Here is a 247,049-nt window from a genome sequence, read left to right on the forward strand (position 1 = left end):
CATTTTTCCTTACTTTATGTGTATAGACAAATAAATGCGAATAAAAATCATGTTGGTCCCTTAAAATAATTGTAAAAAGTATATTTGTGGTTTTTATAAGTATCTTTTGCTTTGAGTATAATATTGTTAAAAATATTGTAAGATAGGTAAGGATATAGCGCCCGGCAAACTTCTTAGCCAAAAAGTAGCGTGGTGGGGGAAGCTTGCGCATATAGAAATGTACATAAACTTCATGCGCAAACTTCCCCCACCACGTTTCCCCCATCAAGTTTGCCGGGCGCTATACGTTCTTAGTTTTGAAAATGCGCAAGCAGTTTTTGTTGCTAGGTTAATTTAGTAATTTATAAATCAGTCTAATTCAAAATAATCAAAGTTTCATTGATATAAAAAATGTAAACATACACAGTAAGTTCAATTAGCAAATTTAAAAAAAAAACAGTTACTGTTAGCTCGTCGATTTTTGAACTAAATACGATGTAGCTGTTTACATCAAGACCTTCGATTCGTGCTTATTTTTACCGGTTTTTTCTACAAAGATTAATGATAGATATTGTTTCTATTGATATTTTCAACTATGAATATCAGTCAAGATTATAGAGAAAATAATATACAAATGCCCAAAAATTCTCTACAAGCTTTTTGATATGCTCCAAATTTTCCAAGAATATTTTGCCCCATCCATCTTTCATAAATTCGTAATAAAATATCTAAACAATACTACAGCATGGAGTAGAACACTTCTTCTTAGTTTCTTCTGAAAGGTCTTCTACAGCGAGTCCCTTCTTCTGTCGCGACATCGCGTGAACCAGAGTGAGGAAAGCCTGCAAAATCTTATACTTAAGGAAAAGCTTGGCTTCGATTATTGAGTAGGCCAATTTTTTATGGCATATGTAATGTGATTCAAAATTATCTGTAAGGAATCTGCATTTTCTTAAAGGCTCTTTGGGAAGTACGCAGGCAGCAAAGCTATTTAGCAAGAAATCTATAAAACAAATTGGAATATTGTACATGCGTAGCTAATTAGTTGTAATTAACCTGTTTTTGTAATATGTATAATGGACATTCTATAATAAATCCTTAAATTTTTCTTAATTTGATTCGTTTAGTTAGGTATGTTCAGTATTATAGAATCAAAATAAAATTCTTAATGTGCAGTTGAAATAAAATAAATGGGCAAGTGATTATATATCTTATGTGATTTCTATAAATTTTCAAGGGATCCCTAGAAGTAAATGACAAGACAGCATTTTGCAAATCAGTATATTTTTGCCTTCTCTTTATAAACATACCACGTGCTCATATACAGTACGTACATACACATCAATAATTTATTATCCTACGCTAACTCTATACATACAGACATTCAAGATTGCATTGTGATACATATTTGGAAAAGGCATTCGCTGAAATATAAAATCTTACACATTGTATACATTCTCGATAGAATGCCGAGTAACTATGTACTATCTGTTAATTCCACACTTGGCGGGATGCATTAAAGTAAATATATTATTATAATGTTGGCTTATTTACTCAATACAAAACGTATTGATACAAATCATTATTTAGTCGATTAATTTTATATTAATTAACAAATTATCAAATTATAGCCTAGACTGGAGTACTGTTATTTTTTCAAAGATTTGATCAGCTAAATAAAAATGTTTGGCAGTTCCTATGTACACTGTCGTTAAAAAAATATACTTCTAACTTCAACGAATGAATAAATATAGTTTAGGAGCCTATTATTACAACTATATTTTAGTTTGTCTCGCTCTAATACGGTCGATTAAATTACTGGTTTTTGATCATCTTTATAAAGCAACTTAGCTAAGAAAATACAGTCAATAAGTAATATCTTATTTATACATCGTAATGAGAACGATTGATACGATTAAATTTGGTCACTAACGAAAAATATCCTATCTATGTATTTGAGCGAGACAAGGACTAAAATTTAGTTGGAACTCATCTAGATTAGGACGATGACCTTAATAAAAATCGACACTTACCTACGATAGGACATAATAGTAAACATAATTATAAATTAATTGATAATATCGGAACTATTAAATTAAATAATTTGAGAAATTGCATTTTAATATTAAAATTGAAAATTCAATGGACACTTAAAAATATACAAAAAGTGATAGACAATTTTGACACAAGACACGAGAGAAACCAAAGCAGCGAAGCTTGTGCAAGCGAATATCAGCCTTAATATATTAACAATTTAGTTTTTAACTGCTTTGGTCGAATGCAAATGGAGTGATAAATGAAATAAAAAAGCCCGCCGTGTTAATACACCCCTTTGTTATTACATAAATTGTATGTTAATATTTATAAAAACCCATATTGAGATTATGAATTACCATAGTTATATTTGCTTTTAAATAAAAAAGCGAACACAAAAACAAGACATACATACAAATAATTTAATACGAATAGTTTAAAACTGATATTCCCATAATTTCACAAAACAATATCAATAAACACAAGCAAATAAATTATTTGAGCAAAGTAGAGACAGGTGTATTAACACAGAGGCAAAAGTCTTCGAATATACACAACTTACAAAGTTACAAGTACAACACAAGCTATTCAGAACTAATTAAATTTAGAATTATTACTAAATAGACCCTTTCATGAGCTGTGCACACCATTTGTAGCGTTTAGAGATGTTTTTTTTTAATTTTCGATTTTGAGGGTAGTCTTATATTACTTATTTTAAAGTTATTTTTGCAAAGACCTTTTTTTAAGAAAAATCATCTTCAAACGCCGCAAACTCCCACTTAAACTAGACGGCACTTAACAATACAAAAATAAATACCACTTAATAAACGTAAGGTCAGCACAAAAAGCTAGTAGGTATGTAACTAAACCGAGACATGCTTTAAAATACTATTTTATCGTTTTATTGTCCATTGTTTATCTTTTTCATTCTGTGACAATTCATAACATCGCTACACGAGTCTATGGTACATAAAAATCGCGCAAGCGTTGCGTTTATATAAAAAATGTTTTCAATTCTGTCCGCACATTCGCGTGGAAACCTTGAAATGACAACACTATAAAAATTAATTGGTTTCTTACTCTCCAAAATGTGCAACAGCAAAATTCTTTAACTCGTGCACATATTTTTAAAACTTACAAAATTTTAAAATTTAGCAAATTATTATTGCACGTTTTTTAATGCCTTGATTGTAATTTCAAGCTTCCACGCACTGCATTAGGAACAGTATCCCACCAGCACCAAAACACACAACGTTCTAGCCGACACTGCACAACACCGAGTCACCAACACACGGCGACATTCATACTAATTAAACCCGTCGAACGCGGGCCATCCGCACGTTTCCAAAGCAAAACAGTCTAGTCGATAATATCAAAAGATTTACAAATGTTCGATGAAAATATCCGCGGGCGATTAGAGTCCTTATTCGTAACGTGATACTCGTTAAATCTGCGTGCACCGGTATCTCAAGCGGTTACAATGGTTGAACTATTCAACGTTTCGACAATGACACTTATCCGCAGGACGCTAACACTTAGTTGCTAGGCGGTATCCATGGTAACGGGCGCACTACAAGATGGCGCACTTGATTTTCCTGCGCTTTTTGCCGCGCACGTCGCCGTTGGTCGCGCGACTGTCGTCCGACTTGCGCGAGCGGATCTCGCGCATCAGGTCAAAGAACACCTGCACACCACACACTTGTAAGCGGACGCGGACACACACACACACAACATTGTGCACTCATAGCACGTCTTGTTCTACGCTTTGCGACTTTCACCGATTCATATGAGACGCGTTTTACTTTAAATTTAATTTTTCACGTGGTAAATAAATAACGCAAAATATTCTGTTCATAGATAGAATTCAATCGGCATAATTTTTTTGCATTTACATATATTTTTCTTACTTCCTGAATACTTGGAAATTTACCATTAACGTTTGGCCATATTTTTGCCAACAAAATGTTGCATACCAAAAAGTACTTTCTATCGATCTAATCTATGCTAGGTGCATCAAAATACTATGCGTAGTGTACAAGACGGGCTATAGAGCGCACTAAATATAAACAAGAGACAATGCAACAGCACAGCGCTACTTGGCCAGGAACGCAACAGAAACAAAGCGGTACAGCCGAGCAGAGCTGTGCGGGTCGCAAGCTTGTGTGAACATAAAAACAATGGGGTATTTAACAAAAAGACATGTTATTTTGACACGTCTCCATTCACCAGGGATTCAAAAATAATTTACCATTTTTTTGTCAAGTTATATAAGATATAATCGTTAAGAGTGGCCAAGTGCATCATATTTTTTAATTATAAGGAAAAAATTGCAGATATTGTAAGATCGATTAAATAATAATGTAAAGTTGAATCAATAACATTAATAAATGATCTTATTTGAACCGTTAGGCAATACTGACCACACTTAACAATTATTTTATGTAAATAAGAAAAGCTTCCATCACCAGACGATACATTGTCAACCAAATTGACGCAATTGTCTGTTAGCAGTTAGAGTACACTTGCTCAATGTAAGTACAATGGAACCATTAAAAGTAATGATAATAATATTGATTTATTACTATTATTTATGGCGGTAGTTTAAGAGTTTCGCTAAGCATCTTAAGTTTCTAGTATTAATTGAATTTCTTATCACGTAATGAGATATTGTATTCTTATTTCAATTATAATATGGACCAAGTGATAAATAGGGGTATTTCTTAATAGTGCCAAGCATTGTTCTAATTCATAATGAATTATGCAATATGAGCAATTACTAGTATTTATCACTTGGCCTATGTATACTGTATTATGTGTGTGCATGGAAAGTATGTGTACGTGCGTGGTTGTAGCTGAAATAGTGAGCTAGGAATATGTATGATTGAAGTGAATTTAACGTATTATATTTTATATATATTTGAAGAACGTCTGTTTTTAGCCGGAATTGTATGTATGTGAGTGCATGATTGTAAATATTGTTTGTATCTGATGTGTGTGTGGTGTGTGTATGTGTATCTAGCTTGTATGTATGTATGTATGTGTGTGTGCGCGCACCTTGTCCACGTTGTCGCGCGTCTTGGCGGAGGTCTCGACGTAGGGCACCTGCCAGGCGGCGGCGCGCTCGCGGCACGCGTCCAGCGGCACGCGCCGCTTGTCCGCCAGGTCCGACTTGTTGCCCACCAGCAGGAACGGGATGTTCTCGTCGTTCTTCACGCGCAGGATCTGCTCGCTGGAAACCAACCCAAAACAATTTAGTTTTATTCTCGACATTTCCATAAAAAAAAAGAAGAACGCAAAGTATTGGGAAGTCTGTGATGAGCCAACTCACCGGAACTCCTGCGTGGCATCGAAACTCTCCGGTTCCGTGATGGAGAAGACGCAGAGGAACCCCTCGCCGGACCGGAAGTAGTTGTCGCGGATCGCCGCGTAGTCCTCCTGCCCCGCCGTGTCGAGGATGTCGATCTGCACCTCCTCGCCGTCCAGCACTACCTGCAAATTTATCACTGCCGATTTGACTAGCTATACCTTGTGTTGGTACAATTCAAAATTCGCCTCCAGATTTGCTTATCAAAATAAACAGGATATAGAAGACGGTTGCTTCTAACGAAGATCAATTTTGTCCCAGCATACAATCCTAAAAATTCTCAATCATATGCAATATTTCAGTACTTTTACAGTCACATTCCAAGCAAAATATCTAGGAATGTCGAGAAATATTCGAGCTACTTGAGCCATAAATTCCATCCTACACTTTCCACCTACCTTCTTCCTATAACTATCGGCCTTGGTCGGCTCGTAGTCCTCCACGAACTCATCGTACATGAACTGCAGCGTGAGCGCCGACTTGCCGACGCCGCCGGAGCCCACCATGATCACCTTGTGCAGCGTGGGCTGCGCCGCCGGCTTCTTCGACATCTTGGTGGGGTAGCGGCCGCGCTGAAATGGTTTGTGGGACGTTACAGTTTTATTCGATTCAAGAAAAATCTAAGAATGTCTCGAAATTATACTTCATGCAACAGATCAGTACTATGTGGAATTACTATGTTGAATCCGTGCTAAATGGAAAAGGTTTTTGAGCCTCAGCCTGGGAAGAGATCAATTTTGGTACGAGGAAGGTGGGAATCAAAACGTATTCATAATAAATTATATTTTTTTAATAAGGTTATTGCGACATTGAATAAATACACCGCCTTCCATGAAAATGCGTAGAAACGTTTTCATATTTGGGAGGATTTGTGCATTATAAATAATTCCTAAAGTTATTCATCTATGACGCAGTTTGTTCGACATATACACAAAAGTGCCTATAAATAATAATAAATATAAAGGACAATGAGTAATGGTGGGCCCACCTCTCAATAGAAGTGAGAAACTCATAAATGAATTGGTATTTTTATACCGAATAAAACTTAGTATTACATCAAAGATTAAAAGTCAGTACTTTCGGAGTTATACTGTCATAAAAGTGATCCCAATCCCTGCAATTAATTATCGTAGTTTACTTCAATATACCTATTACCGAATAGTGTTAGAACCGTATTACATGTAAATTATTAATTACCGTAATAATTATATTATAATTTACCGTATTAATTGATCGAAACCAAGTTGGACGAAACGCGATAACACAATATTATTGTACTGCTTGACCGGACGGCGAACTGTAGGTACTTGCGCTCATATAATATCTTTGATTTGGTACCTAAGAGTTGGGAGATATCAACCATTCCTGGCCCCCGCGGCTTTTTTAAACGATGTAATTGTTATCGATGTACAGGACGACGAATAAATCTTATTTAAAGTGAAATACGTGTATTATTACCATTGTACCTTATAAAAATCCATAAATAATAAGTTAGATTAAAATACTTTAAGACGCCGAAAGTACTAACATTTGACCATAGTTAAATAATGTTCCGCTTAAAAAGCCCTATGCAATGGTATATCACATGTTACTATTGCGGGGTGGGCCCAGACTCCATACATTTGTTTCCCATTGTCCTTTGAGTCAATTCCGATACTTGCATTATAGAAATTGACTCAAATTTCTATCATTACTAAATATTTGCTAAAGTCAAGTACAGTACTCCAAAAGTGATAATGCGCATAGAAATCTTCGTCACAGTTCGGTAACTGTCATATTCCCGGAGCGTCCGAAGGCGATATGTATATAGAGTGGTTAAATGCATTTTCTTCATGCATAATTTAGTAAAATTTGTTTAGTCAAATGAAATACATTTTGGAAAAACGACAATTAGCGAAGATTTGCATGCGCATTATTAATTTTGGAGTACTGTAAATGCTTTAACTTTAAACATTTTAAAGTTGTAAGTTACATTTCAACCATCAATATTTCAAGCACATTCCACAGATCCAAATGTCGCGATCTCGTCTCTCTCTATAAGGATATTTCTCAAACTCGTGTTGGCGTCACTTCAACCAAATCATCTCTAAAAAGGAAATGTGTTCATCATCTAACGATTTATTTTAAGCTAACGCAATATATGGTCGTAGTTACAGAGAAAATCCTGTCGAGGAAGGTAAACGAACTAATTTCTAAGTTTAGCATTTCCTAGAGCTCTCTTAATTTAGTCTACTTTCATGAATATAAATTGAGAAATTATCGTGGTAATACTGAGGAAACGTGAGTGTTTTAAACGAGTTATTATAGATTCGATACCAAGCGGATACCAAAATTAATAACGACGTTAATTATTTCTATATCCCATCAAAACTGATGAAATGTGTATGACAAGTAGTTGTTGAAGAAAAATAAAATGTGTAATATTATTACAGTTACGTCTCGCTTGCATCACAAGGGCTTCTGCACTAATGAGAGGCTGGCATAATCCCCCAGCAGGGCTGCTACTTAAACACATTGTATAACCCAATGCATTAAATCTGCAAACACTTACAAACAAATGAACAACTATGTTACATAGGCCAAGTGAATCAAGAACAAACGACATCCTAATTTGAAATGTGCATTTAATTACATGCAGGCAGCCCTTGCTTTTAGATTTCAATGGACCTAATCACATTGCCCTACAAGTGTTGCCACTTGCCTACATTTACAATATTATCTATACATATAATAAATCTGTAGAAGGGTCAATTCTGTACATTGAAAATATTGAAAAAATAAATAGCAGGGGGTGTTACTGGATCGATACCAAACCCAAATATGTGATTAAAAAAAATTTTGTCTGTCTGTCTGTCTGTCTGTCCGTCTGTCTGTCTGTCTGTATGTGAAGACATCACGTGAAAACTACCGGTTCGATTTCGATGAAACTTGGTATAATTATACCTTATTATCCTGGGCGTAAAATAGGATACTTTTTATCCTGGAAAAATACGTAGAAAAAAATTAATCTTAATTTTTCAGTTTTATCCATACACGTTGTTCTGTAGAACCGCGAACACACGTTGCGTATTATTATAGGCCTAGCCGTATTTGGGTCCAATAGATATATTTTATAAGATGTCATTGTCAGAGTTACTCAAAATGGAGAAATAAACCATCCACGCGAATACCGACATCCGCGCGGACGGAGTCGCGGGCGGAAGCTAGTCGTGAATAAAATAAAAAGTGCAACATTATTCAATGAATTACCTACATATCAAAGAAGCCTTGTAAATGAATGCAAATATAAATTCAATACTTAATTTATTACTTTGAAGATATTTCAGCAGTTTGCGACACCATTGCAGTCAAGGTCGACTTGAAAGGAAAAGGCACAATGCTGATCAATGCAATGATTAAGAGTTAAAAGTTAAAACAATCAAATTACTGACGGTTTAGACATTAATTTAGAAACATTTTAAAGCATTATAAGAATTTCGCAATCCTTTCTACAATACCCGCACAATTTCAAGGGCAAATTGAATCTTAGATCGAGCCATTTATAGTAAATTTGTTAGTTCCCAGTAAAAACAATTTAAAAGTAACCAATTATATTGCTAAGTGACGCCATTAGGCCATTGAAGCGATATATTTATTTGAATTGCAAAAATGAAATGACGAAGTTCCTCCCTTTCTCAAAGGACGAATTGTTCCTGACATAACCCACACCATTTTCCTACATCTTTGCCGTTATTTGAAAATATTTGACAAGAAGCTAGCTATTTTACGACGAGCGTAGAGTCAAGGTTCCGTATACATTCAATTGTAATTGAATACCTTTGTACTGCAGTCTAGACATCGTTGTTTCTTTGTTAAACATGTGCCTTATTCTGAGTGCTATAATGACTTCCCACTTTTGAACTTAAGACTTATAATTGGTACATAAGTCTTTTAATGTAGGTTGACAAAGTGGGTTTGTTCGATATTTTCTTTATCAGTTGAGACAAATTGTACAAATCATTAATATGCGTCATTTACTCCAGAATTTTTAATAAGATAAGCATTTTTGAGGTCATAACAATTAAATATGAATTAAAATTGCAAATCGATCTCGTTATTATGAATGAATACTCAGTCATATTAATACCAACATATCTTTATTTTTTTAGTATTTTACTATATTCTTATAAGCTATTGCATAGCTTCTATCGCGGTCCTTGAGTGCGGGGACCGAATCGAGAAATTCCGTCGAAAAAACCTCACGCTCCCCACTCCGACGAGCGGAGGTGTGGCTTGAAGGCATATCATGCAATAGCTTTACCGCGGCAGTCCCCGAGTGCCACACGTCTTTTTTTTAAATTAAAAAAACATTCCGGATACATTTAAAGATGCATTTTCAAAATAAAGTTATTCGCAAAGTCAACATTAAGAACATAATAATTATAAAAATATTACCTACATAAACTAAACTTACTCTTTCCCTCTCCATATCACATGCTAGGCTTTATAAACCCATAAATTGTATAAAAACCACAGATCACGGGAAGTAGGTCTGTCGCACAGGTAAAGCTGATTATCGCATGCGGGTCACCCGTCACCGCCACGCTTTCTTTCCCATTAATTATATAGAGTATAGAGTATAGACAATGCTCGTGTTGTGATTTATTTATCAACGAAAGTAGGCTAGTGTGTGTCACTGCGTGCAGATTGCTGCTTTACGCGCGAAAGACGGTTTACTTTTCAGTTTTCTGCGATGATGTTTCATATTTTTTGGTATGCAAAAACTTGTTTGTTGTCTAAATATGTGAATTTATGTAGAAAAAGCCTAATATGATTAAATAACAATTAATTTTAAGTAAAAGTATGATAAGCATTGTATGTTTATGTAATGTAGGTATGGTTTCCTGAATTCCTGGCGAGTTTTATGTTAACAACAAAAAAATTCTAATACAAAATACCTACCGTAGATTAGATCTCAGCTCGTTATTGCATACCTATATCTAATATTACGTTTACACGTCACGTATGACGGGATAAACGACGCCAATAAAACAAAAATCTCGAACAATAAAAAAGAGATGACGCAATTCCACTTACAAGGTATATTCAAACGAGTTGGTCTCATAAAATTCATGTATGCATGCCATTATTTTGATCCTTTGTTTGTCACTACACCCGGAACGCAAACAATGCGCCTGCGGAACTGTTAGCATTACCGTACTTTATTCAATTCGCTTATCAATGAGTTCTGGTGTGATAAACACGGATTAAAATATAATAACAATTAATTGCAAAAGAACTCGCCGACTTGTTGAATGGCAGCACTTCCTAGTGCGCAAGTGTTTATGTACCTATTCGTATTTATAATTTCTTTATGTTTATTTAATTCACTGATATATAATCTTAGATTTTATTATTCAATAATTAATTGGTTTCTCCACTTTTTAATGCTATTGGTTTTGATTTCTTATCATAAAGATTGCGCTGATCAGGTTGTCAAGTTGGAAAGAGAATATTCAATTTTTTTTTATCATTCACATTTCGAAAGCACAATAAAAATATAGATTCATTTATAATAGTTTACCGGTAGCGGTGACCATAGTGAAAGCATTATTGATATTACCAAAAACTATATAATTTAGAAAGTGTACAGTACCAACGTACCTACATTCATTTTCAATACCACCATTCCTATACTTACGTCACTGATAAGCCAGTCTCATTAGCAACAATGATAATAATCTGTATTGCTTGTAAACCAGACTTATTATCGATACAAGAAATAGCACGTGTTACTAACAAATTATACTTAATTACTTATGTAGGAAGAGCGACGTTGGTTAGGCGCGTCACGTCATGACAGTACGTGACTGTTGAGGTAATAATGTACAAGAATCTCAATCTTGAATTTTTATGGTAATTTGGTGACGATGGGAGAAATCGAAAGTGAATCACTGGTGATATTTACTGTTTATATGTGTAACAATGATTGACTTTACAATAGAATAATGTACTCATAGAGTTGTATATGAAGTATATGTGTGTGATAGTATCGCAAAGCGCTATGGAAACTAAATGATCATTTGAGTAGCCTGTACCACAGACTAACCTGTACAGTTCATCGCGTCTATGATATAAATTGGCACAATTAAAAAGATGTAAAATTAATGAAGGCACAGTCACACCGATATTATAATAGATCGACTTTACAATAGTACAGTTTCTAAACATTTATTGATTATTCAAATGCAAAGATTAACTGTAAAGGCCGGCAGGCGGCAACACACTCGTCATATCCTTGTGAGTGCAAGTGGGCGAAGTTAATCACATAACATCGGGTACTCATTTGCCTGCTCTTCAAATAAAAAAATTATTGTGAAAACACAATTCTTACAAGTAAGAATACTCCATATTCGTGTCGCGGAAAATGTAAACACATTACAAGCACGGTTGGTGAAAAGTTTATCGTTCTAACTCCCCAGAGCTTTTGAATTGTAGGTTTGCGTGACGTAACTACCAACTGGGTTGACAAACCCTTTTCTTTTTCCTTTGAATTTTTTACTTTTTGTGCAGTTTTCATTGCTATAAGAAGAAAAGTTTCTGCGTAACAACGTGCGAGTAATGTAATAGAATGGAAAAGACAACTAGGACGAAACATTTTATCAGTCAAATATATAAATTCAATCAACGTTGTGGTAACCCTGACTGCAGATACTAAACCAGCTTTTATTAAACACAGGAATTTCTAGAAATACAAACATAGCTCCTGAACTAACGGGACCTCGCATAAACCCGGTTATGCGAGAACAGTCACGGCAAAGCAATAGTTTGTGCGTAATTGTAGAAATTCCGAGACACGAAGCAATCTTGTAGATACATTATTACTCAATCAGTCATCGAGGAATTTATGTGATGTGCGAAAAGACGTTGAAAATATAATGAACAGTTTTATTTGTTTTTTTTTATCCTTTTGTCCTACACAATAGGGTACATTTTTCTCAATATGATGAAATAGGCCATAGGTAAAATAATGTTATTTAATACATAATTTATCGTAGACACAGTCAGTCTTACAAGTATCGTATCAAATAAAAGAGCAAAACAAGGAAACTATTAACCACATTACATTTATATACATGTAAACAAAACATAGGTATGTACTATTGCTTCGTCTCAACTTACTTGACCTTTTTTGACTCAATGTGAATGTCAGCATTAGTGATAATAGTCATAGACTATTCTCTTATCACTAACCTCGCTATTTTTGGTTCAACTGGGCGTGAGTCACTAATTTAGGCAAATTATGAAATGGGCTCGTCTAGTGCTGTAGTGCAGATATGAATCATGATATCGATCTCCGTGTCTTCTACATAGATGGGTAGTTTATTTAAATGTATGTTTTACTGAAGAATATTTTAGTTAAACGGGCAGGTTTATCATATTGATAAAAAATGTGTGTCTGGTGTTTATTTGTATTATCTCTTTGATTGGAGCTCCCTGTAAAATACATAATTTAAATTCAACACCAGAAAATGTTAAATAAATTAAAGAATTCGTCTTATAATATCTCTAAGTTTGTTCTCAATATCGGCATAATTGATTGTAAAATATACAAGCATCTATTATTAGAAATTAATGACGACAATTTTTCCCATAAATAACAAAATATTCGTATTCCGTTGCGTCTCATAATGACGTTCAATATCAATTCGTGTTACATAAAAATTAAAAACGACAAATGCATTCCAACAAACTTTGATTCATGTAATGACCGAATTCTTGGAAAAACAGCTGTGTTATCGACCTGACTCAACTTTTCTATTTGTTTCCTCTATGTTTGATTAACGATTGTGCCGTATTCGTAGGGTCATTGCGCTGGTTTTCGTCCAATTATAGGAGTTGCCAACTTTGTGATACGAAATAAATATTTTGGAGCACCCTTCCTTAAACATATAATTTTTTTTTTAAGTCCTTATATAGTCTTCTTTAAGATAATATTAAGGGAAAATAAATCATTTTGATGTATCTTTTTATTTAAATTATTTTCTGCAAAAGTAGGGTAAATGCTAGTTTTCGTCCAAAAAAACTGGTTTTCGTCCTAGTGTAAGCTAGTTTTCGACCACCGTGTAGAAAAAGGAGGGTAGGTCAACTATTAAGTTAAAAATCAATTACAGGTAAATATATACGTTTATTTAATTAACATTACAATTTCTCACTACCTTACAGGTTTAGTTTTACTTGTGGTTTTACTAATAATAATCAATATAACTAGTCAACACTGAGATCTATGTAGCACTTGGCAGTCCTTATAGGCGTTAGTGATGACTGTATAATCATTCGTAATAAAGAAAGGAATGCGTTCCTTACAATGTAAATGAAACAAGTAATAATTACAGGACTAAGAAATAACATCAAAAAACAGAAATATTCATTCTAACAACAAAAATTTTCATTCTAATACCTACTTTGTTTATCAAATGAAACGTACTATAAACACACAGCCATAATAATAAGTTTTAGCTACAGAATCTTCAGTGTACGCAGCGTCTTTTTTTTCTAGATTTCTTAGACTCCTTCGAGGCCATCTAAAAACAATAAGATCTTTCTGAGGATACGTTGAGTAAGTATAATAAAAAAATACTGCATTGGCAAAACAGACCTAGAATAAAAGATGATATTCAAGTGAATGATAATCAAGAAAAATACAGTGTATTATGTCAGACCTACCCCCATTTATGCTACGAATAATTGACTCTACTTCACATAAGGAGAATGATACATGACTGAATGAATGACAATATTAGGTACCTACAACACTCTGGCCCTCACCAATTATTTATAAGGAAGATACTGAATAGAAAACTTTTCAATACGTAAAAATAGACGAAAAGTAATGCAAAAGAATGGCTATATTTAATTTTTGGATACTCCAATACTCATTCATGGACGAAAACTAAAACATTTAAAGCTAAATTTAGTTTTCGTCCACTTCTTTAAATATTTTTTTATTTTGGCAGCACTGACATAGCAGTGGACGGAAACAAAAAAACTAAACTAATAGCAATAAAGATCACTTCGGGAGAAACTATTCAGTATTTTAAAGGTCCGATAAAGTAAAATGACCCTAACAAATATTCACGTAGCTGTTTGAGTTTCCGTCCACTTGGACGAAAACCAAATATTTTGAGAATTTGGTAACCTAGTATCCGTCCACTTAATATTTCGAAGAGTATTATAAAAATGTATGATAAACACTTATAATTGCGTTTATTATGCTTATAAATAAACATACGTACCAAAAACATTACGTAAACTAGCTAAAACATTGATTTACCTTACCATGAACTTTTCTCGCCGGCAAATTTTTCTCTCGCGCGATGACATCTGCAAGGCACGTATGCGAAGCGGCCACATTTACGTTAATTTTTTGAACTCTCTTCTTGTCAAATCAAATTTTAATGTTGATAGTACTGTTGCTTAAACATTATGGACCGTAAAAAGTGCAAACTTGCGCGGGGAGGTAGGTTTGTATTCAAGTTTTACGCACATGATTGTAGCAGGTCAGTCAAATGGACGAAAACAGAAGCTGGACGGCAAACCAGCGCAATTACCCTATCGCATTCATTTCCTTTCATGATAAAAAGAAGAAAACATAATTTATGGAAAAATGTATTTAAATGTATATTTATATTTTTTAAATATATTTAATACGTAATTAAGCATACCATTCGGATGTAGCTATACTTTAAAGTTATAAAAAAAAGTAATAAAAGATCGAAACTGCATTACAAAAGGTGATTATTAGGTACCTACGTATTTTCGGCTAACCTTCGCTGTGTGTTTCGACAGTTTCATACACAGGATCATTAACCTCACATACAGGCTATAATTACGTTCTGCTTCACGTAAACCCTTATCTCAAAATTTCAGAAGATACGGATGACGCAAGCGTGTATTGGTATCTTGGTTAAATATTCACTACTTTGGTCACAGACGGATAAAAAAACAATGCATTACATATCCCTTGAGCCAGATTGTGTACGTTTCAAAAACTTATTTACGTATAAATAGGGGTGATATATTTCTCGCAGCTGTATTTGTATTTTCTGTGTAGGAATTTTAAATCCTTCGCAGATAAACAACGGTTTTATATATTATAATAATTAGTAACATAAAATTGCACATGCAATAAACACAACACAACCTAATTTAACCATACTTCAATTGTAATATTATAAGGGGAAAGTAACTCTTGTCTGTTTATATGTTACGTTTTCACTTTTCATGCTTGGACAGCTGAATGGATTTGAATGAGTTTGAATATAAAGATGAGACCTCCACAGAAGTAAAGAAAACAAATAAGGGGTAGAAATTTGGTCTCGATTAGCAACATAATACAACGATATTAGTTACATTAAAATAAAATACAAAAATAAATTATAACAACAGACCTACTTAGAGCTTACATAAAAATATAATAAAAACGCTATTAACATTATATTATTATTGGATGAACTCGAAAGCGAATGTAAAAGTGAAAGGAGTGGCTTCGATAATTTTTAATAGCACTTGAAGTGTTATCGGCGATCGGCTCTTATCGGCCCCGCGTGTCATTGTCGAGATGAAATTGTTGCATCACATAAAAATGTCATAATCTCTGCTTGCAAGTGTACTATCATTTTTCTAAAAAACAAATAGTTTTTAAAGACTTGGGTGCAGTTGATAGTAATCCTGTTTCTTTAAGAGGGAAGCAGTTTTATTCCCCATAAATATAAAGATATTGTGTGATGAACACTCGCCGTCTGTAGGTTCTGCATGTTCACAATGCATATATGATACTTAAGGAACTTTTATGCCTTAGGGAGCATAGGATCATCTACTGGTCCATAATATTGATTGGAGGAAAGTATATCAAATACATCTGCCATTCATCACACAGTGATATGATACTTGACTTTATTTCTCAATTTTATCTTAATCTTTATCTGACTTGGTGGCCAAATAGGTAGCGCAGGAATCCAATTTATATATTTTTGGAATTATCATATTGGGAGAGGAATAGACGAATCTTGTAGAAAATTGTTATAATATTTTCTAAATCCATAATAGTACATAAGACATTTTTGTTATTTTATTATTAACAACCTTGCCTGTTAATTTATATGAGTAATTAAATAACATGAACAAAAAAAGTAACAAATTAATTACTGGATGGGACTGGGAATGTATATATCTATACTAATAATATAAAGCTGAAGTGTTTGTTTGTTTGAACGCGCTAATCTCAGGAACTACTGGTCAGATTTGAAAAATTCTTTCGGTGTTGGATAGCCCATTTATCGAGGAAGGCTATCAATAGGCTGTATATCATCACGCTAAGACAAACAGGAGCGCATATTAATAATTTGGACATTTTATTATTATTATAGTTAGATCTGATTATCTGTTAGTAGTTGTGGAATCTAATAATAACATTAGTAAGATTTCTGAAAACCAATAACCATTATATTGACGATGCATAAATCATAATCATTGACTAAGCTCGCATGACGGCAGCGAGGAATTGCAGCAAAAACAAGATGAATGAACATTAAACTCTTTACAGTTGACTCGTTGTGAAATAGAAACCAGGGACAATGCTCCCTCGTGAGAACGGGCCGCATACAAAGTGTTACTATTGTACCTTTCTATCGCACTTTCTAATTATTACCTTAATTTGATCTAGTTTACTCCACTTTGTTTTTAGAGTAGAGGTGAAAAAATGTCTCTTATAAGTGCAATAACTTACAAAATAAATAGAACAAATATGTGAAATGTTTTTGTTTCATAATCAATACCATTAAAAATAAATTAGTATAGCTATGCTAGTGATATGAATAAATAATGAATTAAGATATTGTTGACGTTACTTAAATATGATTCAAGTATATGACAGTAACTATATTATTCACACCACCATATCTCAAACGATTTCCAGCTATATCGGTATATATCTGGAAATCATTAGATATTCATAAATGTTTTCTAACAATGTTAAATTTTAACAATTTTTTTTTATACTTATTTTTGAGTATCTTATTTTATATAACTTACCTATTTATTTTTGTTAAATTAACTTAAATGTTCCAATTTACAGCAATTCATTTAAACCAATAACTACCTATTTTGCAAAGAGATGTTTCATTATTTGAACTGAATAACTACCTTTTGCTCTTCTAAAAATGTTGTGGAGAGTTGATAAGCTATCGCTGAGAACATTACTAGACACTCTACACAGTCTCCTGCCTGCAGGAGCTTAGAGAAGGCCCTGGTAGTCCCATACTAGATGACTTGATTCACACAACAGTTTTTAGATTGGAAACACATAAATCTTTACGGTCACGTTTTATACAGCTCGAAAGGATTAGTCACACGCCGACACAATGGAACGGTCCAGCTGTCGTGTTGCGGCAGCTAAGAGTACATCGATCTAACTGTTTACCGTACCGGCCTGCACAACGTATGACCGAACCAGGTCAGGAACAGCGTCAGACGCGTGAGAACCGTAAGACAATGCGCGAGAAACTGTGGGAGAAGGAGAGGCGTTGCCGCTGTAGTAAACAATCACGTCACTGCACACCCAAAATGGCTTTGGCTCACATACCACATAGATACGTAATTAATTACTCACCAGTGCAAAGAGGTGATCCCGTACAGGTTGTGCTTTACTATAAAATTTTGGAAACACCACTTAATTTCACTTGTTTCGTCACTGGTCATTCACTTTACTATTCATCACTATTCACGGAATGCAGACAATCAGACATTCGAAATCAGCCAATCTGTCAAACTTACAAAGTCCTGTGACTTTTACAGATTATACATAAAAATTAGCTTCTCATTACAGTTTATATTAAAAACAATTTTCAGCATTTTTTATTTTCCTTTAATTTTTTATCAGAACATTTAGTTCGTAATCCTAGCTTATTATTTATCCAAAGATAAAGAAGAAGAAGGTTATCCGTTTTATTCTTAGGTTTTGTTTATTTAATCCTCATGTTGTGATTGCTCTGTCCGTTTGCTGCACAGATATACAGTGACGAATGTTTCCTTTCAAGCAAAATTTGTTTTCTTCAGTATTTCAAGTATTTTCCTTCCAGGGCAGGGCCCATCGAAAATTTGTGGAAAATTTCCACACTTTATAAACACTACTTATATTTTGATGTCTGTGGTTTGCTGTCAGTTATAATTTGACTGCTCTTGGCTAAGGGCGTATTCAGAAAGAAAGCTTGAAACTTATAAGCGCTTATAAGCGCTTATCGGCGCTTATCGGCGCTGGTAACCCGCGCAGGAAAATATATGAACATGCGCCGATAAGCGCTGATCGGCGCCGACAAGTTCCAACAAGTTTCAACAAACTTGTCGGCGCCGATCAGCGCTTATCGGCGCATGTTCATATATTTTCCAACGCGGGTTACCAGCGCTGATAAGCGCCGATAAGCGCTTATAAGCGCTTATAAGCGCTTATAAGTTTCAAGCTTTCTTTCTGAATACGCCCTAAGAGCAATAAACCTATATTGCTCTTTAGGCTCTTGGCTCTAACTTGATCTGTGTTTGACTGTTGACATTTGTCAAACAAGTTCAAAGACACACTGTGATCTGTGCACTGTGAATGTTTTTATTCAGATTTCAGATAAAAATATAACATAAAACAAAAGTTGTTTAAATAAAATGAATAAAATATAATTTTGTGTACAATATAAAGAGCTGCAGATACATAAATTAAATTATTAATGGATAACATGTCGACCGGCAAAATAGATATAATATGGTCACCAGTACACCACGACAAATTCATTGTTTGGGGTCAAGATATAACCCTTTATGAGGAGGCACGAATTAAAGATATAGAAAAGAAAACATGTACGTATTAAGGCATTTTATAGAAAAATATAAAATTGTAAATAGCGTTTAAATACGTAACGATATGTTCAAAACGTTGGTGTTTCAAACTCTATGTGGTTTGTTTACATACAAATCTATTGTTTTGTATGTCATTAGTGACTTTCTTGTTTAATTAAATATATTTAAATTACTGCATTGCAATCTATCATCATCAAACATAGAAATACTTGAAGTTATCTCGACCTTATTCCTATTTACCATAAAAAATGATAAAAAAAATTGTAATTATTAAAATTATACAATTATTTCAGATACACCAATCTCATCAACTCGGGGAGCTGTTGTAGTCGCAACTCACAATGCAAATGGTGTGAGATGTGTGGATGTCAGTGCTATCACCGACCAGCCAGACCCTATCCTTGCACTCGGCCATGCCAATGGAAAGATTCTGTTGACCAGCCTCAAACAGGCGTACGATCCGTTAGGCCTTGTTGGCAGAGAGTTTTGTAAGTTCTATTATGATTTAAAATATAATCTTGATTTTTGATTGGAGATAGTTTAATGTAACATTCTTATATGTATTCTTAAAACTTGTTCAAGTGTAATTTATTACAATAGTAAAACACACAATATTAGTCTATCAATAAGAGAGCCTATACCCACCATCGACAGTCGGTAACAGCCTCACAAAGGTAACTTTGTGAGTGCTCATGGGCGGTGGTGATCACCTCACTAGGTGACCCACCTGCTCCGTTACCCGCTCTCTTAATTAAAAAAAAAAAATCAATCAATACAATTTTTTGCATATTATGTACTAGCTTTTCATAATTATTGGTAAAATCATGGTGAACTGTATTGTTTCATGTTTATGAGATGGCCTAGTATTATTTTCTGCCTATGCTGTAAGAAAAAAAAACCCTAGGCAATTTCCATCCATTTATCATTAAATAAAAAAAAGTATTCCTTTATACTCATTTATTCAATAATTGTCTTGCAGCGGCGCGATACCCGCGCGCGTGCAACACGCTAGCATGGAGCCACATGGATCCACACCTACTGGCAGTGGGCATGGACAAGCACCGCTCTGACAGCTGCATCCTGCTGTGGGACATGCAGACATGTGGCACTGAGGAGTTCAATGGAGGTAAATGAGATATGATGAATTAAACATAGGCGAGGTTAGACAAAAGTTTTATGGATTTTTCAAATTGGAAAAGTTTTTTTTGAAATGTGTATTAGCTTCGAATTTAGATAAATTCAAGAAGCTTTAATCCTGTATGCATTGATATGAAATAAGACTCACAAGTACACTTGAAAATTGTCCAGAGCAAAAAACTGCGTATGCGTATATTAGGCAGAAATGTCTGATTTTCTATGAGCTATAGTCTATACCAGGGGTTCCCAATATTTTTCAGCTCGCGGCGCAGTTTCATGTTAAATTTTTTGTCACGGCGCCCTACCAACCCAACCTAGCTATTTGCGGTACTCGCGAATATAAGCAGATCAACTCACGGCGCGCGCGCCCCTCTTAACTTTCTACGGCGTACCAGGGCGCCGCGGCGCACAGTTTGGGAACCCCTGGTCTATACAATAGACTGAATGTTTCTTCGACAAACTAAAGTTTGAATTTCAATTAATGTTTTATACAATGTGGCTCATACATTTTTGATGACCTTATAATAGGTGGTTACGAGTCTAGTTGTTTTAAATACTTAGTTCATATAATGACTTTATGTAATAAGGAATGTTTATAATGAATATCATAATATAAATGCACATTTGAATATTACATTATACAGTACATCAACAATTGAAATGCGAAGATCCTAGTTGAATCAATAAAAGTTAACATTTCAATTATTTATTTGCCTACATCTGTTAAAAACGTGACCTAACTTTAAAACTCTGCCTAAACTGCACTCAAAACTCTATGACAAAAGAAATATAACTCCACAGAGAGTTCGTCCCCGCCGACGGGCGAGACGTCCCGGCCGGTGGTGGAGCTGTGCGCGGGCGAGGCTGCGCACGCGGTCGCGTGGTGCGGGTTCGCGCCGCGCACATTACTAGCTTCTATGAACTTGAAGCATATCAAGATATTTGATTTAAGAGGTAAGTTATTTGCACAGAACAAAAAACATTCGAGTCGATTGTCAGCTGTCAATCCTTTTTTCCATATTTAACCGACTTAAAAAAAAGGAGGAGGTTATCAATTCGGCCGGTATATTTTTTTTATGTATGTACACCGATTACTCCGGTTCTTAACCGGTTTCTTAACCGATTTACGTGATTCTTTTTTGTTCGATGCGGGATGGTGTCGAATTGGTCCCATAAAAATTTTATTCGACTAGACCCAGTAGCTTTTATTTTATGAGCATTTTTGTCTGTACTCGATGACTTAATTGAAATGTAGCAAGTAACTTTGATTCACTTCCCGGTAACCGATTGAGCTGAAATTTTGTATACGTATATAAATTGGATAGCGATGAAACATTATCATGACATAGAGCTGATTTGATGATGTAATCGGAAGGTGGCCATAGGAACTCAGTAATAAATTGAGTCAACTTTATCGAGATTGGGCTCGTTTGATTTGTGTTGAAAAATAAAAAGTATTAAATAAAAATAACTGCGTTAAAAACAACCGACTTCAAAAACGGAAAAGTAATAAATAAAAAAGATTTGATATTATTAATTACTATATATTATTTAGATGTGCTATTTATTAAGTCGGTTGTTTTTAACGCAGTTATTTTTATTATTTATTAATTAGGACGTGTTGTTCGGAATTAGAGTCCAAAAATGATAGCAGACAAAATAATATCCGTTATGGTCTATGGAGGCTCGCCGTAATTTGTCAAAAATTTATAAAAAATATCTAGTCAAAATGAACCTTAATCCTTAAGAAATTAGGACTATTATAGATTGAAGAGCAAACAAGACTTTCTGGAATATTATTTAAAAAAAAAACGAATTTCGTTTTATTGATGATGTGGCGCATATCGATACTTTAGAAAAGACAAACAAATATTAAATTTTAATTTCGTTTGTACAATTTATTTATAGATTTCCCAAAGAGGCTAATTTAAAATGGATAATGCAACTCGACGAGTTAACTGGATGCCTTGGATGCATTAAGCACTCTAACTTAAAGGTCGGTGGCCTACATCAAACCTACGGCAGTTCCAAGATTTAAAATGATGCATATTTTCTGTTTGTGTTTTGTAAATAATTATAATTTATATTATAATTCTATTCCGTTTTTTATTAAATAATAATAACATGGAAAGACGTACACAAAAAAAATAGAAATAAGAAATTGAACAAGTACAATTTGTAGGTAGGCACTTAACCTAATGCACTAAAAGATAATTACCTATACACAACAATAGTTGACAAAAAATATTATTAAAACTATACCACGCAAAATTGACATTGTAGGTATTTTGAAATAGTGCTAAACGTAAATTTTCTTAAATTTTATATTTTTGTTACAATAAATCACAAAAATCGAGAAAAAGTGAATTCTCAGTCAATTTTCTTCACATAATGAGGCAAAATTGTCAGTGAGCCTTAAAAAAATATATCTTGACCAAATATATTTTTTTAACTGCATAAAAACATTATCGAACGCCATAAAATTAATCTGTATTGCAATATTAATGCTAACAATACCCACACGGTGACTTTTCTCAAATTTTTTTGTTTTTTTATCATTATAGCTGAAATCCTGAAAGTGTATTTATTCAAAAAAAATATTACGTTTATTCCGTTTCTTTCTTGTGATTGAATATCATAATTAGCACTGTTTTTTTTTTCTGGGATAATTACCGAGACGTGATCAGCATATAAAACAGGCTCATACATAATTGCATCAGGAAGGTCATTGATATATAATAGGAACAATGATGGTCCGAATATACTTCCCTGTGGTACTCCATTTTGATAATAATGTTGTTAACATAATATATTTGTACCGTATTTGATGTATAATTGTTGTTAATGTGTTAATGTTCACTATTTCGTAAGTGACTTTATAATTACTTTGAGACTAGACCTGTTATGTCATTATATATTAGTACTTTTTTTTTTTTATAAAATTGGAAGGCAAACGAGCAGACGCAATGGCCGATGTTGTTGGCAGAGTGCGTCGCCCATAGACGTCCACAACATACGTTGTGGGTGTTGCCTACCATAGAGGGGAATGGGATGGGATAAAAACGGTCATATGGAAAAAGGTGGAGCTAACCGTGAATTAGGAAGAAAGCTACGGTTGAAACGCACCGTTGTGCTGCGCCAACCATCCAGGTGGTGAGGATGGTATAGGCTTTTGTGGCGGGCTGTGCGATGATGGAATTGAGCGGCCGGAATAATCTCAAACAGCTCTTCAGAACACTCACCGTGATACAATCGGTAAAATATGGAAAGACACCCTAAGTCCCTTCTTAGCGATAGAGGGTCAAGCCTTTCGGTCAATCTGTGGTCGTTGATGATTCGAGCCGCTCGACGTTGGATGCGGTCAAGTGGAAGAAGTTGGCAGTTCGGGGCTCCAGCCCATAGATGAGAGCAATACTCCAAGTGGGGTCGCACCTGAGCTTTGTATAGTAACATAAGGTGACTTGGCTCGAAGTACTGCCTCGATCTATTGAGCACACCCAACTTTTTAGAAGCCAGTTTTGCTTTTTCTTCCAAATGACCGCGAAATTGGACGTCTTTCGAAATATCAACGCCAAGGATTCCGATGTAGGGTGAAATACTTAGGGTAGTGCCCTGAAAGCGGGGTGCACTGCCAAAAGAAGACTTTTTTGCCGAGAAAGCGCAGACCTGTGTCTTCTTGGGGTTGAATTCCACGAGGTTTAGTCTACCCCATTCTGAGACCTGTTCCAAGGAGGTCTCAATATTAGAGACAAGGCTCCTTCGACACTCATCTATAGTTTCCTTGGAGGGTTTTGCATGGCCGGTATAACTGGCATCTCCAGTGCTGTCATCTGCATAGCAATGAATGTTGCTGGTTTGCAACATATCATTGATATGCAGAAGGAACAGCGTAGGAGATAGCACGCAGCCTTGGGGCACACCAGCATTTATCGGCAGAAGTGCGGAGCATGAACCGTCTACAGCGACCTTGATGCTCCTGCCATTGAGAAAGCTAGCGACCCAATCGCACAATCCCCCAGGTAGTCCGTAAGATGGAAGTTTGGAGATAAGTGCCTTGTGCCAAACCCGATCGAAGGCCTTGGCGATGTCCAAACTTATAGCCAACGCTTCCCCCTTACTCTCAACTGCTTCCGCCCATTTGTGGGTTAAATAGATGAGAAGGTCTCCAGCTGAACGACCGTGTCGAAAAACGTAACGTAACTTACGTAATGGTTAACAAAGTCAAAAGCATGGGTCGTATCAAAAAGTGAATACCCGATTGTATTTGCAGCTTTTTGATGATATCATTTTTCTAAAAGTCGGTAAAACTCTCAGGAAAGTAGTAACTGCTTAACGACGCCATATTCCCAATATTGTAGAGAAAATGAAAAATGGCTAAGTCGAAATTCGAATTTTTTTTAAGCAAAATTATCAGACAATTAGACTAGTGATCAAAGTTTGAAGAAATCTTAGCAACTAATTAATATTCGCAGAGCCCGGTGGCAAAGCGGCTGGCACAGCCGCGACGCGGCAGTGCCTGGGCGTGTGCGCGGAGGCGCAGGGCTACCAGCTGGCGTCGCGCGGCGACAGCGCCGTGTGCGTGTGGGACGCGCGCGCGCTCGCGGCGCCGCTGCTCACGCTGCCGCAGCCGCGCCCGCTGCGCAAGATCCAGTGGTGCCCCACCAGGTAGGGCACAGTGTGCGCACTTCTGTGTCAACAGGTAGCGGTGCACAGTTCTGTGTCCACAGGTAGCGTTGCTCAGTTCTGTGTCAACAGGTAGCGATGCACAGTTCTGTGTCAACAGGTAGCGTTGCACAGTTCTGTGTCAACAGGTAGCGATGCACAGTTCTGTGTCAACAGATAGCTATGCACAGTTCTGTGTCAACAGGTAGCGATGCACAGTTCTTTATCAACTTGGAGAGGTTCATAGTTCCATCAGCGAGCAGTATGTTATTGCATTCTGTTCAATTTGATTTTTTATGGTGAGATTCATTGAATTGAAATTGAAATTTATTTTTTACCTACTTTTCCAGGCGCAACTTGTTACTATCCCTGCAGCGCGACTCAAATACGCTCCGGCTGCACGACATTCAACAGGCTAATGATTACAAATCACAACAAAGTTTCGACAGTGCTGTGAGTTGTGTCATTTCATTTATTCTTAAAGTTCTCTATCTGTAATTATAAACTATTATAATTTTTCTCTTCATGTTAATTATGAATTATATGTTATATTTTTTTTTTTGTTAAATTGGATTGTGTCACAATTTTCGTATACTTCCCTTACCTTTCCTACTAATTATCTCTTCTGAATGAAGTTTATTTAGTTGTTTATGTACTTGCAGTCGTCCGCGTCGAGCGCGCTGGAGGAGAGCGAGGGTGGTGCGGGCGCGGGGGCGGGCGGCGGGCGCAGCGCGGTGGAGCGCGACGTGGCGCCGGCCGCGCAGCCGCTGCTCGCCTTCGCCTGCCACCCGGACCACCGCGCGCGGCTCATCGCACTCACGGCTACGGGTGAGCACTTGAACTGGATACGGCATTTGATATAGTTACACCACTTGAAAATGACATTTAAAAGTTAATGTAGTAACTTAATAGTATGTTTGATTACTGTAGAGAATAAAGAAAAGCGTTTTACTGTCAATAATGTCGATTAATCACAAAAAATTCTTGAGAAATCATTATTTAATGCTAAAACCATTGCTAGGTGTACCCCAGGGTACTATACTTGGTCCGCTAACTTTATTTCACAGGTAGCATGGTGGAGTACCGCATCAGCGAGCGCGTGACGGTGTCGTGGGGTGCAAGTGGAGCGCTGGCGTGGGCGGGCGGTGGAGCCCTGCGCGCGCTTCGCCCTAAAACGCGCAATCAGGGCACTGACCTATCGGACCTCATGAAACGCCGCGCTACTACTGATTATGGCCTTAAGGTACACATTTGTTTCATTTAATCTCATGGTTTTAAAGTACATTTTGATTCTAGCTGTAATGCTATGGTAATTTTAAATTCTATATCTTTCTCGTTTTACTGGCAGCAGTTTAAAAAACGTTTATTGATCAATTCAGTTTCAGATCGAAATAATACGCCCGTGCCATCTAAAATATCGTCGTATGTTTGTACATATTAGTTAAAATTAAGAAAATGAAATTCGTCACTAGTTCAAACCTTCCTCGAAGAACCAAATAAAATACACACAAAAATTATATGCATGTGATACAAAATTGTGGACTGTAATAATATTTGGTGTATCTGCAGGCGGATCTGTGGCAGAACGCGGAGCTGGCGGAAGATGAGGCGTTGAGTGGTCTCTGGCATTTTCTAGCGCTTAGCAAATCGCTCGTTGAAGATGGTACTGTTAGTTTGTGGTGTATTTGTGTTTTAAATAAAAAACACAAAATTAGTAAAAATTATTTATTTTCACAACACAACTTTTACACACACACAGTATATATATTTCACTTTACGATTCACAATATAGAACTTAACGGATTCTATAATATAGTATAGGGATTCGTCCCCTGCACCCCGCGCGGTTACTGGTACTGGTACTCCTCTCAGGCTAAGCCGGTGAAACCGTAGCTTAGGTGGTTATGCGACCATTAAGAGAGAAGCGCCTAAACTAAGAAATCAACGCTTTATATACATACAATATTGCTGATACTGCGATATAGGCCGGTGGGGTTTATAGCCCAAGTCAGCAATATTTTACAATGTAACACAATGTAAACACAATGGACAATGTAACAATGGACAATGTAACAGTACGCATAATTTAACTGTTTTTAATTATAATTGTTCCAATAAGATTTTGTGTACTTTTATTATTGTTTATAGGTGTGTAACGCGTGCTGGTATGTTTCGACTTATTTTTTTTTTAATAATATGTTGTTTCGTTATGACTTTTTATTGGTTTGGAATATTGAGAATCAATTTCTTTGTGAATAATTATTATGTTTTCATTTTATTGAATTTCAATAAATATCATTTTCAATTTTGTACACAAAAAGTGTCAAAATTTAAAATAGTTGGTCGTTCTATTCGCAGGCTGCATCCGCAACAGCCCGTGGAAGCACCCGGGCGTGCGCACGGTGCTGCGTGGCGGTGGGGGTGCGGGGGGTGCGGGGGGCGCGGAGTACCGCTCGGAGGCCGTGCCGTCGCTGCTGGCCGACGTGGCCAGCCGCAAGGTGGTGGTGTTCCGCAGCGCCGAGCGCACGCGCGCGCTGCAGCTGTGCGGCTGGGGCTGGGGCTGGGAGAACGCGGCGGCCGGCGTGGAGCGCGCCGAGGCGGAGGGCACGCCGTGCCGCGCCGCCGCGCTGGCCGCCTTCCACCTGCGCGCGCGCACCGCGCTCGACGTGCTGGCGCGCGCGCGCGAGCCGCGCCTGCGCGTGGCGGCGCTGGCGCTGCTGGCCGCGCCCGCGCCGCCCGACGAGCGCCTGGCGCGCGCCGCCCTGCAGGCCGCGGCGCCCGCGCTGCCCGACGCGTACCTGCGCGCGCTGCTGCACTTCCTGGCCGCGGCCGCCGCGCCCGCGCCCGACTTCGCGCCCGTGCTGGCCGAGACCGGCATGCGGCTGGAGGACCGCGTGGCCTTCGCCTGCGTGTACCTGTCCGACGCGCGCCTGCACGACTACGTGCTGGCCACCGCCGACCTGCTGCTGCAGCAGGGCGACCTCGCCGGCGTCCTGCTCACCGGTCGGTCGCTTTCTTTATACGATACATTTTTTTATTCGTAAACATTGCCCTGGTCCTTCGAGCCGGTTATGCTGATGCATTGCATGATGTGCTCACTTTTTTAGAAAAAATACCACAAAATATGTTAATACCACAATAACTAATAGTTTTAAGCCTACTTGTGTCAAATTTAAAAAATAAAAAAAATATCGACATTACGCTTACTTGTCAATATAAACAATGCCCTGGTCCTTCGAGCTGTTTATGTTGTACTAAAATTACACTAGTATTTCGAGCCGGACATGTTATCGAATCGCAATAAAAATTGCACTAATTCTTACGAGTCAGTTACTTTTATGCATTTTGTTAACATTGCGTTGGACCTTCGAGTCTAATAAAATTACCGTTATTATTTTTTAATATTTGAATTAATATCTACCAGGCATCAGCCCCGAGGGCATATCGCTAGTGCAGCGCTGGCTGGAGAAGTCGGGCGACGTGCAGTCTGCGGCGCTGCTGGCGGCGCGCTGCTGCCCGCCCGACCTGCTGCGGGACCCACACGTCACCAACTGGCTTGATAGGTACCCTCTTGTGTATATGTCCTATAATGAAATTATCTTTCTGTTGTTATTTGATGAAATCAATTTTATTGATGATTTATTAGAGAAAATATTTTTAAGAACAACTTTTTAAGGCGCACGAGGGTTTAAATTTAACAGATGTAACGCAATTACCGTCACAAAGACGTGCGTATTTTAGAAGATTAAGAAAGTGATTGAAACCGATTGAGAGAGAGTGAAAAAGAAGTTTTAGTTCTGACATGTGTATTTTGTACGAGCGTACTTTTTTAATTACAAAAAATTATAATTTTACATTCCTGCGTAGAATTACACCTGTTAAACAATAATACATAATTGAAACTATTTTTAGCTACCGCTCGCTGCTGGACAGCTGGCAGCTGTGGTGGGCCCGGTGCGCACTGGACACGTGGGTGTACGCGGCCCTGGGGGAGGGGGGCGGTGCGGGGGCGGGCGCGGGGGCGGGGGGCAGTGGCCCGGACGCGCGGCGCGTGGGCGTGGCCTGCACGTACTGCGGCAAGTCGGTGGCGGCGGCGGCGTCCGCGCGGCCCCGCCCCGCCTTCGCCCGCCTGCCGCCGCCCGCCGCTAAGATGAAGGTAAGATTTGATAAGATATCACTTGTTACTTGTCACTCCTAGGATCATTATATCACTGATCACTCCTAGGATATTAATCTAGTGGTCACTTTTCATACAAACTATGCTCTATTTCGTTACCTTTGACAATTTTTGCAATGCATTTTAAAGTGTGTAGATCTACAAGTCTGGTTTGAAATAAAACAAGTTTTATTTTTGCTTCAATAATTGTAATACCATAATTTTCTGTTTTTGTTTATTTCACCTGATTTCATAAAAAATAGTGTAAACACTTAAACTCGATCCTCTTAATGACCTCATTTCTACTAGATAATTAAAATATGTAATTATTTAAAAAATGCAATACAATTGTACTTAGGAAAGCGTTTAGCACAGTTTCTACTTCAATCAAAGTGAAAAAAAATTGAAAAAAAATTTATAACAATTATTGCCGTACAATCTACCTCCTAACTAACAGTTTAATAGGAAAAAAAGGTTCAGATAGTTAAAAACATAAGGCAATATGCATCTATGTCAAAGGGTTCAAGGAAGCGTTTTAGGTCTTATATTTAATTTAAGTTTTAATGATCTTATAGTAAGAAGATATGTTATCGCATCGTAAAATTGCACTGATCAATGCCGAATGCAAATGTAAAAATACAAAAGATTTTATTACACAAATGACAGAGCAATAGTTTTTTCTTGGAAATATTATCAAAATAGTTTGGAAAATCCAAAAGTGCACGCCTCATAATCTCATCCTTTACAATAAAATTGATTATTTATAAAGAGTACACTATAAATATAATGTTCTTATTTAATTTAGGTGGTAATGACTACCTGATGATGAAAAGAAAAACAATAGAAGCGTGTTGCTCTGAAAGAGAGAATTTTTTATTACATCAATATTACAGTTACATATTATAGTTTAAAATTACACTTCTAAGACTTTAATCTTAAAAATAAACTCACCTGAAAGAGAGAAACAACATTTAAAGCTATTGTTTTACAATTTTAATTCAATTGGTATAACCTCCTTATTTCTTAGTCGCACGTGACGCAGCAAGTGATCTTTTTAATTATAGAGTAATGTCAAACCATAGTGTACAAACACCCACAGAGTAAGTAATGACAATTGACAGCCAATTTTAAAGGAAGTCTCACATGAGAACTTCATTTACATCTCCCCCCCCCGAATCGAATAAATGAAATTTAAAAGGTTTGCTTGTTTTATTCTACTACTGGAATAAGCTTTGTAATATGAAAATAATTCGACTCTAACTTTTTGTGACCCGTATTTACTTTGTAAATTGAATTTGAAATTTTGTCTATAATTTGATATGGTCCTATTTTCAATTCATCCAGTTTTTTTCGATTTAGCCTATTTCCGTTTTCTACATATACAGAATCTCCGACTTTTAGTTCACAATGTTTTCTATTTTTATCAAATTTTTGTTTATTATAGTTGTGCGATTTTATACTATTTTTTAAGGCAATTTTGCGGTCTCGAATTAGATGATTCTGTGTTATATTTTGTTTCAGTTCCTCTGGTAGAATGTCAACATTTTTACCTTCTAATAAATATTTTGGGGAAAATCCCGTTACACTATGTTCTGTTTCGTTATATTTGTCGGTGCACTCATGAGCAATGGTTGTCCATGCAATTTTATCTCTCTTTTCATTAATCTTACATCTAATTTTATTAACTAACGTTTGGTTTAATCTCTCGTTTAGTCCGTTTGAAAATGGCGCATTTACTGCTGTGAAAACAATAGGTATATTTTCTTCTTTTAAATATTTTTTGAAATCATTTGAGTTTATGCCAGGATATTGGTCTGATAGGATTAAGGCAATTTTATAATCTTGTGTTACTTTTTTGACAAGTTTTATGAAATCATCCGCATTCTGAGTTTTTGATGTCAGAATATAGGCGTAACGAGTGAAGTGATCCACTAATAGATGCAAATATGTTTTGGTTGAACGAGTACCACCAAATCCCCCTATGGTGTCAATAGACACAATTTCAAACGGATAAGTAGCCGGACCTAAGTGAGACATCTGTCCAAATTTGTAATTTCCTCTAGATTTATTTTTTATGCATACATCACAAGTTTCGCAAATTTTTTTTATATTATTTGATAAATTTTTCGCTTGATAAAAGGGCTTAATTTTATTTTCCATTTGTTGTCTTCCTAAGTGACAGTAATAGTAATGTACATGTTTTATTATTTTTTTGCTTAACTCCTCAGATAGTACAATCTTTTCATTCTTTCCTATCTTTTTATAATATATATTATGTTTGAAAATTAATTTATTTGTATTTTGTTTTATATCCTCATTTTTATCTTGGTCCTCTTTTATGTCTTTTAATTTAATAAAGTTCACTACTTTTAAACTGCAATCTTGATTATCATATGATTCCAATACCGGATTTCTACTTAAGGTATCTGCCTCTATGTTATATTTACCTGGAGAATAAATTATTTTAAAATTAAACTGTGACAAATAATATGTTAGACTCCCCAGTTCTTCATCTGTTCTACTTTTTATATTCATATTTTCCAATGGTTTGTGGTCTGTATAAACCGTAAATGTTTTTCCTATAAGCCAGTGTTGCCAGTATTTTACCGCCTCTTTTATTGCCAAACATTCAAGATATATGGCTTTCTTCTTTTTTTGAGAGTCGTTTAATTTTTTTGAAAAATAAGCACAAGGTTTTTCCTCACCGTTGGGTTGAATTTGTTTTAAAATCGCACCAATGCCTTGAATGCTAGCGTCTGTATACACATGTATTGGAAGGTCTGGATCAAAGATGGCTAGAATAGGTTTTGAGCAAAGTAGTTTTTTTATAGTTTCAAACGATTCTTGACATTTATCCGACCAAATGAATTTCTCTCCTTTTCTTAATAAATTATGTAATGGATCAAGGATAATTGAAATATTTGGTACATACTTTCCATAAAAATTAATTTTTCCTAAAAATTGACGAACATTTTTTTGTGTTTTAGGAATTGGGAATTCTTTTATAGCTATCAAATTATCTTTTAGTGGAGTGACGGTATTGTTTTTTATTATGTGCCCTAGATATTTTACTGAGTCCTGTGCAAAGTTGCATTTTGTGAATTTTAATTTTAAACCTTCTTTTAAGATTGCTTCTAATAATAAAGATAAGTGTTCAATGTGTTTTTTAAATGATTCTGAAAATACTAAAATATCGTCTATATAATTTACAGTAAAATCCGACAGTTTATGTTTTCTTATAATGCTACCCAATATTCTCTGAAAAATAGCCGGTGAAGTCTTTAAACCAAAAGGTAGACAGGTCCACTGAAAGTGAGCATCCTGTGTAACAAATGCGGTTTTATGTCTATCTTCAATTTTAAGAGGTATGGACCAGAACGCTGAGTTTACATCTAACGTTGAAAAATATTTACATTTTCTTGTTTTAATCATTAATTCCTCAATTAACGGAAATGGTTGTGATTGGGGAACTATAATTTTATTTAATTCTCGAAAATCTATACATAGCCTTGATTTTCTTCCTTCATCTTTTTTAAATGCTAGTGTTATGGGAGCAGCAAAAGGGCTGTAAGACTCCTCGATTAAATTTTTTTCTAGTAATTTTGAAATTTGTATTTCTATTTCTTTCATATCTTCAATGGAGCACCTATATGGTCTCTTACTACAGTATTTATCTATGATCAAATCTATATGAGCTTCATAACCTTTTACAGTGCCTACGTCATATTTGTCTCTAGCAAAAATTGAACTATATTTGGATATAAGATTATGAATAGCTGATTTTTCCTGATGTTGTAAATTATTTACTGAAATATCAAAATTATCTACTGGCATATTTTCATTAAAGTTTATTTTATATTCATCAATAGTTTCTTTTTTATCTTTATAATATAATGTATTATCTTGATTTTTCCCTATGTCACTACCCAAATATCCAGCAAATTTTTTTGTGTTTATAGATTGGTTTTCTTTATCTTTTATGTATTTTTTATAATGGTTATTTTGGGTGATATCTAAATTTTCATTTTGGGTTAAGTGAAATTTTTGTATACAGTCTAGTCCAAGTAGGAAGTTATAATCAAAGTTTTCTTCGTCTATAACAAAAATGTTGACATATTTTTCAATTTCAAAAATTTTAATTTTTAATTTTACCATTCCTAATGTTTTTTTTACGCCATTAATTGTTTTTAAACCTGTATTTGTATTATAAGTAGGTATTTTTTTTATAGATAATAATCTAGAATTTATTAAGGACACATTAGAACCTGAATCATAGATTCCTGATGTTTCCAAAGTGTCATTAATTAGTAATTTAACTTTTATTAATGGCGGCACAATCAGTTTTTTGGGTTAATTTCATTTAATTCGGTCTCTAATTCTGAATTATTAACGCTCCTTATATAATCTTTTTTTGGCCTGTCATTATTTTTAATTTTGAACCAACATTGGGATTCAGGGTGGTAACGTATGCCTTTATTCTCTTTTTCACAAATTTTACATGGACTAATCATAGGTTTTACATTTTTCTCTTTTAGTTTATTTTCCAGAGGTCCTATCTTTTTATCAAATGATTTTATGTTTACCTTATGCTCTAATCTTCTTATACTATTAAATAGGTCTTTAATTTCTTTTAAACTATTCCTATCAATATTATCCGCAATAAAACTAGGTAATCCAGTGGCAATCAGATCAATTAGAGTGATTTTATCTATGGATTTATTTATTTCTAACAGTAGTTTTTCTTTTTTTAACGCATATTCCAGTAACGAGCCCTGCCTGTATTTATATAACATTGCATACCTGATCGGTGACCAACCCCTATCTGCAAAAGTATCACAAAAGTTTATTTTCCACACTGCCCATTCTGAATTTATGGTGTGCTTTATAAGCATGGAACTATACCAGTCTAAACAAGAATCTTCTATAAATAACCTAAAAATTTCAATTTTTCTGCTATCTTCTATTTCCATTCGTGCACATTCCGCTTCAAAAGTATTCATCCACTGAGACACATTAGTTATTTTGCTATTGAATTTTTCAATAACAAATTTTTCTGCCAATCTGTTAACTGGTTTTGGTTTATCTTTTTTCATTTCAGCGAAGCCCTCAATGATCCTTGATAGTGATTCTTCGGAAATTCCTGATGTAGCAGATGGTGGTTCTGTTTGCTCCTCCAGTAAATATCCCATAAATTGTTTATTCCCATCTTCATCACAATAAACCATCTTCATCTCCGGTTTCATGGATACCCATACTTGTCGTTTCTCATGTCGTCTTTGTAATGTAGCCTTCACTTTTTGAAATATTTGGGTCTGTGCTATAGCCTCATGCAGTCTAACAGGTTGTAATTTATCTGGGATGGCAAAGGTTCTGCCCTCTAAATCCGTTATTTTCGTTACACAAATTATATTTGTTTTAATATCTTCACTGGCCTTGACCATGAATTCAAATTTTAATTTATCCATTATTGATGATTGAAAACTAGCTGTACAAATGTTGTTTTATAATGTTCTTATTTAATTTAGGTGGTAATGACTACCTGATGATGAAAAGAAAAACAATAGAAGCGTGTTGCTCTGAAAGAGAGAATTTTTTATTACATCAATATTACAGTTACATATTATAGTTTAAAATTACACTTCTAAGACTTTAATCTTAAAAATAAACTCACCTGAAAGAGAGAAACAACATTTAAAGCTATTGTTTTACAATTTTAATTCAATTGGTATAACCTCCTTATTTCTTAGTCGCACGTGACGCAGCAAGTGATCTTTTTAATTATAGAGTAATGTCAAACCATAGTGTACAAACACCCACAGAGTAAGTAATGACAATTGACAGCCAATTTTAAAGGAAGTCTCACATGAGAACTTCATTTACATAAATATAAAAAAGAAATAAAATAAAACAGTTGGAAAAGTAAAGAAAGCGGTACCGTAATAATTGAGCTATTTTTCTTGTGGCCCCACCTAGATGTGAAACTGCGCAGGTTTAAGGGACTGACTACCAACTTATTTTTTTAAGCCTTGGCTTATAGTATAAAGAATCGAGTTTATAATGGTGAATTTTGAGTACACTATAAATATAAAAAAAAAAATAAAATAAAATAAAGAATATAATATATAGATATACTAAAATTATGGAGAACAGTCGATATTTTTTTTTTGTGTATTTAATAACAATTAAACCACATCGAATCAGACCCTGAAAAATGAAAGGGTTCTATTCCTGAGCATACTCAAGCGTAAGAGAAAAAAAAAGACTCGATTAGTAAAGTATTTCGGTCGCTATCGTGTTAACAAGAAAATCCTCCGCACATACAGACACACGGACGTCCAAGACAGAACTTTTTTAAACTGTTTTTTAACTAGTTTAAATAACAAAAATGACATCAAAAATATCATGAATGTTAAAAATAGTGTTTTTTCTTAATATGTGTGTGTATGTATTATCTTACAAGTGCAATGTATGATACATAATAGTAGGGGAGCCCAGGATGCTAAATGTGGATTTACTCGAGCGTCACGGGAACTTATTAGAATTGGTAGATTAGACCATAGCGAGAAAAAAAGGTCCTATAATGTTTTCACTTTTAGCGGTGGGGAAGGGTTTTTTTATTTTTTTTAATTTAAAAAAGAAAAAAAATGGCTTGGAAATACTCAAGCGCGTTAGATATTGATATTTTGCATGCTCTAGGACGTCACTGAAAAAAAGTATACGTTAATCTGACGATTAAAGTGGCGATTTAATCGCTATGAAGAAAGGGTAAAAAATTAAAGTAATATTATTCGAGCGCGTCAGATTAATATCTGGGGGGGTTAATTACAATATAAGAAGTCCCCATTTCGCTAATCTGACGATTCGAGCTCAACCTTAGGGAATTATGGATTATTCAAATTTTCCAGCGGGGCCCCTGAGCGCACCCACCAACCATAACTGCTCATATTGACTAGAGGTACTAATGAATAGCTAAGGTACCGTCCCTAATAGTAATCTGACGCGCTCGAGTAAATCCCAAAATCCCCTCTTGGGCTCCCCTACTATAAAGACATTTTAAGTTTGAAAAATCAGATGTTTTGCGCGAAGTGACAGTAGTACCCACCTCAACGCTTCGCTTATGAGGCGTGCAAAATAAATTTTATGCCATAATGAATAGAAGAATAAAAAATTGAATTAATAAAGGATAGACAATGTTTTCACTCTTCGTGTTACGTTTTTAAGGGACAAATGAAACACACGGTTGTTACCTACCAAGTCTTTATTAAATTATTTTTAATTACAAATATGTATAAGCAAAACACAAACTATGCATCGTCCTCGTGCACATCGCGATGCATATACAACACACCACATAAGTGTATATTGCAATATTGCAGCAGACCTCCTCGTGCCCGAACTGCCGCAAGCCCCTCCCCCGCTGCGGCGTGTGCTCCCTGCACTTGGGTACAAGCGCAGTGGGCGGCACGGGGGCGGGCGGGGCGGGGGCGGCGGCGGGGGGCGGAGGGGCGGGCGGGGCCACAGGGGCAGTGGGCGGCGCGCACTTCGCCGGCTGGTTCAGCTGGTGCGTGGCGTGCCGGCACGGGGGACATGCCGCACATCTGCTCGACTGGTTCAGGTGAATATCTGCCCAAACCCGTAAATATCAAAGAAAATGCCTTCTCTGTTCTGATCTCGCGCGAGGAAAGGATGGATTGCATAGCGATCTTCTTATTCTGTGTCTTGTGTCTTGATCTTGTCTTTCTTGTGTAGTTATATTGTTTTAACACCTAATAATAATTTCATCTATTAATTATTTAATCAGCGCCATTTCTGCTGTATAATATGTGGCAATAATAGTTCATGTGACTTTTTATATCTAAACTAAATTAGAAGATATTTTAAATCCATATTAACCACTAGCTATCAGCCGGCGGCTCCGCCCGCGGTTTCAAAGAAAAACTCGCATATTTCCCATTCCGGTGGAATTTCCGGGATAAAACCTATCCCTATTACTCGTGGATAATGTAGCTTTCGCATGGTGAAAGAATTTTTAAAATCGGTCCAATAGTTTATGAGCCTATTCATTACAATCAAACAAACAAACAAAGTTTTCCTCTTTATAATATTAGTGTAGATAATAACTAACTTTTAATAGATTTTTGATGAATATAGTTTAAAATTATTATATTTGAGTAATATGTTTCCAGCAACCACACGGAGTGTCCGGTGAGCTCGTGCTCGTGCCGCTGCAGTTCCCTCGACCCGCCCGACCGAGACAACATGGAGATCTAGCGGGACACACATACACTCACACGTAGAGTTAACACACGTTTGGATACAAACACTCAAACACAAAGAGGCACGTAGATATATAGATAAGTGGACACAAGGCTACACAGAAACTTAGAGGTACATCGCTAGAACCAAATGCGAACTGACACATAGCCACACGGCGACAGACATACACTGGATATACCGCCACGAATAGACACAGGGTACACCGCCACGAACAGACACATAGGGTACACCTCCACAAACAGACACATAGGGTACACCTCCACGAACAGACACATAGGGTACACCTCCACGAACAGACACATAGGGTACACCTCCACGAACAGACACAGGGTACACCGCCACGAACAGACACATTGGGTACACCTCCACGAACAGACACAGGGTACACCGCCACGAACAGACACATTGGGTACACAGCCACAACCAGATAAACGAACTCAGAATTATTTATATAGGCAAAAGACACATATTGTGGGTACACTAAACATTATTGTCATTTGTATAAACCCAAATGTATCTGCATAATATCTGATACGTTAGAATAACGCATGTATATATGGTTGTGGTTTTTAGGGTGCAAATATTATAAACAAGTTAAAATTCTATTTCGTACTGTATCGCGCGTCAACTTTCTATAAGTTATGTCTTATAAACTTAAGTGCCCTTAAACTTTGTGTACTCATCATATACTCTGAACATAACGTTCTAGACATAATAATTTGAAATATATTTATGCACCTAATGCGATCTCTAGCTTATTCTTAGCTTAACGTTCATTGTAGAAACAGACTGATATGATTTTAGATTTTTTATGCAGAATTAGAAATATTTAGCATTTGTTAGAACAATTTGCAAGTTGGCGGTCAACTTTGAAGATTGATGTTTATTTTACTTTAGAATCACCTCGCCTTTTTGTATTCTTAGACGTTGTTTCTCTTAAATATTGGTGCTTACAGTTTTAATATGAAATCATGTACATAAAGAAATGTTTTTATGTGTCAAATGCTTTTATGAATATATTTTAAGATTAAATCGTATTCTGGATGAATACATTATGCTAAGCTTATATTATTGCTGTATTAGAGCAACTTTTGTAATATATTGGTGTAATTTTAATAAAAAAGAGGAGGAAGAAATAAATATTTTTGTATAATTTCAATTATTATGTATCATAAGTTACTGTAATTGTGTTCATCTGTTTAGTCATGTGTGTTATTTTGTTATGTTAAAATAAATTCATTTTTCTGAATTCGACTGTTTTATTTATCTAACGAAATTTCCGACAGCAGCTTCGCCCGCATAGTCAAAGGTAAACCCGCAGAATTCCCGTTTCTGTGGGATTTCCGGGATCAAACCCATCCTCCATTCCTCAAGTCTCTAGCTATCTCTGTACAAAATTTGAATTAAATCCATGCAGTAGTTTTTAAGTTGTTAGTATTGTTATTTGATGAAAAAAAAACAAGAATTGGTATCGTTTGTTGTGAAATTGCTGTCCCCCGAGAATAAAATGATAATCGCAAAAACACAACTTTTCAGGAAAAATAAAAAACCGAAAAGTGACTATGACTTTCCAAGCAATAGACGTAAAGAGATGAAAAAGGCTCAGTGGTAGATAATTTATTAAACTTTTATTATCTTTAAAAATAATTTTAATAACGTTATCCAACTGATTATAATTGAATTTTAAATAGTAGCATTGGACTGATGTCTAAATTTCCTAATTAACACTTTTTGAAACATCGAATCTTGCAAAAAAATTAATTCCAAATTGGTTCAGTGATTTCGGAGTGAGGAAGAGCTGAACAGGAATATAATTACTATCGCCATTATACTAAGAATTTTTAATTACTATCGCCATTATACTTACTAAGAATTTTCTTTTCACTAAATTGCAATACCCTTTCACAAAAATTCAATAATGAATAATGTCATCAACTCATGAATTGACCTGCTTAACTACCTATTTCATCGTTAGAACTTGAAAAAGAACAAGTTTACTTCGAATTCTTGATCCATTTTTTGAGACATAAAATGATGAAAAATCATAGCCCATTCATATTATGTCGTCAGTCTATAAGTTATGTCTTAAAAACTTAAGTTCCCTTAAAAAGTCACTTTGTGTACTCATCAATACTCTGGGCAGTACGGTCAAGACATCAATACAAAATAATTTGAAATATATTTTAAACAAGCAATCATACGATCTCTAGCTTATTCATAGCTTTACGTTCATTGTAGAAACAGACTGATATGATTTTAAACTTTATATGCAGAATTAGTCACACTTATAATTTTGAGCTATCTGATATGTGCAAGATTATGTTAATGTTATCTACCGTTTTACTAAAATACAAACAAAAGTAGGTATAAGTTAGATCTGTGGTATAAGTAATATAAGAACTTTTTTTGTAAAATTTGAATGGTCTATATTTTGTTGGTCCTGTGGTTGGTCTCTAGTGTAAAAAAATATTCGCTCGAACTCGGAACATGATTAAATAAGGGTTTGAATGAAAAGTATATCAATGTATTTTGATTTCCATTATTGAAGTGAAACTTTTTTATCGGGGTTGGAAAAAATTTAGTGTAACATTTTTTCGTTACGCGCCATCTTTTTCTTATCTCTACCACACGTCGACGTATTTCTGTGAAGTTGCATATAGTAAATTTTTTTTTGAAAAATAAGGTCATAAAGAAGTTTCTCTTTACGTGTGTACACTAAAACACGCACACATTTTTTGTTAAGATTTATAGTGAGATTCTTTTGATATTTGTTTTTTGATTTTGATTCTTTAATTTACGTTTGAAAATTATTGAAACTACATGATAATCTTATTTTTGCATGTATTTGCTCAGGTAATTTAGTTTTGTTTAAATTACGTTGTACAATTGATAGCGATGAATTTAAAGAGTCGCAACACTCACTAAAGTAAGAAGTGGTGTATTGCTGGATAGTTCTTTAAAATTTAAATTAAGTTTAATGAATGAATTTTAATGTATTTTAAAAGCATTTAAATACAGAAAAAATTGTTAATTTTAATTTTAAGAGTAAGAACTTCTATGGCAAAAAAGGGTTGAAAAAAAGGGTTTCGTTGGATAGGTCTAAATATAATAGTTAATTGTTAGCTTTTTATTTTTGTGGATTGATAAATTTTATAATTGCCATAATGACATTAGCACTTAATTATTTTAAAATAGCAGTAGAATATGTTGCGTCGTTTGGGTATTATATTCATAATTTATTTTGTATTTTAGCAATAACAGAGGTAATTTTGCCAGGAAAAATGTTATATGGAAAAAAATATCCAGATATAAATAGTTAGGTACCTACTAAATGATGATAATTGGAGTTGAAATAATGTTTTATTTAATCTACAGACATACTAAATTCTATGTAATCGTGTCGTGTGTACATGATTTAAAAAGAGAGAAAGAATTAAGTATCATAAGCGTTTTATTTTCTCTAAATGTAAGTCCTGAAGGAATGATTCATTGCAGCTGTAGAGTGTAGCGTGTTTTTTATCAGATTAATAGTAGGTACTTACTTTTCATAGGGAATTGTCTTATGTTAGATCAAATAAAAATGCCAAAGTATTTCCAAATATATATATTTAATATATACATTCATTAAATAATTATTTCATTTGTTTTCCATTGTAACAATAAAATTCTCAAAGACACAACATTGTTTAAATCTGTTAATCGCGCGGATCGAATCCGAGTCGCGGCGGCGCGAGGCCGATACAAAAATATACGTTACATAAATGTACGTTACATACAGACAGAACCGCGCCGCTTCCTTATATACACATAGCTCAATGTATCCCACACGGCGCGGCAAATAACATCGCTATAAATTATATTGCACGAATGGCGACAAGCCGCACTCTGCGGCGAAAACATCTCAGTTCCAACAAATATAAACATCTACGTCAACATACGTCTCAACCGAACATTTAAATATCTGAAAACAGTCATAAGTATTTTATTTACAAGAGCGACGCGACGCGCCGAAAACATCAAATATACAAATTTATGTTCAAAATACATAAAAAATAGTTCCACTAGAGCGTCCCGCGGCGGGACTCAGGGAACGTCCGCCGTTAGACATTCTCATATAAAAATAACAATTATTTACCATTACTGGGTTACAATATAATATCTATACACAGATTTCACTAAGTGGAGCGGCGGGCGGCACTCACCAATATAATCTATTTAAATATTTATTTACAACGAAAGCGCAGCTCTCCGGCCGCCCGCCGCGTTACGGCTACTTTACACAAATGGGGCTTATCGTATTTATCGTACACGTAATATTTAGTCACAAAACAAGCTCACCTTGCGATGTTTTGTACGAGAGAAGTAAACTTACAACTTAACACGATCAGCACATTGCCGCAAGCAACAACAAGGGGACGCGCGCGTGTGCGTGCGTGGGGCGCGTGTGTGCGTGCGTGCGTGTGTACACAGACACACAGACACGCACACACGCACGGGAACGCGGCGGATATCTTTGGTATGACGCGCGCCGGCGCCGGCTCGCTGCTGAGGGGACAGCTATACTAACTTGTACATCAATCGGAACAAACTTATCGGAACTGTATTCCATAAAGGGCAAGAAACGTCCCGGACAACATTAAAAAATATTTCATATTTTTGACAAAAGACAAATCTAGTAACAGTAAAGTGCGAGCCGGCACCAGGCCATCGCGGCTGAGGCCCACGCGCTCCCTCCGAGCGGCCCCCCCCCCTCCCCTCACCCCGCACTGGACTGCGTGGAGCTACGTAGGCTGACCGGGACTCCATTCAATTAATTTATAAACACAAAAGATCAGCGAAAAGCGGCCTAGCTCCACACAATACAGTACGGGCGAGTCGGAGTCGACAAAAATGTGCGACAAAAGGTCACGCGGACGAGGAGCCGTTCGGTAGCCCCACGGCGGGGACGGTCCCCGGACGGGACACACACACACGCGTGTCCGTATAGTTTACAGTTTGTACACAAATCTTAAAATATTAAAGCTTTCAAATTAAGATTTCGTCTGGAGCGGGGTCGCACGGGGCGCGGGGCGCGGAATGTTGTGTGCGGGGGGAGAGGGGGGGGGAGGGTGGGACACTATGGGATATAGGGGAGTGAGGACGGTGGATGTAGGGACATTAGGACTAAAGTTCAACCGCTCATTTGCCTTCATCTTGCTCCATCGGCTCTTCAGACACAGATCGTGAGCTCTCCGAACGACTGAAAAGAAAAAAGGTAACGTTAAGTATAACTATATATGTTATTAGTAGATTGATGTCGTTTCAAAAGACTATGTTTTTTATACTTAAAAGGTATAACTAAACTGAATGATGTTTTTACTAATGCAAATTTAAATAATTTCAGAATTTGAAACTATGACAATTTTGCACTTTAAATTAAGTGTGCGAATGTCTGTACTTTGAAGTATAATAATACTTCTACGAATAATACATGAAATAAATTCATTAGTTGAATGTAAAGAATTTCGCCAAAAGAGCATGTTGGACAACTGATGTTTTCTGTTGTATAATTTGACTAATTGGTCTAAATTGATTGCGAGAATGTTCTCTTACCTGAGCGCGAGCGGCAGCGGGTGCGGGGGGTGCGCGTGCGCGGGGGGCGGGTGCGCGGGGGGCGGGTGCGCGGGGGGCGGGTGCGGCAGCAGGGCGGGCGCGGGCGGGTGCATGGACAGCGTGGCCATGGCGGCGGCCGTGTCGGCGGCGTCGCGCTCGGTCTGCAGGCGGCCCAGCCGCGCGCCCGCCACGGCCGGCGCCGCGTCCAGCGCCGACACGCCCACGAGCGGCAGGAAGCGCTTGACGGCGGGCCAGTGCGGCGCCTGCGCGGCCAGCGCGGCCCGCAGCGCGAGCTGCGCGCGCGCGTGCGGCACGCGGGCCAGCTCGGCCAGCGCCGGCGCCGCGCCGCGCTCGCCCAGCAGCGCGCGCACGCACTCCGCCGCGCAGTCGCACATGGCCGCCAGGTCGTACCCGCCCTCCAGCGACAGCACCACCTGCACACCACGACCGATGAGTCACGGCGGATTAAACATACGTTCCGACGTAAAAGCTTATAAACATAAAAAATGACACAAACTACACCTAAAAGTATCCCGCTAACAAAAGCATTTTTATATATTTTAATCCCTGTTTAAGTTAAACATTGCAACCCCTTCATAAAAATTTATAATATATAGCAAATATATAAATATGACATTTCCTACGTCAAATCAAAGTCAAAAGAAGGTAGGGAACGCTCGAGCTCCAATGTTCTGTCACCGGCTCGCGCTCCACTGTCTCTATAGTTTTATGACAAATCGAAGACCACCGCTTACCTTCCCGTTGGCGAGCTGCATGAGGTCGCGCGTCATGTGCGCGAAGCAGGCGGGCGACACGTTGTAGCCGCCCATCGGCGCGGGGTGCCCGCCCGCCGCGTCGAACCCGCACGACACCAGCACTATCTCCGGGTCGTACTCCTGTAACAAACACGTATAAACGTAAAAACCACATGTGTAGCTTCAGATCCGGCTCGAAGGACCACTACATTTAAATCGTACAATTCAAATGTACAATCTTTAAAAGTATTTTATACAATATAAAAAAGTAAATTACGTAAGAAAAACTTGACACATCAAAATTCCAATGAACATAATCTGATAAACAGTGTAGTTAGACGTGCGGTGGGTACCTTGGCGATGGGCATGACGAGCGTGCGGAAGGCGGCGAGGTACTCGGCGTCGGCGAGCGGCGGGTGGCCGGGCCAGGCCACGTTGACGGTGTAGCCCAGCCCCGCGCCCGCCCCGCACTCGCTGGCCGCGCCCGTGCCCGGGAAGAAGTTGCCGTCGTCGTGCCGGTGCAGCGAGATGTACAGCACCGACGGGTCCTCGTAGAAGATCTGCTGCGTGCCGTTGCCGTGGTGCACGTCCTGCCACACGACACTCAATTGTTATACAAACATACTACAGCGGACCCAGAGCAGAGCCTTGCGGAACACCTCTACGTTCAATAAATGTTGAACTGAACATAGTCTTGTTTGTGTTACTATTATTTAGTCACAAATTTAGATCGGGTTTAAATAATAGTATTTAACTGCATTTTGCAATTGTAATTGTGAAAATTTGACGTTTTGTAGCTAGGTTAACGAAGTCAAACGCTTTCACAAGAACTTAAAATTTTCTTCCCAAATTATAAACAGTATGCAAACTTTTGATTATAAAGAAGATATAGGTAAACCAGAATCTGATGGCAATTAGGGAAATCAAAATTTTGAGTGTGCAACCCTAGGGAAAATGGACTGAACGATCTTGATACTGCTTATTTTTTAGTTTGTTCTCAATATCATTAGTCACATTACATAAGTGGACAATACTGTACTTAATAATGAGATATCCACTTAATATTATGCAGGTACAATTACTTACATGTATAATATACATATTACTTTTATACAGGTAATACCTACATTCACATACCTATATTTGTATGTTCATTATCATGTGCCATGTGAAAATATCGCTGTATATCGATAGAAAACTAGACTGCTTATAATTTTTTATAAAATAAAATAAAACTATGTTTATTTTCGTAAGTATAAACAGATACACACACTATAAAATTGACTTGGACAGCTTGGACTTGACGAATAGCCGTATTGGAAACTCCTGTAATAAGTTTTCATAAAATTATATTTCAATCAACAAACAATATTATAGTTACCTACATTATTTTTTAATTGAAAGTATCAAAGCCGGTAAGTCCAATTTACCAATAAAATCTTCTAAATTGAAAATTTTGATGTGTTTGACCCTTCTTCATCAAATATTTTTGTATACACATTATAAACCACACCTCTTGCTTGTGATCACAGCGGCTTTTTCGACATTTTCGAAGATTTTTTAGACAAAATCCTAAAAATTATTTATCAACTGCAAAAAAGACAAATAATTTGACAACCAATTTGATAGTTGTCAAATAAGTTGCCACATGAAAATCTTTTATTTCTTAAATATAAATATGCCATCAGATTCTGGTAGACCTATAACCCACCCAATCGACGATAAGTATCCTCTGCAGACCGAGCCGCTGGTGAAGTTGCTTGGCGGCGACGGCCACGTTATTGAAAAAGCAGAAGCCCATGGCCTGGTTTGGCTCTGCGTGGTGGCCGGGCGGTCGGACTACTGCGAACCTACAATATTAGATATTGCATTATATTTTTTTTTCAAAATATACATGTATGTATAATTAAATATTTAGTATTATTCTCTTCGTCTAAATTTTATACATGGTAATTTTTTATTTCATAAAAACTTAATGTATCGGTTGTGGTATAATTGATCATGTTATAATATTTATTGTTACATTTTTTATTGAATTTTTGAGAATTGAATATTTATATTCACTTGAGTATTCACTTGAGTATATTCACTTATATTTAACATGCTGATTACATACACGTAAACTGTTTTGATCACCATAAAATTTATTTTCATTTAACTTGCCAGTTAGTGTGTGCGTTTAATACATTCATGCAATCTGTCAACGCAATAGTATTGCAAGCGTGTTACCCGTTGCGCAGCTCGTTGCGCGCGGTGCGCAGCGCCAGGTCGAGCAGCGCGCCGGCGGCCAGGCGCGCGGCGGCCGGCGTGTGCGCCTCGCTCCACGGCGTGTCCGCGTCCACGCCCAGCCCGCCGCACGCCAGCCGCACCAGCCGCAGCGCGCGGGGGCCGGTCCCACCCCCACCGCCCGCCGCGCCGCCCGCCGGCCCGCCCGCCGCCGGGCCGGGGGCCGCCCCCACCGCCGCGCGCTCGCGCGACCGCCCGCCGAACGCGTACACGTGAGACTCCGTGTGCACCGACTGCGGCACAGGCAAGATAAAATCGTTAAACAACGGTACGAATATGTGAACAATAACATTAACAAACATTCAGGAGATTTTGAACTGAGTTTTTTTTTATAAATAATAAAAAGCTAAATCCAAAACAAATAACATTCTGATTTAAGATTACGTTAGTCAAATAACGTCACAAACGACAGACAATTGATACTAAGATACGATGTACAATAATCTACTTCTAAAGCATTTGATAATAGATTTCAAAAGGTTTTTAATGATTGATTAGTTTTAATCTATATTTTAATTTGAATAAAAACTTTAATGACTACAAGATCATACCTGTAACTCCTCAAAGGTGGCCTTCCTGGGCCTCGTGCGCTCCGTCCTCGCGGCGAGGCCGGTCTCACAGAGCCGCGCCCACACGGACTGCAGCCGCCCGCCGTGCTCCGGGTGCGTGGGGGCGTGCGCGCCGCAACCGCACCTGACGGACACGATATACAACTTATATACAACGTTTATATGCAGAAGCAGGCTATTTTGATCCTTCGAGCCGGATCCGATAGAAAAATAGCAAAAATTAATAGCGCAATACAACAATAACGTAAATTTGTTACATTAAAAAAGACAAAAAAAAATAAAATAAAAATCAACAATAAAAGGTGCATCAAATAAAGCAACTAAAACGTGTGAACAAAAAATCACCACTTTGCGAGTGTGTGGCGAGCGCTTTACCCATGTTTGAGCATGAGTGCGTCGTAGGCGAGGCCGGTGGGGGGGGTGCGCGCGCCCACCAGCGGGGACGACAGCGCGCGCGCGAGGGGCGCCGCGCCCACGGCGGGCACGGGCGCGGCGCCCGGCGGCAGCGCGGGGGCGCCGGCCGCGGGGCGCCGCGCCGTCAGGTCGATCACCTCGCCCTCCTCGCCCACCTCGCGCAGCTGCGCCGCCGCCGCGTCGTGCGCGCGCGTCAACACCTGACGAATCATATTCAAAGGTTGAAATATGGAATAGGAACAATAAAAAGTATTGCAGTCAGTGTTGTTTCGATATCAGGCTCAAAGGACCAATTTAACATTACATTTCCATTTTACATTCTAATTATATTAATTACAGTAAAAAAAAAATATTATTAAAAATTATACAGGGTGTAATCGTTAAGTGTGCACAGGCGATTTTTCCGTAAGTATTACAGATAACAAAAAACTTTAAACTGATATCGAAAGTACTTAACCTAATGAGTAAAATGGCCGTAATAATTTTTTTTAAATAAATCGAGAAATATCAAAAAAATTATCTTTAAACCCTCTGTTCGAGCAGCGAACAAATATTTTATTTTAAATTACTTATTATCCATAGTTACATTACATATTACAATAATTGAGTAATAACGTAAATGAGGTCAAGCTGCCTCAGCAGTATTATCGTGCGACGGCCGAGCCGGCAGGAAAGCGCAGTTCACCTCGACCCAGCGCCCGAGTGCTAATCTATCCGCTCGAATCCGCGTTAAATCATAGACATATAATTATTAGCAGCAATTAAAGTGTTCCCAGTTGTCCTTTATTTATTTATTTATGGAATTTTCCGGGGATTTCCAGGCATTTTCCACGCTTTTTCCGGACATTTTCACGCATTTTCCGGATATTTTCCGGGAATTTTCCAGGCATTTTCCACGCTTTTCCGGACATTGTCACGCATTTTCCGGATATTTTAAGGGAATTTTCCGGGAATTTCCAAGGCATTTTCCAGACATTTTCCGGGGAGTTTCCCAGGCATTTTCCACGCTTTTCCGGACATTTTCAAGCATTTTCCGGGGGGTTTCCCAGGCATTTTCCACGCTTTTCCCGGACAGTTGTCACGCATTTTCCGGATATTTTCCGGGCGTGTCCCAGGGATTTTCCGGAAATTTTACGTAAAAATGTCCGGGAAAAGCGTGGAAAATGCCTGGAATATCCCCGGAAAATGTCAGGGAAATGTCCGGAAAATGCCTGGAAAAAATTCTGGAAAATATCCGGAAAATGCGTGAAAATATCCGGAAAATGCGTGAAAATGTCCGGAAAAAGCGTGGAAAATGTCACTTCAAATTTGCGAAGTAATTAAAGCAGAAAACCAAAAACAGAAAAAGAAAGCTAAAATCTTTCATATTAAATGTATATATATGGGATATTCATATTTCATACTAAATGTATGAGAGGGTTTAAGGATAATTTTTTTGATATTTCTCGATTTATTTTTAAAAACTTATTACGGCCATTTTACTCATTAGGTTAAGTACTTTCGATATAAGTTTAAAGTTTTTTGTTATCTGTAATACTTACGGAAAAATCGCCTGTGCACATTTAACGATTACACCCTGTATATTTCCAAATGTGCGAATAACATAGAGCCATTTGTTAGTATAATAAAAAATAACTTAATATTTATGTTAGTAAATTAAATCTAAGTTATGATTACTCTCAAAAAACTCACAGGTTATATAGCATTTTTTTAAATTGAATCAAGTTTGGCCTGGTTAAAATAACTACTAGTTTAGTATCCGTACCGTTTTCCGTATCTGGTCGCGCAGGTAGTGGTGCGCGGAGGGCGGGTGCAGCGCGGGGTCGCCCAGCGGCAGCGGCGCCGAGTGCGTGCGGCCCAGCGGCCGCTTGGCCAGCCGCGCGCCCGCCTCGCCGCACTCCGCCTCGCACACCGGCGGCAGCGACACCGGCACCTGCGCGGTACACCCCACGTGAGTATGTGCTGCGTGCGCGTGTGTGTGTGCGGCGTGTGCGGCGTGTGCGGCGTGTGCGGCACGTACCGGCTGCGGCGCGAGGTGGCGCGGCGGCGGCGGCCGGCCCAGCGAGATGTTGGGCAGCGAGGGCGACGAGAACAGCAGCTCGGGCGAGCGGCCCGTCTCCTCCTCCTCGCGGATGGGCGTCGGGCACGCGCCCGGCGGCGACCCGCGCTCCGAGCTGCCCTCGCAGTCTGTGCACACATATAATGCGTCAGTAACATAATAACAAACAATTTGCTGTTCAAACTGGAAATGGTCAAACAAAATAAAAGATCCGGTTCGAAGGACCAAAATGCACGGTCCTTCGAAACGACAAATAAGTTGTATTATTCCAGATTCCAGACTTAAAAAAAATGCTGTACAATTAGATATCTAAAATATATGAATCGAACCTATTCAAGCAGATGTAACTAAAAGAATAACAAAAACCAAAAATGACAACAAAGACGATGATAATCATAGTAACGATGACGCATTAGCTACTCACTGCGGTGTTTGTGGCGCGTCTTGAGCGGGCGGCGCGCGAGCGGCGACGCGCGGCGCTCGATGACGCGCGCCTTCAGACGCACCTTCAGCATGTTCGGCTCCGACGCTACACACACATGCGGTTACTAGCACTACTCCACGCACACACGCGTCAGATACCACTTTCGACTTTTGTGCATACAAAAAGAATTACAATCGTTGGGAAGTGCACATAACTTATCGAAAGTGATTTCAGTTTCGATTAATAGTTTCACACGCATTATATTAGCTTAACATGCCTAATTTTATAAGAGCATTTGTAACATTATCAATATTAGTCCATCAAATCTGCACACGACAATAGATACTTCAATCAAAGTTATTAAAAAAATAAAACTAGCATAATTACATCGTTTTAGTCCATATACAAAAATCACACTATCAAATTTACATGAATTTACAGATTGTTAGGTTGAAATCGAAAGCTGTGGATGGATTTGAGCTAAGCGTTGGACAGGGTGTCTCACCAGTCTTGCGCAGCGGGTAATCGGCGGGCGAGGGCTGCGGCGCGGGCGCGTTGAGCGCGAGCGGCAGCGGCGCCGCCAGCCGGTACGGGTGCGCCGTCGCCGTCGCGCCCGTCGACGTTATCGACTCGCCCGACGACGATTTCACTATACCCCTGGAATAAACAACGTTGCGTTAGTGTAATTTTTGTGGTCATTTTATGGAAACAGCAGCATTCGCATCTTTTAAATCAACAGAATATATATTTAAAATTAAACACCATATCCCAAATATAAACGTCAGTAAAAGTTGCTTTTTAAAATAAAAGCACACCCTGGACACTCCATACAAAATTATCGTTTTGACACTCACACTGTAGAGACTGCAAATGTGTGTGTTAACGCTTTATGGTTGGCACATTTTTGACTAGCGTAAAAAAAATCGCGTTTTTCTGATGAAATACATCCGTAAACAGCACAATATCTAACCATTTTCTACGAAAAACGATAATCACAAATCCAAAATAATAAAATTACTTTAAGTCAATTTGATTAATGTTGTCAATCTTCGTGGCGTATCGTCCCTGTAGAAAAATATGGACCATTTTTAGACTGATCGTGCGGGGTGAGGTAAGTGTTTAATTTTGGCGGGAGGCGGAGAGTGTCCGTTCTGTAGCGTTTAGCTACTATTAAGTATTCTGTGATAAAAGCGTGGTGTTTCACAGGGAACTATTCTCGGTCTCACATTAAAATCTTACCAATTTCTATAAGGTGAACCAGGTACTGTTCCGTTGGCATTCGCGGCAGCCTGTTTTTTCTTTAAAAATTCCTGAAATTGAAATAATGCATTCATTAAAAATCACCCTGCTCATTGATTTGACTTAAAACTTTACATTTATGACTTTCGTCACTGCTCTCTCACCTGTAACTTCTGTTTGACTTGCGTGGAGGCGGTGGCGCAGGGCTCGTGCTTGTCCTTCTTGCGCATGAGCTCGACGCGGTCGCGCTCGTGCCGCTCGCGCGCCTCCCGCGCCTCGCGCGCCTCGCGGGCCTCGCGCAGCGCCGCCTCCTCCATAGCCTTCTGCTGCTCCCATAGCTGCAAGCGGACAGACATGCCTACAGTGCCTAACATTAGATGCCTTTCAACAATACTCACAAATGTGCCTAATATTTGAAGTTCCAATCAATTTATTGAATGCACTCCAATCGAAATGAAACATAAAAATAAGCTACGCATTAATCGCGATAAGGTTATCATTGTTTATGTTTACCTTACCAATAGCAATAAATTTATTGAAAAACGCAATAAACTTTAACACTATTGGTCGAGATATCCGATAACTCTATATGGACCACCAATGAATTAAATATGTATTTAAATACATACATCGACATTGTTGCAATTGATTTAGATAATGTAATTGAATAATAATGTTGTTATATTAATTATACACACATTCACGCAAACGAAATTGACTTGTTCTTACAAACAAGATATTGTAACTCGCATAGAAAGTTCCACGGTCACGACGTCAACAAACGCGTAGATTCCCAAACAAAAGACTCTCGCAAGCTTCCCGTTTAAGTTAGTATTATGTCATCGACGCTAATTTTTCTCGGCTAATAATTGGTGTCACGTAAGGTCAACGCCAGAGCGGTCCAGCGCCGGTGACGCAAGCTGACGAGCCATTCACGTCTATTTATAATGGGGTCCGTGCAACACTGACACTGACTATTCCTATTTGCAATTCTGCGTCAGAATGTGGAGCTATAAATTTAAGATGTTGCGCTTTGATTATCATAATATAAACCGTAAGACAATAAATAACTCATTTTATGATCTTATATTTTTTAATATAGAATTTAGAAGTTTTCTGCGTTTTCATTCTATCACATCGCTAAATGTAACATATAATTTTAATTAATAATATAATTTCGCAGAAAAGAGCATATTTTAGGCAATCTGCGCAAATGTTTTAACAGCGATCTTGCCAAAACATCTAGCCAAGAACGTTTAGGCATGTTAAATATTTCGCGGCTAATAAATCACAATGCTATCAAGTAATATTTAATGAACTATATAAATAGACGTCCGTTATAATAGAAATGATATCTAAAGATATAAATGTTGGCTACGGTTTTTATTGTCTGACTGATGGGTCAGAAAATACATCACCTTCATATAAATGTTGCAAGCTTTTTAATTTACTCGCGATATAAATTAGATATTTGAAGACAATAGGTTACCTTCAAATGATGTCTGATTTGCTGCTCGTGTTGCTCTGCCAACTGTTGCCGTTGCTGTTGAAAGTGTTGCAACAATATCTCTTGTTGCAACTGTTGCTGCTTCTTTAACTGAAACGTTCATGTGACTCATTATTTTTCTATATCTTAACATAATTTGATGCGGTGCAATATTATTTTCAGCACGTGTAACATCCAATACTATCACATTCACACGGATATTCTTGTATTTTACATAAATTTTTCAGGACAGGTACAATATTTATCGCAAGGTTTTAAACAAATTTTGTAAAAGCACATCAATTTTGCAGATCGAAGCTATATTTGTAAGTTAACACAAATGCAAAACAAACATTAATACGGTTCAATATTATGTATGCTACATAACACAAGCGTTTTACAAACAACAGTGATGGTAGAACAGGAGCTCATAAAAAGTGTCATATTCAAACAACATTAAAACGAAAAGATGAATTTTATGATAAAATCAAATCAAATCAAATCAAAGCAGAAATAAATGAGAGATGTTTAAAGTAATAAATCAAACGTCGGTCTGAATGTTATTCTCGTTTCTATTATTGGAGTAGTATCAATATAACAAAGGGAATCGACAAAATCTCATCATAGCTCCAACATTAGAACTACAAATATAGCCCAGGGTTGTCTAAAATAGCCTCCCTCAACATTGGATGAATTTAACGTCGTTGAATTTGACACACTTCATTGTTAATTAGTATACGAGTCAGGGAGATTTCAGCGTTTTCTGAATGCACAACTTTTCAACGTCATTAATCTTTCGAACAACAAATTGGCAACTCGTTCATTACAGCAAGTAACGATTGACGTCTGTTCCTCGTTTGGCGAGTAAAGAACCCGAATGGCGTTAATGTTGAAGAGTTGTGCAAGGGAGAACGCCGAGGAGGCCCAACTCAACAGTAACTCAAATAACTCACTTGTAACAGGAAACTATTCTCTAAAGTTTGTTTCGCCCTCTCCGCAATATGGTTCTTTCTTGGGCTCTGATTCTGACAACGAGAGGAGATTCATATAGGACACAGTTTGTGAACAAATCTTACACAGGGAGTTGATGAGGAGCACGTATCGTGAAGGAACATTTTTATGTCTTTAGTTCTAATTTGGTCTAAAGGCTGTTTAAGTAGCTAAGTTTTGTCAATCTCAATCTCAATCAATAATGATGACAAAAGAAATACCTATAGTTGCAAATAAACTGTAAATGCTGAAATATGAGATCAAATCGAACAAGCTATTCTACGATGTAGGTATAATGCTATAGGTGCGTTAAATAATTTCCACTTTAATCCAGTGTTCCTATCACTTCTGTATTTTATATTCCAGTGTTTTTCGGAGTCTATATCAATTACGAAAAATTGCAAATATAATTATAATTTTAATTAGATAAGATTAGATTAGAGTTTTAATATATACTTTGATCACGTAGGATTATGATAATTAACAGAATTATACAGAATTGTTTATTATTTTAAGTATATGTGTTAGATTAGTTAGCGAACTATTTTCTTTAGAATTTAGATGATTAGTTTCCATTTCTCCTTTAACATATTTATGATGAGTAACAGAAGTGATTCCAGTAGAATTGATTATTCAGGATGTTAGCAGCGCTGAGAGAAACGCCAGCGAATGATTCCAGCATCGCGACTATTATTTTGGTTCGTAAAAAAAAGAGATTGGCGGGTGCGGAATGTTTCAGGAATAACTTCGCGGAGGAGCGCGTGTGTGGGCGCGCCCAAAATATTGGGAAACTGCTTTATCGCTCGTTAATGTTTCGCGCCCACACTGAATGCATCTGATTGTCAACCATATCTCACTATTCCGAGTAGGAAGACTCTTCATGTATATTTAGACATTGACCGAATTTTATATTCACAGCTCAGATTTGATTACCCTTTTAATTCTCTAGTTCCGCGTGTTTTTGGAGCGCTCATTCTGCATTTCAAATGTAAAGCGCACTTTGATCGGTCTATTTTTATTGTATAATGCATTAGCATCGGCAACTTTATCGAAGCGGCGGATATATTTACCCGGCGGTGTTACCAGAACCGGGTAAATATAGCGTGCAGACGGACGCAGCGTTTTGTTGTATATCAGTTATTTATAACGATCTCGGGAATTTTTAAAAATATCCCGTTAAAACGAGTCGGCTTCGGCGCGGCGTGGCGAAAGGTCACGGGGATTTATTTATTCATTAGCTTATAATATTATGAGATGCAGCTTATTATATTGAAGACCAGCGTGTGTAGAAGTGTTTAGTCTGAAGTTCTCAATAGAAGTATAACATAGAGTGAACTCCTATGTAGAAATTGCATACCTTTACCTACCTAAATCAATAGTCCGAACTGGATCAATAAATAACTAAGCTAAGCGCCATGTTTTGCAATATGGCCCTCATCTCCCTCGTGTCTGCATCACAGAGCTTTCAATCAGATTATCTCTACGTGTGGGTTTGGCCACCAATCATGTTATAGTTTATATTTTGCATCAAAAACTTAACGACGATAAACAATAATATCAAACTCAATTCTCAAATTTTTATTTATTCAATTAGACTTCTTCTAGAAGAACTTTTGAATCGTCATATCGTCTTAGTAACTCTATTACTTTTAATCCATCTTGCAAGTTGCAAGTGACACAGTTCCGTACAAAAGGGGCAAATGTGGACGTTCGAAATGTTTTTGAAGTACACAGTGGTTGCGATGAGACGTCCGCGGGTGCGTTATGTGGGTACGCAAATAGCCCGTAGTGCGGATGTCGGCGGGTTCCCAGAGCACCGCCGGCGCACGTGGTCGGCTATTTCTGCGCCGCTCCACTGGGCGAAACACACCATCGCAATTATTTCATTCAAATATTCGGCAGTTGCTACTATAGCGCGTACGATGCGGGAATATTATGTGTTATTAATCTTTTAAAAGATGCAAATCTTCTTCGTGTTAGCAAGGCTTTGATTGATCCTGCAATATGGAATCCCCCTCGACTGGGACAGAATTAAAGTTTTCCATTAAGAGCAAAACGCAGCGACCGTGACTTTAACATGATTTATTGTGTAATCTTTATGTATTTTTAAATTTATTTCCAATGAATATAAAAATATATAATTATTATTCACTCCGTCTATTTTCAAACATTTTACGACCAACGGAAATAATAATATTCGGATTCCTAATAATATTGTAAATGCTTTGCTTTCAATTTACATTTACGATTAAAATAAAAATACAACATATTTATTATTCGCAAGAACGAGCTGATTTAGAAAATTGAGATTATTTATTATTTTTTGATGATGATGGTTTCTTATTAAATTCTGTAGCGGTGCGTAATATAGAAGCCTATAAAATAAAGAAAGGAAATTATAACCCACACGTTCTACTTCTAAAATAACATTTTACTTGGAAAATAAAGATTTGATTACTCGAGCGATTCTCAATATTTTTATACGGGGTGACTCCAGTAGGTAGTTTTTAGTAAATAATCCGGAATGCATCATGTTTCCCAGACACCGATGACTGTCTATAGCAAGCAGCTCACCTGCATGATCTGGTGGTGGAAGCTGGTGTCGGCGGGCGGCAGGCGCGGCGCGTGCGGCGGCGACGGCGTGTGCTGCGGCGAGCTCTCCGCGCCGCCGCTCTCGTGCGCCATCTCTGTTCACAACAACATGTTTACTGTTACTACACGACCTAACACACTTACACATAAATATTGAAAACTAGATGTAGCTTGCTGCACTTTCGGATAATCTATGTAGCACTGCACATTGGTTACTGTTAGCTTATTACATATAAATACATAATATCGAAAAATATAGAGTTTTCAGTTTGTTTTTATCATTATAATCATATTGATGAATCTTCTACTAATAAGAATAAGCAGAGGTGTCCAGTAGCAGAGTTAAGTAAGTCAAGTAAAAATAAAACTGAGGTATGTCGTATGTTGCTTTCATTTCCATGTTTACAAAAAAAAAACATTAGTACCAAAAACGTATCTCATACGACGAATTCAATATAACTTTATCTTCGTACAGTATATTACGGAATTGCACCGCGACGAGATATCGACAGATACCGATAAACACGCGACAGATAAGAGCGCGATCTCCGATATCGGGCGTGCGACCTGCATTGCGTCCTCAGCCCTCGCCCTCCTGACCCACTGCCAGCCGCCAGGATGTCACCGGGAACTGGGTTAGATGTTAGCTAACTACGATACTATGTATTGTTTACATCATTTTAAATATTGTTGTCAAAAAGTATTTGTTCTTTAGTTTTCAGTTTTGGATAAGTTTTGATAATATTTTCATGATTGTGGTGTCATTGCAATTCATGTTTACGTCCTTATAAGCTTTGATTACATTATCACTGATGTGAAAAAGTTTACTACAATGTACGCGTATTGAAAACGACATTCTTTCACAATATTATTTATTATATTAAAAAAAATGTGTGCATGTAGGTACTAGTGTACACACGTAAGAAGTGAAAATTCTTTATGACCTTATTTTTCAAAAAATAATTTACTACATGCAACTTTACAGAAATACGTCGAATCACGCGTGGTAGGGATAAGAAAAAGATGGCACGTAACGGAAAAATGTTACACTAAACTTTTCAACCCCCATAAAGAAGTTTCACTTCAAAAATTCAAAACTAATAACAACTTTGTTAATAACTATAGGATAATAATTAGATTTTCAAGAAAGAGATTCTCTAGATTCTCTTTTAAAGCTTATTTAGCAACAATACATTTAGCTACATCTAACAATCGCGCGCCTCGTCAGTCGCACATAAACAACAAACAAGCAATGCGAACAAGTTAATCTCATTACAGTGGAATTTATGATCCGCGCTAACTTTGTATCGTCACAAATAGAGTAGCTATTTCAGCTCGGTCTAGCTTCGATGTAAGCCTCCTGGCACCAGTATAACGCGACCTACATGCAGGGGGAGGGGGTGGACGGGCGCGGGGCGCGGGGTGAGGGGAGACGGGGGTCGGTTATTTTTAGAAAGGCTAAATTTAGTCTGCGTGCGACCTCACCGGGACGAAACGTCCTTAGATTTCTTTTATAATGAGCCACTTGATAAACCCTCTGATACAAAAAGCTCTAATATTTTTTTTCTTTATTCTAATCAGCAAGACATCAAAGAACTTCGAAGTTTTATGAAATAGTTGATTACCATAATTGTCTCTATCTAAGTTCAAAGAATCGTCGAACTTTCCAAATAAATAAATATTAATTTCATTTTAGATATTTTCGTCAATGAAAAGAAAATCATAGAATTTATATTTTATACCCAATATCACTGAATGCATGGATAAAATTTATAATAGAGCCGCGTAGCTATGAGCTCGTAGCTGCTCGTAGACCCTCCCGTCGCATGCACTTTCTATTTTTAACTCGTGGCTTTTAATAATATACATGATGTCAATAATTTATTAATACGTAAATTGATTTAATTCACATATTTTCCCTTACCGATACTATTTTAGCTTGCTTTTATTATTACCATATACGTAACTGTGTTCGATAAGAGTTTTTATGCTTGGTATTATTGATATTTAATTGTTTGTGAGAACTTAAAGGAAGCTAAATTTATAACAAATAATTGTCGAAGCTGAGCAAGCAGTCGCGGAAGGCAACAGAACAAACAAAACAATCGATATCGCGAGCTAAAAATAATTTTCCTTATTACCTACTCCATAACATGGATATAAATAATGCTCCAACAATTGTGTTATGCATTCAATAAATTGTAATTGGCTTGGCGTTCGAGTTTATATTAAACGGACATGTAACAGGATTCTTTTATCATTTTTCTCGATTCTGTATCACATAAACTATCACATTTAATAGGATGGAGATTTGCTAACGTCTATCTTTATACTAAAATTCATCCAAATCCATACAGTCAATTAAGTCTGACTGAGTAATATAAGTGCTGATTTACACAGGGTCAGTAACTGACTACAAATTCGAGGCAAATCAGTGCTGACCCGAAAAAAAACCCTGTGTAAACAGATTTGAAGTCAGTACAGAGGCTTGAAGTCTATGTAAACAGTTAAAGTCAGTCGCGGCGGCGAATTTCGGCGCCGCGACTGACTTGTCTACTGACCCTGTGTAAATCAGCGCTAACATCCAATATATTATATCCAGTATCCATATAAACTTTCGCATGTTTAGAAGGATATAGAATAGAATAAGTAAGAAGATGTATTCAAGTTTTTGTAATGTAAACATTAGTTATGTAGAACTCAGGAAAGTTAGAATTTCGAACAGATATCAACTTTGTTTCGGAACCGTCACCTACCTACTCCGCGCTGTAATCAACACAAGTGCCACCTTCGGCGCAGCGCAATAGCGATGAGTCACACGCGGATGTGGTTCGCGGCATCGACACCAAACAATACACATTCAGCACAATTAACACAAAGAGTCCAGCGATCAACCCTCCCTCGCCGGGACCGAAATAGAAAGCGCGACAAGTGAAGGACGTGGCCCGCCGAGCCCGCGCCCCATCCTCGTCGCACTACACCAACACGTTACAGGCGCGAGAGGGACAGCAGACGATATGAAATTCTATAAATAGAATGCGCGCGAAGAGGCGTGCCTCGGCTTTACGTTCGCGAAAACACGTTTATTTCGCCGTGTTTATGGCGCGTCGTTAAAGCGCCGCCGCGTCCGGTATTGACAACTGATTTGTTTTTGTTTTTCCATTTCCATTCGGACAACAATTTCATTATACATAATTTGCCCACGGTTGTTTTTATCATTTGCTCTTCGTGTTGCCGGAACGAAATTGATTTGTTTCAGCGACTGATCGTTTACAAAACTTGGACGATGTGGTCGCTACGCAACAGTACCTATTGAAAATTATTATAATACTTTGTGTAGTTGAATAAAAACAGCGAATACTTTTGATAATGTGGAGTTTTATTTCATATCGACTTTTACAATAAGGCGCACACAGCAAGATATGGCGTGGCAGTACATTAGTAAAAGGAAACGGACATAGACATACAGATTCAAGATACAGTGTTGCAAACTTAATATTACATTGTCTATTACAGACTTATGCCAACACCCCCCTTCAATGTAATATTAATTACTCTCAACTAAAAGTTACTCTCTTATGTTACACATACTAATATTAACAAATTTTAATAATAACAAAGCATTTACAGGCTTAGTTAAGGCATCTGCCAACTGATCCTCAGTCTTAACATATTTAACAACAATCTTTCCTTTATTAATTAACTCTCTAACATAATGGTAACGTATATCAATATGTTTTAGTCTTTTAATACATTCAGTACTGGCTACCTTAATAGCGGACTGATTGTCACACATAATAGTAACAGGACACATATTTACATTAGGAAAAAGATCTTTCAATATGTTTATTAGCCAACACGCCTCACCTCCAGCCATACTCATAGAGATATATTCGGATTCAGTTGAAGAAAGGCTTACTGAACATTGTTTCTTGGAGCACCAAGAGACTAAACAATTATTAAACATGAAACAGAAACCCGTGGTGGATTTCCTATCAACTAAATCTCCACCCCAGTTAGCATCACAATAACCTATGAGTTTACCATTATTATTACATTTGTAAACAAGTTTATAATCTAAAGTATGTCTTATATATCTTAGCACTCTCTTCAATGATGACAATAACATATTATTAGCTTTATTTTGATACCTACTAAGGATAGATACAGATATACATAAATCAGGCCTTGTACCACATGCTGCATACATGAGACATCCTATTATTTGTCTACATAAGTTTTCTATACCTTTATCTGACTTTTCGTCACAGTTCTGACTGAATACAAAATTTTGATCGATAGGAGATGATACAGGCTTACAATTTTCCATATGAAAACGCTTCAAAACATTTAATAAATATTCCTTTTGTGATAACTCAGTTACACCTGTCTCTAAATTTTGTTTAACATTAATACCAATAAAATCAGATATGAAACCTAAAGTCTTCATTCTAAATTTTTTACACAACATACTTTTAAACTCATTTACACTAGTTTCATCTGTACCAAATGTCAAAATATCATCAACATACAGTAGTACATAAATTTTACATTTATCATTGCTCTTTACATAAAGACACGAATCAGCTTTAGATTTTACAAAATTTTCCTGTGTCATTACTGAGTTAAACTTGTCATTCCAGTGTTTAGGAGACTTCTTAAGGCCATATAAAGACTTATGTAATTTAACAACATTATTATTACTATTAAATGCTCCTTCTGGTAGCTGTAAGTACACATTATCCTTAATTTCACCATACAGAAATGCCCCAGTGACATCCATTTGATGGATTGGTAATTTTAACAAAGTAGCAACAGATACAAACAATCTAAATGTGGTTAACTTTGCCACTGGTGCATAAATGTCATTATAATCAATATCATTGTTTTGCTCAAATCCCCTAGCTACTAATCTGGCCTTGTATTGCTTTACCCCATTAATATACTTAATTTTGAATACCCATTTACTAGAAATTACCTTACAATCATCAGGCTTCTGACAAAATTCCCATGTCCTATTTTCTGCTAGAGTGTTCAGCTCTGTTTGCATCGCTTTTTGCCATTCTGATGCATTTTCATGCCTCATAGCTTCTTGGTACGTTCTCGGCTCATCCTCATTTAACAAAACTATATTATTGCATGTGTAGAATGATGTTCGCTTTTTCTTACGCTGACTAGGTTCCCTTCTCTGTGGCTCTGAGACCTCTGTGTCATCATCAGTGCAGTCCTCACTATTAGCTGGTTCATAAACACTATCATCATCACAATCTTCAGAACTTGAAGCACTTGATTCTTCCTCTGGTAATTGCAATTCCACATTTTGGCTTGGCATTTCTCCCTTTTCTTGTTCATCGTTCAATACTATATTATAATCAATTTCTTTTGAGCATTTTAAAAATATCACATCTCTTTTTATTTGAACGGTATTGTTTTTCTCAAAGAATATTCTGTATCCTTTTGTGTCCTCTCCATAGCCAACCATAATTCCACTTTCACCTTTTGAGTCCCATTTAGTTCTCTTTTCTTTCGGGATATGGACAAATACGGGGTTTCCGAAGATCTTTAAATCATGTATGTTATAACTTTTGCCTGTCCAAACCTCATATGGAGTTTTCACTTTATTAGTACTCAGTCCTGTTCGGTTAAGTACAAAACATCCAGTATTTATCGCCTCAGCCCATAGTTTCTTTGGCAATCCCTTGGTGTACAATAGAGATCGAGCTGTTTCCACCAATGTTCTATTTTCACGCTCAGCTTTTCCGTTTTGCTCTGGAGTGTATGTTACTGTTGTCTGATGTACAATTCCAAACTGGGCAAACATTTCCTTCATGTCTTTATTAATAAACTCCAAACCATTATCACTCCGAAAATATAAAATTTTATTTCCTGTCATATTTTCACATATTTTTATAAACTTCTCAACATAAGCTTTGACTTCATATTTTCCTTTCAAAAAATAGATTGTTCTGTAACTTGAAAAATCATCTTTCAGCAGAAGAAAATACTTGGCTCCTCCAATGGAAGCCTCCTCCATCGGGCCGCATACATCCGCATGGATTAATTCACATACTCTTGAAGTAGTCGTCTGACTTATAAAAAAAGGCAGGCGATGTGATTTGCCCTCTAAACATCCCTTGCAGTTGTCAACAAAGTTATCAGAAGCTTTAATATTATTCTGCGCTAGTACTTTCTTCACATGTTGTATGTTTTGATGTGCTAGTTTTTCGTGCCATTCATTTAAGCTAGATTGCACCATAGCCATGTTTGCTGTAACATGTTTGTAACGTACTTCTAATAAATACATATCTTGATTACGATATGATATTGCACATACTTTGTTTTGTTTTAAAAATTTGCAAGTGTTCTCATTAGTAACCATGACGTAACCCCTGTCTGTGACACATTTGACAGATAGCAGGTTTGTTTTCAATTCCGGTACGAATAGCACACAGTCTATGGTTGTATCAATCCATTTTTCGCCATTGTTTACTTGCAGCACTATCTGTCCAGAACCATGCACACTACATAAGTTACCGTTCCCTACAGTAACAAAGGTGTCCGATGTTGATGGAGTATATGTCGTAAATAACTCACGATCATAACACATATGGTTACTAGCACCTGTGTCCACTATCCACTGTGCCTTTTGAAAGAGTCCACTGGCACTCTGGGTTACAAACGCGTTATTATTGTCACTCTTGTCTTTGTCTTTATTCTTTCTAAACCAGCATTCACTTTTTAAATGACCTATTTTCTTGCAATAAAAACACTTTTTACCTCGTTTGTTATCATTTTCTGATTTGTTTTGTTTATTACGGCACTCACTTTGAAAATGTCCTTTGTTATTACACTTATAGCACTTAATGTCCTTTTTATCAGATCCTCTTGCAATGAAAGCCGCAGACGATGCTGATTGCACGGGCAATTCCTTTCTGTCTTTCAACCTCTCCTCTTCAATCAACAACCTTGCCACTAAATTATCGTAGGTTTGTTTATTATCCGGCGCCGACTCCCAAGCCGAAACGAAATGTTTATATTCTTCTGGCAACGACATTAATACTTTAGTAATTACAAATCTATCTGATATTTCTTCGCCCATCTGTTTCAGTGTATTCTGCATTTCTTGTATTTTTGACAAAAATACGGACATATCTATTCCTTTTTCAAACTTGTATTGGAAGAATCTCTGCTGTATAATATGCACACTCGTCTCAGTCTTTTGTTCATAAACGCTTTGAAGTTTACGCCACATCTCAGCAGAAGTTGTACACGTTATTATATGTAACATAGCCTCCTCCGACATCCGTGTAACGAGAAAACTTTGTACCTTGGCATCTTTTGTTTCCCATGCCGGTATTTCACTGGCGACTTCAGGCTTCACCCTTTTTCCCTCCAATATGTCCAACCAACCAAGGCCCCGCAGCTGCACTGTTGTTTGAAATTTCCAAATATTCCAATTTCTGGCTCCTTCCAACTTCATGACATTGGCGTTGTTATTACTGTTGCCCTCCATTCCGACCTTGTCCTTTCCCAACTAGGAACAAGTATATTTCGACGATTCTTCGATAATCAGTGCCCGCCCAAGCCAAGCACGCCGCCGCGAGATAATCTCACTTTCCTTCTCGAAGACTTTCCGCTGTCGCAACTCACGCCAATCTACAACAAGCAGGTGTATGTGCCTGGGCCCATAACCTGTAGTTGAATAAAAACAGCGAATACTTTTGATAATGTGGAGTTTTATTTCATATCGACTTTTACAATAAGGCGCACACAGCAAGATATGGCGTGGCAGTACATTAGTAAAAGGAAACGGACATAGACATACAGATTCAAGATACAGTGTTGCAAACTTAATATTACATTGTCTATTACAGACTTATGCCAACACTTTGTGTTTGTATTCATATAAAACCAGTTTATATACCAACTTAATTATTTTTTATTGCTCATTTATTTAGATTTTCGGCCTATTCATTGGGCCCTACTTTGGGCTTACTACCTACCAAAACATAATTATACTAACTAGCATCGGAGTTTTTGATACGTTGCTACACATCCATGCCCTCAAATCCCATGGCCCAAAGCTCCACCATCGCATTCGCGTTCGCGTGACCCTAAGGTCACAGTTACACGTGTGCGACTAACGAGTGGTTGACCTCCGCAGAGTGACTGCAGGTTGCAAGCCGACGGCCGGCCTGCATGTACCACCCATGCTGCAATGCGCGAATCCTGATACTGATTTTAATTAAACGATTCAATACATATAAACTTTCTATGATTGTACTGTTGAAAATTTTTTATATTATAGTAACATCGATCCTTTATAAATAACATATTGATATCGACAAAAATAACAGCACCGCTCGATTTCACCCGCATAATTCTACAACAAACATTTTGCGCCGATATGGTAATTTAATTTCTATCGATAACAAAATACAACAATCATGTAATGTGTACTAGGAGCAATTAGTAATACTTGACTAGGTAAGTAGGCAAATGGACACGAAATTATATGGTCAAATAGAGGCCTACTTAGCTATTCAATATGTCGACGAATTCTTAAGATCCGTAAATAGATAAAAAGGCAAACATCCGACATTCCACATATTTAACTGCTGGTTTAAATACATTTCAGTAAGCAACATTTGTACAGATTTAAATGAGTGTTTCAATTGATTTGCTGTGGTCACTCGTCGCTCATGTGTAAGCAGCTCACGGCTTTAGTTAACCCTAGAAACATAACCTTCGTCCATCTGATGAATACGCGGTACTAAATACGCCATCTCTTTCTAACGCGTGCGCGTATAAACTTGCCTGTTCTTGTCAACTTAGTGTGCACCGCGCTGTTGCAGGCGACACCAGTGTTCAGCGCGTAAGTATTTTGTTTTTTGATTTATTGAGCATCTGTTCATCGTTTCGATGAATGGTTATGGTTTGTGTTAGTTTTGGTGACGGTTTGAAATATTTGCTTGCAGATTTTTGACATGGAGTCTCGACGTGCACTGAGTGATGACACAATTGCGCGATTATTGTTGGAAGAGGATGACACCAACTCACTGCCGGCTTCTTCGGATGGTGAAAATGAAGACTTTATGGAGGTGGACGACGTGGAAAGCGATCAACAATATGAACCCTCTGACCAAGAGGACAGTCAGCAAATCCGTCACGGTTCATCACCATCTCACTCACGGGACCACGAGACCGACTCTCAATCACCTGCTGATTTATTGGAAGAGACTACTTCTTCATGTATTTTGACCTTACCACAAAGTACCATTCGTAGTCGCAATCGTCACGTTTGGGCCACAAGTAAAGGTCGTACATCAGGAAGGACAACTGCGATAAATATCGTCCATGTAGCAAGAGGGCCATCTCGTGGTGTAAGAGGAATGGTAGATCCTTTATTATTATTTGATCAGTTCATGACCGATCAGATATTTGAAGAAATATTGAAATGGACCAACTCTGAAATCGCTATAAAAAGACAAACGTATGAACAAGTCACATCTACTGGGATGATGGCCCATCTACGTCTACTGCCGACCCTCGACCGACTCAAGCACAATATTTGAATAAAAGGAAGGTTTGCGGTCTATGTTCCTATAAGCAGAGACGCATATAAATCATATTGCTCTAAGTGTAACACTGCAATTTGTGGTGAACATAAGGTTGAATTCTGTGTGAATTGCGCTGTGAATAATTAGCTTTTGTATTTTTTAAGTGTAGAGTTATGCACTAAGTTTATTTTGGCCAAAGAAAAAAAAGCTATATTTTGTTATTTTTTTTTTAATTTTAGTTTTTACGTACCTTATCAACTACGATCTCCTTAAAACTAGTGCCTTACGTTATTATAATAAAAGTAAATAAAGATTTCCTTTTTTTTAATTATTATGTTTTAATTATAAATAAGACCCTTATCCCTAAAAAATTATGTAGTAAACAGTTTTAAATTATAACGTTTTAAGTAAAAATTTCATACTTTAAAAAATGTTCATCAATATGATGAATGGTTATGTTTAAAGGGAGCATTCAGAAGGTTATGTCTCTAGGGTTAATATGATAATGTATGCCAGTCGTGTAACAGAAGTGATTTACGGTAATTATTATAACTTAGTACAAAAATAGATTCGAATTTACACTAGGATGCGTCAACACTTAGATTTAAATATATTAAGTATTAATACAAGGATTTGTGAAGCAGGTTAAATGTTTTAAGATTAATTTTATGTTATTCGAATATTACCGACCGTGATGTAACGATACTACTATAAATTTGATTTTTTTTGGATCAGTATAATTCTCTTTGCAAATGCTAATTATTATAAACTATGAATAAAGCATTGATTTTGTAACAATCTACGTATCATAAAAGATTAGATCTCGAAGAAGAGATATGATGAGCTAATCTAATTAGAAGAGAATGAATGAAAGTTCCTTAAACCCGCAATGAAACATATGAAAATAACAAAAACACACATTTCAAAGTCACAACTCACAACTATCCATTGCGATAAGCACACACGCTCAATGTACGTAAAATGTGATAAATATCGTCAGTGTATAGTTTAAAGTAAACAGATACCGCTATAAATAGACACGTACAAACACAACATGACCTGTTTTAAATTTAAAATCAGCCTTCGATGTTATTTATAATGAGAAATAAAGCTCTATGATCGGGTAAATTCCATCGCGCTCGTGTTACTTAAAATAGTCACTCTCTGATAAGTACAAATGGATAATAAATATAACTACAGCGTAATAAACTTGACTTCATTGGATTTGTAAAACGTTTATTTTATTACGTTTCATAAAAAAAAAAATATTTTCGAAGAACGCAATAAAAATAGATTCACGTCTAGAATCATACACGTGTAGTAGGTACAATTTACGGGAATATTTCAAGGTCTGAATATAATCAACGATAATATTTATAAAGGAGGATTGTCGGCACTAGTGTGTTCCGTTAGTTTATGCAGTTTCGTTATAATGTTAGCATTAGTTTCGTAATTAGATTGTCCTTAGATGCGCCAACTGAACCAACAAAACAACACTTGAAGCTACTCCGATGGAATCTGACATATTTGCATTCATTGCATTTGCATTGACTGTTTCATCAGAAAATGGATCTGAAATGCTACATATTTAAAGTAAAGCCATTTGGTCGCTCCAGTTCAGGCCGAGTCTCTATTTCGGTCTGTTTGTTTCACAACGACGCCTCCAGTACTATTTCCAATCGGCTAAATGCAGACGGACTCGAATGTATTATTCATTTTATTGCCCTCGATAATGTGGCAGAAATAAAGTGAAATACATATAAACTGCACGGGAAGTTCTGCATATTTATGTATAGTTGAGAAACGATAAAAATACATTAATATTACTTTAAAATAAATATTTTACGTGTATGTAGCAGTATCAACATTACAAGTCCCCGTTTATCAAGTATCAATTAATAAGATTGGAAGTGAGCGATTTCTTGGAAAGAAATCAGGAAAACCCGAAATTATACGTTTAAGAATATGTAATTGAAATTCTGTTGCGATATCTGTATAGTTTTCACAGTACATTTAATAATAGTTGTTATCTGGTTTCCAAAGTTTAAACCAAAATTTGCGTAAATCCAGAAATCAAGGCTAAATCATTATCTATTTCTCATTCTAATTAGTTAAAAGAGAGGTCTGCTATGCTCATTTATTCTTATATATTATATATCCTTTAGAATTGGAAGATGATCCCACAATGCCGAATTGCAATAGTCGTAAAAACGACATAATTGCCAATATTACAATCACAGGTTGGTTCACGGCCGTGCGCTGACGCAGCTCACGTCGCGGCCGGCACGCGCGGCATGTCCGGTCACCGCCTGACACACACACACATATAATCACGATTTTGAACACTTTCTGCAGCGACCATTCGACTTGTATTCGTGTACTAGTTATCAATTTACACACATATAAATGTAAGTATGTTTGATTAGTACATTTCTTTGAACTGTAATCTTTAAACACGTGGTTAGACATGTGCATAACATTCATGCATTACCTACATAATCACAAAGTTTTCGTAGATTTTTCAATTCTGTTAATACCTATTAGAAATTAAGAAATAAATTAAAGTTATTTTATATTATCATTGTTAAAATTTATGCGATATAAAATGTGTCTTAATTTTAATAATTACTCTTATAAATTCGAAAATATTTAAATATAATTACAGTGCAAAACCATTACTTACTGTTCTCTATTCATACCTACCATAGAATAGATTTTATCTTGATCAAAAACCAAGATTAGAAAAAGTTAATAAAAATTCATATATTATTCACAGTATAATTAACCCTCCAGCGCGCACGGCAGGCCTGTTGACGTGATTCGGCCCGCCGGCAGTCGGATCGGTTAGGATTAAGGTCAAGCGTGATCGTCACCCGTCTAATTGCCGGCTATAAATAGCCCGATAACAGTAACTGTGTTAGTTCCGCCTCCACTTAGTAGGGCTGCTAAACGCTGATATACTATCACTATATTATCGTTATCCATTCTACAGAACCAATGTTATGACTAACGCGATTCTAAGAAGCAATATACCTATTCGTTACCTAGAATTGAAATGCAAGGTAAATTCTTTTAAAATGCTATTGATTATATTTTTATTGATTTATTTTTTATTAGTTTGTATATTGCATCATATGTTTATAGTTTATACGTATCCATAAATTACATTTTTAATGTAATGTGATGCATAAATACATCGATGCAGATGTCATTATGTTATTTGCTATTAAAAAATAAAAACAAAGTCAAAGCGACGATGTTTAAAACTTAAAAAGATTTTCAATAAACTCTACAACGTTATTCATAATACTTGTTTGACACTCACCATTGTGTCTAAATAATAAAGTCTTATATTTAACGAGATTGTAAAATTTAATAATTGACAACCCGAATCATTAGCGATTGGGCAATACCATTTGTTTGTATCATATTTACAATGTTTCTGTGAGTACTTCGTGGTGAACTCATTGTGACGTAAATATCATACAAAAATAAGTTTAGGAGGAAAAAGATAGTTATCGTTTTAAATTCTCTCGAGTGTATTGTTCTGAAGCAGTGCAAAAGTTCAAAAGTATAGCAGTTCTGTGTAATTGCATAAGCATATTGTTCTTCATTGTAATAAAAACATAATACACATCAAACTCTAAACGCACTATGGGAAGGTACACTGTATCTGCTTCCAAAACGTGCTATGGATATGAACTAGCTTACCACCCGCGGCTTCGCCCGCTTGGTCTAAAACCTAATAAATTATATACTAAAACCTTCCTCTTAAATCACTCTATCTATTAAAAAAGCCGCATCAAAATCCGTTGCGTAGTTTTAAAGATTTAAGCATACACAGGGATATAGGGAAATAGGGACAGAGAAAGCGACTTTGCTTTATACTATGTAGTGAAGTATAAGTCCTGAATCGTCCATTGCTGTCATTCTATTTTAGGTTATGATACACGACTGCAACGTAAACGTTAGCGTGCTGTATTGTTTACGGCATTCGTAACTCTTGTTGTGTTCTTGTCGATACTTTGTTCCGCGGAGCCAAGCCACCCGCCACACACGCTGGGGCGACACTAAAACATCGTCGAGAGCCATAAATGCCCCAAAATAGTGTAAAAGTGAAACATCACAATCGCGGCTAGTTGGCGGCGCGCGGGTGAGTCACGGATATAAATAGCGTTCTATAATTAGTTAACCATACAAAGAACGCTCGCAGCGAATCCGCCATCCCTGACTCACGGCGCTCCGCCCTTTTGTTTGGAAACAATCGCAGTTTGCTGACACCCGCCCTACCACACTACTACAGCAAATAGCGAGCACACATGACAGCGATACCATCTCATTATAATAATCTCGTAACAAGACTTCAAAGGGGAAATAGACATATTTATCACAACATTACAAATATAATTTCATGCGCTGTTGCGCTTCTACGAATAGTTTAGAGTTTACTGCACATAGCATTGATAAAATATTGTCTGTACTTGTATTAAGACAATATGTTATCAATGCAATGAATGAATCATCTAATCGTCTGCTTCTAACTATTTTTGGCGCTGACGCTTTCCGTGAACATTTTATAGATTATCAATTATAATCAATCATAATAATAAAAGTAAAATTGCAATTATGTCTACTTATCGGCGATTTGTTATGATTCTATAATTTGACTATTCGCAATAAAAATCTGTTGAAAACCAATTGTCCAATCCATGTCACAACAATCTAACTATTCTTCAAAGGATCCCCGATACAAACTGCAAACAGCAAGCCAATAAATAAAGCTGTCGTTCCCATGCACTGCGCTACCCCGTCACCTCTACCCTCTGGTGTCAGTGACTCGGCGCTTTTTGTCAACCTGCTCGGGACCTGTCTCCCGCCTCGCCTGTCGTCTATAAACAGATGCGCATTCCTCTCGAGTGTATTTATAACTGCTACTAATTCTGGACTAATAAACTGTCACTTCTCGCGACACAATTTTTTGTAGTCAAGATTTAAATAAAAAACGACTCGTGCAAAGCTCCACTTTTTGTATGTTTCGATTTGAACGCAGGGCGATACCATTGAGATGCTTTTCATTTATACTTTCAAGTATAAACAGAATTATTCGTTTAATGTGATATTTACAGACGCTAAACTTGCCTGCAGTAGGATGTAATCAAATTATACTTCGCTTAATGTTTTATGTGCTTCTCCCTAGCCTTCCTCTGTACACATTTGAAATGTGTATTTTCGATTGACGACATCATAATTCATATTTTATACAAATATTCGATAAGCGTAGCCGTCATATCAACACGCTTGCATTGTCTCGCCTAAAATTTATCTTTATCGTTTGTTTTGACTTATCTTTATCGTTGCGTTATTATCTTGATAATTTCCTTATATTTTTTTTTAAGTTTTGCAACAATTTTTTGTGGTTTTTTTCCTCATCTGGCAGTTTGCAGGTATGGTGTCGAATATAAAGCTAATAAAACACGATCGGGACCCAATTATAGCTCGTATGGAGCATCGGAGGCGGGGCCCAGAATAGATGGCTATAAGCGGCGTCAGTTCCCACAGGCTCCACGAGGCGAGGGTTCGGTTATTTTTGCCCGACAAAGGCTGAAACAAGTTGCCGAGCCGCGGCTAAGAATAGCCGGTCGATACTTGCCCACTCGCGGTTATTCTCAGCGGTTGTTATACGAGCTATTTTAGACGCACTTTGTTTAGTCGCACCGTTGGATTCCGATAATCTTGGGATTGTTTGCGAAAACAATCGATGCACGCCCCACTTTGTACGCTAATTTCATGCGTGTTTTCATGTTTATAGTAACGACTGCTGATCTAATAATGATTGATAACTAATGGATAGAGTAGGATTAAATGCCAGAAAAAAAAATCAGTCTGACTGACTGATACAATTAATTCGTAGATAAGTAGTCGATTACTTGCAGGGACGATGTACATTAGTATGATGCTTTTTCAGTTATTGAATTATTGATTAATGAATATCCGCTATTTGTATTACCTGCTTAAGTGTTTATTTATAACATTCAAACACTTGAACACAATCATAAGCGAAAAAAAATGTTTGAGTAGGTATGGTTCGCAAATGTCAACAGTCAATTACTTCGTTAAAGTTTATAGTCGTTCGTCGTATAAGGAAAATGAGTAAAACCGAAATATTTCCACAATCACAGCCAACACAACGATCTAATAATAAGTCTTTATCTCGGCGAATACATGCAAACAGGTAAACCGAATATCTGCGGTCTCAGAGTGTCAGTCCTTGGCGTACAACTGAACGTTATCTCGAGGAAGTGCGGAGATCTTTAAATAGAATTGGCAATAGCGCGGCACGTTATCGTTTAATGCGACGCGCGCCATAGACCGGGATACAAATAATGCTTATTTATTTGAATAATAATAAAAACCTGTAAAACCTGACACCGTAAAAACGCTGGGTACTGCTGTTAACAAGATGTATTTATAAACTAACAACGTTGGCGATTTATTGTTTGAATCGTAATAAATTTAGCTACCTGATATAACCAATTTGAGAAAATAAGTTACGGGGATGCAGTCATAGCATCATGTTGAGTACTTGGTACAGAGATTTCACTTCCTAGTTCTTGTAAATAAATAACTGAACGATATGAACTGTTACAAGAAGTTCACACATTAAAATTTTCAGGCATCGTAAGATTTTCCGAATTCTTTGGATACAACAAAATGGAATGAAAAGACAAACATTTATTGGCACAAGGAACCGGCTCGCTAGATTGATGCTGGGATTATGATTGAATTTATATTATCGTTTGTTTACATTCCGCTTCAAGTAATCACATTAGACCTGTGCCCCGAGCGCACATCTCAAGTATAAATATGTTATATGGCTCAACATAAATTCTAATAGCACATACACACATTCTAATTGTACATATTTAAATATTTTTTCACGTATACAAGGTGTGGTTGTTAAAATAGGTTTTACCGATAAATTAAATATTAAACACAGTATGGAAAGTCATCGGGTTCCCAGAACACAATCGTTCTGTTTGTATGATTTTCGATAGATTTTTGAACTTGTTTTAATTTGCTTAAAATAATTAAATGTGAATTACGGTGTGCATTACATATATATTATGGAGATTGTTTGTGTAATATAAAAGATTATTTTAGAGTATTTATGTAGGTACCTACATTTATATTCTACTGCTCATACTGTTTATATTTATTTAATTAATTAATGTTGTTTATGAATAAATTGTATAATTGTACGCGTTTTTGTTGTGTCTTCATTTTCAAAGTTTTATAAAACACTAGCGGTCCGCCCCGGCTTCGCCCGTGGTACATATTCACGTTTTCTCTACATAAGAACCATCCTCGAACTTCAAGGAATATTATAAAAAAATAATTAACGAAATCGGTTAAGCGGTTCTTAAGTTATGCGCTTACCAACACATTTTGGGATTCATTTTTATATTATAAGAAGATAAGCAAACGTTTTGTTTTCCAAAACCCTCCTTTTTAAGTAATTAATACTTTGATAATTATGAGTTTTAATTATCTGAGGCTTACCTTATTTGCCTAAGTAATTAAGTATTAAATAAAACGTTATAGGTTAGGTACTTGTAGTTTAAACCCTTGTTCAAAAATTGTAAAATACATAGCTTTATCAAATAGGAACTTTGCAATCACAATGTTTGATTATTAAAATCGTCCGCTTATCACAAACATATCAATAATAATAATTAGATTAACCCTATCAACAAATTATAAATTAATTAGGCTTATACACCAGTGCCGATAATTTTTGAAACAAAAAAAAAATCGCAGTAGGATGAAACCCATTAGAAAAGGAGGAAAATATGATAAAAATGTAAATGAATCGGAAATGCATACAAACAGTGTGATAATGAGGTTTTGCTAAATCAGACACACTTCTCGAACTACCTGAAATGTTATTATCGACAACATTTTGCTTTTGAATATGCTGTAAAATATTATACTTTAGAACAGATATTTTTTTTCTTTTGAAATATTACCGAAAAGCCGATACAAGAGAAGATAATAAATAGAGTTCGAGAAGTGTGCTTGATTTAGTAAAAGCTCATTGTCACACTGTTTGTATGCACTTCCTGAGAACATTTGCAATGGTAATGTTTATTTTTTTTTAGACCATATGAAGTTAGAGATTTCAATGAACAAAAAGCTTCCCAAGTTTTTGAAAAAAGCTGATATTTTGACGGGTGAGTTTTCGATTGAAAATTAGGTTGTTTTTTTGGTATTCATTCAAAATAAGGCGAAAAAATAAATATTTTCAATCAAATAAATTACAGTGTATTTGGGACATAATAAAGTAAGTTTCCACCAAATTTCGTAGAAAAAAAAAATTTTTTTTGAAGTAGATAAAAATAAAAAACCAAAAACTTGGTTTTTTGAATTTTTCACCTAAATTTTGAGGTTATGTGAAAAAATTGTCAATACAAAAGTTGTAGATCTTTTTATTACCTACAACTTTGCCATTAAACTTTTTTCCGCAGGACTTGAAGTTTGTCGGAAATCGAGAGAGACCATTTATTTCTCTTAAAAGCTCCCCCCCGTCCCACTTCCCGAACTCGGATTGACCGTAATTTATTTTTCCTTACATTTTTATCATAATATTTTCCTCCTTTTCTAATGGGTTTCATCCTACTGCGATTTTTTTTCACTTTTTATTATTTTTAAAGGCTTCTACCCTCATACCCTGGTCTATTAGGATTAGTATTGTTTGAGTAGTACTCGAGACCGAAAATATAAGTTAAGTCGACAATGATACTATGTGCTATGTTGGAACAAGATGCTGTCTCAAAGATCGTGCGAGTATATCGATTCAACGCCCATTCATGTTATTTGCCAAATAAATAGGCCGTTATATAAAAAATAAAAAATAAAAGTAACGAGCGACAGTTTTTCCACACGAACTTGTGCTGAACTTTAAAACAACTTCGAAACCAGTGAAAACCGGTTGTCGTGCAAAAATAATAACGCTTATAAAACTTTAGTTAACAGCGAGATTTTCCTAGAAACGATTGCCTTGATATAAATAGTTTATGACTCGCAAATCGCAATAATGATTCACGTGTGCGATGCGATGTGTATTTAGCGTGAATAGAATATACAAATAATATTATACGTAAAAATATGTAGATATGTTTGCGACACAACATATTATTATTACCACTACGATACCTATTCAAGAAAGGCAGACTAACACAAACACACACACACGATTAGACGTTAAAGCAACAGACTTCACGGCAGGTCACAGTCTAACGTGAATGTTGCACTCGAGTCACCGTTACCTGGAATAGACAAAACATTCGGTTAATTTATCATCGCCACTGTACACAATGCGGAACTTCAAAAATATACAACACACAAAGATCTTAGTCACTTCGAAATATTCTCGGTATTCGCGATATTGAAATAAATTGCAGAAGAACGCAATTTTAATCCTTCCTCGAGTTATTTTTAGCACATTTATGAGCTATTTTGTTACGATTTGAAGTAAGTTTCATCGAATACCCGCGGTCCGGTCAATACAGCTGCAGCGGCATGGCGGAACACAGTGGAGTTTAGTCGGTAGGTCCCTGCACTCTGCAGGGTAAGTCCGACATAACCCAGGGCCCTTTCCCCGAGCGCTCTGGGTATGCCTAAATGCATTCTCCACTATAAAAAAATAAAAAGTTTCATCGTGGTACAATAAACCTAGTTCTAAGACCACTTTGCATTACTTTGTATTATATAAAACTCGTTTTATGTAACGCTTTATCATTTAATTATTCAACAAATATTTATGAGCCTTATAAATAGAACTAAGCCCAGCGGACGTAAAATAATTAGGCAATTTGTATGGAGAAAAAATCACATACAAATAGTCGAATATTGGAACATTTTCACAGCGTATAAAATAACCTGTGTAAATCCGACTAGACGAACACAGAAACAACAATCCTTACAAATAACGACACCAAAAACCTAGCAAACCAATTCATCTTCATATCTCAAAAAATGCAATATCTCCGATAGAAATATTGCGAAGGTCAGCTGACGTGCGCCGGCGCTGACGTGTGACATAACCGCGCTATTCCCGTCCCCATGGGAGCATTTCCGCGGGACAATCGCCGGCTATTTCCACCCCGGCCTCGTGTTTCGTCTCAAACGCTCCGCTAATTGAATTCAAACAGTCGCTACTGATTTATCTCCGCTAATGTATTGTAATGGTCGTTCGCCTTGTTTTGGCATGCACTGTAATCACATCTTACGACTTGTAGAATTAGAATCGGGAGCTGTGAGATCCAAAATAATCGTTTATTGTTATAGCGTGATAACGATTTACGACTCTATTTTTGGATCAGATCTCTTCTGATAATCAATGACATTCGAAATGTTTATTACAATTTCAATTAAATATCTAGGTTGCCTGCACAGATTGTGTGTGTGTGTGTTAGTGTGCCTTTCTTGAATAGGTATCGTAGTGGTAATAATACGTTGTGTCGCAAACATATCTACATATTTTTACTAACTAGATATTTACAATCTTCTACGTTTATGGTTTCAAATAAGAAAACAGTTTCATATGCAATCAAAACCTTAACAAATCAAAAGTTACACATCAGGACAATCAACAACTGTAGCTATGCATTTAAAAATGTCTTAAAAACAGTTGCACTTGGGCAGCGACCGTGGCGCTGATAAGGCTTCCGGCGAGGTCGTCGCCCTTCCGGCCCTTATCAGCCAGCTGTGACTTTGCGTATCGCTCCTGTGGGACTGGGAGCGGGGAGCCGCGCCGCTCGTGGGCGACACCCGTGCTTGTGGGCCACGAGCCCGTAGCCTTCACCTCACAGCAAAACAAAACAACGTACAATAAATTACTATCTACGTATCTAACTCCAATTGATTACATTTATACTAAAAATGAATTGAAAAATTTGCTTTTTCACTGTGAATTATGAATAAATAATCGTATGTTGATATCGAATATTATCTAGATAAAGCTAGTCGTAAAACCCACAGGTAAATAATAAATAAAGACCGAGCGAGTACACGACGATATGAGCTCAAGTCCGTTATCAGCTGTGAGTCCACCGCTGGGGTACATTTCCGAAGCCCTGAGCAGCGCGGTAAGTTTCCACCTCAAGCCGCCCGACGTCTAATTATAACCACTAATTATGCAAGTATGCCGGAGCAATTCAAAATGCTTGCAATTCGTTTACATTCAAATTTATTCGGAATGATAAATGGTCAGAAAGAAAGTGTGCACTAATAAACTTATAAATAAATCAACATTGTAAGTGTGCAAAACTTTGCAATAAGATCGCAAGCAAGTTTTACTTTCAGGAAGCGCTTTATTAAACGCTTTATTAAGCTCTTTTCAAGGTTAATCATTTTATCTTCAATAAAGATATTCTCGAGAAACTACTGCCGCTAGTAACGAATTGATAAGTGAAATTACCTTTGTTTTGTATACAATACTGTATTCGATTTAGTATCTATAATAAATACTTCTGCAACAACGAGGTTTCGATTCTCCTGATTGCAAGAAAGATTTGCAGAACTGCATTATAGTGGCTGCAGCGCCCAAATGCGAGAACATAACCATCAATAAGCGAATACATCAAAGATCCACAATGTGGGTCACACGAAGCCGCTGCAAATCGCACACAACGCGTATCGCGCCTCTATTGCCACAGGTGAGGCTGGCGGTGAGCGCGGACACTCAATTTGTCTCCGGCTGATTGGATCGCCCGCGCAGCCATCAGTGCTCTGTCACGGCCTGACTAATGTTCCGCCACCCAGACTCAGAGACGTTCACGTTGTGACACTCACAATAATCGAGAATATCGCTCTTGAACTAAAACTGTATTTTCTACTGTATCATTGTAAGATTTTTTTAACAATGAATCAACAAACAATGAATTAACTGTGTAGGATGCATTTTATACGTAAATACATTTTTACGGATTCCTGGATCGTACAAAAACTACAGAATATTGGTCTATGTCTACACTCTTATCATTAGCAGTAACAAATATCCTCAAAATCAAAATGCTCAATTCCATCTACTAAAGCAGAAGATCTTGTTAAACAGAATATTATCCCGAATATGCGATGCGGCTATCTCCCATGCAGATAGCCGCGTCGCTCCACTTGCCGCGGGTTTAATTCGGCCGGCGCGCGGCGACCCTGGCCGCGCTTGCACAACGCACTATTCTGGTGCATCACCTTGCACCGCGCACCGAGCACCATTGCAACACCACAACACCACGCACTTTTACTGCGGTCCAACGTCTTGTGAGCGCCGCGTTCAATTATGAATAAACTCGTACGTTAACACTGATTTAACAAAAATTCAACAATTCCAATGCAAAGACGGCGTCGCTCGTCGATAACAAAAATTACAATGCAAAGACGGCGTAAAATTTTAAGTATGAATGAAACTACAAATAGATAAACACGTCTAAAAGTAAGATACATGACAAACCACAAGTGTCATATGACCTAACACTGCCATTTAAACAAATTGTATGGTACTCTTTGTTTTGAATGAATTGTACGAGATATTTCTAGACGATGACGCCCACAGCCGTTTTAATTGTTAATAATGTTTGCATCTGGAGGCGGGTTGTGGGCAGGAGACCCGCGTGGCTTTGTGCGTGTCGCCGACGACAGACTTCGGGGCGTCATTGGTGCTTATAAGTTATAACGCACATCTGTATAGGGACCCATAGTAAAATAACTAACAACTGGTGTAGTATTATAGAGAAACGTTGATTCAAGAAAGTTTCTTAAAGGAACATATTCATCAAAGGGAAATAATACAGGCTTGATATTTTTTTTCCTTATAGCCTTAGTGCTAGTAATGAAATCTTACACATTCGATAAAAATGCTTTACCAGATAACGTCCGTCAAGTGACGATAACTCGCATAACACGAAGGCGTCGACAAAAGCTCATTTATCTCATTATGTAAGCATAATTGCGCAACCGCCGACAGCTATCGTCCAAACCGCGCTTCTTATCTCAGCGGCGCGTTATTTATAAAAAATATATCGAAAAACTCGAGATACGGCAGATAATCATTTAAACGTGCAATTTTCCTCATTGATGAGTCCACAATCTATGTGCTTCGCTATTATGACCTTACATTACATTTTAATAATTTTTTATTACGCAATTTCTTTATCGTTACTCGTTTCAGTTTCAATGCCACACTAACTTAGCTCTCTTATAATTATAATTTATTTTTTGCTCGTCGATAACTAGACAACGTAAAAACAGATTTTTGATGTAATTATAACAAAAAATCTGACGAATTTATTACGTAAACGTAAGATTTTTATAATTTTGTTATTCAATGTTACTCACTTTATATACGTACATACGTCTGATGTAATGTGAAGTTACGAAATTTCAAAAGTCCGAATGTAAACTAACATTGTAGTTTTGAAGTTTGCTAATGAAAATATTTAGTGTCATGTTCACGGTTCGCTCTGTCAGACGATATCTCAATACGAGCGATACAAGATTAATGAAACAATGCGATCACATAATGAGATGTGCAAGTGTAAGCGTTTAAACAACACGCAGGAGCAGCTGCCGCCGACTGCGACACACGCTACACAGCATTAACACAACGTGCCATTAATCCTCTCGTACAATTGATATCATTACACAATTCTACATACGATTAGACATCTACATCTGAATAGACGCGTCTTCTACATTTAGATTTATTACAACTTTTGAAACGACATCAGACGTATCATTTTACTGTTTGTATAGATAGATTTAATCTTGAGGCTACTTTTAGCTTCTAGCTATCATTCGACTCGATAAATTCAACTATTTCTCAAAATTTATCTGATCTCGAACTTTTGTTTTCCAAATAACAACAAACATGGCTTTCACTAGTGTTATAGTGAAGGTCATCAGTCACAGTATCCTTAGGCGCAATGAAAAGCAATAGTTTTATTTGCGGCACGAATAGCTGGTTAGACGTCGGTGCATCTGAGCCAGATAGGCTGGCGCGGCGCCAGGCAGGTGGTGGCGCCTCTCCGCTGACTCATCACAACTGATAATGAACCCAATATCTTCGACACCCTGCCGCGGCCGCTGGCCTGCATGGCATGGCATTCCGTGATTCCGATACGTGCAACTCTTCACATTAGGAACATTACATTATGTTGAGCAATGACCTATCTGATTGTCGCTCTCTTATCACAGGAACTAATTTTTATCTGTGCTACATATTAACGCTGAATTATACAACACAATAAAAGTTAAAAAAGACAATAGTAAAACTAAGAGATCGAGCAAAGGTAAGATAAACAAAATCTTTACGTGCCTTTTCACATTATAGTCAAGCAATTGGAAATACAAAACGAAACTATTCTCACCAAAATCATTCATCCAGTCTGTTAGAAAGAAAGTTCGTCTTCTATTCTTAGCGTGCATTTTTACGTGTAAGTCTGGCCCCTGTCCAGTGCGTCGTTTGGCCATATCTTAATATAGCCGGCGCGGGCCTCTCCCTACATAGCATAACGAGAATAGACCGAGGAAGCGCATGCGCGAGATTTCACGCTGAAATAGCAGACCCACTTCACGCTGCATTTCGATATGCGCTTAACTTGGAGCTTTCCTTACCACAATAATCTGAATTCTTGGATCACATTTGCCTTGTTTAGTTAAAATGTATTGTTAGATAATTATATTGTTTGAAGAATAAGAAGTGTTGAAACTTCTGAGGATGCCGAAACTTTCTTGCTCCGGTAAAACACATAGGTGTATTAAAATTTCATCGGTAAGTTTATACATCTCGTTTGATACTTTCTGAATAAAAGAAATGGATAGAGGTGGATATAGTGAAAATTATTATTGCTAGGTATATAGTTTTCTAAATATAAACAAATACTTAAAGTAATTTCAAATGTTTGTACTAAAGGTATCAAAGACAAAAGGCCTGCGTCGAGTGTGGTCGCGTATATGATTGTAACAGATAACAATGGCCGAAAACACGTGTTTTTTCATCGTTTTATACAAAGTTATTTTCAATCGATGTCAATTTTCCGCTTTTGCGGAACGATGGAAAGGGCGCATTCATTTTAACAAATAGGGATAAATGTAATTCTAAGAAAATGTAACCACGCTTCATTTATTATTTCCTGTTACAACTGAGTAAGGCCTTATGTATTTCATTTACCATTTTTATGCTAATCTAGTTAAGTTTTGTATTCGTGATTTATGTTGAAACGTGTATGACTAAAATATCGATGTCCAAATGTGCATAATGCGATTTCAAATTAAGCAGAATCCAAATTTATTGGGAAGGGTTGGCTCTGCGCGTGCGTCACTTCCGGCGGTGTATTTAGACATCCGCTCGTTACCAGCTTTGTTCTGACGTATATATTCAAAATGTACATGATCAAATAAAACAGTATTAACGTACTTATAAGTAGCCCCAAAACAAAATATTTAGTGGGACATTAAATAAATCAAATATAAGAACAACAGTAATTGGAGTCCTACATTTATAGCCACCCGTTTAAGGATTGCATCTCCGAAGCACCTACTATCTCATTATCTAACCCACCGAGCATCAATACTATGAAATCGTCAACATATACAAATGTGTACAGATTACGTATGTCACAAGACGAAACGGAGGGGTCCGCGTAGGTGTGCGACCCAGACCTTCGGCGCGGGCCGCCCGCCGTGCGGTAGGTCGCGTCGGTCGCAGATCATCTCGTGCCTAAACTCTATCGATCATCACATGCCCTACTCGTTTACACTTCACCTTGAACATACTAGCTTTCTGTAGGCGACTACGGTTCTATACTATCCACTATAGTATGGCGCAAAAGCTGCCCCATGCGGAAAAATATATTTTCTTCAAGTCATGAAATGGTTGTTGTTATACGTTTGCACGAATAAAAACTAGCTTAACGTTTTTTCATTTTTTATATCCATCTGTACATGATCGTGTATCTCATTAATTTGGTTTAATTGGTAATAAACAAACAATTAGTGCGCAGACAATGCACACTATGACTACAACTTTCACGTTTACATTTGTACCGAGTATATTTTTGGACACGTTCAAGGTATAAATATTACGTTAATAAAGGTATATTTTTAATGTAATAAAAATAAACCTTAAATATTTCCAATAAGATACAAGAAATATTCAAGATTATGAACTACAAACCTGTTTCTAAATTAATTTTAAACTGAATGGAATTGGTATATTTTGCTACAAATTCTTTCAAATAGTGCCAAAGTTCTTCAATTTAGGAACCAAACTATTTCCTATCAAGACCAACAGACCACGCCGCGGCCGTCGCGAAGACACTACCTACGTATATTTAAATCCAAGTTTAACTTTGCACCAATGCCCATATATTTATAGCAATTATGAATGAGCCGTGCAACAATACATGGGAGTATATTCGGCGATTTCCATTTGGCAAATATCCCATTGATGTTACACAGTAAATACGTATAATTTAGTGATTTATATAAATAGAATAGAATCCACTGTTTATTATTGGAAAACGATTACGGAGAAGCAAGGAGAGACGTTATTGTACGGGCTAGCCGTACATCCTGACTCAGCGCTTTACATGATCCTGATCAAAAAGAGAGATGTTTCTGATGATAAAATAATGATACAATGAAAATATAATATGATATTCATTAATTGATAATGATATAGCGCATATACCCCGAGCGCTTTACACGAGCCGCGACGCAGACTGGTTCGTTAAGATGTTGTTTTTACGGTAATGTAATAGGATCGTGTAAAGCGCTGAGTCAGGATGTACGGCTAGCCCGTACGTGTATAGTGCAATGCCATTGAGGTACAGTATTAAAGGTAAGTTAGTAAGTAGTTCTACTTGATATGTAAATTGATTTAATGAAAGATATAGAATAATACTGAACATTTAATCAGAAGAATAAGTGGTAAATCAATGACAATTCAGTTACCGAACACATTTCAAAAATAAACTTCTCGAACTACTACTTTGCAAAACAAATTGAATAAACACTAAAAATTGTTAAGAAAGAAAAATCTCCACGGCGTAAAATGTCAACCAATTAAGAACAACATCCCACAAAGGACACCTACTTGCTGTTTACTTGCTTGACCTTTAACATCCTCCCTTTACGAAATTACGAGCGACGCCCTAAGGCTTCGTTCCGCCCACGCACACGGGTGAAACTCTATTTCATTTTTCATATCCAAAGCTGGATCAAATACTTATAACAGAATTATCCTGAAATGTATTTACTTCAACGTGTATATTATCTGACTTTTACTGAGATCTATTCTTGCGTCCATTTGGCAAATGTTACGGTCTAATAATAATGTCGTTTTTTTATTTGTGACAGGAAGGCGAATGAGCCAATACATAACTTGGTGTAAGAAAAATGATAGATTTAAGCGCTACATCTATACAACCAAATTGTTTGGTAATGTACAGCATCTTTCTTTCTTAGCCTTGAAAATAATAATGTTTTTAATTTTGTCCCAACCACAATTAGCAAACAATGTGATTTACAAGAATTAAGATTTAAGAATGAATATCCTCAAACACTCCAAGTCATGCGAACGGTGACGCAAGCCGCCTGTTTGTGCTATTGCGTTTCTCCTTTCGTCACTTCTAATATTCCTGTCGTACCGATAACAGTATTTTACAGTTGTTTATCGAACTAAAACTAATTGCATAAACTTGTGGAAATTTTCCAAACCTATATCATCGAATTAAAAACTCGTTCCCTCAATAACTAAGTAATTCAGCATTGTTTAATTGCCGGCACTCAACCGTGTCATTTCCTCTCGGTTTATGGTAATTTTTATGCGCTAGATAGACATACAAACTTTTTACGAGCCCGCACGTCATGCGTTGGAAATCATGTGACTCGAGTCATTTACCTCGACCGACGGTAGAAGCTTTGGGGAAACTCGTTTGTTATCTCGAAAGATTACACGTAGGTTAATGTCGATCGCTCGAGAAGTCGACACGCTAATTGGTCGATCAATAGGATAACGATCGAGTCAAACGAGTAGCTAATAGTGGTAATCGGGATAATCTGTGAGGTGGAGACTGGAGAGTCCCGGAGCGAGGCAGATCGCGCCGGTGCAATCTGGCCAGGTGGCGGCTCCACTGCGAGGCCATGCTGAATGACTCGGGCTCGTCACGTGGCGCGGAACATGATCGTTGGTCCCACTGCAGGACCGGTAAACAGGACATCGCGTGGTGGTGAGCAATCGCCCAAATTAGCATTTTATTGGGGATGCACAAAAAAATTGAATAAAATGCTCAGTAGATAAGTAAATATGTTAGAAATTATAAAAATGTTGGTAAATTTTAAAAATATGTAATGACGCTTCGAAAGTGCTTCTAAAAGAAGTCTAATTGAATAAATAATTAATGTTTGAGTTTGAGTAAGAATTTCGAACAGCCAGATCATGTTTCTAATAAAAATTTACACTCAATTGTACGCTTGTTTGTACGTATCAAAAGAAAGTTGAGATTAGACCTATGAAGAGTTCCTAAGGCGAGCACTGTAAGTGGCAGGTGGTTACGTACGATTGACTCTTGACACCACTTATTAACGCTTCCTGTCCAAAAATAGAGACGCTTGCAATTCCACTTTATTCGAGATTATGATATCATAATTTGTAGTAGTTTTACCAAAATAGGATTAGCATTGGATCCAAAAACTATGTTATTTAAAGTTAAATTATATATTTAACACAAATTAAAATAAATTATATAAAGCATAAAAGTTGTTTTAAAAAATCCAGTATTAGTTATCTTAGAGCTAGCGCGCACGTGCAACTTTGTCTCTGCAACTATTTTGTCTCCGCAACTATTTTGTCTCTCCCACCCATGGGCTAGTATGAAATTGCGCGCACGTAGCGACGCAACTCCCCATACAATTGATGGGAGAGACAAAATAGTTGCAGAGACTATGCGAATAGCATTACGATCTCGCCGTAATAATGCGCGACGATAAAACATTCTTAGCGCCATTTTTACGATCAGCAATTATTACAAAATATGTACATATTTCACTTGGTGCACATTTTTGTTTCGATTGATGCAATGTGGCCAAAAATATCGACGTTTTGAATGTCAATAACTTATCTCGTTACTCGAAAAATTTAAATTTGTTAAACCAGGGCCAATACATCGTCGTCTGAGAACGTTTCCAAGGTGAATTTCTTTACTGAAAAATATTTCGATATTTTAATTAATACAAATTATCCAAGGCGAAGTACAAATGTATTTATTTTTATACACACAAATTAGCATTCATAAAATCAAGGTTGGATTGGATGGAATTACGTTGTGTCGAATAATAATGTTATGCCATTTCGACTTCTGAAACTAATAGAATAACAACAATTACAATTAATTTTAACTTATGAATTTGCAAGCGTCAGCTAGCGACATGCCATTTTTTGAAACCGAAATTACCCAGAATAGTGTTTCTTGATATTATATAACAATAACTTTGTTTCATTAAAATTACCATACATTTAATGTTCTATATAGGACACTGTAACAATGCAAAGCGATGGTGGTTTATATTATTTTAAAATTTAGCTATATACCTCTGGCCGAAATTGAAACTTGTATTAAAGCAAGCATCGGCTAGACACCATAAATTTATTTAACGTCCCGATATCCAGGGCAAACTATTACCACTTCATATTTTTGTATCGACACTTAAACTTATTTATTGTCTGCATATTACCGCCTATTTGGTATATTAAGAAATACACTTTTTATTCATAACTAGTAGCTCATCCCGGCTTCGCTCGGGTAGGCATTTGATTCTTTGTTAATTGCTTCGAATCACGGCAAATGTTTTACAGCTGGGATTTGCGTGGCTTGTATGAGAAAAGAAAAGCGGTGCTCTAACGGTTTTCCTAGTAATATTAATTCTGCTTTTTTTTCTCTTCTTTATGAAATTTTCGTATAAAAGAATGAAAAAATAAAATAGCAAAATAAGTCGTACCTACGCTATCGAGTTTTGCGCTTAGCAACACATTTGGTGTTTCATTTTTATATATGTAAGTATATAAATTTATGCACCTTTCGAAAGTTATCTTATCTTTTTTACATTATTATTTGCATACATTATTTTCAAATGCTAAACTTTGATTATTTAAACTTTCTGTATAAAAGAACTATTTAAAAATTGGAAAAAAACAAAAGATCGCCACGTTAGATAAGTAGCTGATATAGAAATGGAAAACTATATAATAATGAAATCAAACGTTATCATTAATGTTGTGGTGTAGACCACTGTGTGGGGTCAACACAGTGGTCCGGCTCGAGGGACCATAAACAGAGACGATATAATACATTTCCCTATATATGTATACATAACAGTCCTGTTGGACTTTCAAATTGCCATTACTTTAGGATGATAAACAAAAAAAGAAACGTAAATCGGTTCAGAAAACTCGGAGTAATCGGTGTACATACATAAAAAAAAACATACCGGCCGAATTGATAACCTCCTCCTTTTTTTTAAAGTCGGTTAATGAATTTGCGATTCCAGTTTTTATAACATTGTATAAACGTTGACATTTTGAAAAGATATGAACAACTCTACATAGATGACCCGGATTGACTTTACAACATGTTAAAAAATCCAAGAAAATATTCCATTTCGTGATTCGTTTCGACAAGGTGTGCAATATTAAAGTTCCTAGGATTTATATCATCATACAGTATTTTCAGAGCTTGTAATACTAGAAACATCCACACAACGATTAGCAGATAGCACGAAAACATTAAGTCAAAACATCATATATTACCAGTTCATACTTCACAGATCTACAAATATAAACCACTACAATTCACACCTTAGTGCAGAATACCAGGCGATTTGTTTTTTATGGCAATGTGACAACCCGACCTTCCTCAGCCTTACATAATAACTGTACCCACAAAAACGCAAGTTATTTACACCGCTTTGCGGCACAAACAATTTGTCGCTTAATTTCCGTCTCACACAAAAAGCGAGGAACTGATCCGAACCTTGACTTTGTAAAAAAGTACTTTTCAAACGATACAATAGTTTCAACTATCGTCTTAAACATTTTAATTAAAGGCAGAAATTAGTTGAAACTGCATGACGAAGATAGGGTGAGACTTTTGACCTTTCATCATTGCCCGGCTAACGTGAATATAATCTATATTTGGTTCTTAGCTTCTGTAATAAATTCAAATAAAATAAGCAAATAAAATGTATTAAAATTCGTTCAATTTATTATGTGCAGACTGCAGGTATGTTAAGAACTATTTATGTATCGTCTGAGATGGCATTTATTGAACGACAACGGAACAGGGAAATTTATAAACAATATGTACCTACAATTTAATCATGGAAACGTTTTTATAAACTAATTTGAGACTGACAATGACCGTGCTCACCACAACGCCGTCCAAATATTCCGTTAAATTATGTCATCGCATCTTAAATCTGCATAAATCGCCCAACACGTATTAACATCTGTAAAAACAACCAGAAGGCCGTCTACCGTCTATGCATGCTACATTGTTTGCATTTGTGCGTGTCGTGTTATCATATTGGCTGCAATTTGATGTCGTCGCTGAAGCGTATTGAAAGTTTTGTTTCCTTATCTTGTCAAGTTGGGTTTGTCTCAATGATGAGCCGATATTAGTAGATTGACATCGTGGAAACGGGTTTTTGAAACTTGATGGAATTTGAGATGACACAGTGTAATAAATACAAATATGAATTAATTACGTAGCGTAGGTATCAACATCATCATTTATATATATTATTATATCATCATAGGATTGTAGGAATAAATTTATCCGTACAAGAAATATACCTAATCGTTCGGACTGTTCGAGACTTTTAACCATGATAAGTCTAATGGAAAATTTATTTTAAATGTTTCAAAGAAATAAATCCAAACGAAGAAGAATGCACTAGATAATAATGAGATATATTATGGTACTTTAGTACCAAAAATCAAAATTATTTCATAAGCTTAATTGCCCCATACAGCCGTAAAAGGTAGTGTCGCCGTTTTCAGCGACACACATCAAGCCGGATGTCCAGCACCTTGAGAGCTTCCTCCGAGGAAGTGCACGTGTTCCAGCTATGAGAGCAGCGCGTGGGCGCCGCGGAGCAGCCCGACCTGTGGGCGCGTGGGCCGCTCGCCCTCCCTGAGGCCTCAGGGTAAATGTCACCGCCGTTGTTTCCACAATACCTTTAATTAATTCAACACGAACTTGATTCCGTGCCCCGCAATGGAAATAATCAACATATTTTTCCCCATTCATGCCGCAATATCCACTGCCCACACCGAAGCTTGACCTTTTGATAGCAAATAAAAGGCGAAGTTAATTTATAGAATTCCACTATAATATCGTGTTTATTTAATCTTTTCGTCCTGCTAATTTGCATGATGTAATGCCATGGTGACTTTATTTCCAGAAACTAGTAGACATGACCTTTCTCATAAATGTTTTTATCGCATTTTTAGGTATCTTCTGTAATTTTCCACTAGTATGTAAGAAGTAGAAGATCTTAAATGATTATAATAAAAAGTTCTATTAATATAACTTGTAGTGAGTTCTCAACAAACAAGTGCAATGGATCGTATTTGCACACCTGCTGCATTGTAAGTTACAATTTCAGCACAAAAGATAATGTTTGAAATGTTAACATATTCATTTCATTCGTGAACAAAACACAGCTCAGCCAACACATGATTCTACGTGTATATAAGAATTTTAAATCATGTGTAATTTTACATTCTTTGGAAGATACCAATAATATAATTGTAGTGGAAAAGCTTAGCAATATAATTCCAAAGACTACTGTATGACTAAACACGGCGTTCGCGGAACTCGCGCCAATCAATATTATAATATATCATTTATCAATAATAATATTTTGATTGTGTATCCTTAATGTCATTAAGCTTAACGCATCGTACTTTTATCTTTGTTAATTCATTAATTATTTCACGTATTCGATAGCATAATCTAAACAATTTTTATTTTCAGTATAACAACAAAATTTGCAATTCTAAATTTATAAACTGCGTATTGTTTCAAGAAATAATTACATTTGATATACGCATATATGCAAAAGTTGCGTACATTATAGATCAAAGCCTTGACACGGAAATAAATAAAACATTCCTAGTAATTATTGTTTTATTTCTATTTTTGTTTTTGCAGTATCTAAGGAAAGATCCTTACGTAAATAATATACCTAGTGATAACTACTACTCGTGCCTACTCTGCTGCCCTATAGGTACTCGTTGAAAATAAAGCTCTCTGTGTTGTCCCTACTCTGTGATGTGAAAGTGCTTCTAAATAAAAATTTAAGGAGCGCTTGTCAATAAACATATATTTACAACAGCATAACATATCGATCTTAGTTACGATAAATACATTGTTACTACGCTGTTATTGTATTTCTAGATATTTACGTAGGTATTTATACTGGTTTAAATATTAAAAACAAATAATAAAACATTCAATACGTCACATTCGTAGACCTTTTCAAGCTATAGGTATTCCAGATACAAAGGAGTAACTGCCAACTTCACGCTCACAGCTCATTGGTCCCCTGATAAGCGTTTAGGACGCGAGTTGAAAGGTCAGTAACAGCGCTCGTCACACTTGCGCCTGCGCATGCTGTGGCCGCTTTGACGCACTTGTGGTTTCACTTTATTGTTAAATGGATGAACTTTTAGGGAAATCCGGTGATTCAGAAAAATGTGGTTACACATCCTATTCATAAACACAATACACAATATGGTGTGTGGTTTCATTGACAAAACTCGGACAGTATGTATGAATGAATGAAAGCAAAAACTCTATTTAGTTATAATGGAATTTGCTATTATAGGAGGTAAGTCAGATTATCTTCATTAACTATCATTTTGGTAAAGAATATAAAAATAAATAAAAGATAATGACACTATCAAGGTTGTTCTACATTATGAAGCAATTCAATAAACTTAAAATATAATATTTTTAAATAAATATGAAATTGTATGACTTTAGGAAGTGATAATGAGAACTGCAATAAATATGTACCTACTATGTATTATTTGTTATTAACACTCATTTACAATTAATTAAATTTAAATTGGCAAGCTATTGAAAACTGTGTGATGCAATTATGCAATAAAGATAAAACAACTCTGAATAAAAAGTAAAATTCACCTCAAAATACTTATTTATTAAGTAATTTCGCACCGTTCATATTGATTGTATTAAAAACAATGACGGCTTCAGTTTATTCTATTAACAGAACAAACTTACGATCATTCAGATCAGAAAATATTTCCTTAAACAAAAACACAATATTTGTGCAAGTACCTCGTTAAAGATCTTGAGCAAAAAATAAATTTCTCAGAATATCCAGGAACAGCGCGTGCGTTCAGCGAGTTTTCACGAAAATCAAGCCGTCTAGACAATATATTATTATCTTATTTATATATAATATGAAGTTTGAACAAAAAGCGCGTGCGTCACTGTGACGCTCCGACGCACCGACGCGGACGCACGACGCACCGCTCGCGTGCATCTCCACGCTCGCTTCGAACATCATCAACATTAACTTATCGTTGTTATCTACTTTATATAATCTAATCTGCGCATTCAACGTTGTAGCCAATTCATTCCGGCCCGAGACAAGAAAAAATATATTCACAATGTAACTTGAAAAACAACAAAAACCAACCCATGTAAAATGTAAAACAGCGAAAACTTATTAATTGCATTTTATTATAATCAATACGCCTTTTAATTTATCGACATTACTGACACAAATAAAAAAAAATATGACAGGAAATAATCATCATTATAAAATTTTCAAAGACACAAGCCTACATTATTATTCCTTTAAACGGTCTGTCAAAGGTTGGCAAAATATTATATCCCAACAAAAACATTTTCATGTAAAATGTTGCCAAGAAGAGCCCATATGACTCGCACTGTCAAAAAGTTTTCAGATCTCATGTAGAGCCAAGCTTCTAACACTACACGCCCTAACTCTACAAGGTTAGGCCTTGTAGAGTTAGGGCGTGTAGTGTCAGAAGCTTGGCTCTACACATCGGCGTAAGGTGAAAAATTAATTCACTGTTCATTACTTTTGTGTTATACAATAGTTCTTGTAGTAACGAACGGCCAAGCCACATATTTTGACTAAGGTGTAGAGTTTGTGAAGTTAGGCCTTGTAGAGTTAGGGCGTGTAGTGTTAGAAGCTTGGCTCTACATGAGATCTGAAAACTTTTTGACAGTGCGAGTCATATGGGCTCGTCTTGGCAACATTTTACATGAAAATGTTTTTGGTGGGATTTCATTTCTTTTTGTAAGTTGTTTGTAACAAAATTTTATATGTCGATTAAACTTTTATTTTTTTTAACAAGGAGTACCTATATATATCTAGGGGAACCAAGTTTTAGATTATTAGATTAGACCTTTAGCGTCATTAAAATTTAATTTAAAATTACAGGTCTCATACAAACTCCCATCCCTTAGTTTAAGGGGTTGGGGGATGAAAGTTACAAGTTTTATAATTTTTTTGTTGTTTGTGTGCTAATACTAGCTAACATACAAAATTTAAGCTTTCTAGGACATTAGGAAATACCTTAAGAATTTTGATGATCATCAGTGAGTCAGTGACGAAATTAGCGTTTTTTAGATATAAATAAAATCTGAAGTATAAAAGCTAATGTAACTAAAACTTAATATGTTCAATAAGTCCGCTATTGACAATATATTCCGAAAATTTTGTTGATCTAGCATAATCTAAACCCAAGTTATGAGGGTTCAAAAAAACGTCGAAGCGCTTCGAGAAAAGGTATGTAGTGCCCGTGCGCTTCGCTTGTTCGCTTGGCTCGTCTTGGCGGGGGCACTACCGTGCCCCCAGATTCATGTAAATGTTAAATTCATTAAAACGATAAGTAGAAGCGGGCCTGCGCAGGCATGGCAACAGCCCGTAGCCTTGACAGATCGAGGAAATTAACTTGTGTAACTACGTAAATCTTCAAATACTGCTTGGTTTTATCGGAGAACAAGCAAGAACTATCCTGTATTGTCCAAGATTTATAACCAAAACAACGTCATACCATAATAATTAATTAGCGATTTTTTTGTTGCGCTTACGCAAATCCGTCGAGCTAAAAAAAAACTTTTCGGCGTTCACAATTTGTCAATTCTTAGCGTATTTTTTTTCTTTAGAATAATAATAATAGATGATCTTGACGGTCGAATCTTTAACATCTACCGGAGTTCGGTGGCGATAAAGACCACAAAAACTGGACCGGATGGCTCGTGCGTATCGCGAAAAAAACTGTGTCACCGTGCAGCTAGGTGTATCACTTGCAAGATCTGCGGTTCCGGTCGGAGCAGCGGGCGGCGAGCGGCGGGGTCGACGGCCCGGGAGCCAGTCCGTCTGCTCTCCGGAATGCGCCGCTCGTCCCGCAGAACCGGGTTAACGATGACTCCTGAGCCGCAGAGGCCACACTCGCCAGATTCCCTTACCGACAGCTGACCGATTACGTGTAAACTTATCGTGACGCAGTATCTGCCTATTGTTTTGAGATTCGACCTTATCTTCGATGTTTTACTTGATATCAATTTCGTCTATTTACCAACTTTGATTGAGATAATCAACAAACGAAAGAAACAAATTGTATTTATGTCTCTACCCAAAGGACGTTAACAATTGTGCCGAAATATCAATGGATATAAAATGAAGTAAAATTCTTGAAAAGGAAACCATATCAATATTCATTGTGCCTACTTTGAAAACATTTCGTAGGTATTCGTGAACATTCTAGTGTAACGAATAAAACAATCGATTATTACCGTTTCATGAAAGGCGTTAAAAATTTTTTTCTTCATATGATTCAGGCAAGGACGCAATTCGCGCGCCGCGCACGAAACCTTTCAACATTTTAAACTTTCACTTTATCAAAGCCAAATATGAATATCGTGGGAATTTCAATAAAGACGTGTTGGGACTAACCTCGATACTTGGGACGTATACGACAGAACAGGTTCTCATGTAAAACAAATTCACTTTCTTCAATTTTTAATTATCGCTTATCGACTTCACGTGCGCATTAATTAAACATTATTTCTGAGTGAAAGATTGTACCATTGCAAATTCTTGTTACGCAAGTTATCGAACACCGTCTCCTTGATTCGGTAGCGTTAAAACATAATCCGGCTTATTTAGTAGCACGAACAGAAGTTTAATCATTCAAGCTTGCAAATATTTAGCGGTACGATAGTCGGTAATACTATATAAGAGGTAGAATAGAACAGGTAAATACCATTCCACTTTTGATACCAAGTTTTTCTGTTTAGAAGAATAGATAGAAACAGATTTATATCGAAACGGGTGATGAGTGATGACGTTTTATATCATAAAAAATCCTTTCGTCAAAGCAGAAAACGACGGTACAAACAACAACACTGAACACATATACAGATAAAACAACAACACACAAACAAGAAACATTCAATACCACAGGACCAGAAGATCGTTAATGAATCGTTCTATCGTCTCAAGGCTCAATAATACTGAATTACCTTTAAAACTTAAATTAGGTTGCATCTCAAAATAGTAGTAGTTCCAAATGACTATGCAGATGAGCCACCATCCAATTTGCATAGAGGTGACGAGACACGTATGCTTCAACTAGCCATGTTACTTGAAGGTGATCAACTTTGATTATGTACGTCTATATTTATCCACATACCGACCACATTTTATTAAAATAAGACGTTATTATTCCAGCAACTAACACGAGCCTAGAGCTAATTGATGACAAATTCGTCCGACCATTATGTTTGCATAATACTAGCTTTTCGCCGGAGTAAACATTGTTGTACTAGAAAAAGTCCGATCCAAATAAATTCACGTGGAATTTACACGTAGAAAATCAATCTTATTTATCAAACAATTTGATCTTATTTATCAAACGATTTCACCACTATTAGATATGGCCGGAATCTATCTGTACTTAAAAGTTTCTATTGCTTAACTATTACAGTTAGATGTAAACCATCCTAGGCCTTGACTTATCATGAATTCTAATAAATGAAACAGTTATTTGAAATCCTAACAAACAAAAACATCAAAGATTTCCTCTTTATTAAACTTAGGCTTACTTCTATTGTACAATCTTGAATTATTTATACCTACTCATAATGTATGTTATGTAAAACACAACAATAGATACTGCACCCGCTGAGTGATTTAAAAATAAAGCAATTGAATTACAAATGTCGGAATATAAAAAAAAGTTTCTGATAAAGATCTTATGGATCAGTATGGATACAAATTTATAAAAATATTCATCTCGCGACTCACACCTCCTGAATTGTAATTTTGAATAGAATATACGATTATTATATTATAATCTATGTCGTCGGAAGAATCCACGGCACGTAAAGTCACAAACAGGACAATCGTATCGCATACATTACGCTGTACAAACGTATGCGCACGCGTCAGCAAGTGAGCCGGCGGATCCTGACCCACTTATGGGCTCGGCAAACTGATCGAATAGGTAACTGTGGAAAGTTTCAGCGCGTTATCAGTGCACAATTAGATCGCGGATAACGGCGCGGCACAATATCGTGTTATTGTTATTGCCACCTCGGGTATTGCGAACAAACACGTCGTGGATTATCCTTAAACCTACATATTTGCTGTACAATTATTAATTTTAAGCCAGTAGGTTTACAAGCGATAGTTATAATATAACCATTTCAGTATTAGAAGCCACTGATATACTTCTTATCACTACAGTAAAATGTATCAAATGTTTTCCGTTATCCTAGCACGAGTCGCTTGAGCACAGCCTGTAATTTATAATTCACATATATTCTAAGATTCATTTCTAAGATTTATATCTTGGAAACATTCTAAACAATATTTTAACATTGTAATTCACTCTACAGTTAAGATAATTTAACCGTCATCTCCATGATTACAAATTGCCATAACTTTTGAGAACACATCAGAGACACGAGTTGAAGTCTCTTCGAGGTCTATAAGCAACATATTGCATGTACAATTTTCGAACGACGCGTTGGAACTAAGGCTCGAAAAGTCAAAAGGTCCAAAGAGAGCAATTATTCCATCGACGCCAAACCAAACAGTCTGGTACCGTAAACGGTAAAAGGAACATGCGATATTAATTGATAAATATCGCCATAGAGTGTAAACATATTCTACGAAGTTGGATCTAAATCCGTAGATAACTATGTAAACAAATGCATAAAAATAATCGCCACCAGTCCACTACGTAAAGACGTTTGACGTCAGACAGCCGGATAAAACGGACTATTTATATATTATCACATTTACTGGGCAGCTTTTGCAAATTTTGCCGCTTTATTGCATTACTCGATAATAAATGTTTATAAACACGTTTGTTAACTTTAAACGCAACAAAGGAGTACCATCTTAGAGAGGTTAAAATTGCAGGGACACCGAGAGAAGCGAATGACACCGAAAACAGATGAAAACATCGAATACTAAATAACGATTTCTCTGCATATTGAAAATGTTTGTATAATAGGGTCAATTGAACAGGAACACTGATAACCCGAGAGCCACGTCTATCATACACACTTGCATCTCGCGAGAGCACACAATCGGCCGGCAGTTGGGGCGAAGTACTTAACAAAGCGAAAGTGACACCCAGTCTCCGCTGCAAACGTGTTTGATTATGAGTCTTTAAATGTCATACGTTTTTATTTGTATCTGCTCAATACTATATAGATTTATCTGGAAAGAATCGTACCTACCGATAGGTATATCGATGCAATCTCAATGCTCAATTTCAATTGTCATTACCGATTCGATTGACGTAAATATTATAATTAAACGCGTCGTTCCTCCTCCCCCTGCCGCTCCAGGCACCTATGCGTGCCTTCACAATTTTAACATTCATTAAATTTCCAAAGTGAGGCAAGTGTAGAATACATTCATGACCTTTATCGAGTCGCGATTCAAGGAAACGTCATGCGGTCAACTGTAGTGAATTACGTGAGTCTGACTTTTTTGGAAATTAAACGTGTATTTATTTCACACGATCACGCGGCCCGCGACTGCTTAACCGTGTTCGTGAATAATTTGTCGCTCGTGTCAGAAAATCTCTTTCGGAGCGATGATTATATTCTCTCTAATATGATCAAACATCCGCAAAGCTTGAGCGAGCTTCGAGTCTCGGTTTGTTTACAGTTCCGAAGGTTAAGTACGAGGAATTATTTGCTAAGAAAACATTTTCAATAAGTGAATCGTGACAACAGTCGTGAAGTAATTCGCGACGATATCAAGTATAAGTGATAACCGAACGAAGATACGCACACGCGCGCAGCTCGGCGCGTGTGTGAAGCGCACACAAGCAGCGCGGGACAGAAATAGCTACACCGATATCGCAAACACACCAACACACGCCCACACGTTGTACGTGAACTGTAATAAAAACACATAGACGAGTCGAGTGCGCTATGAATAAGACACAAATTGAAATGAAACCGTGCGAGTTGTTTATACATATGACCGACGAGCCACTGAGCCAATTCCGAGGGTTAGTACCGGGATGAGGCAGGTGAAAGCTCGCAAAAAACTGGCTCCCGATCGCAACAAACGAGATAACACGGCTAGAACTCCGCTCGTCCGATCGACCGCGTACCGGTTAGGTCTAGTTCCAATAATAGGTTGAACAAGGAATGTAGAAAGATTGCGGACTCACCTAAATTTATGACATACATGGCCTGGGAGCGCTCGAGCCTCTGCGCGTGCTCCACGGCCTGATAGAGTCCGGAATCCACTTTTAAACACTTTATACAACTGTAACACAAACGGTAAACACTGCGCTGTACGCAAGCATCTTAATGTGAGAACACTGGCGCTGCCGAGCGGCAGGAGGAGCGCGGACGTGTCACAGCACACGACAAGCGCGCTCGGATCGCGAGCGGACACTGACTGCTCGCCGCTCGCCGCTCAGCAGTCAGCACTGTCGCCGCTGCGCCCGCGGCGACGCGCGCGCTTCATTCACCCGCCGTAGTCTAGCCGCCCGCTCGCTGCCAGCCGCTGCCAGCCGCTGCCGGGCGCTGCCAGCGGCTGCAGTAATTAATGAGTGACGAAACACCGCAAAACTCGAAAATTGTTGGCAAAATAACGATGATTACATCTCCCTACCGCCGAATGCATCGTTCCTAGAATTCAATGTAGGGTTACGCAAACGCTAACGAATAGCCTACAAATATCGAAGGTTACCATCGGTCTAGGTCACAGAAAGTTCACGATACGAGGAAATAAACAGCTGTAATCATCGCACTTAAAGCCCGCGGTATAGACAGGAGTCAGAGGTGCCACACTACACCTATAGTATGTGAGTACTTACAAACACACGCTTGATGTTAAAGTTTATGATTAAATATGAATACGTGACATATATCAGGGTGTTCATGATAAAAATAGCACATAATCGTATCACAGCAAACAATGACAATGCTATATCAGAAGTAATTAATAATTTATGAAATATAGAGTAACCAGAAGCACTGGAAGTACTTATAGTTTAAAAAGCGAAACAATTAGTGGCCCCTAGAAGAGCACGAGTCATTTCATTAGAAATAGAAGTAGAACAGTTATTGGAGCAACAGAACGAAACAGTGACAAATCCGCATGACCTCGACTTTGAAGTTGTCCAGTTAATTCGGTGGCGGCGCCAACTTCCCGCTCGCACCGGGAAGTTAAATAATATTTTTACGTAGATGAGTATCCGATTGAAAATACACAAGGCGACTGAAATTTTCATATATTTTTTCACACCAAAACTGAATCCAAAGCTGAACTAAATGAAATCGTTATAATATGGAGTTCTTCATACAAAATATTTTCACCTTTATCATAGTAAAACAAACAATCCATCAAATCCAGATAGCAGCTGCAGCATTGATCAAAATTAGGGATCAATTTAAAAGATTTTAAGCAGAAAAAGCTCACTAGATTCCAGCAATGTTCTTAAAAGAATTCCATTAAACACACAGTGTATTAAAATGAGATAAATCAAAACAAAAAACAACAGAGCCAGTTCATTAAATTCAATCAACGACAATTATAGTTCGAGCCAAAATACGTCATGTAACGTGGTGAGTAATGCAAGATGTTCGGTTAAATAATAGTGCCACTGGTGAATATGATAGTCATCGAAAGTGGGTAACAAGTTTGTTGACACCGGGTGAGACGTGGCCTATGTTTGGGACACAATAAGAGATCGATGATGAGGTTTACTATAACCCGATTATGAGATAAATAAAGGATTAGATCACAACAGAGGCGCCCAGCGTGGCCGCCGCCCGCCGCCTGCCGGCTGCCGGCGCCTACGCACGCCATGATCGATTTATTGGCCACCGACTAGACGACTATTACTTTTTAATAATGTGCCGTCAAGTGGGAAGCGATGAAAGCGTTCACACGACGCTGTTAAATCATAACAATTATTTTTCACTCTGAACGGTGAACGCTCATTGTAATCGCGTATTTACATATTACGTTACAAGTTTTTTAAATTATTTCAACCTCTTAATTAAACTTGTTAATTTATGCATTTCCAAATTGCTGATTGCGAAGCGTAAAAGGTTTAACGTTGAGTATTTTTATTAGAATTCGAAATTGTACTTATGTATTTGACTTAATGATAATATATTTCTTTTAAGAGCCCATTTATTATTTATGATTTATCTTTTGACTGTAGCCTCAGTTAACATCTATCTACACGTACAATCTTCTTGTGAATCAACCTGATATTGGTCACCAGATAAATGTGTGTGTGTCGGCGAGTCAGCGGCGGCCGCGGCGCCAGCGCGTGTTTACCAAACAAACTCTTGCGCACGTGTCACTGCTGCTCTCCCACTGGGCTTGAGTTACATCTCAAATTAAGTTAGTTCGACGATGACATAACACCGCTATCGATCGAGGACGTTGGTTTAATTTAAATGGTTTTTATCATCTGTTTTTGTCAACCAATTTTATTTTAAGCGTTTTTTAACCATCTGGAGGCCTTTTAAAAATAAGTTTATTTTTTTTATCGAAGTTGAATTCGTTGACATAGTAGGTAGGTAGTATGTATATTGGTGATATTGTGTTACCAATAAGAGTTGCTTCGTTCACTTATGAAGGAATTCAACTAATAAAATTCCAGCTATTTTAGCAACGATGACAACGTGTCCTTATCCACACTACATGACATCAAAAACATAAAATTACGTTATTCGCAAATACTTTCACGACGAATCATTCCTCCCACACTCTACACCTAGTCAAAACAAATCGCTCATGAAGTAATCATTGATTTTATTTTTGAAAACATTTCATAGTGCACTGACATCGAATAAGGAAAATGTAGAAATATTATCAAAGTGCATCCACGGTAAGCGCTGGTTCAGTGATGAGCACCTCGGACTTAAAATCGATAAGTCAGGTTCGAGATTAGACAAAGTTAAAGCGCCAGAGCATTCATGAAAATGATTAAGTTACCGTCGACATTACAAAATTGAAGCAAAAGCAATTCGAAGGTGTAAGAGCGTGCAAATAAATTAAAGTCATCTTTCAGTCTATCTGTACGTTATCCCTATGAACAATGCTTGCCAATCGGTAAAGTAAAAACATATTTTTAAAACAAAAAGTGCGATGACGTGTGGGCTGTGACATTCATCTACCCGCTTTTGGTAAGGTTGTTTGAAGTATGGTTTAAAATTTAAATCTCGACATAAAGTGACAAACATGACACTTGAATTGATAATAGAAGTAGAAAAGTTTAAATGAGTCAGATTGCACAAACAGTGAAGGATCACATAATCGAAACAGACGAAACACATACGACAATTATTGGCTGTTAATTTATCCGGCGTCCGGCGCGTCTGCAGTCTAGACGTGGAGCGAAGCTACGTTACTCATATAAACTCATTCGACAGGAATACACAACCATCTAGCATCTAGTTTCCGAAATAGAATGAAAGAAATCATGCAAGATGAAACATGAGCATAACAAATGTACCGTCATGCTGAAAACGAAAATTTAATTTTGCTTTATCTCGGTAGTATACTGAGTAATGCTTATCTTGAATACTGTAGGCTTAATAAGTATATAACGTGCTTATTTCATAAACAAAGAAAGTATGATAATGATTTAATACCACGCACAGATATAAAAATTATAAAGCAAGCAGTAAGTAATTTAAAACCTTATTGCCACGACCAATGCTTTCAGAACTTTCGTGAATTTTATTCTTAAGCTTAAAAAAAATGAAATTACGAATGCAGAGCACTAAGTATTGCGAGCGTGAGAGTATGGTTATATATTAGATGACTAGAGGACAAATATAAATAATATTATGTACATAACACTTCAAGTAGATTTTGCCAACTCAATACTAATACTATAAAGCTGTAGAGTTTGTTTGGTTGAAAGCGCTGATCTCAGAAATGGTTTGTGTAGTGGTAGTAGAAATGGTAGTTCTTCAATCTAGGAAGGCGTTCATTACGCCACGAGCAATAGGATATAAGTTTTGTAGCGCCCTCTCTTTCCCACACTGGAAATAATACGGCTAAAAGACATCATGGTTAGGCCGGGAACCTTTAAGACGCAACCGCTAAGCCCGCTGCGACGGCTCCTCTATAGAGTTTGGTAATAAATCAGCGGTGGCACTAAAGAAGATCGCAATATCGCGTTTTGGCAGTGTAACAAGTGAACCGACGGTGACATCAATGGTCGAGTGCTGGCGCTGAATCAGCTGGGAAATCCCGCGCTGTCACCGCTGGAAGCGACGCTGTGTGTGCGTCAAACTATAATAATAGCTTGCTTTTTTAATGTCACAGGTCACTGGCTATTGGTTAGTGCAACACAGGTAATTGTTAGACTTAGGGCTGATTTTTCAATCCTTGGTTGAATCTTAACCATTCAATTTAGTATTACACAATAATATACAGATGTCACCTAAAACCTGTCAAAAAGTGGGCAAGTAACACATTTTGAAAATGGTTGTTTCATACTATATTCAATGAATAAGTTTTAACTAAGGATTGAAAAATCGGCCCTTAATCAAACGATTTTTAATCTGTCATCTGTCCTACCCAACGCTCAAACATAATGATACGTTGTAAAAACAAATAATAAATGATACGAAAATTATTAAAAGTTTCATACAACTGTTCAGCCGGCCGTCATATTATGTTAATGAAGAGGCAAAAATAAGAATTAAAAAATTTTCATTATTCATTCAATACTTTTTTACTACAGAGCTCAGAGGTACGAGTTTCTGTAATAAAAAGATCCCATTTAGATAAAACAATTAATAAGCACATCACAATGTCTTATTAGCACGATAAAAAGAAATTGTGCTTTTTTTCCTATTTTGTATTAAAATCAACTACCTACAACAACTTTTTTTTTGTTTGTATTCACCCGCAATTTTGGTACATTTGCAATTTCTATGCAGTACAGTATTAAATGATTACTTTATTTAGCGTTTAAATACGCATCAAAAGTTTAAATTGTAATTTCGGAATATTTAGTTTTGATTTATTTGATGACTATTCACATTATAATGTACACGTGTTGTGCCATAGTTGAATGTCATTTTTGGCGTAGGTAATTGTTTAAAAATATTTTAAAATTTACGGAACTTCATCATCAGATCTGATTGCATAATCAGTGATTATAAATCCTACGCTGGTTACAAAATCTGCCCAATTTCAGGATCAATTTCACGTATTTCCGCAATCATTTCTTTTTTGTAATTCTTTTTTTATGATTTTACTGTATTGTGTCTCAATATTTTGCCAAATAAACATTTTTTTTCTTTTTCTTTCTTTTCAATCATGTTCCGTTGGCTCATTAGCGTGCTCCGGAGAGGCAAATAGTGGAATTGCAGCAGAGCATTGACTACGCTAAGTTATTGTGACACGCGACGGACGAAGTCGGGCCGAGTCACGGCCGCGGCCGCGTGACCACAGCGACCCTCTAAATTGGGTGACCTCTTGAACTTTTCCCGCTTTTCACACGTTTCCACATTAATCGTGCCCAATTATTACTGTTTGCCATAAAACAAGCTAAACGGTTAAAGGTTAGCTATTTTTATGGTGTTGATAATGAGGCAAAGCTTTTCATTAAAATGTGATATTTTCAAATTATATTTTTAATGAGCAGAAAATATGATTACAGAGAGCCTTTATTCACAAGTTTATTTTAATTGAGGAAATATTGAGATACTCTCAGGAGAGAATTTTCTACGGACCATGAACCCTGTGTGTTCCGTAGCGCGTAGTAGCGCGCGTAGAGGTTACGGAAATTCTTAAGAATCGTCTGCACCCTGTGATTAATAAGTAGTAGATCGATGGATGCAAGTCATATCGCAGTATTTAGATATAGGAAAAGCCGATACGACTCAATACTATCTCTAAAAAAATGCCTCTATATTCTGCAATTCAGAGCGAGTACTATCGAACTTGTAGATACTTCTGTATTATTCGCGGTAACTTTCGCGGCAACGTATGGCTTGTCCAGAAATTTCACAATGCTCTTAATAGTGTAGAAAGAGATAATTAAAATTCAAATGTGTGTATGGAACCTACACTTTCGAATGCAATAAGTAATGATAACTTGGATGTTACGTGTTGTTTGATTGATTTAATATCAATAACAATTAACAAAAATGATGTATAGTAGAGACAATTACAATGTCGGCTTTAGAATTTACAGGTGGCCTGTACATTGTTTTTGAACGGACAGACCTAGAACTCCATTTTATTATGAACTTGCACTGATCATTGTATCTATGAACTAACCTCGGCTAACCTTTTTTCAAGGAAAGCTATCAAAATCAAACTAAAAAATTATGAGTGGTAGATAATAAATGATTATTCAAAAATATCACTTGACGGACGTCACATAGCACATCTTTAATAAATACTGATTATGATTAGCCATCTTTTGATAGATTAAAATATGAGCTAGTTAATGACAACATTACAAAATTAAGCAAACAAATAAAACACACAAACACATACATTCAAACGGTACAAAAACAACGCCATAACTCACACAAAGTACGTATCCAAGTCCACTTGGATAAATAATAAAGCGAACAATTAGGTTTACCTTTGGCGGTCACAGAAGTTGGATTGACCGACATTTTTCATAAGTGTTTGTTTGTAGTTCACAAATTTTCACACGTACGTTACCTACACAATGTGTACCAACGATAGTTACATTTTCAAAAAAATATTTTCTGTGTTTCACAACGCTTAATGTTCATTAGAAAGTATGAAGATTGTTTTCATGTCATAATCATCACAATCGGATTGCATGATGCGGGACGAGGCGCGTACGCTCGATGCGGCGGCCGGCCTCCGACTAGCGCGCCGGGCGAGCCCGCGTGGCCCGGGGGTGGGGGTGGGGGCAAGGAAACACAGCCTCCCGATAATAATTATGTAAGTGCGAGGGTTGCTGCTATTTTTAGACACGAAGCGAATGTAACTTAAAAGCTCGAAGGAAATATGCAATCCATGTACCTACATACGAATTGAATATCGGTAAGATGTTTATTTATTGCGCTCTAAAATGAAATAAAGGCAGTGTACCCGACGGTGATTTTTATCGGCGTTTTGTTAATTAATTGTTTTCCTCGAAGCTGCAGTAATTAAAATCTACGAAGCTTTTAATTTCGTAGCGTTTGAAGCTTTTTCCACGTTTCCGATCAACACTTAATTGCGAACTCGTGCCAACGTGTACTGATTGATTTTATTATCTTTTTAATTACTTCATTTCAAAATGTATGCAACTTGTTATTTTAAATTAAAACTCTTTGTACCTGCCAAGTGCTATTCCACAACGTTCACGTGAAATGTTTTCTGCGCATATTTTCCGATAATGTGAAATCATGTGTAAATTGTAATATAGTAGGTACGGTATTTAAAATGTTGATAATTATTAATATTGATGTAAAAAAGCGATTTCAAATTCATTCTTGAAACTATGTAATCAACTTATTTTAACGTCCGCAAAACCAAATAACTATGTTATCTATCTCTTGTATTAGGAAGTGATTCCCCCACCCTCTTCAATTACGCTACCCCATCGCAATATTCCTCCAAATTAGAGCATAACCGTATTGCTGTGTACGTTCTCATTAGATATAATTATTGTGGTGATTAGAAAACTATATTTATTTACTAGCAGTGACCCGCGGATAAAGACGAGGACAATAAAACTTTGTATCCCCTAAAAATACAAGGGCAGTTTCATTCTGGGTCTTCAACTATTTTTTTTTTATTAATCTTTATCGTTACTGTGCCTTAGCATTGTAACTGTAACAGATATAAACTTGCGTTCATAATAAAAACAGTAGGAATATATTTTCATTATTCCCAAAAACAACGGGAATCTTCAACAATTCGTCAATATTCAATAGAGCAAAGATGTTAATGTTAAATAATTAATGTTATTACAGAAAAATGATCATGAAAACGTAAAGAAGAGCTATTGTGACTATCGATCGGGGGGAAAGAGCTTCAATACGAAGAAATACTGTGCTCTACACGAAAACATACTTGAATTATTTTCTCGTATCTTGCGTCTAATTGTTGTGGATTAAAGTAATGATAATGTACAATCTGGTACATTTATATGGCTTTCCTAATCTTTATATCTTTGAGTAGGTAGTGTTTAGATTTCAAAGTTTCGCTTGATCTCGCTCGTACCTAATTTGAAAAAACCCGTAGAGCTAGCGCGCAAGAGCAACTTTTGTCTCCGCAACTATTTTGTCTCTTCCATCAACTCTATGGGGAGTTGCGTCGCTACGTGCACGCACTTTTTTACTAGCCCATAGAGTTGATGGGAGAGACAAAATAGTTGCGGAGACAAAAGTTGCTCTTGCGCGCTAGCTCTTAGACGTTGCTCGCAAAATATTTTCAATGTGTCTCACAATATACTGTCAAAAAAAAAAAAATAGTTTATTGCCTCCATTACATTACACTGATAGGTACAAGCAATACGGCGCGACGGGCGCTAGACGAGTCTCACTTGTGAGTGTGAGATCATTTCCCAATCTATCTTCAATATAATATTCCTATCTTCAATTATTTCAAACAGGGAAGATACTATTAAACAATTTTACGTAAATAATGATTTTTACATGGTTTTAAATAGACGTGAATTAGGTTTTGATGATCTTGTAAATTATTCATGTAAATAAGACATTTAGCGCGTTTACATTGAAAAATACGGGCCATATTTCAAAACGTGTCAAAATATTTACCGGAAGGAAAACACTAGGTGGGAATAGGGGGAATTTATCCTTCCAAATGTAAAAAAGGTAAAAAGGGATATTATTTTAAACGGGGAGGTATTATACCCTGTGGATTCTACTGTTTTTCTTGGATTGACACTAGATGAGAAGTTACAATGGGGGGCCCATGTTGCCGCCACCGCTGCTAAGCTTAGTTCAGCTGCATATGCAGTTCGAAGAATAAGGCATCTCACCGATGTAGACACGGCTAGATTGGTTTATTTTAGCTACTTTCATAGCATTATGTCCTATGGAATTCTTCTATGGGGCAGGGCTGCAGATATTGAAACTATATTTATATTACAGAAAAGAGCCATACGCTCTATATATAATTTACGTGCTAGGGACTCACTAAGAGATCTCTTTAAGAATACTGGTATCCTCACTGTACCATCACAGTATATATTTAATAATATTTTATATGTACACAAAAACGCAGACTTACACACAAGAGTAGGAGATAGACACTGTTATGGCACAAGGAACAGAAATAAAATTGAAATGCCATTTTACCGGTTAGCTAAAGTTAAAAATTCATTTATGGGTCAAGGTATACTTTTTTACAACAAAATTCCTCATAGTATTAAAGAGTTTAGTAGTGCTAAATTTAAGAATTATGTAAAAAACGTCTTAGTTCAGAGAGCCTACTACAGCATTAAGGAATATATGGAAGATAAAAACCCATGGAGGGTTGTCGCGTGAGAACCGCAGGACAGTTCTTTGGCATATTATGATAATATATACGTACGGTTACTTACATATTTTGTAAAATTAAATTGTAATACTGAAATGATTTAAAAGAGCAACTATGGAGTTTCTTGCCGATTCTTCTCCATAGATACTGCTTTCCGAATCGGTGGTAAATGATAAAAATATGTATTGACGTTTCAAAAGTGCTTCTCGAAGAAGTCTAATTGAATAAATAAATGTTTGAGTTTGAGTTTGAGTTTAAATAATTTAGTAGTCTACTGTGTGTACCTGTGTATAAAGTTCAGATTTATCTCCATTGCGGATTGAAACAGATCCACTTTGCTAATGAACCGATATATATTCAATACGATTCCCGGAGGGGTATATCGAAGCGACGGCACTCAATCAGTGCTCAGGTCGCTGGGTTATTTCCACCAGAATCAGATGCTATGTGCATGAATTCATATCAATATAATGGTTGGTGAAATACATTTCGCTAATCTATCTGTTTTAACGTGACATAGATGGTGTTCAACTTGAAGAATTGTTATTCAATTGTTATTTACTATTTAGTAACCTATTCAAATGGCATCATATAGTATATGTCTTCTCGTTTGTATTCGTTTCTTGGAAAAGCAATTTCAAATAATGGCTTTATTCCGATAAGCAAGAAGAATACAGCTTTCAATCTTTTGTCATTATCATTATCTCAATAAAAACATAAGAATCCTTGAGATACATGGACATTTTAGTTAATCTTTAACCAAGTAAATTCTACATACTAGGTACCTATATACAATAAACATTTTGCTTATCAGTTTTATTAAAAATAAATTCTTTAATATTGTAATAACACGTTATATTCTTTTCAAACAATATCTTGTAAGTCGTAATGCTTTAATTTCCTGTTATTGAAAATATTGAATGCGAGCAATATACAAATAAAATGTTATCTGTATTATTTGTTGTAAATTCTTGATAAATAAATAGAGCATTATATGGCATCAGGAGTTCCCGCTATCTGTGTAGGAAAAATACAGATTCCGCGAAGTGTCCTGCGGAGCCAGGCGGCGTCATCCCCCGGCACCCGGCACCCGGCACCCCGGGCGCCGGCCGCGGCTCCGTGGGCGTGTGTTGACAAACTCTGTTGCTGCGTCTATTTCAGGACAGAGCCACGCCTATGATCGCCGGGGGAGGGCGCGCGGGGGGAGCCGCGTAGGGGCTGACGGGGACAGGGGGAGGGGGAGGGCTTCCGATACGCGCCCTTGACCTCCGTTTCCAAACAACCGCAGTCACAACAACACCGTTTCGGGCAATTTGTCGAGCCCCCTAATTGACACCATCTGTCACTTTGCGCTTTTTACTTTAAGCGCTCTAATTGTTGTGTCAACGTGACACTGCAGTTGACGAGTTTTCTCGCATGTGAAAAGCGCTACTAATGTGGTGTACACGACTTACGTTTCATTGGCTTTTGACTGCGATGTACCTACACCCAGCGTTCAACAGCTATTTCCTAGTACCTTGTCCATTAATTCATACCTACCTATAACTACCTATACTTGTATATCGTAACAATAAACATTAGGAAACTTCACTAATTATATTATTTAGATCTTTACTATAATTTTAAATATCATTATGATGTATATTAATTACCTTTATCAATTTGCATATTTGATATGAACATCCGATTATAGTTATTATCATTTTATCATACATTAGGTACCTACCTACTTCTAATAATTTTACTGAAAATTCAACATTACGACTTTTTATTCAATTAGGTATTTCAGGAAAATATTAATTACGATACGCTTATAATGTGACACTCAATCACATGGTAGTCGGTGACACTGTTATTTGAACTTCTTAAATTGCCTCATAGGTACATTACCTTGGTTGACTTAACTATTAGCGCCTTTACCATATCGGAAGATTGAATCATTCAATATTATTTATTAAAAGATATGATATGAAAATGTAGTGTTTGAGATATTCGTGTTTCTGCTGTGCAAGCGCCTTTCGACAAAATATATAGGCAAAGGCACATACACACATAAAAAAAGTCTAGGGATATTTCGTATCATCTATCAATTTACAATGTGAATGTACATCGCCGCGTATATATATCGCGTGTAAACTGCTAATTCGCATAACAAGTTCCGACTCTTTGACAATTGACTTATTATCAGTACACTCGCATTTTTATTATTGATCAGCATGCAAAATTAAACCTTTATTTTCCTTATTCAAGTCATCACGAGGAAATTCTTAAAATGAGCGGACCGAGCAGATTCACGAGTGGCCGAGAGACTTGGTCACTTTGTCACGTGCGTGGTCGAATCCCGCATCGTGATCGATATTTTTTTTTCCATTCTTTAGAAATATATCTAATTATTTATAAAGCATTTGAAAGTTCTCAAAGTTATTAAAATTAATAAAAGAAACATTAGAAGATTAACATAATTTAAGGCCTACTTTAAAATAAACAGGTGTCAATAAACAGCCGGGATCAAAAACCCTAAATTCACGCATAGTCTATCAAAATGAATCACGAAAAGCTGTTAATTGTGAACTTGGTTCCTCGATTATAAATAATAAGTCGAACACTACACAGACGAATCAAGAACAACCTGTACAACTTCTATAGATATTGGAAGCTTTATCGTAATCGCCTCATAACTTATACTTAGTTAAGTAATATACCTGATATTTGTTGTTCGATCATGAGTCATGACTTATTTTTTATACAAAGTGACGTAAATAAGTTTTTTGTTATATCAGTGTATTTCATAAGTTGTTTCATTCACTAGGTATTCGATAAAATATCTTATAATAATATCTTATAATAATTATTATATAAGGGGCTGTCCATTAATCACGTGAGGCTCGAAAGGGGGGGAGGGGGTCCATCAAAACATCACGAAATATGACAAGGGGGAGTGGGGGTAAAGTAATATATCACGTGTATTTATTTTTTCCGCAAACGCACGATACTCAACCGAAAAGCGGTACAACTTTTTCGCATTTCTTTCATTATTTTTATGTCATTCAAAAACAAACTGCAATCTTTCTGTCTACCTCTGAACGTTTATTATAGTAGTCTTAAAAATAAAATTAGATGATACTTATACCAGTATTTTTTATACATAAAAAATGGATTCTTTGCAGGTACGAAAAATACACGTGACATAGGGGGGAGGGGGGAGGGGTAGTCTTAAACCTCACCACGTATCACCAAAGGGGAGGGGGGGTCAAAAAATACCAAAAAAAACATCACGTGATTAATGGATGGCCCCTAAAGCCAATTATTTGTAGAATGACACGATAAAGGTAAATTAATATCATAAAATCATTCTTCATATTTGATTTGTAAATTCTATTCAAATCTAGGTGATAACATAACACAGAGCTGGTAGCCCGTAGGTAAGTAGGTATACGGTATACCTATATACCTAGATTCCATCGTACTCTAGAAAAGTGGAGTCAAATGCTTGTCACGGAGGCTGCACTCAATTTATCGTAAGGGAGAAAAAGCGATCATTTTCTATAGCTTTATTGTTACATTACAAAACGTGCCTATTATTTCATTTGACTGCTTCCAAAATTTAATTGAGAAACCATCAGCGTTTCTAACGCGCGTTCGATATGGTAGGTTCTTGTATCTATGTACTAGGCATTTTCAAATGGCTATAAGCCTTGTACGCAGCATAATCAGATGTAAATAAATTACGTTTTAAGTAAATTATAATTGCCGAAACTTTAATCACTAGTGCGTAGATGGTGTAACATCATTCTAGTCTTGCGTACTAAACGTTTCAAGTTGTTCATTCCTAATGTCCGAATTTCCAAAGATTATAAATCTTATCGAGTCAGTTTTTCCAAGAGCGTTCTTGTTCCTTTAGGTATTTTTCTACCAGACACCTCTTGCCGACCACAATTCTATCGCCAAGTTGACACATTTATAGAACTCAAATGGTCTTGTATATGTCTTGAATGTTGTCTTCCTGAACATAGTTTTGAGATTCTCATTGTTTTAACATGTTTGGCACGTGGCGCCTCTTAACCTCTACGTACATAAATCACCACAATATTAATTAAGGTTTCGCTATACCGGAAATGGTGTACACCTGAGCGGGTACACATGTCACACCACCAATACATCGATAAGCTGTTTCGGCCACGTGTATTATGGTCAAGGCCGGGGGGCCGTCGAACCGAAGGGGGCAGGCCCAGGGCTCCGCAGGGCGGGCGGCGGGGGCTGCCGAGGACGCGAGCGCACTGGGGCTGTCGCTATTTATAATAAATCAATAGCGCCGCGCGACCGTGGCCTTGCGAGCATCGATCGGCCGTGAGACGAGCCCCCGTGCGCTGGCTGCTCCACACATTGGAATACACTTTATGGGAGCATTTATAACGCACCTACCAATAATTACGTCCTCCACTATTCCGGTCTTGACAATTCTGAGTAGATTAAAAAAAAGAACGCAGTGAATTAAGAGCATTTGACCAACAATTCAAACAACAAACATGAAACTAGCTTGATAGTCGACTGAAACTGCATCTTTACCAACTACATTATAATTTTAAGCGGCAAGAATTCCGAATTACTTTGATTTCCTGAAAAACTTGATATCAAATAAAATTAATTTTCTTGTTTCGTGAGTTGTGATGCCTGATGGTATATTGAACTTTCAAAATTTATTAGGTCAGGGGAACGATAGCTTTTGTAGGGAGAAATCAGAAATGGGCTTGTTTTTATATAACACGATATATTAAAACAAGCCCAGAGGAAACGACAACCACATAGGTACGGCCCGAACGCAATAGCTCATAAAAGCTATAAGCCCCTATAAGTTAGGATTTGCACTCAAGAAATAAGATCGTTTATTGTGTTTATCGTGAAGTGATTAGAAAGTACGAATATAATTAAAAATCAATAAATAACGATTCCTTATTGGCATATTATGAATCTAAACCTGTAATTCTTAGGAACTAGAATACTAACTACAGAAATTTAAAATTTCAAGAAGACATTAATTCTAGTGGGTAGTTGGATAAATTTTGATTGACATTTGTAAAAAATTGTAGTAAAAATCTCTAGTAAACAATTGATGTAGTCTGAAGTCATATTCGCAAATAAAAAATCAGTAGTGAGTGCAAAAAAAAGCAATTCAAATTAGTGGAAAGGCTTTTGCGATAACGTTACAGAAGAGATAGCAAACAGCTACGTGACCCGTGAGAAAAGCCGCGGACGGTAAGCTTAAAAACAATATGGCAGACGCTAGGATTTCTGCATACCTAATCGTATGGTTTGATTCGTACAAACACATTTAGTATGACCCCTTTTATAATAGCTCCAGAGGTTAGGCTTTACCTGTGTTTGCTGTTTGTGTCGGTAAAAATTGTAGCATTTTAATGATAAAGAATTTATAAAATTGAGTCGTTTTTGTGAAAAATCATAAAAAAAAACAAAACATTATTCCTTCTTTAATATTAGTATCTATAGAAACATAGATTAACGAGTCGGCTGTTGATCCAAAATATCCAAAAGAATTCCTTTTCAATAAGTAGGTACCTAGTTAGTAGTTACCAAGGTAATTTATTCGAAAATACGATTTGCGTTTTTTGTGCTTAAAACGTACACACCCTTGGCCCTGAAGATTGCCGAGTATACAAACCCGATGACCGCATTCCACTAACGGAATTTAATTTCAGATCACCTGTAGGTACATGAATATAATTATTCATCCATTCATCCATTTTAACTACATACTCTTGAAGTAAATCGGTGCTATACAAGCAATAACCTATATTTATTTTTATATTAACTCAGCCCTCGGAATCACAGACACAATAGAAAATCTATTGTGTCGTGGCCCGATCGGGCCGCGTCTTCGCCCGCACAGTCAAAGAAAAACCCGCATAGTTTCCGTTCCCGTGGGGTTTCCGGGATTGCGTCATTTTCCCGGGATAAAAAGTAGCCTATTTCCTTTCTCGGGTAACAAAATATCTCCATACCATATTTCATGAAAATTGGTTTAGTAGTTTAGGCGTGATTGAGTAACAGACAGACAGACAGAGTTACTTTCGCATTTTTAATATTATTATTATATATTATTATATTATAGTATGGATTATGAAGGCATAACTTTAATTAATGTAGTTAGATATAAGTTTCATATATTGTAATATTGACATGATGTTAAAAGAGCAACTATGGAGTTTCTTGCCGATTCTTCTCCATAGATACTGCTTTCCGAATCGGTGGTAAATGTTAAAAATACTTATCTATGTAATGACGATTCGAAAGTGCTACTAAATAGTAGTCTAATTGAATAAATGAATGTTTGAGTTTGAGTTTGAAATGTGACATATCAATTCTTTACTTCGATTAGTAGTTTTACCAGTAGTTACATACCTAAGTCAAACTATTAATATAGAATGTAACTAATCTCATACTCAATTCATCATGCAAACCTCCAACCGGAAATAGTTAGAACTTAATAAGTTATTTTTATTTATATTCTAGAAACAAAATGAACACTCACCTGAACTTAATGACGATGGACCCGGATCATCTGACATTTTCAAGTCTCCACTTTTCTGGAAACAAAAAGATTACTTTGGGTAAGTTACTTCTATGAATATGAATATATAATATATATTATAATATGTATAAGTCGATTTCCCATATTTACTATAGTTATCAATACTCTTTAAGATATCACAAGCGGTCTACCCCGGTTTCGCCCGTGGTACCTACATGTTTACGTTTTTTTTTTCATAAGAACCATCCGTACATGAAGGAATAGATTCCGCAGCGCACGCGATGACAGAACTTTTATTAAGGAATTTTTTACACCTTGGGTTACATTATTGCATTTTTGGTAAGGATCTCTATTTTTTTTGAAAATGCAATTTAGCCTATGTTGCTCTGTGAAGATGCAGCTTTCTAATGGTGAAAGAATTTTTGAAATCGGTCCAGTTGTTTATGCGTGAAAACCATACATACATACATACATAATTACAAACCTTTCCTCTTTATAATATTAGTATAGAAGTATAGATTATCATTAAACTTTACCTAACTATGATAATGCTTACAAAATAACCCCAAGACATTAACCCGGTTTTTTGAAAAAAATTGTGCCTCTGATCAGATGATTGTAAAAGAAAGTTCTCAATGACCAGTCAAATATATCAAACATATATAAATTTTTGGATTTAAGCCATTCTTGAATCCACCTGAAGTAACACAAAAAATTTCATTAAAATTAGTTAAATCCTTTTAAAGGAGTTCAGTGTCAAATACACACAAAGAAGAACAATACCATGTATAAAGGTAAGATACCAAACAAATAAAAAGTATTTTTTTATGATATTCAAGATGCCGCCAAGGTGAAATCTAGCGCTGATGTCCATTGCACAAAATAATATCCTCATAAAAGATTTCATTGACTTATAAACATTAAAAGAAAGTTAATTTGTTACATTGCTTAACATACACAGTTGAACATACATTAAAACTAACTAAACATAATAAAAATCATGAGATAAATTCAAAATATTCATATCAAACACATTTAAAATATAAACCTTTCTGCAACTTTCATATATTAACAATATTGAGATTAATAGGTATATTGTGTGATAAATTCACACAATATAATATTAATTTTATTAACTGTAATAACTCAGCCCCCGGAATCATAGACACAATAGAAAATCTATTGTGTCGTGGCCTGATCGGGCCGCTTGGGGCTCAATGGGTTAAATAACTACCTTAACCCTTAATAAATTAATTCTTTACTTTCTGTAAGATTGATGGCATGTTTAGTTATTTTTTGTTTTGTGGTATAGTTCTAACTTCTATTGTTGTATTGAATGTACAAATAAAAATTTATGATAGTTCCGCATAATAGCCTCTTATTGCAACTTTCAGTGGGAATTAGAATACTTAGCCAGTCAGAATGTATGTAATTTGAGCTACATATTGAAATTATTTTATAAAATAAAAAAAAAAATGTAAAAAAATGGCAATAGGTATAGCGATTACAAGTTTTTCGAAAACATCGAAGAATGATATTATATAGCGTGTAAAATAATGACGCTAAAATTCGAAACAGTACGAAGGTCAATAATTATTGTTTTGGTAATGTGTTTATGTTCATACATATAATTAAGACCAAATATTATTCAGTTACATTTGGACGGCTCTCACATTCTAGTTAATAATGTATTTAATACGAGGATTTAATAATAGTATAAGAAAAATAACCCGTTTGAAACCAGCTGGACTCCAAAGATCTTGTTCCTGTTGCCACACAAATTAACTTATAACTAAACTATTATATTTTTCACTGTACACACGCAATCATAGTCTCACAATGTTTTCAACACATCACTGAAATTATTTTTGCTAAATTATCAAAACAACTCAAAATATTGTTTTGACCAGATAGACTTTGACGTTTACGGATTCAACATAATTGGTACAAGTTTGGTACAAGTCTATGTGTGGAAAACATAGGTTGTTTTTTATTTACATCTTGTTGCCAATGACCTAGTTTCTGATCATCCCATTGGCCAATAAGAATCCTATTAGGGATTTTGCGCTAATAAGAACCAATAGAAGAATTAGAATTGACACTTACGAAATGACTGATAGACTTATGAAGTCTTTGATATTATTATTAAAATTACTATGTTTCTCATTACTATTATTATTAAAAGGTAAGAAATTGCGTTTATGGAAGTAATAAAATAAAAAAGCATACACACATACATCATCTTCACATTATACCGATTACCGATTTTTGTTTTTCTGTCGTTATTAATTTTGCAAAAATACGTCAAAGTCAATGTCAAATAAAGTTTTGACGTTTACTACCTACGATCAAAATATTTTTTAATAGGTACCTAATTATTGTGAAATATTTTAAATTGATTCAAGGGCAGTGTGATTCATAATTTTAAAGAGAGATAAACCAGATAGATTAACCATGTTTACCGCATTATTTGGTAAAAGAAGATCATCTCCAGTGGAAGACGAAACGCCACCAATACCCGGCCCTAAAGCTGACGATGGCTTTGTTGTAATTGATCCCAATGCTTCCGGCGGTGGAGGCTTGTATCCCAGTGTGAGTGGAGTACCGTATCCACCCAGGCCAGCTCCCCCACTTCCGGGACGCAGACCGCATCGTATTGATCCAACTTTCCACTATTTACAAGGTGTTCCATTTTCATTATCTCGTGAACTTCAAATGTCCGCTAATAAAGATGCATTTGCTACGGAAATCGGTGATCTTTTAGCGTTTTTGACGAACAAAATGAATATGAGTGCATATAACTATGACTTCTCTGCTGAAAAGAGTGTTTTGAAGGAGTGTTAATGAAAAAAACATGAATACCTGTGTATACTTAAAACTTATACAGAGAAAAAAAGCATGAAATCATTTACTCATTTACATTAGGAATGGTAAAGAGTTAGTATGGTTATAATAAGAGGTGAAATATGAGGATAGTATTGAGTGTAAAATATGTTACAAACAAGTGTATGAAGTGTACAACGGATAAGATAATATATGTAAGCAATAAGGACTATAAAAAGTTGAAAATATAATAATCAGCCACCATAACAGGAGATCAATGCTGAGATATAATGTAAAATGCAATTTATTGATATGTTTTGAATATCATTTTATAAAGTCAATTTTATAGGAATGTATGTTTAAGACCAATAAGATCCATTTTGCAACTGCATCATTGGATAGCATGTACAACTATGGATCAGGAAGTTGTGTCAAATCAAATATTCAATTATTTGCTAAGAAGATGTGACAACTGAATTTAAAAAATCCCCAGGAGTGGTGGAAACTTTCCACTGTCTTTTGTCAACAGAGACATTCTTTTGATATTTTTTTTATATTTTAAAAATCCTTGTCCAATGGAATTTCCGTGTTATATCCTTTGTAGTATTATATGAAGAATTACAACATATGTAGTTATTGTTGATAAATGAAATCTTGAAATTAATCAAAAGAGACAAAAGAAAAAAAAAACTAGTTTTATGTAAAATTCACAAAAATAAAATTTTATTGTAAATAAATGAATCTACATCTTGTAATGTTTATATTTTCATTAAACCCACTTAATTCTCTTATAGGTCAGAAGCAAGTAAAAAACATATAAAAATTCACAAGATTTTATTATTCATATTCTGTTACACAGAGTGTATAATTGTATATTAAAAACTGATATAATTTCCGAGATATAATTAGAAGCCATACATAGTTAAGTCATTTGAAATTTGAGCTATATTATACAAAGACAAATAATTGTAGCAATTAAAAATAGACATTTATTACATTTTACGTTTTTAGGACATTTTAGAGTCATTCCTGTGTATAACATGGCAACACAATATCTAATGCGTGTAACATTAAAACCTGTTTTACAGATAATTATGATAAAATAAATCATTTATTTAACGGCCTATTGTTTCACCTGAGCAATGGGCATGCAGTTCGCTTTTTTCTCTGTTTTTTTTTCCTTCTAGTTGTATTAGCGTGATAATATCCAGACTAAGTTCATCAGGAATCCAGCCTTGAACTACACCAGTATAAACTGGCTTTCCCACAAAAAAAAATACGAAAAATAAATTGTTTCTGCTATTAACTACATTTATAACTAAATTAAAATATAACAATAACAAAACTTATAATTATCTACAATCAACCAGCATTTAAAAAATAAATGAAATGTTATAGTCTTTTAAGTAACTTGGTTCTAACATTCTTGCACAAAAGAAAATTAAATATGTTTTAAATATATTACATATTGTATTTTAACTAGCACAATCATAGCTTAACTATCTGCTCTTTGGATGGATTATATACATATAAATATATTTGTGTGTTTGACTATTAACTTGTATTGGACAGAAATACAGAGCTCACTTTAAGCAAGCAAACACATGTGCCTAAAGTAGATAAATAAAATAAAGTAGTATATAATCACTTAACATTTGACCAGTATTGTACCATAAAGCAAAAGTGGACTGTTCCATAATATGTTTATTTACATAATAATAATAATTTCTACACATCCAAGCTAACCACATGTGCATCACTTATATAATTAATTACATGGAATAAAATAACACTGGTGTACAAAGATCTAATCAAAGACCTTCACTTTTCTGTAAAACATAAGTCTTCTGTTTTGTTAGCATTCTGAACAAAATCGAAACTAAATCCTTCAGCATTTGAAGCAAATATAAGTCTTTGATAAATTAAAAATAATATCTCTACAATGTCTACTTTACTCTGTGCCAAAAAGAAATGAATATTATTTTATATGAGTGGAATTCTTCCAAAACCACATATTATCTTTGTTTTGACACAACATGAGAATTGGCGAAAATTATATTCATTTCTTATTGGGCCGGTTCTATATCTAGAATATTATATTTTACACAATAAATCTACGATTACACATGATTTAAAATACAAAATTGCGTCGAACATCAATAATATTCAATTGAAAACAGATTGTAAAAGTTTACTAGAAAAATACCACTTTTAGAGAGATTTCAGCCAAAAGGGAAGTCTTTAAGAGTAGGTATAACATCAATAGAAAATGCTGACACCTTTAACCTATATTTTTAAAAATTAAAAAATTAATTAACATGCTATAAGTCTTTCCCATATTCCCATAGATTTGAGACTAAGCTATACTTAGCCAGCCCAATTACAAATATTTACTATTAAATTTTAATAAATAATATTTCATATCAATTATTATTTTCATGAAGGATATAGCTAATCAAAAAGTTATGTAACATTCCAAATAGGAAAAGGAATATTATTGCGACAAAAATAATGAGATGCGATGATGATGAGAGTCATATAAAAAAAGGATTCTTCATTGTGAACTTATAACATAACATATACTTTCGTAGATTCCCATACTAGACCTCCAAATAGAGAGTACCTTCATGTGATGGTTACTGTTTATTGAGAAAAGACTTATAAATTGAAACTAAATCTTAAACAAATTGAGAACTCTTGGTGATATCTAGATTCACAAAACCAAGATATTTTAGAACGAAAACATAATATGTAAACCAGTAAATATTTTAAGTCATATTATTTAGACTAGGATGGTAATAAAATGAACCTCCTTCTACCTGGACCTTTTGAAAGAATAATATCATGTGTCCAGGTGAGAACAGAGGCTTTATATAGTGGCAGCCAAACCACAGATAAACGCAACTATGATGCAGAACGGCAGCCATGTCTTCAAGAAGGCTCCAAAGCTGAAATATTAATGAAAAATATTATTCATTAGATAATGATAAATGAAGGATAAAAGTTAATGAAAAAACATTGGAAATAAAGAAAGAACTAATGTTATATTTTTTAAAACAAAAGAATACCACACATAAATGCGTAATAAAAAAAAATTAAATACCTAATTAGTAGCTAATTTACAAAACTTAATGACAAAAAAGTACTGTGCTCATTATTTGCTGACAAAAAGATTTGTTGCTTATTTTAGATATTTTGTTCCTTAGAGGCTTATTTCATTTCAAAGTCAATGAACAAATTAATTCAAACAGAATTTGCAAGTACATATTTTCTATCGTTAAATTGCCTACATATAGGTTAAAGATCAAGGGAAATAAATTTGTTATGTAAATAGATTGAAGTCATACAAATGAAAATTGAAGATCTTTATAAGTTATAGCGAGAAATCCATGCCAATGACTTAAAATTGTGTTGTACCTTGCAATGCTTCTTCTGTCATTAAATCATTTAAATGATAAAATAGGATGTTCAATTTCAGAATTTAGATTCAAGTTTAATTTGCTTTTCATCTATGATAATTTTTTCCTTACCTCACATACTTGGAGTATGGTATCATGTAGAAGGCCAGTTTGACCATGTTCCAGTTCTTGCAGCCGTTGTAGTTCATGATGTTCAGAGCTGTCGCCACGTGGGAATGGCAGTTGTCATAGAATATTATGTGCTGTAAGAAAAGTCATATTATGTCAGCAGTTGTTTTTTTAAGCAGAAGACGTGTTTACTTAATGAAATGAAGAAAAAAGTTTTTCCAAATGTGTATCAAATCATAAAGATGTTTAAATTTAGCATACTAAATCTTTCATATATTTGGAGGTGTTTGAATATTACCTGTTGCTTGGCTAATTAAAAAAAATATTTAACTGAACATTGAGTTGTATGGCAAAGGATAACAAATTTATATGTAATTTATAATAATCTCAAAAACAAAACTCCCAAGTAGGCTATAATATAGAACTTGTATTGAGCAGAATAAATTACCATTCTCTTTTTATACATCTCGGAGGCTTCTGAAACTGCAGCATCCCAGCCAGCCTGGCCGTTGGCAGCTCTGTGCGGAGACAGCTGCCAGTATTTGGTGGGGTTCCCAAACGCCATCAAGTCTTCAGACACAAAGTATGGACCAGCAAAGTCGCGGATCACTCCATTGGACATACAGATGCCCATGTGGCCTAGTAAAGGAAATATCCATCTGAAATTGATAATTATTCAGCATAATTATTCAATTTCTATTTTGAAATCTTTGTTCTTTAAATACATATATATCGAAACAAATTTTTTTCAATACAAAGTAATATAAACTTACGTCAATACAGGAATAGGGGTCCAAACGATACAATACGGGTACCGCGCTCTGTTGTGGTCGATGGGATCCATCAGTACGGCTTGCTCTCGGTCGCTGATGTCAATTGGGCTGCCGGGGCTTTGGTCACCGTTCATATTTATCAGTTCAAGTAGCACTATCCATTACCGATATATCACTTTTATTCAAGAGCATAAACAATAATAAAAAACGAGAATCAATACGTCTCGAGTACAAAAGGAAATTTTTCTTAGAACTGCGACTGTTATCCTAGATAAAGTAATATTTATCCGAATACTAATTATTATTACTCGAAAGTTAATAAGTAGTTAATACCTTGTAATTAATTGGGATTTGGACAATTTCTGTGGCCAATTTGAGTTCAATCACAAATAATTATTAAAATTTCGTTTATTTTGACAAGTCGGTATTTTAACGTCAAAAGTCAAAACTCAAAAGCGTGTGTCAAAAGCGTACCGTAGACAATGAATAAGGAATAGACAGTGAATAGTCAACAGAGTCAAAATTAAACTATTGTCACATTACATTTAAATTTTTTAAACTCCGTGCACTCCGTGGTTATAAAAAGTATTATTAATTTCACAGGTAAATTTGGTTAAAAAGAATACATCGCTTTTTAAAGTGAAACTTTTATTACATCGTCTTTGCATCGTCTCAAACTTTTTGGTCTGTGTAGCGCATGTCGCGTGACGCCGTAGACTGAGAAACTAATAGACAAAGGTACTCTGTAACCGCGACTGAGACAAAGATAGTTTGTCAATGTATAAGTTGAATGTTGCCACAGTATCCGAGCTCCCGGATGTTTTGGAAAGGGTAAATATTTTTAGGAGCAATTAAATAAAACCAGTTATGAGATTTTTCTTTTGTCTTTATAATCAATTTAGTAGATACAAAAAATATAAGCAGATTGATTATTGATGACGAAACACATTTCTTACTTTTTCATTGGCTTGTTCATATTTTACAATATTTTGTGAGAATCCAATCTTTTCTACCACTTCGATCCATTAATTACGTAGGTCTGGATCATCTGGAAACAAATCGATAAACATAGGTTAATAATAATTAATGCTCGCAGGTAGTTCAGGTTCTCTAAAATTATAAGTGTAATTTTATGTCAATCACAATTATTACTATGAGAAATAATAAATTAAAATATGTTTTCGATGCCGAAGTCTTCCCGAAACACTGGGTTATTATGGGATTTCATATTCATTTACTTTCGAGTTTCGCCATATTGTCAAATCAATATTTTTTTATTGATGATCGGGGTATTATTTTTCCCGACACTGGCAACCAAAGAGTATAATGTATATATAGGGCATAGAGAGCCCTCTTGAAGCATATGAAGGCAAACCTATTTGACTTTGACATGCGACAATGCGCCCTCTGGATTTTGGGGTTAAAACTAATTCTATATACCTACGTATACATATACGTAATACTAATAACTAACTAACTAACCTACATATTTTTTTACTACCTACTTGATAATATAATATGTTGATACTTGATAGTTGAAAATTGAAATCAAACTACAAAATATGTGCCTGCTCACATATATTTGCGTCGTTATTGAAATAGGAGAGCTAACTGAAATATCATTTATTTTCAACATTTAAGAAATAATACTAAAGATCTAAATGATTACGAAATGGATGGTGTTTTAAAGATTTAGGTGATTTAAAAAAAACTTTTCACTTATAATAATAATTACAAGATTATTAGTATAAATTAGTTTCACTAAATGAATATTACCTACGGAATCTATAAAAATAAAATATTTGGAAGTGCTAAATATTATTCAGTCAAATTTCTTAAAACATATTGAAGTAGGTATGTACTTACTAAGAATAATGAAGAAAACGACATTAAAAGAAATTAATACTTTATTTTTTAAATGCTTTCACTGTAATATTACATTTTATATAGGTACCTAAAACAAAACTGTCCGTGCACATAATTTTCAGTAGAAACTTTTGAAAGCCTGAACGTAGGGCTCGATTCAACGCACTTTCACCACACTCACGAGAACTAGAAACTTCACACGATTATCAACAAAATGAACTCAATAATAAGTTAATAAACTTCACGTATAGTAGCCGCCATTTTATGACAGCAATGTAAACAAAATATTTTCTTTTTTTTTTTTATAATTTATTCATAACCATGGATACAAGTCCTTCAGTCGCAATCTTAAAGTAATGTATTCAATATATTAACTTTCAATTATTATTCTAATATAAAACATACATTATACAAATATAAAATAATTATAATAAGATACAGAACTAACATTAATATTTTAACTTATTTACTGAGTTTACAATACAATTATACATATTATATATTCGATCGTTTTTCAAAACAATATTAGAAATTAAATTTTTTCTACAGTATTAACAATGTAATTATATAGGTAACGGAATGAAATAATCTTTGTTTTAGATAATAAATCTTCGACCCGGCGGGGAACCAAAATATTTTCAGTTAGTCAATGTTACCAATTAATAAATCATATTTTACACTTTTCATGTCAATTAATAAAATGTTTTCAATAAAATTAAATCAGACGCAGTATTTTTTATGTAAAATATTTTCCTGAATTATAGTTCTATAGGATAGTGAATTAAAAATCTGAGATAATTGTTCTAATTCATTTAAACTTTGAAAATAGGGAAAATAGAAAGGTTTTCATTTGTCTTATTTTACTACATTGATTTCTTTCTTCTTGATTTCTTTTATATAACACTGAGAAGCTTTCAGAAAATGTTGCAAGTTTATTAATTTGTTACCATATGAAAATATGAAACGATTAAAATCGCAAAATTATATAATGGAATTTAAAAAAAAAGGTAAGCTTCGCATTCGATCTATTAAAATAAAATAATGTTTCAAGAATAACTGCCATTTATTTAAATGTCTTTAAACAATTTCCGATAACTTTAGAAAGTGCGATGCCATCTTTTGGGGATTTAATATAAACTGATTTAATACGTTTTTACACTCCAAAGTATAGATGGCGTCGCTTTCTTTAATAAATGTCAGTTTGTTCTAGGTGTCCCCCCCCTGCTGGCAACACTTACTTGTTGATGTTTATAGGTTATTGAATGTAAAAATCGATATTACGCTAATATTTTCCTTGTTTTAACGCGACTTGTTGTTACTTTAGGCTAAAGTATAAATAATCATCACTGAGAAACTATAAATAAGGACAATAAAGTCGTACTTACGCGTGAAAAGACACACCGGCAATTTTCTTCTCACTATCGCTTATACATGCAATAACACGACAACGCACCATTCTATTTACTTCGATGTCTATATTAAGATAATTTCACCGTCTTTTCAATGTACTCGTATCGATTTTTTACTAAATAATATCCAAAATTCGAACACCAAGCACGATGAAGGCACGAACTGTCAAAGTTTGTTTCGCAACTCAAGTTGCGGATCTTGAAAAACAGGTTACACACTAAGGGACAAAAAATTGGGTATTTGTGTCTTTGTCTTATGCATTTGTTATGGTATTTTCGCTCTCTTTCTTGTGTAAGTGAGAAAGGTATCGTCATTGGGTCTATTAGTTACTCTGTCTACGCGTGACGCACGATACGTACGATAATTATCGTACAAATACGATAATTTTTAGTTAAATGTCTATAGTGTGAAAAAAAGTTTCACTTTTACCGTGATTTCATAAAACCACACAACATTTTTTTTTTAATAAAATTTCGACAAAATATTTGTGTATTATTTTTACACCGCCACGCCATCTAGTTGGTATTATTTCAAAGTAAAGAAGCTGGTCCATTGTTCTCCTTAGTAATTATTCTCGGTCAACTTGTACGTCTAAAGATATTATAGGTACCTATTATAATTGTATAATTGTATTATATTGCTGCTCCGCGCGGTTTCAACCCCGTGGCTCCACTCCTGTTGGTCGTAGCGTGATGACTGATGATATTATTTAGCCTATAACCTTCCTCGATAAATAGGCTATCTAACACCGAAATATTTTTTCAAATCGGACCCTGTAGTTCACGAGATTAGCGCGTTCAGACAAACAAACAAACAAACTCTTCAGTTTTATAATATTAGTATATAGATTATGCATTCCTTTGTAATTTTTTTTAAATTTTCACAGTTAGGACTCAGGAATAATGAAGTTGGTGGCGTCAGGTAGCAAAAAAGTTTGATGTGTTTTTTTATACCGAATTGCGTAGTAAAATTCTTATATTTTTTTCTTTAGAGGGGATTATATTCGGGAAATCCGTAATGTTGTTTTTTTCACGCCTCATAACGTAGAAGTATTATTTTGCATACCAATGCACAAACAGTACTGAAAAATTCTCTATATTCATTTAGCATGATAGGATTACGAATTTACGAACTTACATGACGGAAGACAGAGAAATTAAAATTACTAAATCTATTACCGAAGAAATCTGAAAATTTCTTGCGGGCACACCGGGCACACTTTTACAGAAAATGATACCTAATTATTGATGAGAATTAAATGTTATATTAATATTTAAATGTTATAAATAAATGTTATAAATAAAAAAAATACCTATAGTATCATTTTAATATCTAGAGCTTCCCGCATACATTATGCATTCCATTAATATAAATACCTATAAATACAATGAAACATAATTACCTACGTAATTATCATAATAATATGAACAAAGTTAATTAAACGTCAAAGATGTATTTTTATTAGAGATGCGCCGAATAGTGGTTTCACCGAATAACCGAATACCGAATACTATTCGGTTAAAACCTTACCGAACCGAATATTCGGCCGAATTATTCGGTTCAATGTTTTGATGTGTTTTGATGCGTAAACGGATTCTAACGGGTCGCAAGTAGCTGCTGGCTCGGTGGCGAGCGAGCCTTACCTCACCGTCTGCCACCCGCGTATATCGCCCGCGCACTCCGTGCCGTCTCAGTTGTGTTGAAACATCGCACGAATACGTTACAAATTAAAACAAAAAAATATTAAAATTTTTATATTGTTTAAAAGTTTTATATTTTACTTTAAGTTAGTGTTTGCAACATGAGCGCACGTAAAAGATCGCGAGCTTGGGACTTTTTTGATGAAATGCAAGATGACAAAACAAAAGTTAAGTGTAATTTGTGTGATTGTGTTATTTTTCGTGTGTCATATTCTATTGGGACTAAAAGCATTGTCTTCAGACTTCAGGATTTAAAGTATAATAAATATTAAATACTAACTAAGTGCTAATAATAAACATGATTAAATTATGTTGATGTAAATTTACAAAATAAACGTTGATTTGAAATGTAATGATTGTTTTATTTTATACTAGCTTTCCGCCGGCGGCTCCGCCCGCGGTTTCAAAGAAAAACTCGCATAGTTCCCGTTCCCGTGGAATTTCCGGGATAAAACCTATCCTATATTACTCGTGGATAATGTAGCTTTCGAATGGTAAAATATTTTTTTAAATCGGTCCAGTAGTTTATAAGCCTATTCATTACAAACAAACAAAGTTTTCCTCTTTATAATATTAGTGTAGATACCTTAGGTTCAACACATTCTTCATAGGATTTCTTTGACTTGTGCAGTTTAGTATGACATAAATCATTCATAATATGAAGTTATTTATTTAGTTCTATAGCCAAGAAAGTAGAAACACTCATACCGAATATATTCGGCATCTAAACCGAATAATTCGGCCGAATACGAATAGTGAAAAAGATGCCGAATATGCCGAATACCGAATATGTATTCGGTATTCGGCGCATCCCTAATTTTTATCATAATTATTACCTATGTGAGATTTTAAGTAATGGAATAATTTAATCAATAATAATTCTGATTACATCATTGCTTGTGTAAATAAATGGCAATTTTCATTTAAATCGGAAGGTCGTTTATCTTTGTATGTAAAACCATTACAGTACCTATATTTGTCGTAATTATTGTTATAGTTACGAGTTTTCATTTAATAGCTTCTATCGCGGACCTTGAGCGCGGGGACCGAATCGAGAAATTCCGTAACGAAAAAACCTCACGCTCCCCACTCCGACGGGCTCGGAGGTGTGGCTTGAAGGCATGCTATGCAATAGCTTTACCGCGGCAGTCCCCGAGTGCCACACGTCTTTTTTAATAAGTTCTTGGTATTTTCATTTACTTTTTTATTTTATTATTTCCATAGAATTATATTTTATAGTCAGTTGTTGCGATGTACTGAAAATTGCATCATTTTAATGAGGCTTAGGCTGAAACTAAAACGAACGAAACTTAATTTACCTACTGTTAGTACCGATATGATATTATCGGCTCAGATCAATGCAAAAAAGTGTTACTTCATAAGGTTTACAAGGAAATTAAATTCGATAAACTATAATTACAGTATAGGCGACCATACAATTCAAGAAAAAAGCTTGGTCCGTGACTTGGGTGTTTTAATGGATAGCAAACTGCAAACTAACATACCTACAACACATAGACAATATTACTGCTCGTGCCTCTAAAATGCTGGGTTTTATTATGAGGAACTCCAAAGGATTTAGAAATTATAAAACTAAAGTTACATTGTATAACACCCTCGTGCGCAGTGTATTAGAATATTGTTCTACTGTCTGGAGGCCACACTACGCCACACACTAGGGTTGCCAGATGGCCGGGATTTCCGGGATTGTCCCGGAATTTCGCGTGCTGTCCCGTGTCCAGTAATTTTACTTTGCTGTCCCGGAATTAAAAAAACCTAGTTTTGCTGCTTTGCGGCTGCAAAAGTCAAACATAGCGTTCTCGCGCTGCAGCTGCGTTAGGTGAGCGAGGGCCGTGAGCGGCTCGCTTCGCTCGACGAGTCGCCATCCGCACTCTATTAGTTTTTTATATTAGATAATAAATGATGATTAAGTATTATCTACCAAGAAATGATGATTAAGTTTTAGAAGGTAATCGTTATAAAGTTCTCAATATTTGTTCTGTATTTTATTTATCTTACAAAATACCTGATGTTGATTTTCTATCAAAGTTTAATTGATATGTTATAGACATACACCGAAAGCTCGGGCACTCGTAGGTTAGACTGGACAATCTCAGGTCTGACATAATGACTTGGTCAAAACCCAAATAAATGTAATATTTCGGCCTTTTACTAAACAATTTTCGTCAAACCTGGGAGAAATTATAATTTTTCTGACAGGGTGAGGTATTGATTTTAATTTTTATTGTTTACTAGCTTACCACCCGCGGCTTCGCCCGCTTTCTCTAAAACGATTTGAGATTTAAACTATCCTATCTCTCAAGTTGGATCGAACTGCACATGGTGTGCGAATTTTATTATAATCCGTTAATTAGTGGCTTAGGAGTCTATTGAGGACAAACATTGTGAAAAAAAATTATCGACGACTGACCGAGTTTTGCAGATGTTAGTGAACTTAGCAGATCAATGTCCAGCAGATCAAAAGAAATGTGAGTTCTTATCGCATGCAGACTAAACAAAAAAATTATCTGCTAAGGGAAGTTGGCAGATCCTTTTTTAAAATGTCGTTGTTTAAGGTAAAAACGCCAGAACTATTTCTAAAAAGTATCAGGAACTGTAGAACTCAACTGTATGCGACAAGGACTCATTTTTTTTTGATTCGCTAAAAATGAACTGCTACGGGAAGTTGGCAGATCATTTTTTCAAATGTTGTTTTTTTAAGGTAATAACGTCAGAATTATTTCTAAAAAGTATCAGCAACTGTAGAATTCAACTGCATGCGATAAGAACTCACATTTTTTTTTGATCTGCTAAAAATGATCTGCTACGGGAAGTTAGTAGATCATTTTTTCAAATGTCGTTTTTTAAGGTAAACACGCCAGAACTATTTCTAAAAAGTATCAGCAACTGTAGAACTCAACTGCATGCGATAAGAACTCACATTTTTTTTATCTGCTGGACATTGATCTGCTAAGTTCACTAACATGTTTTGCAGTCGCTTCTAGAATTGACCAAACCAAAACAGAACAATTTGCGGTCAACGTTCGACTGAAAAGTCAGGAGCTCCTAGGTTCGAGTAAAAATACTTCAGACATGTATTTCGAGGATTGCCCGATGGCTTTTGCCAAACGCAAGATAAACCAGTCCTTTTGCGAAGAAATTATGTGTTTCGGGATTTGACTAAAACAGATACTTAACTGAAAGAGTAAATGTCTCAGTTTCTATTTAAAGTTCATTTGTCATATTTAGGCCTTAAAAGTTACTTCGAAAAGTTGAATTACAATTTTTTTTATTATTTTGACAGTTTAAGAATGTAAGTACTTAATTAAATAAAAATTTTATTTTCTAAAAAAAGTATTTTTAAGCTATTGCATAGCTTCTATCGCGGACCTTGAGCGCGGGGACCGAATCAAGAAATTCCGTAACGAAAAAACCTCACGCTCTCCACTCCGACGGTTGGAGGTGTGGCTTGAAGCATGCTTTACCGCGGCCACGGCAGTCCCCGAGTGCCACACGTCGTTTTTTTTTATCAACCAAAACTTCGTGGTAATTCTTACTTAGTTTAGCCTTGGACCAAAGACCAAAACTCTGATTCCGTTCGGCGCCCCACAAATGTCCCGGAAATGATCAGCCAGGATCTGGCAACCCTACCACACACACTTTACGTCTCGAACGCATCCAAAAGAGATTTTTATGGCATTTACTACATAATTGCGGAACACCAAGAAAAAAACCACACTCATATAATGACCGACTGACTTACTTCAACATGAACTCGCTCGAAGATCGAAGAGACATTATTGATCTACTTTTCGTATCTAAACTTTTTAATAATAAAATTAACTGTCCCCAATTACTAGCAAGATTCAACATTCGTGTACCGGCTAGATATCCCCGCTTTAAAATAACCCCATTAGCTCCTCCACTCCGCAAATCCGTTTCCGGGGCCAACTCCCCACTACCCAGACTATCAAAAATAATCAATAAATACAGTGATAAAATCGACATCTTCTTCCATACACCCAACAAGCTCCGTTCTATAGTGAAGGATATACAAAAATTGATACCTTAAATTGTTGTCATCATCATCTATCATCTATTAATTAAAAATTATTATTCTTTTAATAATAAAAATAACTTTGTAAAAATAATTTTGTATTGTACTCTTAAGAAATAGCTCTGTATAATTGGCTCATGCTGTGTTAACCTCTAATTGTTTGTTACTTTATCGCAAGAACTATATGTTATGTAATAATAATTATATCAAAGAATCATTGTAAACAAATGTTGGTTAACCAAATAAATAAATAAATAAATAAATAAATAAATCTATACGACATCTTCTTGGTGTGGGATTTCATAAATCTCTGATATCTTCATTTCCCTGCGACATATCCTGGATGCTTTTAGCTAATTCACGACAATACCAAAAAGGTGTGTCTAAAAATATACCTACATCGATGAGAGCTTCCTTACGTGCCGTAAATGATAATAATGATAATAACCTGATATTTACCACATTTATCCTCTAATTGAACAAACCAATATTATCTATTTTTCGAAACAATGATAAATTAATGTAATGCTTGTTTTGTAATTGTTCAATCGTAGTAAGCTAAACGTTTGTGATATTGATAGACGGATAAAAAACTTATTGTTTGAGGTGTGGACTGTGGTGTTTACTGTTTACACTTCCGCATTAAAGTCGGAAGATCCTGAGCGAAGATTAGCGTCAATACGGCTCATTACCTTAAACATGAATATGTATTTTAATTTATTCAACTCATCTTATATTATCGTTGGATATAATATGTTACACTTTAGTTGGTTGTGGCCACTGCTTCGGTTTACTTGAGTTTTAGTTAGTTGATTATATAGTGAGTTAGTTGACAGAGTGGAATTTTGACGCGTTATTGTTTGGAAAATCTGAAATACCTAAGATGTCTTCTAAGTATGTGTTTCTTTTGTAAATTTAGTGAGTCAGCATTAGGTATTCTGCATCTCATAGCAATGTAACGTTAAATATACTCATAACGATAGTTAATTTTGTTCATTCAATGGGTATATCCCGCCAAACACGTTATATTTTATATACCTACTTAGATACTTATTATTAAATTTTTTAGACGAGTAGCAGACAACTTGCTACCTGATGAGGTTATTGTTGAGAGGTCAGCTCGGCTGCTTCAGAAGATATTGGCTATCAAGCGGATTCAATTGCTAGTTTTTGGTAAGCTCTCTAGCATACCTACTTAGTCACTAAAATTATTATCAGAAAACCAAGTACTCCGCCCCGTCTCTCTGTTTGTCTGTTCATAATAAACTCAAAAACGATTGCACTGATTTTTACCTTTTTTTTGGTGGTGGAGTCGGTGGAGAAGAATAAAGCTTTCTTCTCCACCGACGCCATATAATTTGATAAATCTTTACGACGCTGGCAAGACAGCGGGCAGAAAGCCTGTGTCTATAGCTGTACTCTATATTATAACTACGTAAATAATTATAAATTTATATAAGAATATAAAAAATTCGATCACGAGGCGGGACTCGAACCCGCTTCCTTTTTCCATATACTTTATTAATTATTATATTTATAGTATACCTTATACTTACATTGTTTTCTGGAAGATATAAATTATTTTCAAAACTGTATCTTTAGGAGACTGATTAGGTCTCAAACGCACCAAAGGGTTGGTAAGTTTCGAGATCTTTTAGGTCTCCAAAGCACCAGCTGGAAGTTCTTTGATATAAGGCGCAGGGAACGTGTTAATCCGAAGGTCAACGTTCTAGTGTTTGAAATATCTTAAATTTCTCAAAGTATTGCCTATATTAATAAACTTAATAGACAATAACTTTCTTTCATTTAAAAATTATCTCGTTTAGCTGATAATTGTTTAGTATTCCTCCCCTCACTCGTAATTAGCGAGTAGAGCCACGACGCAGCGTTGTATCACTGAGCAAGTAGTTTGAAATTTCACATCGGATAGGGTGTACGTGGGCAGAATTACAAGTCTTTTAGACTTAGATAATATAATATTTACTGGTTCTAAAGGATAAATAATAGTTACCTATATAATGTACACAATACACACTTTTCTATCTTGATAAGCTGTCGTTATATTTTGATGAGATGGAAGCCTCAGAGGCTTTTGTATGTGATATGATGATATCGAATGAATAAGCGACCAGCAACTAGTATTTCTTTGATAGACTGTTAAAATTTCATACTACATATGTATAAAGTGTAATATTTTACCTAACTTTTTACTACCTATAATGAAGAAAACGTAATGTAAAAAAGAAGAAGTTTACATAATATAACACTCAGACAAATACAGTGAAAAACCTATACCTACTACTTACATTACAATATTTAACAAAACATAGACAAAGGTGTAATAATATAATGTAACCGTAAATAATTATATTGTCTGGAAATTGGATTCAGAGTCCAGCTTCACTTTAAATGTATACAAACTAGCGAACTTAGATAAGCTTTCATATAATTTAAATTTTAAATGATAATATTATAGAACGCTACAAAACGATAACGACTGCTTTTGAACATAATATTCATGAAATGCATGTGGGAACTAATTATTCAGATGCACGTACACAGTCTACAATTCAAATTTTGTAAGTGCACAAGATGTTTTACATTATATAATATTATAAATAGTTATATGTTCAAGCGAGATCTACATCACATAAGTAAAAAAGGGCGAAATGGCAAGACACGTCCGTAAGGAAATTCGATCAGTGTACTGAATGTAGGTACATAAAACCGGCCAAGTGCGATTCGGGTCCGTGCTGTGGGAGCTCCATACAAACCTTTTTCTTTTACCTACGCATATAATACATTGTTTTGTTCAAATATCCAGTGGGTTATGATTCCCTTGTGAATGTCCCACATTTGCAACTTAATTGGCTTGTTAGTTCAGAAGTTTCATTTTTTTCATTACCTATTAGTGTTTGATATAAATTTTAGCCCGATACCTCGGCGCGTTTCTGAGAAAAAGGGCCTTGACTTCTGTCAAGACAGGCAGACAGATGGACAACAAAATTTATCTCGTTTTTTCTTCTTGGAACTTGAACCCTAAAAACGTATTCCACAAGGGAATTGCGAACCAAAAAACGAATTTACGCAATTATAGAGAAAAGTTTATTTTGAGAAAAAACAGCGGCAATATCTTTATTGAAGTGATGAGTCAAATTATTGCTACTAAGCAGCTAGCTCAGCTGAACTGTCTCGCTGTTGTAACGACTCCCTAACACTGTGGTTAGCTTGTTTACGACAATATTGCCTTGCTATATTCTCCAATTTATATTGTGTTAGTTTTGGCTAGAAAAATATTCTATGGATTCAGCCCATTGCACATTGACAGAGCAACGAGTAATTTGAAAGAGTGAAAAAATATTAAATATCTATGCAAAAATTGTAATGAAAAATCTCTAAGATAAGTTCTATAAGAACGGTAGGTAATATAATAATATTGAGTTTCTATAGTGTTGTCCATTACCAAAGTCTAAAGATTCTTATAACATGATAAACAAGCAATATATTTTCTAAGCTGTTTTAAATTATTGGAAAGCGACCTCAAAAGCTGAATTGTAGTAATTCCGAGACAGAATGCAATGTCCCAGCCCGGGGGCAAACGACGCTATTCAGTGGTCATTTGGCCCCAATGTTTGCTGACGGTACTGTAGGTATACATTCTCTGAAGATTTCTATCCGATGCTTTATCTAGACACGCGGCAGCGTGTCTAGCCGAGTTCAAGCGAAGAGAACTGGCGAGCAGCAGCCGTGTGTATATTTACACGAACCATTTCGAGCCACTTTTCACCCCCTTATAACTCGAAAACTATTTAAGTTATATAAACCAAATTTGGTACATATCAAGAGGACCTCAAGATAAACAAGAACCGTAAATTTCATAAATACAGATTAAACGGTTGCGTAGATATTAATATCCAAAAATCGCAATTTTTAAGACTGACTGACTTATAGACATATACAAAACCTAACCCACTTCCAGATGACCTAGAAAGTTCAAATTTTGTAATCAACTAGGTAATAGTGAGTGTACAAAGTAAAAAATCAGAAAATACTGAATTTATTTGTATTTAATTTTTTTTTCAATGACATAAATTTTGTTTGTATGGAAAAATGGAAAAGTTTAAAAAAAAAGAAAATAGTATATTCACCTTACTAGTCTTAAAAAATAGATCAAAACTAATCAGTGGCCGAAAGAAATTTTGAAATCCATCAATAAATGACTTAGATATAGATTATTGAAGTTTACATATTTTAGGACGAAACATCTGTAGATTCGAAGCGCCTCTGACATCACACTCACTCGCGCTAGTATCGCTAGGGCGGATTACTTCGATTGCATGATTTCTTTATTCAAAACTGTTATTAAACGTAAAATAAAAGAACATTGTACCTAATAAAAATATTGCTCATACAGTTAAAAATAATATATAATTTTACATATTCACATTTATTTATTCTTTATATATGAGTGTTTAGTTTAGTTTTAATTTCAGTGTAAATAAATAAATAAATAAATAAAATCTTTATTTTACTTTAAACATGGTATTCAATGGTGAATGGTGATACAATTATATTAATAAAGCACAAACATGTTTAGCCAATACAAGCATGCAAATGGTGTAATGGAAGAAGGCTTCGTCGAAGGTCGAAATGATTTAATTTGCGTAATATTAATATGAGTGAAACATCTTTAAGCGCGTTTAGAGTAAAATTTCAAGATCGCGTCATGGCAATACCGTAACGTCATGGAGTAAGGCGACGATTCTTCTACAACGATCTTTGCATCTTGGTAATAGTGTGTGTACAAATTCACGCTGGATGTTTAGAAAATCATGTAATCTTTTAAACAGAAAACGAGTTTAAAAAATTGCAGATAATGACGGGGCAATGTGCGCTGACATTCATAACATACAAGAAAATATAGAAAATAATACTAAACAAACCATACAGAGAAACCGCAAGAAAAAAAATCGTATATAAAAAGTATTATATTTATAAAGTAAATCAAATTTGCAGAGTATTTTTCTGTACAAAAAGTAATGATATCCCACCAAAAACATAAATGTAAAAATTGGAGCCGAGTTCAATCGTTGACTTAATTTGCCAAAAAAAGAAAATATGAGATCTAAATGTGTGCCAAGTTCTGCAGACAGTCCAGAAATTTATTTACAAAGATGTATTAAGTTCTTAGGTTGACTGAAAACTCAATTGTTTTATTTTCCCTTAGAGAACAATGTTTATTCCAAAATATAACTTTTTTAATTTGAATAATATAATTATTTTCACAAAGCAAACAACTAATGACCTATTGAACCCCATAATTTGATGAGGCTAGTTTTACATACTGTTTATATTTTGTGAGGTTCTAAAAACTAGCCTCATCAAATTATGGGGTTCAATAGGTCATTAGTTGTTTGCTTTGTGAAAATAATTATATTATTCAAATTAAAAAAGTTATATTTTGGAATAAACATTGTTCTCTAAGGGAAAATAAAACAATTGAGTTTTCAGTCAACCTAAGAACTTAATACATCTTTGTAAATAAATTTCTGGACTGTCTGCAGAACTTGGCACACATTTAGATCTCATTTCTTTTTTTGGCAAATTAAGTCAACGATTGAACTCGGCTCCAATTTTTACATTTATGTTTTTGGTGGGATTTACAAATTACTGTTAGCCAAATGCCTTCTAGGCTGGTTAAAATTCAAAATTCAAATTTTAGACGTTTCAAAGCTATTACCGGTACAAATGATGTAGATTTAGGTCTATTTCGTATTAATAATGATTAATGTTAAGAGTTCCGTATATACCTAGCATCGGATTAAGAAGTATTCATGAATTTTACATTACTATACTGTTTCTTGTGTTAATCCTATCGTATGGGTTTTTATCATTTTTCTTATACCGGTTCATAAATCGTGTGTTACAAAAAAAGCTTAGGAAATATCTATGTAAGAGCTACGAGGTTTCAAGCAACTTAACATAAATTGCTTAGTTCGACATTGAATGAGTCAAAGTCGAACCTTTTGGTTGGAGTTTGAAGTTCAAATCGAGTCTTTGTCGATTACAACTGGGTTATGAATAATTATAACCAAATTCGTAGAGCCGCCCACAACTAAGATTGTCACCTATCATATAACTTTAGAATATTAAAATGTGTTCCTTATAATTAAACCTTTCGTAACCGATAGATAGGCTGTTGTAGCCATAGTTGTAGCCTACATAAATTTCTATCAATAGACTATAGTTTGTCTACAGATTTCTTCTAAAATTATACAAATATTAATATCTAAGATCCGGAATTAGAACAATATGCTAACCGTCATCTATTTTTTATGTTGATTTCAATGTTATATAATTTATAAAAACATCCTCTGATACTATCTTAGATACCATAAGTCTGTATGTTCATTTCTTAGGTATGTGCTACAGCTGAAACTGCTCGACAGATTTTGACAAATTATTATTATTAAGTGTTGCTGTATCATCAGAATGTAATAGAGAGTACATAGGATTTATTATAGTCTATGTACACAATTAAAATAATACTAAAATTGCGGATATAAAAAAATCGATACCTAGCTAATAATCTACTAATATTATATAGCTGAAGAGTTTGTTTGTTTGAACACGCTAATCTCGGGAACAACTGGCATCTCGCTAAGACCAACAGGAGCGGAGCACTGGGGGTAAAACCGCGGAGCACAGCCTGTAATATATAAGTTATGACGCCATCAGCATCTTAAATTGTTTAGTCCAACTACGTAATTTCATTATTATACATTATGTTGTTATTCCATTTTTGGATTAATTAGTACCTAATCTAACAAAAAATGCATAATTTAATAGAATTTTCCTTTTTGTTCTTGTTTTTTTTTCTTTTCGCTTCATAAATTTCTAAAACTGGGTTTTTTTCCCAGGTATAACTTTATTCAAATAACGAATTGATTTAAAATTCCTTTGGATGCTATTTTCATTTAGAATAAATGTAGAAAATAATAAGTTATTTTAAACGTAGTGTTTGTATTTGCAGTAACTTTGGCGATGCTGACGTTACTGTGTTTCACAGAACAGACATCAAAGCTGAACAACATTGCTGATATTCTTCGCTCCTTACTTGAGGATAAAGTTAACGGTACGTTAGAGCATCGTTTAGCACAGAAATGTACTAGATTTATTTTAACTGTTCCGCAGTTTTAAACAGGTTCCATCGGTAAATGTTACGTATATGGCCCTTAATTTTAAAGGACTTACATGTGTCAGGATTAATGTACTTATCCTATTTTACCAAGTAACATTTTAACTTTCAAATAAAAGATTTTACAGCAATCGTTATCTCTTTGCCAAATAATTATATCGGTAGGAGTACATAAAATGAATTGCCTGTCTATTTCCAGATAGGGAAGAATACGAGTACATAGTGGTAGGCGCGGGCGCGGCGGGTGGCGCTGCGGCGGCGAGGCTCGCGCTGGCCGGCCACAGCGTGCTGCTGATAGAGGCTGGCGGAGACCCGGGAATTATTACCAAAGTACGTGCTTTTACAATGTATTGTGTCCAATTACTTAAGTGGCAATTACCGAGAATAATAAAATTTAATTTTAATAATAATGTAATTTTTATTGTTCAGAACGCCTGGATTCGATTTAACCCGTATTTTAACGTGGGTAACTCGATTATTTTTAAATACAGTTTTCTTATCCCTACCCTTATATGGTTACTTTTTTTAGGAACAGATTTCGTTGTTGTTTCAAACTTTACCTAACTAACTGACTGATAGATATTGTCACATGAATTTAAGTAGATATTCATTACCACATTTCGTCTCCCCAGGTGCCTGGCTCGGGGGGTGCTCTGATCGGCAGCAGCTACGACTACGCGTACGGCACGCGGCCCAACAACGTGTCGTGCCTGGCGTCGCGCGGCGCGGCGTGCCGCTTCGCACGCGGCCGCGTGCTCGGGGGCTCCACAGCCATCAACCTCATGATGTACACCCGCGGTAGCCCACACAACTACGAATACGACCTGCCCGGCTGGACCTGGGACGACATCAAGCCGTATTTCCTGAGATACGAAGGGCTACGAGACCTCCACAAATTGCCTGCGTCATCGCGCCCGTATCATAACACGTCTGGAGTCGTTCCTATCGGATACTTCCAGGACGTTAACAATCCGTGGCAGAAAAGGATCATTAAAGGATTCAATGCTCTCAATATTCCTTTTAACGCGGATATTAATGGGGCATCACAAATCGGTGTATCTAAAGTTCTAGCTTTCACTGCGAACGGTGAGCGCGTCAACACGGCCGAATCTTATCTCAATATTCCCGGCGTCAGGAAAAACTTACGCCTCCTTAAAAACACAAAATGTTTGAAGATTATTATCGACGAGAGGAACACGGCGAAAGGTGTTATAGTCATTCGCAATAATGAAATATATCGGATGTACGCGAAAAAGGAAGTCATTCTCAGCGCAGGAACGATCGGTTCGACTCATTTATTATTACTGTCCGGGATCGGCCCAGCAGAGCATTTGCGAAAGCATAACATTCCAGTCAAAGCCGATCTGCCCGTCGGTAGAGATATGTCCGATCATTTTGCGCCTTTAGTATATATGAAAGTAAACGATCAACCGACAAAATCAAATGTTTTAGCCGTGGGCTCAAAAGTAATAGAGGGATTAGAATGGCTCCTGGCGCGACGCGGCCCGCTGTCGACTTCGGGGCTCACAGATATAACCACGTTCGTGAATACAAAATGCTACGACTTTAAATTGAAGCGGCTGCTACACGACCGGCCGGAGTGTGACGTGCCGACGTCGCAGTACATCCACGCGTACTTGGAGCGCGGTTTCGCCAGACTCGCGAAGCCGATATACGACCGAGTGATCGGACACGTGCCCGAGGTCGCGGACCAGATGGTGGTGGAGAACGACAAGAGCGGCTTCATCGTGGTCACGTTGCCCGTGCTGCAGCCCTACTCCCGCGGCTGGATAGAGCTGGCGAGCGCCGACGTGTACGACGCGCCGGTGATCAGCCCCAACTACTTGCACGACGACCGCGACGTGCAGGAGATAGTGCGAGCTATCAGGATCCTGGAGGACCTGACGCAGACACCGGAGTACAGGGCACAAAACGCGTCGCTGTTTAAATACAAGCTGGCGGGTTGTCCGGACGGAGAGGAGGAAGGTTACTGGGCGTGCTACGCGCGGCACATGACGTACTCGGTGTACCACGCGGGGGGCACGGTGTCGCTGGGCGGCGTGCTGGACGCGCGGCTGCGGGTGCGCGGCGTGCGGCGCCTGCGCGTGGCCGACGCGTCCGTTCTGCCGCGCCTGCCCGCCGCCAGCACGGCCGCCGTGGCGCTCGCCATCGGGGAGCGGGTCGTAGACTTCCTGCTAGAGGACGATACACACAATGCGTGTGCATATGGGAATGCTACGATGTTATAGACAGTGTACTTAGGATTGTTAATTTATTGACTTGTAAATATATTATTTATGTGAATCTTAGATTTAGTTTGTAAGTTGTTAATAAAGTTTTGCTTAGAATTGTTGTTGTCTTATTTTCCTTTTTTCCACACAAATATTCATAACGCATTATTCGCGTAAAACGCTGCAGCAATTAATAATAGTTTGGAAAATCCAAAAGTGCACGCCTCATAATCTCATCCTTTACAATAAAATTGATTATTTATAAAGAGTACACTATAAATATAAAAAAGAAATAAAATAAAACAGTTGGAAAAGTAAAGAAAGCGGTACCGTAATAATTGAGCTATTTTTCTTGTGGCCCCACCTAGATGTGAAACTGCGCAGGTTTAAGGGACTGACTACCAACTTATTTTTTTAAACCTTGGCTTATAGTATAAGGAATCCAGTTTATAATGGTGAATTTGGAGTAGGTACACTATAAATATAAAAAAAAAAATTAAAATAACATAAAGAATATAATATATAGATATACTAAAATTATGGAGAACAGTCGTTATTTTTTTTTGTTTATTTAATAACAATTAAACCACATCGAATCAGACCCTGAAAAATGAAAGGGTTCTATTCCTGAGCATACTCAAGCGTAAGAGAAAAAAAAAGACTCGATTAGTAAAGTATTTCGGTCGCTATCGTGTTAACAAGAAAATCCTCCGCACATACAGACACACGGACGTCCAAGACAGAACTTTTTTAAACTGTTTTTTAACTAGTTTAAATAACCAAAATGACATCAAAAATATCATGAATGTTAAAAATAGTGTTTTTTCTTAATATGTGTGTGTATGTATTATCTTACAAGTGCAATGTATGATACATAAAGACATTTTAAGTTTGAAAAATCAGATGTTTTGCGCGAAGTGACAGTAGTAGGTACCCACCTCAACGCTTCGCTTATGAGGCGTGCAATATTTAAGCATGATAAAATGGAAATCCTATTTTGGTCAGTACAATTAAATACATTGATGATTAGCACTACGTCTCTGACCATTTCTATTTCTTTCTTTCTTCTTCTTTCTTTTCTCTTTCTGGTCTCTGACCTAAGTCTCTGACCATTTCTTCTGAAAATTTAAACTTTTCTCTTATTAGTTATTCTATAGAATTTATGTATTTATTATCTTTCATACTATTATCTTTCATATGAATAAATACACACAATATCACAAACTATTAGATTACCTATAATATTATATCCTGCACTCGTTCAATTATCCTGAACAGTATAAAATTAGCAAACGCATTAAAACTACATGACTTATTTACAATTTACAAAGTTATAAAGTAGATGTCACACCTGACCTTTCAGCTCCTCAACTAAGTGCTAATTGAGATGGAGCACACAAAGCCGGCGAGACTCCGCTGTCGCCCACGAGTTGCTCGTGTGCCCATCTTCTATGCATTATACTCTACAATATCGTGATTGCCTCCACCTGTTACAACGCTTTATGTTCCTTGTTATTTTTTTATTAAAAGCTCAACGATGAGATTTATCACTATCCATTGGGCAGCATTAATTCATACCTTGATTCATTCTTATGATAAAAACATTGTCACGCAAATGGCAATCGTAGTAGAAATCAGTAGAAAATCCTATGAAATCTGACAAGCTGGACATGGCATGGCTGGCATGCGACGCGACTAAGCTAGTTATGCTAACTGCACTATTGTGTGTTACTAACTTAGTTACGGCAGATAGGACTCATATATGTTAGCAGATACCGATAATCCTGTGTGAGGTAATTCGAACTGTTGTAGAGATGCAAAATAACATGGAGAAAGGTAAATTTTAAGCAGGAAACTTTATATTTACACATTAATTGTACGGTCTATGTTCTAAGAGGCAGCTTAAATTATCTACTGAAATATACAATACACATGTCAACTTCTTCTTCTCTTAACAATAAAAACTACGTAGGTAATATGAAATAATACATAATATTTAAATGAGCTTTTTAAATTGTTATTTTTGAAATATTATGTTAAGAAGTAGGTATTATTACCTTATTGCAGGTTGATGTTAGTTTTATGACCGCAAAATAGAGTTTTTCTCCTTGTAATGTGCTAACTGCAAATCACCTCAAACAAAATGTAATCAATCAAAATATACCAACATCCAAATTGATGAAGGTCTATTTGACGTTTCAAATCGACTACCTATGTAACTGTGACGAGGGTTTAGCAAACGACAACTATTCCTTTGAACCTGGTTATGGGAAACCGACTGAGGCTCAGGGCTCCCTTGGGAGAGGGAGGGGAGCTTGTACCACGTCTTTCTTTTGTTAACAGAACTGTGAATTTAAACATTTGCCGCTGTTAACCGCCATTTGCATAATTTTCTTTGGTTGTATAAAAGGGTTTCATAGTGCACGATACATTGTAACGACAGAAAGAGGAACTATTCGGTTTTTTCATAATCGATTGTGAAAAAGGAGTACATGCTTATAAAATAAACATCTTATGTTTAATAAACCTTAAGTAAAATATCTTATGTTTTAATATTAAATGATCTTTTATTTAGTTTTTCAATTCCAGTGTAGGTATTTACCATAAAATCTTGACCATATGAAGTGTGAAATGATCAGCTTTATTTAATTGGCTTGTTTAAAAAATAGCGAAAGGTCATGAAACTGTAAGCAGAGCCTGAGAGTTAAAGAAATTACTTTAGCTAAATATTCTAATAATTTATCCGTTTTCACGGCTTCAGCTTCAGCATACAAATCTGGTCAATCCCAGTGATAATATAATTTAAATCTAATACGTGTATAGATATATATTAATAACGTACCACAACTCAATTATAATTGTTGTGGTTGATATAAATTAAAGCGGGGTTCGTATACATTTTCCTGAAGATAATTGAATTAATAACCGCTCGACCTAGCTAAGTCAACATTATTAGTAGCAATTTGTTGTTTCATTTTTAATTTTTAATCATCACTACCATTTTATTTATACAGGCTAGCTGTTTAAGCGTTTATTGGTTAGGTACTACAGAATATTAGAACACAAACCCGAATGTATGAAAATTTTTAAATTATAAAATAAATAAAAATAATTGTCTCCCGCTTAATATAAAAAATAAACACGCACTATTCATTGAAACTAACCTTTTTCAAGCTTACATTGGAGCATTTTAATGAATTTATTACCGCCATTAGATAAATAATGTAAAGCTAGATTGTGAGACGTCGAGATCGCAACCAACAGGTTGTATAATATTAAAATTTAACATCAGAGGGTTGACTGGAAAATACCTTTGTATTTATTCAGTTCAAATTATAAAATAAATTTTTAATAACTTAATGTGATACAGGTAGAGTAAATCGATAAACAAGTATAGAGCTACTCAAAGGCCTGATATTATAAATGTGCAGAGAGAAAGCAGCTCCGCCAGCGGTCTGTAATCCACTTTATTATTTAATATAAAATTTTCATAAAAGCTTTCGTTTCGGTCGCTAAATCCAATTTCGCGTTTCATTTCATTGAAATAAAATGTATCTCTACTATTACTAAATTGTAATGGCTTGTCTGTAACATTAAATTTATAAAAAAAACTTTTAACTGACTCTTACATAAAAATATAAGAAAATATTTTTTTTTTACGTAGGTAAATAGTGTTTAGTTGCTGAATCTTGTTTTTTTTTAATTGAAATAATACCAATTAAGGCTGGCACATATTGTATCAAATAGTAATAATACGTCGTAGTTTTACGAGTATGACGGAGTTTGCAGTTCCTAATACCTATCCAATTCTGCCAAATCGAATCAAGTCGAGGTCGCGTCGCAAATTCTTTTGCTTATAAAGAAATTATCGAAGATCCTACGCGTCGAGATTCTCACGAAATATGAAACATTTTAACGCCAAAGATCCATTATTAATTCACTTTGAGACGATCCGAAACGAGGTTTTTCTTTGATATGGAAATGTGTGAAAGGCTACGTCTCAGCGTCTCGCTCCAGTCAGTACTTTTATCTCTCAAATGGATGCAGAAATATAACTTTAAACAGTTTAATTTACTTGAAACTTCGCTTTGCCCTCGTATTTCTTCGAGCTTGAAATCTGAATTTTTAATATTAAGACAACAATCACCGTTTGCAAATTGCTGTAAAATTAATAAGGGCGTCTAAAAATATGGAAGTTACTTACATCGGTTTGAATATTTAGTATTTACACAGTGCTAAGTAGTTCAGTTAATGAAGAGTTGAGTATAATTTCTAATTATAATATTTATGTGTAACCGCGGGTGGTAAGCCAGTTTTCTATAAAATAACATTACATTAACTCAAAATATAGTATGCACTTCGTAATAAACACAATACGAATCTTATTTCAGTTCTTAAGCTCTCCTGTAGATAAGATCTCGAGCCTGCGTCCTTCGCACTATACATTTGTGAAGCTATTTGTACAAGCTCGACAAAAGCTGTCAGTCCTCACCTCCGGAGTGTCCTCATTACGAGTGACAGTGATGAATTTGCCGCAATTGTCGCGGGACCACAGATACATTATGAAAGGGTTATTCTTGAGCAGTTTCGGTCACATTCTATGAGTGGATATACTCGTGTGTAACATAATTCAATTACATCCATACAAATTGAATGTCTTTCAAAAAGGTCTAGGTGGTAAGAGTAAAAAAAATATCTTTTTATTGAGTCGAATTTTAATTTTACACGTGTCATTATGTCATATTCACTAAAATTCGGTAACGTGTAATATGATAAATACTACTATATTAAAGTATATCGTATAAATTTAAAACTAAAACAACCTTTGATCACAGGTTATACTATAAAGAATCGTAGAGCTATCGTTTGTTGTAATGAAATAAATAATTGGAGTACTAAAAATTCCTTTAATTTTTCTTTAATTTTTACTCGATGATAATTGATAGGTAGGTATAACAAGACGTCTACGAAGTTCATCAGTCATCTAATCTATCTTAAAACTTTGAACTGCCACGTCTAAAGTAACTTAAAATAATGTAATTAGACAAGAGATTGAAGTCTATTAAAATTCATGCTTTTAGAATGTTTTTAATGAAATCTTTTTAATTAAAACATATCTTTAGTTAATGAGTTTGTGGCGACTTCCGAAGTTTTTACAAAGTTCATGCAAGCTTTTATTTTTCTCAAGGGAGACATAATAAAGTGATAACTCTTTTATCAAACTATACGTTTTGGTTTATAATTTTTATAGTGTTCGCTCGGGTACGTTTCAGGAGTAAATATATCTTTTTCATTCCTGAAATGTATAGGTACCCGAGTGAAGCTGCAGACGAAAAGCTAGACGCATAGAACTAACTTGAACTAAGTATAATAACGTAATGCAACAATAAACTCTATGTGTGCTTATTAAGGAAACACTTTGGGAATACAATATGAAGTCGTGCAAAATACAAGTTCTGTGAACCGGCCGCGGCGTGCGTGACACCGGGCGCGGGCGGCGCGGGCGGCGCGGGCGGCATGGACGGGCAGAGCTGCTATGTTTTATTCCTAACACATATCACTGATAATATGATTATAATTTTCTTGATTTCTTTTAATCTTCAAAAGCACAAAAGTATCATAAGTTTGACAGGCGTTGTATCGTCTTTTCATGTTTTTCGTAGTGCGTCCTCCGCCTGTCACATTAATATATCTAATATATAAAAATCAATGCCACTTTTCGTTGTAATTCCATAACTCGAGAACGGCTGAACCGATTTCGATAATTCTTTTTTTATTATATTCCTTGAAGTACGAGGATGGTTCTTATGTAGAGAAAACGTAAACATGTACCACGGGCGAAGCCGGGGCGGACCGCTAGTTATGTATATTTATATCATAACGTGGTTCAATGTAAATTTGAAGAGCTACAGAGTTTCCTGCCGGCTCTACTTTGTAGAAACTGCTTTCCAACCGATGCTTAATGGCAAAACTGTGTTATGACGTTTCAAAAGTGCTTGTAATAAAATAAATAAATGTTTATGTTTTTGTACAGAATATTTGTTTTTGTAATATAGTGGAACGCAGGTAAAAAACATTGGAATGGGAATCTCGAATAATATCTTCAATCCCCAAGACTTAAGTATCGAAATATATTTCGTTACTCGCTATCACAGTAGCTCCAATTTCTTACAATTCCATTTTAGTGTAAATTTCCCAAGTTTTCATTCCTCTTAACTTCAGTTCACTTTACGAGTTGTATGTTTGTTTATGTTTGTTAGTTCTAACTTGCGGTTCGTTAAACTCGCTTCACACTTTGTAACTTTCTTCGCAGTTTTAAAAATATCTTTGATTTGAACATGAATTTTCTTTTATTTTTTATCTTAAATTTTAGTTACCCTAGAATAAATAGCTTAGCAACAGTAAAAGTTATCGATGCAAATTGTAGAGCTATGCCTGGCAGTCTGTGTGCTGTCTTAGTTGATATAACTTCTCATTTATATTAAAATTACAAATAAACTTTAATATTTTATGTCTTACTGTATTTCATACACAAAAGCGTTGAACATTTTAGGCCACGAAAACACTAAACGAAGCAATTAAAAGTCAGTATTCTTGATTATGGTTATTCCTAAGTTACGGCTATTATCTTTGCTTTACGACTTTATTAAGGCCATCCTTTACAGTCTACTGTCGGATGGACAGATTTTATGGCTTAACTGAAGGGTATATGGCTATTTTTGGGGTTAGAAGATTCGGAGCTTTAATTTATTTCATACTAGCTTTCCGCCCGCGGCTTCGCTCGCGTAATCCTTAGTCCATATTTTTCCACTGTATAGATATTAGATATCTAAATAAAAGCCATATTTATATGAAGGCACAAGGGTTGATTTAACAAAACTCATGACAGGAAATTGCAATTCTCACAGAGCTTTTTAAATTCACGCTTTAAAATATCGAATTCTTTTGCGGTACCTAATAAAAGAATATGTGAAAAAGCATTTTACATAAACATACAGAATGAAATAAACCTGGAACACGAAACCTCAAACGACACGATCCATTTCCAATTTTGGCGCGAATTATTGAAGAGATTCAATCTGTGAAACGGATCCACGCTTCAGAGAGTTTTTTGTCATTTTGCATATTTTCCGTGATTAAATGAGCGAGCCTACATGTTGTGTTTAGATGCGATTATGTAATATCTCTCACATCGAATATTACAAGGGTCTAAGTGTTTTTGAAAATAACATGTAAATGCTTTTGCTTTTTATGTAAGCCACACCCTACGGTTTTACTCTAAGCTGTAGAAATTGCTATACATGTTATGTTTTCTAATAATACTGTCTATTTGTCTCTGCAGGTATTAACGCCACTACTGTTAATATTATTACTAAATAAAGAAGGAGAATTACTAATAGCCGAGAATTAAATAGAATAATTATAATTCATTATGAACAACAGTAGGTGTGACGATTCATAAAGTCCGGTCGAGTAACTACATGTTACTTAATGGCTTCCAATTCCAAGATGTTTAACAGAAATGTGACCATTTTCTCCGGATGAAGTCCGCGGGGGTGTGGTGCGGGGGACGAGGGGCGGGGGGCAGGGAGCAATACGAGAGTTTCCTCTCCACAATGATGAGTCGAGGTGTAATAGTATTCATAAGGTGCTGCAAACGGTCCATTTTGCCGCTCACTCCGGATGATAAATGCGAGCCTCGATGGGGCGACCTGCTGAATGCCTTAATGTTCTATAATGTACCACTGCGAATGAGAAGACAAAATTAATTTAAACCATTGATGATTTGCTCTTTATTTAATAAAATGTTCGCTTTTATGTTTGTTTGTATTGGTAAATATTTATCTATCCTGAATACTTTGCCGAGTTCCACCACACTGACCAAATGCAGCGGTATATCACCCATAATCATTATCTACTTAATTAATTTAAGTAATTTTCAATTAATAATGAGCTTTTTCCACTATGAAAATGGGTTGTAGTCTAGCAGTTATTACAAACATTTTAATTTTTTGTTTGACAAACGACACTTTCACAAAGCACTCTAAATATCGTGATACTTATTTTAATATAAGTAGACACGGATTTGAAGATAGTAATAAAAAAATAAGTTATGGATAATCAAGTATGTACATTTGTCAGTTTTAATTGTAAATCTGTTAAAAGATCAATAGATAATGTCCGAGAATTATGTTCATCTTCAGATATTTTAGCGCTACAGGAAACATGGCTTCTCCCGTACGATCTTGCTTTTCTCGGTACCATAAGTAAACATTTTGAGTACACTGGAAAGTCAGCCGTAGATTTATCTCAGGGGTTATTGAGGGGGAGACCGTATGGTGGAGTTGCCATATTATGGAGAAAAGGTATTTTTAAATCAGTAAAGACCATTGATTGTTCAAGCTCAAGAATAAGTGCCATAAAAGCCAGTTTGTATGATAATTCTGATATCATTGTGTTTAGTATTTACATGCCAACAGATGCAATGGAGAATTTGTTTGAATTTACGAATTGTTTGAGTGAGATTAAAGCTATAATTGAAAGTAATAACGTTGAAAACATTTATATGTTAGGTGATTTTAATTCTCATCCTAATCAACCCTTCTGGAACGAACTTGTTGATTTTTGTTCGGATGAATCCTGGGTTTGTGCTGATGTACAAAAACTGGGTCTAAATTCAAACATTTTCACCTATAAAAGTGATATTAATGGCAGTTTGAGATGGTTGGACCATTGTATTGTATCACAATCGGCTTGGAAAACAGTACTTGATGTTAACGTAACTCGTGATGTCTTCTGGTCTGATCATTTACCTCTCATTGTCAGGTGTGATCTTAATTTAGTTGTCCCAAAAATAGTACCGGATGTATATGTCGGTCACAATACTACCCAATGGGGTAATAGATGTACTAGGCAAATAGATGAATATCATGAGATATGTCATAGTCAGCTTAGAAACATTTCGTTTCCAGAATCACTTGTATCTTGTAGTGGAAAAATGTGTACAAATTCTGCTCATAAATGTATACTCGACGATATGTATATCAAAATTATTAAAGTTCTTTCCCATGCTGCAGCTGCCACTCATATGGCTAATAAAAGCTCTAAGGGTCATATAGTTGGTTGGAATAAGCACGTTCGTAGCGCGCACTGTGATGCTCGGTTGAAGTATTATACTTGGCTGTCGCATAATAAGCCGAAAGCAGGCAGGATTTATGAGGATATGTGTCTCAGCCAAAAGATATTCAGGAGTCGTCTGAGATGGTGTCAAAAGCATCAGGACACAATAAAGATGGACATGATAGCCTCTCATAGAGCAGCCAAGAATTTCTCAAAATTTTGGAAAGATTCGAACAAACTGAATATACGACCGAGTTTACCAGTGTGCGTTGCGGGCTGTAACGATGAAAAAGAAATAGCCGATATGTTTAGAAGCCACTTTAGTGTATCATCTCCGTTGGGCCCGGCGTCTCAGAGGTTCGAACCTAAGACCGGAAGTGATACAGACTTATTGCATTTCACTTCAAAACAGGTTACAGAAGCTATAAAAAGGATGTCAGGGGGCAAATCGCCAGGTCACGATAGTCTCAGCGTCGAACATCTGAGATATGCTGGTGTGCATTTACCTAGAGTTTTGTCCATGTTTTACTCCCTTTGTGTGAGCCATGCGTACTTACCTAGAGATATGACGAAAACTATAGTGGTTCCTATTATTAAAAATAAAACGGGTGATATCTCCGACCACACCAACTATAGACCTATCTCGCTCGCTACCATTATAGCGAAAATCTTGGATAGTTTGCTTAATGATGAGCTCAGCAAAACACTAAAATTTAATGACGCACAATTTGGTTTTCAGCCAGGGCTGTCTACAGAAACAGCTATTTTAAGCCTAAAGCAGACCGTAAAATATTACACGTCGAAAAATACTCCGGTGTACGCTTGCTTTCTCGATCTTTCTAAAGCTTTTGATTTAGTTTCTTATGACCTCTTATGGGAGAAGATGGAGAAAGCGGGCGTGCAACGTGAGCTTCTTCTTACTATGCAGTTCTGGTATGAGAGCCAAGTGAACAACGTCAAATGGGGGAACAAGCTATCTGAGCCGTATAAGCTGCAGTGTGGTGTTAGACAGGGTGGACTGACCTCCCCAAAGCTCTTCAATTTGTATGTGAATGAGCTGATTGCGGAGCTAAGCAGTAAACCAGTGGGTTGTTGGGTAGATGGTGTTAGTGTAAATAATATCAGCTATGCCGACGACATGGTGTTACTGGGTCCTTCTGCTGGTTCTATACGGGAGCTGCTGCACTGTTGCGAGAAATATGCGGCTAGGCATGGACTCATATACAGTGTGGCTAAATGTGAATACCTCATATTTAAAGCTCCTCGTAAATGCGTCAAATACGACCCCGTAATTACCCTAAATGGGAAAATACTAAAAAGGGTGTCGCAATTTAAATATCTCGGGCACTATGTTACTGAGGACCAACAAGATCGGTTAGACATTGAGCGAGAACGTAGAGCGCTCGCGGCGCGCTGTAACATGCTTGCTCACAGATTTGCTCGCTGTAGTGAGGAGGCTAAAATATCTTTATTTAAGGCGTATTGCCAAACTCTCTACACGGGCAGTCTGTGGTGCAACTATACAGATAAAGCTCTTAGGGCTATTAGAGTACAGTATAACAATGGATTTAGGATGCTGTTGCGTCTGCCGCGATATTGCTCAGCTTCGAGTATGTTCACTCAAGCGCAAACTGACAGCTTTCCCGCGCTAATAAGAAAAAAGACTGCTTCTTTGCTGAAAAGATTTCGCGGCAGCAGCAATAGCATCCTGAAAGTGTTGTGCGATAAGGTGGATTCGCCTATTTTGGAGCACTTCCGTAAAGTTCTAATAATAAATCATAAGTAGTATTGTGTTTTTAATTTTTATGTTCTTGTTTAATGGTAATTGTTAATGAATTTTTTATCAACTGAAAATTAATATAATTCAAAATTAAATTAAGCACTATTATATTGACTAGAATAAAATTATGTATTGTTACTAACATAGGTATAAGAATATTGTTACTAACAAGTGGACCATTGATGTTACAGTGAATAAATGAATTATTATTATTATAATAATTATTATTATTATTTAATATGTAAATAACACAAGCGGGACGGTAAATGTGCTCTTCATAAATAATGAAAAGTTTCAAGCTTAATCCTTCAACTCTGAGTACAAGCACAGATTACTAAATAGTTACTACGTAAGGCTGAAGGTAATGTTAAACATACACACACACAATACGTATATACTTCATAATTTGCCGTATACGGTTATTAATAATTCATTTTTAAATGATACAGACACTGAAACAGACTTCTATTTCAATTATTTTCAATGCTTTGTAGGAAGTAGAACATGGGTTCGTCGATAAGGGAAGTGAAGCAAACAGTGAAGGTTTTAATATTTCTCGTAGCATTGATTTTCCTTTGTATTGCAAATGCGTTTCAGATTTGAAACTCACTTTTCTAAATTAATGGAAATCGCGCAGTTTGTATGCTATGAATCAATGAATAAGATACAAGAAAAATAACTTATCATTACACCTGTTCAATTTAGTCCTTTTCAATAATTAATGCTTTCATCCATAAAAGGACATGTTGTTTATTCACTATGTCTCTTGGAATGTAAAATCTATTCATATAAATATTATGCGACAACAAATTACGCAATTTCATTCCTTTTCAGCGATTTGTATTTGCTAAACGTCCATCCGTTCCGTTTGTCAAATCAAAAGCGAGCGAGGCGGAAGCTCTCCGCTTTGAAAGCTTTTAATTATATTAGTGATGACGTATCGGAGCCGCACACAAAAATGGCGACCTATATTGGTTTGTAAGGGAAATGTACACGGACGACTTAACTTTTAAAATTATGTAATTATAGAAATATTATAAGTGAGTTCTCACACGTATATCACAGAACCGATTTAGATGAAAACTGGAATGAACACAGTTCTAACCCTTGGGTCAAATCGAGGGGAAAGTGTTTGTCGTGATTTTCACTACAAAAAATGTACTTTTTAAATAAATCGTATGACTTATTTCTGTAAATACAAAAGTATATTTACATTTTGGCATCATCAATGAATCAATTTTGTAACGCTTAGTAAATTATATAATTAACAAATAATTTTATAGGTAATTGTATCTTCTTAAACCTTAAACTCCATACACAGATCACACTTCACAAAATTTGTATAAGTACTACAATAGCAATTAGCAGTAGAGTCGTGAAGTCTGTCGTGTGTGTGCGGCCTGCAGCTGCCAATCCCGGGCGTGTGCATTTCCGCTGCACACACAAAGCACACAAAGCCTGTATTGTAATTACGTTTGAGCCGCGACCTCCACTCAAATTAATTTCTGCCGCCGCGCGCCGATCAAATCTCACCAAACCTCCTTTCAGCTTAAGTATTTTTCTTAGGATTTACATAAAACACCCCAAATGAAGTGGTGTTTAAGCGATTTATTTTATTGCTGTGCTTTTTAATGAAAATTATCTTTTAAATAGATGTCACTTTTCCTTTTGCGGCTGTTTGTTTTGGTCATCAGATTTGAGCTGCACGAGTAATATAAGTTTTGGATAATAAATATTGGACTTATTGGTTTCAACTTTGATGGGCCAGAGCCTAACTATATCAAAGTCATAAGAGGAAAAGTTTTAAGTGGATTTTAGTTCTAAGGGTTGTCATGTTTATAATAAAAGGTCATAAACACACATTAAATTATGTCGCACCAAATATGTAATTATTAATTATTTATTAAATGTAAAAATGTAGTTTCTGTTTCATTTTCTAGTTGTTAAATAAAATAAAAAAATGCCTTGTTGCATTGAAACTATAATTTCAACTTAATCTAAATTTACACCTAACACGAACTATTTTTAACATAGATGATAGAGCACGGCACATAATATTAAGTTTAAGCCTCAGTAAGTCGGCTCTATACTCACGCTACAGCCATGTAAAGCCCGCAATAAGTTCCTGTGAAGGGAATCTCCCGCAAGACCTTGTGCTTTATTGTATCGGCACAAAATATATACCCCGCCCCCCACCCCCCACGGGCATGACACGCTCATCAGGGACAGATTGACTTTGTACACTCAACCCTCATTCTGTGCCTCATACACTGCTAGGCTAAATTAAGCCCGCGGCTCTTTCTGACTCTACATAATAATATGTACGTTAAAAGAGATTAATTAAAACAAAAGTTATTGTTTTTTATTAAAAAACTTTTGTTATTTACATTCTATTGTGCATTCGCAAGGAAATTTGTGAATTAAAAATTAAAATGCTCAGTAAATAAAGTTCAAGTTTCGGTTTGAATTGCTGGAATAATATGTTTTTAACATAAAACATTGTATTTTACTCTGTTCTGTATAACTGTTATTCACCGATATTGTGCTTCAACAAATGGGGCATGTACTATATTTTTTATAATTTTTCTATGTCATTATGTTTGTCATGCAAAAGCCATAAAACAAATAAAAATTCGCTTTTTTATTTCCAATATAAAATTACCTATAAAACTAGCCATTGGAAGAGGAAAATACCGCGAACTTCAGTTAGTTTTTGTTGTAAGATTATACGTATCGGATGTTTATTGGTTTACAAGCAATAACATTATATAGCATCGTATCGTTTTCCGATTTCTGTTAACACTTAACGTAAGTAACTCTTGCCATTCGATGTTCAATTATTATTTGTAGATATAACATCGATATAGGAATGGAATAAAAATGACATACCTACTACCAATATCTATCTCATAAACCGTAATGGTTTACAAATAAAACTATAAAACATTAAGTTTAGACTGTTTTCATTCTGAATATTCATCAACAGCGCAAGTAAATTATCATCATCGATGCATAGGCCGCATTTGACGACAAAATTACGACGTAAATAGCTACTGTAATGACAATGTTGCGGCTAAAGTTTGTTAAACATTTTCGAAATGTAAGGTTACATAAGAAGATATTTCATATTACCATGATATTACCTTTATTTAGATAGACGCTTGCTGTAAGCTGGTAATAAATAGTAATTGTCTGAACCTAATTAATAACAGAAGCAGTTAAACCGGCGAAAGCTGTATTTCAACTCTAACTTATTCGCATTTAGCTTAAAACGAAAGTTCACGAAAACATTCCTAGTCACGTGAAGCTCTTAGTAACTACACTCATTTTACACACTATTACCACAGCTATTACAGTTTTTACGTTAATTAAGAACATTTAACATTATTAAAGTGAATTAGTATAATATTACACATAATAATATAGTCACATAATCGAATAAAACAAAACTTATAAAAAATAGTTCAGCCCTTCTTGAGTGGTGACTGGACGACTATTCTTTACATAAATAGATAGATAGAAGTCATTTGTTTGTGTAACGACCACACTAAGCAAATATTTATTTTGTATAAGCAATTAACGCGACAAGATGGTGGTTTTTAATTAATGATGCGCTATCACGAGAAACGAACGTGGAAAATACCTGACATCAGGGTAAAACGATACAAAACACTTTCATTTCACACTAATATCTTTCTATAGAAGTCGACTATTGTGTAAGCTATTTTTTTCAGGCACATAAAGATGTCTGATTTATTGATTTATTTCAACTCAAAAGAATTAATTGATAATTTGAGATTGGTAGATTCATTCGATAACTATTCAAATTTTTATTGCGCTTGCAAATACAAAGTTTGAGATGAAATAGATTTCAATCTAAGGATTTCATAATACTTTTTAAATACAAATATGTAATTAGTTAACTAGTTAATATGTTTTAAATTTTAGTTTTAATTATTGTTACAAGTGTAGGTTTATAATTGTTTGCATGTTGTGTTCGCTCCTAGAAGGCCGTCCAACTAAATGTCACAAAGATAAGATTATGATTGTATTTTCACAAAATGTTGGAACGTCCAGTTAGCGGACCGAATAAAGTAAAAAAAAAAAATTAATATTAAATACCGGATTTTAATTTACGGGATAAATGGATTGCGTGCTTCTAATGATACTATTATATTTCAAATTTGGCACACATAAGACTATAATAATATAATAACTGTGTAACTTTAACCTTTTATCTCGGAAAACCAGGACAATAAACATTTTATTACTCATTTCATGTACGGGAAATGGCTAATGGAAAACTTTTATTGATACAAAACCATTTTTAAACCGTTATTATATTAGAACTAGCTTTTCGCTTACTGCTTCGCCTGCTTTATAGAAATCTTAATAAATTACCTTCCTTTAAGAACTATAGGACCTCTATAAAAATAACATCAAAATGACAGACAGCGGCGGAAAGCGACTTTTTCATTTAGATACTATGTGAGATGTAGTGATTACCACAGGTGATACTACTAGGTTTCCGCCCGCGGCTTCGCCCGCGCAGTCAAAGAAAAACCCGCATAGTTCCCGTTCCCGTGGGATTTCCGGGATTGCTTCATTTTCCCGGGATAAAAAGTAGCCTATGTCCTTTCTCGGGTATAAAAATATCTCCATACCAAATTTCATGAAAATTGGTTCAGTAGTTTAGGCGTGATTGAGTAACAGACAGACAGACAGAGTTACTTTCGCATTTATAATATTAGTATGGATTTATTGAATGACAAAAGACACGTGAAATATATTCTACACAATAACTCAAACTGAATACATTTATTAATTAAATCTTCTAAAAGCATTTTCGAAACTTCTAGAAGCCCTTTTGAGTTGTCCTAACATAATTGTACCATTAACGTTTTCCTTTTTCACCTTTCAAAACAGATTTATACTTTCTCAGTAGGTAACCAGCGGAATCCCAATTTGCTATATAATGTATGGTTGATATAAATATAATATTATGTATAATTCTTATAGAAGTGTCTGTTCTTTGAGCAAATACTTATACATTGAAAATATAACAGCCATGAAAATTTTCTAGTTATCAGAGAAGAGTCTATTTAAAGGCTATTTATCGAGTACCGAAAATATGTTTATTCGCTAACAACCTGATAAAATGGAAGATGTTTGAAATGCTTATTTGGCTGAATTGTATTGTTCGCAGTAACGACGTCGTGTTTCTCCTAACGAGGCTCTAGTCATAAATATTATAAACGGAATCGAGCCTGAAATCAGATGCAACTATATCTTTAGGTACCTACTTCACTTCCTCTCCGCTTTGTGTAATAATTTGATTTATTATTTATGAATACAATTTTATCAATAATGGGCTATTCAGATTAATTGTGTGTGCTTTAGGTGAAACCGATGATATTGTGAAACATGAATGTAGTGATGTAATATATATAACTCACCAGCGGTCCGCCCCGGCTTCGCCCGTGGTACATACTCACGTTTTCTCTACATAAGAACCATCCTCGTACTTCAAGGAATAAAATTAAAAAAATAATTAACGAAATCGGTTAAGCCGTTCTCAAGTTATGCGCTTACCAACACATTTTGCGATTCATTTTTATATTATAGATAATACCACATACTGTGGTTCGGGAACTAGTCCATTGAAATGTTACATTTTTTTGGCTCAACCTTGCATTTTTTAGAGGACGCAATTTTATTTTTTGGATGTGTAGGGGGGTTCAATGTGAAGCTAAAACCAAGTTTGTGGGGTCGCCACCCTTGTCCCACGGCCGCCATCTTGAAAATAGCGGAAGATATGGTTTATACGATATATCTCTTAAACTGTTTATCTGATAAAAAATCCATCAGAACCATCAAATCAAAAATTTTTATCCTTGTTATCTCTGTTAGCTACCACAATCGAGACTTTCGTACACGAAATTATTGGGCGTCTCATCAAAATAAAGCTACAAACGGAAAATTAGCTTGATAGTAGTCACTTGCAAAAATGGGCGATGTATCCTGAACTTATACATAGGAAATGATGTTCAAATTTTATGAATCCTGTTAAGGGTTTAACTAATAGTGCGTTTTTATTTTCACATTTTTTTATTAAATACATGTTTTGGGATTGTAATTTTTATTGTTATTGTACATGTAATTTCCATTCTATCAAAAATGTACAAATTTATGAAATGTGTAGTTATCGAATATTTTATTTTTATATTTTGAACTATACCTAGAACCAATTAAAATTATTATACCAATGAAATTAAATTTCACCACACCTCGCCATTTTGAGATAGACAAATTAAGAGTTAAGACGGAACCAAATAAATATGAGAAAATTTAAAGATCAGTCTGTTTATTTCTCAATTATTATATTTTAGTTAACTCTCATCACAGTTTGATTTATCAAGTAATAGGACCAATAGAAGGCTGTTTCACATTAGTTTTGCGATATTTCGTATAGATATCCTTCCACAATGCATAAGCCTCTGGGTGAGGCATGGGACCCATTCTGAGGTCATCGTCAATGTATAAAAATCTCAAATTATTTTTTTCACTTGGCAGCCATTTGTAAGGTAGCTTTTGGGAATTTGGTGTCGGGTCCCTGCAAAAAAATAAATTTGTATTAAAACTATTTATCAGAGGTGTAATAAAAATATCAAGTTCTGTTAAACACGACTATCTCCACTCATTCTACTCTCTAATTTATTATATAGTCAGTAGTTACTATGAAAATATAATAACTGATGAACGAAAAAACCATCAATAACAAACTTTTTGTTACAATTACAGTTAAAAAATTCTTACCCATATTTCGCAAAATTAGTCCACATAGTAGTCATAGTGTCAATCATAAGCCAATCTTTATCATTGATTGGAAAAGGAGTTAGCACAGAGTCGAACATATAGAAGAGGTCATCAGCATGGCAGGCGCCGGGCTCCTCGCCACGACCAGATCGCTGCTTCAGGAAGTTCCTGCTACCGGAGTAGTTGAAAATGTAATTGTAGACCCGAGAAGTAGTCCTATTCAGTAGAAGCTCCGTCTCCATGATCGCGGGCACTTCGAAGTACAACTGTGTATATAAATTTGTCACATTGTCAATCTTCTTCAAACTTATCGGTTCGTCACCGAAGTAGAACTCCTGTGCCTTCCGCGACACGGCCATTCCCTCTTCCACGGACGAGAAGCGCAGGTCACTCGCTACAATATACATTCCATTCCTCTTATCGACAGTTCCGTCGTCTTCGGATGTTAAAAACATTCCCTCCTTTGAATTAGTGCCATGGATAATAGGGATATTCTTAACTTTTTGTGATAGCAAATTGTAAGGTAGATCAGTGAGTACCGCTTCTTCTCCAGGTATTTCTTCTTCTACACACGGCAGGTGTAGAAGTTGCGTGTCAAAGAATAATTCATCGGGCGTGCCGGGCGGAACCGCCACGAGATCTCTATAATCTGCTGTCATGAAGAATTCGTACAACTCATGAGGATCTTCCGAGTCAAAACCGAGCTTCTTCGCTACGAGGCTAGCTTTCCAAACCGGTTTTCTATTAATCGCCCAATTTGATATAGAATTTCCACTCTGCATGATAACCTTTGTGAATAATCCTTCAGTAATAGGACTCGCTAACAGTACCGATGCTGATGTAGCACCGGCACTTTCACCGAACAGAGTAATATCGTTGGGATCCCCACCGAAGTCAGCAATGTTTCTTTTTACCCATTTGAGCGCAGCTATTTGATCTTTTAAACCAGCGTTGCCCGGTGCGTCCTTGGTACCGAGGCAGATAAAGCCTAAGGCTCCAAGTCTATAATTAAAAGTGACTAGAATGACATCTTTTTTCATAAAGAAATGTGGAGCATAGATAAATTTGCCACCACTACCTAAGATGAAGGCGCCACCGTGAATGAAGACCATGACCTTCAGCGGTTGCCTCGCGAGGGCGGGTACGTACACGTTCACTTTCAGGCAGTCTTCTGAGCCCAGTACCTTCCCAAGAAGGCTCACTTGGGGACACATGTCGGAGGTGATGGCTTGGAATACGCCTTTCCATGTCGGTGGTGGACCAGGTGCCTGCAAAAGAAATTTGTCTTATTTTATATGGTATATATGTATATGCTGGAATCGTTGGTTTGCATGAATACTGATGTGAAGAACACAAAACTTGAAGGGGATGAAATAAATTGAAATTAGTTTGGGGAGCTCGAGCGGTGCTACTGGCTACACGATAAAGTGCACGGAGCCGTGTGCGGATAGCTAGTGAATTATACCTAAATAACATGAGGAATGGGCAAAGCTCTTTGATATTATCATTCTATGTTTTAAGTTTTTCGTTGTCGGTACTTAGAGGTTATTTATTTATTATTTATTTATTTATTAGGTTATTATCGTTATCATCATAAAGGAGATAAAAATTTAAAACGAGAGAATTTATAGGTACCTATATTATTTAAATGATATTGATATAGTAATAAATACCTGTTCGTTCATTAATAATAAATAATCTCCCTTTATTCCTACAATAATGTGAAAATAAATAGATACTTAGAAATTAGAATGTTAATGATGCATCAATGTTTTATGTTAGGTAACTGTTATTACATAATATTTATTATCCTCATACACAGAATATTATTACCTACTTATAGTACCTAGTTAGGTATTGGTTACACTTATTAGCACATTTAGATTGTAAGTAACTTTGACAATGACGTTAAAATTATTTACAAAAACTTCTATAAATAAAATAAAAAAAAAACATCATAAAATAAACACATCGTTAGGAAAAATTAAATATTTTTGTTTAAATGTAGCATTTAATGACAATCTACTCAAATTTCGACGGACCGAAGGACGTTTTTTAAAAAGACAAGATTTAATTTAAACGTCTTTAATATGTGCTCTCTACATCCAGAATGAAAACTTAAACTATAAACTTATCGTTAAACAAAAATGCAACGCTGCAATCTATGTTCTAAGAATTATACAAAATGCATTAAGGCGATGCAGGGTGGCCGTAGTTATGCTGCGTTAACAAATACGATATCACATGCATGTACTGCGGGTTGCCCCGACATAACTCCTCCATCCTCAGTTTCAAGAAAATCTGAAGGATTTTCTTGAATACATATTTTTCTTAATTTAGACTTAATTACTACCACAATTACAATTATAATTACGATTAATACAAAAGTTATAATGTTAATCACTCCGACGGCACTATTCACTGTACTACTAAACTGGTTTTCACTATTTTCACTATTTTCAATTAAATGCCTAAGCATATTTATGTCAGTTAAATTTGCACCCTTCAGGTTAACAGGCTTCCTGTCGGTCGGGAAGTTCATCAAATTTGGTAATATAATTTTTGGTAAACTTGGGTATATAATATCAATTCCATTTACTTCATATTTCTTTAGTGTTATATCTCCGATTTTCACGTAACAGCCAGTCTCGTCTAACGTCAATAAATAGGTACCATGAAGGAATTCTTGGGTTACCTCGTTTTTACAGACCTTGGTAAGTACTGTTTCCACATTTACGTATAGTATCCATCTATTTGGCAGAACATTGTCGATTTTCACGTCATCTATGGAAATGGGAATCGGCTGACAACTGGAAACATTTGTAGATAGCCGCAAAAGATCAGCTAAACAATCGTCTTTATATAATGTTGATGTCAGTATTTCCGGGCATAGGAACCGGTCTTCATCTATTTCTTTGCATGGTTGTGAAAGTGGCATGGTTTTCAACCCCTTCACAAGGACATATGGGTATTTGGGTAGGATAAGGGAAGTCTGACCTTTTTCTTCGTTAAATATAGGTAAAGGTATTATTTTAAAATATGAATAAATGTCGTCAGTAATTAACGGAATAGTCATTACGAATTTTATTTGACTTTGTTTTACATAAGTTTGTACTTCTATTAATTGTTCAATTTTAAGAACATTATCTAAATTTACTGGAAATGGCAACTTAGAGCTAGTTTCAATGTTTTTTAATAAAAGTAATAATTCCTTAGTATCTACAACAGATTGGTGTAAAAGTTTAATTTTACTAAAAGCTACAGCAGTTTCTATTTCACTTAATCTAACGTAAAGAGACATAAAATTATGTAAGAATGCAGAATATGTATGTATAATTTCATTAGTCCTTTGATGTAAATTTGTGTCATTTAAAAGCGAATCAATTACATTTAGCTTATTCTGGATTGCAATGAAATTGTTATTAGATATTTCAGCTACATTTAATAACGAACCCACCATCTCAGTAACGATCGTCATCTTATGTATTATAGAGTCTTGTTTAGTCTTTAATTTTTCAATAGTGTTTTCAAATTGTATAGCATCTTCGTTGTCGAGGTTACCGGTAATAATTTTTATAACTGAACCAAGTGGATTTAATAAACCACGTTTAGATCTAGAAGACGGAATTAATTGTTCAAATTTATCAATAGTATAATTCATATGATAATCTGTTTGTAATTCTGTTGTAATAAAATCGGAACCTAATGCTTTTACATCAATACAACTATGAACCTGATTTCTAAATGATAGATAACTATTTATATTAAATTCTAAATCTTCATATATTAACTTTAAATCTAAAACCTTAATAACTCTCCATGTGTCATTGCTGACGACTGCATAGCCTTCACGGAGAGGTAGTATTCCGGGGTTCCGTTTAATCTGGTGCAGTTGAAGACCCTGGTTTTGGATCACGTGGATCGCCAAAATTAGTAACCTGTGGAGGACGCTTAATGTTTTTAATGGGAACTTTAGTTTCACGATTGTGCGTCGTTACTGGCACAATATTTTTATGGATCGGTCCCGTGACTATCGCTTTCTGATACCTAGGCTTATCTATAGCACATCTCGTGTTAACTCCTTTAATGTAAACTGAATCTCCTATGTCTATGTTAAAATTATTTTCACCGCCATGCTTATCCTTAATAACCTGTTTCTTATGAATAATTTTGTCTTTAAGATATTTGTTTAAAAATTTTGTATGTTTGTGGTGATCTTTTACAATTTGTTGAGTTAATTGTTTATTACAATCTACAGCTTCATCTAGAATCAGTATGCCTTCCGTATCAAGATCGCGAGCTGAGTGAACCGTATCTGTATTTTTGCTATTATTGCTAGACGCGGTCAAGGTGCTGCTTTCCGCGGTTATTGTACTACTATCGAGTGACGGAATCGAATATGGGGACCTCGGGCAATTATTTTTAGTAATAGGCACTGTTCGGTCTGAATCAGACGAAATTGTATTCGGCGTCAGGGGTCGCGGGTCACATGTTCCAGCCTGATCGTTACTAACTTTTACTATTTCGTCTGTTGCATCGGTTAAGTGTTTTTGAAGATTTCGCTCCTTTTCATCTACATTAACTTTCATTGACACGTCAACTATTGCTGCTGGCATACGAACGCTTTCACGAAAAGTCTGAAAATCTAATATAGAGTCACCTTTCTGAAAGTTAGTTGGAATTGATACTCTAGTTTCTGATCGAGGCTCTAAGGTGATTTTTAACGGAGGGTTATAAATAATCGGTATTTTGGCGTTAAATGTTTCTAAAACTTGGTGTTTCATATCGATATTTGCATCTAGGTTCTTAAGTAAATCAGATCCGATTAATCCATCATACTTACTGTCTACATTGTATACATAAAATTTGTGGGAAAGTGAGCTTCTAAAAGTTTTTAATAACGGAATTACTATAACCTCATCATGAGTGCTTTGCGCATGGGTGCTAACAACTGTAAATTGTTCATACTGTTTATGGTCTCTAAAATATTCTTCTGCTTTGGCCGGACTTATAAAAGAACGACTGCTTCCTGTATCTATGAGAAACTTTGCTTTTATTTCGGGAACTATAATATGTGGTAATTTTAAGATGCTGTCACAATAATTTAAATTAATTATTTCACTGTCTCGTCGGAGGCCGGTAACAGGAAATTCGTTATTTTCATTAAAATTGCTTTCGATTACTTCCGGATCGGTATACTCGTATAACTCGTTCGCGGCGTCTTCTTTATAATTTAAGGGTGAGTTATCGTAATTTTCATAATTTGGTTCATCGCAGTAATATAGATTATGAGTTTCGTTTTGCCTTATAGGTGCCGTGCGCATTGATACATCGCTATTTAAGCCGGGGTTCGGTGCCTGAGCATGTTGTATGCCAAATTTAAAACGAGGTTGGTATGTTTGTTGATTTGGGATTCCAAATTTATAACCGGAATTTTGAAAAGGTCGCAATTGGTGGTTATTATTAGATTGTGTGCCAAATTTATAGCCTTGGGCTTGTGGTGTTTGCCTTAACTGTTGAATAAAATTTGGTCGAGGTGGTTGCATTAAATTTGGTCGAGGTTGTTGAGCGAAATTCGGTCTATAACCAATTGGCTGTTGAGGACTGCCGTATTTAAAGTTTTGATTTAAAGGCATCGTACTAAAATTAGGTTTTAATGGATTTTGGAAAGTGTTTTGAGTTATAGGTTTTGGCTTACTAATCTTTGCGTTATATTGTTGTATAAAATTTACTTCTTCTGTAACTACGCTAAGTGCATTTTCTAAGTTTGTACAACCCCTTAATCTAACAATCCGGATCATGTCCTCCGGGAGGTTGTACAGAAAAACATTTAACGCAGTATTATTGTATATGATCATCTTCGCGGCTTTAACTCCTTCATCCGTGAGGCGGTTTACTTTTGAAAATAGGGAGCTTTTAACATTTTGTATTCTGTGGCAAAACTGTATGTAACTTTCGCCTTGTTTTATTTTTAACCCTTCTAATTCTAGTGCGATACATTCTTCCGATCGCGGGTCTCCGAAATGTTGGGTAAGTATTTCCTTTAATTCAGTCCATGAAGTTATATTTTGGTAATCACTAAGCAGTGAAGCTGCCTTACCGATAAGCCTACTCGTTATGGCATGATATACATATAAGTTTTGTGCGTTATTGTTCGCATCTTGGAATGATCTTATAATGTATTCGCTTTTATTGATAAATAGGTTTAACAGTTTTTCATCTCCATCAAATTTGGGGATGATACATAGTATTTCTCTTGGTATGAGTTTAATCTCTTCCATTTTGGTTTTTTTAGTTAGTTTTAGCGATTAAAACTCTAAATGTAATAAAGATAAAGTTTTAGCGATTAAAACTCTAAATATAATAAAGATAACACTATTTTTTACTAATAACTAACACTTAAAATTAAACACTAAAAATTACGACTTATCACGATAATTGCAACGAACAAAATCAAATAATCGTAACGATTAGGCCGACTATTTTGGGTCGGGGATTTCGTGAAAACAGGGAATGTGAAAAACAGGAGTGAAGAGGTTTACTCACAGACTGCTCGCTCCCATGTCCTTCACTTATGATCCTGGATGCTCGTCCTTGAGGTCACAGTACGCGTTTCACTTCAGCGATTGAGTTTTACGCGTACGCGTCGCGGGAGAGTTATTTATTTGGTTCGAGGATACTCGTACAAGCACCGCACTATCACAGATCCTTTTATAGGCTATAGTGTTAGCTCGGCAGCAGGATATTATCGAGTATCCTACCGGCTGCGCCACTCAAATTTCGACGGACCGAAGGACGTTTTTTAAAAAGACAAGATTTAATTTAAACGTCTTTAATATGTGCTCTCTACATCCAGAATGAAAACTTAAACTATAAACTTATCGTTAAACAAAAATGCAACGCTGCAATCTATGTTCTAAGAATTATACAAAATGCATTAAGGCGATGCAGGGTGGCCGTAGTTATGCTGCGTTAACAAATACGATATCACATGCATGTACTGCGGGTTGCCCCGACATAACTATCTAGTTATTATGTTGACATTAGAAACCGACCTTGAACCGCGTGCTGCTATTGGTCGTCGCGTATGGAATGCCCATGTACTCGAAAAACGACCCATCTACACTAGTTTTACCGATCAATTTCCCTTGTTCAATATCCACCTCAGGAGCCGGCTGATCCACTAAATTCATCAAAAACAAAGAAAACAACACTAGTTTCTTCCTGTACTTCATTTTTAAAGATTTATATTAATAATTATTGCATTAAACACGAACTTAACATGATTCAGGGGATCAGACAAGGTTACGTTTTTAGGTTATGTTATTGTTGGTCACTGTTTTGCACTTTTTATTGATTTTAACACATTAATTATTACGAAATATCTCGTAACCCTGGTAAAATACATGTTTACAGAGTTTTTACGGAGTTTAATAATGTTCTGCGTACATTTTTGAGCGTTTTTTTTTATTATAGACGCAGTAAAACCACATTACGTGTTATGCGTCAGCGCGGCGGCCGGCCACTGATGCGTGATAAATGAATAATCATGATCGACCTTCGATACAACATAAAAAGTGAACTTGTCAAATCATTAGCGACGATAAGAACATACCTAGATAGGTAGTTAGATAATAAACTTTTAATGATAAGATTGTGAACAATTATTAATATTGTCACAAAAGAATTGCAATAGCTATATCAATAATAATTTTAATATTACCTATCTGCTTTATTAAATTGAATTTAGGTAGGTACCTAGGTACATTATTTCATCATAAAGCGTATACCTAGGTACCTTTATTTTTTTAAACGCTGGGAAATGCATTTACGTATCCCCCTCTACAGTTTTATTGATGTGGTGTAATGTCGCAGTCGCACTCGGGGGAAGACATACCTAGGTACCCACTAAAACCCAACGGTGGCCACCGTTTACCTACCTTGTACCACAGACTAATAATAATATACTACGTATACAACTTGTACCTACTTACCATACGCATTACGCAATAAGTTGCTTTGTATAATTATTTCCAGATTCACATTTCATACATTAATTAATATTTGACTAGTATTTTTATTTTTTAATATTGTATTATAAATTTGTTTGGCTGAGTGGAGTATTAGATATGCGAATAAGGACATAATTAGGATAGGTACACGATATTTTGAAAAATTGAAAATTTTGGAACAGTTGTAATATTTTACAAAAGAACACGTAGGTAATTAAATCCGCGGGAAAGCTCTTGAGTTGTGAGTTGTTCGTTAGAACAGTAATCCGCTCATTACCTCAAAACGTGTTACGCATTGATAGATCATTACTCATTAGCATATCCTATTTGCTGCGCTCAGCTCTCGGCTTACTGTCTGTCGTTAGTCGTTGGTCGTTAGTCGTCAGTTCAACTTGCAATATATAGTGACTTTTAGTCATCTGTGCTAGAAGTACAGACGTGTGCATCCCGCCTCCGCCTACACGCTCTGTAGTGATTAGACTAATATTGAGAGATATAATATTATGTACACTACCGTGTAGGATCTGCGGAAGTCACATAGGTACGAATACAATCGCTTTTAAATTGGAGAATTAACTTTATACAGGGTTACTTCTAAAACACCAGCAACCTCGCAGGACAAGATAGCTAACATCATATGTAACAACATTTGTTCTACGACTTTTGGCATAACGCAATAAATTATTTTTAAATAATTTTTTAAACTTTTATTGTACTCTCTTAACATTTCTAAGTCTATGTTCTATTCATTATTGGATGGGCGACGCGACACCCCCTTCCCCCTCTCGTTCGCTTCTTGTTTACGTAATTTTTGTGAGGCGTAGAGTTTATAATATTCAAACGGAAAATTAAATGAATATTTATTTTTGTATGAAAATAAAATCTAACAAATTTTCAAAAGTCGTAGAACAAATGTTGTTGCTTATGATGTTAGCTATCTTGTCCTGCGAGGTTGCCGGTGTTTTACAAGTAACCCTGTATAGGTATCAGCCTTAAAATTTGCTCGACTTTTAAAAAAGGTCTTCAAACACGAATAGGTAGGTAGGTAGTTAAAGTAAAAAATGAAACAAATAAAAAAAACAACTTCATTAAAAAAATCGTATCGCTTTTAAAAAAATCAACGCTATTATAACCGCTCGAATTTCGCTACAACAACCATATTTTCAAAGAAACAGATATATTTGATAACCTCAATTGAAAGCATGACAAGACATGATAATAATTGATAATAAAATTATACAAAACACTCCACAAGAGACGAAACAAAAACTGACAGAATGTTGAAATCAAAGCGCAGAATAAAAATAGCAGAGTATTATCACAGTATCATGGTACTTCGGGTAGGTATTCTGTTTGTAACAGTCGGCATGTCACCTCTCTGTTATCGTTCTATCCGCTCGATGGCTCTTTATTTCCCGCCAAATTGAAAACTCGATTACCTGCGGGGTGCGAGGGCGTAGGCGCGGGGCGAGGGACGCGGGAAAAGTGACAGCTACAATAACTTGCTTGTCGCGATACCTACGGTGCGCGTTTGTTTTCATTGCTGGCAATAATTGATGGATGGTACTTTATCTATGAAAAAATCGCGAGGGAATTCATTTTTGTTAGCGCTGAGTTTTATATGATATTTTGAAAATTGACTTTTATCAAATCAAACCAAAACCAAATGTTTCAACTTTCAATAATTGTAAGCAAATTATATTGTGTGTTCGATGAATTGAATAAATTTAACAGATATTTCGCTTCACAAAAGGCATTACATGACTGTTATTTCATATCAATACACAACTTAGGGGGAGTCCGGGAGAGTTGAACCGCTTTTTACTAAAGACTCTATAAAATATGATCAGTAACCTTGAGAGCTTTAAGATCTTTACCATATGGAAGCCTTATTATCTGGCTAAGATTTTATACCATTTTGAAAATAAAAATTACAAGGATAAGAGAGTAAACTAAGTTGTAATGAAAAATGAGTTTTGATTCAAGTCTCCCCAACCGGTGGGACACTTGATCATAGGGTGCGGGACACTTGCCCATACCTTTTTAGAGAGGAGAAATGAAGCAAATAAAGCATGTTACCTACACATAATTAATGTATTATTTAGACACGTTTAACAATAACTAAAATATTCATAATCACCTTCTAAACAAATTAGTGAAAATAATTAACCAAATGTTTTCAGAGCAACTGCATAACATAAATTCGTTTTGATCTATCTACTGCTACATAAATCTACAAAACTAATTTAAAGACATTTGTTACTATAACTATCAGTCTCAAAGATTAAATGTGGCACATGTAAAATCAACATAGGTTTAATAAGTGGTAATTCAATGAAATTGGCGAAGTCAAATGCTAGTTGCATTGCTTGTTTTCTGGTTAAGCCATAGTGCATTTTGCAGGTCAATGAGTAACGAACGAGCAATGTCTCTTTATTTACATTGAAAATCTGGGAGCATTTGTATTGGCTCCTCTTGTCTTGCAAAGGTGTTAACTTTTGTTCACCTAACATGTAATAAGTACCGTCGTAAAATGGTTCTGTCTATCCCATACTAATTGATTGAAATTTGACGAATAGATCTGCCACTCTTTATTTCTCTGTCTGCATTTTCAATCTCAGACTAAGTAAACGGTTTCCTGTGACGACTACCTTCCTTAGGCTTATTAGGCTTATAGGAATTTTCTTTCTGAAATAAAACAAAAACTAACTTAAATAGTGCACAAACTGCAAAGGGAGAGTTGAACCACTGTTTAAGTCTCCCGACTGCCGACTGGTTCAACTCTCCCACACCCGACTCAAGGCCATATCTTGATTTTTTCCAACCAATCCACTATCAATTCGAGAACAACACTGAACGTACGACAAAATATGATAATCTAGTAATGCAATAACGTAGGTGTTTGATACATATACCTTCATAAATGCGTGCATAGCAATTAAAACAACAGATCCAAAAAAAACACTCCGCGACGATGAAAATACTTTTTCGTAACTCACGGGCGAATGCGTCTGTTATCACCACAGGTTATCACTCAAAATTTCGAGTTGCTTGTGATTGGCGGATTATGCGCGTTCATTTGTTTGCCACTTGGCGTAATTTGGCGCCTAATTTAAAAAGTTATTGAAAGTGGTTCAACTCTCCCACCTGGGCAAGTCTCCCGGACTCCCCCTACTCAAAAATAATACGGAACTAGTACCGAACTAAAATATTATTTTATAATTGTTTAATATACACCTGATAACATTTTGAAAGTCGGTTAAAATCAATTAGTGCTAGGTTCCCGGATAAGTCGCGCCGCGTGTGAGCTCTCCGCGCGCCGGGATCAGCGCTACAGCCGGCTTACCGAGTCCCGCACCAACTCACCGTGCGACACTACTACACATCACCATTACGCATACATTGCTTGCCATGTACTAGCAACAAAACTTGTTAAACAATTTTTTAATAACTAACCAGCGATGAACATTAAAGTTGTTAAAATATCGCGCAGGCTGCTACTAATGTGCGCGGCAAAGATACTGTGTGTAATTGTTTGCGAATTCTCGAAAGTTCGAATTAAATTTTACGTCAATCTGTTTTATCTCGATGCGGTCCATTTATTGCTAAAGTTTCTTCGCGTTTCTTGATATGGGAATTTAATTGTATACTCGACACTCGTACCGCGTACGTTTTTTTGTAATTGTACTACAACCACACTTTTGCCTTACTGATGTAAAGTTTCGTTTTTAATAAACCACTCAAACGCCTTTAAAATATGTATCCTGGTATAAAAATCTACATAAAGAACTACGTTCAATCTACAAGTTACCCGTACTTACCTCCACACATTTTTATTATGACAAGATGATCACTGTTTACATTACAATTAAAGAAAACCCTGCGCTACCCAACTGTAGTGTAGGCAGCTAAATCACGCCGTCTCGTAAAACTTTATAGCTACATGTTTTATTCCCGCACGTGTATCTGTGATCTAAAACACTACACATTTATTGAGCCCCTTGATTCCTCACATACCTACCTGCTTAATTGTCTCATTTGCTATAAACCATGTAATTACGATGCTTTTAATCCTACGTATAGTTTATGTTTGTAAATCGTTGATACATACGAACTACAAGTGTTTTGTCGCAGTTACTAACTAAAGTAATGTACACATTTCAATATATTATAGGTTTGTAATCATACATAATATGTTTTATTGTTTTAAAACCCTGAGTGTAGTTAGATAAGTTGAATATTGGTACCATTCTTGTTATGATTACTATCAAATGACTGAAATTACCTACATGGGTTAGCGATAGTGGTGATAAATAAAATAGCTCTATGTGATCCGAAAATACTAATTTGATGAAAGCTACTGTTGAGTAGTGCTTCTGCCCCCAAGGATGCCAAATAATAAAGCCTTTTCTTATATTACTTTATTGCTCTTCACAATACATGTGTTGTTTAAGCTAGCCGTTATGCACTACTGAGTTACTGACTCTAATAATTAAGCTAATAAATCTAAAAAGCGTCGGAGAAACAATGTGGACGCACACATATACAAAAAGCTCGATCAGCGAATTGCATATTATTATGTGTGTCCCTACATTATACACTCAATATTTATACAGCTAGGTACATACATCCAACAAGTATATTTCATACGTATACCTAATATCACATTCCTGATATGATCGAATTGAATACAATAAATTACAGAATGTGGATATTGAAACAACCGATACTCGATAAAGGGTAATTTGTATGTTGTACTGTCTTTGTTCTCAAATATATTATATTCAGAGCTCACGAGATACCTATAACAAAACAAATTGATATTGCGTCACTTTAGGTACAGTTAATAATATCTGGTAAACTCAACAAGCTGGATCGCGTCACGAAAGATCCCGAATCTATGAAACATTTTCATGTGTCTAACGCCTGAATTAAGTGTGATTTGTAGATCGTGTGAGAGTAACAATTTACAAGGGAGCATTATTTATTTAATTGTGGATATTCATTCTTGTCACAATAATAAATTCAAATAAAAAAAGCATAATATATATTTCTTCTAAACCACTAAACCGGCTTATTTCAACGCAAAAGCACAACCCGAAGTCCAAATTATAAATATGTAATGCTCATGAAACATATGTACCACGTATAACATTGTTCTAAACATGATTACAAATTCCAAATCGCACATCTCCTGTAATGTGAGATTATGGCAACACTCCAACGTAAAGCCGAAACGTATACAATATCAAAATATTCATTTCGCGCCCCGTCACATTGTGATACACATGAGAAGCAAATTATTTCTGAAATAACTTAACAGAAACTCACATTCACAGACGTGCTTTGTTTTTATTTACATTTTGTTAAAAATTTGCTCCACATTTGCATGCAAATTAGTGGCCATTTACTTAGCTCTTGACTTGTAATTTTGTATTCCATTAATTTAAATAGAGAGAAAAAATAGACAAGCAGACAAACGAGGCCGCAGGATATAAATTTACTTGTGCTCTTCTTACAATTATTCTAATGAGACACTAGACGTGCTTTTATCGAGTTTCAGTATTTAATTCTAAAGACTATTTTATTGAAGTTACAAACCTGTCCATTATCCCTTACCTATAATGCATTTTATAGGTAATCAGATCCATACTAAATTACATCTTAATAACGTAAAGAAAATGTCATAAATATAATCATAATCAAAATTAGGAATTCTCGTACATGATCTGAAATCCATAAACTTTTCTTTGCAACAGACCAGGGCACTTGCCAAGAAAATCTTATGACTAAGTAAATTTGAAATGTTTTGCGAGCATGTGTCACTGTTAATATGGACGCCCAGACGTGGGTCCCAGCTGTTTTTCTCGCGAAGGCGAAGGGTCTGATTGACCCGATTCCTTTGTTTTTGTCGCGATACATCTTCATAATATTAGACACGCGTGTAATATAATATCGTGTCCTCGGGCTCTGGACAAAAGTTCTACAATTCCTATGTGACGCGATTGCTTTTAGGGCAATACAATAATATTTTTTATATTTACAAAGGACGCGATTGTTTTAGCCACTATTAGTATAAGAGAACAAATAACGCAAGTGTGATATCGTGTTCGACGTTCGTACTTCGTTATTGATCCTGCTTTATTTACCCCTGGTTTAATATAAATTATTTTATAGTGTGGTCGATTGTTCAATAACAATAAAGCCTAAATATTTAAATGCGTTGTTATTAAACATGACATTAGGTAAAAATTTATTATGAACCAAATTTAAGATGTAAGATTTTAAATTTTATCCAAACACAAACCACTCCATTCTGTACTTTATGGCCACTTAAATCTACTCAATTTCAGAGAGAATTTTCACAAGTCAACAAGTAAATGCTAATGCTCAAATTTCAGGAAGCTTTTGAGCTGAAATTATCAATGTAATATTTGCACACCCAATAAATGGGTAGAATGTATTAGCCACATAATATTGTAATGAAAACATCTATAATTTGTAACTACATTCTTGCAAATAAATATAATTTGAATTTGAATTTGAATTTGTTATTTATAATAGATAAGGTAATTACATCCAGCTGGCCTCCCGAGTCCCGCGGATGGAACTTATTACATTTTAATTAGGTAATTGCGCTCCGTGTTGTTTTACTTCAAAGTATAATTAAACATTTAAACCCCGTTTGTATTAAAATTGTGAGTGTATGTGATTATTTTTTGTTATGTCGTTTTTAGTTAGAAACCGAAGTTCCGGATGAAGTACCGATACCCATTATAATATGTATACTTAGTACAGATTATACAAAAAAAAATATTGAGACAACATGTGAAATGGATTCGACACAAGACTTTTCCAAAGGGCCTTCTCTTTTACCTTACTCCTCTGAAATCATAATATTATAAATATAATGTTTTTCAAAAGATTGCGTTACAAAAACCTGTTTGTCTTGTTAACAATTTCAAACTTAGAGCAGCATCCTCGGTGTACGAATGGCTCGCTATATCTAACTTGAACTCTGGCCAGTCTAGACTGAAGTCTAAACACTACAATCGTATGGCTAGTATAAAGTATCTGTCTCGGATAAATTACGTTTCATTGCTCCTAAGATAAGATAGTGTTTCAATTCAGAACTGAATTAAATTCATTGATAGATATATGTCCGGAGAACTTATCTTTAATTCAGTGCAGTGTAACCACAGTGTAACTATTAAAAAAAAACAGAAAACCAACTTTTAACATCAGGTTTATACTCTATTCCAGAAAAAAATATAAAAAACTCTTCCTGTATAAAAATACTTTTCACAAAAAAAATCTGTTCATCAAAACATAAATTGTATTAATAATATTTGGAACTAGTTAATATGAGAGAAACATCCTCAAAAGTACTTATGAAATAAAATTACATTCATTTCATTATATTAGAAGATAATGTTATTTTCCTTCAACATAACTTTTGATAAATGGCAAAAAATTTAAAGCTGGCTCAATGAAATACCGAGCGAGTCGGCCGGAAGCCGCTGGAATTTGCTAACAGGATTTATTGTACGTGGATAAAAGTGGTCGGATTGTTGCTTTTTTTTTATAAAAAACCCACCAAAATAAATAAGCAACACACATAAACATTCACAAAACTTTGCTCTGCATGATTAATTACTAATCCATTGTTACATTGAATCCATAATGCTTTCAAATTTTAATTAGTAGTAATTGTGTACATAGTAAGTGTACTATCTGTATGGAATTAAATAAGCACAGGTCGGTGAGCAAACAGTTAACTCGGCGCGGTCGACGTTGCATGTAAATTATTGCTATTTATTTCTGGCAGGCGCTATTATCGGCTGCTAGATTGCTCGGCAACTCGGCAAGGCGCGGCAGTAATGAGCTCGCTAATTTGTTGTTGTATTTACTCCCGGTAATTGTTTTAATAATGAATACCGCCCTGCGCTGTGTTCGTGACAATTTGAAGTTCATGTTCATTATGGAAAGTAATTTAAACACCGATTTCATCGTCAAAATCACTGATGCTTCATGTTTAAATTGTAGTCTGATAAACGTCAATCTTGTTGTTAAAATAGTTTAGATTACGCATTGATTATTTTGTTGTAAATAAAATCTAATTTGGGGAAAAGCTATAGATTGTGGTCATGATTGCCTGAGCTATGACCATGAGCTACATAATGTTATTTGAAACCTGATGAAAAATGATAAATTAATAGAAAAATAAATTACTTTTTTATTTTTAACTCTGGTAAAAGCTTTAATTTCTAAAGGAAAAGTTGCTTTTATTACCCGCTTGAACTTTTAAAGAATTAGTTTCTTGCCAGTGTATTTTAAAATACAATCTAAGAGGAGCTTCGTACATCTCTATTTTTTACCTACCTTTCGACTCAACTAATTTGTGAAAGCTTTTACGCATATATATAGAAGACATCCATTTTCATAAACAAACTTGACAACATTAAAACATTATTTATATTTTATTCGACAGACGTATGCACGAGGTGTTGTAGAGACTAGCAGGAGTAATTACAGGCGAGTAATTAGGCATTGTGTGCGACCCCGGCGCCGCTCGTAAACAACTGCACCGGAAAGTAGCTCGCTAACTGGAATTAACTACCGTTACGTAACTGATACTAGCGTAGGTATATAATATATTATCTTGTTTTACGCAACTATGTTGAATTAATTAAGGGAACACGGGATCGCACTTGTTTTAATTATTTCTAAGCCTTAGCAGACTAGTCGTGTTAGGTTATTTTATAACAAAAATGTATGATGTTGAAAATGACGCCACATATTATATTATCAAGTTATCAAAAAATGTACATATTAACATAAACACTTTTTTTATTTGTCATCCGTAATATCTACTTCACTAAAATTAGATATCAAGTAGTATTGCAAGTTTAATATCTTAATTTAAATCTGACAAGAGAGCTGTTTATTTCCGAAGTTATAAAGCTATCTAACGGCGAAAAGCTGCATTCTTCAGCATCAAAGTGCTTGCGACCCGCACCCAGCCCTCACCTCGCAGCCGAGCCTCATAGCTACCCGTGACAAAGCTAAATTAAATATTTCATTCTCTAACACTTTGACGATGAGATTCTTAACCCTTAGCTGGTATCGGGGGTCAAAAATCACCCCAGTGCAACGAAATTTTGGTCATAACTTTTTAGTGTTATAACTTACACTCTTGTTCATCTAGCTAATCTCATAACACCTCGGGCGTGAGACGGACGACATACAAGTGTTACTTTTCTGTTACAAGGAGCCGAGGTACGTACACTGCTGGGGTCAAAAATCACCCCCGATACCATTTGTGTAAGTTTGTCTGAATTTATTCTAAAATTATTTTCTTTATTTTTTGAGTTATAAACGATCATTATGGAGAGTTTTTTGACTGACGATCAAATAGCTGAATTATTAGATGACGAAAAAGAAGAAAATGAACCGGAAGCCTTCAACAGACCAGCTGCTTCTGTAAGTGATGATGAACAAATATGTGATTGTAAGGAAGCAGATAGCTACTTGTTCTGAAGAGAGTGTATTAGAAGCTGACTCCTCAACTTCAAGTTCTGATAGTAGCATCGAAGGAGATGATGAAGAAGAAGAAGCAGCTAGTCATACCTCTGACGAACAGCGATTATATGTTCTAAATGTTAGAAATTTTACTAAGAATTTTGTTACTGGTACATATGTTGTCATTTTTTTTGTTTTCTATGTTTTTTGATAAAAGTTTATTTTTTCATTATTTAGACTATATAAGAAAACTATAGTTAGAATGTTTTTTTATGTTAATTTTTAGTTTTTGTAGAATTTATGGATCTCAAAGTGAACATCACTAAAATTAAACCAAAAATAAGATATAATTTGATTTGAAAAATTAGTATGATGAATTACTTTATAGAGCACTATATTGTCGTTAAATGCTTACTTTAAGAGTTACTTAATTAATAAAAGAGTATTAAAAAGTAAAAAACCTGTTTTTATAACAATTTTTTTTTAATTTTCTCGTGGGGTCTTTTTTTACCCCCGATACCAGTTAAGTTGGCCAAGTTGAGCGATACCAGCTAAGGGTTAAACAAGGTATTCCAGTAAAACCTGAAAGTCTTATTAGTATTTAACTATTTAGATGAAATAGAATTACCAAACTTATTGTAGTATCGCTGTACTTAGATTAAATTTTCGATAGAAGTTAATTTTCACTGAATGCTATTGCATAAAGTATAATTACTCGGATATTTAGATTATATCGGAACATAATTAACACCCTGTACACGCCACAGCTTGACATTATATTGAGCACAAGTAAGATGTAAATAGTGCGATAACATGGTAATAACTCATGTCTCACGACTTTCCCGCGTATTCCAGTCTGGTCGAAAAGGTGACAAGTGACGTCAGTGGGGCAATGAACAGGGGTCAGATTTTCGGTTGTACGGGGTGAAGATACAAGATACTGAAACTGTTCCTGAGATTGGCGGGCTATACAAACAAACTGTTCAGTTCAGCTCTATAATATCCATGAAATACGTAGCTGTATTTACTTTTAGTACTGCCACTATCTGTTGTGAGAACGTGAGAACAACATCAATTCTATAAGCTATTTCTGACTTTCCTTATCAAGTTATCAAAATCTGTTTTTATAAATTAGTGATCTGTATTAGATTGATGATAAACCATACATTTCCAAATCATTTTTTATATTATTTGGACTGCAATGTTATACTCGATCAAGAATTCTAGATACTCGCTAAATGTAGCAAATTCGTCTACCTATAAATATTTATTTGTCTGACATTCAACCGCAATCACAATAAAAATCTTAAACTCTTATTGCAATATATCGTAGCCTGTAGGGAACATTAACTGGAGCCGATAAGTGTCGCCTTTGCTCTCGCGTGTGCTTTGTTTCTCTCTTCATTGTCTTTATCTAATTACATGCTGTTCTATGTAACAAGAACAACGTTTTCTTCAAGAAAAAGATTTAAAAATGTCACAGTAACTGTACTGTAGCATTGGTTTAATTGGTTAATGGCTACATTACTGCTTTTAAAATAAACGAAAATTAGTTTAAATTAATAAAAAGCTCCAACATTTCACAGGACCCAAAGGTTTTACTTGTAGCATGGAAATTGCTTCATATACAGGGTCGTTTTACATATTCATTGTAACTTACATTTAAAATTAATATAATTTAATAAGTATAATAATATTGACATGAAGGCGAATTAAATGATGTATGGTATTGTTACTTACATAGCATTGATATCAGAATGTTAATGGTGTTTCAATGAATAAATTTAATTTTATTATTCTTTAATTTAATAGTTTTATTTCTCTAATTTTATAATTCTGTCATGCAATAATGTATCCGTTAAACTGTTTAATTTATACATGTAATTATTATCGTGTAGAACTTGCTTTGTATATTGAAAAACAACTCATGAAACATACAATATTCGGGATGAAAGTTCATGCAAGAGTATTACGAGCTTTAGAGATTTGAGTAATAAAGAGCTATATTAGTGTGAGTAAAGTGACGTCACTTGCTGAAAGGTTCGCTTCGAGGTTGGACTGCAAATGGCAGATTGTGTATATCTATCATTGTGGATAATTTATTCTACCAAGTTGAAATAGAAATAACGTTCATAACATTTTGTTACATTGTTTTCACTTTCATCTCTACTATCAAATAAATTATTCATACAGCTTTATTATTCAATTTAAATTTATAATAATAGAAGGAAAAATACGTTTGATTAAATAGCTCTGGTTTTATTTGACTCATTCCCAGCATTCCTTAGATAAATATCGTAAAAATTTGTATATTTAACGTCTCGTTTAATGTTTGTGAAAGAGAAAAACCGATTACTCTAAGTGTTTATAGTATTCTCTGGTGTCTGTTTTGTACGCGCGGTGTAACAAGGCGGAACGAATCTCCATCGTGCACATTTGTATATGGTTTTATTTCGCGTGAGTATTTTTATTGGTAAGTTTAATTTTAACTTATTGTATTAGGCTTCGAGTCGGAATAATTGACACGGATTCACCATGGAAGTCAAGCAAGCATTCATTCACATACAAATGCTAAACATCTACATTTAGGAATGTGAACGACATCGATAAGTTTACGATGAAAATAGTAAGTTTGTTAAAAAAAGAGTAAAGTAGGCTATAATAATTAGCTATAAACTAGTACCTATTTCTAAAAATCTTCTACTGTACAATTTTGTCAAGAATCTTGTTAGATGCGTTTGGTGTGCCAGCAACGCAACTACAAGAACCAATCCAAAACATGAACAGCACAAGAAAATATTGACTTTCTCACTTGTAAAATCATCAGCCAACATATTTTACAAGCCAAATCCCTAACATTGTTTGTATAATTTGTTTTAAAATTAATTATCCGTCCTCTGGCTGTAAGTAATCTTGTGTCACAAATCAAAAGTCAACATTTACAGAGATACCGAGCCTAAATACACAGAAAACCTTTGACAAATCATAATGAAACGACGAAATAACGTTATCAGTCAATACCGGCTATGTTTTTCTTGTCCCTCTAAAAATATTATTTCAGAGAACTTTAGAGCCATACGCTCTATATAATATTATAATTTACGTGCTCGGGACTCACTAAGAGATATCTTTAAGAATACTGGTATCCTCACTGTACCATCACAGTATACTTATATTTAATAATATTTTATATGTACACAAAAACGCAGACTTACAAACAAGAGTAGGAGATAGACACTGTTATGGCACAAGGAAAAGAAATAAAATTGAAATGCCATTTTACCGGTTAGCTAAAGTTAAAAATTCATTTATGGGCCAAGGTATACTTTTTTACAACAGAATTACTCATAGTAATAAAGAATTTAGTAGTGATAAATTTAAAAATTATGTAAAAAAGTATTAGTTCAGAGAGTCTATTACAGCATTAAGTCATATATGGAAGATAAAAACCCATGAGGGTTGTCGCGTAAAAACGGTACCACAGGACAGATACAGTTACATAATTATTATTTTGTAAAATTAAATTGTATAGCAAGAGTTTCTTGCCGGTTCTTCTCCATAGATACTGCTTTCCGAATCGGTGGTAAATGTTAAAAATATGTATTGACGTTTCAAAAGTGCTCTCGAAGAAGTCTAATTGAATAAATAAATGTTTGAGTTTGAGTTTGAGTTTAGGGTGAAGCGTAATAAAAACTAAAAGTATTATTTGACAGGTATAATAATTATTTACAACAATAAATAGTTAAGTAGGGTGTTAGTTTAGTTTGTTTTCAGTGGATTCCAGCCGCAAGGTGAGCTGCACCTCCGGCTTGGTTGGAGGAGCCACCAGCGGACAAGCCTGCGGAAAAACCGGCGGAGGAGGCGGCCCCGGAGCCAGTTGCCGCGCCGGCAACTCCGGCTCCTACATCGTGACTCGAGCTGCTCTCTTCTTGATGGATCTGAAAAACAATAACACGAAATTAGGAATTAAAAATGAAGGAAACATGTGAAACTCATTCTTGAGAAGTGAAACTGGGATACCAAAAAATATGTGTCTTAATGATTTTGTTTTCAGTAAATTATTTAAACTTACAGATGTAACTTGGTTGTGATGTGCTCCAACATTGTTGCATCCAGCAGCTCCCGCGGCATGAGCTGCCTGTTCTGCGTGGCCGCTCGCTCCTGAACTGCCCTGCTGATATCCAGATGCCGCACCAGAAGAGAATGGTGTAAGGGCTGGTCCACTATTGTCTGTAGGCGCGCCACTATTGACGCCCGATCCGGCGCCAGGAGCGGCTCCACCGTTGGTATTTATTCCAGCATTGGCACCTATTCCAATACCATGACCGATTCCAGCATTGACGCCAAGTCCGATACCATGTCCGATTCCAGCGCTGACACCCACTCCAGCGTTATGAGGTGCATTTCCATTATTAGCAATAACACCCAAGCCAGCATCAAAACCTATTCCGCCATTAGGTGCATTTCCATTATTATTATTAACTCCTAAGCCAGCGCCAACACTTATTCCAGCATTCGGTAACTTTCCATTATTACTATTAACTCCTATGCCAGCTCCAAAACCTATTCCAGCATTAGGTGAATTTCCATGATTACTATTAACTCCTATGCCGGCACCAACACCTATTCCAGCATTAGGTGCATATCCATTATTGTTATTAACACCCATACCAGCATTTTGAGGCGCATTTCCATTATTATTATTAGCTCCAAAGCCAGTATTTATACCCATTCCGCTATTAGGTCGCATTCCAACATTAGGTACATTTACATTATTATTATTAACACCCATGCCTGCATTAGGATGCATTCCAACATTAGGTGCATTTCCATTATTATTATTAACACCCGCGCCAGCATTAGGACGTAAGCCAGCGTTAACACCCGCTCCAGCACCAGGTGCTCCATTGTTATTATAAATTGTCGAAGGTCGATTCAATCCATTATTACCAGTCGTTCCAGTTGCAGGGCCCTTACTCGCATTATCTTTTTCAGGACAAAGGCCAGTATTAACATCCATGCCAGGTCCAGGACCAAAACCGTTATTGATATCCATTCCAGATCCAGGAACTATTCCATAATTAACGTCCATTCCAGGTGTAGGGGGAATTCCACAATTAATGTTCATGCCAGGTGCGGGTCCAGCTCCGTAATTAACATTCATTCCTTGTCCTATTCCACTATTTACATCTATTCCAAATCCTTGGTCTATTCCACCGTTCACGGACATTTCAAATCCTTGGTCTATTCCAGTGTTTACGTTCATTCCAAATCCTTGGTCTATACCAGGATTCATACCCATACCAGGTGCAGGTCCAAGGCCATTATTTATACCCATGTTTATTTGTGGACAGGGTGGGGGGCAGAAACCGCCTCCCACTACAGGGCCGATCCCGCCGCCGATCGGAACGGGAACGGAGGGAAATACAGCGACAACGTTTTCCAATCCTATCCCGTTTTCATAGCCTCCACCGATTTGGAATCCAGCGCCGTAAGCAGGTCTGAACTGAGGCCGATAAAAGAATCCCCTACTTAACCCCAATTTAGGTTTACAACAGAACTTCTTCCAAAAGAATGGTTTAGCTTCAATCATCGCTATACAAACCAAAACGCATAACATCTGAAAGGAATAAAATATAAATTAACACAAAATAAACACAAAATAAAGATGATGAAGATGAAGAAAGTACACAAGTCACAAAAAAAAAATATTATGTATGTACTCAAATTTCGACGGACCGAAGGACGTTTTTTAAAAAGACAAGATTTAATTTAAACGTCTTTAATATGTGCTCTCTACATCCAGAATGAAAACTTAAACTATAAACTTATCGTTAAACAAAAATGCAACGCTGCAATCTATGTTCTAAGAATTATACAAAATGCATTAAGGCGATGCAGGGTGGCCGTAGTTATGCTGCGTTAACAAATACGATATCACATGCATGTACTGCGGGTTGCCCCGACATAACTCCTCCATCCTCAGTTTCAAGAAAATCTGAAGGATTTTCTTGAATACATATTTTTCTTAATTTAGACTTAATTACTACCACAATTACAATTATAATTACGATTAATACAAAAGTTATAATGTTAATCACTCCGACGGCACTATTCACTGTACTACTAAACTGGTTTTCACTATTTTCACTATTTTCAATTAAATGCCTAAGCATATTTATGTCAGTTAAATTTGCACCCTTCAGGTTAACAGGCTTCCTGTCGGTCGGGAAGTTCATCAAATTTGGTAATATAATTTTTGGTAAACTTGGGTATATAATATCAATTCCATTTACTTCATATTTCTTTAGTGTTATATCTCCGATTTTCACGTAACAGCCAGTCTCGTCTAACGTCAATAAATAGGTACCATGAAGGAATTCTTGGGTTACCTCGTTTTTACAGACCTTGGTAAGTACTGTTTCCACATTTACGTATAGTATCCATCTATTTGGCAGAACATTGTCGATTTTCACGTCATCTATGGAAATGGGAATCGGCTGACAACTGGAAACATTTGTAGATAGCCGCAAAAGATCAGCTAAACAATCGTCTTTATATAATGTTGATGTCAGTATTTCCGGGCATAGGAACCGGTCTTCATCTATTTCTTTGCATGGTTGTGAAAGTGGCATGGTTTTCAACCCCTTCACAAGGACATATGGGTATTTGGGTAGGATAAGGGAAGTCTGACCTTTTTCTTCGTTAAATATAGGTAAAGGTATTATTTTAAAATATGAATAAATGTCGTCAGTAATTAACGGAATAGTCATTACGAATTTTATTTGACTTTGTTTTACATAAGTTTGTACTTCTATTAATTGTTCAATTTTAAGAACATTATCTAAATTTACTGGAAATGGCAACTTAGAGCTAGTTTCAATGTTTTTTAATAAAAGTAATAATTCCTTAGTATCTACAACAGATTGGTGTAAAAGTTTAATTTTACTAAAAGCTACAGCAGTTTCTATTTCACTTAATCTAACGTAAAGAGACATAAAATTATGTAAGAATGCAGAATATGTATGTATAATTTCATTAGTCCTTTGATGTAAATTTGTGTCATTTAAAAGCGAATCAATTACATTTAGCTTATTCTGGATTGCAATGAAATTGTTATTAGATATTTCAGCTACATTTAATAACGAACCCACCATCTCAGTAACGATCGTCATCTTATGTATTATAGAGTCTTGTTTAGTCTTTAATTTTTCAATAGTGTTTTCAAATTGTATAGCATCTTCGTTGTCGAGGTTACCGGTAATAATTTTTATAACTGAACCAAGTGGATTTAATAAACCACGTTTAGATCTAGAAGACGGAATTAATTGTTCAAATTTATCAATAGTATAATTCATATGATAATCTGTTTGTAATTCTGTTGTAATAAAATCGGAACCTAATGCTTTTACATCAATACAACTATGAACCTGATTTCTAAATGATAGATAACTATTTATATTAAATTCTAAATCTTCATATATTAACTTTAAATCTAAAACCTTAATAACTCTCCATGTGTCATTGCTGACGACTGCATAGCCTTCACGGAGAGGTAGTATTCCGGGGTTCCGTTTAATCTGGTGCAGTTGAAGACCCTGGTTTTGGATCACGTGGATCGCCAAAATTAGTAACCTGTGGAGGACGCTTAATGTTTTTAATGGGAACTTTAGTTTCACGATTGTGCGTCGTTACTGGCACAATATTTTTATGGATCGGTCCCGTGACTATCGCTTTCTGATACCTAGGCTTATCTATAGCACATCTCGTGTTAACTCCTTTAATGTAAACTGAATCTCCTATGTCTATGTTAAAATTATTTTCACCGCCATGCTTATCCTTAATAACCTGTTTCTTATGAATAATTTTGTCTTTAAGATATTTGTTTAAAAATTTTGTATGTTTGTGGTGATCTTTTACAATTTGTTGAGTTAATTGTTTATTACAATCTACAGCTTCATCTAGAATCAGTATGCCTTCCGTATCAAGATCGCGAGCTGAGTGAACCGTATCTGTATTTTTGCTATTATTGCTAGACGCGGTCAAGGTGCTGCTTTCCGCGGTTATTGTACTACTATCGAGTGACGGAATCGAATATGGGGACCTCGGGCAATTATTTTTAGTAATAGGCACTGTTCGGTCTGAATCAGACGAAATTGTATTCGGCGTCAGGGGTCGCGGGTCACATGTTCCAGCCTGATCGTTACTAACTTTTACTATTTCGTCTGTTGCATCGGTTAAGTGTTTTTGAAGATTTCGCTCCTTTTCATCTACATTAACTTTCATTGACACGTCAACTATTGCTGCTGGCATACGAACGCTTTCACGAAAAGTCTGAAAATCTAATATAGAGTCACCTTTCTGAAAGTTAGTTGGAATTGATACTCTAGTTTCTGATCGAGGCTCTAAGGTGATTTTTAACGGAGGGTTGTATATAATCGGTATTTTGGCGTTAAATGTTTCTAAAACTTGGTGCTTCATATCGATATTTGCATCTAGCGTCTTAAGTAAATCAGATCCGATTAATCCATCATACTTACTGTCTACATTGTATACATAAAATTTGTGGGAAAGTGAGCTTCTAAAAGTTTTTAATAACGGAATTACTATAACCTCATCATGAGTGCTTTGCGCATGTGTACTAACAACTGTAAATTGTTCATACTGTTTATGGTCTCTAAAATATTCTTCTGCTTTGGCCGGACTTATAAAGGAACGACTGCTACCTGTATCTATGAGAAACTTTGCTTTTATTTCGGGAACTATAATATGTGGTAATTTTAAGATGCTGTCGCAATAATTTAAATTTATTATTTCACTGTCTCGTTGGAGGCCGGTAACAGGAAATTCGTTATTGTCATTAAAATTGCTTTCAGTTACTTCCGGATCGGTAAATTCGTATAAATCGTTCGCGGCGTCTTCGTTATAATCTAATGTGGAGTTATCGTAATTTTCATAATTTGGCTCATCGCAGTAGTACAGATTATGAGTTACGTTTTGCCTCATAGGTGCCGTACGCATTGATACATCGCTATTTAAGCCGGGGTTCGGTGCCTGGGCATGTTGTATGCCAAATTTAAAACGAGGTTGGGCTGTTTGTTGATTTGGGATTCCAAATTTATAACCGGAATTTTGAAAAGGTCGCAATTGGTGGTTATTATTAGATTGTGTGCCAAATTTATAGCCTTGGGCTTGTGGTGTTTGCCTTAACTGTTGAATAAAATTTGGTCGAGGTGGTTGCATTAAATTTGGTCGAGGTTGTTGAGCGAAATTCGGTCTATAACCAATTGGCTGTTGAGGACTGCCGTATTTAAAGTTTTGATTTAAAGGCATCGTACTAAAATTAGGTTTTAATGGATTTTGGAAAGTGTTTTGAGTTATAGGTTTTGGCTTACTAATCTTTGCGTTATATTGTTGTATAAAATTTACTTCTTCTGTAACTACGCTAAGTGCATTTTCTAAGTTTGTACAACCCCTTAATCTAACAATCCGGATCATGTCCTCCGGGAGGTTGTACAGAAAAACATTTAACGCAGTATTATTGTATATGATCATCTTCGCGGCTTTAACTCCTTCATCCGTGAGGCGGTTTACTTTTGAAAATAGGGAGCTTTTAACATTTTGTATTCTGTGGCAAAACTGTATGTAACTTTCACCTTGTTTTATTTTTAACCCTTCTAATTCTAGTGCGATACATTCTTCCGATCGCGGGTCTCCGAAATGTTGGGTAAGTATTTCCTTTAATTCAGTCCATGAAGTTATATTTTGGTAATCACTAAGCAGTGAAGCTGCCTTACCGATAAGCCTACTCGTTATGGCATGATATACATATAAGTTTTGTGCGTTATTGTTCGCATCTTGGAATGATCTTATAATGTATTCGCTTTTATTGATAAATAGGTTTAACAGTTTTTCATCTCCATCAAATTTGGGGATGATACATAGTATTTCTCTTGGTATGAGTTTAATCTCTTCCATTTTGGTTCTTTTAGTTAGTTTTAGCGATTAAAACTCTAAATGTAATAAAGATAAAGTTTTAGCGATTAAAACTCTAAATATAATAAAGATAACACTATTTTTTTACTAATAACTAACACTTAAAATTAAACACTAAAAATTACGACTTATCACGATAATTGTAACGAACAAAATCAAATAATCGTAATGATTAGGCCGACTATTTTGGGTCGGGGATTTCGTGAAAACAGGGAATGTGAAAAACAGGAGTGAAGAGGTTTACTCACAGACTGCTCGCTCCCATGTCCTTCACTTATGATCCTGGATGCTCGTCCTTGAGGTCACAGTACGCGTTTCACTTCAGCGATTGAGTTTTACGCGTACGCGTCGCGGGAGAGTTATTTATTTGGTTCGAGGATACTCGTACAAGCACCGCACTATCACAGATCCTTTTATAGGCTATAGTGTTAGCTCGGCAGCAGGATATTATCGAGTATCCTACCGGCTGCGCCACTCAAATTTCGACGGACCGAAGGACGTTTTTTAAAAAGACAAGATTTAATTTAAACGTCTTTAATATGTGCTCTCTACATCCAGAATGAAAACTTAAACTATAAACTTATCGTTAAACAAAAATGCAACGCTGCAATCTATGTTCTAAGAATTATACAAAATGCATTAAGGCGATGCAGGGTGGCCGTAGTTATGCTGCGTTAACAAATACGATATCACATGCATGTACTGCGGGTTGCCCCGACATAACTATGTATTCCAAAGAAACTAGATAACAAATATAAATTTAAAAACAGACTTAGATAACAAATGATTAATATTTTTTGAGTAACTTACTATTTTCTTCATCGTTCTAAATATTTTTTGTTCGATGTTATCACTGTAAGGGATGTTCACTGAATGATGCTATACTCAATTATACGCCAGTTTTATACTATTAAAATAATTTATAACATTTCATTAAATATCGATAATTAGGAAGATCCCTAATATAATGCAGACGCATTACATTAGCTAACGACCTCTGCATTACCTTAATAATTAGTTATTAACAAAGCAGATTATCCAGGAATAACATTAATTAACTATTAAGTATTTTATCAAGCGTGCAATGATGCAATATTCATCATATTCGATTATATATTATTATTTTTTACCTAACCTTACCTTATTTACCCTTAATAAATCTTCCGAAGATGCAGATAGGTTTAAAAGAAAATTTCGTTTCATAAAATAATTTTGTAATCTCTCATTTATTACATCCATTAATCACAAAATGAATACATTACCGTTATTTATTTGGGTTTTCAGATTAATCGAGCGACTAAGGGCCGATTTTTCAATGCCCAGATAAACAGCTAGATAGACTTTATTCTTCAGTTAACAAAATATTCAATTTTTCAATAGACGAATAGGACTTATCTATCGAATAACTACGTTATTTGAGGAATAAATCTATCTGCTGCTCCAACGGCCAGATAGCGTGCTATTCGACGATTAGACGTTTGAGTTGACAACTGACGCGTCAAATTTGGGATATTTTCGTATGTAATAACATAAAGCGTAGAATTTTTACAATAAAGCCTCTTTCTATAAAATAATTATCAATTAAAATCATATTGAAATTGATGTTTTTGATAGTACCTACTGATGATCATGCCATTGAAAATTTGCCGGACGCTGCCTTTATGTCGTTTCCATCGTAAAATATATAAATTTTAACACAAATTTAATCAAAACTCTTTACTCGAATCAAAACAATAATCAACAATCATAGAACACAAGATAAACTTAAAATGCACTCCTGACGTGAGTCATAATGACGGTTGTTGACATATTGCAAGTTGACTCTATCCCGCTCTAACCTGACTAATTTAATATGTTTGTTTCGCCACTCCAAGAGCAGAGCTGCCAATATGGAAATATTTGGTCAGATAGTTATTCATCAAATAAATCACGATTGAAAAATAGGCGAGCCGTTATGAGTTAGATAAGCAATTGAATAAATCTATTCGAGGGGTAGTTATTAGACTGTTTATCTGGGCATTGAAAAATCGGCCCTAAGGGATTCGTTGTTATGGATCGTCGGTACAGAATAACAGAATATCTATGTCTATATTATAATACTAGCTTACCGCCCGCGGCTTCGCCCTCTTTCTCTAAAACGATTTGATATTTAAACTATCTTATCTCTCAAGTTGGATCGAACTGCACATGGTGTGCGAATTTTATTATAATCGGTTATGTGGTTTAGGAGTCCATTGAGGACAAACATTGTGACACGAAATTTATATATATTAGATAATATTATATTCCATTTAATTTGATATTATATCAAACAAAGTCTGGTTTGTTGATATTTATGTGTTGTACACTTATGACTCGAGATCTGCTGGACCAATTTTCATGGTTTTTGATACGTTGAATTTGCCTCCGCCCCGAATAGCAGATTACAATATATTAAAAACCCGACGACTAAATATTTTCCCTAAATGTTCCTTTATTTCTTTTGGTTGAAATCCTGTTAAATACTGTTAGTAATGATTGACATTAATTATTATGCATGTAAGTTATGTGATGTATAAAGTTAAGACTTTCTTTGATGCAATGACAAAACAAAGACATAGGAAATAATATTGTAATACTGTGCCAATAGTAAGATAAAATCCTTTATTAAAAATAATTTACTCAATTTAGAAAGCTCTTGTAATACAAGAATTACACAAAAGGTCTCCGAGGAGGCTCTTGTGCATTTATTTAATCTAGAAGAATTAATGTAAATTTTGCGAAAGGTTCAATAAATATTTTATTTTCACAGTTTGGTCCCAATTCAATTAGCTGTGAAATTGAATGGAGCGCGACACAGCGTCGCTGCGCGTCACGTCACGTCACGCGGGACACGTGTCACGGCGGTTACACTCGAGAACCGTCTGTCACGCCGGGGCCTGCACGGTACTTAAGTGCACGTTGAACCTGTTGAATTCCAAATATTTAATGAAAAGTTAAAACTCAGACACTACAACAGTAAGTTTTTCGAAAATTGCTGACAGTGGCTGATAGTCTTTTTACGCGAAGATGAAGTCTTAAAATTAAGCGAAACACTCATTTAAAACAAATATAATAGGTACTTAATATTTAAGTTGAGCCAGCGTTGAGCAAGACTTGCCAACGTTCCAGATGGATAAAACATTTGATTTAAACTATGGACATAACGCTTAAAATTTTAAATTATTTTGTAAACTTTGTTCAATAAAATTTGTACTGTTTTTTATTTGTTTAGTCTTTCGGCATAATAAATGTATCGTTAACGCGTCGTTTTGTTCCTAAACTATCAATGAGAATCAATTTTAATCCTAACGATGAACTTTACAGCGCAATCATTTATTATTTACGAAGGATCCAGAAGATTGAGTCGGAGTAGGAGATTGAGGAGTAAGTGGTTTCGTACTTTCGTGATTAGATTAAAGCAAAAATACATCGATAGAGAAGGATGTTTTCCTTATTTCGATTTAGTTCTAAACAATATAATATTATGTAAAATACTGATTTATACAATTCACATAATTTGTAGTTCCAAACGAAGATGAATAAAATTGAATTTAGCTTTGTTTCTTTATGAGAATAAAATCTATATGTGACCAATAACTTAAAATGTTCAAAGATATCGATAATTTTGATGGTACACAATACTTGTTTAATTCTGAAAGTAGATTTTTTTTATTATTAAAATGTCCACATGAGATAAAAAAATTGTTTCTGATTAAGTTCCTGTGTCCGGTTATTTCCTGTTATGTAATATGCCTACAATAAAGATCTCATCTTAATTTTAAATCGATGTAGTTTGTAAATTGTAGTATTGCTAAACATACTTAAAAGGACTTTACAATCTTTTGCCCTATACATTTTGTATACAATAAATACACCTGACTTATAATAATAGTGTTGCTGTATTTTAACTATAAATTCTATGGTTTTATTTATTTAAACAGAATTATTATTCATTGTACTTAGAGTAATTATACCAAAGCGTACATTGAATTTATATAAACAAAAGTATAGTTCTGAAAAACATGTATGGAAACTGTGCGAATTTCCCGAAAGATTTAGGAATGTAAGTCAGTGCGAGGCTGTCTACGCTCCGTGTCGAACCACTTGCTTGCAACCGCGCAGCTACGGCGTAGCGCCGCTACAGTGATACGCTACGGTGTAGTACGGCTACAGTAATCTGCTACGAAAGTGTTAGTGTTTAGCGATAACGTGTCTTCGTCAACAATTATTATTTTAATTAGGGTTATTCAAAATAAATATTAATATTATAACCCATCGCAGTTACACAAGATTCAAGGTAAGTACATATTATATAAAATACTATGTTAAAAAAATAGTTTATTTAAAAAATATATTTTCGTATATAAAATTAATTTATAGCTACAATACATATTATTAGTTTATTAGTGAACATTTTATGAAAAATTAATGCATATTTAATAGGTATGTATTTTAGAGTAACAAGTCGATTCAAATAATACGTGTAGGTACCTGTGTAAAGCTGACAAGCGTCATGACCTTTTACTTTTACTTTTACAATTTGACCTTTTAAAAACATATTATTTAGTTTTACAAGAAAGCAAACAATTTAGAGGAAGTTAGCACAAACATCTTTGTTGTAATGGGTTTCGGGTTATATAGCGGCAGAACTTTTGTATAAACTTATTAACGTCTAAGGAAAAATAAAGAAAAGAAACAAAACGCCGACTCCTCATTTTCTTTTATTTCATATTCCATTTGAATGGTATATAGATGTCTCTAAACAATATTTAATGTGGAATTTTATGAATATGAATAATGACTTTGAACGATATCTAATAAATATTCTATCATCAAATATTATATAGGTAGATACTACTAAATAAATGGCAATTATAGTTCTGAAATATATTTGTATATTTTTATTTTTATAATATGTATATATTTTAAAAAAAAATGTATATATTTTATAAAAAATAAATAAATAAATATTTTAATTAAACGCGGAGCAGTTTCTGAATCAAAGTTAAAAGAGGCTTTAGTGTTGAACCGCAGCATACAGTACTATTTATAATTGTATTGTAAAACTGCGAACCCTTTAAATTCTCGGGATAATAATTAATACGTGCAGTAATTATTTGGATGAAACTTGCGAGATTATTGGGAAAACATGAAAACCCTCCGCAGCAATGTAAAGCAGAAAGCAACCTCGACGTGTTCGTGGTGTAAATATTTTAAATTAAAATATAATGAGGTTTTTTATCTGGGGTAACGATCCTTATTCGTTGTTTTAGAACCATTACATTAGTGGTATATTTTAGTGTTTACATGTAACTTTAATACTCACAGTTATCAGAGTTATGATACTCTACTCTACACAATGAGTTTTATTTCATATCGTAGGGTTCGCAACAGCTGTTTCATAAACAATGAAATATTGTTTTAACTATAAAGATTAGGTACCGTATGTCATTTATTAACCTAATACAGATGGATCTGGACCCAACTCAATAACCGATCGTAATTTTATTTATTTCATCTATGAACCGTTTATGGAAATGTAATAATATATTTTTATAGTTGTTCGTTTTTATTTTTATATATTTTATTTGTTTCCAATAGACTTTCTTTTATGAACATAACATACACGAATGTTTATTAATTTATATACGAGCTCGAGTACATTACTATAATTGGTATATAATATTTATACACATTGCTTTAACAGATTGTTATTCAATCGATAGTAATATTTCCTTTTATGTTGGTTATTGTTTGTTTTGTGGCAAAGCGAAGCGCGGTCATTAGTGCGGGATAGAGAAGGCATCGGATGAATTAATAACAATAAATACGTTTCTCTATCACAAACGTTGTTTTAATGAACTCACCGTTACCGAGCTTTATTCGTGATGGAGTTTTGACAAAATTATGAAAGTTTTCGCATTATAAGGGTTCACTTAATGAAAGGAAAGATCCCTTAAACAGGCGCTTGTAAATTAACGTCTGTTCCTGACGGGAGGGCTCGGGTGTCGTACCTACACTCTACAGCTCTCTGCTTTTTGATACTTGTGGTAATGATACCTTTGTAACCTTTCCTGTTGCAACTCAGGAGGCTTCAAGACTAATTTGAGGTAGAATTTAATGATGTTCATTTGAAATATTTTAGCAAACTTAAAGAATTTTGCTATGATGCAGATAGCCATGGCACAATATAAACTATACTCATATATAACCGTTTGCTTCTTTAAGTTGATTGTACTTTAAATTATCATAGTTTCATCAAGATATTTAAAAAATAAATAAATATAAAATTGCACTACAATCAAATAAACTATTTAATTTATTTAAAAAACAAAGAACACCAAAACATCGATTTAACATTCTATAAAAATTAACAAACTGCATTAATTACCTCAAATAGTATTTTACGAGCAATACGCGTGCAGGAAACAGTGTAATAGTGTGTTTTAATAACCTTATGCAGTTTTGAGCAAAAAATACATCCACTGTCAGCAAGGCATCCTATAAGGCAACCACTGAAAATCAGTGTTTTGCACTGAGTGGCAGGCCTTTTATGGCATACATATATTTAAGTTAGATTTAAGTTTTTTTTTTTTGTTTTATTTTATTTTGTATCTTTATGTATCCATAGTAAACGTATTTCATTTCATTTCATTTCATTTCATTTCATTTCATTTCATTTCATTTCATTAATACAAAACAGGTTTTTTAAATTTCCTCTTTCTTCACATAAAAAGTTGGTAACTTTAAAGCTGTGTGGACGGTGGATGTCTTGAGAGTTTATCGTCCGCGGCGGGTTCAGCGCGCTGTGAAAATGTCTGTCTCAATGGATACCGGATCCGATAAACCAAACAAATTTTCACGCTTCGCTTCGCTGCGTCGCTACTGGTCGCTGCGTCGCCGCGTCGCTGACGGGTGACGGGTGACGCGCTGAGTGACGCCCGTGACGCTCTCCTTGCAATTAACTATTTCAATTTGTTGTTACGATTGTCGTTTATTCAATTTGAATTGACTGCATTTTAAAATTTGTTAATGTAAAACCAATTTGCTGTAACATAGATCTTGTGTATGGTTTTAATTTAAAATTTAATGAACAATTTAGTACCTAGTCCCGCTTATTGAATGGAAGCTTTTCCAAAAATTATAGAACTGTCTCGACTACTTCGACCAATAATTCGTTTAAAGGGCTAAGATACTAAAGACAATTAAACCTGCAGATAGAGGATCAAAACGTATACTAGATTTTATTCATTTTCATAAAATATTCGAATTTGATACATTGGATATCTATTCAATTCATATATATTCTATTATTCATATTCGATTCTTGCGATCATAGAACTCATTTTTCTTTATTATTTATTCGTCGTGAATTTTATTTAAAGTATTGAAGAGACGAAACTGAATCAAAGAACAACGACATTTGCTAAGCTTCCAAAAGCTTCACATTTTGTGAATTTTTCTCAGTTTGGTCGCCGAAAGCTCGTAGCGAAATATTTCACGATTAATTTATTGTTCTTACGGGAACTCTTGGCATTTCGATTAAAAATATAAGTGAAACTTAATAAAGTAAAAAAAGAAAATATCATTCCCTCATTATCGTTAAGTTGCGTCGATATTTGTTTGCAATTTGTTTGATATGTTTTGGTCAGAGAGCGTTATGTACTTGGTTATAATTTTCATCAGATTATCAATTCGTTATGAATTGCATTAAATATATTAGTCATTAAATCGTGGGTCATTAATAATTATATATCATTACGAGTAATAACGGTAAGTTCGTTGAATTTATATTTTTTGGTTTTTATGGCATTCAAATGCTTTATAAATATAAATTTATAAAGAATAGAAAAAATTCGATCACGAGGCGGGACTCGAACCCGCATCCTTCGCGCCATTCCGGGGCGGATGCCTAACCAACTCAGCCACTCGTGACCCGCCTGAGCAATCGAATTTATTCTATCCTTTCAGTTTTATGTGTCTTAAGGGACACACCGCGCGCCATCTATTGAGATGATTTAACAACCATCTCAACCAATATGAAGCACTTTTCAGTGAATACAATATTGTAACGATGGAACACGACCTTTTCTTGAATTTATATTTTTTGGTTTTTATGCATCCGCCCCGGAATGGCGCGAAGGATGCGGGTTCGAGTCCCGCCTCGTGATCGAATTTTTTCTATTCTCTATAAATTTATAAGTTCGTTGAATGTATTATTTTATCCAACAGTGTCATTTCATTAAATAGTTGTGGTAATGATACCTTTGTAACCTTTTTTACTTTATAGATTTTTTTAACGATTTCGTTCCCAAGCACTTTCTGCAGAAGAGATATATTTTCAAATCATATCGGTTAAAATAAATAATTTCTAATAATAGTGAGCAGGATATCTGAATAGATAAAACATTTTTAACAATAACTTTAAATTAAGTTCTAGATACTGAAAATTATAACGCCATGAAGGGTTTTAATTACCAAAGTTTAGTTTAAATCTATAATTACCCCAATCCTTATTATTCAAAGCAAAGTTAGTATTATATTTGTTTATCGAACATGTGTGCAATGAATATTTACTCAAACAGCCGACACAGAGGAAACATGCAGAATCTAATATTATGATTGCCGTCGCTTGTGGCAAGAGTTGGTCTGATATTGCTGAACTACTGCTATTAAATAACTTCTAGAACTGACAAACACACAGTTATTTGATATTATAATAATATATAACTAGCATTCCGCCCCGGCGACACATGCAAGTCGTTAATTATTACCGTTGTGCGAATTCTAACTTTACCAAACAGCGGTATCAAATTGTTTTAGAATTATTTGAGTTATAGCGAATATTAGACACATAATATTAAAATATATTGCTATATTGGAGCCCTTTATGGAGTTCGTGTGGCCCTGCCTTCGAGTATCAGTTGATCGATTTCAAATAAACTATAGTTATTTTAACAATATTCATAAATTCATTTGTATATTTTACGATAAAGAAGATGAACATACGGAAATCACTAATTATTTAATTGAAAGCTCAGTTTTAGTGTGGTTTTAGTCCGACCATGACAGTTCATGGTCGGACTAAAACCAAGTAATACATTATAACTTACATGTTCTTGTAAAATCGACAGAAATGTATTGGACAAACCTGCCATTTCTAAAAATAATATTAAATTGATAAGACCTGTGTTTCCAAAAGAATCTCACGTAGAGCAAATCTGGCACAAAGTAAGAAATGTTCTATTATGATTAATTAATGAATCAATATACTGTTTGCGGTTGAACGTTTACTTTCCACTTATGTTGGGAGCTTGATGAAGATAAGAATACTTAAAGAAAGGTCCCACTCGAGCGACGGAGTCTATTCAGCCGAGCCAATATTCTGAACAGTTGACTTAGGTTTTGTTCACATCCATACTAATATTATAAATGCGAAAGTAACTCTGTCTGTCTGTCTGTCTGTTACTCAATCACGCCTTAACTACTGAACCAATTTGCATGAAATTTGGTATAGAGATATTTTGATACCCGAGAAAGGACATAGGATAGGTTTTATCCCGGAAATCCTACGGGAACGGGTTTTTCTTTGAAAACGCGGGCGAAGCCGCGGGCGGAAAGCTAGTAATGTATAAATAATTATTGTAATGTAATACTACCGGATAAAATTGTAGTGATAAAGGTCATTTGATTTTTTACGGTAAATATTTCAAAATAACTCTTAAAGGTCGAGAGTAGAGACCTTAGAGTGCACATTATTGCTAATGTATAGTCAAAGCTAGAGACACTAATAATATTATATAGGACATAAAATATATATTATAATATACGTAGGTACTTAAACTTGACATAATATGCTTATAATTAAATTTTTGTCTTGTTTTAAACTACTTTCTAACTATAATATAATGATTTGTAAAATTTTGCTAATGACACTGTTGTTATTTAAAGCTATTTTTTAGCAAGCTTGTACGTTTGTAGCATTTACTTTGACAGACAGACGTAAGAGTGATAAGGGTATTTTTTGTATATTTTTTTTTAATTTATATTAATCGCTACTTTTATTCCATTTTCATTTCAGTTAAAAAAAAATAAAACAATCAATGTTAAAAACTCTACGCCATTATATTATATACAATATACATATTATCTAATTTTTCTTGATTGAAATACCGTCTAGGAATATTAATACCATTTGCATAATCTCTACGTCTCTCTCAAATGTACTGTTCTTAAGCATACTGTATCTTACAAGTACCTACTTAACATTCGAACATCTCAGACGTATTAAAAAGTTCCTCCTTCCTCCATCTCTGTGAGCGCCACAGGCCACAACTGTCTTGTATCACAGCTGAGTTGTTTCCAACTTCCTCACCTCACCCGGTCCTAGGCGCTCGCCAGCGCGTTCAAATATTCACAAGCCGACTTGCAATGCAACGTCACTCAAATAGCTCATAAACTATAATATACGGCATTATTTACTACAGCTTAACATGTATTTACCCGGTTTGGAAACGAATACATAACTAATTTCAGGGTTTTCAATTCACGAGCTGCTTTAGTATGTATTACTAGCATGATCTAGTAATTTCGTAAATAGCTTTCATCACGTACATCGAAGGATACAAATGTGAATTATAAAAAGGCTAATCTGTGTTGTCTTCACTTTTTATCATATTAGGCGTAATGTGTTCCTTAGTTGTATGAGAACACAAAGAGAAAGTTTCTAATTAAATAATCAAGAAAGTAATTATAAAAATTTTCACATAAATGCCTTTTATGAAAATGGATTTTAATTTAAGCTTAAAGAAAAGGCAATTAGTTGAAAGCGCTTTGTGAATTGTTAAGCTTTGAGTTGAATAGATCCGCGGCGCAGGGCGGGAGGGGGGGTCACTTATTAATTTAAAATTATCTAATAATTTATAACAAATTCCTTAAATTTTTCTTCAAAGCTTTTCTGATGCCAATAAAACACTACATATATTTGCTTACATAGTTTTTGCTACAGTTGTTTAGCTTTAGGCGGAATTGCCTGTTATGTGGTAATGTATTTAATCTAATGGTTGATGTTTTCTTTGAGTATATTGTACTTACTGCAAAATTGAAATTATAATATGATTGTTTAGCATGTAATAATACAACATAATTATTTTATAAAAAAGTTTTATAATTTGTGATTTGTACTTCATCTTTAATAAGTATTCCCAAAGAAATTTCTAGAAATAAAATGGGCATCCCAAACGGTTTCCTCAACCCTTCGTATTCTTATGAACATAATAAATAAGTACAGGTAATATTTAGGCGGCTTTGAACCACAACTCATTGTGTTTGACCCTCAGAGGGCCCTCAGCTTCCTGTTGCCTCCATTATGCTGACCTCCGCTGCTACCTTTTTGCAAAAAACATTCTGTACATAAGTCGTAAGGTATTGAATTTGTCATGAAAATTGTTTGTTTTGAGGTCGCGTTTATCTTTGCTCGTAAAATGTGAAGCTGAGAGTTGAGTGCGCACTTCTCTTGAACAAATATGAAAACTGCATCCATTTCTTTGTTGTATTGATTCTGATTCGAAAACTATATTCTCCTCAACAAATAATAAGAATCTACTGAAATGTAACTTTTAACTAAATGGTTTGAGGGCTTCAAAGTTAAAATATAATGTAGTTCCGATATTTGGCAACAATAAACAATTTATTTTATCACGCAGTATCGACTTCACCGGCTTGTATCCGAAGGCCGATATCGGCCCGAGATTGATGGGAATTGCTCCTGAAAGCGACATCGTTTCGGAAAAAAGCCGCTTAACGAGATTTATCAGCGAAAACACAATTATGTATCGAGCGCTGGCAGCGCTTTTTGTAACGTCGTTAGGGGGAGTGCGCTCAGCTGCAATCCTAACTACTTTACTTTACGTCATGCTCCATACTGACTCCGCCACCTAAATCCTTTCACTGTTTAACTCCTGACTTTCTTTTTGTAAGATGTACGGGATATTCGATCTACAAAATAAGCCAGCAATTAATAAGTATGAATCTGTAAGGGATATAACTATTTTCGCCAGTGTGTGCAAATATAACAAATAATTTCATGCACGGTCAAGATATGAAATTCTCCTGTTTAGTGTTCTAAGATTCGTTGATTGGATTGTTTCATTGTAATATTATTATGTTTATTTGTTTATTTATCTTTTCGCAAAAGTCGCGGGAACCAGCTATGGTTGATAATAAACACGGTCTCTACGAGCAATCTGTATCAATTATACATAATATAATATAATTAATTGCCAAATTAATTAGCGCTAATAAATTGTTTTCATTATGATGAGATTATTGAAAGCGTCGCCAATAATATTTGCGATGAGGAAGACGGAAGAGGCAATTAGTACGGCTATACATACGAGCTACGAAATTATTTTGTCTAAAGAAATGACTGTTTTATGGTACTGCCTAAATATTACAAATTGTATTTGTCTTAAACAAAATTATTCTTTATGTTTCAATACGCACTACAAATTAGTCCAGCAACACAGCTGCTTTTATATACAATCTATATCTGTGATTCTACCTACACAAAGCTACATCACAATTTCCAATGAATTCTAGAGAATAGCACTCAATTAACATTCAAAGGTGAATCAGCTACAGTAAACATGACTTTGTCCATTCCGTGTTGTCCACGACACGCCGTTAATTAAGTTCAGCAGCACATTAACACCTGTCGATACGAGTTGATCGCAAGCCTCGCATAGTGCCAACTGCCACCTACGTTACTATAGCTATGATTTATCGCGTCTACTTGTATTATGTATCCAGGAAGTACTCGGGGGAATTACAGAGATTAAAACACCTTTTGTTGAAGAACGTTATGTTATTTATAGCGCATGTTTATTTACAGGAGACGATGTTTGTACCCACGAGGCCGAGGGTGTCGGGGCTAACTAATCCTTTTCAGACTCTACATTTCGAGATACGAACTTCATTTGAATGTTGTATTTATTGAGTATTTTAAATATATTATGGTACTTCGCATCGAAAGGCAAATATAGTTTAGGTCACGAATAAATAAATATACAGTCCATCTTAAGTCAGTAGTCTTCAAAAAGAGAAACTTAAGTATTGTAAATTGTATCGTTCGTTAAAACGACTAAACGTACGCTTCGATAAGGCGATCGCTTGACCAGTTACATTAAACGAGATTGCTTTCAAATGCACGACTCTATTAATTGTAATACATTAAACGAGATTGCTTTCAAATGCACGACTCTATTAATTGTAAAATATTATGTAGAGTGCTATGAGCACTTGTTGCGAGGTGGGGGCGTGTGCGGGGCGCGGGGCACGGGGCACGGGGGAACGAGGGGTAGAGGCTAGGGGAGGTGCATGTACCGGACTAATGGCTTATTTAAATTCAGCTTCACGTCCACTGCCCACCGATTTGATTAATTTTCCAATATTGATACATATTCCCGCGCTATGATTCTTTTTGTCCAGTCGTCTATGTCATCCTTTTGTTTGTCACATCGACACGCGACGGGCTTGTAAGCCATTATCGTCCATTAGGAAGCTATTATTGTGTGCTTTTTCTGTGTTATAGTTAACTTTAGGGACACGTTTCTGTAGAAGGAAAACAAAGCGGAAAATATTTTCTTATCTCCGTGATTCTAAAGGAAATAGACGTTATAATTAAGCACAGATATTATATAAACGTTAACAATAGATCCATAAGTAATGTACTCGACAGACTTCACGTATGTAATATCATATTTCAGACACTTTACTGAACGTGATATTTTGAACAGATCAAGTCCTCAGATCGAGCCTATGTAAACACAAGAGGGATTGTAATGTAAACCGCATGAAGCGATATAAGCTTATGTCTGGTTTGGAATAATTCAGTTGTATGAAATAATAATAATGTATGACTCAGCTGACCTTTCTAAATTCATATTACAAATTCAGTGATATCGTACAGGGTATTATAGTCGGCCATTGCGGACCGGACATAACATTATTTTATGTGATAGTAAATGATCCTTATACGACCTCTCCATTTATGTGTTTTATTGTATCTATGTAGATATAATACAATATTATGTAGTCGATAATAATGTTATATTATGAGTGTGGAATGCAATATTAGCACAATGGTCAGAGCACGGTCTCATTTCCTCCCGATAATGGGAAGCTGCGGCTGCACCGTATCAATGAAGTTTCTCCAGATATAACTGGTTACAACTGCGCTATTTGTTCATACTTTATAAAACATTATTATCCGTTTCATTTTATTAAAGTTCGCTTTATGTACGTCACAGGGTCTGAAGTTTATGCAGGCATTAGCGTTTGATGCATTCTCGTATATTTTTGATGCCGCGGTGCTACGAGCCGGAGGTAATAATAAAATGAAGTAATACTTCCATATCTATACATATAATAAATCTGTAGAAGGGTCAATTCTGTACATTGAAAATATTGAAAAAATAAATACCAGGGGGTGTTACTGGATCGATACCAAACCCAAATATGTGATTAAAAAAATTTTTGTCTGTCTGTCTGTCTGTCTGTCTGTATGTGAAGGCATCACGTGAAAACTAACGGTTCGATTTCGATGAAACTTGGTATAATTATACCTTATTATCCTGGGCGTAAAATAGGATACTTTTTATCCTGAAAAAATACGTAGAAAAAAATTAATCTTAATTTTTCAGTTTTATCCATAGACGTTGTTCCGTAGAACCGCGAACACACGTTGCGTATTATTATAGGCCTAACCGTATTTGGGAATTGGGTCCAATAGATATTTATAAGATGTTATTGTCAGAGGTCTCAAAATGGAGAAATAAACCATCCACGCGAAGACCGACATCCGCGCGGACGGAGTCGCGGGCGGAAGCTAGTAATATAATAAGTATTCAAACTTTACCTAGTCATTGGCACACCTAAACTTTACGGTAATTGATCTCTACTAAATAATAATATCTTCCTATCTATCTCTATCAGTATAATAGACATTATAAGATGTAGATGAACCATATTATTATCTTGGCATTATTCAATATGCGCTATAAACAATTTTAATAGGTCTGTATCTATTAGAAGGTATAGGCACAGAGTACTTATTGTATATGTATACAGGAGATAGAGTTGTCACTCAAATATTTTGGGTGGGTATAGGTACAAGTATGTATTATAAATAGCCACACCACACGCTCCATTATATTCAGATATTTTGTAATAATAAGTGCGGATTACCGGCTCAGGCGGCATTCACTCATTTAAATTGCTAAATGTGCGGTTTGACTCATCACATTTACCACAAACTATTCAGAACCGAGATTAATTTGTACCTAATTAATTAATTCAAATGTTCGTTTATTTCAATTTGCCATAATTATGTAATTACTTTACAATTTATGATGTGACAAAATGAAAAATGTCCTAAGAAAACTTTGTCGATACCTAGTGATAATTTTACAATGGGGCCTTTCAAAAATCTTGTTTGAAATACTTATTTTATAATGAAAATGGAAAGAGCAAGTTAAAGAATGAAACTTCGAATTTCTTCCTATAATCAAGCGTTCATTATCGTTATTTAATGCAAAACTTTCCGTGTGTGAAATAACTGGAAGATAATGTTCTTTCCTTCAAAAACCTACAAGCTCGCTATTTCACAATTTTTAATACAATATTAGATACCTTCAGTGATACAATATTAGTAGGTACCTTCGTTATGATTAGTGTGGTACATACTGATATATAGTTATATAGATTATGTCTCAACTATGAATACATTGTTGCTAATGATAGTGTTCTATAAGGTTTACATTACACGTGTGCTATCAGTACAGCTATGCACATAATCGCAGGTAGGTCTGTCGACTGCCGCACGTGTATGTCGAGCCGGCTTGCGGTTTGAGCGCATACCGAGCCCGCCTCATAGAGTCTGAGGTGCTTATAGTATATTATGTATGTGCTATATAGTAATCAAGGGATGCGCGTGTTACGAGTGTGTGAGATACATAATATGCAAAGTTCAATACTAAAATGATCTAAAAATCAATTTCAGCTCAGTTGGGGAGAATACGTCGTACATATTTCTATCGATACACTTCACATTATTTAATGTTTTACACGTAACGTATGCTATGAAAGTGTTCATAATATAAACTCAGACTAAGTTTTCAATCTTCAGTTATTCGTGAAATCTGTTCGTCGACTCCACAGGGAGCATTCTCGACGAGACCCACTTTAGAAAGAATTATAAAATATTCAGTAATACTACGTTTGTACAAATGGCCTGTAAATTAATAAATCTACGCAGAATCAAACAAGTATTATCCGCAAATTAAATTAAAATATACTTTAAAAGTTTTCGCAGCAGGAACTTTTCAATTTATGACAGAATTAACAAATTCTTGGGATTTGTTTTCCGTTTCTCGCTGTACAATATAAACAATGATCATAAAATCGGTCCGTCTTCCCCGATTCATTATAAACTTTTGTTCGGCGGATTGTCGCGTGATTCCAACACAAATTTAGATTTTGGTGCGAAGTTCAAACGATTCTGAATGGAGCCATCGGTGCGATCGGTTGGAATGATGGATCGAGTTCGGTGCTCATTACAGCGTATAAATAATGCAACCATTAGCAATAATGGCCAATTATGTGGCCGCGGCCGCGGCGAGCAGGCAGCTGTAAGCCATCCGCCACCGCCCGCCGCCGCCAGCCTTGCCAGCTTCATGAATCATGATTACGCGGTATTTAGATGATATAATCAGTCTGGTTAATTAATCTACTGTTCTTTATAATCGTCATTGTATAGTATATTTCATTCACAATTTCACTCTACATTGTCATGAAAACAAAAATCTTGTAAATCGCATTAGGACTTAATATATGTATTTATTGTATCTACAACTTATATTGATTACAAGCTAATCAAGTTAGAGAAAGGAATGAAAACTCCAAGATATAAACAAGATAATAAAGCCAAGAAAGTTGTTGAAATGTTTGAAAAAGCAAAGAAAGTGAAGTTGGAATCTAGATTGTCGGCAGTCGGGGTAATTAAAAGGTAAGAGTCAATTTGCGGTTCTTAGCGGGCGAGTGTCACAAAGCAACGGAAATGAGTCCGACACGAGGCGCCCTCAACACGCTATCCGCCCGCCGCACACCCGCTCCATGCCCGCTCCACGCCCGCCGCTCACTCGCCACAAAGGTGCCGTTTATCTGAAGACTATTTCATGCAACAATGAAAGTTCGTTTGGCCAATTTAACTACAGCTGTATGCTGAGGTGTACTGTGGTTCGGACACATTTCTGACTCAACAGGCAGAGCTGTCGAGTGAACAATAATATCGTTATTGGAAAGACGTTACAGCCACAGCCCCAGGGAGAAATGTTGACAAATTAAACTTGGCCACGGTACGTATGGGCAATACAATATAATATTTATACGGAAAAAATAGAAGCTTATGTAAGCATTAGGTAAACGGAAATATTTTTTCCTAAAACAAAATCTAAAAATGTTTGCTACTATTTTTTCTAGTTTCTTTTATTTTTTCTCTACATTATAATTAGGTACTTATAATAATTACGTTTTATATTTTTTTTATAAATTTCCACATTATGTATTCAGTGAATATACATCAGATAAAACTAAAATATTTGACTTAGACTCAGTAAATACAACAGAAAGTTTTGCAATAAGAACTACAGACTGTCCAACATTCCAAGATACCATCGATCTTCGCTATTCGCAAACTCCGATCGGACCGACCTTGACTCCAACTAGAACTTACTCTGAGTTAGTTGTAACTCTATTCTATAGAGTATAGCTGTTGTTTGTTATATAGCTTTGCAGAATTTTTGCATATCCAGCTAGTAGGAATGGCTAAAGGTTACCCAGTACCCACGCCCTTTATCCTAAATACACAGGCTTTACCCAATCGCACTTAATTTTAGCCGCACATTCTCATAAGTAGTTGATTCTTGCAAATGTGTAGGTGCTATAGAAAAATAATAATATATTTATTTTATCTATACAGTATACAGTGAATCTTTTCATAATTCTGACAGTGTTACGAATATAAAAATGGTGTATTTTACTCGTTGATTCTACGGTTAGTATAAACCTTGGTATAAACACACGGTCGTCGGTAAAAACGAGACAGGAAATACCTAACTATTTTCTATAATACCAAAATGTTCGATGACATTGTAAATTTTCATGCGATTTTCACCGGACACTCGTGTCTTATAAAAAGGAACACTGGCCCAGTGGAGCAGTTGGCAATAAAATTAACTGGATTACCTTCACGAGATTCGAAGCTAAGTGATTTTATTATATGAGATTTGTATCGAAAAATATTCTGAGAACTTTTGTATGAAAATATCAGTGTTAAATTTAAGGATAGCAGAAATTAATTCGAGTAACATTTATTTGCTTTTCTGTGGCTTCCATAAAATAATTACGCTTTGGTTTTGTCAACGCATGAAAAATATGTAGAATTCTCTTACGTCACATATTTCTCTAGTAAAATAACAAACTTATAATATATAGATTCCAATTTCTAAGTTCCATTGAGCTTAGCATTTGAGATCAATTAAAATACAAAATTAATTAAATTGCGAAATTCTTTCTATGCAATAACAATTCCATATTAACTATATATTTTGTTAATATTGTCTTCCATGATATGTTACGGTCATTGTTTGCAACGATTTGGGCAGCGCATCTGTTACACTCAAATGCTGCTTTATTACTTTTGTTTTCCACATTAAACGTTTAAAAATACTAGAAAGGGCATGTTTACAGTTAGAGAAAGCAAACTAAATAAAGTATGAATAAAAGGATTATTGTAAGGCTGCTAAATGGGTGGGGGTGGTGATAAATGGGGGCGCCAGCAACAGGTGACTTGCATGGTTATACTAATGACCATCTCAAGAGCAAATTGTTTTTACATTCAAACTTTTTCCTTCTTTTTGTTATTTATATTATTGATATGATCGTTACTGTTTAACATGAATCAGCTATAATTTTAAACTTTGGATGTCAGGGGACAATATAACGGGGTCATCAGTAATACAGGACGTACTATAATGTTACTCTCTTGGCATAAAACAGACTGTTTTTACAATCGGCCATAAACTAAGTTCTTGAAATAAAAACAAACATTCAGAGTTAAGGTACCATTCCGAATGAAGAAGAGCCAGCATGTTTGGCCGGTGTTAACAGCCACTAACTCGGGGAAGTTCTCTGGCCGAGCTAAGAGGGTTAACGATCATTACTGTCTAACGAATGTAACCGCCACGAGCTCTCACCCAGCTACAAATAAAAAAGCAATAGCAATAAACCTACTTCGGCTATATTGGCAGCAGATTGCTCAATTATGTGTTAAGTGTAGTTTGTGTCGCGCTCAACGGCCGGGGGACATCCCCCCGCACCCCGCTCCCCGTCCCGCGCCCGGCCCGGTCACCGTCTCACACTTATCGATGACTGCATACATACACATCAACTAGCTTCTTTGTTGCCATCCGTGCAATTCAAAGATATTGCTGCCGTAGTAATAATAATTTATACAGCACTCTTGCTAATAAGTTTTAAACATTACACTGAACTCTGTAGAACTACCACTAAAGATAGTAATTAATACAAGTGCTACACATTAATCGGCTCAAAACTTGGAGAGGTAAGCATAATACAAAAGGCAATTTCTAGAGCGGCTTATGTAAAGCCGTTCCATAAAGATAGATAAGACCATTGCTATACACATACGTAATTCAATAAATAGTTATAGTTTAGTTTGTCATTTATCTGAAAGTACTGAAGTGAAATTGGCCAAAAAAATTAATATTTCGCTGATTATAAGTCAAGATTTTTCAAGAAGGTATTATTTTTAGTTTTAGTAACACATAAATTATTACAATACATACTCATAATTCGTAAATTATATAAAAATCCCAATAATTTATGTGGCGTATTCACATCAAAAAGAAGCATTAAATAGTAGAAAAAGCTAAATGTTTAACGAAAAAATGCTCATTAAAATGTAAAATATTTTTTTAAAAGCTTCAGCGTTCGAAAAATATTTTACATTATAATACTTAACAAAAGATTTATTGGGCGTATTAAAACGTTTATTACAATGTTTTCTATAGATATAAGAATCGTAAATCATGAGAATCTCTTGAAAAATCGTAAAGTCGTACATTATCCCATTGAACTATTTACGACTGAAACCTTTACAGGTCACGTGATGGAAAAGTATTTTTATGAATGTTATAAATCGAGCCAGAGATGTAGCATTGTACTTTGTGTAGATCCCAATATTATGTTACATTGGAAGTTGAAACATATTATTCAGTAACTATATTGCGTTCAGAACATTATACAGGGTGTCCCAAAAAGTAGTGATGAACGGAAGCTGGGAGATAGAGGACCTTAAGGGCTATCCGAATCACCCCATGTATGTTATGCGATTTTTCGTATTTTCGGAGTTTTTTTCAATTTTTCATCTATCACTGAATACGATGAGATTTTTATTTATGGTGACGTGAATTATTACGCTAGATTTTTTTTGTGGGCTAAGCTGAAAGATAGGCCAATCCAGTATGATAACATTTAATATCGTTAGATCTTTGAATCGAATAAAAAAAAAGAATTAAATGCCTAGAAAGATAAAATTACTCAGTATGTTCACCACTTCAAGGGCCCGTAAAAAAATAGAATCACATAAAAAAAGTTTTCCGTTTGGCTTTTCAAAAACTTGCTCTATCTATCAGGTAGCTACCCAAAAATTTCATTTTATTATTCTGAAGGCTTCAATCGAAAAATTGAAATCTAAATGTGGTAAGTGCAAAAATTGAATTAACATGTTGATTAATAAAAAAAAACGACGTGTGGCACTCGGGGACTGCCGCGGTAAAGCTATTGCATGTTATGCCTTTGTAGCGACACCTCGCTCTGAATCGCGCAAGCGAAATTTTTTCGTTACAGAGCTATATATACAACTTTCCGACATCATCCATTGGGGCCTTAACAGCCGGCCAGTCGAGAAGACTAGTCGTGAATTCTCTCTTTTTCGATGGAGGAATTCCACCTTTCTTCCTCCACACCTTCAAGCCACACCTCCGCCCGTCGGAGTGGGGAGCGTGAGGTTTTTCGTTACGGAATTTTTCGATTCGGTCCCCGCGCTCAAGGCCCGCGATAGAAGCTATGCAATAGCTCAAATACTGTTCGGTTTTAGAAGAAACACTAATTCACCAACCACTGTGTCCACATATCACGGATCATCTAACCAAATAACAATATTTTCAGGAATTATCTCCGAAAAGAGCTTCCCTTACCTCAGTCTGAGTTATTCATATATTTTACGAGATCCGGCTGCAGGATTAGTGCGTTCATCGGTTTTTTGCTGAAAACCGAATTTTTATGTATATTTATAATTAGGAGAATATATATCGACTAGGTTGCCAGTCAAAATTTGGCCGCAAGCATGTTTAATTAAAATTTTTCTAATCGATTTTTGGGAAAAAAATTCGTTCACTTGTTTTTTGAATAAAATGTAGTCTACATCACGGCAAATGATATAAAGATTCAAAAAAATCACGGTTGCCGCTTTTCACCTGGCCGCAACATCTTGGCAGCCTGGTGCAAACAGGTATGATTTCGATTCATTTTTACGTTCATAACGTACATTTATGAATCATATATCAAATTAAAGCTAATTTTTTTCTATTTATTATCATATATGGTTGCCTAATTAAATCCAGCCGCAAATAAGGGTTGCCGGCTGTTAAAAATTATAAATATTTACGCCTATTAGTACACCGACGCATTCGCGTGCGGCAGCGAAACAACGAGAAAAAGAGAGGATCGGCTGTTAATTATATTAAATCAATATTACTTTTTAAATTTGTCATTTTGAAAAGGACGACATATTTTCTTTCACTCAACCTTAAATATTCAACATCTTTAACAGCCGGCAACCCTTATTTGCGGCCGGATTTAATTAGGCAACCATATATGATAATAAATAGAAAAAAATTAGCTTTAATTTGATATATGATTCATAAATGTACGTTATGAACGTAAAAATGAATCGAAATCATACCTGTTTGCACCAGGCTGCCAAGATGTTGCGGCCAGGTGAAAAGCGGCAACCGTGATTTTTTTGAATCTTTATATCATTTGCCGTGATGTAGACTACATTTTATTCAAAAAACAAGTGAACGAATTTTTTTCCCAAAAATCGATTAGAAAAATTTTAATTAAACATGCTTGCGGCCAAATTTTGACTGGCAACCTAGTCGATATATATTCTCCTAATTATAAATATACATAAAAATTCGGTTTTCAGCAAAAAACCGATGAACGCACTAATCCTGCAGCCGGATCTTAGACTATTTGGAGCGATGTCATGCTTCCAAATAGTCACAAATACCGGCGCCATCTGGGTTGAGATGCTATTGAGATTGAATACCGATAGAATGATATTCCTTATCTCTAACGAAATTGGCTTCCTCAAACACGGCTCAGGGATCCGGAACTCAGTTGTTTTAATAAAACGTAGCAAATAGGGAAGAATAAATATCATCACACCACATCACACAGTTTTGCCGACGCGACCTCGACTCCAATAAGTTCAACAAGGCACTGTTAGTAAAGGTTAATGTAACGTTTGTTTAATATTTGCCAGGGCCCTAATACATTATTTTTATGTACCTAAATATAATATGTTATCTTTTATGGACTTTATAGAGATATACTTAATTAATTTGGGTAAAATGTTGCAAAAGCTGCTAAATTTAAACGAAAAAAATTAAACAAAAGATCCTTCCAACAATCATCTCGCTACTTCAACAGTGTGAAATATAATATTAATATTGTATATTATACAGTATACTTTTTTTTGTATCTAGAAACAGGCACTGCAATTTATAAGTTAAAATTTGAATAAAATAAATATATAGAATACTAGCTTCCGCCCACGACTTTGTACGTGCATCCCCGTTTTTCCCCGTTTCCGCAAGAATTTCGGGAAATCCTTTCTTATGGGACGCCTACGTTATGACATCTACTTGCATGCCAATTTTCTGCCCGATACGACCAGTGGTTTGGGCTGTGCGTTGATAGATCACTATATCAGTCACCTTTGAGTTTTATATATATAGATATAGTATAAATATATAGTAGGCCATCTACTTGAATCGAAACAGAACTCCTTTTAGACTTACTTATCCGTAATCAGACGAGATGGGCTTCGCTCCAAAATATAAAATTCTAGGCAGAATAAATAATGCATCTCTGCAACGTTTCGCGTAAAATGGTACATGAAAGCTTGAAACATTTACCGGTTCGGAATATCAATACTAGGTGAGAGCAATTTCTGCAGAAAGCTACTTATTTCAAGTGGCTGAGGGCTGGGGCGCTACAGTGACGCTACGGGGGCGCTATGGTGGCGCTACGGGGGCGCTACTGAGTTGCAGCTACCTGGCCGCTCACCTTAATAGACGCGCTTCGTACTTTCGGTTTGACTTTATTGCCTGATATTGCATTTGTATGACAATTTTTTGAATTTTTACAGACTCTACTAATAACAATGATTAAAGGAACCTAAGTTATTATAATATGCTTTCACATTTGTTATTTTCAAAAAATTGTCTATTCTTATTGTGAAAGAGATACATTTAATTTAAACAAACATAATTATTAATTATATAATATTATGCCTTTAAACTTTATTATGGTTAGGTAGTTATACATCTCATATAATGATAGGCTGGATTCTGGAATATAGATTACATGTTCAGGTTCTCACGTTGTCACTTCGGAAGCAGTGTGTTAATATTTGCAAAGTTGACGACAGTCGTCTCCCGCCCCCGCGCCCCGCGCCCTCGCCCCCGCCGCCCCACGCCTCGCGGAGATTAGCCGGGATAACTTCAAAGGCGTCACCGCGTGAAATCGGTACACGAACTATAAACTGAATTTTTCTATAGGAATTAGGAAACGGGAAATTTTATGGTTTCCGTTCATTGGGAAAAAAATGTCAAGATCAAAAAATTATTTGAAAAATATTACTTATGTAACTGTTTATTAGCAAGTCTAGTTAGTTACTTTTCTAATCGTACGTAAAGAAAAGTTTACAACTTATCTATCTTGTTCTGTGAAGCGTTTAATTTACAGAAAATATAAGTTAAAACATCTACATAATATTATCGACAAAAGATACTAAACTTTGATCACAGGCGGTTTGTATGTAGCGCCTTCCGCTCGAGTGATATCTGGGAAATAGCACTTCTTAGTTTCATGTCATACTCGTAGTTTAGCCTCCATCAGTTCCGTTGATTCCGTATAGAAATACCAACGAATGCCAACTTTCATAACGCGATAAAACTTTGTCGTATTCTGTATGTTTTTATGTTTAGTAACAAATATTTTTTCCCGAAGTTGAGGCGACTTGACGGCGCGGCGGCTACAACTATTACAGAAGCACTAAGCACGCAATTAACGCCTAGTTTATTATAAATAATTACATGCTGTGGATATCAGACAATACTTTAGAATATATTTTTGGTTATTAGAAATAAAGTAAATAGTTAGTATGTTTATTATCTATTGGTTTACCTTGGGTTTTCTGATGAAATTATTATACATATTATAATATACTGATGTTTTACTAAAATAAACTGATTTTAAAACTGTCGCTAAGGTGGAGCTATCCTAACAAAGAAGGACAATAAATTGAAATTATTTCCATTTGGCCAATTCTTTACTAGCGTGAGCTCTATTTTATTTTCTCTTGGGTCAAATATTCCTAAAGCTTCCAACGAACTTGTTTCGTTAACGACCTCTCTCAGCATTTTCAAGATGCAAATACGACAAATTCTTTATTCATTGAAAATAATACATCTTTTAACATTCTACATAAAAAGTAGTAAAAATATTTTTTACTTCCATAATATAAATTATAAATTGCCTGTGCAACAATTCAAAATTAAATAACTTCTGACCAATGTAAATGTTTAAATGCAAAGCAATTGCAATACGAATATTTCCTTCCTTACTTGAAATTATTGTTTTGTTACTGAAAAAAACTTAAGATTTTACATAGTGGACGAATAGAAACACTAACATATCCTTATTGCTCCCTTTTTGCTCTGTGTTTGAAAATTATAATAAATCTATTGAATTTAGATACATATGTTACGAATAATCAAATTAATAACTTTGAATAAAAATAGAAAAAATACATAGGTACCAATTTGTTTATTTTTATTAAAAAAAATATTTTACTTCGATGCTTAGGTGTTTATGTTTCTTAACTTACCTTATATATAATAATATGTACAATTGTACATAATTATAATTTACCTACATTTAAATATTATTTATACTATTTATCTCAACACATCTTAAGAGGGTTCAACCGGCCAATTTAAAGTTCAAGTTATACTTGAGGTAAAAAGTTTCAACGGATATTTGTCCTGGTAATATCACGTTTTATGAAAAATTCATTGCTCTTGTTCATTCGTAAGTGGTCCTCGCAATTTTTACTGAAAATGATAAATGAAAATTTTACTGAGCGTAAAATGTTGATAAAAATATTATTATCATCATCGTATATTTCTAACTTATTCGAGTACATATCGAACGACTCGTCTTTTAATACAAAATTTAACATTAAAGAATTGTACAAATTATTCATGTTTAATTTTTGTCAGACAGTATCTAATAGTTGCCCAACACGATTTACGTTTACTGGAGTCCTTCGATACATCTAGACTAGTGCTTGTTTTCAAACTGCAATTCCAACATAAATACGATACTCAGTGCATTCGTGATGCAACAACTTTGTACAACACTCGTTACAACAACAACCGCCGCGCCGCCGATCCGCCAATCCGATAATATCACCCAACTTCCAAACAACAATAAACATTGAGTATGGTTTTGATTCGAACTGCCTATTCGTTCGAAAGCTGTTAAAAGTTATGAAAATGAATAGCATTGATTGCAATACGTGCATGTTATAGCTTACTATCTCAATGTGTACTGAATTGGTCAAGCTGTTAGTCTGTGTAGCCGCACGTGTCAGTTCACAGCTCCACTGAAACCTCGCTACATATCGAGAGGGACTGCATTAGTCAATAACGATCGCTTGTTGAGTGATTGCTGTCCGCACTCCGACACTGGAGGAGACATACTCATGACTTCGACATCTCAAGCGACACAAGATTTTGATAATATGATGCATCAGATTATTGTTTATATTATAGGAATATAAATAAAATTTTGCAATAAACTTAATGTTATTGCTTTTTTTTTCAATACATTTAATTAACACTTTATATTTTAATCATACTTTAAGGACCGTGATGAATTTATTACGATAATGAATTTCATTAAGTAGAGGTTAACGATAAGAGTCCCGTTCGAGAAATTTTTCCCCCTCAAATTTTCATTTCCTACAATAATAACTCCCTCAGGGAGATCATGATTGTTATATTGATGATGATAATATGTTTAGGTGTATCTACGACATGTCCCATACACGGCCTCTATAATATCCTTTCTAGTTATTTTAAGCTATTGCATAGGTTCTATCGCGGGCCTTGAGCGCGGGGACCGAATCGAGAAATTCCGTAACGAAAAACCTCACGCTTCCCACTCCGACGGGCGGAGGTGTGGCTGGAAGTTCCTACGTTTAAAACACATAGAACAATAATTTGAGTAACGAGAAACACGCGAGAAACGTCAGCTTGGTGACGTCAGCGCTCAGCTCACCGCTGCGGACCCCCCGGAGGGCGATCTGGCGGCAAATTGTGTATGAATATCACATTATTGCACACTGCGGCACCCTAAAGTGTACTCTCACAAGTGTCTGCTGCTTACATCTTGTACGCCTGGCACCATCAATGTAAATTGGTAAATTATACTTAGCATTGTCAGTCAATCGCCGCGATCCTACCAATAAAAATTTATGTACAAGCTTGTAAATTCCTACTTATGCGGAAATTATCAGGACACATCGATTATGCAGGTTCATACACAGTGTAATAAGCTCAAAATATATACTTATGGCTTTGAAGACGTTAATTACGTAAAAATACGTAAACTCTATATTTTTTACATCAATCGCATAGCATCTTCATGCACCTGGCATATTATTGTAAACCTAACCTAAACCGCGCGTGTCGATAGTAATTTTTTATATTTTTTATTTGAATGTATAAAGTGTACATTTTCGATCTGAATTTTAGCGCTACTTATAACCACGCTAAACAAAAGTAGGCTTACTTTGGTAGGTATATAGTATTAACAATGCACAACGCATCTATTATTCATATTATTGTCAGCTTGCATAATATTATGATCGATTGTCCTTTATCAATAAATATATATTCCAATATTTTCGCAACAGATGTTTTTACATCGGCGTGATTGATATGCTCTTACGGCATGAGTCCACGACTCACGCGGTGACCTGCGTGCCGGGCGGCGTGCGGCGTGTGCTGCTCGTGCGGCATGTAGTGAATGTATTATTCATAAATGTTTACATAAATTATACAAAGTAAATTATAATTGTAAAAATACGAAACGTTTCTGTCGGATTTGGAGGATCGGATTTGATTTCATTACATGAATTTACGTCCGTACATTTTCTCTGAATTATGATTCAATTATCACATTTATAAGACATGTACGTAGTTCTGTTCTATGGGCTAGTTAAATAGCTACTAGCAGAGCTCAATAACTGAAGAGGCGAGACGCGAAGGGTCAGCGAGCCGGTAGAGCCAGCACTGGCCTGCAGCTATGAGCTACGAGCCAGTTAGCTCGCAGCTGTCAACAGCGCGTATTGTGCCGACGCGTGGCGCCGTGGTCGCTGCCAGACTCGCGTAGAGCCGCGCGCCCGACTAGCGACATAATAAATTTATTAATATTATTTTTATGAAATATTAAACCGTGGAATGAAAACAAACGAGCATCAAAATATAAATGTGTAACATATAGTGTGTTATACATATTTTGTTGGTTCCTAGTTCCTACAATATACATATAACTAAAAAGTACATCAAGTAGATACCTAGTTTTTTTTTTGAAAAAATACATTTAATTTGGAATCTTCCAACGTTTGTGGGATCGTCGTACAAAATACGAAGTACGATAAGTAGGTAGTAGTTCTATTTAGTGATCTGTGTTACAATGATAATATTATACAGTACTCCAAAATTAATAATGCGCATGCAGATCTTCGCCAATTATCGTATTTCCAGAAACACCCGAATCACCCCGAATCATTGAATCGTAAGTGCCCTAAACAATGCATCTTGCACCTTGTTCGAAAGAAATAGGAGTCAATTCAGAGTCATACACAAATGAAAACAATTCGGGCGATAGGTGACGGTAGCCTCTCAGTCAAAAAATTCAAAAATCCGTCAGTCGTCTTTATATATTGGTGGTGACCGCACGTATTATCTCGGTATGGAATTATATAGAGCAGCTGTTACATACCCTTCTTAGTTTTGTTTCAAGGTTGAATTTTCCGATAAAATGATTATTTACCATAGAAATCTAAATAACAAGACACATATTATACTATAATGTCAAAATTAGTATGAAAACCACTTTCGCCAAAACCTACACATTAAACCGATAACTAGACAGTTCACACAAGTAAACTATGCATTTTATTGGACAGCTTCATTTTAATGAAAACTAACTTAAATAATAAATTTCACATTTTAATATGATGCCTAGGTACGTGAGATGTTTTGTTTCCTTTTGCTTAGAAACTTCAAATACACAGTTCAAATACGAAAAAATTCGGCTATTTGACAACAGAGGGCGTTAATTTTTGCCATAAAATCAAAAATATAAATTCAACAAAAAAGGAGGAGGTTATCAATTTGGCCGGTATGTTTTTTTTTTGTATTTTTTATGTATGTACACCGATTAAATCAACAATTTTTTTTTCCCAGTCGCGGATATCCATTTGTCCTTAATGTCAGGACATTGTGGAAATCTACAAAGAATATATTTAATATAAAATAGTTTTGTCAACCTAAACGAAGAATGTCCTTTACATTATGGCATTATTGTATTATAATAATTAATTAATGTGATTCTGTATCGACAGTAAAATTGTCCGAAAATGATTGTATCGATGTACTTAGTTTAAAAAAGTTATATATCAGTTATAGAAAGAAAATAAAATTCAAATTAAAATATAATCCAATTATTCCATCAGTCGTCATAAGACTTACTTATATTGAAATAAATAAAAACCTGGTTAACTACTAATTATAAATTATATTTTAACGTCGTATTACGCAAAAAATTTTTAACACAATATCACATCACTAGCTTGCGACTATTTACTCTTTATCGTTTACAATGCAGTACATTGCTTCTTGTAATTGTCATTTGATAACATCTGGCAGGTATAACAACCGACCTGTCAGATGTTGACAATAGTAAAAGGCAATGTAAGCTAAACGTGATAAGAGGAACGGTCGACTGTGTCATTCGTATTACTTGTAAATATTCTTTAATTTTAAGGAAAAACGGCATTATTTCAAAGAAAAAAATTTGCAAATTTGAAATGCTATTCCTTTATTAGTATAAGTAATTATTACAACTTGTGGAAGTATTTCCGCAATGGGAAATGCTGAAACACACCATATTTACACACGCACGTCTCTAGAGCAACTGAACAGCGACGAACGCACTTGTGGTATGGTAACCACCTGAGCGGCGACAATGTCGCGCGCGCTTGCGACTTCTAGTGCCTTGTTATTTAGATTTCTATGTTATTTACACACTATCAGGTAGCAGATAGCAGTGGGGAAAGTGAAAGTTAATAAGAGCATAATGAATGTTCTGAACAATCTACGATATCAGAAATATAGATCTCTGATTCTGTAAATCCTTTGGACTGAGATTTTAATGATTAGATATCTACAATTTAAATGTAAACCAGTATTTGAAAATATTTTTTTAATATAAAATTTGTCTTATTTTACATCTTCACCTTCCATACATCCATCATCACGCCAGCTTCAGTAAGACACTTTAATAGTTCTAAGTATAGAATTTTCCAAGTAAATCAATACAAAGAATATATATTCGCAATCGTGTGGCTTATCCTCGCTACAACATACATTGAATTATCGAAACAAATTTCATTACTTATCTCTTTTACCATAAAATCACAATAAAACTCATAATTCTAATAAACTATGCACGAAGAAAATACATTTAACCACTCTATATACATATCGTCTTCGGAGGCTCGGGGAATATGACAGTTGCCGAACAGTGACTAATTTTTCTATGCGCATTATCAGTTTGGGAGTACTGTACATATTATGTATAGCACTCTATGTACGATGTGCTCACTCACCAAGGTTGAAATAATTTTATAAAATCAAATGTATTTATTTATTTATTAAATGATTGTATAGATCTGGAATTTGAAAATTATTTTACTTAATTACATATTCAGTGGATTGTCCACTAGATATTAATATATTGTTAAAGAACAACAATAGATTAATATGTACATGTACAGTGAGAGCGGCTTGAAATTTGTTCACTTGACAGCAGCTTTGTCGTAGTCCGTAGACTCGTAGGCCGTAGCGCTTGTTGCATTCAATATACCTATGTATATATTATATATATGTCTAGTTATGTTGTTATTTAAGTATTTAAGTCAGAGTTTGTACGTTCATTTCAATTAGCTAACATATACATAGTTTATCTCATCATCATAATTTGCATCAACCAAATGTACATGTGCAGTGGTGATCGCTTACCACCACATAAACAACCAGCTCGGCTGCCCGTTCTCACATAATAAAGCGTTTCTTACTTCTTCAAATTTAGTGGAATAATATTACCGTTACTTTTAACCAAAAAGTGTTCATAGTACAAAAAAAATGCGTACGAGCCATAGCAGGATTGAGACAAAGAGACAGCTGTAAACCAATATTTGTTAAGCTACGAATCTTAACTTTGACATGTATTTATATAAGAGATGTATGCTTATTTGTAAGAAAGCACCCCGAATATTACAAGAAAAAAGGAGAAATTAATACTGACATAATGACCAGATTTCAGAACAAACTATACTTTCCGACGTGCAGAATTAATACAGCGAAAAATAGTATAATATTTAAAAGTATTACTATCTTTATGGTCCGGGAGCCAGAAGCAGATTTTATGACCAAGTTCCTCTCAAGCGGTAACTAGTAAAATGCATCAAAGTATAGTATTATGAAGCCTCGTGAACGTCAGCTGGAGCTCGGTTGGGGGGGTGAGCGGTTGAAGCCTCCCACGCACGTAAGAAAAAAAAGTATATTCATTCATTTCCTCTCAGCTAAAAATTTGTCAAATTGTAGCTAACCCAATATCTCAACGAAAAATAATAATCAGCTGGTTACAGCATGGTGTATTATGCGTCAGCTGGTGTCTCGAATATAATGAGACATTAACAAAATCATCGAGATACGTGGAATTCCATCAACATAAGTCCCCGTAAAAGATAAGTAATAACTTTATTAATTATATATTATACTATTATTTTTTTAATAATTATAGTTAACTAATGTTTTTAGTGGGTTATTTCATATTTGTTACACTTTTAGGTAGTTATGTAGTAGTAATAAGGTACTTGGAGGTGGTTAGTTGTGCGCATGATCGGGGTAGGTACTACGTACATTCAGCCACATCGGTAAACATGTTTTTACAAATATTATAAACTGCATTTAAAAATAACTATCATATCATCAAATTCACATAACTACCTAAAAGTGTAACAAATATGAAATAACCCACTAAAAACATTAGTTAACTATAATTATTAAAAAAATAATAGTATAATATATAATTAATAAAGTTATTACTTATCTTTTACGGGGACTTATGTTGATGGAATTCCACGTATCTCGATGATTTTGTTAATGTCTCATTATATTCGAGACACCAGCTGACGTATAATACACCATGCTGTAACCAGCTGATTATTATTTTTCGTTGAGATATTGAGTTAGCTACAATTTGACAAATTTTTAGCTGAGAGGAAATGAATGAATGTATTTTTTTTTCCTACGTGCGTGGGAGGCTACAACCGCTCAACCCCCCAACCGAGCGCCAGCTGACGTTCACGAGGCTTTATAATACTATAATCTGATGCGTCTGACGAATTATCTCTTGAGAGGAAATAATTAACCAAATTTGCACCTGGCTCCCTAACCATTAATAAAACACCAGATGATTTTAAGGAACTACCTGTAAATATATTCCGGACAAGGTTAACAAATTGGCTAATCACAAAGCAATTCTATAATATAAGTGACTTCTTGAATGAAAAATAATAATTTTAAATAAATTGACATAATATTTATTGATAATCATTTTATTACTGTAATTTTGCAATGTACCTATAATTGAGAACTAGTTTTGTGTGTAATATTGTATAATGTAATTTATAATTTAAGATATTTGCACGCTCAACTACGAGCAGAATGTCTAAGAACCATAAAAATTGTACTACCTACTTCAGCTATGTAACTGTTCTACATTCAGCAAATAAAGAGAATTTGAATTTGAATTTGTAATCCAGTAATCTGTAAGCCACACAAAAACACGTGGCAACCATTTTGTGATACAATTAATGAATCCAAAGTAGCCGCTCGAAATAATTACAAAATAACAGACGCGCAAATTAGTCCGCCACCTGTTGGAGTCGGGTCCTGCGGTGTCAGCTCATTTGCATATTAACCAGCCCCCGCCCGCACCCCGCATCCCGCACCCCGCACCGGCCCCGCGCCCGCGCTCTCTCCCGCCCGCACCCCGCACCGGCCCCGCGCCCGCGCTCGCACTACGAAAGACTACTGGGTCTAGCCGAATAAAATTTTTATAGGACCAATTCCACACCATTCCGCATCGAACAAAAACCTCGGAAACCTCGGAGTAATCGGTGTACATACATAAAAAAAAATCCGGCCGAATTGATAACCTCCTCCTTTTTTTGAAGTCGGTTAAATACTGTTCCCGTATTTTAGTGTAACAATATACATGGATGATTCGTGTTAAAAAACGCGTTCAAGAAATGAGTTTGCAAACGTTAAAGAATCTGGTATAAGCGAACAATCATTATTAATCGTAGGTAATAATATCGTCACAGTATCGTCTCAGTATCGGAGGATTTGTTTCCACAGCGCCGCGTTGATCTTCGTGCTAATGCTGCGACGTTAGTTTACGTTGTTAGCTCAAGTAATGGAAGCGATGACTTCTCTGATACATGTGGAAGTTTTGTTGATCGAATCTCTTCCATTTGGTGAGTACAGCCGGCGCGGCGGGGCGGAGCGCGGGGCGCGGGGCGCGGGGGTGCGCGGCTGAGTATACAGTTTTTATTGCTGAGATTTCAACAAGCTTACAGGAGCACATGGGCTGCCACACTGCCGCTATTTTTAATTAATTATTCATTTATAAATCATATACAGGGTGTCTCAAAAGAAAGTTTATATTTTGTGGATGAATAAAAAAAAAGTAAGCGGTGTATTGAAAAAAATGTTTATTAATTATTAAAGTGCATAATATGGGAATTCATTTCTTAAAAATAATATCGTCCAAATGCAGTCCATTGCGTTCACGGCACTCATTTTATCGAACACTAAAATTATTTATGACAGCTCGGCAGGTAGACACAGTGATGGCTGCCATTTCGAGTCGGATATTTTCTTTTAAATGCACTAGAGAAGTTGGTTTTTTGGCATACACTTTAGATTTAAGATACAAGAAAAAGTCCATGGGAGTTAAATCAGGGCTGCGTGGAGGCCAATTTATATCACCTCTCCTAGAGATCGATTTTCCCGGAAAAATTTCATGAATTCGAGGTAAAGACATATTGGATGTGTGTGATGTAGCTCCGTCTTGCTGCAATCATGTTCTCTGGTTACAGCCAGGAAAGTTTTGCAGTGCAGGCACTAAAAACTCGTCTACCATCGCTCTGAATTTAGTGTAACTGCACGCCCTAATTCCTCGCTAATTTCTATTCTTGACCATTTCTTGTGGGGGTATCTTAAATCTAAAGTGTATGCCAACAAACCAACTCCTCTAGAGCATTTAAAAGAAAATATCCAGCACGAAATGGCAGCCATCACTGTGTCTACCTGCCGAGCTGTCATAAATACTGTAATTTTACTGTTCGATTAAATGAGTGCCGTGAACGCAATGGACTGCATTTGGACGATATTATTTTTAAGAAATAAATTCCCATATGCACTTTAATAATTAATAAACATTTTTTCAATACACCGCTTACTTTTTTTTTATTCATCCACAAAATATAAACTTTCTTTTGAGACACCCTGTAGTTAAGTACTGTACGTGAATTGATTTTAACCACTAACCACTAATCTAAAAGTAAAATAATAATGTTCAACACAACTAATAGATATGTAAAGTGTATTGTAATGGAAGGCCGTGGCCTTGAGCATCATGTTAAATTTGAGTTTAACACTGGCAATGAAGCGTCTTTTCAAACTATACAAGTCCAGCACGCAACGGTGTGAAACTATGAACTAATCACGTATAGTTTGGAAATAACTTTTTTACAAAGTAGTTTAAGTCTTCCAATCTATACAACAGTAGGTAGTACGGAAATACTCGCGTATACTTTGTAGTGTAAGTAAGTAAGTATAGCGCTCCAAAACATACAGCGCCAGTACGCATGCGGACTAATCGTGTACGTTTCGGAGTAAGCGCGCCGTCTTTCCATTGCTCGCGTTTATATTATTCCTATATTGCTGTTTTTAAATCTATTATTACAATGCATGTGTAGGTATGTTATGTTGCGTACTGATCGTATATTTTTTGTTACTAATAAGTCCAGAAGAAGACGGTTGCGAGGCGACGGTGTAGTTAAAAAACACACGAACCTAACCTAACCCATAGGTACCCTTATCTGTTACCTATTTATTTTCCTAAGCTTACCTGATAATATATTTATTCCATATTTTACTGAATCAATAATAATCAAGAAGAGTAAAAGTAGATAGTAAGAAGAAGAAAGTAGATAGCTGTACAAGTCTTTGATTACCTATATATTTATTATTTCGCTCAAGCGTAAGTGGTGTAGTAGGTATATTTAGTTATAATATAATATTGTAATAACAAACTTTAAAACAGCATTACAAAGTATACACGAGCAGTTTCCTATGGTTGCGTTCTGGCTATGTATAGTTTGGAAATACGCGGCAATGAAAGTGAGTGGAAAGTTCAACACAAGAAACTTCAATAATAAAGCGAACGAGGTCAGCCGCCGAGCTGTCTGCAGGGCTGCAACACATTTGTGGTGTTGTCCCTCCCAGTCCCAGTCCCACGTGACCGTTAAATAGTTGATTACGGTTGTATTTACAATGCTAGCCGCTACCAACAGCTTTGAACCACGCGTGGTCGAAGGAAATTCCCCAAGGCAATGATATAGAAAGAAAAGAAAGAAAGATGAACGAAACATTTATTTATTCAATAAGACTTCTATTAGAAGCACTTTCGAATCGTCATTACATATTTTTAATAATTACCACCGATTCGGAAAGCAGCAATATGTCCTTCCTCAGGTCTCAAGCTATCTAAGTACCAAATATGAAGTAAACCTATTCTGTACTTTTTGAGTTTAGCCTGGACATACATATAAATTAGGACCCGTGTGATCTGTAAAAAATAAAATTGAATTGCATTTTTTTTATACACCCACAATACAGTTTAGAATGCTTTGCGGCACCCCTATGCGGAACACATTGTGTGAACTGTGAACTATTCCGTGCCACAATGCAAACACAAGGGCCCACATCGCGAGACAATCATCTTTGCTGCTTGCGAGGGAAACTCATGATCTCATGAACGTGAGGCTAGAGGCCACTGAGCTGACATAATCTCGGGATTTTAACTCGAGCACCCTTAGGTACTCATAGTAATCATTCTTAAAATATTACAAGTATTCATGTATAAAAATAATTATTAAGTATGTTTATTAATTTTAATGTGATCGAATATAATATTATTATAAATAATCTGACCAAAATTTTTAATTACCCAGTGTATGTATTAGCTCGTATTAGGACAACAAGTCAGTAGTAACTACTTAGTAATCTGTGGTACCTACTGTATACATAATATAACAATTGAGTGGACGACTCGGCAGCCGGGATAATGTGCTAACTGCTAATAGTACTTCCGCAGTACTCAGTGTATCCATAATATGTAAATCGAGAGTTACCGTGTTGCCAGGGTAAAAATACGGTGTTTCTAGACAAAATTATTGTAAATCTGCTAAAAGTGTACCGTATAAATTACCATTAATATATTATTTTGTTTCGGGTCCTCAGAATAGAATAGCTGCAGTCACTACGTGTGTGGGGAGCATGTTGTGGCAGTAGGTGAGGTGACAGCGGCAGAGCGGTGGCGATGGACGACCCGCAGCGCATCGCGCGCGAGCGCCTCGCCTGCGAGCTCGCCAACAACCGCAGCGCGCCGCCGCCCGGTGAGCCCCGGCTGATAACTCAACCCCAAGTGACAGCCCAAGTTTTGTCTTTAACATATTCAATTCTTAGATTTGTTTATTAATACGGGCCTATGTTTGCGTGCGCAGGCGTGTACTGCGCGGGCACGTTCGACACGTGGCTGTGCTGGCCGCACACGCGCGCCAACGCGACAGCTGTCCAGCGCTGCCCCGCCTTCGTGCCCGGCTTCAGCCCCGACCGTATGTTCGCTCTCGTTCCATTCTATCGTTTACGATTTTGTGATGTGATGTGATGTTACGATGATGTGTAATGAGTGTCGAGATTGATCATGTAGGGTTGGCGCACAAGGAGTGCACGGCGGACGGCACGTGGTGGCGGCACCCCGACTCGGGCCGGCCCTGGTCCAACTATACCACCTGTGTCAAACCGGAAGATGTAAGCGAACTGATTACTATTAATTATGATTATTATTGCTATTAAGTATTAACTAATTATTTATTGTTGAAAATCGTGAATTTGTTTAGCAAAAGTAATACACGCGGATAATTTAAATTGAATTGAATTTGCAAAAATGTGATGCATTTCACTACATTACATTTTTCTCTAATATCATACATGATAATATATAATGTAATTCCTTTTGGTAAAAAAAAAACGACAGCCAATAAATATTAATTTCACAAAAAATTTTTGCCAAATATAATAAAGAGGAAAACTTTGTTTGTTTGTTTGTTTGATTGTAATGAATAGGCTCATAAACTACTGGACCGATTTTAAAATTCTTTCACCATTCGAAAGCTACATTATCCACGAGTAATATAGGCTATATTATTATATTATCACGCAAGACCAACAGGAGCGGAGCCACGCGTGTGAAACCGCGTGGCACATCGCACAGCTATAAATAAATAGCGATGCGACGCGAATATATTATTTTTTTGTAAAATAATAGTGTTTTTTGTAGGTATAGGCGTATACATATTTTGGCGGAAATTAATTTTTGTCCTGTAACTAATCAGTATTTATGACAGTTTTATTCTTTATTAAAACTGTTTTTTTCTTTCCTTTCACTCCCTTGTTTAGTCTTGAATTACGAGCGCCACAGCCGGGGCCCCAAAAAAGTAGAATGTACTTTTTAAAACTACATTTTTGGTTAAAAATAATAATATTAGTATTGTTATATGTCTGCTCGATGCAGACCGGAGATCTAGATAATCTATATATTTTAATTATTAATCATTCTAAAGAAACCTTATACAGCAAGCCTCCACTCCTGCATTCCGATCCCGTGCGAACTGCCTGCTCAGCAGTCTCCTGTGCAGGCAGGGCCGTAATATACCTTTATATAGGTGAAGCGAATTAATTTTGAATTTACCAGCCATCATGAATATTTAATATTTATACCTATTAATACGTAGGACGTGAGCGAAGTGATCGCGCTGTACCAGACCGGTTACAGCCTGTCGCTAGTGGCGCTGCTGTTGTCGCTCGCCATCCTCTCCTACTTCAAGTGAGTATCGTGCACAAGCAAACGACAGAAACTTGAGCGCAACGTGTTCAACGCGGCGTCTTTCCAAACTATACAAGGCTAGCACGCAACGTAGTGAAACTAATCAGTAATCACGTATAGATTGGAAATAGCATTTCTAAAAAGTTCTTCCAATTTATACAATAGCAGTAAGCAAATACCTGCGTATACTTAGGTAGTGACCAAATTAAGTATAGCGCTCCAAAACATACAGCGCCAGTACGCATGCGGACTAATCGTGTATGTTTCGGAGTTCGTTCGTTTCAGCCGTGGGACGTCCACTGCTGGACAAAGGCCTCCCTCAGGGTTTTCCACCGCGACCGGTCACCGGCGGCCTGCATCCAGCGGCTCCCTGCCACTCGGACCAGGTCGTCTGTCCATCTTGTGGGTGGTCGTCCCACGCTTCGTCGCCCAGTACGTGGTCTCCATTCGAGAACCTTTCTGCACCAACGGCCATCGGTTCTGCGGGCTATGTGCCCGGAGTGTGTTTCGGAGTAAGCGCGGCAAATTTATACGTGAGCAGTTCATGCGCCCAGAAACCTAACGTCCTAAAATCGGGTTTGGGTGGTAACATTATATATTGTAATCACAGACTTAAAAACAGCATTACAAAATATACACGAGCAGTTTCTTATGCTTGCGTTCTGGCTATATTGTATAGAAAGGAAAGGCGCTTCAACGCGTTGTATTGATTACGATGGCAAATATTATATATATTATGTCTAACTAGATTTTGATGATTGTATGGACACATGTATGCAATATTTCAGAAGTTTGCGGTGCGCCCGAATAACCGTGCACATAAATCTGTTCGCGTCGTTCGCGCTCAACAACGCGCTGTGGCTGGCGTGGTACGGGCTGGTGGTGGACAACGCGGACACGCTGCGGGCGTCGCCGCTGTGGTGCCGCGCGCTCAACGCCGTGCTGCAGTACGCGCTGCTCACCAACTACACGTGGATGCTGTGCGAGGGGCTGTACCTGCACACGGTGCTCGTCAGCGCGTTCGTGTCCGAGCGCCGGCTCGTGCGCGCGCTGCTGGGCGCCGGCTGGCTGCTGCCGTTGCCCTCCGCCGTGGTGCATGCGGCACGCCGCGGCTTGGCCGACGAGCCGCTGTGCTGGGCCGACGACGGAGCGCCGCGCCCCGAGCTGGCCGTGCTCGTGTGCACCGCTGTGCTGCTCAACGTGGCCTTCCTGTGCAACATTGTGCGCGTGCTGTGCACCAAGTTGCGTGCGGGCGGCGGCGCGGGCGTGGCGCGCCCTTCCGCCACGGCGCTGCACGCGCTGCGGGCTACGTGCCTGCTGGCGCCGCTGCTGGGCGTGCAGTACCTGCTGACGCCGTGCCGGCCAGCGCGCGACTCGGCGTGGTGGCTCGCGTACGAGTATGTGTCGGCCGTCACCACCTCCCTCCAGGGTTTCTGCGTCGCGGTCCTGTACTGCTTTTGCAACGGGGAAGTTCTCGCTCAATTACGGCGAAAATGGCGCATCTTGACTTTCAGGACCAGAACGAATTCCACAACGAATACTACAGTTTCGGTAAAAAATATTTTTTAGTAGTGTATATTAGAATAGTGTTTTCTTTATTGTCTTATTCCCTCCTAATGCTCTAAAGGTCGGTAAAATATTTCTATTATAATATACTAGATTTCCGCCCGCGGCTTCGCCCGCGTTTGCAGAGGAAAACCCGCATAGTTCCCGTTCCCGTGAGATTTCCGGAATAAAAACTATCCTTTGTGTTAATCCAAGTTACCCTCTATATGTGTGCTAAATTTCATTGTAATCGGTTCAGTAGTTTTTACGTGAAAGAGTAACAAACATCCATACATCCATACACACTTTCGCCTTTATAGAGATATAGAAGATAGATAGATATAGATATAGATAGATATATTATAGATATTTAGATTATATAATATATTTCTCATCAATGCTACTGCCTACGACAAACGCCGCAATAAAATAAAACAAATCATAACATACCTAATATAAATAAAGACAATAAAGCAAGCAATAATATAGTGTAAAGTTTAACTTCTCGTTACACGACGCGCCCGCGCCGACCCCCAGTGTAAGGAAATCGCAAACTAGCGGGATTTCATTCAAAATTTGAACAATGATTTATCTAGCAATTATTGATGTCTATTTATTCCTTAGCTACTACTTAATAAGACAGCATATTTTTTTCTTATGTGGGAAGGTCAACATTAATATGAGAAATGTTTATATCGGCAGCAAAACGGAGTCACTCTCACTACGTGTTTTCCAGTGTTAATTTGTGCCAATTCCGTTTACTTATTACTTACGAAGCGATTATTAAGTCAATAGTGTTTTTTTTTACTTTATTTATTAAAGTGTTTGTGTTTAATACGTTAGTATATACACATTTTGTTTGATTTATAATAGGCAAAAATAGGCAACACCAACCATTTCTGTTAGGACACGAAATATACTTCGATTTATTTAGATTTTAAATTCATTGGACCCGAAAACACATTATAATATAGCAAAGTGTATACCATCACAGTAAAGCTGATGATTTTAACTACTTAACTGATGCAACTCAAAAATATTGCGCTTTTTTGCACCCATACATTATTTCTCAATTTTCAGCATGGCTATCGAAATAACGAAAATGCAAATTTTCGAAATTTGGTCTTCTAATAGCAATCAATTTGACGAAGTTTTTTCATTTTTTATGTGTTGTTATCCTCGTGTAACTCACTATGGAGTTTATAAAAATAAAATCAAGGGTTTGTTGAGAGCATTATGCCAACAAATTGAAGTTAAATGGACTACATGCCATCGTCATCGGGATCGTTTTTTTTAGAAAATAATGTGATTTGGTTAAAAATAACTTCTTCGCCTAAAAGTGTTTTACTAACTATAAAAACACTTATTATAACCTTTGTCAATCAAACTTAATAAGTTCCGTATCGAATTTACATATATTTTTTGGTTTTTATGGCATTCAAATGCTTTATAAATATTTTATAAAGAATAGAAAAAATTCGATCACGAGGCGGGACTCGAACCCGCATCCTTCGCGCCATTCCGGGGCGGATGCCTAACCAACTCAGCCACTCGTGACCCACCTGAGCAATCGAATTTATTCCATTCTTTCAGTTTTATGTGTCTTAAGGGACACACCGCGCGCCATCTATTGCTTATATAACTTAAATTTATAAACAATAGAAAAAATTCGATCACGAGGCGGGACTCGAACCCGCATCCTTCGCGCCATTCCGGGGCGGATGCCTAACCAACTCAGCCACTCGTGGCCATAGCCATCTCGAGTCCCGCCTCGTGATCGAATTTTTTCTATTGTTTATAAATTTAAGTTCCGTATCGTCAGAATTAAATCCCGCTAGATTGCGATTTCCGTACACTGTGCGTCCCGGAGAATTAAATGATAACTTCAAAAACAGAACTTTTCAGGAAAAATAAAAAACAGATAATTATTGTAACTTGCCAAGCAATAGACGTAGAGATCTCTCTCGAAAAAAAAGCTCAGTGGTAGCTAATTTTTTAACCTTTAATTATGTAAACTAAATAATAACTTTATAAGAACTGAAGTTAATTAAAATTTAAAAACTTATTAGCATTTGACTGAATGGGGACCGACCGACCCTTAATACATATTTTATTTTTCTCTAATTTTTAAAGGGAAAAAAGAGAATATAATGAAAGTGAAAAAGTTTCTATACTCTTTATGTGATAATAACTTTTACAATAATATTCTTGGAAAAAAGAATCGGCGAAATAATGACGAACGCCTAAATATTATCATTTTATTCTCGTAAAAATACATAATTATTATGTTTTGGCGCCATTGTGGCGCCATTCGTATGACCATGTACATTATGATCACGATGATGATCAGGAAGACTGATTTTTACTTTTTATTGTGTTCATTTTCAATAAAATTATAGTTGATTAGGTACTCTATTTTTTTTTAACAAACCCTAAATAAAAGTTTATTGGATACTAGCTGTTCCCCGCGGTTTCACCCGCATTGCTCTGCTCCTGTTAGTCTTAGCGTGATGATATAATACTATTATAGTCTAGGTATAGCCTTCCTCGATAAATGGGCTATGTATCTAACACCTAAATAATTTTTCAAATCGGACCAGTAGTTCCCGAGATTAGCGCGTTCAAACAAACAAACAAACTCTTCAGCTTTATAATATTAGTATATTATATTATCCATTAATGCATATTATATCCAATATGAACGAGAATAAAATGATAAGTGTGTATTAAGAAATTAAGACATACGTATAGTAAGGAACCTTGCGTGCGCGAGTCCGACTTGCACTGGCCGGTTTTTTTTTTTCAAAGATCAAATATTTTTTATTTTGTGTTATAGTTCGTGCGGTCAGGCGGACCGGGCGGCGGCGAGGACAAAGTGTGACTGTCAGCGAGCGGCGCGTGCGCGGGGGGCTGTGCGGGGGCCGGTGCGGGGGGCGGCGCGGTGGGCGCGGGGGACGGCTCGCCGGACGGCCGCCGCGCGCGCGCCGTGCGCTTCGACACCGACAGCGACGATGGAGAAGACACGCCGCCGCTCGTATAAACTGGACTCTCTTTAATACAAACATACTCGATATGTGACTCAAACGCCTCAAACACTGACTTTAAAGTACGATAACGTATCGTAGATTCATGTGTAAGATATCATAAAAATTGTAAATATTTTGTAAAATTATAAAATAAAAACTAAATAATAATTATAAATTGAGATTTTTTTTATTGTCCTGATATCTACATAATATATTGTTTGCTCGAACAATAACCTAGATATTCTACACTAACGTCGTTAGAGATGTAATAGTCAAAACTAACCGCTGCGCCGGTCAAAAACACTTTCAACAAGCGGTTCACATATACAGGCTATACCGCCGCGAGCTTGTGACAACCGGCTTCAAAGTTACCATGGTAATTTGCTAAAAGCTACCTACCCTAAGAACCATGAAAATGACACCCAAAACGAAAAGATGTCAAATTTTCGTCAGCGCCATCTTGGTTAGGTTAGGTTAGGTTAGGTTAGGTTAGGTTAGGTTAGGTTAGGTTAGGTTAGGTTAGGTTAGGTTAGGTTAGGTTAGGTTAGGTTAGGTTTTTTTTTTTTTTTTTTTTTTTTTTTTTTTTTTTTTTTTATTTTTTTTTTTTATAAAGCACCCGCCATCTCAGGGTGTTGTGTGCTTTTCTCTGGAATATAGTCCAGAGGTGTTTTTTATTCTTTTAATCAAATAAATACCAAACAGCTTTTTATTCACATTAGGCCTTAATAATTAATACAATTTAAAATAAAAAAAAAATACAAGTTAACAATTTACTATAACATTTCCAAATTAATAATAAAATACTAAAATTAAATATTATTACATTTAAAAACTTACATTATTAATACATTGCAATGAGAATAATAAAAACGGGATAAAATAAATGAATACAAATAAAGTTTAAAATACAAATTAATAATTTACAATGAAATTTCCAAGATAATAATAAAATACTAAAATTAAATATTACATTTTAAAAACTTACATCAATTTAAAACATTACAATGAAAATAATAAAACAATACGGCACAACACTTATAAAACTTAACCCTAATATCACAGTAGCTTATCACAATTTCGTTTGTTCACCACCCTCACAATTTGTTGGCAAAATTCTAAAAACTCGTTTCTCGTCTTGTCCCCCAGGGCCGCAGGCAGATTCTCACCCGTCATCGCGATGCCCAATTTTTGCTCAATAACATATCTATCTCTTGCAAAAATCGGACACTCGAGCAACAGGTGAGAAACCGTCTCGTCGACTCCGGGCTGACACAGACACGATGGTTAGGTTAGGTTAGGTTAGGTTAGGTTAGGTTAGGTTAGGTTAGGTTAGGTTAGGTTAGGTTAGGTTAGGCTAGGCTAGGTTAGGTTAGGTTAGGTTAGGTTAGGTTAGGTTAGGTTAGGTTAGGTTAGGTTAGGTTAGGTTAGGTTAGGTTAGGTTAGGTTAGGTTAGGTTAGGTTAGGTTAGGTTAGGTTAGGTTAGGTTCCCGTGTGGAGTTTCTGGTCTCCCATCGGGCGCGTCCTCAGGTGGCGGATAGGGGGAGGCCCTCCAGATATGGGGGGTACCGGTTGTCTTGCCGGCGCGGACCAAAACCAGCGTGGAGGAACTCGAGGGCTGCCACGTCCTTGTTGCAATTTCTGCTTTGCAGAGAATGTGCTGGGTTCATATTCGAACAGTGCTGCTTTTGCGGCGAGGTATGGCAACCAGTGGTTGCGGATGTTTTAGTCCTACTGGACGACGGGCTGCTCTGCAGCGATGGATGGCGGTTGTATCAATCGCGGCGCGGCGGGCTGGGCGGCAGGTTTTCTGTTGCCTGGTTTGGGGCTTCGGCCTCCCGTCGGGCAACCTGTTATCCGTCGTAGTGTTGTTGTCACGTCTAGCAGCTACGACGGACCAGGGGGCTTGCCTTAATCGGCTGGCCTGAGAGGAAGGACACCTCATCAAAAACCCTCAAATCCGCGTTGTAGTCCAGCGGCGTGGATTTCCTGTCCTTCTTGGACAGTTTGGCTCGGGAGAGCGTGAGCTTTTAGCTGTGTACACCCATGGATACCGCCCGACCTCCATAGTGTAAAAGGGTTATCCGGGTGCAGGGGGCACCGCCCGGATGGACGTTTTATATCCCCCATACTCGTGGGAACAAAAATGTCCTTTAACTCCGAAATGATCAACGACGACTCTGGCAAACACACAATTGACACTGAAAACTCTTACGATTTGGAAGACACTGACGGAAGTATGTCTCCAGCGCGTGTCGAGACAAGGCGGGGCAGGGCTGTGCTGCGTTCAAGCTCCAGCTCTGTCAACAGCATTAAAGAAAAGGATGGAAGAGACAGGCTGTGGCGGAAGCGGACGCTGGACACCAGCTGTTCAGGTTCCGACACAGATGGCACAGGGGTTTTTACATCCCCATTTTTGAAGACCACCTCAAAAAGAGGGAAGGGCCGCCCATCGGGTTCAAGCGCCACTCGGCGTGAGGCCACATTTGATATGACGAGGATGCGTAAGATGGAGTTGGAGGCGCAGGCCGAGAAAGAGGTTGCTGAGTGCGCCGAGCGCATTGAAGTGGCGCGAGCTAGCGCTCCTCTCCCTCCCATCCCAGTAAAGTTGAACACATCTGAGGATCTCAGTCGCCGTATTGCCGATGACCTGGCTGCAATAGAGAAGGTGTTGACCAGGTCATCAAATCTCAAGGGCACTTTCAAAAAGACCTTGAAGATAGCCCACGATGATATTGAGCAGTCGGTGGCACAGTTGGAGAAGCGCACTGTGTCTGAGGAGACGAGATTGCTGCAGGCAGCGAATTCCCGCCTCCAGGCGGAGCTCGACTCCCTGAAAAGGGAGCTCCAAGAGGTGAAGGCCCCTCAGGGCTCGTCGCAGCTGCCTGTTCAGCCCCAAGATTCAGACTCCGATCTGGTTGCTGTCATCTTGCGCCAGGTCGGAGCAATGATAAACGCGAGATTCGAGGCCCTAGAGGAGCGTCTGCTGCCGGCCAAGCGCATAAGACCTCCGCTGGCGGCGGATAGCAGGAAAGCGACGAAGGCGGCTGAAGAAGAGATGGCCGAAGAACTTGCACCGTCCCCTCCATCAAAGGCGAAAACATACGCAGGTGTTGCGGCAACATCGAAACCAGGCAGACCTGTGCCTGGGCCCGCAATAAAGAAAACCTCGAAGCAGGCAGCGGTCCCAGCGGTGGGGACCGAGGCAACCTCGAAGAAAAACAAGAAAAAGAAATTGGAAAAGGGGAAAGAAACGGGCGTCGTGCAGCCTGTTCCGGCGGGTTCAAGGCCCCCCAGAAAAGATGGCCTCCCGCAGCAGCCGTCTAAGGATGGAGAGTGGACTGTGGTTGGAAAGCGAGGAAAAGGAAACAAGGGGAAAGGGAAGAAGCGCGCGGCTAAGTCCCGCAAGAAGTCGCGAAAGCTCCACGCTCCGAATTCCTCGGCTGTCGTCCTTACCCTGCAGCCGAGTGCGAAGGAGCGTGGCGTAACCTACGCCGGTGTTTTGACGGAGGCGCGGCGTGAAATAGACCTCGCCGAAATTGGCATCAGTGCAATGCGTTTTAAGCGCGCCGTCACTGGTGCCAGGATACTAGAGATCCCCGGTGCTTCCAGCACCAAAGAAGCGGACTCCCTTGCCGCCAAATTGCGGGAGGTCCTCGGTGAGGATAACGTTAAGGTGTCCAGGCCGGTCAAGTGCGCAGACTTGCGAATCACTGGCCTGGATGACTCGGCCACAGTCGAGGACATTGCGGCCGCGGTCTCGCACGCAGGGGAGTGTACCGCGGAGCATGTGAAGTGTGGTGGCCTGCGCGCGGGCCCCCGAGGTGCTGTATCAGCCTGGGTTAGTTGCCCGGTGACTGCGGCGAAGAAGCTGGCGCAGGCGGGGCGCGTAATGGTTGGGTGGGTTTCGGCGAAAGTATCTCTCACTGAGCAGAAGCCCCTGCGCTGTTACCGCTGCCTGGAGTTGGGCCATGTCAGCGCCACATGCTCCTCGTCGACGGACAGGAGTGCCACTTGCTTCCGCTGCGGTGAAACAGGCCATAAAGCTGGTGGATGCGATGCCGCCTCCGCTCGCTGCGCCCTATGCACGGAGGCAAAGCTACCGGCAGAGCATCGGATTGGAAGCGCAGCCTGTAAGGCCCCGAAGCCTAAAAGAGGCGGAATGCGGAAGCAAGATGGCGCTCGAGTCCCATCGTGCTCTGCTCCGGTACCTGATGAGGTACCACAAACGGAGGCAGCCATGGAAACGCAGTAATGGCCCCACTGCGTTTCCTACAGGCCAACATCAACCACTGTGCCAGGGCTCAGGACCTTTTACATCAGAGTCTGGCAGAGTGGGGGATTGACGTGGCGGTAGTGTCCGAGCCATACAATCTGCCCCCCCGGGATAACTGGGCGGGCGATCTGGATGGCTTGGTGACGCTAGTTGCTCAAGGCGTCACACAGCTTGAGCAAGTCATAAGGCGGCGGGGATGCGTCTCGGCGGTTGTCAAGGGTTTCACCGTTGTTGGGGCGTACTTCTCGCCGAATCGCTGCCTCGCCGATTTCGAGCAGTTCCTGGTTGAGTTGAGGGATCTGCTAGACTTCGCACAACCTCAATCTGTGCTTCTGGCCGGGGACCTTAACGCCAAGTCGGTGTCTTGGGGCTGTGTGGCAAGTGATATACGTGGCTCAATACTCGCTGACTGGGCAGTTGCGTCGGGACTGACGGTTATCAACCGTGGAGCAGAATTAACTTGTGTTCGGCAGAGGGGTGGATCCATTGTAGATGTCACGTTTGCGAGCCCCCCTCTCGCTCGTCGTATACAAGACTGGAGGGTTCTTTTGGACGTGGAGACGCTCTCGGATCACCGTTATATCCGGTTTAGCGTCTCCACGCCCTCAACGGCTCCCAGTCAATTCCCCCCTGGCGATTGTCGTCCGCGCTGGGCACTTGGTAGCCTCGATAGGGAGCTCCTCATTGAGGCTGCCTTAGTGCAGGCTTGGCTCCCATCGCAGCAGAATGGCAGCGTAAACGTAGAGGCAGAGGCCACTTGGCTTGCTGAAGCAATGTCAAAGGTGTGCGACGCGAGCATGCGGAGGGTGCGGTCGGTTCCACGTAGGCGCCAAATGTACTGGTGGTCCGCCGATGTTGCCCAGCTGCGTGCTTCATGTGTGGCTGCGAGGCGGGCGTACACCAGGCACAGGCGCCGTAGGCGGCGTGACGAAGATGAGGAAGCGCGGTTATACGCCGTCTATAGGGACTGTATTGTGTCTCTGCAGGACGCAATCAGAAGCGCTAAGACCCGTGCATGGGAGGAGATGCTCGAGAGTTTGAACCGTGAACCCTGGGGTCGGCCGTATAAGAGGGTGAGGCAAAAGCTTCGCCCTTGGGCCCCGCCCCTGTCTCAAAGTCTCGAGCCACGATTTCTGGAGCAAGTGGTGACGTCCTTGTTTCCGGATCGGGGAAGACATTCTCCCCCACCGATGGCACCCGCGATGACTGCGCAGGAGGAGCTCAACAACGAAAATGTCCCTCCAGTCACTCGCAACGAGCTCGCTGTGGCAGTAGAGCGCCTAAAGGCGAAGAATGCCGCCCCCGGCCCTGACGGTGTTCCCGGGCGGGCTTGGGTGCTGGCACTAGAGTCACTTGGACCCAGGATGGAACAGCTGTTCACGGAATGCCTCCAACAGGGCCAATTTCCCCGTAGGTGGAAGACCGGGAACTTGGTCCTGTTGCAGAAGGAGGGACGCCCGCGCGACTCGCCCTCGGCTTATAGGCCGATCGTGCTGCTCGATGAGGTGAGCAAGCTCTTTGAGCGCGTCTTCGCAGCTCGCCTCATCGACCATCTGGAGGGAGTGGGGCCGGACCTAAGCGAGAACCAATTTGGATTTCGCCGGGGACGGTCCACTATCGATGCGATTGCTGAATTGCGGAACCTCGCTGATGATGCGGATAATGAAGGCGGAGTGCTTTTGGCGGTGTCTCTTGACATCGCCAACGCATTCAACACTCTGCCATGGAGCTGCGTGATCGAAGCGCTCCGCTACCACAACGTGCCCGGGTATATGGTACGCTTGTTGCAGTCCTACTTATCGGAGAGGGCTGTGGCGTACCCCGCGCGCCGTGGATGGCAAGAAAAGGAAGTGACGTGCGGTGTTCCACAGGGCTCGGTTCTTGGGCCCCTTCTGTGGAACATCGGCTACGACTGGGTCCTGCGTGCCACTTATCTACCGGGTGTCAGCGTGCTTTGCTACGCGGATGACACCCTGGTAACTGCACGCGGGGCCTCGTATAGGGAGGCAGCCCTTATTGCGACCGCTGGTGTGGCGGAAGTTGTGCGCCGAATCAGACGACTTGGCTTAGAGGTCGCTCTCAACAAGTCCGAAGCGATTTTGTTTCGCGGCCGTCGAAGGGCGCAGGCTGCTGGTTCAGCTATCCAGGTGGGTGGCACGTCCATCGGCGTCGGTTCCACCTTGCGCTACCTGGGCATCGTGCTGGACAGCCGGTGGACATTTGTGGAGCACTTTCGTCGCCTCGCTCCCCGTCTTGTTGGGGTGGCCGGGGCACTTGGAAGTCTGCTCCCGAATCTAAGAGGGGCTGGGGGTGCGTGTCGTCGTCTATACACCGGCGTCATTCGCTCCATGGCCCTTTATGGTGCGCCCATTTGGGCCGACTCTTTGAGCGTCCGTACCCGACCCTACTTGCGTAGACCGCAGCGGGTCATGGCGCTCAGAGTCGTGAGGGCATATCGCACAGTGTCCTTCGAGGCCGCGTGTGTCATGGCTGGGACGCCCCCGTGGGACCTGGATGCCGAGATGCTGGCGGACGTTTATCACCGCGTCACCGCGTCCAGATCGCATGGAATTAATCCATACCTGGAGCAAGTCCAGCAATGGAGGGCCGATGCTCTCGAGCGGCGGTTCAGGGAGTGGGAACGCCGGCTCGAGAGGCCCAGCGCAGGAGCGAGGACGGTCGAAGCCATCCGACCGGTCCTACGCGAATGGTGCGACAGGCGGCATGGGGCAATTACCTTCCGCCTGACACAGGTGCTGTCCGGACACGGCTGTTTCGGGTGGTACTTGTGCAAAGTCGCCAGGCGGGAGCCGCAAATGGCTTGCCATTGGTGTGACAGTCCGGAGGACACGGCAGACCACACTCTCGCCGTGTGCCCCGCGTGGTCCGAGCCCCGTGCTCGCCTAGTCGCAGTCGTCGGCCCTGACCTCTCTCTGTCTTCCATAGCTCGCGCAATGGTTGGCAGCGACAGGTCGTGGCGCGCGGCTATCACATTCTGTGAAGATGTGATGTCGCAGAAGGAGGAAGCAGAGCGAGTCCGCGAGGGAGATCCCAACGCAGATCCTATTCGGCGGCGACGTCTTATTGGGCGCAGTCGCCGAGTCGCAACCGCTGTACACGGTCGCGACTTGCTTCCCTAATGATGGGTGCCGGACGGTGGAACGGGGACATAATCCATCGTCCGGTGCGGTGAGGCGGCGTGAGACGTGTTCCGTTCACGCCGCCCCCCAGGAAGGAGAAACTGGCGAACTCAAGCCAGGCCTTAATCGCGATGGGCCTATATAAAAAATAGGCTGCCGCTGACGGGGTTGCGGAAGTGGTTCGACCAAATACCCGCGACCCTGCCAAAATAGCGGAGTGACGGAACACAGTGGAGTTTAGTCGGTAGTCGCCGCATTCTGCGGTGTGAGTCCGACATAACCCAGGGCCCTTTCCCCGAGCGCTCTGGGTATGCCTAAATGCATTCTCCACTATAAAAAAAAAAAAAAAAAAAAAAAAAAAAAAAAAAAGGTTAGGTTAGGTTAGGTTAGGTTAGGTTAGGTTAGGTTAGGTTAGGTTAGGTTAGGTTAGGTTAGGTTAGGTTAGGTTAGGTTAGGTTAGGTTAGGTTAGGTTAGGTTAGGTTAGGTTAGGTTAGGTTAGGTTAGGTTAGGTTAGGTTAGGTTAGGTTAGGTTAGGTTAGGTTTTTTTTTTTTTTTTTTTTTTTTTTTTTTGTAAAAGCACCCGCCATCTCAGGGTGTTGTGTGCTTTTCTCTGGAATATAGTCCAGAGGTGTTTTTTATTCTTTTAATCAAATAAATACCAAACAGTTTTTTATTCACATTAGGCCTAAATTAATACAATTTAAAATAAAAAATACAAGTTAACAATTTACTATAACATTTCCAAATTAATAATAAAATACTAAAATTAAATATTATTACATTTAAAAACTTACATTATTAATACATTGCAATGATAATAATAAAAAACGGGATAAAATAAATGAATACAAATAGAGTTTAAAATACAAATTAATAATTTACAATGAAATTTCCAAGATAATAATAAAATACTAAAATTAAATATTACATTTTAAAAACTTACATCAATTTAAAACATTACAATGAAAATAATAAAACAATACGGCACAACACTTATTAAACTTAACCCTAATATCACAGTAGCTTATCACAATTTCGTTTGTTCACCACCCTCACAATTTGTTGACAAAACTCTAAAAACTCATTTCTCGTCTCGTCCCCCAGGGCCGCAGGCAGATTCTCACCCGTCATCGCGATGCCCAATTTTTGCTCAATAACATATCTATCTCTTGCAAAAATCGGACACTCGAGCAACAGGTGAGAAACCGTCTCGTCGACTCCGGGCTGACACAGACACGATGGATTCTCCTTCAGCTTGAATCTGTTCAAGTAGAAGGCGAATCCACCGTGTCCAGTCAGTGCTTGTGTGGTGTGGTGAGTGATGTTTATTTTCCGAACTATTTTGTATGCAGCAGCAGCGCTTGGGAAAAAGAGCTTCGTGCCTCCAGCCGTCTCCCCCACATCGTATCTCCTGTCCCATTCCCCGATCGTATCCTGTCTCAAGATACGCTTGACGAATGAAACAGGACACAGATCGTAGTCGGGTTTCCTCTTCGACCCCAGAGCGGCCTCCTTGGCTAATTGGTCAACTCTTTCGTTCCCCCTTAGCCCTGCGTGCGCCTTAATCCAAAACAGAGCGACCTCCCGCCTCTGCGAAGCAGCTTTTCGGAGGGCCGCCCTTGTTTGCACAGCAAGGGGGTGAGGGGAACCGAGTGTGACGGCCTGGAGGGCCGATCTGGAGTCGCTGAAGATGCCGACCTTCGACACTCCACTCTTGCAGGCTCTAATTACTGCTCTTTGGAGCGCTAGGAGTTCGGCCTGGTAGACGGTGCAATACGGCGGCAAAGCAAGCTTGACGGCCTTCGTCTCGGCCTCCCCCTCCCATACGGAAAGGGCGGCTCCGACTCGACCCTCATCTTGCTGCCGTCCGTGTAGATCCTATGTACGTGGCTATTAGCCACGTCGGAATACGAGTCCTCGTCCACCAGCCCGAACCCCAGCCCTTCCTGCTCTGCCGGATGTGGGTCCTCAATCGCCGGAGCCATTCTTTCCACCTCCCTGTCTCCCAACGCTGGGTGCGACACCCCCTTCTTGATCCCATATAATCTCGAAACTTCGAGTATTCTGAGGTCAAGGGGGAGTATCCCAGCCAACAGCATAGCTGAGTTCAGGGAGACGGTCCGATATGCTCGGCAGATCTTTTGGGCGAACCCCCGTTGTACGGTGTTCAGCCTTTTTTGGACCCCCATCTTTTCCACGGTGGGTGCCCACGCTGCCGATGCATACATAATAGTCGGTTCGATAACAGCTACATAAATAGTTCTTATAATATCTGGGCTAAGTCCCCAACCAACTCTGGCTGCCCTAGCCAAGAGTTTATACCGGGCGATTGCCTTTTGGCATACCGTCCCGACGTGGGCGTTAAAGGTGAGGCCGCTGTCAATCGTTAGGCCTAATATCTTTATCTGAGAAAAATATTTAACTTCCACACTTCCCATAGCGAGCCGTGGCACGTCATATTTCAACCTCCTCGTGGAAAGGAGGGCACAAGTTTTATGCGGTGCAAATTTTAGTTTGTTTTCCTTTCCCCATTGATCTATTGCGTTTAGGACACGGTTCGCTTTAACTTCTATTTCAAGTGCTGTATCACCCTCGAACACCAACACAATGTCGTCGGCAAACGCCTGACAGAATACTTTCATCTCCTCTAACATCCATAGCAGAGGGTCCAGCAAGAGGTTCCACAGGATTGGTCCGCCTATGGACCCCTGCACGCACCCCTTGCTGGTCCCCCTACTCACTTGCACACCCGCATATCTAACTTTCACTCCCCTTTCACTCAGGTAGCTGCTGATCACCCGCCTCACGTTCCCCGGGCACCCAACTTCAGCCAACCGCACCTTTATGGCTGGCCACCAGGCGCTGTCGAAGGCTCCTTCTATGTCCAGCGATACCACAACAGAAATCTTCTTCTCCTCCCTCATATTTCTGATGTGGTTCACTAGTCTATAGAGGGCGTCCTCGGTGCTCCTCTGTGGCATAAAGCCATACTGGTGGGGGCTTATTTTGGGCAACAGGTAAAACCTGAGTCGGCCGACCAGCATCTTTTCGAAGATTTTGCCGAGAACAGGTAAGAGGCCGATCGGTCGATAGGCTTTCGGTACCCGGTATGATTCCCTGCCCGGCTTTCGCAGTATAACCACGGTCGCCCACTTCCACTGTGCGGGGAAGTAGGCGGCAGAGAGGCATCTGTTGAGCAAGGCAAGGAACCATCCCGGGTTACAATCTACAGCGTGCTGACAGATGTCGGCCGTGAGGCCATCCGCCCCGGGGGCCTTCTTGGGGTTGAAGGACCTTACGGATCTCTTCAACTCCTCCATGATGAAAGGAGGGTCGTCCGGGCCCGCCGGTGGTTCGGTGTCCAAGGACTCCGCACACCGGCGCACCCGACGATGCCCCTCACTTTCACCACTTTCCTGGTCCTCGGGGTAGAAGGTCTCCGCCAACAGTTCTGCCGAGCTCCGGGCATCGAGGGTCTCACCACCCCTCGAAAGGGGCAGATCCTCCTCTCTCCCTGTGGCTCTACTGAGCACCCTGTAGATGCCCTCCCAGACCCCCTCCCTATCCTGTTTCCGGCAAAACTCCTTCCAACTCTTCTCTTGCGCTTCTTTCACCGCCTTTTCATACATCTCTCTTTCTTCCAGGTACAATCCAACCACGCGGTCTCTGCGATCAGGTGCTGCGTTTCGGATCCTGCGTCTCCTCGTGGCCACCTGCTTCTTCATCTGCGCGAGCTCATCATTCCACCACGACAAGGTGAATTTCTGCGTGTGTTTTTTGGTCGGCATTGTGTCTCTGCATGTCTGTGTGATTGCTTCAGTGTATCTGTCTATTGCGTCATCTATTTGTTGTGTGCTGTGTATTGTGTCTATGTCTTGTATAGTTAATTGTCTGCCCGACATCAGCTGGGTCAGTTTCTCATGAAACTGAGTCCAGTTTGCCTTGTGTGTGTTAAATATGCGTGTAGTTCGTATTATGTTCGTGCCTGTGGATTTATGTTGTCTGATGCCGAAGGATATGCCGTTGTGGTCCGAGCTCGTGAGACACTCCTCAACCCTCCAGTTGTCCACTCGGTTCAGCAGATCGTCGGAGCACGCTGTCACATCCACGTAGCTGGAGTACCTTTTCCCACCTCTGATGGTATCGAACGTAGGGATGTCCCCGGTGTTGAGTATGTGCATTCCCATTTCTTCCAGTACAGCAGACACGTCTCTTCCTCGCGGGTCTTCCACTTCGCCACCCCACCACGGGCTTTTTGCGTTCGCATCGCCTCCCAGGACCATCCTATGGATACCCAGCTCTCTCCCTATCCGCCTAAGATGGTCCAGGTAGAGCTCCACTGGCTTATCGGGCTCGAAGTAGAAGGACACTACAATCATCTCCCAGGCTTTGGTTCTGAGGGTGGCCACAACGATGTTGTTACTGCTAAGGCGTGTATGTAGTTCGACATCCAGTGTGTCGTCGAGTACCACAATACACGCCTTTACTGCGCCACCCCCTTCCCCTTCGCACTGGAAGATCCTCACTCCATTGTATGTCCTCATACTTTGCGCCCCACCAACATAGGGCTCTTGTAGCAACGCTACGCATGCCTTACGCTTGGTGGCTTCGAGCAGTAGCTCCCTTGTGGCAATTTGGCTCCGCTGGAGATTAGCCTGCAATATTCGGTACTGGAAGGACTCACCTTGGGCAACCCTAGCAATACGCTACCGCCGATCTGGCTAGAGCGTCCCACTTCTTTCGTTCAAAACATTCACGATCAAAGGCGCTGTGCTCAGCGCTACCTTTCTTGGCCTTAGTGCAGTTAATGCACTGAGGCGCTTCTCCCCGCAACCACTTGTCGCATTCAGTCCTCATATGAGGACCAGCGCAGTGGCTGCATCGGTCCTTCTCTTCCCTACACACCCGCCTCGTGTGCCCATACCCAAGACAGCGCGAGCACTGCACTAGGGGACTTTGATCCATTACTCTCACTCTGCCCAACCCTATGTGGGCGTATCCCTCATTCATCCATCTTCTCCATACCTGTGGGTCCGCTCTTACCACTACGTGGTTTTGGAGGGGGTTCCTAGCTTTCATCACATATGCTATCTCAACATTTCGCTCTTCCCCCTTCAAGCCCTCAAGTATGCCTGCGTTTTGGTTCTTCAGCGCAGTGATGAAGTCAGCAGTGTCACACTTCATCACATCCCTGAAGACCAGAAGGGGGCTCTTATTTCTAACATCTTCCACTACTAGTCCCTCATTCTTACTCAGTCTTTCCTTCACCTTGACTCTTTCTTCCTCATTCGCACAGCCGACGACTACCCTTCTATTCTTAACCTTTCTTACTCTCTCCACCTTTACCCATCCGTCCCTTGCATCCACAGTCTTCCTTATCTTCTCTAGCACCTCATCGCCTGTCTCTTGTTCGTCTTTGGATGACACCATGACTGAATGCAGCGCCCTTGCTTCGGGGAGTTTCTCAATGACTCCCCTCGAGACAACGCTCGCATAAGTCGCCGTTTTGGCGACAGCCATGTTGCCCTCCAGAAGCGAACTCAGTCTCTCCATTTTGCTTTCATTTTCCTTCATGCTTTCTGTCATCTCTTTCATTCTAGTCATCATTTCTTTCATTCCTTCAGTTAGGTCCACACTGGAGCCAGCATCGGATGGCGGGGGGGGATGTATAGGGTCCCCACTACGCCCTCCACTACCAGCCCTGGCATTGGTGAGTTCAATCTCCATCTCTTTTATTATGTCATACATTCTTTCCAGCGCCAGTATAACCCCATCTTTTATGTCAGTTTTTAAATTACGAGACTCTCGCAGATGGGCTTTTCCTTTCATCAGACAGGCTTTCCCTTCTGCAGTCCGACTTGTCATAGTTTTAGGCGCTGCTGTGGTTGCAGGCTTTTTAGATTCAGAAATTGTGAACGTGTCACTGGCACGCCTCTGGGGAGTGTGGATCATTGCGACGACTTAGGGAAAAAAAAAAAAAAAAAAAAAAAAAAAAAAAAAAAAAAAAAAAAAAAAAAACCCTGTCAATAGTACTTAACTCTATCAGGCCTCCCAATAGGGGAGACACCTGTCAATAATTTAGAATAAAATAAAATAAAAATAAAAATGAATTGCAGTAAATACTAATATGATATTAGTAATACCTAGTTATATTTTTAAGACTAGTCAAATAAAAATGAATAAAAGATATAAAATATAAAATATTAATATACAGATATAAAATATTAATAATATCTAGGTCAATAATAATTAAAACTAATCAACAGTAAGTCAAGTCAATACTTATATATATCTATTAAGTTGTATTTATATAGTCAGTCAATAATTACAATATCACAGTAAGATATTAATAATATCTAGGTCAATAGATAAAGCTAAAGCCGGTCAATACTGAGAACTCAAGTCAATAATTATTATACAAAATAATCTATCTGTACGATAATTATCGTACGGCTCGACCTGGTAAGCTAGCTAGTAAGCTAGTCAATAGTCAATACTAAAAACTCAAGTCAATATTATTATTTTACTTAAAACTATCAGGCCTCCCAATAGGGGATACACCTGTCAATAATTGAGAATAAAATTAATCACAGTAAAATATTAATATCTAGGTCAATAAATGTAGTCAATAGTAAGAAGTCAAGTCAATAATAATTATTATACTTAACACTAGATAAAATAGAATGAATGAAAAATCAAATTAATCAATACGTACAATAATTATCGTATTTGTACGATAATTATCGTACAAATGTAATTATCGTTCTTGTACGATAATTATCGTACGTCACTTTAAAAGTCAATATTAATGTCAATGTTTTAAAATGAATCACAAAATTTGTTTAATATAGATAGTATTAATATATTATAATATCTAGGTCAATACAAAATGTTCTGTGGTTTCATGTTACCACGGCAAAGCGAAACTTAATATAATTATCAACACAATTATTATACCTAGTAAGCTAGCTAGTAAGCTAGTCAATACTTAACACTATCAGGTCTCCCAATAGGGGAGTCGCCTGTCAATAATTTAAGATAATATATAGTTAAAATGAAAATGAATACATGTATAAACAAATAAATAATACATATGAATAATATATGATAAAATTATAATATTGTGTTGTGTGTATCTAATGGTCCCTAAGCACTCAATATACAGCTAAATCTAACAGCTACACCAAAAATGATATAGCTGGTCTATTACTTACACTTACAATTTATAATTTACTAGTAAAAGAACAAAAATCCAAAATATAAATTAAATTAAAAAGATAATAATTTAGGTTCAAAAACATTCATCCACCGCCACGTGTTTGTTGTTTTTGTTCATAACACCCGTGACCTACTTAGCTTTTTCTCTTAAAATACGTTATAAAAAGTTATAAGCTTTGTGTAGGAGGGTGTATAAAGTATTTGGGCACACAGTTCAACACAAAACAAGGTGTAAGCGAAAGGGGGAAAGTGCAGTTTTGGCGGAGAAAGTTCTGTTTATAGGTTAAAAACACTTTTGTGTCTAACTTCGCCAATTTAGCTCCGATTTCCCCGGAACAAAAACCAAAGGCTTTGTTTTGATAAAACGCGTCTATTTACACCATTATCTTTCACCATACACTGAGTAAAGGGGGATTGTCACTGCCCGACTTACCAAAAATTGTTTGTTTTTTTTGATTTATGGGTCCAAAAAATCCTAAAATTTGCACAAACACTCTTCTCACAAACACACACAACACTGCAGTTCCAGTTCTCGAAGTCCCCGATATAAATCGGGACTTTCCAGCGATGTCGTAATTTTTGTTAATATCGTGAAAATTTCTTTTGGCTATAACTTTCCACTGTCTGATCCGATTTAAAATCAGTTTTCGCGTCCGTATTCTGCGTTTTAGCGCGCATCCATTGGTATATAACACTAATGTGTAAGTTGTAAAAATACCACTTTTCTAAAAAACAATGTTAGGAGCGATGCGATTTCGCTGTCAACGGGTCGCGTTCGGGCAAATGACTGATGGTTAGGTTAGGTTAGGTTAGGTAAGGTTAGGTTAGGTTAGGTTAGGTTAGGTTAGGTTAGGTTAGGTTAGGTTAGGTTAGGTTAGGTTAGGTTAGGTTAGGTTAGGTTAGGTTAGGTTAGGTTAGGTTAGGTTAGGTTAGGTTAGGTTAGGTTAGGTTAGGTTAGGTTAGGTTAGGTTAGGTTAGGTTAGGTTAGGTTAGGTTAGGTTAGGTTAGGTTAGGTTAGGTTAGGTTAGGTTAGGTTTTTTTTTCTTTTTTAAAAGCACCCGCCATCTCAGGGTGTTGTATGCTTTCCTCTGGAATATTGTCCAGAGATGTTTATTTTGCTTTCAATCAAATAAGTACCAAGAATTTTTATTTTATCAATTAGGCCTAAATAATACAATTTTAAGTAGAAAATACAAGTTAATAATTTACAATAATATTTCCAAATTAATACTAAAACATAAAAATTACATAATTAAATATTACTTTTAAAAACTTACATTAATTAAAACATTGCATTGGGAATAATAAAAAATAAAATATAATAAATTAATACAATTTAAAATTTACAAATAAAATAATAAAATTAAGTATTGAATTTAAAACCTACATAAATTAAAAACATTACAATGAAATTTATAAAAACAATAAAACAATACGGCACAGCACTTATAAAACTTAACCCTAATATCACAGTAGCTTATCACAATTTCGTTTATTCACCACCCTCACAATTCTTTCGCAAAATTCCAAAAATTCAGTTCTCATTTTATCCCCCAGGGCCGCAGGCAGACTCTCACCCGTCATCGCGATGCCCAATTTTTGCTCAATAACATATCTATCTCTTGCAAAAATCGGACACTCGAGCAACAGGTGAGAAACCGTCTCGTCGACTCCGGGCTGACACAGACACGATGGATTCTCCTTCAGCTTGAATCTGTTCAAGTAGAAGGCGAATCCACCGTGTCCAGTCAGTGCTTGTGTGGTGTGGTGAGTGATGTTTATTTTCCGAACTATTTTGTATGCAGCAGCAGCGCTTGGGAAAAAGAGCTTCGTGCCTCCAGCCGTCTCCCCCACATCGTATCTCCTGTCCCATTCCCCGATCGTATCCTGTCTCAAGATACGCTTGACGAATGAAACAGGACACAGATCGTAGTCGGGTTTCCTCTTCGACCCCAGAGCGGCCTCCTTGGCTAATTGGTCAACTCTTTCGTTCCCCCTTAGCCCTGCGTGCGCCTTAATCCAAAACAGAGCGACCTCCCGCCTCTGCGAAGCAGCTTTTCGGAGGGCCGCCCGGCACAGCAAGGGGGTGAGGGGAACCGAGTGTGACGGCCTGGAGGGCCGATCTGGAGTCGCTGAAGATGCCGACCTTCGACACTCCACTCTTGCAGGCTCTAATTACTGCTCTTTGGAGCGCTAGGAGTTCGGCCTGGTAGACGGTGCAATACGGCGGCAAAGCAAGCTTGACGGCCTTCGTCTCGGCCTCCCCCTCCCATACGGAAAGGGCGGCTCCGACTCGACCCTCAATCTTGCTGCCGTCCGTGTAGATCCTATGTACGTGGCTATAAGCCACGTCGGAATACGAGTCCTCGTCCACCAGCCCGAACCCCAGCCCTTCCTGCTCTGCCGGATGTGGGTCCTCAATCGCCGGAGCCATTCTTTCCACCTCCCTGTCTCCCAACGCTGGGTGCGACACCCCCTTCTTGATCCCATATAATCTCGAAACTTCGAGTATTCTGAGGTCAAGGGGGAGTATCCCAGCCAACAGCATAGCTGAGTTCAAGGAGACGGTCCGATATGCTCGGCAGATCTTTTGGGCGAACCCCCGTTGTACGGTGTTCAGCCTTTTTTGGACCCCCATCTTTTCCACGGTGGGTGCCCACGCTGCTGATGCATACATAATAGTCGGTTCGATAACAGCTACATAAATAGTTCTTATAATATCTGGGCTAAGTCCCCAACCAACTCTGGCTGCCCTAGCCAAGAGTTTATACCGGGCGATTGCCTTTTGGCATACCGTCCCGACGTGGGCGTTAAAGGTGAGGCCGCTGTCAATCGTTAGGCCTAATATCTTTATTTGAGAAAAGTATTTTATTTCCACATTCCCCATAGCGAGCCGTGGCACGTCGTATTTCAACCTCCTCGTGGAAAGGAGGGCACAAGTTTTATGTGGTGCAAATTTTAATTTGTTTTCCTTTCCCCATTTATCTATTGCGTTAAGGACACGGTTCGCTTCTATTTCAATTTCAAGGGCCGTGTCCCCCTCGAAGACCAACACAATGTCGTCGGCAAACGCTTGACAGAATACTTTCATCTCCTCTAACATCCATAGCAGAGGGTCCAGCAATAGGTTCCACAGGATTGGTCCGCCTATGGACCCCTGCACGCACCCCTTGCTGGTCCCCCTACTCACTTGCACACCCGCATATCTAACTTTCACTCCCCTTTCACTCAGGTAGCTGCTGATCACCCGCCTCACGTTCCCCGGGCACCCAACTTCAGCCAACCGCACCTTTATGGCTGGCCACCAGGCGCTGTCGAAGGCTCCCTCTATGTCCAGCGATACCACAACAGAAATCTTCTTCTCCTCCCTCATATTTCTGATGTGGTTCACTAGTCTATAGAGGGCGTCCTCGGTGCTCCTCTGTGGCATAAAGCCATACTGGTGGGGGCTTATTTTGGGCAACAGGTAAAACCTGAGTCGGCCGACCAGCATCTTTTCGAAGATTTTGCCGAGAACAGGTAAGAGGCCGATCGGTCGATAGGCTTTCGGTACCCGGTATGATTCCCTGCCCGGCTTTCGCAGTATAACCACGGTCGCCCACTTCCACTGTGCGGGGAAGTAGGCGGCAGAGAGGCATCTGTTGAGCAAGGCAAGGAACCATCCCGGGTTACAATCTACAGCGTGCTGACAGATGTCGGCCGTAAGGCCATCCGCCCCGGGGGCCTTCTTGGGGTTGAAGGACCTTACGGATCTCTTCAACTCCTCCATGATGAAAGGAGGGTCGTCCGGGCCCGCCGGTGGTTCGGTGTCCAAGGACTCCGCACACCGGCGCACCCGACGATGCCCCTCACTTTCACCACTTTCCTGGTCCTCGGGGTAGAAGGTCTCCGCCAACAGTTCTGCCGAGCTCCGGGCATCGAGGGTCTCACCACCCCTCGAAAGGGGCAGATCCTCCTCTCTCCCTGTGGCTCTACTAAGCACCCTGTAGATGCCCTCCCAGACCCCCTCCCTATCCTGTTTCCGGCAAAACTCCTTCCAACTCTTCTCTTGCGCTTCTTTCACCGCCTTTTCATACATCTCTCTTTCTTCCAGGTACAATCCAACCACGCGGTCTCTGCGATCAGGTGCTGCGTTTCGGATCCTGCGTCTCCTCGTGGCCACCTGCTTCTTCATCTGCGCGAGCTCATCATTCCACCACGACAAGGTGAATTTCTGTGTGTGTTTTTTGGTCGGCATTGTGTCTCTGCATGTCTGTGTGATTGCTTCAGTGTATCTGTCTATTGCGTCATCTATTTGTTGTGTGCTGTGTATTGTGTCTATGTCTTGTATAGTTAATTGTCTGTCCGACATCAGCTGGGTCAGTTTCTCATGAAACTGAGTCCAGTTTGCCTTGTGTGTGTTAAATATGCGTGTAGTTCGTATTATGTTCGTGCCTGTGGATTTATGTTGTCTGATGCCGAAGGATATGCCGTTGTGGTCCGAGCTCGTGAGACACTCCTCAACCCTCCAGTTGTCCACTCGGTTCAGCAGATCGTCGGAGCACACTGTCACATCCACGTAGCTGGAGTACCTTTTCCCACCTCTGATGGTATCGAACGTAGGGATGTCCCCGGTGTTGAGTATGTGCATTTCCATTTCTTCCAGTACAGCAGACACGTCTCTTCCTCGCGGGTCTTCCACTTCGCCACCCCACCACGGGCTTTTTGCGTTCGCATCGCCTCCCAGGACCATCCTATGGATACCCAGCTCTCTCCCTATCCGCCTAAGATGGTCCAGGTAGAGCCCCACTGGCTTATCGGGCTCGAAGTAGAAGGACACTACAATCATCTCCCAGGCTTTGGTTCTGAGGGTGGCCACAACGATGTTGTTACTGCTAAGGCGTGTATGTAGTTCGACATCCAGTGTGTCGTCGAGTACCACAATACACGCCTTTACTGCACCACCCCCTTCCCCTTCGCACTGGAAGATCCTCACTCCATTGTATGTCCTCATACTTTTCGCCCCCCCAACGTAGGGCTCTTGCAGCAACGCTACGCATGCCTTACGCTTGGTGGCTTCGAGCAGTAGCTCCCTTGTGGCGATTTGGCTCCGCTGGAGATTGGCCTGCAATATTCGGTACTGGAAGGACTCACCTTGGGCAACCCTAGCAATACGCTACCGCCGATCTGGCTAGAGCGTCCCACTTCTTTCGTTCAAAACATTCACGATCAAAGGCGCTGTGCTCAGCGCTACCTTTCTTGGCCTTAGTGCAGTTAATGCACTGAGGCGCTTCTCCCCGCAACCACTTGTCGCATTCAGTCCTCATATGAGGACCGGCACAGTGGCTGCATCTTTCCTTTTCCTCCCTACACATCCTCTTTGTATGCCCATAACCAAGGCAGCGGGAGCACTGCACCAGTGGACTATGGTCCATTACTCTCACTCTGCCCAACCCTATGTGGGCGTATCCCTCATTCATCCATCTTCTCCATACCTGTGGGTCCGCTCTTACCACTACGTGGTTTTGGAGGGGGTTCCTAGCTTTCATCACATATGCTATCTCAACATTTCGCTCTTCCCCCTTCAAGCCCTCAAGTATGCCTGCGTTTTGGTTCTTCAGCGCAGTGATGAAGTCAGCAGTGTCACACTTCATCACATCCCTGAAGACCAGAAGGGGGCTCTTATTTCTAACATCTTCCACTACTAGTCCCTCATTCTTACTCAGTCTTTCCTTCACCTTGACTCTTTCTTCCTCATTCGCACAGCCGACGACTACCCTTCTATTCTTAACCTTTCTTACTCTCTCCACCTTTACCCATCCGTCCCTTGCATCCACAGTCTTCCTTATCTTCTCTAGCACCTCATCGCCTGTCTCTTGTTCATCTTTGGACGACACCATGACTGAATGCAGGGCCCTTGCCTCAGGGAGTTTCTCAGTGACTCCCCTCGAGACAACGCTCGCATAACTCGCCGTTTTGGCGGCAGTCATGCTGCCCTCCAGAAGCGAACTCAATCTTTCCATTTTGCTTTCATTTTCCTTCATGCTTTCCCTCATCTCGTTCATTCTATTCATCATCTCTTTCATTCCTTCACTTAGGTCCAGATTTCTCACCAATGCGTCGTCAACTACGCTGGAACCAGCATCGGATGGCGGGGGGGGATGTATAGGGTCCCCACTACGCCCTCCACTACCAGCCCTGGCATTGGTGAGTTCCAACTCCATCTCTTTTATTATTTCATACATCCTTTCTAGCGCCGTAATAACCCCATCTTTTATCTCGGTCTTTAAATTACGAGACTCTCGCAGATGGCCTTTACCTTTTTGCAGACAGGCTCGCCCTTCTGCAGTCCTACTGGTCATACCTTTAGGCGCTGCTGTGGTTGCAGGCTTCTTGACTGGTTCGGAGATTATGAACGTGTCACTGGCACGCCTCTGGGGAGTGTGGATCATGGTGACAACTTAGGGGAAAAAAAAAAAAAAAAAAAAAAAAAAAAAAAAAAAAAAAAAAAAAAAAAAAAAAAAAAAAAAAAAACCTAACCTAAACCTAACAGGCTAATCTCCAGCGGAGCCAAATCGCCACAAGGGAGCTACTGCTCGAAGCCACCAAGCGTAAGGCATGCGTAGCGTTGCTGCAAGAGCCCTATGTTGGTGGGGCGAAAAGTATGAGGACATACAATGGAGTGAGGATCTTCCAGTGCGAAGGGGAAGGGGGTGGCGCAGTAAAGGCGTGTATTGTGGTACTCGACGACACACTGGATGTCGAACTACATACACGCCTTAGCAGTAACAACATCGTTGTGGCCACCCTCAGAACCAAAGCCTGGGAGATGATTGTAGTGTCCTTCTACTTCGAGCCC

At 36.8% G+C, this 247,049-nt stretch overlaps 10 protein-coding genes and 1 long non-coding RNA gene across 20 annotated transcripts; 5 read left to right on the plus strand and 6 right to left on the minus strand.

The window, feature by feature from the left end:
- Positions 1-429: 429 nt before the first annotated feature.
- LOC123695981 (ras-related protein Ral-a) lies at positions 430-18,166 on the minus strand. 3 transcript variants are annotated; one of them, XM_045641942.1, is made up of 5 exons: positions 17,561-17,937; positions 5,776-5,949; positions 5,342-5,502; positions 5,068-5,242; positions 430-821 (listed from the first exon to the last, which is right to left on the minus strand). In XM_045641942.1, the coding sequence occupies exons 1-5, from the start codon at positions 17,612-17,614 to the stop codon at positions 708-710; spliced, it is 678 nt and encodes a 225-aa protein (XP_045497898.1). In that variant the 5' UTR covers positions 17,615-17,937; the 3' UTR covers positions 430-707. The 3 variants fall into 3 exon arrangements, with proteins under 3 accessions (XP_045497898.1, XP_045497900.1, XP_045497897.1); XM_045641944.1 differs by lacking the exons at positions 430-821; positions 17,561-17,937 and adding exons at positions 1,247-3,697; positions 18,027-18,166; XM_045641941.1 differs by lacking the exon at positions 430-821 and adding an exon at positions 1,247-3,697 and having other exon boundaries at positions 17,561-17,934.
- Positions 18,167-18,985: 819 nt separating this feature from the next.
- Positions 18,986-38,739, plus strand: LOC123696072 (GATOR complex protein MIOS-B). Its single transcript, XM_045642073.1, has 14 exons — positions 18,986-19,258; positions 19,552-19,746; positions 20,238-20,384; positions 21,197-21,349; positions 24,868-25,060; positions 25,408-25,510; positions 25,720-25,885; positions 26,125-26,300; positions 26,627-26,720; positions 27,416-28,060; positions 28,482-28,620; positions 28,970-29,213; positions 36,590-36,828; positions 37,400-38,739. Exons 1-14 carry the CDS (start codon positions 19,129-19,131, stop codon positions 37,482-37,484), a joined length of 2,709 nt encoding a protein of 902 aa, XP_045498029.1. The 5' UTR covers positions 18,986-19,128; the 3' UTR covers positions 37,485-38,739.
- Positions 38,740-41,079: 2,340 nt separating this feature from the next.
- LOC123695985 (histone deacetylase 5-like) lies at positions 41,080-114,070 on the minus strand. 8 transcript variants are annotated; one of them, XM_045641954.1, is made up of 19 exons: positions 113,856-114,070; positions 112,126-112,180; positions 55,879-55,991; positions 53,268-53,339; positions 52,318-52,425; positions 50,993-51,166; positions 50,829-50,899; positions 50,095-50,246; positions 49,590-49,694; positions 49,127-49,293; positions 48,872-49,039; positions 47,068-47,306; positions 46,675-46,816; positions 46,067-46,356; positions 45,549-45,687; positions 44,191-44,427; positions 43,838-43,978; positions 43,083-43,516; positions 41,080-42,729 (listed from the first exon to the last, which is right to left on the minus strand). In XM_045641954.1, exons 2-19 carry the CDS (start codon positions 112,160-112,162, stop codon positions 42,669-42,671), a joined length of 2,850 nt encoding a protein of 949 aa, XP_045497910.1. In that variant the 5' UTR covers positions 112,163-112,180; positions 113,856-114,070; the 3' UTR covers positions 41,080-42,668. The 8 variants fall into 8 exon arrangements, with proteins under 8 accessions (XP_045497910.1, XP_045497913.1, XP_045497905.1 ...); XM_045641957.1 differs by lacking the exon at positions 49,590-49,694; XM_045641949.1 differs by having other exon boundaries at positions 48,872-49,293.
- Positions 64,630-65,503, plus strand: LOC123695987. The gene is made up of 2 exons (XM_045641958.1): positions 64,630-64,771; positions 64,875-65,503. Exon 2 carries the CDS (start codon positions 64,884-64,886, stop codon positions 65,469-65,471), a length of 588 nt encoding a protein of 195 aa, XP_045497914.1. The 5' UTR covers positions 64,630-64,771; positions 64,875-64,883; the 3' UTR covers positions 65,472-65,503.
- Positions 114,071-114,500: 430 nt separating the features above from the next.
- LOC123696182 lies at positions 114,501-115,703 on the plus strand. The gene has a single exon (XM_045642240.1). The coding sequence runs from the start codon at positions 114,580-114,582 to the stop codon at positions 114,967-114,969; it is 390 nt and encodes a 129-aa protein (XP_045498196.1). The 5' UTR covers positions 114,501-114,579; the 3' UTR covers positions 114,970-115,703.
- A 64-nt stretch (positions 115,704-115,767) lies between these two features.
- On the minus strand, positions 115,768-119,684 carry LOC123696181 (transmembrane protein 222). Its single transcript, XM_045642239.1, has 4 exons — positions 119,249-119,684; positions 118,924-119,134; positions 118,479-118,609; positions 115,768-117,896 (listed from the first exon to the last, which is right to left on the minus strand). Exons 1-4 carry the CDS (start codon positions 119,380-119,382, stop codon positions 117,818-117,820), a joined length of 555 nt encoding a protein of 184 aa, XP_045498195.1. The 5' UTR covers positions 119,383-119,684; the 3' UTR covers positions 115,768-117,817.
- A 432-nt stretch (positions 119,685-120,116) lies between these two features.
- Positions 120,117-122,860, minus strand: LOC123696467. Its single transcript, XR_006752080.1, has 2 exons — positions 122,500-122,860; positions 120,117-120,296 (listed from the first exon to the last, which is right to left on the minus strand). It is a non-coding gene; the product is annotated as an uncharacterized LOC123696467 (long non-coding RNA).
- A 12,964-nt stretch (positions 122,861-135,824) lies between these two features.
- LOC123696257 (glucose dehydrogenase [FAD, quinone]-like) lies at positions 135,825-137,728 on the plus strand. Its single transcript, XM_045642327.1, has 2 exons — positions 135,825-135,890; positions 136,112-137,728. The coding sequence occupies exons 1-2, from the start codon at positions 135,825-135,827 to the stop codon at positions 137,726-137,728; spliced, it is 1,683 nt and encodes a 560-aa protein (XP_045498283.1).
- Positions 137,729-154,957: 17,229 nt separating this feature from the next.
- LOC123695967 (esterase FE4-like) lies at positions 154,958-162,943 on the minus strand. The gene is made up of 3 exons (XM_045641921.1): positions 162,482-162,943; positions 155,427-156,694; positions 154,958-155,223 (listed from the first exon to the last, which is right to left on the minus strand). Exons 1-3 carry the CDS (start codon positions 162,659-162,661, stop codon positions 155,025-155,027), a joined length of 1,647 nt encoding a protein of 548 aa, XP_045497877.1. The 5' UTR covers positions 162,662-162,943; the 3' UTR covers positions 154,958-155,024.
- A 13,787-nt stretch (positions 162,944-176,730) lies between these two features.
- Positions 176,731-183,810, minus strand: LOC123696258 (fibroin heavy chain-like). The gene is made up of 3 exons (XM_045642329.1): positions 183,767-183,810; positions 177,033-178,580; positions 176,731-176,898 (listed from the first exon to the last, which is right to left on the minus strand). Exons 1-3 carry the CDS (start codon positions 183,776-183,778, stop codon positions 176,731-176,733), a joined length of 1,728 nt encoding a protein of 575 aa, XP_045498285.1. The 5' UTR covers positions 183,779-183,810.
- Positions 183,811-218,772: 34,962 nt separating this feature from the next.
- On the plus strand, positions 218,773-225,452 carry LOC123696238 (calcitonin gene-related peptide type 1 receptor-like). Its single transcript, XM_045642310.1, has 7 exons — positions 218,773-218,939; positions 219,364-219,518; positions 219,627-219,737; positions 219,833-219,933; positions 220,917-221,008; positions 221,797-222,559; positions 225,390-225,452. The coding sequence occupies exons 2-7, from the start codon at positions 219,443-219,445 to the stop codon at positions 225,432-225,434; spliced, it is 1,188 nt and encodes a 395-aa protein (XP_045498266.1). The 5' UTR covers positions 218,773-218,939; positions 219,364-219,442; the 3' UTR covers positions 225,435-225,452.
- Positions 225,453-247,049: the final 21,597 nt, after the last annotated feature.

The sequence above is a fragment of the Colias croceus genome, chromosome 12 (genome assembly GCF_905220415.1).
Source record: "Colias croceus chromosome 12, ilColCroc2.1".
In the NCBI taxonomy this organism is placed as follows: Eukaryota; Metazoa; Arthropoda; class Insecta; order Lepidoptera; family Pieridae; genus Colias; species Colias croceus.

Excerpts from the sequence above, each read along its gene's own strand:
- LOC123695981 (XM_045641942.1), bottom strand. The coding sequence starts at position 17,614 with ATGTTCTCAGCGATAGCTTATCAACTCTCCACAACATTTTTAGAAGAG. Across the intron at positions 5,950-17,560 it reads CATTTTTAGAAGAGCAAAAG|CGCGGCCGCTACCCCACCAA; the intron begins GTAGTTATTCAG and ends AAACCATTTCAG. Across the intron at positions 822-5,067 it reads CGCGCGACAACGTGGACAAG|GCTTTCCTCACTCTGGTTCA; the intron begins GTGCGCGCACAC and ends AAGATTTTGCAG.
- LOC123696072 (XM_045642073.1), top strand. The coding sequence starts at position 19,129 with ATGGATAACATGTCGACCGGCAAAATAGATATAATATGGTCACCAGTA. Across the intron at positions 21,350-24,867 it reads CAAGATATTTGATTTAAGAG|AGCCCGGTGGCAAAGCGGCT; the intron begins GTAAGTTATTTG and ends TAATATTCGCAG. Across the intron at positions 26,721-27,415 it reads CAAATCGCTCGTTGAAGATG|GCTGCATCCGCAACAGCCCG; the intron begins GTACTGTTAGTT and ends TTCTATTCGCAG.
- LOC123695987 (XM_045641958.1), top strand. The coding sequence starts at position 64,884 with ATGGAGTCTCGACGTGCACTGAGTGATGACACAATTGCGCGATTATTG.
- LOC123695985 (XM_045641949.1), bottom strand. The coding sequence starts at position 112,162 with ATGTCAGATGATCCGGGTCCATCGTCATTAAGTTCAG. Across the intron at positions 49,294-49,589 it reads GACGCGCCACAAACACCGCA|ACTGCGAGGGCAGCTCGGAG; the intron begins GTGAGTAGCTAA and ends ATGTGTGCACAG. Across the intron at positions 43,979-44,190 it reads TCGTCATGCCCATCGCCAAG|GAGTACGACCCGGAGATAGT; the intron begins GTACCCACCGCA and ends TGTTTGTTACAG.
- LOC123696182 (XM_045642240.1), top strand. The coding sequence starts at position 114,580 with ATGTTTACCGCATTATTTGGTAAAAGAAGATCATCTCCAGTGGAAGAC.
- LOC123696181 (XM_045642239.1), bottom strand. The coding sequence starts at position 119,382 with ATGAACGGTGACCAAAGCCCCGGCAGCCCAATTGACATCAGCGACCGA. Across the intron at positions 119,135-119,248 it reads ACCCCTATTCCTGTATTGAC|ATGGATATTTCCTTTACTAG; the intron begins GTAAGTTTATAT and ends TATCAATTTCAG. Across the intron at positions 117,897-118,478 it reads CCATACTCCAAGTATGTGAG|CTTTGGAGCCTTCTTGAAGA; the intron begins GTAAGGAAAAAA and ends TTAATATTTCAG.
- LOC123696257 (XM_045642327.1), top strand. The coding sequence starts at position 135,825 with ATGTATTGTGTCCAATTACTTAAGTGGCAATTACCGAGAATAATAAAA. Across the intron at positions 135,891-136,111 it reads AATTTAATTTTAATAATAAT|GTGCCTGGCTCGGGGGGTGC; the intron begins GTAATTTTTATT and ends TCGTCTCCCCAG.
- LOC123695967 (XM_045641921.1), bottom strand. The coding sequence starts at position 162,661 with ATGAAGTACAGGAAGAAACTAGTGTTGTTTTCTTTGTTTTTGATGAAT. Across the intron at positions 156,695-162,481 it reads ATAGCAGCACGCGGTTCAAG|GCACCTGGTCCACCACCGAC; the intron begins GTCGGTTTCTAA and ends TTTCTTTTGCAG. Across the intron at positions 155,224-155,426 it reads ACTAATTTTGCGAAATATGG|GGACCCGACACCAAATTCCC; the intron begins GTAAGAATTTTT and ends ATTTTTTTGCAG.
- LOC123696258 (XM_045642329.1), bottom strand. Across the intron at positions 176,899-177,032 it reads ATCACAACCAAGTTACATCT|ATCCATCAAGAAGAGAGCAG; the intron begins GTAAGTTTAAAT and ends ATTGTTTTTCAG.
- LOC123696238 (XM_045642310.1), top strand. The coding sequence starts at position 219,443 with ATGGACGACCCGCAGCGCATCGCGCGCGAGCGCCTCGCCTGCGAGCTC. Across the intron at positions 219,519-219,626 it reads CCGCAGCGCGCCGCCGCCCG|GCGTGTACTGCGCGGGCACG; the intron begins GTGAGCCCCGGC and ends TTGCGTGCGCAG. Across the intron at positions 221,009-221,796 it reads GCCATCCTCTCCTACTTCAA|AAGTTTGCGGTGCGCCCGAA; the intron begins GTGAGTATCGTG and ends GCAATATTTCAG.